Source organism: Numida meleagris, chromosome 1 (genome assembly GCF_002078875.1).
Source record: "Numida meleagris isolate 19003 breed g44 Domestic line chromosome 1, NumMel1.0, whole genome shotgun sequence".
NCBI lineage: Eukaryota > Metazoa > Chordata > Aves > Galliformes > Numididae > Numida > Numida meleagris.
In genome coordinates, this window is record NC_034409.1 from 58,526,799 (window position 1) to 58,783,265 (window position 256,467).

The 256,467-nt window shown below is 38.6% G+C and overlaps 1 protein-coding gene and 2 long non-coding RNA genes across 4 annotated transcripts; 2 read left to right on the plus strand and 1 right to left on the minus strand.

The window, feature by feature from the left end:
* LOC110394663 lies at positions 35,456–74,044 on the plus strand. The gene is made up of 7 exons (XR_002435789.1): positions 35,456–35,523; positions 35,981–36,070; positions 57,701–63,317; positions 64,864–64,949; positions 69,541–69,620; positions 71,085–71,176; positions 73,832–74,044. It is a non-coding gene; the product is annotated as an uncharacterized LOC110394663 (long non-coding RNA).
* CHRM2 (cholinergic receptor muscarinic 2) lies at positions 43,984–152,946 on the minus strand. The gene is made up of 2 exons (XM_021388602.1): positions 152,617–152,946; positions 43,984–55,017 (listed from the first exon to the last, which is right to left on the minus strand). The coding sequence occupies exon 2, from the start codon at positions 54,972–54,974 to the stop codon at positions 53,574–53,576; it is 1,401 nt and encodes a 466-aa protein (XP_021244277.1). The 5' UTR covers positions 54,975–55,017; positions 152,617–152,946; the 3' UTR covers positions 43,984–53,573.
* Positions 152,130–157,700, plus strand: LOC110394660. 2 transcript variants are annotated; one of them, XR_002435788.1, is made up of 4 exons: positions 152,130–152,373; positions 153,181–153,252; positions 154,093–155,650; positions 157,344–157,700. It is a non-coding gene; the product is annotated as an uncharacterized LOC110394660 (long non-coding RNA). The 2 variants fall into 2 exon arrangements; XR_002435787.1 differs by having other exon boundaries at positions 154,093–157,700.

Sequence of the window (256,467 nt, forward strand, 5' to 3'; positions counted from 1 at the left end):
ACAGCTAGATCAGGGTGCTCAGAGCCCCTCCAGCCTGACCTTGAGTGTCTCCAAGGGCAGGTTTTGTCGGTTTGGACTGGCATTGCTTCATGAGTCAAGGAAACCAAGCACACTTGAAAATGTTGATTGTATGTGGGCCAACAAGTACTGTAGGACTTTTCTATCATAAATCTGTGTTGTTAAGAAGATACTTGAAAATACTTGAATGTAATGAAATTAGGGAATCTGTGTTTTGACAGCAATGCTAGGAATTCCTTGGTTGGAGATGAGGGAGAAAGACAGAGACATGGGTGCTGTTACTTCAACATTTTATTGGCTGCTTGGTGTTACTCTTAGACAGTTCTTGTGCCAGGTGTTGGTACCAGGTGTTTTGAACAGCAACAACTGTTAGGTACAGCTGTATCCACCATGCAAAGTCAAGAAATTAGACAGTGCTCTGCCTTTTGAAAAAGGACAGCAGATGTTAATACCTTGTAACTTTCGATTGTGAAGGGAAGAGCAAACAAAACCTTTTCTACTAATAATGTTTACACAAGTTCTAAGGCAGGCTGCTTTATCCTTTCGTACAGTCAAGATAAAATAAACCAGACCAGACAGACCAAAGAAGGGAAGAATGACAAGCTTTTTTTTTCTACCCAGCCTCTTCCCGCCCCTTCTCCACCCCCTATTCTCTGCAACAAAAAATTGATTGAATCATGAAAGTTGGGAAATTCAGCATTGTAGATTACAAGAAATGCAGCTCGTCTTCTTTAGACAGAGCTGCCTTCTAGCCACAGCTTCAGCCAGCCCTTTTCAGAGCCCCGTTAACAACAATCTGGCTGAGCATGGCAGTTTGACAGGACTGGGATGATTCTTATTGTTTTGCTGTTGCCTTTCAGTCAAGCTGCTGCCATTCTTCTGTTTGGCTACTTTGATTGACAGTGTGCAAGTGCCATGTTTCTGACTTGGGGACCTTTCTGTGGTCAAGCTGCATGCAGCTTTGCAGATGAGAATTTAAATGAGTAGAAGTCACAAAATTAAGACATTGAAATTACAGCCCCCAAACCAGTGTGCAGTCAGCCACAAATTCAAAACATGGTATAGAACGGTGGGAAGAGCAGTGTGAGAAACACTTCAGCACAGAGTTTAGCCCCATATGTTTTTCATGCAATGAAATCTGTATTTTGCTTTATACAATGGACAAAACTTGCTGAGGGGTGATTATCTTCTGTTTTCTGTTTTAATGTTTTGAGTCCTTTATCTCTAACACTGTGGAGAATTTTTGTTTTATTTCAAAGGAAGGTGCATGGGAAGGAGTGGGTACATTTATATGTGTGCTGCTCCTCAGTAAACTACTGTTATTTTTCCTTTGCACATTGCAAATATCATATAGGTGCCCGAAACTGTTTAATCACGGTACCTCATGTTCTGGTCACAGAGTCATGCAGCTCTTCAGTTACTACTACATGGATTCATTTTCTAGTCTCAGTTCATAATTGTAGAATCATAGAATTGTTTGAGTTGGAAGGGACCCTTGAAGGCCATCTAGAACAACTCCCCTGCAATGAACAGGGACACCCACAGCTAGATCAGGGTGCTCAGAGCCCCTCTAACCTCCCATCTCCAGGGATGGGGCGCCCACCACCTCTCTGGGCAACGTGTTCCAGTGCCTCACCACCCTGATTGTAAATTATTTTTTTCCTTATATCCAGTCTAAATACCACCTCTGTTAGTTAGGAACCATTTCCCCTTGTCCTATCACAACAGACCCTTCTAAAGAATTGTGTTCTTCTTTCTTATAGCCCACCTTTAGTTACTGACAGGAATAATAATTAGACTGTTTCCAGTATCTGGACTATATGTTTTAGAGATCACCTGAGTGAGGTTAGAGTCCATGCTGGTGTAGACATGCACTAAATGGTAAATGATTGAATTACATTACAGTAGTATTAGCCAACAAAAGCAGTAATAAAGGGATTTGTCTATAGGAACAAAAAGGACGATTACGTGAATTTTGGATACTGCAAAGGTTTCTAAGACACTGGAGAAATGGCAGCCACATCTACTAGCAGCAATCTAAATACACAAATGTAGGAGTGAGAAGAGAGGAATTTTTATTAATCATTGTGTACAAGGTCTGGTGTTCAGAACAGAGAAAACAGGGAATTTGGGGTCTGACTTGCTAGACTTGAGTGCATGGAGGAACTTAGAGCTGTGACAGTCTCTGAGGACACCCTGCCATAGAGTGTGCCTTACACTTTGCCCTTCCAAGGTCATATTTAAAGCTGTGGTGTATGCATACACTTACCAGGAAGCCAATGAGATTTAAAGACAGTCTAAAAACATTTGAGCTGCCCTCAGCCCTGTGTCAGAATAGCTGCTGTGCTCAGCACATCACCAAGCAACTCAGAGGGGTACACAGGGCTTTTTAATGCATGACACTTTAACACAGTCCAAAGATTCTGTCATGACACATGCCAGCAGTGATTCAATGCCTCTCAGCTACCACGTGATTAACCCCTCTCTCATTCATTCTCTCTAATTATTACTTAAAAATAATAAAAAAATAAATCTTCATGTTCTCATCTTTTTCCACATAAAAATGTCAACTTGTCAAAAGAGAGAGTAGCTGGAAAAAATTCCTCTCCTTTTCACCTTGTCTGGCTTCTTTCAAACCAAGCTATGCAAAGCTGTAGTGCAGCCTGACAAGACCTAACTGCTGAGATTTCACAGGCACCGGGGGAGTGGAGGTGGGAGGGAAAGGGGGAATTGTTCCTGTAAGGGCTTTGCTGCAAGCTACTGCGTCTGCAGGGTCTCTCGCAGACACCTCAGGATTGAAGGAGGGCAGCTGAAATGGAGCACTGGGAATCATGTTCAACAGGAAAGTAAGAGGCATAAGAGTAGAAAAATACGATGATAAATCTGTTTCAGTGCAAGAAAAGCCGCTGAGTTAAACAGCTAGGAAAAGTGGAAACTTATTTCTGTGATAGGACATGCCCCTGGAAAGGAAGCAGAGCATCCTGAGTCATTATTTGGTACATTTTATTTTGACACATAGAAGTTTACAGCCTGAAAATGGGTTGAAGGATTTCTGTGCTACAAGCAGGCCATCTGTTCATGACTGTATTAGACGCGATAATGTTCTTTTCTTCACAACTATTAATATCACGGCTCCAGTTGGCCTGCTCCTCCGCTTGGATCTGGATGGTAAACAGGTGGCGTAAGACACTGCTATATTCCTAAAACAAAAATATTGTTTTGATTGTGAAAACGTGCACCATGGAGTTAGTGAAAAGAAGGGAGCTTCTCTTTTCCATGGTGCAGTATGCAAAGCCCTGCTAGTCAGAAAGCGTGTTAAGTCAGTGCTCAGTGGCAGATCTGGACTTCCTTATGGTGGTGGAGTCACTTTGACATTCACTGCAGGACCATGGCACTAGACCAGGACAGAGCCTTTTTCTTACTTTACCCTTTCATGTCATTCAGATGATTCTTGGTGGAGAGAGAGATTTATTTGCACAATCACTCCTGATTTTTTACTTTCTTCTGTAGGTTTCTAGTTCCCTGCCAGAAGCACTTGGAATATTTAGGGAGAAAGATAATATTTTACACATTACAGTAGCAGGCAGGGTGTGTGTGTGTGGGGGGGGGGGGGTGAGGCATATTGAGATCTGAAGGAAACAGCCTACTTTTGTAAAAGTTTTCAGCTTGTTTGCAGCTTTGACGGTGTCTTTTTTTTTTTCAGAAGGAAGTGAGTTCCAAGTAGCAGATAAGCATCACAGAATACACCGGGATACAAATACTCTGTGATCATATTGTGACTTTCTTCTGCCACCATCTGGAACAGCAATTGTGTTTACAGCTGGAAAAATATCTCTCTCCATGTCTGTTTTTTTTCCTCTGTTGTTACTTTTCCAGAACGCCAAGGTTTTCTTCAGCAATCTTCAAACCCAATTTCTTATTCAGAAGCTGCTGTGGGTGCTGCTTTTTGCCCTGTTATGTCAGAATCTCACTGTCCTTCAGGAGGCAGGAATTCATTCAGGAACTAGTCATTTCACATCCTTTGCTGTTTTCCAATAATCACGTACATCCAATTACTTATCATTGGATGAGCAGCCATCAGATGCATTGATTACATCTCTTCACCAGGTAGAATTCACTCCTCTTGTTTTGGTTCCCCAGATGAACACCAGCTTCCCTTTCTTGTGCATTCAGCATGTTCCTCCCCCAGTGGCAGGGCCAGAGTAGTGGAAAAAAAAGCTTCTTCCACCAGTATCCCAGAACAAGAGGTGTTTCTCCTGGCAGCCATCCACCTCCTGCAAGCTGAATATACCAGAACAGTCACAGTTTCAGGCTCTTTGGGAAGCCTTTCTTCTGTTTCCATTTGAACTATAAAGCTTGTTTAAGAGTTCTGAGCTGGAAGAAGTGATCATAGTGATCAGGACTCTGAGATCCCTTTGCAGACTGCCAGGAGTGATGGGACACTTTGAGTACTCTGTCATCCAGGGGAAGGCATGGAAAAGGTTCATAGGGAATTGCCTATACTTCTTCTATTGATTCCAGAGTGAGCCTGCTCATTTACACATATCCAAAGTGTAGGTGGTTGCAATTAGTTGAGAGATACTGGTTTACTTTTAAAGGGATTTAATCTATCAACTCTGCAGTATATTTTTCAGTGCTAGTCCTGCATTTCATATAGTCCTTGGTAATCTGTATTCAGGATTATGCTCATAATCTCCTATGTTAACATCATAGGTGTGCAGAAAAGTAAGCCTTTGTGCAGGAAAGAGAGCCCTAACTCTTGTGTTGAGCTACAGCTGAGTGGCTCTGTGCTCCTGGCACCTTCCAAGGAAGCACAGAATGGAGGCAGAAGGAGCTGAGACTGACTGACCAGAAAAATCGTACAAGGAAGGGACTGGGACTTGGTGGGAGCAGTGGCTAAAGGAACCTGCTGGGAGAAATTCCAAGGGTAGGGAGAGCAACTGGTACTTCTGAGGAAGCATTTAGAGCCAGGAATATAGTACTATGAGTATGGGAACACAAAGCGAAGAAGAGAAAACCAGAGCCCCTAACTCGAGCCTTGTGTGGTTTGTGCCTTCTTGTTCCTTTCTGCTCGGCCATTGTATTCAGTGGAGAGATTCTCACTCCTTTAGCTCATAAATTGTGAGACACCCCACAGTGCAGGTTGTCTCAATCCAGAGGAAGTGCAGTTACACAATTACAGTGGGTACAGTGTAGTCATAAAAATTTTGAAAGAATGTTCTTTGGACATAATGGCAGCATTTTGCCAATATTCTGTAACTCAATAAACAAGCAGTAGAGCATTGATTCATGGCTAGTGGAAAAAAAATCACAATTCCCACTAATAACATTTCTCATTTCTTATTTGACAATAGCTGATGGCAGCTTTTATAGACCAACCTCTGCTGAGCACACAGCTGCAAGGAAATGAACCCATGCGTTAATGTGCAACACTGTATTGCATAGACTTAGCTGAGGAATAATTTGTACAAATTGCTGATGGAAACCAAATCAAAAGAAAGAAGCCTGCTCTGATTGCAACTTGGGAGGGACAAATCCAGATGGGTAAGTGCACTTTGGACAGTGTCCACAAGGTGCCCTGATTTTCCAACTAAGCCTGGATCCAAACTCAAATGTAAGCCTGCCCTTTGCTCTTGTAGTGAGTTCTCCCTTGCATGTGTAATGTGCATGTGTAATTTGCATCTGAATAAATGTTCCTAACTGCAGGGAAGGATTGAACAGTTTAGCACTAGGTTGGGAAAGAAAATGAAGAAAAATGAGTGAAAACACCGTATGTGGGAAATCAAGGGAACTTGTATTCCTGGGGCCAAAAGAGAATTTCTCAGATTCTCCTTGACTCAGCAGTTCAGGTCAAATAATCACTTTGATGAGAACTACTTTTTGCCGGAGCTGCTCTTTGTGGTAAAACGTTTTGCAGTTTGGTTTTTGATGAGGAAGGTGTGATGCTGTGGCTAGTCAGGGCTTTTTATGTAAGGCCAAAGTTTACAATGAAGGGCTAGGTTGCTGTTATGCCTCAGTATGCATTTAAATTCAGATGAAAAGCAGTCTTGATCACTTCATACCTCTTGTCCCTCCAGGTGCTCACTGGGTCTTATAGCACAGTCTGAGAGGAGATGCTTCACAAATTGTATCAGGTTTATCTCCAGTAATCAACCAAAAACAGTTCCAAGCAAAAAAAAATAGTGCTTTCCTCACAAAGCATTGCCAGGTGATTTATAACACTAGTGTGTGCAAGTCATATGTTATCTCACTTGAGAGCAGAAATTAAACATACGATTTGTAGAGAATTAGTCTCAAGAAAATTGTCTGTAGCCATACGATATATGTGGATTTACAATTTAGTAGTGCAAGGAGGGCTGACTATGCCACTACACTGAACATATACAGTGTTTTGTTGTCGGCCAGTACGGTTGGCCTATGCAAACAGCAAAATGTGGGAAAAGATTCAGTGTTGTGCCACTTGAAGAGCAGTATGTTCTTCCTCAGTGGTTCTTCAGAGATATGGAGTAATGCAGTGTGAAGCAGACTGCTTTTCATGTCATAGGAATTTGTAAGGAATGCATGGGAACCTCTCAGTGGAAAAAATGTGTATCTTCTGGCAGAATTTACTACAGAGTAGGCTAGCTGTCTCAGAAATGGAGGTCAGGATCAAAATACTCCTTGATAAAACTGCTCACCCAACTAGTCCTCATTTAGGCTTGATGGACTTGTTTCATAAGTGCTTTTTTCCTCTTTCAGGAGAAAAAAATGCATGAGTTCTGGTTTTGGAGGCATGTAAATCCTCAGTCCCGTCATAATAACACAGAAACTATCCTCCTTTGGGGTTCAGATGTTTCTTTCCTTTGCCATGGCCAACTTACAACGAAGATGTGATGTAATGTGAACACTGAAAATTTCTTTTCCTGAGAATAGGTGATATGTAGAAGAAGGTCAAACAAAATGGAGATCTCTTCTAACTCAATGAGATGCAATACCTTGTGCTCAAGGGAAAAAAGCCTGCGTAATACCTTTTGTTCCTGCCTGTTTTTGATCTTTTTTTTTTAAAGGAGAAAGTTACTGTACAAACACATTAGTCAGTTCATGGGTGCAAATGGTAGTTCGTTCTCTTTTTTTTTTTTTTTTTTTTCCTGTGTGCAACTTGAGCTTGGCTCCTAGAAAACTATACTTTATCCTGTAAGATATTATCAGTCCTGACTCACCTGGGAAAATATTCTCCAGGCACAGAAAAATTGATTCTATAACTGTAAGGAGGATCCTATAGTGAAAAGAATTGAGACTGCGAAGCCCTGTTTTCAGTTTCTACTTCTGATGTATCTCCAAGGAATACTGCTCACTGGGGAGGATAAATTCACAGTGTAGAATTCAAATGTTTGCAGATAGAACTCATACAGAGTCATAGTCCGCTAGAATACAAATGCTGTGGACTAAGTAAAAATGTTAAAATTTGTTCACCTTGCTACTTCTTATCCACATTTTATTAGCTAGTGTATATGTTCTGCTCTTATTAATTCTTTTAGAGTATGTCTTTTTATCCCTTTGTTTCACACTCATCTTGAGCACTCTGTACTGCAGCAAGCACGAACTATTCAGCAGATGTTTCTGCCTTGTGGACTCTGACATTCCATACTTCTTTCTTGACAACTAGAAATCCTGACTGAGATGTTTCATTTTTCTCACTTGAGCTTTGGGAGCTCGATGGAATAACAACTAATCAGTACTAATTCCTCTAGCTTGTATTAATATTAATTACTCAACACTAGGGACAGAATGTACCCTTAGCAAATTTGCAGATGATGCTAAACTAAGGGAATACCTAACATACTGAACCGCTGAGTTATGTTCCAATAAATCTTGAGCCAAGAGAAACCTCCTGAAGTGCAGGAAGAGGAATCCAAAGCTCCTCATCTGGGGAGGAACAGCAGCAGGCACCAGCAAGTTGAGGACAGAATGCCCAAGCAGCTGCCAGTTGAACAAGACCTGGGGTCACAGCGGATGCCAAGTGTAACAGTTAGCAGCTGCTTTCCTTGAAAAGGCCACCAACAACATGGCAGAAACCTTAGCGGTGGCATGGCCAGGGGAAGGTGATAATTCAGCACTGGCGAAGTCACACTTCACATAGTTTCCAGTTTGAGGACTCTCCAGTTCAAGGGAGAAAGAGAGAAAATAGAGATGTTCAAGTTGAGGACTTGATGATCAGGGTCCTCAAGACCTACAAGGAGAGGATGGGGAGCTGGACTATTCCAGCCTGCTGAAGAGGATCTGGGGCTAAGTAACAGCATCGAGCTACTTGGCCAGGAGTTACAGAGAAGACTGAGACAAAATCTTAGCAATAGTAGCAAATGTATAGCAAGGGACAATAGTCACACACTGCAGCTTGGGAGCTGCTTTTTGGTCAATGTGTGACAATAGTCACACATTGCAGCTTTTTTGCCCTAAACATCAGGGCAAAAATTCTTCACTGGGAAGGTGTTGCAGTATTGGAACATGTTATCCAGAGAGGTCAGAGACTCTTCATCCCTGGAGGTTTTAAGAACTCAGAAGCCACATCTGATCTAGTCTTATGCTGGCTGTAGTCCTGATTCTTAAGTGATACAGGCCCAGAGGTATCAGTGATCACTTCCAGCCAGCACTCCCATGACTGAATCTGAGGGATGTGGTAAGCCAATCTAAAAAATCCTATTGCAGTCAGATTTTTATTGAATAGCCTATAGTTATGAAGTGTTACTGAGAAGTGAAATACATGTACAACATGGAAACTATTCTCCTGAATCATGTTTTACATGTTATAAAGTTGCTGCAGAATATATGACTACCACATGGGATGAACACAGGGCAACTTTTCTTACTGGCTTAAATGCCCTTTCTGGAAGGCACCTGCCAATGTTTAAGTATGAACTTTGTTTTAAGCCTTTGCATCTATATGTTGTTTGCTTAAAGTCCAGGAGTACGTGAATAGTTATTTGATGAATCAAAGCATTTGGGAAGCCTGAGCTGGCTCCTGGTCGTTGTTCTATTCCTGAGCTACCTTGGCTGTGGTTTGCTTTTAAGAATTGATTCAAACAAACTGAATATATGTTGTACATCTGTGTCCCATATTCAGGTTACGAGTACCAAAAATAGGCTATCTGTCTTCCAAGTTAAACTTCCATGAAAATACAAGATGTTCCCATGTCTTCATGAGTGCAGTTCTTTCCAGAAGAAAACCTCCTCAACATCTGAAGAAGCAATAGCTGTCTCAGTGAAAGTGTGTCCATGCAAAACAGCGTAGGGGCAGTTTTGAAAGTAAAGTAGAACTCGCAAGAAGTCCATGCCGTTCTCTATTACTTCATTGGGTTCTTGGCTTGTTGCATGAAAGACAGGAATGTTATCGCTATGGTCAGATCATTATTCACAGAACTGATAAATTTTCTAATATAAATAAATATAAATAAAGTTTAAATACAGCCAAATATATTTTTTCAAAGTACCCAGTGTCAGTATGAGAGATAACTGTAGGGCCTGAATTCAAAGCCTGTGGAAACCTTTGCTAAGGCTCTATTTTGAGAATCTCTGAACAAAGCTCTGGAGAATATTGTATGGTAAGACATTCTTATTTGACAGCAGCATTTGGATAATGTACATACCTGTAAAATGTATAGCCATGTGAGTTTAAGGCTCTTAAAACTCCAGATACCCTCAGGGAATTCCAAGGTATTTTTTTTTTCAGAATTGTGTTTCTCATTTTCAAAATTATTTTTTCATGTGCATTTTGATACACTTATGACATGGAGGTAATTGTAGCTAGTGTAAAGTTACCTGTTGCTATATTCAGGCCCATTATATGGCCAATATTTTTTCTGTCTGATAGGCTTGAAAGTGTTGCAGAATGTCACTTCCAGCTAAATACCAGTAAATGAATCTCCCATTTATCAAGCCTTTATCAAAGACTACATGTATGTAATGTGAAGTGAAGTTACAGGGCCCTACCAACAGCTCTTGTCTGTTGACTTCTTTTGAAAATTATAGTAGTTAGGGATTAAAAGGTTCATGCTTTGTAATTTGTCTTCAGAAAAATGTAACTGCCTATGTTTTATTAACAAATCTTCTGCAAATCCTTTGGCTAGCATCTTGATGTCCAGTATTGTCCTTAGTTTTTGAAATTGATATTTGCTTAGTGTTAACAGAGTTTGCATTACTGTAATACAAATTATTTGGTCCAGTAAAGGAAGAACAACAAAGTTCAAGTACTGTGACTTTCTGTTTGATCTCCACTCATGCTTTAATTTTCATATTAATTATGTATTATAGGAAGCCAGAAACAGAATTAGTGTCAAGAAAACCCAGAAAGAAAATATTGCCTGAACATGCAAGATTCTCCAGAGTCAGCTCATTCAGCCATTATACTAAATACATTTGTACAAGATTCTCTTTGTCTCATCGTTTTATCCTGAAGCTGTGATTTAGTCAAATGAAATAATGGAAAAGTACCACAATAATGTTGTAAATGCCATAATGGACATATGTACAAAACAGTCATTAGTACATTTTCTGAAGCTGTTATTTTGTTCTGTTCTCAGCCCACTGGACCAGCTATGGGGCCTGGAGACTGTTTTGTGCCTCTGCACAGTGATAGCGCTCTCTCCCACCTTCTCTACTCTTACAGCACAAATGTCTCATCTGCAAGAGAAGTGACATGAAAAGAAGCAACAACTGCAACAGCTGTGTGTATCAGTAGCTAACCCTTGAAAGGACTCATGATTGGATTCTTTAGTAAGGTCTAGGTCAAAATTTAAAGGAAAGGCAGCAATCCACTTTTAGAATAGAGACACAACATATGTTTTGAAAAGGTATTTTTTGTGAAACGGCAAGCAAGTAATTAAAAAATATATATGTTTGAGTATAGGCTTCTGTTGAGTATTGCTATTAATATCTGTCAAGTTGGTGTTGTTCTTGAAAGACAGTCACTGAATTAGTATCAAGTTGTATGCATACATAATTAAGATACTGCTGTGTGAAATGCATCTTTTTAAAATGGTCCCTTATTACTAATGTGAATACTTGAATCTAATGATGCTGTTTAGTGGAGGTTAAGCATAAAAACTCATAAGCAAATCTCCATGTGAGTTGAGTGCATAAATACCCATTCTAGTCAAAGAAGAATCAATGTCTGCAGGTGTTGTTGGGTTTTTGTTTGTTTTTGTTTTGTTTTTAATTAGCTGATTCTAACTGTTATTATTAGTCTGTTACTAATAGTGATAGTGATCCAAAATCTGAGTTCGCTATCTGTGTTAGCAGTTGTACAACAGCAGCTCTTCTGGGCACTGACAGAGCTCAAGGCATTAATTCATGAAAGTTCTAAGCTTTTGTTCAATGACTTCTTAAGGGAACTGTCATTTTGGCAACTTACTAGGCTAGTTTGGGATATATAAAAATGAGCCTAAGTATTTTTAAAGTCTCTTTGGTTAGCATAAGCCCCAGTGTTCTTTTGTTTGACCTCTCTGGTAAATGCCCTGAGTGTAGACTCCATATAAATATGCAAACTCCTAAGGCACAACTATGTCCAACACTGATGAGGACACACAAGATTCCCCAGTTATTTGTCATTTCCCAGAGCACAACACCTGTAGTCTGCTTAAAAGTTGTTTTTCCCAGGAACTCTAAGATTCTTACAAGATGACCAAAAAAAATTTCATTTCCAACTGTGCAAGAGAATCACGGACCTAGACAAAACAATGAAACATCTGAGCTTCTACCCTAACACTATGTTCTTTGGAGTTATTCCAGACAGTTTAGGTTCTTTATATTTTCTCATATGCAAAAGTCTTTTGTACAGCCTGGTGTGACTGCAACATCCTGGTATTTGCATTGCTTATTTAAATGCTAAGTGCGTTCCAAGAGTTATTGAAGAAGACAACATCCTCATGCTGAGAAAAGGTACATGTGAGGTACCCAGTACAATTCAGCCTGTTCCCAATCTAAATCCTCACCTTAAAGAATACTGTGTTAAATCCTTTGTTTAGAGAAGCTTTCAAAATTACCCTGATTTCTTCAAAGTGATGATGACTTATAGCAACTGAGAGCCTGGCTATGTTCAGATATTTTAAAATATCCCATCAGACAGGAGTTACGAATGTAAAGGATTATAAAACAAACCCTATTTTGATTCATTCTATTACATATCTTACTGGTGTCCAAAATGCTTGCATGGTTTTCTTTGAGGGAATAAGTCTCCCATTTCAGTGCTAGTATCTTCATCCCACCTGCTGTGTTATGAGTTTGTTTTTTTCTTTTTTTTTCCCCCAGAAAATTACCTTGCAGCAGATGACCATAGTATTTGGGGTGAAACAGTGAGTGGGCAGAAACTGCAATCTGGACATTTTCAAGGGGAGATCGAATTACACAGCTTGCTGTAAGAAGTACAAGCAAATTTTAGTCTGGACAGTGCTTATCTATTTTTGCAAGTACATCACTTTGGAAAGTGTTTTGCTCAGCTAATCTATATAGCTGTCATAGAAATGTAATTTTTCCCTCCTTCAAACCAACAGTGGGCACCTGGCAAGCTTACTTGCGCACCCATGCATTCAAGTCTAGCGGTTTCCATGGAAACCCATCAAACTGTCGCATCAGTTTTCTAACATGCTGCCACTTCACAAACACGGGACAAGCTGCTTTGCACAATATTCCTGTACAATGCTATTTTGTTTTCTCTCTGAAGACAGTTCAGTAAGATTCAGTGCTTGCAGACTGCAAGAATTGCTTTTCATTTTCTTTAAATCAGCTCATATATATAAGAATATATAGGCTAGATCTTTCACAATCTCACTGGAAAAGAAATTTTAAGCTATGAAACTCCTTATCTTGAGATGAAAGCATGAAAAATTCCTTTAAGAAAATAAGTGTATTTATGCTATTATTTCATTAATACACTACATATGTCTTTTGTTCCCTTCTGGGAAGATACTTCAATTCCAAACTCAAGATGCGACACATAGGTGCTTCTTTTGAGAGTCTCACATGATAACTTTTAAGTAGAAATTTGATAAATTTGTTCAGTGAGTTAAAGACATGATCTCTGTGGGAGCAGGAGACTCAATGATCCAGGAATTCTTGTCTATTGTATGGCTTAAAGTTAATCTGGTGACTATAAAACCAAGGCTTCTTTCATTATAAATAAATGAGATTTCAAGCTTTATCCTCTCATATCCAAAAGCAAGGTTTTAGAGGAACTTCAGATTATCAAACAGGCAGAGGAGTGTGATAATTTCTCATTAACACTATCCAAACATTTAGCTTTCAGATATGGTCCACCACAAATAGTTTTTCCTGTAGGTTTTCATTTGAGTAAAATTCATGGCATGTACCCTACTCAGCATGCAATTGAACAGCTATCAATCATTCAGCTAGGGACAAGGATTTCCAGTAAAGATAAATATTCCGATATGAGCAGTTTTTGATTAATATAAAACTCACTTCTAAAATGATTCTTGAATCTTAGAAGCTGCCAGTTCTTATAACTTAGAAGTGTGCTCTGGCACTGAATGTCTTTTTTAAAAATATAAAGCCCTTTTCTACATTTTTTTCTTCCCTATACAGTACAGTTTTACTGATATCAGCAGTTGGTCCACATTTAAATTGGAGAAGTATCAAACCCTGCGAATTCATCTTGCGGAACAGCAAAAAATGACTAATGATATGTGTGTGAGATGAAGCTCAAAGAGAAGGTTCAAGGAAAAGGACAATTATTTGGCAGGATCCATAGAATAAATGCACAGCAAAATTTACAAGAATGTCTTATCCACTGAATATTTATAATAGAAATCAGATGGAGCTGAAAGCTAAAGGGGCATAAATGGGATAAATGCCCATTTATCAAGAAGCATCCTCCATCTGAGGGAACCTGAGACTGAACAGCCCATACTGTAAAAGACTGAATACACTTAATATTGGCTTGCTTAATGGAAAGGTTTGTTTATGCCATTTAGAACTAATTTAATGCTAATGTGCCCATTTAATAACAATTGATATTAAACAGTTTCCCATTTAATGTTAATTCAAAATCACTGGTGTCCTATTGCAGATCATACTTAGTGTCACTTATTTCAATTAGTGAAAAAAAATGCAGTTTTCTTTTTATCTAAAACTTTACAGGAAACCTGAAATACAGGAAGCACAGTTCAGCCACTAGAACTATAACATATAATTTCATCGTGTTAACTGTTAAAATAATGAACATGAAAGCCGTAGAAAAATAATTAGATCCCTCAAAACAAACAAATACATCCAGATGACACTTGAATGATTGTAAACTTCATATGTATATATATATATATATTGCTGGTTGAGCATGGGCAAAAAGTGGTAGTACTGAGGAAAGGGATTCTGGTTTGATCATCACCATTTCCAGAGCAAAGCCGTAGTACTCACCTTCTGATTTTCTAGGGCAGCTGTCACTGGCATGATAACAAAAACTGGAGTCATAATTGTCCACCAACGAAGTTCAACAAAGCTGTGAAGGATCTGGAGCACAAGTCCTATGGGGAGCGGCTGAGGGAACTGGGATTGTTCATTCTGGAGGAGAGGAGACTCAGAGGAGACCTTACCACTCTCTACAACAACCTGAAAGGATTTTGTGGCGAGGTGGGGGTCAGCTTCTTCTCCCAGGTAACAGTGATAGGATGAGAGGGAATGGCCTCAAGTTGTGCCAGGGGAGGTTCAGGTTGAATATTATAAAAAGTTATTCTCTGAAAGAGTGGTGATACATTGGAACAGGCTGCCCAGAGTGGTCATTACTCATATCACATTGACTGTGTGTGTAGTCTTTTCATAAATTGTCTTTGTCTCTTCCCTTATGTATGTACATGCGCAGACTAAAGAGTGTGTGTAATTCCTGAGTGTAGATTCATAAAGTGAAATATTATTATGTACTATGTTAAGTACAGCTGCATCATTATTTACAAGTGGTCTGCCAGTCTAGCTATCTAATCTGTCAATTATGTCAGGGTCTTGTTAGTCTTGACCTGAGTCTTGATATATTTCTTAGCTGCTCTTTCATTCTGTAGGATTTGTGACTCCAGTATCATGATTATGTTTTCTGTACATTGTCTGAATGGTTTATTTCAAAAAGTGCAATGAGTCAATTATGTTCTGGCCTGTTTTCTAAGTGCTGGAGAAAAGCTCTGATTGCTTTCTGTCAGTTGACTCAGGCATGGCTATTTCCTGAGTAATTTCTCTTTGCCAGTAGGATAATGTCCCACTGAGAATATTGCCTCCTTATTGTAGAAAGTTTTGCATTTTGGTGGTTCACAATTAATAACAGTGATGTTATTAATTTTCAATGTATTTTATAACTTTTAAAGCAATGAAAAGACTAATTTATAATGTTAAGGAATAAAATTATGGCCCACTCCTTCCCTAAGGGGAAATAGGTTTCCTGCGCAATTTGCAATTCTTTCCCGCAGTGAATATGGCCTGTAGCAGGCTTTTAGAAGGAAAGCTAATTGTAGAGAAGTGGGAGGCATTACAGATAGGGTTACTTTACTGTTTGTCTGATTGTTCTTGAATAGAAAAAAACTATGATGAATTTGAGGGTAAGCTAATGGTAATAGGTCCTTTTTGAACAGGAGCTAGAAGAATACATTCTGAGCACCACTGACATGTTGTCCTGTTTCTGATTCTGCTGACACCCAAATGTCTATATATCCGAATCAGTCTGAGGCATTGTACACGTCAAACTGTTACTCTCCCAGTGTTTGCATTGATAATCCATCTTCTGCACTAAAATTTGACAAGCATAAAATTTTGAAAAGGCCAAGTTTGGCATCTCTTGAGATTATTTTTGATCTCCACTTTGACAGCAAATCAAGGAAATCATTAGCTGTATGCATTTTTCAAGTCCATTAAGCAACTGAGGTCTGGCAAGTTGCTATTATTAGTAGAAGTGATAGCAACATTTCTGTAGTTAATGGAAGCCTTGACATTAGAGGCTTGGCAATCATAGAAAGGCTTGTGTCTCTGCTGGGGCAGAATACATACATACATGTGATCCACTGTGGTGCTCTGTGAACAAATAGGATCTTTCAAACAATGGAAATACAGTTACTTAGAAAGCATATGTCCGTATGCTGGTGGAGTCCTCTATCCCTCTTCGGTTGGAGACACTATATATTTAACAAGGTTTGTTGTACATTCTTCTACATGGTGACCTAAAATCTCTGAAATCTTAATTGCTGGTCTAATGGCTTTTGTATTCTACTAGAACAGGAAAGCAATCCTCATCTGAATATGACTTGGCAGGGTCAAATTCAAAGATTCAATGAAATACTCCTAACCAACTTTTTGCCTGAGCAGCCTCATGTCCAAAGACGTCAGTAGGAAGGAAATACTCCTAAAGAGGGGAAATCTAACTGGGGGCTCAGCTCCCTCATTTCACTCCAATGTTTGCAGAAGGACCATAATTGTACACCTTTTTAAAAGCAACTTTTGCCTGTGCAAAATGCTGTCTTTCTTTACAGTCTCTTTTGTCTGTCAGTACATCTTCATTCCAAAAATTATTTTTTTGCAATGAAGATGAGGCAGTGTCAGTGATGGAGCTACTTAAACAGCACAGATATCACAGTCTACTTTGATATGTGTAACAGAGCAATAAACTTCAGTTAATAAAAGTTTAGGAAAATTAATGGAGCTGTTTGGTAGGAAATGATCACATTTAGGAAAGCAACCACTCAGAAATTAACAATATAAATGTGGGTTGAAGTCTTCTTTCCCAATTTTACATTACATTAGCCTTCATGTAATACTTACAGAAAGAAAAGGAGGAATGGCTCTAGAATTAATATTGTTAATTTAGTATTCATGAAGGAGCTCTGAGCTCTCCCCTTGTTTTGAGGGCAGCAAAGAAAGAAGCAAAGATGGCAAAAATAAGAGAGGCATATTAACTGATGCATATTCCTCCTTAGCAGAGGAGAATGAGAAATAGAGGTGAAAGTTAGCTGAGATGCTGAGGAAGTATATACATTGCAAAACAGCTTTGCGATAGATAGTTCCATTGGGTCTTGTTTGTTATCTTTTCTCTTTGATTACAGCCATATTTTAAAATAATTATTTTGTTATTCTTCAAGTGAAGTGATAAAATAGTCTCTGAGTAATTGGATTTGTCACTGGGCATTTCATTCCTAGAAGTGTGGTGGCCATGAAAACCCCTTTGGCATATCAGGAATATTCTAATTCCTTTGCTGTCTTGCACTGCTCATACAATAACAGTATTCTCTTCTACCTGATTTTCATGCAGTGATTTGAATATCAGTGCACAAAGGTATCTGTCATTTCCACCTTTTGCCTTATGCTTATGTTTCCAAATAACAAAAGTATTAGACCTGACAGGCAAACTTGCCAAACCTAGCTCAACAAAATTTTTTGAAGCCGCTTCCAACAACTTACAGAAGCTGTTGTAGACTTTGGCTGAATCGATATAAGTATTATTTATTAATACATTTGGAATATAAAGACAATGCAACAAGGGAAAAATAATTGGAGTTGGTGCAGATATATGGGCTGATTGAGCTCTTCAGTGCAGTTTTGGCTTTGCAGCCCAATAGCAATAAAATTCCATGCTGCTGCAAGACTGGAGAAAGGCAAGGAGAGTGGATAAGAAACTTCATTATTGAATCACAGAAAACCAACTCAAATTTCATTTCCAAAAAGAAACAAAAAGAAGTGATTTGTTGTCAGTTAGGAAAAAAAAACAACTTCAGGGCAATTCAGAAAGATGCTTCTGGTACTCCTGGCAGTGTGTTCCCATTTTGTTCCCTACTTAATTTTCTGTTTTGGCTGTACAATATGTCAGTTTATTTTTTATTTATAATTGTTTTTAAACACTTGAACAGCACAGCCAGCTGAGCCAAATGAGTTCATATTTCGAAACAAGCTGTAATTCATTATGAATTACTGTGTGCCATGTAATTTACTGCAATCTTAGGTGCTTGTGCCTTTTTGGCACCTTATGGCATGCAGAGTGCAGTGATAGGCCTTTCAAACCTTTAAAGTAATTGTCTTCTTCTGTACTATCCTAAAATTCTCCAGACTTAACCAGCAGTGAAGCTGTCCTGTGGTTTGAAGAAATGAATGGAAGCAAGCAGGAAAGGACAGGGATTAAAAGACAAATATTAGAAGACAAGATGCACTGAAAATACCTTATTTGGGAAGAAAAAGAACTAGTAATATTTAGGGAGAAAAAAAGATGAAACAAATTATTTTTTGGAGGTGAAAAAGTGCAACCTTAGGACTATTTCATTCTTTGGAGGATCCTTCATCTATGAATAATCTTCTGATGACATTCAACAGTTCCAGGAGCTTTGACAATTTGCCTTAATATTACAGAGGAGTATAAGGGGGCGGTTTAGGAAAGAGTCGTGATTTGGGCAACATTGGGCTTCAGTACAGTTAACATCTTAAGATCTGTTTGTTAATATCCATTTCTTGAGAAGTCAAGTAGATCCTTTTGGAAATTATCTTGAGTGTACACTGTATTTTTTCTTCACTGTAGGCCTTTAACATGATCCCTGGTAAAGCCTTGTAGTGAATGCTTTTTGATCTGATCTAAAGTGATTTGTGGTCATTTATGATCAATGTCAGTGCGCTAACATTTTATGCTCACTTTTGGTAAAGGAAGTCTGTAGGTAAACAAAACTGTGACCTTCCTGTCTGTCCTGTGTGCATGTGGAGAAATGCTGATTCGTCTGAGAGGGTCCTACTCTGTCCAAGAAAAGTGATGTAAATTATGGAAGCAACGTGAAAATTAGTAGTTGATGTAGCATTCCAGCTCTGAGGCCTTAAGGCAATAATCAGCTGTGATTGAAGATTTTATTGTTGTTAGTTAAAACTGCCAATGACAGCGGGAGGTGGCAGAGGAAAACCATCAGTTTGATTTACATTAAATTCACTTTACTTGCAAAAAATTCTGATGGTATCCTGGGGTTCATTACAAAGAGCATGGCCAGCAGGTTGAGAGAGGTGATCCTCCTCTCCTCTGCCCTGCTGAGGCCACATCTGGAGTCCTGTGTGCAGTTCTGGGCTCCTCAGTTCTAGATACACAGGGAACTTCTAGAGAGAGCCCAGTGGAGGACCACCAAGATGATGAGGGCCTGGAGCATCTCCCTTATGAGGAATGGCAGAGAGCCCTGGAACTGTCCATTGTGGGGAAGAAATGGCTGAGGAGTGTTTTTACCAATGGTTATGAATATCTGAAGTGTGGGTGCCAAGTGGATGGGACCAGGCTTTTTTTCAGTTGTTCCCAGCAACAGAACAAGGGACAATGGGCACAAACTGGAACACAGGAAGTTCCATGTGAGCATGAGAAAGAACTTCATTACTTTGAGGGTGACAGAGCACTGGAATGGGCTACCCAGGGAGGTGATGGCGTCTGCTTCTCCAGAGATATTCAAGACTTGCCTTGATGCTTTCCTATGGAACCTACTGTAGGGTACTGTTTGATTTTCTCCTTAATTTGGGAAGTAAAATATGAAAAAAATAATTGTCATTTTTTTCCTTTCATTTTTGTCTGAAATGCTTACGTATAGAAGCAGTTGTTTCATGTTTTTCAGTGAAAAAATAATAAATTGTAATTGATTAAATTTAGTACACTTGTTACATAGTATATGAATGTAAGGTATGTAAATATGCAAGTTCCTTCTGAAATAGCTGGACAGAGCTGATATTGTGTAGTTGCATTAACTTATCACATACATAAGGGGATCAAAAATGAATGTATGTGCCAAACAGTAGGATCAAGGACCACACTAGAAACTGAAATGTTAGCTCTTTTTTAAATTCATAAGTTATAAACAAATTTCTCTTATTAATCGTATAGATATTTGCAATTAAATTGGATCTTGTCTTGGATCTTGTCTCCTCTGAGACCATCTCCTCCTTTGACTGTGTTTGAGCTTCTATTGAAGGAAAATTATGCTGAGCTTGTGACATCTATAGCAATGTATTATCCTGACATCAAATGCAGGGTCAAACCAGGGTAGATGCCTTACTGCAAGAATAAGCTTTTCCAGGAAGCCTGCCCAATGAAGTAAACATTCCCATCACTCTAGGTTCCTTCAGGGGAGTGTTAGCCAGCATATGTATGTTGTTATCAGTCCCAAATGGTGCAAAAGCCTCCACTAAAGATAAAGCAAAGGCACTATATTCTTCTGCAACACACTGCAAGTAGACAGACAGAAGGTCAAGAGGAGTTACTTTTTTCATATTTTTTAATACATAACATCATAAAGAAAAGGTATTTGGGGAAAATAGCATGTTCTGTCTTAAGGCTTATTTGGATTTTTTTTTCTGAACTTGAAACCATCTATTACTCTACATATGTCAAGTAACATTCCTGAGAGACAGTTCCTTAAAATGTGAAGCATATTTTACACTGTGGAGGTAACTGATCCTGGAAGATTTTCTTCTTAATTGTGACTGATTCTCCATTCTTGAAAACCGTTAAACTAAAAGTGGTTGTTCTTCCATATAGGGTACACTTGTCCAAACAGAAAAAAATTCTTCCTGAAAGCTGCATAAGCTCTGTAGCACTGTTGGCATAACTAGACAGTCAGGACAGTACTCTGGGATTATTTATGGAAGTGTCTATGAGTCTCTACTTGTTGTGTACTTACTTACAGTCTTACTTTTGTTCAAGAAGAAGAGAATTTTTCATTGATTACTGGCATTGTTTTTAACCCTTTTTTTTCCTTATTTCTCCATTACTGAGCATTAAAGAGAAATGTTAATTACCAACTTGTGTAGAAAAAGTGGAAAACTTTTGGCTTCATTTCTTCCTGCAGCTATTTACTTGCTAGCCAGGAGCATGGATGAGAGAGAGAAAGCTGTAGGCAAGGGCTGTCCCAGCCTGCTATGTATACTGGAGTGATATATATCATTGGATGCTCACCATGCTGGCAGTGTGGCAGCTCCAATCTGAGAAAAATCACATGCACAGACAACAGCAGGGCACACACCATTTTCAAAGGGTGAGGGAATATTTTTACTGCTGTTTCAGCTCTCGGAAGTATTTCATTTCTTCATTCTCCAGAAAAAGCAACTACTCAGAGAAGTGAGGGCTAGGCTGCAAGTAGAGCAAGGGCTAGGAAAGAAAGTGCATTGTTGGGCAGCCCCAGATTCTCCTCCTGATGCCACGAACAAACTGAAGCTGTGAAAAATTCTCAGTGCTGGTACTGAAGGCTCACCAGCTAAAGAGTGATTAGGAGAGTCATCACCCTGCAACCAGCTCTTTCCTGGGCTGACTGGGGCTAAACAAGCACACAGCCTCCTTAGCTGATATGTACATTTGCTTATGTAGCTGGCAGAGAAATGTCTTAATTTAAATTACTGCAATGTGCATCTAGGTTGGTGTAAAATTTAGCTTTTTGTGAGTGAGAGGTGAGGTGGATCTATGAAGTCGTCCTGTTCTTTCCTACATCCTAAAATTTTGCATAAGCCAGTTCCCTTGCATGCTTGGGGTATTTTTGGTTGAGGAATGATTGCAATGAAAGCATAACTTCTTTGTTAATGCTAATTTATAAGCTCTTATGACTAGAGCATTTAAACTGTTGCTGTTAAAAGTGAACATATATGGCAGGAGTTTATTTATGCATATCCAGAAAGAGCATGAGGGTGAGCCCAGTGGAAAAATAAATACTGGCAATGTACTGAAATCTTGAAGTGAAAAATGCTATGACTAAACCAATGATGCTGCTGCTTTATGTAATGTCTCCTTTAGTGAAAAGTAAGCAGGACACTTATTCATATCACATTACTTTTGCCTTCCCAGATAGCCTTTCTCAGCGACCTGGGCACTTTGCTTTTTCTAAAAAATATTATTTTTTTTTCCTTTTCTAAATTTTCAATATTGTGTAGAAAAGCAAAAATTCACTGCGAATATTTCCATCTCTGATGTGCCAGATCAATAAATTAGGGGCCACATACGGTCATTCTTTTTTATCATCTACCTACATTTTCCACTCCCCCACAAAAGGGAAAGAATTTGAGTTTCCCCGCACAAATTACTATTAAATTTAAATATTTAAATTATTGAGAACATTTTGAGAAAACACCTTCTTGGTGATTTGAATTAGAATTAAACTAAAGCACAAAAGGAGAGAGAAAGAAAATAGAAGAGAAGAATAGAACAAAGTCTAGCTATCCATCACCTATTTCTGTCTATCTTATTTTTAGAATTCTTCTAGTTTGAGTTAATCTTTGCACTGGTTTAAAATTTTTGATATCAGAAATTCTCCTATTCAGTCTTGGCAGTAGTGTTGTAATCATCATTTGTGATCTTTTACAAGGCATGATGGCATATCATTACATTGAAGGCGCAGAGTTTAGGAGAGATATGTCACAACATCTTAAATGCTGTCTGTCTCTATCTTTGGAAATGCCCTTCATGAAACAGTTGTACTGCAACACTTGTGAGAAAGGATAGTAATGAGTCAAACAGGCTTCAAATATCCTTGTTGTATCCTGATGAAGGTGTACCTGCTAGTCTCCAGTAGCCGCATTTAGAAAGTCATCTTTAAGTTGAATTAAATTTGAACTGACATCAGAAGTGATGTAAGGAGGTTGTGAAGGAACCCTTATGCACTACAGATAGCCAAGAAGGATGAGATGAATTTCAGGCACGATGTATAATTTTAACTGATAATATTCAAATAATTCCACCTTATTATTTTCTGTATCTCTCAAGGAAGTTGAAGTTCCTGCAGCTTGAGCAGTATGCAAGAATGAATATAGTTCATTTGTCAACATGTCACTGACAATTGCAGAATAACCTGTAGAGAAGCTTCAAGTTCCAAATTTATTTCTCTGGTGAATCGGTGAAGGTGGTTTTATTGCAGATAAACTGACACTGGAAACAATTTCTCCCTTTCCCTTGTAGCACTCCTATGGGCAGCAACTCTTAGCCTGCAAAAAACAGACGAGGCAGTAAGAGCCTCTAAAGGGTTGTGTATGACTGAGAGTTCAGTGCACAACAGGTAAACACTCATAAACTTTCAGGTACATTTCCTGTGGTACAAAAGCAAGCCAAGCAATGCACACTCACACACTTACACAGGCATCAGCCTGTGTCCATGTATGCGTATATATATATATATATATATATACACACATATATTGGCACATAGGCACATACCTCCCAACCCACGTAAGATGAAACAAAGGTTTTTCTATTCCACTGTAACCATAAATGTGCAAAAGCTTATTATGAACTCACCTTCAGAATTTAATATCCATAGAGGGAAGAACGATTAACGAAGAGTTAGCCTCATGCTTCTATCATGTCAGTATTAAGGGCAACTTATTAACCTTGAGAGTGGATTAAACAGGGGCTATTACATTATATAGACTTGACAATTTCCCAGAGAGACAGAAAGTGAGAAAGGGTTTAGCAAGCCCCTTCCTGGTAGATCTCTGTAATTCATGATCTCAAGGAATGTAGAGGTAGGGAGGAGCTCGGATTTTTGGATCTCTTTCTTTTCTTCTGTGGCACATGCCATCCTCAGTATAAGCGTAGCTGTAGTTTTCTCACAGCTTGAGTTGTTTATGAGGAACAGATTGTTTTCCTGTGAGGAACAGTCTATCCCATTCTTCTTAAACTTGATGGGAGAAGGAGATACTCCTACTAATGTAACAAACTGCAACTCACTCAGTTTAAAGAGATTTTTTTACTTTCCTTTTCAAGAACCTTCTCTGTTAGCTTCATACCTTTGAGACTATTCAGGAAGTAACAAAATGGTAATTGTTTTGTAAGACTTTTTTGAAGTTTCTTTAGATTTTGCTGGACTCTGTAACAAGATACGACAAATTCTTTGAGACCCATAAGTACACTTATTTTTCTGAAATTTATCTTCCCCTTCTTTGTTGGCTAGAGTTAATATTTGTTTTGTGTGCCTTGTAGAAGTATTAGAAGACTGTAGGCCTATATATAGGGAGGTGACTACATTTGATTATTGACTCTCTGCATGTAAAGAACAATAATCAATTCCTTCCTGAAATTGCAAATGGAGGAAAAATTAAAAGATGGGGAGGAAGTGGTGGTGGTTGAAACCTTTTCAATTAAGGGTCGCAAGGGAATTATCAATTGCATAAATCTCAACACTTTTCCATGACACAGATGCAGTTCAAACAGAAGATAGCTGATTTTTATAATCCCAGTTTACAATTTATCCACCTCCCTCTCACAGTGTACAAACAAAATGCAAGATGAGGCAGAATCAGGTACCATTCCTGGGATCCAGGACACAAAGTGAAAACTTTGAGTTCAAGTTTCTATTCCTTCATGTTCCAATTAAGTCAACAGGACTGGAGAGACATAAAAGAAGTAAAGTGTCGCTCTCTGGGCTTAATACTTTGCATATTGAAACATAATTTAGTTATAGCAGTTCAAAAGGGATGCAGAAAGGACCTTATTTAGACATGTCAGTAATTACATATGCCTACTATAAACTTGAAAGCAAGATGAGTATAAAACAGAGGTGAGTAGCAGTTTTTCTTCCTGGGAAGCGAGTTCTTGTTCTGTGTGCTTGGGGAAATTGGAAGTTGGACTGTCCTCTGCACTTGCACTGGGATATACCCCACGACAAAGTAGGGCATGTTCTTTTCAGAGAGGTAACATATCTATGTTGGTGATTCTCTATCAGTTCATTAATTGATAAAGAGCTGATTTCTTAAGCAAAACTGAGCTTCTGAAGTTTTAATTATTGCTTAACGGAAGGGACAGAAGAAAAGCCAGCCAAAGCCTGTTGGCTATTTGAGATTTGAATATGCATAAATTTCCATTCACGATTAATGCAGCAGTGCATTCTGGATGAAAAATAAAATCACAGGTTCTCCATAAAGTGAATTTTAGATGACTTGGAGGCACCCTGTTTTGTTCTTTGATTGTCTACACAGGACAATAAAAACCTTGAGGGATCCTAGAGGAGACATGTTTTGGATCCTTTATGCAAATTCAGAGTGAAACTGTCCTAGCTACTGATTAGAAGCATTTGTTAAGTTAGCAATTTGTTTTAAAAAATTAGTGCTATTTCTGTGTTTTTTACTTGAAAACCAAAGCCTCTTATAAATTAACATAGAATGTATTTTAAGCATTTGCAAATTTCTAGGAATAAATGTTTTTCAAGACAGTCCTTCCATAACAGAAATATTTCTTTTCTTTTCTTTTTTTTTTTTTTAGTGGAACTATCTTAAATACATCTAAGTGTAATGTTTTACGTAAGACACTGTAGATAATAGTGCCTGATAACTATGCGGGATGGAATAAGATAAGAATGAGGATAACAATTTTGCATACATGAATAGCAATAGAGGCAGCTCATGCCAGTTTAACTTTAATTAATACATCAAGAAGCTAGATCACCAAGAAACTTTAGAGACAGGTCAGAAGAATTTGATTTGATCACAAAGCAGTGGGTAGCCATATATTATTGCTTAGATTAAGATAAAGCACTACTGTAATATTTGATTACCCTATATAAGACATAATGAGATAAATTTATGCAAATAATTAAAGTAGGATAAAGGCCGTGATGGAGAAGGTGTTCTCCTTCCACTAAGCCTGTGCTTGTGTAAAGGTTCTCATTTGCTAATATTTCAAAAATACCCTTTGTCACTTTAGTTAATGGTTACAGAAAAACTGGGTATTACTTTCTGCCTTATAAATTCAGTTTCTTTTGAAATGATCTTTACATTCAGTTTGTACATTCCTCCATATCTTATGCACTTTATTGTATTTTCTCTCAGAAATGTAGTTCTTGGCTGCATATCCCTTATGTCTCTGTTTGAAAGGATGTGTGTGAAACACTATTTATTTATTTAGTCACTACATCGTGTGTTTACAGTTATAAACAAAAATTCTTTTTATCCACTGCTGTAGCTTGGGGTGAGTTCCTTGAACTCTCTCAATTCTCAGCTAATGTCAACATGTGAGAGAGGAAGAACCTGTCTGGTTTGTGTTCTCTTTTACTCAAAACTTGTGTTTTGTACGTATAAGGAATGTGCAGAATTGCCAAATGGATAGCCTGATGGATACTGACATTACAGCTTGCTGTGCTTGGTACAAAGCAAATTTCACGGCAGCAGGGATCTGAACTTGGGTTCTCTCCATCCTATTTCAATCTTTGAGTACAATCTGTCTGATTTTACTGAATATCTCCAAGAAGTCACCAATGCAGGAGAAAACCAAATGGTAAACTTCAGTTATTTTCTCAAAATACAGTTTTCTTTGATATTAATCTAATCCCATGTATTCTGGTGATCAGGAGAGCACTGCTGGAGGAAATGAGCTACCACCAGGCTGAATTCCACCCTCTCTTTTGCTCAGTCTGCCCAATAATTTGCATAATATTTAGAAACAGCTGCCAAGAGCTGCTTCGAATGGAAGATGACCGGTATTCGTATTGCTAATAAAAATCGATCACAGTTTTTCCTAAGCCACCAGCTGTTTACCATGAAAGCTCTAAAAAAGATGCTTGAGTTCTTTGATTTACCTCAGTTGGAGGGTATCCTTCCATTGTCATTCTCCACAGAAACCATAGTAGTTGCAAAAAGGTAGTAGAGTAGCTCTGTGTGACTACTTCCACTCTTCTCTCTCCATCTCAACTTTCACAGGATTACCAGTATTTTACCCATGTTGTCTGTTTACTGTAACTCATACGCTATACATTTCCTTCAGTAGTTTTGTTTCTAAAAAGTTACACAAAGGAGTTCATAAGCAGCACCTCAATAACAATGAAAAAATTAATCAGTTTATGTTTCCTTCTGGTCTAGAAGCTGAAAACTGAGGCAAAAAGATGTTCAGCTGTTGGGAGGTGGGTGGGAAGCACTTCACTGTTGCCTAGAATAGTCTTCATGATACCCTTTGAAGATTTACCTCATCGGGGGATCGTCTCTCCTCCTTCCTCCAGAGCCTGGATCAGAGCTGTTTGCCCTTGAAGGCTGCTTCTGGTTAACAGTTGTTGTCCTCCCACGCACTTGGTAACTGCTCCTGCTGAGGACGAGTGAATTAGAAAAAAAATGAAAGAACTAGAAATGTCAGAAATATGCTCTACCTTGAGATATTTTAAAGAGGTTGTAGCTTATGGTAATCAAGAATTTCCCCACTCTGTAAGTGTAAGGGGGTTTCTGTTAACCTACACTGATTGTTTTCCCAGTGTGAAATAATGTTGAGTCTGTATAGCTGCGTGACAGCTTCCTGCTGGGCCTGGAGGCTCAGAGGCCTCAAGAGAAATGGGCGATGGAGAGCTACTGTTGACTCATGCAAGTTGTCTAGGTGTCCTTTATGGACACTGTGGTATGGACCACAGATTTGCCTTCAGGGACAGAGCAGTTCTCTGTGTTTTCCTTTTGCATTTGCAGTGGTTTGTGAGAGCAGGAAGATATCACAGATTTTAAAACAGGCAATTAGAGTTAATGAGAGTCTTCCTGTTGAAATATATTTTAATGGGTGTGTTAACTATCCCTCAAATATTGCTTTCATAACATTTGTTCATCTGCTTCATAAAAGGCTGTACTTTGATTATTGTTAAAGGATGAGAGTGTTGGGCAGTTTGGGATTGAAAATTTGTAATTATGAGATTTTCAAGAAATTTTCCCAAACACCGTCACTTTGAAATTTGGACTGTACAACTAACCAGGAACATATTTCAATGAGAAGTGGAACTTTTTTGTTAGTAGACACTGAGAGAGCCTGGATGAACTTTTGTTCTTAACACTTGCATGTATTGAACATATTGTCTTAATTATTTCCTGCCTTGTTCATTCAGGTTGTACTCTCTGGACCCTGGAAATCCATTGGCTTTTGAGAAATGAAAGAAAAGAAAGATTATTTCTAGATGGAAAAATTGATCTTTTCAGGAAGCTACATTTCCAAGAAAATTTTTTTGGTGTCTATGAATGAAAAACATGCAGGAAGTTGTCTTCTTGTTTGAAGGTACAATTCAGGAGCCTTGAGTGCACACTAAAGCATTCAGGGATCACTGTCTCATGAAAATTGAGTTTATTGTCTTAAGGAAAAGGTGGAGATGAATAAATCCCTTGTGTATCCTAAGATAAATAAGAAAAATAGACACTGATTAGAAGAACTCATTCAGGGTGATAAACTGCAAATATTCTACTCTATGTGAATGCATTGAAAAGACAAATTCCAAAGACAAACTTGCATGTATAAGGCATAGTCCTATACAACTGCTTATATGCATCTTTGATAAGCTACGTGTCATGCTTGGACAGACTGAGCTGGGAATACAGTTTCATAGGGGATGAGACAAAAAGAAGACTCCTTTTCATACCCATGTGGCCTGGAACAGAGACAGTTACTTCACCAGTTCCTACCCTTCTGGAAAATTGCTGTGCATTAGGAAGCTAGAGCAAGTGTTAAGAACACCTGGTTGGCTAGTCATTAAGGAAAAAGAAAAAAAAAAGAAAATGAAAACTAAAATCTAAAATAATATTAAATTCCACCCTGAATAATATTAAATTCCACCCTCTGCTACAGAAAAGTAAGAGCTTGACTCCCATACATTCTTGGGGCTGCAATATCTCAGAACTGAATAATCCCTTTACCTGGAAGAGCTATGCAGGACTTAGTTGTGCTGTGAAGCCAGGTGCCTTCAGGCACAGATTTTTTCTCTGTCCCTTTTCCTCTTTGCCTGAGGCCCAGTAATTATATCTGTATTTTGGGAAAATGCAGACAGACCCCCACACAGACATACAAAATCTCCCATCTTGACTGCCTTTTATTTGTTGCCACAGAGAGGGAGAAGGGCATGACTAGCTTTCAAATCTGGTTGCCTGTATGAGGAACTGAAGCAGCAGGAGGCATAAAATGCCAGAGTCAGAGAAGACTGCAGAAGGTGTTGGATGCTACACATTTCTTGGACTTGTTTTCCTGAACTGAAGAGATAGTTGGTAGGTGATTAGGGACTAGAAATCTTTTCACTGCGGTTTTCTAAGTTGCCTTCCTATATTCAGTAAAGGCAAATCTCCCAGCTTTCCTATTTTCATACTCCTCATTCTGAAACCTTTCCCTTTGTTCAGCTCCCTTAGGCACATCTGCTGTGGAAATTTTGGCTCCAGCTGGAAGGATGAGGCATATGGAAACTTTCCAAAGCTGTATGTTGATGACAGTGTAGGGGGTTCAGCTGAACAACAAACATTTTAATACAGCTAAACACAACATCATTGATGTAGGAATGAAAATTGTAGGTCATACTTTCATAAGGAGAAGGTTATATTTTGAAAAGCATTACTGTGATAAAGGACTGATGGGTCAGGGTGGATAATCATTGCAACATGAACTCTCAGGATGATGTAGTAGCAAGAGAAGAGTCTATGGAGACTTTTATTGCATAAGCAGGGAAAGATCAATCAGAAGAAGAGGCTCTGTAATCATCACATGTGGTGTGACTATATACAGCTTTTGTATTTAAACCAAGAAAATCTATAAAGCAGGAATTCTGTTTTTCAGGGTGTTCCAAGGTGTAGCATTCTTTTTAGCCCAGAAAAACTGAAATAATTTTACTTTTTATGCATGAAAGTGAGGCAACACAAAGAGAACAAGATAGCTGCCCTGGTTTCAGCTGGGACTGAGTTGATTTTCTTCATAGTTAGTGTCAGATATGATGCTATGTTTTGGGTTTAGGAGAAAAACAATGTCAACAACACACCGATGTTTAAGTTGTTGCTGAGCAGTGCTGTACAGAGCCAAGGATATTTCAGTTTTTCAGCTTCTCATTCTGTCCTTCTAATGAAGGGCCTGGGAGTGCACAAGGAGCTGAGAGGAGACAGAATCAGGACAGCTGACCTCAACTGGGCAAAGACATATTCCATACCACATGGCATAATTCAGAAAACCATAAAAGTCGGAGGAGCTGGCCAGGAGGGGGCTGCTGCCGCTCAAGGACTGGCTGGGTAGTGATAGTGGTTGGCAAGTGGTGAGCAACTGAATTGGGCATCACTTGTTTTCTAAATACATATATCTATGTATCATATTGTCATTACTATTATTTCTCTCTTTACTTTCTGTCTTAGTATATAGTTTTTTTCTCAACATACATTTCTACTTCTTTCCTGATTTTCTCCTCCATCTCTTTGGGAGGGGGAGACTGAGAAAATGGCTGTGGATGTTTAGCTGCCTGCTGGGTTAAACCACAACACTAACATGTGATAAGCAGTGGTGCTGCTCCCTGGGTCCACCATGGACTGAAATTCAAGTAGTTGGAGTCCTGATGGGGTGAAGTGTAGCGTAGATGCTTCACAGAATTACAGAATCATAAAATCATAGAATGGCTTAGGTTGGAAGGGAGCTTAAAGCCTATCCTGTACCGACACACTGCTGTGGGCAGGACTGCCACCCACCATCTCAAGCTGCCAAGGGCCCCATCCAACCTGGCCTCAAGTTCCTCTTGGGATGGGACATCCGCAACCTCTCTGGGCAACCTGTTCCAGTGCCTCATCACCCCGAGCAAAGAATTTCCTCCTAACATCTGACCTAAATCTTTTAGTTTAAAATAATTTCCCCTTGTCCTATCACTACCAGATCATGTAAAAAGTTGGTCTCCATCTTTTTTCATCTGCTCTCTTTGAAAACTGGAAGGTTATAATAAGGTCACAGCGAAGTCTTCTCTTCCCAGGCTAAACAAGCCCATCTCCCTCAGTCTTTCTTTGTAGGAGAGGTGCTCCAGCCCTCTGATTGTCCTTGTAGTCTCCTCTGGACCATCTCCAATAGCTCCACATCTTTCTTTCGCTGGGGGCCACAGACCTGGACACAGTACTCTATATGGGGCCTCACGAGGGCAAAGAGGAAGACAGTTATCTCTCTCACCCTGCTGGCTACCCCTCTTTAGATGCAGCCTAGGATACAGTTGGCTTTCCAAGCTGCAAGCACTCCTGGCTCATGTCAGCTTTTCATCCACCAGAACCCCCAGGTGCCTCTCCACAGGGTTGCTCTTAGTGAGTTCTTCACCCAGTCTATACACGTCTGGGATTGCTCCAACCCAAGTGGAACACCTTGCCCTTGGCCTTGTTGAACCTCATCAGGTTTATGTTGGCCCACTTCTCAAGTTTGTTCAACCCTTCCTTCTGTTCCATTAGTTTGGTGTCATCTGCAAGCTTGCTGAGGATGAGTATGATCCCTCTGCCTATATCATTGATAAAGATGTTGAAGAGCACCACAGTTGTCCCAAGGCAGAGGCCTGAAGGACAGCACACTTGGCATACAGTAAGTCTAAGTCTGCTTTATGGTCCCAAGAAGTAGCTGCCTCATTTTCCTACCAACACAGTGGGGCCTGGGCATGTCCTCTCTGCCAGACAATGCCTCAAAAGGACGCCCAGGATGATGGCATCTCCTTCTGGATGAAAGCTGAAAATCTGAGGTGTCTCCTCTGCCTTGTTCATATCAAGGATTTGAACCCGAGACTTTCATGCCAGCAGTAGTGCCAGAAGAAGGATCTTGCAGCACATTACGGACCGCTGTTTTTCTCAGTTTAGTTCTGCTGAGATTCATTTAGTTACAAAGCTGGAATAGCTTCAGCTGGAGACAATCAACACAGAGCACCAGTATCTTAGTGATTAGATCAATCTCTTGGATTATGTGAGGTAAAGATTCAAGATGTCTGCTTTAAACTGGGATAATTTGAACATATGTCAGCCATGTCCCTGGAAAATATTTTCATTGTTCACCTAATTCTGAGGTGGTTCAGAAATCTCCAGTAAATCAATATGTTTCCATGAAAAGCTTTGCCTTTCATTGAGAAAAGTTGTTTCAAGTAAAACAGTATTCCCCACTCACTGTATTTCACAATTGATAAAACAGTGGCAAAATGAAATGTCCAAAGAAGCGCTACAAGAACTGCTGGAGTTCTGGTGAATCTTCTTTACTACAAAAACTCATGACATTCAGTCTATTTATTTTATCTTTAAAGGTAAGTGATTTCTGTGCACAGTAGATAAGTACCTATATGAGAAGCAGATTTACTAGGAGACAACATTTTAACCTTCTGAAAGCATAAAATACTGCAAAAAGACTCTTATGCTGGAAGATTAAGCTACTCAAATTCAGAACAGAAATCAATGGCAAATGTTTAAGATAAGAGTAATCAATCACGGAAACACCTCTTAGAGAAATGGGTTATATCTGCCAGCAACTGCAGTCATTAAACCAGGATTATTTTGAAACTGTCTCAAGACTCAGCAAAAAGTTTCTCTATGAAATAAGTTTTAATTCAACTGGCATTTCAAAACTTGCTGTAAGAAAAATTTGGTGGTATTCCATGGTCTGTTTTAGGCGGAAGGTCAGATTAGTTGTTCATATGTTTTTTTCTAGATTCACTTTTTCTGGATCAAAAGTTGCAATGAGTGACAATAATAAAAAATACTCGGTAAGACAAGACTATTTCTCACTAGATTTCCTGTCAAAATCTATTTAAACAAAGTAAAGCTTTTCCCTAAATTTTTCACTTACTAAAATGAAATTTAGGTGATTTTTCAAAAATATTGTTTCCTTTTGACATTTTCATCAAAATATTTAAAATATTCATTCTAAACTTTTCTCTTCCTACTTTTCCAGATAAAACTTGCTTGAGAAAATTTACACAAATAGCTTTCATTTCTATACTGAAGGTTTTGTACTTTGTTGTCTTGTCTTGAAATACAGGATTTTAAGAAAAGACCTGAACTCACTCTCTGGTGCTTTCCCCCTCTACTGCAGGATGTAGAGTCACTAGGCTTATGCACCAATTTTCTCCCTTGAAGATTTGCTAAGTAGCAGTCTTAATTCTGGAGAGATAATGAGATGATGAAAGAAAAAAAAAGATTCTTGTTTGTCTGGATGGTTGTTTAATATAGAGTATCAAACTGGCATGATAAATGCAGATAAAATATCTGACAGAGCAAATAAGTTGTGATGGTTTTATGATTTTTGTTAGCGGTATTCCACATCATAACATCATGTAGTGCACTGGGAGTTAAAGAATTAATGCTGCAGTCCCATGGATTGTCGCTATTTCTGGGTACCTGCCCCAGAAGAGAAAAACTACAGCTCCCAGAAGACTTCACTGTTCCATTTCCATTTTCTGCTCAGATGGAAAGATAAAACTGCTTGGGAGTCACAAGACTGCCTTTCTGCTTTCTGCTTGTCTCTGCAGTGTGTGCTCCCTGGCTGTCTCGCCTTCAGCGTTAGATCAAGGCCTTCAGTTTTTGGACACTCTCATTTTATTTGATTTATTAGCTTCAATTCCAATTATACTGTATTATACTGTGTCATATTTTGTCATCTCACATTCTGCTACCATATTCAGTAAATTAGTTTTCTCCCTTAGTTCATTGCTGCTGTGTTGTTTTTAGGCCCATCTCCCTATATTCCCCTTTTCCCCTTTTCTGGGGCATAGGTCTGTGGGTCCCTCTGCCCCACTGGACTTGGAAACAAACCAAACCAGGCCAGAACTGTGACACCTGTATCACCTGTTTCACGTAAGTGGCTCGCTGCTGGATAAAGTCATATTTAGCTGAAAACTTTCTCCAGAAAGTGAAAGAGAAGGGTTATGGAAAGAGTTGGCATTCTGGAACAGCAACCCCTACACTTTTTTAATGTCATGAATCTAATCCAATGTTAAAAATATATTTCTTTTGAACATTCTCTCATTTAGTGTAAAATTCAAAGCTTTCAAACAGCTTAAGCTTCAAAGAAGGATCAGTATGTGCTTTGGATTATTTGAGCCTCTGTCTGAACTGTTGTTTTATTTCTAAAATAAATAATGCCATCTAAACAAACACGTCTTGGCTAGAAGACCACAGTAATCACCTAATCTCATTATTTTAAAAGTTTTTCATGCTGTGACTTCAGAAGAGAAAAAGGATTCAGAAACTACCCCCTGTGGTTTTGTTATCCCATTTCACATAGTCCTAAAGATGAACAAGGATAAAATGAACCCAGAAACATAAGTTGAGTAAAGTTGCTTTCTAGAAGGACATGTATTCATGTTCAAATGTAGCCTTTTGCACAATGAGAGCATCAGCACTAGCATCCGCGTGACTCCAGAAAGCTTTTTCACAAAGTGATGGGTTATTGTCAAGTCCTTCCCCAAGGGGAAAGCTGAAGGATGGCAGGAGAAGAAAAAGGAAGGGTGGGAGGCTGAAGATGTTCAGGTTAGATCGAGAGCTTAAGTTTTGTTCAACAAGCAGTGCTCAGTAATGATGCCTGAGTTGATTTGTCATCTCAGATACCAGGCCAGTTTCTGCATGTAATCCTTCATAGCCTGCTTGTGATCATGGTCAGCTGGGAAATCAAGTTATAAAGCTGCATATTTAACATCACTCTTTTAAGGCTGGAGAGAAGAACTCCTCTTGGATCCTGATCTGAAGAGCATGATGTGGAGGACAGGTGGTGGAGCATCCTGGGCGGCAGCCTGGGGTCCCCAGCTGGGAGAGCTGCCTGTGAACCTCCTCCACAGAAATGATTTATCATTGTAATTCCCTCTGATTAAACAGCAGGCAACAATAATCTGCAGAGTCAGACACATTTGTAATGATTAATGTATTATGAGGAATATACTGCCTTCTTGGAGCAGTGAAAGCAAGTGTAACTGTTTTGTGTTTTTTTTTTTAAACACTGGTGCTGTAATAATTTTGTTGGGTTTGACTAGTCTATGTCATAGATAGGAATGGATCTTCTGGGATTTGGTCGGACACAAACCTCTTAAACATCCACCCAGCTATCTCATTAATAAAATTCTTGGGTTAGAACTGCAAAAGGAGCTGGGAACTGCAATCTCAAAGCTTCCCTTCAGTGAAAGGGCCCCAAAGATCTCCCTTTGTAAAGAGCTGGGTGCCTTACAGAGAGAGCCCTGAAAGCTGGCTTGCTGGGGAGGAGCTGTTTTTTTCTTGCTGACTGGCAATGAGGCAGTGTGCAAAAAGCGAAATCTTAATAAAATAGAGTATTTTCTTCTATCTTGTGTTCACAGATGCAACTTTGCCCCAGCTTGCTCTCTGTTTCTCAGATTTGAGACAATGTTTCAGTGGCACAGGAATGCTTGCCCAGTTCTAGAAAAGCCTGGTTTACCTCCCTATCTGTCACATCCAAGAAGGCTCAGCCCACATTTTCCGTTTCAGTCTATACAAGTGATTGATCTGGGTTAAATACTTTTGCTTCTTGGATTAACAGAGTTTGTCTAACCACCTAATCTTGTGGTTGGGCATGAACAAGCAAGGGTGAAAGTCAGTGCTCGTTGTTGCCCCAGCAAATATGTAGGCATCCACTGGAATAGACTACCCCATCTGAACATCCTAGCACCTTGTATCCAGGGCGTGAGGAGTTGTTCTTTTGTTCTGGACTGATTTATGTAGCTCACAAAAAGTAGGAGTGGTTCAGCTATGATATGCAAAGAGACACCACACCTCTGGGAGGCACAGTCCTGCATCCCTTTGGGCACAGCAGATGGGCTGGCACACTCCACCTGTGTGCTGTGGCCATGGGGAAGATAAGTCAAGGTGGGTCATGCTGCCCTGTTGCGGTGCGGGCACCAGAGCCTGGCAGGCAGGTCTGCAGACAGACAGAAATATACTGACTTCTGAGTTTCTGAATCCCAACTGAGATTGGGGATGAACTGAGCCACCCTGTTTATCACTTAACAGGCTGAGGCAGTCCAGCAATGCAGCTACAAGTATTTAGGCACCAGGGGTGTTTTACCAGCCCTCTATTTATTTCTCTACTTGCAGTCCTATGACTGCACAGGGAACCTGTGCCCCACACCTATCTAAACGGAGTCCTTGCTCAGCTACCATGTAAATTCTTCTTAGTTCCTTTAAGCAGATTTTTATTTCTCTGTCATTTGATATGACAGCTTCTCTGTCCTCATAGCAAAACAAAAATAGGCATGCTGGGTATGTTTCATTACCTTACTGTACTAGAATTCTTGCTGAAACTTCTGGACTAATGGTTTCCTAGGTCAGAAGTGTGGTCACAGGGGAAATTTGACCTGCTTGGCATTGCTGACTTCTGGTGAAGACGCTTGTTTGCTTTTTCCCCTTGCTGTAGGTGAGTAACCTGATGTCAGTCATGCTTTCCTTTTCCTTTGCTGTTACAAACTCAGTATGAGAAGTATGAGAAAGGCAGGCTGGAAATTACTTTACAATATAGAACATAGCTGGGACTGTTTAACATAACTTGTTTATTATTAAGAAAAACAACCATAGGAAAAAAAAACAAAGCTCATCTCACTTTTTCTGGCACATAAATGTTACTTCTATCCACTTCTTTTCTGTCCTGTACTTAAAATCATGTGAATTTGCTCTGTGTTTTTCTGCCATTATGTTTTTTAAATGCACTAAACAGTAAGATGCTAAACAAAGCACTGAAATGGGATACTGCCTGTTTCCTCATACCTCCATTGGAAGGTACACAACATTTTGAGGCTTTTTGGCCAGCAAACAGGATTTTCTCCTTCCTGGAGGCAAGCTGGAGGGGCTCCGTGACCCTACAGAATATTCCAGATTAAGATACAGCAGCAGTCAACATCTGATTGCTTTGTGTGGGAGTTCTCAGTGAAACATCCTGAGAGTGTAATAACTTTTACAATTGATGGCACTTCTTAGAGCCCTTCTTGTTGTTATTTAATTGATTCCAGGCTGGTGCTTGCTAAGAAAAATACTGTTTGTTGGGGCTTGAGCTGTTTATTATCCATTAATAACCACGTGGGTGGACAGCTGCATTGTGCTGATCAATACACAGAGCTGTGCTCCTGAAAGAGAGGGGTGAAGGGAATTTGGCTTCCAGGCTGATCAGAGAGGGAAGCATCCTTCTTGCCTTACAAGGGTCTTCTTGCCCTTGCGAGGGTCCATTGCTCCCTGAAGTCTAGAGCAGTATGGGTGTACTGTACACAAAGGACAGCCACCTCCACCCACAGAAGTGGGACAGCAAACATCTGTGCCCTAGGATGGGAAGAAGGATTGCTTTTCTGTGCCTTCCTGAAGTTTAAAATAACAGATTTCCTTTTTTTTTTTTTCCCCCTTATTTCTGTTTAAACCAAACTCACTGCACAATTACGTTTAATACAAGTTTTAATACAATTTTTGCAAAAATGTTTATACTGAGAAGGTAGTTATTTATATTTCAGTTTCTGCACTTGCTTTTGTACAATGTCCTGAATGTCAAAATCTTGATCTTTAGCTTTTTTTTTTTTTTTAATAAGAATGAATAGTATTTTCATTTGTGCCTCAATATGTGTATATGAATATGAATAAGATATGCAAATATCGAACCTTGAAATATGGAAGTTCCAGTGCATGGAAAACAAGGGAATTCATTTTGTGTTTTGTTTAGGTTTGAACAAATCCATATTTCTAGATCTTCCAATAAAATGAGCTATCCTGAAATAATCTGCTTTCAAAGCTACATGTTACTTGGTGTCTGACCTCCACTGACTTGTCGTAACACCATATGAATATATATACAAAAAAGCAATGAATAAATCATGGAATGGTGTTAAGCAAAATTTTAATTTTTACTGATTTTTTCATTTCTGATTTTCAATTGTTTTTGTGACTTATGTCACTATGAGTATGATATTGAAAAAAAAAATCAGTTTCACATTAATACAAATTCCTGACAAATATATGGGTGAGATGTATTCACAAGTTGTTGCTGAACTCATATTTGGTCTGAGCTGAAGGTGAGATTTGAGGTTGTTTCACATGAAACTTCACAACTTCACTGTTGACCTGATGAAAACCAGCAGAAATGAAAAATTAAAAGTTCCAAGGTTCTGCATTTTTAACTCAATTCTTCTTTAAGTGCTTTGTTTAGGGGCAGCAGTAGTCACCACCATTAACATATTTTGTCATCAACAGATTGTGACCACTTCTAGCCTCTGAGGATGATTTTGAGGCAGTGACCTAGAGATGAGAGGTACTTCATCTCATTAGGAGATAATCAGCAGTTTCTGGCCCCCTGAGGAATTACTTTTTCATGATTAGACCAATAACTTAATGAAAAATGAAACCCTTAGAAGAGGTAACTTTGAACAATAGGCAAAAGGTAATACAGCATGAAATAGCCCATGCAACTGAAATGATTTTAAACCAGAGTCTCGGGGCTTATCCTGGCAAATGAAGACTTGCATGGATATTTTTATCAGTGTATTCATTCCCTATGTTCATCACAGTCACAACTTATATCCTGTGTAACAGGAAGAGCAGCAGCGTGTATGGAATGGAATCTAAATCTCTTGGATTTTTTGTCCCTTCTGCACAAAATGAGAAGTAGTGGAGGGAGGGAATAGAAAAAGTGCATAGAAACTACGACCTGCCCATTCCTCACCTTTTTGGGCCTTGTTGTATTAGCCCTTTGCAATCAGATTTGCAGTTTCCTTTGTAAGGCTTGTCTCATTTTGGGTTTGTATTCATATTAAGTAACATTACTGCAAAGTGACATTCCTAGCACAGTCAGTAAGATGCATACTAATAGGGAGTGATGGAGAAGAGCTAACATGTTGTGGATGTCAGCTGATATAAGCAGAGCAGTGCTGCTCAGCCTTTTCCAGCTCATGTTGCACCGAGAATGAGCACCAAGGACCAGAGAGTATTTCTTCATTCCCTTCACCTGAAGAGTCTATGTGCCAGCCTATGTACAGTCTATGTGACTGCTGCAACCAGAGCAGGGAAAGAAGACAGTTTTCGTATGTTTTTGGGAACCTTATCACAAAGGTGGCCCTGCTGTGTTCAAGGACATACAAGGCTAGACGTTTGTGACATCAGCAGTAACTGTTACAAATAAATGTGCTCCCAGAGGGATGTAGACCAAATACACTCTTGAATTTATTTTCTTCCTTTGCACAGTTTGCAGCTTTGCATAATGGATTTCTTGCTTTTCCTTCAATTTCTAAATTTTATTCCATGCCTTTGCACAATCCAGAGCAGAAGTAGCACATCTGAGATTTTGACTCTAAGTGTAAGCACTAGTACCTAATTAATCATTAAGCAGTAATTTTCTTCCCACCATAATGCCAGTTACTACAACTATTGTTACAGCTACATGTATAAAATCTAACAAAGGCTGAAACTCCAGGACTGGCTTGGATCTTGGTTAACTGTAGCTATTTAAAAGAAGGTCGTCTAAGCCAGTCCCCTTGGCTCTCCCTAACTTCAGTAAGGCAAAAACAACTTTATCTAAAGATGACGCTATTCATTTAAAAAAGGATCCTCTCCTAGAGAAAATGTTTTCTGTACATTGCCTGTAGGATGGTGTCCAGCTTTTGACAGCAGAAGTGTGACATACTTCTTCATTTCTCGCTGTTCACAGCCATTCTATGCTGCATTCATAGTTCATTGAAAACACCACTGACTTTGGTTTTTCAGCTGTTTCTATTCTGAACTGTGACTGCACTGGGATTAACAGATACTTTAACTGTTATCTTTTAAAATATATATTCCTTCCTTTTATTAATAGCTTCTATTTGGAAGGTCCAAAGTCTTAGTGTAGCACAGAAGACATGGCTGCGTCTCTTCTCTGTTAAATGCTATGGGGATCTGCTTACGCTTCTTTTAGGTTAGCTCTGTTTGCACTCTGTTATATGCAGTTTCTCCAGGTGTTGCCTGAGCAGGACTAGTTCTAGTACAGGTAGGGACTGACCTGGCTTGGAGCTCACCCTGATGCCCTATGCGTGGCCACATGAAATGTCCCCTCAGAAAAGCTAGTAACATGGGAAAACTAAGTTTAGAAAGGAGTTTAGATCAATGTGGAGAGGGATCTGTTGGGAGCAAATGCCTGGGAGGTGTTTTCAATAGTAAACAGACTATGTGCAGTGTCCTTACAGTGTACAGTGTACATTACACACAGTAACGACAGGTCAGGGCTCTTGTGTCTGTTGTACAAGAGAAAAAGGTAATTGGCACCTGAATGAGAGAGCATTTTTCTGATTCCGCTCTGAAATCTTGATGAATAGTCAATCTCAGCAGAGTTTTATGCCGTCTACGTCCCAGGAAAAGACTGAATAAACCAAGATATCATTTTTAAAAAGCCTTTTCATTTGTATTATTGATTTCATTATTATTATTATTTAAGATTTCTAAATGAAAGGTATTTGAGACAAAAAAAAAAACAACTTTTTAAAGAAAGTCTTATGACAATCTCTTAAGGCAACTTCAATTTTCTCCTAAAGCATTTGATAAACATTTGGGGAGGAATAACCTCATGAATCAATACAGGTTAGGGAATGGCCTGCTGGAGATGAGCTCTGCAGACAAGGACCTGGGGCGTCTTGATGGGCAACAGGTTGGCCATGAGCCAGCAGTGTGCCCTTGTGGCTCAAAAGGCCAGTGGCATCCCAGAGTGTGTTACAAACAGCGTGGTCGGCAGGTTGAGGGAGGTGATCCTCCACCTCTACTCTGTGCTGGTGAGGCCACGTTTAGAACACTGTGTCCAGTTCTGGGCTCCCCAGTTCAAAAAAGACAGGGACCTCCTAGAAGGAGTCCAGCACAGGGCCACAAAGATGATAAAGGGCCTGGAGTTTCTCCTGTTTGTGGAAAGGCTGAGTAACCTGGGTCTGTTCAGCCTGGGGAAAAGAAGACTGAGAGGGGATCTGATAAATGTTTATAAAGGGAAGTGGGAGGCAAATGGATGAGGCCAGGCTCTTCTTGGTGGTGTGCAGCAATAAGACAAGGAGTAATGGCCTAAAACTTGTACATAGGAAGTTCTGTACTAACATGCAGAAAAACTTCTTTATGGTAAGGGTAACTGAGCACTGGAACAGGTTGCCAGACAATCTGTGGAGTCTCTTTCTATGGAGATATTCAAGACCAGTCTGGACATGTAGTTGTGTGACCTATTGTAGGGAACCTGCTTTAGCAGGGAAATAGGACTCGATGATCTCTTGAGGTCCCTTCCAACCTCTGTGATTAATGATTCTGTGATTCTGTGAAAGTCATCAACTCCACTAAAATGAACATCTCCCCCTGCCCCTCCTCAAAAAAAAAAACAAAAAAAAAAACAAAAAAAACAAAAAAAAAAAAAAAAAAAAACAAAAAAAAAAAAAACAACAACAAAAGAACAAACTCACCCAGAATTTTATAGTGGAAAAAAATTCACTGAAAAGTTTCCAACCAACCTTATTATTTTGTAATTGTATAACTCAAACCTTCTCAGCATGATCTGAAATCCACCAGCCAGAAGACATTTGCCCATCCTTGTATAAAATTATATATTTTTTCCATCTATCATGGAAATTATACCAAATAAACCAATGGAAACTTTTAGTTTCTTTACTTTTCTCTGTTTAGCTCCTTTAGCTGAAGTCTTGTACTGCTGTCATAACTCAGGCAATTATTGGCAGTGTTTTAGCCCTTGTCCAAAAAGACAGGCTAGGCAAAAGACCCAGGAGTATCTTAATTTGTGCCTAAGAATGCGGCTTTTACAGAGGGTAGCCCTTGCTCTCTTGGGCTACTGGCATTCCTCTGGAGCTATCAGTCTTCCCATCTGTAAAGGATGATGACCTATGTCTTCTATGCTGGAGGATTTCAACTGCTTTGACCTTTCTCTGTACTCTTTTTTACACTGGAGTTTTGTCAGGAAGAATTTTGTAAGGCCACAGATCCATTGTGCTCATTGTGCTCAGAAAATGATTCGGTGCAGCTGCCACCGATAACATTTCCATGTATGAATATCGCTGCCATGCCATTGGGATCCGATCAGCCCTGTTCAGCCCCATTTCAGGAATTTCCAACAGCAGGTGAAATCATAGCAGTGATTATGATGGGAGGTAAGGAAAGCCCTAGCACTTCAAACTACAATGAATTAACTCAAGAGCTTTTTGAGGCATTCTTTCTTACCTCTTTCCCTACTATGTTGCTTCACATTTTTAAGCCAAAGGCTTTGCTTTCATAGTGATTTATTCAGCACCTTCAGCAAGCTGTTACTGAGAGTGTGAAACCCAGAGAGTTACCTTAGACACCACAGAGAAAGGAAAGAAAGAAAAAGAGAGAGCAGAAGAGGAAAGAAAGAAGGAGGAAGTGAAGGAAGGAAGGAGGGAAGGAGGGAAGGAGGGAAGGAAGGAAGGAAGGAAGGAAGGAAGGAAGGAAGGAAGGAAGGAAGGAAGGAAGGAAGGACGGGGCAATAATTAAGGGCAGAAGGCTTTTTTTTTCTTCTCTCAATTTGTTTTATATCTTTCTTGTTGGTTTTATTATTCCCCCTGCTTCTGTGTATCAGTATAAATGAAGCTGGCAAGCTCCAATGAGAAGGCAGTAAAGTCCATTTCCTGGTGCAGTCAAGTAGGTTGCCATGTCTAGACGGTGCATACAATGGCTGGCAAACGGCCAGAAGCAGAGTTAATGGATTTACAAAATAGCAGCATTTCTCTGTATTGATTTTCTCAGGGTATTTTCAGAACCCATGAAACAGTAGGTAGTTATACTTTACAATCTTTTCTGCTAATAAAAGGCCTCATGGAGTGGTACTGAATAAAGGCACTTCTGGTCTGGGGAACATTGTCTGAAATTCTCTGTCCAGAGAGGGCAAGGCAAAAGCCAATAGATATTACATTAGCCATAAATATTACTGGCTGTATATAGAGGTTCAAGTGTCATTTTTTATTATGCTTGAGTCTGATTCTATTTTTTTTTAAATAAAAAGATAACATTGTTCTCATCCCAGTGTTGAAACAACGAGCCTGAGTGAGTGAATTCAGCAATGAAATGAGTAGCTTGATACCAGGTAAATTCCCTTTCCCCATGTGTGATTGGCTCAGGCTACATTTTTCAAAATATGTGTGTTCAGTGAAATGTGCCACAACCTCTTCTAGAAGACAAACAAGAGCTTAACTTCAGTGGTCTGAATTACTGATTGAGCACCTGGCAAAGAGGTTGTAGGTTTTCTGTAGTTTTAAGTGAATTAAAGCCCGTGTACAAATAATAAAAAAAGGAATGCTGAAATTTTTTTTTCTGGGCACTGCTTTTCAAAATACATTGAGAAGGGATTTAGGACTTGGCATGTCAAGAAACTTCTTCCATTTGTTGCAGCTCCCACCATCAGCACCTTGAGTCCCACCTGAAGCCAAATGCTGGTGATTATAGGATGGCACACTGTGTGTGTGAGAGAGAATTATTTGGACCATAGTGGTATACTGACACGTAAGTTATGTGTGTGGTTCTGTGATGTGATGGTTAGAATATCAGGATCTAAAACCAGTGGTCTGCTCGGGAAGAGATGAAATTGAACAGATGTAATTGGATTGAAGAAATGATTCAGAAGTAAAAAGATGGTGGCTTTGGAAAAAAATTGTTCAGATACCTTTTTTATTTTTTATTTTTTATTTTTTGTCTTTGTTGTGATCTTAACAATTGTCTTCTGACCAGTGAAGGAACTGTAATATTTTTCCACCTTGCATCCCTACCAGTAGAGTATATAGTTTGAAGAGTGCAAGAAATTTGAAGACAAGGCAAGTGAGGGAATATTTTCAAAAACAAACTTATCTGATATTTTTAAGAAAAACACACGTGGAAAAAGTGGTCTTTCATTGTAGAAAGGTTATTAACAGCAAGATGGTGAAATAGATGAACATGGCCTGAAGGAATGACAGAACAAAGGGCATTGATGGGAAGCCTTACACAGAGAGGGCAAATATAGGTGAAGTCCCAAGAACACAGGAACAGTAAAGATCCTCCAACATGAGTGTTGCAGTTAAAGCTGAAAATCTATGAGAAGCAAAATCATCAGAGGAGGTTAACTGAGGCACAAAAAAGAGATGTGGACAAGACAAGGATGAGTTATGTGGTTCTCTAGACATCTCTTGATCTCTACCCTCACCAAGAAGGCCAGGGAAAAGGAAGTTAGATTTTTTTTTCTCTTAATTACTACAATCTCCTGTTCTTGAGGCTGCTGCAGGAAAACTTTTTTCTACACTTATTATCCCTATTTTACGTTTTACATGGTAGTTCACTCAATAAAAGGAAAGACAGATACCACATACAAAAACACTTTTATTATTGTTATAATTTGCTGTTTAATGCAATGCTTTAACTAGGGATACAGCTTAGCAGAAGTACATACACATATATTGCATGTAGTTTAATTGTGTAATTTCAAACCCTCATCACCTCATTCCTTCATGATTTGTTTTGGTGAAGCACCTTCTTCCTTTATTCTGCATAACATGTTTGAATGTTGCTGAATAAGACAGGTGCTCTTTCTCCAAATGGAGCATAACATTACAACAAAATTCCCAGCTAATGTGACTTTATCAAACTTTACTTTCACTGTATGAATATTGTGCATAATACGTATATATCTATACAGACTATATAAATATATATCTATAATTTATATATAATCAAATGGGTCAGCTTTACAATGCTAACCATAAACTTGTGCTTATCTTCTTTATGAGATCAAATGTACAGCATCAAGAATTTGACCAGTCCCCGACTTGTAAGAGCCACAGTTCTCAGTCCTACGATAGGATTTTTGATATCATGTTCATGTAATGCATTCCCTTCTTTTCAGTATTTATTTTGAAGAAAAGAACACAATTGTTTCAGATATATATATAAATGGATAACAGATTTTCCATACCGTTAAGTTAGAAAAAGTCTCAAGAAGAGATGAGGTTCTTCCTTGTACATAGAGCTTGAAGATAATTGGACATTCATTGCAGATATATTTACATTATAACTTAATTTGAATAGCACTACACATACTGTATTATTTCTGTACATAGTCAAGATATGCTGCTGGTAATGTTAAAACACACTATCTAAAGGTATTTACAGACTGCTAATCTCTGTTTTTCCAACCACCTCTACAAAGTGGCCCCAGTATTAAGGGAAAATTATTTGAAGGTCCATTTATTGGCAACCATGGTACTCTTCCCCATATAGTTTTTATTACTAATACTGTTACAACCATTTTGTACTTCAAAGAATGGCTGTCTTTGGAGTAAAAGTGCAGAGACAGAACTAGTGGGGAAAGAAATCCCTCCCCTACTCCAGCAGCCTGCACAAGCCAGAAGAGGAGAAAAAAGGCAATTGAACATCGACCTGTCCTTCCCTTTACAAAGTTAGGGCATACTAAGCCTATGCCCCTGTGCTTTCTTCAGAGCTGCCAGATGAACCAATCCAAAGGTTAAATACTCAAAGAAGTCATTCCTTCCAAAGATTATGATAATAAACACCTTAAACACTTGCCTCACATGCTATCCGTAGCTGGTTTTCCCAGAGTCAGAGCACTTTGGGGCACCTAAAAGTGTTTCTATGTGCTTCTTTGCAAGTACTCTCTAACACACAAAAAAGAAATAACAAAACAAAGCCAAAAAGCCCCAAACAACAACCCTAATATATAATAACTCATTATAAAAGGGTGGGGAAAAAAAGTAGCAACCCAATGGAATTTTTCAGGTTATGCAAAACTTTGGGAGGGGAAAAAACACTTGATTTTTTCCTCCCTTTTATTTTAACTATGTAACCATAGAAGCCTTAGAGTTGGAAGGGACCTCTGAAGGCCATCTAGTCCAACTCCCTATGGAATACCTCTAACAAATCTACCCAGTAAACTGAAGACCTGGGAGAACTAATATGCTCATGTGACCCACTAGTTCCATAATATAGAAAAAAAGGCCATAGCAAAGGAAGGAACAAAAAAAACCAAACACGCAGAAATAATTGTGTTGGTTGAGGTGAATGATTGGTGTCCATCTCAACCTTGTTATAATTACTTTCTTAATCATGGGTTTCCAGTGAATACTCTTCCAGTAAGTCTGGGAATAAAAGGGCAGCCAAGGGAAGGGAAGACTGCCTTAGCACTGCCCAGGACATAACATAAATGTGTGCATGTTGCTACTTGATATTCCACTGTAAGAACACTCACTCTTTACCATCATCCACTGTTGTTTCCCATATGGACATAATAAAACTGGGGAGGAAGAGAGCTGATTTCATTTCATGTGAGGAATTTTCTTCATTCCAAATTAAAACCAGTGAAGAAAGGATTTACAAAACTACTTTCTACACACAGTATTTTGGACATCAGCAGAGGGGAGAAGACAATATTTTTGGTGGACTTAAGAGTCTGAATACCAACTTTCACAGTGCCTGAAAAGCAAGAGAAACTACATACCTGTAGCTAAAACACAGGTTTCAGATACTTCTTAAAGTGAAGGAAGAAAAAAGCTTTTTGTCAAGCCTGTGACAAAAGAGGAAAGGCAGAAAGAGAAACAAGAAAAGAAGCCACAGCAAATTAAGGGCCATCTATCAGCTTCCTTCAGGGAAAGATTTTCTATAAATTAAAAAAGAAAGATTTCTTAGAAGTGTAGAGCTGTTCATGATTATACAGGAAAAATAAATGGCATACTGTCTCCAGTGAGTGTCTCTAGACAAGTTTTATAAAATATCTGTAGACCCAGGGGGGGAAAGAAGCCTAACTCTTTTTAGCTGCTCAATTTCTACCATTTGCCTTGCTGGCAGCTCTGAATACAGAGCCATCCAGGAGGAGAGCTTTAAAAATACTGAAGGCTACTGGATTCTAAGCCCATTTCCTGTCAGTAAACACCTGCACCCAAAGGCCCAGAGCTTGTTTTCCAGTTGTTCTTTTCTTTCCTAAGTTTGACTTCACACAGGAAGCTCCCTGTTTTGTGAGAAGTAAAGATATTTAGGAATTTTTGTAAAGGGAAAGAAGGAAAACAAATTTTAGCAGCATGTTTCCTATCCTTGTAGCATAACATGGCTGTAAGGATGCTTTAGCAACTTGGTCCTAAACACAACAAGCAGGGCCAGTACCAGCAATTGTTTTGGGTAACAGGAGTGGCAAGGCAAAATGCTGATAACTGAGGTGAAAAATTTTAATAGTGTCACCTTAGCAACATTAGAGAAATCAGGTGCTCTGTCAACAGGATTGAAGAGAAGGGGTAAAATAATAAATATTAGGGAAGGAATTAGTGAATTTACTAGCAAGCCCCATGTAAGAGCAGATAAAGTAAATATTCAAATCCATGAGGAGATAGAACGAACAAACAAAAAAATAGGGTGCACCTCCTTCTGCCTCTGTTACAGCTGGGATGGCTGGGAGCAACTGCTACACTCTGAGGTCTCAAAAATGAGTGGACTGTTCTCACCCCAGCCACATTTTCTAAAGAGGATTCCTCTTGTTGATTTATTTTCCTTCACCAGAAAAACCCCAAAAAACAAAAAGCCCAAAACAACCATGAAATAGAGGGCTGATGGATTTAGCTGTTGCTTTTGTCTCTTTCACACTTGGTGGATAACTCACAAGTGATCCTTGGAGTCTATTTGAACACTCTCATACCCACAAGCATTTGTGAGGCTGAAGAAAGGAAAGAGAGAAAAGAGAGAAGGAAGGAAGGAAGAAATTTGACTCATATATATGTGTTGGTTGATTTCAGACTATTTTTCATCAGGAAATGTTCAAACACTGCTGTCTCCAAATGAACCCTCATGGTTTCTGATACATCAAATGAAAATTTTAAACATAAGGCTGACAAGTTTTCCTCAGATTTTGTACTAATTGGAAAACAAGCTTCTGAATATTGATTCAGATTCTTTCTTTCTCTTCTGATTTTTTTAAAAATTAATTTATATATAAATATTTTTTACCACAGATATCATTAATACTTAGGAATGTGCCAGTCAGACTGACAGATCACCAGGCCATTGTCCTTTCCTTGAAGAGTGAGGGTAGGATGGCCTGTGAGAGAGTGAGTCACTCACCATGGACTGCTGATGGGACAGTCCTGCTGCAGCAGGGCTACTCTAAATAGCTGGGCCTTTTTGGTTTTAGCTGCTTCTGGAAATGATTAAGAGGAAGAAGATGAGAAGATGAGAACTGCTCACTGCAGTATTTGTTGTTTTTGGTGTTTTTTCATGAGTCACCCACAGAGTTTTCTCAACTTCTGTGTAAAACCAAAGTGGCCAGTGCAGCACACTGTATGGAAGAGTTGCTGAGATCCTCTGGCCAAGCCTGGTGTGAAGACGTGGCAGCACCAGCAGCAGGGCTGTCAGGGGCCATGGGATGGTTGGGACGCAGGTGACAGCCTGGGAAGCCAGAAGAGGTATCCAGAGAGAGCTGCTTTTCGAGATCATCATCTACATCTTGCAGAACTATCTTTCAGAAGGAGAGTGAAACCTGGTAAACGTGGTTTGGAACACAAAGCAAAGAAATGAGAGCTTGAGAGATGTTCAAAAGAGCAGATTATTATGTGGCCCTGAAAGATTGTGCTGTGTTTTATCTTACTGATCCAGAGACCTGAGAAGTTCCCAGTGTCTCAGGGCAGGCTCTGCCATCCTCTCTACTTCCAGGACAGGATAGACAGTGTCATCAGTAAGGACTGTCTCTGCAACTCCCACCAGCTGCCAGCAAGCACAACATAGACTCAATCCCATGCAACATCTTGAATGTTAGATGATTATTTTCCATGAATATAAGCCATATTGGTGTGCGTCTTTGCTTTCTTGTGCGATCATACCATAGGTGTGTTGTTTCACCTATTTTAACAGCTGTGAACATAGATATATATGAAACAAGATGGAAACACACAGGATTATGTTTCTTGCAAACCTCTTAAATATGCAACAGCACAGCAAAAATAATTTTGTCTTTTAGGATCAAAAGTGGAGGTGACTTAAGGGAAAATTTTGGAAAACTTTATTTAAAACTATCTTTTTCCGTTGTTTCATGAATACTGGCCCCAAAACAAATTCTTTCCTCAAGGTATGTTGAGTGTTATGAAATCACAGGATGAAAAAGTATAATTGTAATGAATATCTTACACTTCTTAACCTATAGGAATATCCTCAGCTATTGGAGGAACTCATAATTAATGAACAAGTGACAGCTTCAAAAAACAGAATAAAGCATGGGAGCCCAACCTTTTGTCTTCCCTGGGCCTGAATGAAAAGGAATTATCTTGGGCTGCATATAAAATACATAGTTAATGTAAATAGGTAACAAACATTAGGTTTTTTTTTTAATATATATTGTCTTTTTTACTGAAACAAAAAAGCAACAAAGCATAAATCTAGTGGGGTATTTGACCTTGTTTTTGTGAAACTAATGCATTAATGTCTGGTTTGATGGAAGTGTTCGCAATTCTTACTGATTTTTCAAGGAGCTCGTTAGTGATTTTTTGATGAAATTTTGCTCTTCTTGCACTTCATCCTTGAGAACAGTTGTTCACAAATGTATATACTGCCAAAAAGTGGCGACATATATAAGGTGTGGTTGTGAAGTGAGGGATATTTTTCTGTGGTAAGATAGGTCATACAAAAATCTGGTAAAAAGACATGATTGAATTTTTGAGTTGAATGTTGGATTGCAACTCTATACCTTCCATTTGAAAATTTGTAGATAATGTATTTGTCTACTGAAAATTCACAAATTAATTATATTCTTTTCAGTCTTGAAACCTATTCTAAAACTCCTTTATCAAGATGGAAATCAAGGCTGCCTATTTTTCATCGTTCAAAGTACTGTGTTTAGCCAAAGTATCAAAAATGTATATTATTTGCCATATCTTGAGTTAGCACTGTACTGTGTCTTCCCCTTGTCCTGGGTTCAGCTGAGACAGCATTAATAGCACACTGATGTTTGGTTGTTGCTAATTGATGGATGTTCGCCTGGGTCTTGGCTGAACTGCTCAGAAGGGAAGAGCCACCTCCATGATAGTGTGGTGCAGGGGGCAGGCTGCAGTATGAGCTCTCCCGGAGCTCATGTGGCCAGCAGGTTAGACATGCCTGGAATAAAGCCTTTGCATACTTGCTGGAAAATTGAAGCTAAAAGGTGAAATAATCGTAGAATCATAAAGGTTGGTAAAGACCTATAAAATCATCTAGTCCAACTGTCAATCCATCACTACCATACCCACTGAATCATATCCTTCAATTCCACATTGTAGACACTGGTTTTCTTGAAAACCTCCCGGGAAGGTGACTCCATCACCTCCCTGGGCAGCCTATTCCAATGCATCACAACTCTTCTGGAGAAGAAATTATTCCTAATGTTCTCCTGGCATGACTTAAGACCATTACTTCCCATCCTGTCAACTGTTACCCAGGAGAAGAGGTCGATCCCCACCTTGACACAACTTTCAGGTCATTGTAGAGGGTGATAAGGTCTCCCCGGAGCCTCCTCTTCTCAAGACTAAACAGTCCCAATTCTCTCAGCCTCTGCTCTCAAGACTTGTGCTTCAGACTCTTCACCAGCTTTGTAGCCAGCTTTCAGCTTCACTGGACATGCTCCAGGGCCTTGATGTCTTTCTTGTAGTGAGAGGCCCAAAACTAAACACAGTACTTGAGGTGCAGCCTCACCAGTGCCAAGTACAGAGGGATGATTGCCTCCTTACTACACTATTTCTCATATAAGCCAGGATACCATTGGACTTCTTGCCATCTGGGCAGACTGCTTGCTCATGTTCAGCTGGCTGTTGACTTGCGAACCAATCTGCCCCAAGCCTCTAGCATTGCATGGGGTTGTTGTGATCAAAGTGAAGAACCTGGCACCTGGTCTTGTTGAAGCTCATCCTGTTGGCCTCAGAGATCCAGCCCATCTTGATCCCTCAGTAGGGCCTTCCTACCCTTGGGCAGATCAAAACTTCCTCCCAACATGGTGTTATCTGAAAACTAACTGAGAATGCATTCAATTCCCTCATCCAGATCATCAGTAAAGTTACTAAACAGGACAGGCCCAATACTGATCCCTGAAGAATGCTACTAGTTACTGGTTGCCAAATGGATTTAACTCCATTCACCACCACTCTCTGGCCCAGGCCCTCCAGCCAGTTTTTTACCCAGTGAACATTACACCTATCCAAGCCATGTTCTGCCAACTACTGCTGGACAATACTGTAGAGACGGAGTCAAAGGATTTGCTGAAGTCTAGGCAAACTACATCCACAGCCTTTCCTTAATCCACCAGGTGTGTCACCTGGTCATAGACAGAGATGATGTTGGTCAAGCAGGACCTGCCTTTCATAAACCCATGCTGACTAGGGCTGATCCCTGGGTTGTTTTACCCATGTCACATGATTGCACTCAAGATGATCTGCTGCATGACCTTCCCTGACACTGAGGTCAGGCCGAGAGGCCTCTAGTTCCTGAGACCCTCCTTCCAGCCCTTCTTGTAGACAGACGTCACACTGGCAAGACTACAATCATCTGGTATACATTCTTTCCCATTTTGGATGTCTGTACTGTTGATACCTAAAATACATGCTGAAAGAAAGGAACAGATGAGTTTATTTTATCCAACTTTTCTAAAGAAGTAAGATTTAGAAAAACATATTTTATTTTTAATTTTTTTTCCCTGTATTTATTTTTAACACTTTAGGAGAATGAATTATGTAGAAATGATCATGTAACTCTCTCCCCTGACGTGTCAAGATAGGCCTAGTGGATGTAGCTTTGAAAGACTCACTCAGTTTTGCAAGACTTAGTAGTGAGTAACTGTTTCTTATCAGCATGAAGATGAAACTTGTGGTAGTAAACATGATTCCATGCGAGTGGGGTTTGGAAAATTAGAGTACTGGCTGCATGGAGACACTTAGATGTAGCAGAATGAAATCACTAGAGGTGTAAAATCGACGAATGCCTAGTAAGATATACTCATCCAAAATATAATGTGGCCTTAATTTACTGCAGTTTAATCCTCCTCATTTTCCCTTTCTACTAGAAACTTGTACCTTGAAACATGAAAATTATCATAGTGCTAAAGTGCTTTGACACTCTTCTCCAGTCAGCTTGTCAAATGTAAAACTTAAGTCTGGAAGTTTAATTTTCCCACAATCTTGAAGGATTTTATTTCAAAGTGCATTTTGGAAGACTAATACGGTAACGTGAAATAATAGAATGTTTTAGTGTCCCGTTTTGTAGGTGGCTTTCATTCCAGAAAACAGTCTCTCAAGAGACTATGCAGCAAACTGCTTTTTGGTAATAAAATACGTAGGTTTACCTCCTGTACTGCCTGGAAGTTAGAGTTATGGAGAAGGAGGTAACTGTAATACGCAACATTCACAGACAATTTCAGTTTTCAGTAATCTGATACACTTCATCCTATCCACACAGTGCTCAGTTGTGCAATAAATATTTAATATTGAAATAGTAAATTCTTTGCCAGGCAGAAATAATACAGATTTGAGCTGGTGCAGAGTAGCGGATAATAACTCAACTTTGATCCTTGCCAGCCCGCAATCTAGACTATTTTGGTATCTGGTTTTGAATAATCACGGTTTTCTTCTCAGCCTTATTATTAGTTTTCTCTCTTGGCATACAGTGAAAATATTGCTCTATGTAGCACAAAATGAAAAGTAGCCAAAATCTTTTACACAAAGTAAAGATCTTGTCAATGATACATCTAGGTAGGACTCTTGTTTCACACTAAGGGCTTAGACAGAGCATGATCTATATGGGCACATCAGCTTCTCTCTTTCTTTTCCTCAAGAAGTAAATTGAGGATTTTGACTGATTAAGAACATAATCATTTCAAATTAACTGTTTTTTCAGCAGTGGCTTCGTCTGTATATGTAATTTTAAAAGGATGTAACCTCTATTTTCCTAGCTCATTTCTAGTCTTCACCTGAGGCTCTTAGTTTGGCCAACATGGTGGCTGAGTTGATGAGATCTTTGAATTTACAACTTCTTTTGATATTCTGTCTTTGTGCCCTAGAAAGCTTAGGTACAAAAGGGAAGAAAAGATGGGTGGAAGTAAAAAAACAATTCATGGGTGGATTTTATATGACAAAGTGCACAAAATTGTCTCAAAAGCTTTGGCTTGCATGAATGCTAAAACAGTCCTGGGATGTAGCAAGCTGGAAAGGCTATCTTTTTTTTCACTTTTATTTTGACTTAGTGGAGGGATCATGGGACAAAAGCCCCTAGAAGGGGGTAAGTGGCAAACTTAGACTGATACATATTAGGCAATGGTTACATGTTGAGCAAAAATACACTTTCATAAATCTTGCAGTTTTGGAAATGAGTGTCATAAAAGACATAAAATACGTTTCATCATGTTTTACATAACATTATGTTTCTCACATGACGCAAACAAAAATCTTTAGACAACCTTGAGCTTTAGAAACCTACTACGATTTGGATTCTGTAAAGTACTTTCAAGCCCCTATGTCTCTTCCACAACATTATTTTTTGAGTTCCCTTATTTTTTTTCCCTAGATGGAGACATTTTAAACACACAGAGAAAAAATAGATAGATACAGTGACCAAAAAAACCCAAGCAAACATAGATTCGAAAGCCCTTCTTCAGAATACTCTCAGAAAGTAAGAAACTGTGCCTTCGGTCCATAGACTTGAATAACTCCTCAGAACTTATGCACGTCCTCAAGATTTATTGTCAGTGATTAGAAAAAAAAAAGATCTTTAGTGTAGTTCTCAGAAGTGGAGTTGATGCTCCATCTCAGTATTTCCTCTAATGTCTTTGATTGCACATTCCATAATAGAACATAAAGTGCTATGGCATTGTTGTTTGTTTGTTTTATAATTTAATTTGGAGCTTCTTCACGTTTTCCATTATTTTATTATTATAATTATTTATTTCTTTACCTTGTTGCTCCTATATTCTTGTAATGGCACATAAGAAGGTGCTTAAAGGTCTTCTTGAATGTGGCATTGCAGAGAGCATAACAAGCAGGGTTGATGGTGCTGTTGATGTAACAGAGCCAATAACCTATGGTCCATACAGTACCAGGGATGCAGGACGCACAGAAGCTGTTGATGAGCACCATCACGTTGTATGGGGTCCAGGTGATGATGAAGGCCAGGAGGATGGCTAAAATGGTCCTTGTCACTTTTTTCTCTCTAGAAGGTGGTGGTTTCTTTTTGGCTGGCTGCTTCGTCATCTTGACGATTTTCCGGGCTACACTATTCTGCTTCTCATCCCCATTGGTGCCTACAATCTCCACAGTAGTGTTGGTGGGAGCACAGCAGTCACCCTTTTGGGACTTGGTTACTATCCTGATGCATGTCAGCTTGGAGTTCTCCACTTTGAGATGGTCTTGGGAGGCAGAAGTCTGGCTGGCATCTTTGGCAGCTTCATCCTCTTTTGTATTGGAAGGGACCACACTCACTGAGGTGGAGTCATTGGAGCTGTCCTTCTCCTCCCCTTGAACACAGTTTTCCGTCACACTCTCTCCAGTGGTTTTTCCGTTCTGAATTTTGTTGTGTTCCAACCCATCTGAACTAGTTGGGATGTTGTTATTGTTTGGTTTCACTATTTTACCTTGGACAAGGCTGGGGGAAACTGGATCCTGATTTTGGGCAGCTTCCTTTTTCCCTTTCTTTATCCGACTCTTGCTGGCTCGAGAGATTTGCCAGTAAAGAACAGTCATGATTATAACAGGCAAATAGAAAGCTGCAATGGCAGTGCCAAAAGTGACAGCAGGATTGGAAAAAAACTGAATGTAGCAGTCCTTGTCGGGGACAGTCCTTCCCCCTACAATGAACTGCCAGAAGAGGATTGCAGGGGCCCACAGGATGAAGGAGAGAACCCATGCAGCTGCAATCATCATGCCTGCCATCTTAGTGGTCCGCTTTACAGGGTATGTCAGAGGCTTGGTGACACAAAAGTATCTGTCAAAGCTGATGATAAGGAGGTTCATCACAGACGCGTTGCTGACCACATAGTCAAGAGCCAGCCAGAGGTCACATACCACAGGCCCTAAGGGCCAGTAGCCTATCACAGTGTAGAGGGTATATAGGTTCATGGAAAAGATGCCTATGATCAAGTCAGCGCAGGCCAAGCTGAACAGGAAATAGTTGTTGACAGTCTGCAGGTGCCTGTTGACTTTGATTGACACCATGACCAGGATGTTCCCAATTATGGTAACTAAGCTGAGAGACCCCGCCACCAAGACGATGAAGACCACTTCAATAGTTTTATAGGGGCTCTCCAGAGCTATTACATTTTCAGAGGAAGAGTTTATGTACGTTGAGTTATTCATTTCTGTGCTGCTAACAAGATACTCAATTATCACTCAATTAAGCCTGCAGAGGAAAGAAAAAACATATACCGTTATGAAATTAGTCCCTTTACTTTTAGGAAATTGATCCCTGAAAAACTACTTGGAAAGAATTTAAAGGTAGAAGATTGAGGGCAGAAGAATCATTCAACTCATGCTAATGTAAACCCCCTTAAAATGTATAATATCCCCTTAGGAGTAACGTTGCAATAAGATTCCCTTAAATATATTATAAAGATACTACACTAGAATCCAAATTTAGATTTTTTAATTCTCCTACTTGTTTCTGTCTTTGTCCAGCAACTGTACGTTGATTCCTTCCCTTCTAACATCTTCAAATAAACCAATCAATTCCTGGGAGTATGTCATTCTTATAACCCAAGGTGAAGATGTTATTTACCATGAGCTGGATCATGACAAAGTGACTTATGTCTCCTTCTTTTCTTCATGTTCCTGATGGGTATGCTTCTGTAAAGTTTATGGAGCAAATTTGTGTCATCTCTCCCCCTGCTTTTCTTAAACTGCTGGGTTTTTTTTGTTTGATTTTTTTGTCATTATTTGCAAAGATTTTGCCATTTTGCCAAACTGAAGTTATTAGTCTGCTGATAAACAAAAAAGGCAGATCTATTGAAGGCAATAGAACTGGTAAACTCACTTCAGCTCTCTCTCTAGCTGTCTAGTTAGATGTATATAAATTAATTTTTTTTCATTTCAGAAAAATTAAAACAAGTTTATACATTCTGTTGACTATTTGCTCCTGGAAAATGTTTAGTTTGTTTGTTTGTGTATATGTTTTTTTTTCTTTAAACATGGCGTTCTCTCTTGATGCTCGCTTGCTTGTACTTCCCTCATTATAATTTTTTTTTCAAATCACAATATTTTTAATCTATATTGCATAGAACTATGACATAAGGTATGAAATGGGTAGCAGGGAAACTATAAAGAAATAAACAGATAAAAATCAGTTCTCTTCAAATACAGCGACTCTTTTTATGCTCTGTATACCTATCGGCAGTACTCAATAAACATTAATTAAAATACTAGCAATATATATTTGCTAGAAGACCAACAAACAATACATGCTTTTGCCTTAAGGATGTGTACTATCCTTTTGTGCATCCCCTTGAAATCAATAGAATGTGCTGGAATTGTACAGCCAGTCTCTGAGCTCTCATTATTTATGAGCTGTGCTCAAGGGATTATTGAGGCATGAAGGCCAAATGTGACAGAGAAGTTAAATTGTTTCTAATTGGAATATTTTCCCTTTTTTCCCCCCACCCAAAAGGCACCACTTCTTTAAGACAGAGCTTCTAGAATTGGAGATTCAGTCAAAGGAAAGTAGAAAAAATTCAGTTATGTTTGAACCTTCTATACTTCAAGGGTAACAAATCCTTCTCTGGCTCCTGTAAAAAAGCTGTTGATGAACAGAAATATATAACCCATGTCACTTAAATGTAGCAATGCATTTTTATTGTCATTTTAGCACTGCGTATTTTCTTTCAGATGCAAAAGGAAGAAGGTGATGTCAAATGTCAGCACAGCAGTAAAAGCCTTTCTGACCTCCAAGAAAAATAAGCATGCCTGTCTCTGTGGAAGTCAGGATGCTAAACCAGGGTGCAGGCTCTGTGTCTGAGGTGACTTTGTAATCTGGTAGTTTATACTTAAAGAAATAGATCTGGCAGGATATGGGTCTCATCGTTTAAAAGATTTGTTTACCATTTCCATGGTAAAGTGCACACATGGATAAATAGAGGATTGTAAGGCTAGACAGATTTTTTTTCTTCAGGTATATCCCTAAAATCCTTGGGATGAGTTTCAAGAAAACAAAGCGGTGAGGAGAAATGCTTTAATTAAATATGTGTTTTGTATGGTAAGAATAGGCCAAAGGGAGTATAATAGGCTTTATATTCTGTGCAAAAAATAAAAAATAAAATAGGAGATTAGCCCAGAAATCTTTAGTCTATTGGACTGTCGTATCAGCAGTTCACTGTGTGCTTTTCACCCAGGGACCCTAGCTGAGCAGCTGACTGTCCAACTAGGTATGCAAGATATCAAATTTTGGGGATTTCTCCTGAGTAGAGTTATTTATGAACATTCTTGACAGAATGAATATTTGATGAAAAGATGAACTAACTCACATAAATGTATTGATTTCAAAAAAATTGAAAAGCATTTGTGATCCAGGGCTCTGCAGCTACCTCTGGTGACAAAGAAGGAGAGAGGGAACAAGAGAGGCTGGAAAAAGAAAGGAGGAGGGTGAGAGAGAATCAGAGGAAAACTTCATGCTTTGTAATAAGAAAACAGATGTTTCTGTACAATAACATTGTGACAAAATGTTCAGACTTGTTTTTATTCCACTGGAGAACTAAAATTCATTTTAAAACATTGAAACTTGTGAAACTGAGTTACTGTCTCCCAAGCTAACTTTATTCCTCAGTATTTTCAGATGGTTTTTTTTTCCCATTTCCAGTGGAAATACTGGTAATTCCACTGATGTTATTGTCTGGGGTGCCGGGAGCTGAATGGAGCCAAAAAGCTAGTTTTACCTGTTAGGAATAGGATTTCACTGTGTTCTTTTGAATGGAAACAAAGCACAGGAGTCCCTTTCCCACTGTTTTCCCTAATTTCCCTTTGCACGAATCTCTCCTGCTGTGAGAAAGCTGATAGTTCTCCATTGCTAATTATATTAACTACTGTGGTTTTCCTAGGTATAGAAGAACATGGGAGAGAATTCTGTTGTCACACACCCCAGCAAAATCTTTCTTTTCTTGTATCAATATGACTGCAACCTGAACCACATTTTCCTGTGTGTGTTGATGAGAAGGTAAAGAAATACAGAAAAGTTTGATTGAAATTGATATATCTCATCACTTCTGATAGCACTACTATTTTACACATATAAGCAGAAATAGGGGTATTCCTGTGTAGTAATCTGAAACATGCCAAATTTGCTGTACTGTCTCTTGCTGACCCCAGTAGGGTTTGAATCATGCCCATAGAGAGGTTTCTCTTCCTTACTGGGACCACTTACTCCATTAGAACAGGATTGCCTGTGGACTACTTTTATTTTCATCATGCCACAGAGCCCATCTCTCTTGCTGGAGAGGCAGTTGTTATGGGAACAGATGTTACTCATCAGACAGACCTATGGACAGAGGCATATTAAGGTAATATGACCTCCTATTATGAGAAGTACCAGATCTTGCTCTTGAGCAAACAGAGCTCTCTTCTGCAAGCCCATGGGTATCTGTGTGAGCAGCACAATATGGCACTGACTCCCATGGGCTACCATAATTTATCCTTGTGTATGAAATACATTCTTGCTGAACAGAGAATAGCCAGAAAAGGCAAGAAATTTCTCCTGCGACCTGAAAAACACTCGAGTTCATTTTCTGAAATATATTTTAAAATATATGTCTTCATGAAATGTAAACACTATAATCACTGTGTGGATAATGTACAAGGCTGAGAAATATAAATATAATATAAAATAATTGTTTGATCTTTGGTAAGTGGTTGAGAAACATTTCCAGTGCAGTAGTTTTTCCTCTCTAAAGAGTTTCTTCACAGTGCTGAAAATCATTCCCTGCCTTTCTGTTCACCATAGGTGTTGGGGGTAGATTGGAGAGATTAGTTGGGCTACACAATATGTGCACTTTTGGCATTGTTTCATGCCAGGTCTTTTTGCAGTGGGTGGTAGACAGGTCAGGTAGAAGCAGGGCACTGGTGGATTGACCTGAACCCCTGTCACCACCCACAAGGAGAAACTCAGCCAAGGCTGGAGTAGATTTTCACAGAGCATTCTGGTAGCCATGGTCTATTTCTCAATATTTCATGTATTGTTCCTGCAAACCATTTCATCGGAAAATGGAACTATTCTGAGGGTAAGAAAATGAAATTATGTAATTGAGGGCATTCATCCTAGAAATAGGAGGGCAAGGGGAAGTGGTAAGGACTGCATATCAACCTTAGGATCACAATCTTGCAACAGAACTTATTTATCAATTACATTCCGTTGATTCTGTTTTCCATTTGCCCTGACAGGATCTGATCCCTTCAGAAATCATCACAATTTTTCACTGAGAACAAATCACTAACATCTGTCAAAAAAGAGACTATGGAAATGTTTACACTGAAAAAAAAAGACTGATATGCCATGCCTGTAAAATTTTGTTAAACAAATCCTTCCTTTGTGTTGTATATATTGCCAAGTTAAATGTGGTAAGGATTTAATGGCTTCTTTCAATCCTCTGAAACTGTAAAAAGGTCAAGAGATGAAAGGAAGCAAACAATCTACACCTGAAATTCGTATTGGTGATTTAAATGGGAATACCCAGTAATCTATGTGCATAACTACTCTGAGTATTTTTCAGCTTTCAACACTCAAACAAGAATATACTTTTCTAACATTTATTTGTCTTTGATCCAGTTCCTCTCTCCAATATGAACCTATGCAAAATGGATTTGATTTTTGCCGTATCAAGAATAAAATTATAGTTTTCCCTAAATTGAATTTGATCCTGAACTGCACCGGCTTTGATTCTAAGTTCATTTCTGGCACCATTTAATACCATACTGTGAAAACAGAGGAAAACAAAAACCCCAAGCCTCTGACAAATACACTATGCACATTTGTCAGATTTTATTATAGACTTCAAGAGAGATGATAGACCTTGTCTGGGCTCTGGATAAAAAGAAAAGACATTTCAGAAAATATACCGAATATGGGAAGACTAAAATCTTCACTGTATGTGCTACCTCCTGCCATCTATCTGAAACCAAAACCATCTCTGCAAAATGCTACTGCTTCTATGTGGTCCATTCTTCTTATTTGCATATGTTTGTTTTTCTCAATCAACACATGTCCTACAAAAAATGATACTCTTCATGACTGCCTGGACCTACTCCTCCCCATCTCATCGTTAAGAGTATCTAAGGGCAAAATAAACAGTTCATGCACAGATCTTGAAACGGTGTCACAGAGCATTAACAAAAGCAAGCTAACACTGTGCCACTAACAACTGAAATAAAGCAATTATAATAATTGTAAAAGCAGCAGGGAATTGAGTGTGAGTAGATGACTGTCCCAGCATCAGCATTACTGCCTCAGTGCTATTGCTAGGACCTGAGGATTTGTACAGTTCTTAAACACATCTTGCTCACTGCTTTTCCCTTGATGAATCCTTGATGAATATAATGCCATGAGCCTAGCTAGCTCATATTCAAAATTCCACAATGAAAAGTATAGGCAGTATATACAAAATTCAATCTGTCTTGTTTCAGATAAGATAAAGCAGCAGTTTTTCCTCAAAATTTTGGATAATTATGTATTTCTACTAAGTTGGTACTGTTGTTTTTACTATTGTGCCAATAGTCTCTTACTAGTATGATTACTCTTATTTTTCTGTATGTGTAGCTTTGGTTGTAGATATAGCTTTGTTTTTCAGGACCTGGCTAATCAAGAGAGTATTTGTATCCCATCTTTGGGCAGCTGACATCACTCCAACTTAAACTCTGCTTCTGTATGCACTGTGCAAACCTGAAAAATATATTTAATAGGCATAGTATTACCTAACTGATTTTGATGCAAAAAAAAAAAAACAAAAAAAACCCAGCAACGATATTTGGCTCCTGAATGAGTAGAGATGCCTTCACTCACGTGTCTCCTTATCCTTGGTAGGATTTTATATAAATAAACCTTGGTTACAAAGAAAGCAAATAACCAAGACTTGTGGCAAAGATATGGCAAGACTTTCCTCTGTGTTGCGGTGGAACCATAACAATGTACACACATATGATACAGTCATCCATATAGTAAGAGGAATGGAATATAGTAGTAATTCCCTCTAAGTCCCACCTACAATACTCTGCATCTCAGCATGGAAGAATATTTACATATTAGAGGGAATCTGCAGAATTCCAATTGAAACAGACAGAGTCTTTGCCCTCTGCACTTCAGAGACAGTAAACAGTTCAGGTCCCTTCAGCTTTGGAAAGCTAAAAAGGGTAGATTAGCCTTTTGTTTTCCTTTACAGGTAAGCTGCAGAGTTGGGGAATGGAAATGTGGTTGCTGCAATCAATATAATTTTAAAACTCACAAATGAGAGAATGAAATCATTGTGTATGAAATGTAAAAGGAGACAGTTATTAAGGGGAAAGGAAGAGGCTACTGTTGTTATCCTCAGGTGCTCAACATTGACGGGTTTCTGTGGCATTTCACCTGACATTTACACCAGCTGAAAGTACAGGATCCTGGAAAATGAGGCTGACACCTCAGTGCATCCAAATGCATGTCAGTCCTTCTCCTGTGTGCATGTCCAAGGTGGAATAAGGAATGAAAACATAAATGAAGAGAAAGAACAGGAAAACTTATTGGGAGCATTATTAATTGCCAAGCTCCTTTAGAGAGTTGGTTAGGGAAGCAAAAGTCCCTGGAGAGCTACCAGATGTCATGTCAACTGAGGATGGGACAGATATTGTAGGAATCTCACAATATGTACTGTTAGTCTGTGCAAAAAGACAAAATATTGCTGTGTTACAATGATCCATGACTAAAAGTTATTTTTAATACCTCTCTGTACTATATCCATGTATAGCCTAATCTACATCCTCAGTGCACACTGCCAATTAACTACAGTACTGGGGTTCCCGAGTTAAAGACAGTATGCAAAGTGTTTCTGCAGCTGCAGACAGCAACAGCTCTTTAACACAAATTTTAAATATAAGGAGTACAGAACTGAAACTGTGAAATACTCCTCAGAGACTTAGATGTGCAATACCTATTATAATAAATGGTGAATCAGCCAAGAGCAATGCAAGTTAAGAGATCTTAGAGAGATTTTAGACATCTCAATTTATCAGATGGAACAATGTATAGATTTCAGAAAATGTTACCCAACTTTTGAGGTGGGGTATATTTTATGAATAAAGCATCTATGAAAGCCATGGCTCCTTCATCCTCCATTTAGAAACATCCAACAAGACTACACCCTGCAGTGTCCTTGTAATAAGATGTCACCACTCGTCTCTTTAATCACTGACTAAGGAAGGAAAAGAATCAAAGCATAACAAAAAAGCCTAAATCTAAGAAATATGCCAATGTACCATGTATCCTATTAGCCAACTCTGACTATGGAAATCGTGCAATAACTCTGCTGGTAGTTGGCATCTTATGACACTGAGTCCCTCCTCTCTTGTTCTCCTAGATTCTGTATATTGAAGTTCCAAAGAAATTGCAGGGTTTAGCTTGAAATATGAATAAAATAGTGTAGAATATGTACTACACACAGACGGAAAGAAATCTCTGACATGGATGGTCTGTGCAACAAATATTAGATATCAACAAGTATCTGCAAATATTAGAAAAAAGTTACATTTTTTTAATGTGACCTATCCACTTTCCTCATGTAATTTGTATCTTTTGAAGCAAGTGCCTTAGTATGCTACCTAGTGAATAAAGAGGACCATGCATCTTCTGAAGCATCATACCGTTCTCTGTGGAAGGCTGAACTAAATGGATAGGGTCTCCACCTAGAGGCACACAAAGGCAGTTGCCACTCAAAGCAGTCGTTCCCAGCAGTAGTCCTCAAAAACGTGCTGGAGATTTGCTTGCAAATGAAGCATCTCTGAGGTGGAGGAGCCCCACATTTTATTATAATTTACATTTTATTACAATTTTTGTGTTATTATAATTAAGGAGAATAGCTATGATTTGATTGAATAGGGAAATCGTTAGATTTTGATTTATTAGTAGGAAACAGGCTGACTACTGAGGTATAATTAGACTGCGATATTCACTGCACAGACATGTGTGCTCAGGTATGAGTAAGCATTTTTATTTAGCCATCACTTTGGTTATGATTCAACTCAAATTATTGTTGCAGAGTAAGTTGTAAAAGGGTCAGAAGAGTGACTAGTGTCATCAAAAGGCAACAGAACTAGGGCCTAGCTCACACCTCACACACATTTCATCAGTGGACCTATGCTCGTTTCTATTTGCAGAGGCTTGCTGGAAAAAGGAGATCAAAACAACAAATTTCCGCAAGTCAGTTCCTTTCCCCACCCTCTACTGTGCCATTGTAGTTGGAAGTTGGCTGAAGTTCGTCACACAAGTCAGCCTGAACAAGATAAGTTTTATCTGACTCCAACTATCTTCTTCAAGCACTTTGTTAAAATATCCACCCCAGAACTCAGTCTAAAATTATATGTATCTGCTGCCCTGATAAATGTTCCCTCAGCAGAACAGTTATTTAAGCTTCTGTTAGGATTGAATTGAAGATCATTAGATTCCAGGATATATTATCTAAAAGAACAGAGCCATGATAGGTAAGTACTCCTTCTGCAGCCCAGTTTGAATCGGAGGCACAGCACTTCGTTATCCTCATATCAGCCATCATGCCTGCGCTATTAAATAGAAAAACCTTTTGAGAGCTACTCATAGTCTCCAGGTGACAAGTGATAAAGCTGGGGAAAGAGGAGAAGGTTCAGAAGGCTGAGTGAAACTAGCTCGTAATTTGTTCTGAATACCTGGAGTTAATGCATCTCTTATTTAAAATGTGTACTTATAGACTTAAATATAAAAAAAGAGAACTTACTTACACACTATTTATGTTTTTTCTTAGTTTAAATTCAATTTTTCTGCCAAAGCCTGTGACACTATTGTTGATGAAATAATAGTAAAGAACTACAAGACAGTACAGGGGGTCTTGCAAAGGTCTACTGATTAAATCCCTCATCCTGCCAGTGAATCCAGCAAAGACACTGTGACATTTCAGTGAATCTCTGCAAATCCCTTCAAGTTGTGGTTGTCCTTGCGGGACCCTGAAAAAATCCATGGAGACTCTCATTGTTCCTCAGAGATTTTGTAACATTCAGCAGTGTTGCTGACAGAAATATTAACAAACTGTAGGCCTAAAGAGACTCTTATTGTAGTTAAAAACAAAAGTCTTTCCTTTTCCCTTGATTGGAATTGGTACTAGCCCACTGCCTTTTATCAAAGATTTCCTTATTGACTCACTTATGATCTAGCACACTGACATTGGAAGGTATCTTTACTCAGCAAATATTTTTCAGACTCCTTATCAGCCCATTGTGATCACTCTTGCATGAAGTCCTCTAGAGCTTTAAAATCAAATCCCTTCCATTTCTGTGTCCGCTAATCTGGGGCAATTTTTACACATCTGTTTTTCTTACTCACCTGCCTAAGACACAGATTAGAAGTATAGAGAAGAAAACTGACTCAGATGCAAAAGGATTTGGCCCAAATTCTTTGCAAGAATTTAAGCATATATTATACCCAAGTTCAAACTTGTTTGTAAGAGAGCAACTTAATCTTTTTTTTTATGTCCGTATTTCTGCGGGCCCATTTAAGGAAATTGTAGAGAAATAGTGAAAGAACTTAGTTAATTCCTTACCATATCAGAAAAGAGTGGTACCTAAATTCCCAAAACAGAATCTACATTTCCAAGCCCATTTTGCAGTCTGAAAGATTTTTTTTTTTTCCCAGGAGTTAGATATAAGACCAAAAGTATGCACAAGTTCATGTTCCCTGTTTTTCTGGAAAGATGTTAACAGTACTTACACTTTTAAGATGTTTTAAAATTTCAGATGAAATGCTTGCTGTAGCTATGTATGTTTACAGTGAGTACATGATCACCTCCCCTTTTGGAAACAGAGAATCTTGAAGATTACATATTCCTCGCCAAGGGAGGTAATATTTATCTAGAGATATGTTTTTCTGTGGCTTTTAAGTACAACTACTACATTATTATAGGCTCTCTAAATCTGACTGTGTCACATTCGGCTAAATGACTGCTACCTACTTTAATTCCACAAGCTGTAGTCGCAAACTAATATAATTTTTATTCCACAGCAGGCTTAAGAAATCCATGTCTAATTCTGTCTCTGATGCATAGCTCCAGATATTGGTCTCAACACACTGCAGTTACACTTAACAAGGTAAAATATCTTAGCTTCACCTGTGAATAATTCATCATGGCATTAAGAGAAACCCCTATCCTATGCTAAACAATAATGCAACATTTAATAAGGTTAACTTAATAGCAGGAAACTGGGGGACTCATCTCTGACCATGTACCTTCTGTAAGAATAATATTTAGCATCACTAGGCCAGGAAGACTGTAATCTATAAGCAAATGGTTTCAAGCTTTTTACTTATTTTCATTTTTAGAGAGATGTTGCAAAGCTTGAACACTTCACACTTTGACCTCTCTTGCATGTTTGTAAAAGCTAAGAAAAAAAAAGAATGTTTGAAATGCAAGCTTTTAAACATGCTAAATGGGATTATTTGAAATCAAAACTGTTAAAGGCCTGAGGAGTAGTACTGATACAGTATAGAAAAAAAGATGGTAATTATTTTGTAAATAGATTTGTACTGTGAGGCATGAAAAGGCTACAGAGGAAAATGTTCCTAGGTGCTATGGCTTCAGGTCATCCTCTCTGTCATAGGAAGCAGTAGTCAATGATTGCTAAGCATGATAACTTATACCCCAACCCCTTGTCACAGGAACTTTTTGAAAACAGGTATGTAGAAAAAAATGCTGTTTTTCCACATAGGATATTGCAAATTGCTCTTATCACTTCTACAAGGAGGACTATGAGATATATAGCTGCCATAGTCATGGTGATAAATATGTGATGTCCCTTTAAAATTTCATTCTGATTCCAAAATTAGTCAAAAACAAAACAAAACAAAACAACAACAACAACAAAAAACACACATAAAACAAAGACTTCTGACAAAAAATAATTTGATTTTGAGATTCAAAGACTGTGTTGTTGTATTTTACCTTCATGACAGAAGCACTGTATCATTTTCACCAAGACTGTTGCTAGAATGTCATGACTTACTTGTGTGAAGTCAGCTTTCATCTCATTTCTGATATTGAGGATTTGAAACTGTTTTTATTTATTTCCAGAAATTTCATAATTGTGTAGTAGATTACTCACTCCCTTCATTTGGTAGTCTTATCTGTTGTTTTTCTTGCGATTTCTGCTTCCTCACCTTAGACCGCAGCAAACATATCTGCGGAAGAAGACTGCTAGTACCTTTCATTTCCTGAGGTTTTAGTTCACCTTCTACAATGTTACTTACATGGTCCAGTTCTCTCAACCTGGTTCCATCTTTACTAAAAAACCCTTTAAATTGATACTTGATGGTAAAGCAAGCTGATGGGAAGTGAAATACTACCTAGATAGGAGTACCATCTAGTAAAGTACTTTGGGAACAATCTCCATCAAACTGCAGAGTCCCTTGGTTGACATGTCTGAGATTAAATCCCTCCCACTGTGCTGTGCCATAGCAGAATCTCTCAGTAGCAATTGCTGCATTGCAACGTGCCTCTGTGTAGCACAAACCTATCTGATGGGCACCAGTGCATGCCTAAAGAAAGGCCTATAAGGAGGTGTGGGGGGAGAGAAAAGAGAAAATAAATGAGTTGAAAGCAAGAAGAAGCAAATCATAGGAAAAAAAAAGAGCTGAGGTGTGAATGAAGAAGAAAGGAAGTAAATGAGGAGAAGCAAGGAAGAGTGACTGCAAGAGAAATGTAGCATTATGCAAGAGCATTCACCTATGCTCTTTGAAAGCATACAAATGTATTTTGACAACCTCTGTATGAAATGGGATTTTATGTTTTTCAATTCTCCCGACATTTCCTATTTTTCAGTGAAAAAATTTTAATCTGTTCTGCTAGAACAAAATTTTGTAACAACAAGGTGAATATTTCTAAAGATGTCTTTGAACATCAATGTCCATTCTAACAAACAAACATAGGATCAAAACTTCCTAAACAAAATCCCCTCATTTTCGTCTGTTAAACTAGGTCAATTTACAATTAATATTGAACTGTTTCTTTGGAACAGTGGAACATTTCAGAAAAATAGCAAGAAAGTTTATAAAAACTTTTTTGTAGATTAAAAAAAAAGTTTTTCTTTAATTACTGTCTGTTATTGTCTGTTTTCATAAGAAATTCCTTACTGAACCTATTTTCAGTGTCTATGTTATTCCATGACAGCCCATGGAGACACTGGCTAGCAGTCCCTTATGTTTGTTGCATACTGAATAAAGTCTCAAAGCGTTGAGTGAATTGCAGATTCAAATCTCACCTCCAAGTGTCATTCAAACATTTAATTTCTTAAATCGTGCTGCCATTTACTGAGATATGGCCTCCATAACCTCTTTGGTGAAGGAAGTCGAAATGATTTTTAGAAGTTACCATTCATTCCAGTATATTCAGTTTTTCCATAGAGATGAATTTTTCCTCTGCAAATTTATGTTTCTGTTTCCTTTGCTGTTATTTATGGTGTGGATATGAACCTATTTCCCTCTTGCCCTGTCATTCTTTTCTTGCTCAGTTCATCGGCAAAGTCATGAGCTGGGATTTGGGATCCTTGGCAATCAATTCTGTGATAGGTCTGCCTCTAAAAGGTATGAGATTCAGATAATCAAGCAGGATTCAGATATTTATGTCCAGATAAAGCCTGTTTCATAGGAGCTGAAGCTATCACAAATTGTATTTCTCTCAGGATTTCTGTATCTTTGCCTGTGATCCCTGATAAATTGTACAAAAATACAGTGGAAAGAAGTAAACAGCAAAGGGGAAGTGTATCCGAACTCCTGGGACCCCCGGATCCTGGTGTCCAGAACACCATGTCCCTGCTGTCTCAGATGAGTTGGCAGAGGCACAGTTCAACACCATGGAACAGCTGCAGCTCTCTGCGGAGTCACGTCCTGGGGATTTCAATTGTCTTTGTATCTTCCTCAGCACCCTTCCCTCCTTGCTGTACTACTAACTGCTGTCATTGCATCTCCTCTCCTTAACAACACCTCTCCCTCAGATCTGAACTGTGGCTTATGGACTGAGATAGACGCACATCACTCTCCTCTTGCTGCTACCTTTTTCTTTTTTCTTTCTGCCTAGTGAAGCACCTTTAACCTCTCTTGCCTTTCTCATCTTGTTCTGCAGCCTCTTGCCATTCAGGTCAGTCTCTTTGCTGTCATGTTTTCTTAGGTTAGTCTGTGTTTTCCTCATCTTCTCATCTTTCTCTACTTTCTTCCCAGTGCTCAGCTCCCATTTCTACAAACATTTTCAAATGCAGAAAGGCAAAATCGTTCATGCAGTCTATAGTAACCTCCTAGAGGGGTCTAGCAGGACGTGATCCTGAGATTGAATGCTATGGTGCTGCCCTCTCACTCAAGATGAGTACGGAGCAGTAGTTCTACTGTATAGCTTACAGAAACTATTCTAACCTTGGTCAGCTTTTCTCCAAAGTTTGTAAGAAGCTTCAGCACTGGTTATTCCAAAATTGTAAGTCAGATTTGCTCCCTATTTGAAAATTAACATTAGGGCACAGTATCCTATATACAATATCCTTTATGTAAGAATCATAGAATCATTATGATTGGAAAAGACCACTAAGATCATCTAGTCCAACATTCTGCCTATCACCAATATTGCCCACTGACCATGTCTCTCAGTGCCACATCCACACATTTCTTTAACATCTCCAGGGATGGTGACTCCACCACTTCCCTGGGCAGCCTGTGCCAGAGCAGCACCACTCTCTCTGAGAAGAAATGTTCCTAATGTCCAACCTGAACCTCCCATGGCACAACTTGAGACCATTCCCTCTCATCCTATTGCAGTTATCTGGGAGGAGAAGTTGACCCCCACCTCACCATAACTTACTTTCAGGTCGTTGTAGAGGGCAAAAAATTGTTAGGATGAGAAATGCAGAAGATCTCTGAGTGGAGCACAGGGAGATGTAGCCAGTCAAGACTGAGATGTTTTGCCAATCCAAGTGTTTGACTATGAGGTGAATCAGATTCATCTGAGCAGAAATAACTTTGAGTGAGTATAAAGAATAGCATATTGCAAGGGTAGATTAAAGGGGCAACCATAAAATGGCAGAGAAGTGACAATACCCAGTACTAGTAGTGACTGAGCTGAAAGGAACATAAGGTGGTAACCTCACCAAATTTATGTATATATAATAAGTAATTATTTTATATATATAGAAAGTATGTGCATGTTAAGCAATTTCCTTAAAAGCAAAGTATACCAACACAACTGCTGTGCTCATTAGCAGTGAGACTCCCAGGTGAGAAGGTGCAATCAGAATGGGAAGAATGAGAGGAACATCTCTATCTCAGTTTTCCTTTTGGAAATTTTTTGTTCTCTGCTGCTCTCAGAGTCTGAGGCTGAACAAAGCCTCAGTAATGCCATGCTGATTTGCAGATGTCATGTACCACAGTCATATATGCCTTGTGATAATCTTTGAGAAGTCTGTGGCTCAAAGGCACATTTCACAGCTTCTTTCTCTCAGTCACTCACACTATAAGCCTGTGACTTCAAAGGGACATCTGAAAGGAAATGTTTGGAGAAAAAAGAGAAAGATTTTCTGCTTGTATCTTCCCTCCCCTCTTTTTTTTATTTTTTTCCCCTTGCTCATGATATAACAGGCTTAGGATACTTTTGTAGAACTGTTTCTCAGTAGTGTTTTTTTTTTTTTTAATTCTTACTTTACAAAGAACACAAAAAGAAATTGACAGGAAGAAAAGAGCTGTGTGATCCCAATCCACAAGCTATCACTGGGCTTCTCAAAGAACAGGTATGTAAGTATGCATTTCTAAGAGATCTCCTTCGGTCAAGCTGGGATGATATCCAGAACAGTGACTCCCAGGCTTTTTCACATCATGACTCTCAATGGTAGTATACAAAAAAGCGTATCCTGCTCCCTGCTGCATATCCAGTCATAAGATAATTGAGAAAAGTCTGTGAGGGTAGGTGCTTCCAGCCTATAGGCAACACCACTAATGTGGTATTTTCTCTTATTTTGGGGTACAAATGAGGTTCAGTCCTAAATTCAGTCAATTTCAAGTTTTTAAAGATGTTATATGTAATACTGATGACCTCCACACAGAGGTCCCATTGAGTGACTTTCATGAAGTGTCTGAAGTGTATCTCTTGGGGTGGAGGCATTACATTTCACATACAGTAGGATTTGATTTTCTAATATTTTTAATCAAGTTTTAAGTTTGAGATCTTTTTTGTTTTAGTCTGTGATATGCAGTACAATGACATCAAATGGTTGATACACAGAATGACACTGAATGGTTAAAATGCAGACACTCTTGTTTGTGGGGAGACATAATGAAGAGGTTTACAGTCAGGTTAATGTTTAACCTCTTAGTCTTTCTGATGTTATGGTTGGAAAATGCCCTTTAAATTTAATTATCTGCTTCTTTACATTTACTATTTCACAAATGAGCATTTTAAAATGTCAGTCATCTCTCTTTACGGACATCTATAATAATTTTGTACCACTCATAATGACGCTGGTCATCCTAAGTAAATGCCAGTCAGGCCACTGTGCCACTGACAGAATCATTTATTCTCTTAATTGTTTGAGCTTTGCATATCTCAGACTACTCATGTAGTTCAAAGGATAATGTACTTTCTCCTTTACCCCTCTATATGTTAGAAATATTTCAAATCTTAACATATTATCATTTTTCATCTAAATGATGAGTCTTTTAGTAAAACAAGTAGAAAAAATCTCAGTAGTTATTTAGGGATGTGTTACATGATCCTGAGAAAATAATTATTCCAGAAAAAAAGGTCTAAAATAAAAGCTCATATTACACACTTATTAATGCTTTGACAAATAGGTATATAAGAAAGTAACTTAATGTGAATTCTACACAAGGTACGAAATATCTTATCTAAAGGCACCTGCTGCCAATAAATGTTCTACATTGTCTTATCGTTTTCTCAGATGTTTGAAAGAGCAGGTTTAAAATTTTTGACTTTTTACATGGGGGATATTTAGAGAGCCTGCTGTTTCTATAAACAGTTGCAACAGAAACATGAAAACAGTATTGGTTTGACTATGTGATAAGGATAGACGCTGCAGGAATAGATGCAAAGGAAGTATTTATCAACACAGTATCTAACTCCCTGCCTCAGGTTTCCAGCTTACTATCCAGGCTGACTGTCATCATCAGTGGAGAATGACAGAACAACTAGGTAAAAAAACCAGAAAATTTCCTAATTCCCATATTCCTACTTACAGGAATGAAATATTCCTTCTCACAGGAATGAAATGCCTCTTGGGCACCTGAAACAGAAAGGACCTCTTGGGGTCCTGCTGAAACAGAAAGAAATGTGAGTATTGATACCATTGGCTTTTTTACTTGAATCAGTGTTCTTACTTATGCTACTAAGACCTCACACAAAACATTTACTTGCACTGGGTTGGAAACAGGCAGAGGAGAAAAAATGTAAGGGATGTGGAAAGAACAGCACAATTCCTTACTTACATGTTACACAGGAGTGCATTAATTCTTTCTTTTATTATGTTCAAGGCAGGTATAACAAATATGTAATCAGTTTAGACCAAAGATATCATATTTTTATTGCATTACCTATGAAGATAAGGTCAAACATCCAAAAAGTGTCCAAATAACAGTATTTTTCCTAGTAATAAGATAAATGTATTTTCTAGCTACTGCTCCTGGGTCTTGTTGTTTACTATGTTCATAGCCTATGCTTTTGCTACTTTTGCACAATCTGTTTGTAACCAAACATAGCAACACAGATCATGATTATTTTCAGCTACCAATTTAGCAAAGACATGAATAGAATTAACTCTTACACTATTCTTGGGAGAATTTCTCCTCGCTTCCTTGTCTTCACAGGTGAAAGAGGTTTGATGCTTTACATTAATGCACTGGCTCTGTTCTCCAGATACTTAGAAACTGATGCAATTTACCCTGAACTAAGTAGAGCCAATATACTTTAAACTCCCATGTAAATACACACTGAGTTCAAACACAAACTGAAATTTGAGTTTTGGACATTCTATTGAATTTGTCATAGTCCTGTTGCCCACAGCTTGCAATACATTCTGTTTTCTCAATACTGGGAAACGGTGATTTTGGAGAATGTAAACAGTGATCCAATGTATTCTGATGAAAAGAGTGAACTGGTATTTGGCTAAGAGTAAACAACACGGTAAAAAGAGGAAAAACTCATGCTTTTCATAGTTGATTTTTTGCAATCTTCTGTGGTCAGAAAGTGGTTCAGTCTACCTGCGTTTGTTACTGCCAGTATAAAAGTCAAGCTTATATTGTGATTGTGGATGGATGAGGCAGAAGTTTTTGTTTTACAAAGATGTTTACAGGAATCGGCAATAGGTATTTGAGGTTTTGCTTATTCTGAAAATGAAGCTCACAACATTTTTGAGACTTACAAGCAAACTGACAAAGGTATTAGTATTAATCATGGCGAATACCAAGAATTTTATTGCTTCATTTTTGATAAACAGTTCATAGTTAGGATGCTCACATCTAACTGTCTTAAGCCTATGCATTCAATATCTCTCATAGGAATGTGGAACTTCTTGCTTGTGGACAACCAAAACACACTCTTTTGGGCTTCTCCTGGTTCATCTTGGAGTCCAAGAAAGAAAATTGGAAAGTGTCCTAGGAGAAAAGCTAGATGAAATTTCTTATTTCATCTAGAACATCAAAGATCAACTTGCGTGATAGCTTCTCATGAATAATGCATGTTTATCTCCCCCTATCCAGACAGGTTAATATGAAGGTTGAAGTGTCAGAAGTGTTTTGAATTCTTGGAAGATTTTTTCTAAATTCTTTTTTTTTGTCTATGAAAGTATCAGCCCGCATGATTTTGCCTCATCAGTCTGAGCGGTTAAGCATGTTCTTACTCTGATAGGACTATTTCCTTCAGAGTGAGACATTGGTGATACAAGGCAAATGTTTGCTGCTGACAGTTTCCTTATTTATAAGAGACCTTTCTGTTTCCCACACCAGGGATGACAGGAGCGCTAACAAAGTCTGTTGCTGGCAGGCACCCTGAAGGGACCTCTGTACACCAGAAGCCCTATCCTTGCATGAAAATCATGCTGATGTTATCATCAATCTTCACCCACCTACAATCCAGATACAGCTCCCCTCACCAGTTCAGCTCTTGAGGCTGCACATCGGGAAGTGATTGAGATCATCGATTTTCTTCCATGTGTCAGCCCATCAGGTGCAGCTTCAGACAAAGTCCTGTGAAACTTGTGCAAGTGAAGGGCTAAGGGTGAGAGGAGGCCACGCAAAAATAATTGTATGATCACAAGGGGCAAGGCTTCCATTGCAACAGAAAGCAAACTCATACTACACAGAACCTGTGCTCTGGCACAAAGCTGTCTAGCACACACCCGGGTTTTAGTCCACCTCCCTGCTAGTTGGCACCAAGCCCTGGATGGAGCACTCTCAACAATCATTCCAGTAGGCTTGAAATGAAGCCATTACTGGTGGAGAACATGGCCATTATTCTGTACCATGAACACTGGCTTTCTCTGCTTTCTATCCTAGTGGCTGTTACTTAAAAACAGTTGATTCCCATGCAAGAAAAATTGTACTTTTTTTTTTCTTTTTTTTTTTTTTTTAATCCATATAGTAGCAATAGAAATAACACCAGAGACAGGATGAGATAGTATATCACTGCTGATGCCGACCTCTTTTCAGTGGTCTGTGGGGACAGGACAAGGGGAAATGGCCATAAACTTGAGTGTAGGAAGTTCCACACCAATATGCAAAGGAACTTCTTCACAGTGAAGGTGACAGAGCACTGGAACAGGCTGCCCAGGGAGGTTGTTGATTTTCCTTTTCAGGAGATATTCAATACCCGCCTGGATGCCTACCTGTGCAGCCTGCTGTAGGGAGCCTGCATTGCAGGGGGGTTGGACTCGATGATCTCTAGAGGACCCTTCCAATCCCTACAATTCTGTGATTCTGTGATTCTTCCTAGGTACTCAGCAACAGGAAGTCTTGTGGAAGACCACACTAACCAAATAGGCTCCTGTGCTCCATCCACTGAAGTTCAAAGATTTTATCTTATCTCTCTTGGCGTTAACATGGTTTGTCACTATCTTTGGGGCCAACACACATCTGCTGGCCTCTAGCATTCTGTAGTACTTGCTAGCTCTGAAGATGAATAAAGCATGTGATATGAGCCTCTGCACAGTTTTACTCATTTTATGAGTGAGTTTCAGCTGGGATCTCTTCTCTTCCTTCCTTCCTTCCTTCCTTCCTTCTTCCTTCCTTCCTTCCTTCCTTCCTTCCTTCCTTCCTTCCTTCTTTCCATTTCTTACAACTTTTAACATTTTCCTATTTTGTTGTCTTATCTTTCTATTTTTATTCAAGGAGCTTTTATAACACCAGTAGTGACAATAGATACCCCAGAACATACAAAAGGCAGTTAGAGCTAATTGCTGTTCAAACAATTATTTTCTCCTGCTTCCTTATGAAGAACCTATTCTGCAACAGACTGAAAATCAGAAACCCATGATGCTGGCAAAATATGACCTATCTGCGCATGTGTGGAATGCATATTTTTGTTGCAGTGTTTCCTATCTTTTTTGTCCTTTACTAGATATATTCCTTGATATAGTTTATCTGTAATGCATTGTATTAGTGTTTATCTGTCTTCTTGCCATTATGTATATGAGGAGTCTTGGACAGAACAGTGAATATTAGACAAACAGCAGTAAATCCAATATAATGCAAATTATATTGGCTAATTAACAATAACCAGTGTTTCCATTAGAAAATGCATGCCTGTTGAGTATGAAGCCTCTCCAGTGTCTGTTTTTCCATGTTGTTTGTTTTTCAGATTCACAGAATTAATCTGAGCTTTGTCTGTACCTAGCAGAGTTCTCTATTTGTGACAAAAATGAACAGATAGTATTTGCTTGTGTTAGATTCATTTAATCTAATCTGCAAATATGCTACTTTTGTGCAGGTTTATCTTCTTAAGAATGAATTAAATATGAGAGTACTCATGAAAACAGCAGCCACCAGGAGAATGTTACTTAATTTTCATGAAGTGAGTTGTGAATTTCCACACATCTGCATAGGCATTGAAGCCTGTCTCAGAGAGTGCTGAATGCGAGGGTCTACTGTATAGGCTACATTACTCATCCAAACTCCAATTTCAGAGTCTAAAGTCCCGTGGTAAATTGCTCTGAAAAAAATCAATAGGTCAAAAGCCCTGTGCATACCAATGACAAAACTTCTGTTGCTCTTGGTGGGTTCAGAGCTTTACTATAGGAAAAAGAAAAAAAAAGGAAAAAACCAGCACTGACATTTGAGACAAGTCCCAGTTCATTGTTTTACTGGATACATAATTATATTCCTGTGTTCCCTGCCGTAAAATGTCCCAGGATTGTGTTTGCTATTCATCACTCAGGAGGAAAGTCTTTCTCCATTAGCCCTTTTGTAACATTCATTGTGTCTAACCAAGCGTTTCCTTCTTCCAAAAGACTGCACTCCTTTTTCTCTCCTTTGCATAAGGTCATGCAAACCTACCTAGGGCTGTGACTATTGCCAAGTAGTTGTCACACATAACAATGCAAAACAAATCTGCAAAGTAGAATACTGGGATGAGAGTTGGGTTCTAATGTGCTCCTGTGTAAAACAAATCTGTAGATGCAGTCTGCCTTGTAGACTTTTTCTCAGTGCTTCTCTGCTTTTAAGCACCTGCTGCAGATCACCCATCAGGCAACTGTATTTTGTTTATAGTCAAATGGATCTCTGTATAATAATCAGTTTTAGTCATAAAGTAAAGTGGAATCTTTAGTTGATAAAAGCACTTTGTGAATGATAGAGAATAGCAAAAGCATCATAACAAAGGACATAGTAAGAAGATTGTGAACACTCATGATCAGCAGAAGAACAACTAAGGAATAAAATATCATCTTTGTCATTCACCTTTTCTATGGAGAAGATAGAGATAACAGACATTCCTTTATAAACAGAAAATTAAAAGTGAGGAAAATAACTGCAAAAAGCAGAGCTACTGGAATGAAACATAAGAGGTCCTGGTGAGGAGAGGGTCACCATACCGCAAACAGAAGAAGAGAAAGAAGTGACATGACTACCACGGGTGTTTCTCTGAACTAAAAAATTAAAAAAAAAAATCTTCATCATCATACCTATTCATCTCTTGATACTGGGTGAATTGGACAAATTAATAAACAACAGAAAAATGCACTGAATTACCTCACACCCTCCTTCAACCTCCCTGCACCACCCCAAAATAAGGTAAATAAATATTCCCTGTAATATGGAGATTGCTCCAAAACTAATGCCTCCTATTTATTTCCGTGGAAACTACAATAGATACAAAGAGTGCAATAGAACTATTTGATAGAGCAAATTCACAGCTATAAAACAATATTTTTGGACATAGCCACCACCATTAGCTGTGCATTTTTGACAGCAGTGAACAAGATCCTGCATGCTGTGCTCGTAAATATCTGCACCAATGGAGGCAATCCACAGTCACTGTTGCCACTGCTGAACTGCACCACCCGTAAAAGATGTTTATGGTCTCCATAAACAAACAAGTTCAGCAAGTATCGATGAATGTCAGTGGGTGAAATTTTTTCCACCTGGAGGAATTCAATTCCTCACCTTTGCCTCATCATCTCTTCAACATCTTTATGAGTGACATAGACAGTGGGATTGAGTTTACTCTCAGAGAACTTGCAGATGACTGCAAGGCGAGTGGTGCAGTTGACATAATAGAATGGAGGGACACCATCCAAAGGGACCTGAAAAGGCTCAGAAAGTACACACATGAGTACCTAATGAGGTTTGACAAGGCCAAGTGCAAAGAGTTGCGCTTGGGTTGGTGCAATCCCAGATATGAGTACAGACTGGGACTCATTGAGCACAACCTTGTTGAGAAGCTCTTGGGGATTCTGGTGGATGAAAGGCCTTACATGAGTGACCAGCGTGCATGTGCAGCTCAGAAGGCCAACAGTATTCTGGGCTGCCTCAAAAGAGTAGTGCCCTACAGGGTGAGGGAGGAGACTTTCCTCCTCAGTTCTGCCCTTGTAAGGCCACATCTGGAGTACTCCATCCAGGCCTGGGGCCCCCAGAATAAGGATGCAAAGCTGATGGAATGGGTCCAAAGGCGAGCTACGAAGATGATCAAAGGGCTGGGGAATCTCTCATGAAGAAAGGTGGAGGGAGCTGGACTTGTTAACTTGGAGAAGAGAAGGCTCCAGGGACACCTTATTGCTGCCTCCCAGTACTTGAAAGGAGCTTACAAGCAGGAGGGGAATCAACTTCTTACATGGTCTGATAGTGACAGAACAAGGGAAAATGGCTTTAAACTAAAAGAGAGTAGATATAGGTTGCCCAGAGACATTTTCAAGGCCAGATTGGATGAGGCCCTGGGCAGCCTGATCTAGTGGTTGGCAACCCTGCCCATGGCAAGAGGGTTGGAACAAAATGATGTTTAAATTCATCTCCAATCTAAGCCATTCTATGATTCTATGATTCATATGCACTTCCAGGCATCATTTGTCAGAATGCTCCTGTGCTGCCATCTATCACAAGGCAACAAAATGTAAGAGTATTCTTGGGAAGGTTCAACCTCTACTGCCATGCCACCAACATCAACCTCTGATGTCATAGGACAACATAATAAAATAGAAGGCATTACTTCTGGAGCAGCCCTTGTAGAAACATTAGTACAAGATTCTGAATTGTCTTTAGCTCCTTTATGCCATTTCTGTAGATAAAGGTAATGGAAAACATGCTAGGCAACTAAAAATTCTCTCCCTTCTGGAAAATCTCTGGGTGGCTTAGACTCAACATTTAAAAACACTTAAATATGTGATTAACTTCAAGGTTCCACAGGTGGCCACTTCTAATAGTTTAACACAAAGGGCACTAATTAAAGTCCACTCTGTGTAAAAGGAAAAGCAAAAGGGAGTTCTGTGTTTCAATCTCTCTCCAAAAAATCAATGGAAACTACAGGAAATTTCTAAGCTACCTGATGGATTGGAGATTGGTTCTTACAGTTCAGACACTGAACGTATACAGAGTGGAAGACATAATGCAGTATTCCCAGTGGCAACAGCACTCTGCCCTGAAAGATGCAGAGGAAAAGAATCACCACTGGGGAAATGTGGTGTTTCCTCCTTCAACTCACATTGGTCTGTGACACTTTTGGGGAGTTACCACTGCAGTGTTGGGGGCTGTGATTAGACACCTGTCCAACGGGCAGAAACTTTCCATACCTCCTCATTTACCATCAGCTATGAGACAGAAGGTATGTCTAGGGTGTACTATATTCATTAGACCAGAAATACCTGTAATCTAGCAGAGATTTCCAATCCAAAAATGCTTTTGTCTGGAGTTGGATGCAACTTTGAAAGCAAACTGAGAGCGAGTCATGTGTCCATTTGATATCCTCAAGTACATTGCCTGTGAGAACAGGTTAAGGGAAATGGGCTTGATTGGCCTGGAGGAGAGATGGCTTTACGGTGACCTGACAGCAGCCTGCCCTCCTTCAGGGAGGTTACGGAGAAGATGGAGCTAAGCTTCTTACAGTGGTACATGGTGGAGTGATGAAAGAAAACAGGGTAAGGTTTTGATGGGATTTAAGGAGAAATTATTTCAACATGTGGAAAGTAAAGTAGTGTATCTGGTTGTCCAGAGGTGTTTTAAAGCCTCCACCCTAGGAGTTTTTCAAGCTAAAATGAGTATAAATCCTGAGCAATCTGGTCTGAGCTTGATGCTAAATTTGCTTTGAGCAGGAAGTTGGAATAGAGACCTTTGGAAACTCCTATTTGAACTGTTTGGAGCTTCTGCAGTTCTGCAGTGCTAGTATGTGCCCTGAAATTCACTGTTACAAAGGATCAGGGAAGCAGGAACACGCTTGCTCTTATTTAATAAGATGTCAGAAAATACGAACAAAACCTACATGACTGTGCATAAAGCAGTTTGGGAGTCTGGTGAAAGCATGCTAGTGAGAAAAAGGAATCAGCATTCTGCAGATCCTTGGCTTCTTACTCAGAACGAATGTGTAGAAGTCAAGGCTCCCACAGCATTTGGGCTATGTGTGAACAAACTGCCATCAGGTGTGCTCAGGGGGACTCACTGGCCTGTAGCCTCCATTACAGGATGTATGCTAATTCCTAGGGGCTGGAACTAAGAGGTTGCCCCATAGAATCAGAAAGAATGCCTACGTGTCCTGATTTCCTTAGCTGTTGATCACCAGTCACCTTTTGCAACCAGTCTGAAAGAAAGGAACTAGAAGGATAGATGGAAAGGCCCATGGAGAGTGGTTTTAAGGAGTACTGATTAGACTCACAAATCCATCCCACTTTCAGGTTTCCTAATGCAAAGCATAATATGAGCAGGATATCTATGATGGGAGCTAAGCTGTTTGCTGGTGATACTCAACCATAACAGTGTCTCCCCATGTACCACCCTCAGATCACATCAGAGTAAAAGGTCTTTAAACACAGGTTAATCAGGCCCCAGGTTTGCCCTTAGCTCTTCTTTCTTTGACCTACCACAGAATAACATAACTATTGTAATTAAGCAGGCAAGAAGATCACAAACTCTACTATCTTCCAAGCAAGCACTAGCTTACATATAAGCTAGAGAAATGTATATTTTAGCAAACCTAGCTGATGCACATAGTACTAGTTAATGGGATCTGGGATCATACGGAGGCAAACCTCTCCATCTGTATTGTATGATGTGCATGTTTTCCCTTCCCTCCAATTTGCTTTTACCAGTAGCAATAGCAGCTGCCCAACTCTGATCCCAATACCATAGGCCTTGAAGTATCAGCTTTTTCTGCTCTAAGTATAATAGCCTTTATATGAATGTAGTCTGCAATGATCATTATACTTAGTTCCATTTTCCAGTATAAAAACTCAGCACAGAATCATCAGAAACACTGGCTACATACAGTTCAACAACAAAGGCTTGCAGGAAAATAGCCAGGCTTGTTGCACTATGATGTGAGCTGTTAACATAGTGCTCCCAATTTTCATTCATCCTTGAACCGGATGATGGAATAACAATTCACTCAATTTAAATTATAGTCCAAAAATGATACTGATATTCAGTGAATAGTTACCTCCAGAATTAGTCCAACTCTGATTACACGAAGGGTAGATCAATATTCTCTGTCTTTTTTTTTTTTTTTTTAAGCTATCCAAATAGTACCAGAAGCATAACTTGCAAAACACTTGCATATGAAAGAACTTGCAGGATGCATCAGGGCAGAACGACAGTACTGGAAGGGATGGTGATATTACACTCAGTGATACAAAAGTTTGAAGGAAAAAGAGTTTTACAGTAAAAAGCAAAGACAGATTGAACTTGTCTGGAATCAGTTTCTGACCCTGAAAAATGTGGGTGCAACACATCACACCTGACAACAAAGGCACACATGTCACCCAAATACTAATGGTTATGGAAATCTGTTTTTCTATTTCGTCCTTCTATCTTTGCATTTTATAGAATCATAGAATCATAGAATTGCTCAGGTTGAAAAAGATCTTAAAGATCATCAAGTCCAACCGCAACCTAATAATACTACCCTAACTCTAACAACTCACCACTAAATCGTGTCCCTGAGCACCTCATCCAAACAGTTTTTAAACATATTCAGGGATGGTGACTCAACCACCTCCCTGGGGAGCCCATTCCAGTGCTTAACAACCCTTTCTGTAAATAAATTTTTCCTGATATCTAACCTAAACCTCCCCTGGCACAACCTGAGGCCATTTCCCCTTGTTCTGTCACCCGTCACCAGTGAGAAGAGACCAGCCCCGCTCTCGCTGCAATCACCTTTCAGGTATTTGAAGAGAGCAATGAGGTCTCCCTTCAGCCTCCTCTTCCCCAGACTATACAGCCCCAATACCATCAGTCGCTCCTCAGAGGACATATTGTCCAAGCCCTTCACAAGCTGTGTTGCCTTCTTTGGACCTGCTCCAGCACCTCAGTGTCCTTTCTGTACTGAGGTGCCTAAAACTGAACACAGTACTCGAGGTGGGGCCTCACCAATGCTGAGTACAGGGGCAGGATTACTTTCCATTCCTGCTCACGACACCATTTCTGATACAATGCAGGATGCTGTTGGCCTTCTTGGCCAACTGGGCACACTGCTGGCTCATATTCAGCCAATTGTCCATCAGCACACCAAGGTCCCTTTCCGTCAGGCAGCTTTCCAGCCACTCCTCCCCATGCCTGTAAGGTTTCCTGGGGCTGTTGTGACCAAAGTGCAGGACCCAACACGTGGCCCTATTGAAACTCATGCAGCTTACCTTGGCCCATCAATCCAGTCTATCCAGGTCCCTCTGTAGTTCCTTTCTACCTTCTGGCAGATCAGCACTCCCTCCCAGTTTGGTGTCATCTGCAACTTCATCTTGGTATCTTTTTCTCCTGCTCTGGGTTTCTCTTGCAACAGGGCATGAGGGGTCTCCCACTCAAAGCTGAACAATACCAGGTAGAATAGAAACTATAGCCAGTACAAAACTGTACTGCGTGCAGTTCTGCATTCCTGTTTGTTTTTAGGCAAGACATCCAGTGAAATGTGCAAAGGCTGGTTTTATTTCTAGCTCTGTGGTACACAGAGCCTGTTATTGCTGAGATCTGTTCAGATTTTTGAGCACATCACTGATGGTAGGTATTTCTGTGTGTACAGATGCTAAGGGAGGGCAAGAACAATGCTCAAAAATAAAGGAAAACTCAGGGTTTGAGAAGGCCGTAAGAGAAGATAAGAAGATTCATTGAATCCAATGGAGCTGAGCTAAAACCTGGATCAAAGTCTTGAAATGATACCATGAAGTTAATGTGAGCCTGGCAGAACTGACTCAAGTAAGGCTTAAATAATAAATACTTCTTGCATATCATTCCCACTCTCCTTCATCTTTATGAGCTGAATGTAAGTTAACCCTTATTCCATATTGCTGTGTTCAGTGAAACAGTGAATAAGGAAGTGTTGAGTTCCAGCTGTACTCACAAGAATTGGCAAGGGCCTGACAGGTTTGTAGTGTTTTTCCAAAAAGAAAAGCAACAAATTCCAAGAAGCCTCCAGCTGCCATCACCTTCCTCTCTTCAGTTTATATATTATTGCCTCATCTGTCATGACATGGGAACCATTGGTACTTTGATAAATGGACTACAAAGTTGTTGATGTTCACTGTAGCCTCATTAAGCACCCTTGCATCCTCAGCCAATATGCAGCTTTGTAACTTCTGAAGAAATTTAATTCCTGATGAATTGCAACAAAGGGAATTTAGCCTCCTGCAGGGTTGTCTCTTTGCTCTCTTGTGAGGGCAAAACTAGGCCAGTGACATGAGTGATTAATTCACTGGAATATGGAATCTCATCAAGTTCTGTCCCAGAGCCAGATTCTAGTATCTCTTAGCTTTTCTGTGTGTTAGATGCCTATCCTACTTAGGCATTTTTGCAAGCACCATTAAAAGACAATGTACATCTTTAGACACATGAATAATTCAATAATACCTGGTCCTAAGCCTGAAAACAAACACAGTGCTATCAACAGGACTGCTTGTGAGCAGTCTCATTTCAGACGGTCCCAAAGGACTTATGCAAACTATAGCAACTACAAAAGTGTAAAATGGAAGTTTTCTGGAACGCTATCTTCCAGTCAATAAGTACTGGGAAATATCACAAGGAGTATACTATGGATAAAAAACAGACTGGAAAATTATCCTCCTTCTTCTGTTCAGGTTCTTACTGAAGGCATTTACACATAACTGTACATTGTTGGTTTAATTCTCTTTTTTAGTATTTGAATTTATCTTTAAACTGTGGATCAGGCAAAAAATATTAGCATTCAGCTTCTTCTGAATACTGAGAAAAGATTACTTCTGAGCATTTGCAGAATTAGGCTTCTTAATTATTAAGGTTTCATTTTGAGGAGCCATTTGAATATTATTGTAATAACAGACACTCACAAACCCAGAGAAGATTTTGTTCTCTGATGGCAGCATATCTCAGACTATTTTAGGAGGTCAGCTCCTGATTTATCCAGAGTCCTCATTACTTTATGCCTTTCCAATACTATTTTCATGAGTGCTCCATAAGATAGCACTGATGAAAACAACAATTTAAATAATTTTTTAATTGTGTATTCACCAGTGATTCTGTATGATGTACAGGTGTTTTAAAATGCAGTTTGTTCCTAAAGTCTTTTCATTTCAGTTCCAGTCCTTGTCAAAATTGCTGATATGTTTTTAGCTAAATCTCATATTTCACTAAAGAGTTTTGAAATCACATGAGATAATTATATGAAGAAGAAAAAGCAAAAGCATCAAGGCCGTTGATGGATATTTATACCAATGGCATGCAAACAATCTTTAAGAAAATGCCAGTGCCTGAAACTTTTTACTGAAGAAGTGTACAGGTGTTGCCACTTTGAATGTTCCAGTAAGGAAAATGTAATGTTTAATTATTCCAGACCCGAAGAAAGGTAAAGGTCATTGCTTCTAGAAGAGCTGCATTCTTTCAAAGGTAGACAGCAACACATAAAGGTGGTTTCAGTCGACAGCCATGGTGTGAGTGGATCATGCCACACACTCCCACATACCACTGGACACTCACAGACCTTGCACTTCAAAAAATCAATCTTACCATTTGCTACACATTTGCTTCTTTGGAAAAAAAGTGTCTTTCTCAACCTTAAATATTATCTATAACCTCAGCTTGTACTAGTGATTTGCTTTCCTACAGCATCTTGTGCACATTTTGCCTGTCTTGGCTCTGTACTTTTGTCACTGAATTGTTTGTTCATAAACCATATTGGATGGGAGTAGTCTAGTGTATACTGGAATCTATTTCTTACCCACGTGCATTCCTTCACTGCCTTCCTGACAAAGTTAAGTCTTCAGACACTATGCATAGTGTATGTGTCAAACAGTCACTGGTGATCAAAGATGGAGGCAGAAACCTGCTGAAAGGAATGCGAAGAATAATTATGCCTCCATGAAGCAGATAGAGGTTTGGGATGATTCATTGCCAGATCTGCAGCAAAGAGTCTGAAATTTCTGGAGAAGGGGAGCACAGGTATGGTAAAGAGGTAAAGCACAATTATCTTTGGATGAAAAGATGAAAGAAATGGTAAGGATAATGCTGGACAGCACAACAGAAGTAGAAATATAGTAGAAGACAAAGAAATGAAAGACAGAAATAAAAATGGAAGGGAAAGCACAGTAAATTAGAGCTGAAAAATAGAGGAGGACCTTGTGATACATAGAACAGAGGAAATAGGTAGGGAAAAAGAAACAGAGACAAAGCTGTGACCCAGATTTTTAAATGGTTAATGCTTTATGGCTAGTTTGTACAGCAAGAAGGATATGCTGCTGTTTCTTATTATATTATTATATTATTTCTTATTATTATAGAAAGGGTAGGAGATGGTAGTTGCACAAATGAACAAATGCTTAATTATCTGTCTTCAAAACATTTTTTTTTTAATTTAATCTCAAGCCCTTGAATTATGTTATGATTATCAAGATTGCAAAGTTAACTAAGTAAGTCAAGAATTTCTGCAATCAAATCTGCCTACACGTCATTAAATCAGACTTTACACAGACAGGAACAGTGATACTGTTTTATGCAGAGTTCCAATATGCTTGCACTGAGGAACAGAGTAACCTCAAGAGATCAAAACTTAAGTGTGAAGGAATTGGAATGCAGAGAATATCTGGTCTTCATGCAGCAAAGCTCTAAGACTATATCAAATACGATGCTTGCAGTGAAGAGGGAATCAAGAACTAAATTTTCATGGTTATTCATTCACAACATCTGCTGTCCTTTATAAAAGATACTGCAAAGCATAATGCATCACGTAGAAGGAGAACAAAAAATACCTCGAAGAATTTCCACTCTTCTTGATCAACTGTGATATGTTTTGACAGCAATTGTTTAGTAGTTTTTAACATGAATACCAGCTAGACTGTCATCATAAGCATCTCTCTTTTGCTTTATAAGATCCAGCAAGGAATCCACTTACAGAAAAACTCACATGAATACATCCATTCTAACCCATTGATTCCTCCATTTTCATAACTGATCCTCCGATGCTGAAAATATTCCAAACACATTTGCTTCCCTGAAGATTGTTTTATATACACAGCAGTGTTTTCCGTCCTTTGTACCCACCAAGCTGTGCACCGTCTCGTGCTGTTCTGTCATTTGCCATCCTCCCTGGATATCTCATTTAGGGTTTGAAGACTCCACGGGACTGCTTTCAAAGTAATATTCTATGTTTTTTTCATGGACATTTTTTTCTACTTACAAGAAAAATCTTTTTTTCTGGTGCAAACTTCTGAAGCACATTCTGCCTGATATTTGCTTTTTCTCTGAGTTTCTACTTCCAATTTCTTAGATATTCAGGAAATAAAAAGGACAGTTTTGAGACTTGAATAGCTGTGGTGCTTAAAAGATGTTTAAGAATTGTCTTGTCAAATGGTTTGTGTTCTCTGGTTTCATAGCATTTGTCATCATGTCAGTCCTATTCAAACACTCTCTCCACCTTGTACTGAAACAAGTAAACTGAGCACCAGGTATCTGAGGAGATCAATCACTTGTAATTCTAAATCAGCTGTGAGCACATGACAGCAGCATTCAGCAGTGAAAATATTGTTCTCTGATCACTGTCCCACTCCCTTAAATCTTTGCCACATGCCTGGTAGAAAACCACAGGGTTTCCTCTTTCCACCTCTGTAGGCCTTTCAGGTACTGTACACGCAGGGGCTCTACTATCCCTTGCTCTCCTGCTATTTATTACTCACCAGTCTGCTAGACTGTGCTGGAAGTCTACTAGATGAAAATCCTCAAGAAATTCACTGATTATCATTCAATTTTTATGCTACTTGGTAAGTGAGAAGAATTTGAAGCAGCTTGCCTCATCATCTTGCTCTTTACCTTGAACAGCCTATGGCAATTACAGATCCCATTCATACTACCCTTATTCACATATTTGATACAATTTTAGGGTTTCAAGATTTGCCCCAGACAACCATCATTTCATATTATATATTCTAAAAATGTTTGATCACTGCCTGAAAAACAAATTGTTACACTCTTGCTCTAAAACCTTCTTTTTGATACCTGGATTATTTCATTTCTAATCAAATTCATAAATACTAGAAATATCACTTCGAAGTGTATCTTAAATGGAGAAGGTAACAACTTTAAGGAAGTTACCTTCATCAAGGTACTTCTTTAGCAGTCTCACATGACTGCATGGCAGAGGTTGCTCTGTTTTGATTATTGGGACCCAGTCTATCAGCAACTTTAGAAGGAACAGAAATTGTATCAGAAAGTGAAGAAAAGGAAAAAGATGGAAGCTGGATCACCAGCCACCACGGTTTCAGATTCCATGACAACACTCACGACAATCCACTATGCACAAGAGTGATCAAGGTAGTTTATTTTAGCACAATTCCATGGGAAATATCAGAGATTTTCAGTCATTCCAGTCTAATTTTTTTTTCCAGTATGATAGACTTTGGGGTCAACAGAAAAGATTCTACTCTGGATTGTCCCAGGAAATTGTGATGTGCTGTGCGCATCACGTGCCTTCTGGTATGATTCATATTTTTCAGCAGTATGGTAATGCCTAACTTCAGGAAAATGCAAGCCTCATTATCTAGTGATAATCTGTGTTCACTGTTATTGTCAGTGGTATATATCGATCAGTATAAAATTGGAAACATTGGTAATGGAATAATGCCTAATAAGGGTTTTTACCTATAAAGAGCAGCTGACAATCATCTAGGAATTCTGAACTCTGATCTGATTAAGTCAGTGTACCTAGTTCAGTTGACTTGCATTTCTTGTTTGCCAGAACTGCATACAAATCTTTAACAATGGCAACTAACATTGCTTGATAACTGTTTTATGGACATTTTTAGCCTTGTGAAGGGTGAGAAATGAGTAGCTTCCTTTTGTGAAGTTTTGTGAACCTACTCAGAATTCTCCACTCTGGAATGATGCAATTAAGTTGTAGGATGTAAATAAATAGTCAGAAGATGTGGAAGTCAATGAGAGGGCAAATCAGGAAAAAATCCTTGCTCATGATTAGGAATAGAAGCCATGTGGAACAGTATGATGACAGGGGAACACAAGCTCTGATATGCCAGCATGCTGTTCAATATCTGTCTGCCAGCAATAGTTACCGGTTAATTACTGCAGAACAAAAGAAAAATGGAAGAGAGAGGTTTCATACCAAGGCTGGCTGATGTTAAACTGTGGTACCTAAGTTAGCAGCCTTATCTTCAGCTTGATAATAAATGAAGATAAAGAGGCCCTTTCACCATGATTTGTCTTTTTAGAGTAGTCAGCCCACTAAAGACTTTATCTCCTCCGTCTTAGGCTCCTAACTCAAGAATCTCAGCTGGGTGTCTGTGGATGTAAAGCATAAATCTCTACCATGACAAAACTGAACTATGTCATCTAGTCTCTGCTATCCAGTTTAATTCTAGACAGTATTTCAATCTCTCATCTTTGTTTCATCTCCATTTCACAACTTAGTGTGCAACCTCCTGTAGAGAAAATTGTCAGTCAATCAGGTAGGTCATAAATATTTTGAAATGAGTGAAGTAAACTGCATGACAATGAAACTGTAAAGTCAGTCTCCCTTGTGAAATGCTTTTTATTATGTTCAGTTGTGAGTATCATTTCCCTAATACAGCCCATTTGTCTTGTGCTGGGTTACAAATCAAATCTGCATACATCCATGCTCCCTTGGGGTTTAAGAGGCCTAGCAATGGCCAACTCATGGCAAATACACTGTTATAAAACTGCAAGGAGTTCTCTGTAATTTATTCTTCCAATTTTTAGTTTTGTTACCATGGAGGAGACAACTGCATCTAGATGTTCTTCGGACACATTGCCTTGGCATGTCAGGCAGTCATGCATCACCTGTTTGAGATGCTAGAACAATAGCAGGGGGACTCGGTGAGAAATGAAAACTGTGGTAAGATCTAAACATTGCGCAGTGGTAACATAATTGAGGATAGATATGGGAAATTGGGTTACTGTGAAAGGGAGCAGAGTACATTAGCTGGTACTTCAATAGCATAACTTTCACCTGGGAGGGAGAAATATATGTTTGCGCGTTTTGTGAGGAGTGGAGGAACAAAGAAATGAGAAAGCACAACACTGTAGAGGATAATGGATGTTTCTATGAAAGTAGTTGCTCAGTTTCTCACCCTGAGTCAAACTAAGTCAAGAAGACAGAAGATGGAGTGATGGCAGCCATGATACAAGTTCAGTATCTATTTCCATCAGTAACAAAGTGAATTTGCCCTCTATCATTTTTTGGCATGAAGAAAAAGCTCTGACTTTCAGCACTTACTGAAACTAAACCATGATGATCTCTACAAAGGTTAATAAATATTTCTTGTTATATATTTCAGAAACCCAAATCAAATCATCTGTCTAATCTCAAATTCTAAAGCACATACTTCTAAAACTTCAAGATACTTAAATCTTCTAATCCTGGCACAATAGCAGGCAGAAGTTTTTCCTTCTTTACTACAGAAGAAGCTTTCCTACTTCTTGTTTGTCTGTTGAATCACAAAAGATTTCTTGCTAGAAAAGATCTAAGTGCAGCTTACATTTCAAACTTCTTTTGAATTATGGTGTTCCCTACCTCAAAATTTAGTAATTAAATAAGGAAATAATTGATTTCACTAGAAGGAAAAAGAAAGCTTCATCAAAATATTTACTGCAAAGTACTCCATGCAATTGTTTAAAAGCTACATAATGGCCATGCTGAATTAATATTTTTCTCTCTAAACATTTAGTATTGAAATTTCTTTCACCTCTTTTGCATTTACCAAGATTTTTTTAGTTGACCTAGTGAGAGATCACAGACCAACACTTATTAATCTGGAGAAAAAATGGAATGGATGTAGTGATCACATGAAAGACAAACAGTGTTAGAGGTTAAACTGGATTCTTACATTTCACCGTCTCTACAAACAGGGGGGCTTAAGAGAAATTTGAAACTATGCAAATATGAATGTGATATGAATAGACAGATGTTCATATACTGGACACATAGCTGCAGAACTCACTGACACAAGAGTAGTTAGGGATTAAGGGTTTAAAAGCATTTTTTTAAAAACTGAACATATATACTCATAACAGGTATCCTAAAATGCTCATAATATAAGGTTATAAAGTGCAAGGGGAGAGAGCATGGTTTCCTTCTAATTCATCTGTGTGCAGATCTCAGGTTTTAGAATCATAGAATCATAGAATCACCAAACTTGGAAAAGATCTCCAAGATCATCCAGTCCAACAGTCCACCTACCACCAATATTTCCCCAGTAAACCACGTCCCTTAGGATAATTTCTAAACAATCTGACTTATACAAATTTATTTATTCATTCCTTCCTTCATTCATTCATTCAGTCAGTCAGTCATTTATTTTGATTATTTATTTACTTATTTTAATGTAGTGACAGCTAGTCATCCTGGCATTTATTTAGAAGTATCTGATATCTCCAACAAGATTCTTTAAAACTGTTGAGCAAGGCAAAACTGATATTAAAAGGTCTTTGGGCAAATCCTATGTTCCCACAGGTCATCATTGTTTGACTAGCACAAGTTGTGCTCACCCTTGAGCATGCACAACTTTCAGCCTTTGTTACACCATTAGATCTCCAAAGATGTCATTCTCTTGAAAAAAATGTACTTCCTCACTGAATCCTTTGGTGTTCTATGGACCTTATCTTGGTCTTGCTCTGCGAATGAGGTAAGAGGGCTTGGAGGAGATAATGTACCGGCTTTTGTTGCTAAGTGTACTTAGATTGACATAACTGCAATGATCCAGAGTGCTAAAAGGACTTACCCAATATATAATTTGAGGTAATGTTTTGCAATTTCAGTAATATGAATCATGAATCATTCATTAACTGAATAATGCTTTTAATCAGTTAACATTAATATTAAGATGTCCTGTTATTTTGTTGTGTAATGTGAGGTCACCGGTATTATTTTATGTGTGTTATAGTTACATTGAGTTTTATATGGAATTCTCACTAAAACAAAACAAATTATTTGCTTTAGTTCAAACTGTTTTTATGCTTAGGAAAGAGAATATGGAAATGGAGAGGAGTCTTAAATGTGGAGCCTGTGATATCTCCTCAGTTTTGTATGAAGTACCATTCCTGTGCTCACAGGTCTAAGAGACAGAATGCTGAGATATCAAAGGATGTAAAGGAAGTTAGCAATACATTTGCATGTTTGATGTTTCATATCCTGTTTTTCAGTAAATTGGCATGCTACTTTAAAGCTAGTAGAGCTTTGGTTACCGGATAGAAAAAAGGTAACAACCTGGCTTTGAGCAGGGCTCCATTTCTGAGCTGGTACACTTCCAGGCTGCCTATCACTCAGTCAGACACTACAAAATTCCAATTAATTGCAGTGTTTGCTGGTTACTCCATCAAAGATTCCAAAGATGATGTAGCCCCAGGATACAATCCCATCATGCAGTGTCAGCACAGAATAAAAAGGCTCAGCCATCTTTTCAGAGATCTGAGTAGGGCATTTTTTTTCTACACTGACTTAGTTTTCATTTTTCTTCCAGTATATCATAACAAAGAATTGAGAAAATTCTCTCTCTCTCTTTTGCACAGTCTCATAGCTTACATTTTCTAGAGATAGTCATCCCTACACTCTGTTAACAGAGGAATGAAGGCAAAACTTCATCTTCCTTAGAGAGCACTAAGACACCTTTAACTGCATAATAACTGATGCTTTTATGGAGTTCCAGATCATTTACTGATATTGAACACTTCAATGGCTTAATCCTTGCTCGCACAATATGGAGACAAATAATAGCTTGATAGACTTCACCATTCATGAAATGCAGAGCAAGCAAGCCAGCATGAAAATATTTTAATTATATTTTGTCAGGAGGATATTGGAGTACAAAGAAGCAGTCTTCCTTCACTACTTTCAGTTGGGGAATTTATACAAATCTAAATTTGTTTATTATTGAAAATTGCACTTGCGTCCAAAGAATGGATGTCCAGAAGCTAAGAAAGGGAAGAGCGATAGGGAAATGTGTAAGAATGAAGACTAGCAGGACACCATAGACACTAAGGAGAGAAATTCATTGCTCATGATCAGGCTTGGAAAAGAAAAACCTCTTAGAAAATGGAAGTATTATGGGGGAAAAAGAAAGATCCTTGTGTTTCATTAACTCCTTGCTTTGTTCAAATTTAATGAGGAAAGATTTTGTGCAGTACCAGTGGACATAGAGCAGTTAACTCACTGCAGCAAAACTTTCCATTGATAGATGTTTTCCAGACATACTTTTTCTAAATATTCCTCCCTAACTTCCACAAAATGCATTTCTAAAGGTCAAGCATCTAAAGACAAATAAATGTCACGTGATATGGATTAAGGATGTAGAAACATGGCTTTTTGACAAAATTAAAGGGCTTTGTCATAAATTAAACATATTTGAGTTGAATGCAAGCTCTCTTAACTCACACATTTTCTCTACTATTTTTCAGTATTTTTTGGACGGGGATCTCATGAAACTTTGTAAGAAAGAACAGAACAGAGCATGCAGTAACTTTTGCTCAACTTTTTCTTCGGATAGGATGAGGAGAGGCTGAGGGCCCTTGGTTGGTTCTATGATTATACACTTGTTTTTGTTATGTGATGTAAAATAGCACTTGCCAAGAGTTTAAGAGTTACTGTACCTCCGCTGCAAACCAAGTTGCGCTTTTATATGTGAGTGCTGATTTGTTACTCTTAATCTCCTAACACTATGTCATAGTATGTCCTGTTAAAATCCCTGGTAGCAAACTGATGTATGCAATTTAAACAATATATTTACTTTATTGTGTTTTATTTGCAATTTATGCCGTAGACTGCAGAGTTCTGATACTGCTAATGTGGATTCTATTGAAGGAATAAAGATGAGAAGCATTTAACTGGCCTTTGGTGCATGCTGGAAAAGGTCAATATCTTGTTAGCCACCTTCGTTGGCATTGAATGCCTCAGAGTGAGAATTAAATAAGGCATTTCCAAAAAGTGCTTTGAATTTGCTTTATTCTGTTGCCATTTAAAGTCTATAACAAAATACTCTTGGCATTTATAGTAGTCAGTCATGGAGGGACAAAAGCATGAAAATCTTGCCATCCTAAAAGCTCTCCACAAACTTTGCTGACAATAGGATCATGCCCCAGGTTTCCACACAGGTGTCTTTTTCAATAACAATATATTTTCTGTAATCAGACGGTTTCCAAAATCGGAATGGACACTGTATGCAATTCATACAAATAGAATCCTGCCAAGCTTTTAGAATCATTAAAACTCCCTACAGTGTGAAGCTTCAATGTAATTAAATGTTGCATAAAACTGTATTTCTTTTCCCCTGTTGTACATTTGCTGCCTATTAATGCATCCTGTATTACTGAACTCAAGGTAAACAGACATCTTTCTTTGGTGTTCTCTAAGCAATTCATTTGTTTTTATAATACTATCATGACTGATACAACTCATTCATTTCTAGACTTATCTCTCCCACCCTCTTTACTTCCTTCTTATACTGATAGGTTCCCACAATGACCTTAGACACTAGACAGTAAAAGCTACCATTTCTATATTTTCTTCCCTAAGAAAATTCAAAGCAGAAATGAGAGGGCTGAAATTGATGTTGCTGAAACACTTCATATTACAATTTATTTATTTTCTCCATCTTCTTGTTTCTAGTTTTGCCCCCTACTAGATAAATTAGAGGTCCTCAATTGTCTCTCTCTTTTTTTTTTCCCTAGAAAGATTACTTTGATTTCCAGATCTTTCTATCTATATGAACAGTCTCAGGTGGGTCTATATTTACCATCCTGGAATATAATATAATTCATTTGGAGTACCTTGTAGTCCTACGTATACCATCTCAGCTAACCTAATCATTGACATTTGATAATTTTGTCAACTCAACATTTCTCTTTAGCCTATTGATTTTTTGGGTTGCTAATACCTGTAACTAAGAGCAACTGAACCAGGTGGTAGTCCACTTATCAGTCTAACCTTATGTGTAGGTTTGACAATATGTTGTTCCTGTTGGCTTCCTGTCTCTTTGAGACATATTTTCATTGCAGGAATGAGCTCTGAGGAGAGCTGAAGGATAGATGTTCAAAGTCTTTTGTTTATCCAGGACATACATAAATCAAGTCTTAATATGATGTGCAGATATTTTTGTACTTCAAAGCCTGAGTGCTGCAAAACCACACAGTAGTCTGAATAACTTCTCAGACAGAGAAATAAGGAAAATTAAATTGCCTTCCTGTGGGGAATATTTATAACTTGTTTTCAACCCACACTGATGAAATTTTGACATCTTAACTATTTTCACATAAAAGAAAGAGGAAAACAATCTCAGTTTATAAATGTTGCACTGCAAAATGTTTAGTCTTTTGATCAAAGAGAAGAATATTAATCTCAAAAGCCTGATATGTTTGATATTTGAGAATATCTACAACATTTCTGACAAATGTAAGTACCAGTCCTTTTTTTTTTTTTTTAATTGTACAGAAGACTTATTTGAAATGTTCTGGAAAAGTCCTATAATTGTTGTTACATGAAAACATTTTTTTCTTATTTTTTCTTTGATATTCCAATATTTTTAAGGAAAAAAAAAATCATTCCCCCCTCACCAGCCCCCCCCTGAAATAAAGGGAAGGAAACCTCTTATAGAGAGCTCTCGCTTGATTTCCTGGCGGTATATAACACATCCATGCAAGCAACATTCTTACAGAGAGCCAGGGAAGGGGTATTTTGAAGAGATGTCCATTACAGAAACGCACAATGTCTTTTTACATTAATTAATAAATTTCATGAATTTCATTTAGTTATTCATCTTACGCTAGAGATTATTGATGACAGTTTCCCTTAATTGTGTCTAGTTTTCGTTTTCATTAAAATACCTTAGATAAATTATGATGGTGCTATCTTTATTTGTTGTTATTGTTGTTAATTTAATGTTGGGGATTCACTGAGAAGAAAATTGTGTTTAGATGTGGAAATGGAGTCTATTATCTTGGTAACTGAAACTCAGTTTTGGTTTTGAGTTCAGGTAAATATTTGCGATATTTTTTTAAAAACAAACAAGCAAAAAACTAACAAGCAAAAAAAAAAAAAAAGGTGATGGGATTAAATTAAATGTTCTGATTGCATTGGTTTACCTGAGTGAGAGAGTTCTGTGGCAAAATACATGCCACAATCCAAATTTCAAGATGATTTCCGTTCATCTTGGCCACTGCAGGCATGTAGCTCATCATGCACTAACACTTCAGTTCAGGCCTGTCTACATGGAGACGTAGCAAAGGCAAACTGAATCAGCTAATAGTGTGTATTAATGTGCATTAAAAATCATGCAAGTGTTCTCATTCAAGTGTCAAGAGGCTGTATGTCTCTGCAGTTTAATCTTTCTCTGAGGAGAGCTTCTCCTCACTGAAGTTTTAGCATAAGGCATAAATCCAGCATTGCTACTGGCTGAATTCCTGCACACGCACAGCAGTCCCTTGCTTGAATTAAGCAGTGATTAAAATTTCTTTATTGTGTTTTGCATCTGTGCCAGTATACTAAATGTAGTGTCTGGTGTCTTGCATATCTAGATGTGGAGGCTTGCTACTTGCTGGCTTGCAGCCTGCTATACCGCATCAGAGTTGAATTAGCTGGTTTATTGCAGGCCTAGGCAAAAGGCTGAGCAATGGTTGTTTTCAAAGAACCAAGGGGGAATCCAGCCTCTTGCTCTTAATCCCTGCACAGAGGATGTCACTAGCCAGTCTCCCCCTATAGCTTCAGTGTTTGCGGCATGACCATGTTTGCCCAAGGGAGGTCAGCTGCAAAGGAATCAAGCTGGCTCTAAGGGTATGTGCACATGACTGGAGTCAATTGAGTTACTGAGACTTAACAAGTTACCTTCAATCAGTTGATGAACTATAACTCAATAAGGCACAGTGATTGTATTGTTTTTAATTGCATATGTCCATCTTTGGTAACCTGAGTTAACCCTGCACTAGCAACGCACCTGGAGAAAATACGATGGTATAAGAGCAGGGAGACATAAAAGGGGAGGAGGGAGATTAATTGGTCCCAATTTATGACACGTGATTTATCTGGCTCATTGCTGCAGTATTGTTTAGTGTCAGAGAAAGAGGAGCCTCTGGAGTTGGCTTTGAGCATATGAATTAGGCACTTACTCTGAGTCTTTGATCACACAAGTCATTAGGAGAGATAGCCAGCCAATTCAGCTACAAATGCTTCCTTTGGACTTTGAGCTTACACAAAACAGAAAGTAGGGTTTTGGAAGACACTGTCATATGTCTCTTCTTGACCAACAAGTGATAGATTTTTCCCCCATGATTTGCTGTTTGGTGCCAGCAGTGGGTTCAAATGTTCATAGATTCTGGTTTAATTTCATTAACAATATGCATGTAACAAAAATTAATACTTTAATTAAAAATTTTACCTCTTTCAATTTTTTTTTCTCTAAATATGTTCTGTAAAAAACTCTGAGAGGTTTCTTGCTGGCAGACAATTTCTCACTTATCTTTGAAGCAGTAGTTTTATGCTGATAGCTAATATGGGAATTAAAAGCACCAGGTGAGGCATGAGTATTATTCCACGCTACTGAGTCAGGAGAACCCTCTGACATAATGAAAAGGTATTCTTTTTCAGTTTGTTGTGAAGAAATACAAAGATGTCAGATTAGGGAAAATGATCAGATGTAACTGAAGAATTTGGCCAGCTTTATCTATTTATTTATCTATCTACTTATTTCAACTGCAATTACTGCACTTTTAGACATTACCAGTCTGCAAAGTGGAATACCATTAAGGGGACATTTCATTTCAAAATTAGCATTGACTTTTCTTTCACTTTTCCATCCTCTTGGGCTATCCAGCCCAATATAACAAGTGTTTGTTTGCCTTGTTTCCATCCTCCTTCACTGTTTGTGTAATTGGAGAGAGTAAGTACAATGGTGGCTTTCGTGGTTTAGTCTTAGTTGTTCTTACTGCTCACTAGGTAGAATATTGCTATATATTACGGTTTAGAAAAACACTTGTACACAAAGGCCTTTCACAAATATAAATTCTAAAAGCTCTTCTGTAATTGTGTTGAACATATTTGTTTAAATTTACACATTCTGCAGCCAAGTTAAGGGAGTTGGTGAAGGTTATGGCAGCCCAGGATGGGTTAGAAGAATTTTCGCAGCAGCAGAGTAAGCATTTATCTGCAAAGCTCTACTCACACAACATACCTCTGGCTTCAAGTTTCATAGGATGTTCAAAGACAGTTTCCTACCCATTATCTCTCATATCCCTTTTTGGCAATTGTGGAACCTGTTTCAAACAACATATGCTTTCCAGCAAAAACAAATATTCTGGGATATTTAACATTAACATTCAAAATTAATGTCAGATTAAATAAAAATTGACAAGTTTACCATGTATTACCAGTGAAAAATTCATAGACTCAAATCCCAAGTCCCAAATCCTTGTTATTTGCTACTCCTTTGTGGTAAGTAATCATATCTCTGAAAGCTTTGCCACCAGAGAATTTTCAACTTTAGCAGCTCAGATAAAAGCTCTAGATACGTAAGAATCCAGTAATGTACTCCATCTCTCTGAATTAGAAATGAATTCATACTTGTTTACTACGATTAAAACTCAGGTTAAATTTTCCTTTATGGGAATTTGCTTGAAGAAAAACATTGCAAGTTGGCCATCTGTTGGACTGTACAACTATTTAATTCCCAGGTCTCTGCCTCTCCCAGTGTCTCCTTCTGTCTTACTTTCCTACAGTTCTACACAGTACACTACAAAGGCTAAGAAAGTTCTGAGACAACTTATTCACAGAAATTCAACAGTATGCCCTGAGGGGATGGTTTATTTGGAGTCAGTCCCATCAGTTTTACCTCCAATGCACATTTGTTTTTCTTCTCTTTCTCCATGCTAGGAGTGGATGCTGATTTTCATCTTTTCTCCCCACATGTTATTTTTGCTCCATGTTTAAAACCTCATGTGCTCTACAGCAGATGTGAGAGCCTCAGGCTCACTTGGCCTCTGAGCCACAGAGAAATTCTAATTATACAAAATCAGATGTTATGAATCAGCAACAGGCATTGGAGGATGGAGGTGTATTTCTAACAACAAGTACTAAACTTGTAAAGATGTCTAACTGAATTGCTAAAATCCCGCAAAGGAGAGCTGGTACAATATAGTTCCCTCCAAAGATATCTTTCTGCTCCTAGTATTGCTCTTTTTAAAACCTGTTTACATTTTCTTGGCAGCAGTTCTATCCTCTAACTCTATTACTGCAGTTTCTCTTCAGCAGTTATTCAGATTAAGCAGTTTGATTAAAATTCTTTGCTAAGCTCTTGAGTTTTCAGCCATGTAAATGGAGGGGTTATTGAGAGAATGAGAAACTACTGCAGCCATCCAACTAAGTGTCCCATGTCACATCTTGATTATGGAATGAGCAATGCAGATTCCTTATTCTAAATAATGCGCTTCAACACCTGAACTGTCTTTAGTCAAGGACCATACTGAAAACAAATGTACGCTGCTCCCATTGTCTACAGTCTATGCCTACAGTATCACAGCATTAGGTACAGTGACTCCTGCCTCCTAGCACTGAGCACTGCTCTGATATGTCTTGTGGAGATCTGTTGGTCCATGAGTGTCCCTGTCATGCCAAGTTCCTAGCAAAACCTTAAACTGATATAAAGATATTCAGACTCCAGAAGAGAACTCTATTACTGCTGTAGTCTGTATCTGCAGCACATAGCATATACATGTTATCTATACTAATCCGCTTTTATGATATGTCTTCATGAAAATAGACTATATTTCAGAAGCATGACACTGTAAAAAAGCACTGGTGAGTCAGACTTTGTACTTCTTAACTTAATTCACTCATATCTGCCCTTCAGGTATGTTAGTGTGTGAATATTTATATGTATCTATATGTATTTCTCTTTGATTTTAGACATAAATATATGGTTTTTGAGTTAGAATATTTTATTTGGAAAAAAATATGCTGAAGTTAAATTTGGGACAATCCCATTATAAAATACATGTAATTGTTATTACCCTGTTGGGTCCATTTGTTTGAGATTGGACCATAATCATTTTCCCCTATACTTCTCTTCTGGTTTAGCATGAGTGTAATTTTTTCATATGTGATGTATTCATGTATCACCAGGAAAAGTGCCAGATAAGTGGATCAAAAGTTCTTTAATTTTTGATGCTCATATCCAAACAAAAAAGATGAAATACAGTTGGGTGTTTTTCGTTGTTTTTTTTTGTTTCTTTTTTTTTTTTTTTTAGACTGCTGTGAGCTAAGGATACTAGTTTTAAAAAAAACCTAGTAACAGAATCACAGAATGTTAGAGATTGGCAGGGACCTTTGGAGATCAGCTGGTCCACCCACCCTGTTCAAGTAAGGTCATGTAGAGCAGGTGACCCATCTGAGCATTTAATTGACTTTTTTTTTGAGAGAGAGAGTTTTGGGTTGAATGTGCAGGTTACCCTCAGAGTGCTTAACTGAATTTAAATAAGCATCCAAGAGATCACAATTATTCCTGAACAGAAAGTCAATGTATTTGAACACTGGTAAACAAACCCTACAGAAAATCTCATGAAAATTGCTTTTATTATTACAGTAAACCAAATTCATTTACTGAGTAGCTTTCCCTTTTGTTTAACACAATTTGAAATGGTACTGGCTTTATTCCTTGAAATTTTAACTACTTCTTGGTATTTCTAAGAGTTATACAAAATAACTTTTGGAGAGAACAGTCATTATTTTGCTCTGTGAATATTTTTATGTATGGGTACATACTCAAAGGACAAAGGTACACACAAACCAATTTTTTCATAATTGAAAATGGATTTAGTTTGAGCTTCAGGTTAATATTAAGGTCATTTCTCATTTTAGTTAAACAGCTTATTTCCACTAATCAAACACCAATCTTAGCCTGAGCCAAAGCCTAATCTGAATGTGAGCTTTTTCCTCAGTAAGAGTAACTTCCCTGAGAGTCTTTCTTTTTCACAATTATTTGTTATGGATTGAGAAGGAATTACAGTTCATTAGCATTGTCCTGCATTCACAACCACAACTTCATACAAATCTCAATTACTGATGGGTAACACAGTTTAAAGCCAAACAATGATTCTAGTGAGAATTTAAACTATATCTCCAATGTGTATAGACAGTACTCTTGTTCCAAAAGTGAAACAAGGTTGGGGAAAAGCATAGGAGCTTACATTGTCTAGAAACTGCATGATTGTATTAAAAGTGTTATTATCTTTTCAGAATCTAATGGAAAGCAACAAGATGAAGAAGTGCAGAGTAACTGCAGAAGATTAACTGCAAAATATTTAATATTCAAGATATTAAACACATCAAGAACTAGGGGAGAGCAGTTTTCAACATACTCCTTGTCTGAAGTGATGGTGGTACTTCTCAAATCAGTTTCAGGGCAGGAATTCCCTTCCTCTCTTTGGGATAAGAGATCCAGCAGGAAAAGGATGTGTAAAGAACAAAATAGCCAACCTTTAAGATCTGCAAGACAAAATCATTAGCTAATATAAAGCAGTACAACTTCTTTCTGGCTTTAATCCCGTTACAGTTCCTGAGCAACAATCGTTTAGGTTGGAAGGGAACTCTGGAGGTCATCTTGTCCAACCCCCTACTCAGGAGTCACTTGGAACAGGTTGTCCAGGAACATGTCCAGACAGCTTTTGAATATGTCTGAGGAGGACGTTCACACTTCTCCACAACTTTTCTGGGCAACCTGTTCCATTGCCTCTATTGCTTTCCCCTCCCAGAGAGTTTATCAGCTACACAGAGGTGGAAGAATGTAAAAATGTAATTGTACAGAATATATCTTAACCAATGCAAGTAAGTAAGGTATAAAGTTACATAGAGAAATATTTTCCTCTTCACCATGCAATCTCTGCAGGTCTGTTGGTGGCATGATTACAGTACACTAATTTACATGATTGCTCACAGACAAGTTGTATTTTAGTTCTTGCACTTGGAGTCTCTGAAAGGACTTTCTGTGGCCGGAAGGCTGGCATAAAAGACATATGTTGTCTGTACTTTCTCCTTGAAGTGGAGAAGGAAGGTGACAGATGCAAAATCCCATTGCAGTTAATTTGCACTGTGGAATTCCCTTGGGGGATGAGCAGCAAGGACACGTCTTTTTCACTGGTGGTGTGAAATGAAATAAAAATAAGAAAACTTCTCTCAACTTCTTTTTTCCTAAGGAAAACGTATGAAGTTGATGAAAGAGTACGGTTTTGAATATCATTTTAAACTTGAATCAACACTTCTGTCATGTAATTGGACTTCCTCTTTATTGTATTTCTTATGTCTTTGCTCCTGATTATGGGAAGAACATTTAATTTCCCAGAACGTTTTCTTCAAAATCAAAAAACATCTGAGAACATTTTGTCAGTCAAAATCAACTAGGGTAAAGGAACCAGATGTTGCAAGAATAAATCACAACACATTTAGAGATTTCTCAGCCAATGTTGCCTTTGCATACTGATATTCTTCATTGCAGCTTTTCTGCAGATAAGATCATGGGGACATATGTTTTAATTTCCACTGCATATTTTTATTAATCTCTTGCTTGGTTTTATCTCTTCATATTTAAAAGATTTTGCCTCTTCTCTGTATTTCCTCTTTTAAAATTCTTCTTAGCTTCCCTTTTCCACTCTACCTTCAGTCATTGACTCCAATTATCCAATTATGTCACTTCATTCATTGATAAATGCATTCTTCACAGGTATCTGAAATATCATCACTAAAACCAAGTTGTATTTTGAGTATTTCACTTCCATACAAGCTAGGTACTGCCACAGTATTCTGTCCTGAAATATATGGACTTATGCCTCTTTCTGAAGGTCTCAGTACTGTCTTTTATTCTGTATTGAAACTGAACTAAGGCTCTTAAAACATTCCTACAGAAATGCAACAGTGCTAAATAGCTATTATCAGAGCTGGATACATTTGATTCAGGAAACCTGTTAAACATATTAATTGTTTTTTTTTCCATTATAATCTCAGTTGATGAAACTATGGGGGATACTATTTATCTCTGTGGAGTCAGAGATAAACAAGGCACTCCTTTTCAAGTGTTGACAGATATGAGAACTGCAGCACTATTTCCTCAGACTACCTGAACCATTCACTTTGGAATTTGCTAGCAAAAATGTGCAGGCATTCTATGTAAAATTGGAGGTTCCATTTTGCAGCATTCCCTTTAAAACACTAGCAGAGATTTGGAAATTTCAAAACCAAAGCACTTGAGGGCTTATGGCCTGCATAACCTGGAGCAATACCTTGGGTGCATTCTGCCAGCTGTTGAGCAGTCTTGCTGCTGGACACTCTGAAGGCCAGGCTGGGTCCACCAGATGAGCACAGAAAGAAGCGCAAACCATGGACCTCTCTGGACAACCTTATGATTCATATTTGTTGGGAAGGGATGAGCTGTTCCCAGATGGCTTAGTTTGGAAATTGAACTCTTCCCAAGAAGAACATGCCACCACTCTGCAGTAGTCTTTATGAGAGACAACCCTGTGGCACTGCCTGATTTAACTACCTGTATCACTGGAAATCTCTGTTAAACTGCCACTCTCTGGGGAGAATTAAGGGGACAGAAAGAATGGAAATTCCCAAGCTCAACAGCACAGGTGATACAATTACAGAAGATACTACAAAGATCTGATTAAGTGAGGTTGGCTCGATGATTCATCCAAAATCTGCTCAGTGAAAATTTTACACTTAGAGGCATGTGACAATGCCAAAGTTAATCACTATCATTGCTTGTCCATAATAAACATTACCTGCATAGACATTTACAAGTCTATCTGCTTTTTAAAAATTAGGAAACTGTAGAGTACAATCAGAGAATAAGAATAAAAGCTCAGACTCTCTGCATTATATATTCAATACAAAAATTTACATTTTACATTGCCACATGGTACTAATGAAACTTTGAAGCTGATATAGTGGAAGGACATAATCTCCTTCCTCCATAAGGCTTGCACTCTAAAGCACCCTAGGGCATACCTTTACTCATAAGAAGCTTTATGGAACCTAACTAAAATCTATTTTATTAGCCAAAAGAGTTTTTGCACCGTTATGCTGATTATTCAAGATGCAAAATACTTAGCTGCTACTCCATACTCTTGGATTTCTTGAAGAAAATTTGTTGCCACCATTTATGATCAGTGCCATGTTTATAGTAAACTGGCCAAAAAAAATTGAAATATAAAAATGAGCTCAATGTCAGACGACGTATCTGGTCAAAAACAACAAATACATATTTCTTTGATTCTTGTCAACATTAGAGAAATTGAGGAGTTGCATGCAACCCACATCATTGATGCATTCATGTTAATCTTATTCACAGCAATCTGCAAATTCATTCCAGTTTAAAAAAGCTTTAACATTTGGAATAACTTTGTGCCTGCACCTACTTAAGAGATATTTTGCAGGTTGTCTTGTCTTCAGAAAAATAAATCTAATTATTGACATTTTTGCATAATATATGTTCATTTTAGAAGGACTATTATTTTGCTATAAATGTCTGTCCAAAATATTCATTGGACATTAAGAAACAAAGAACATAGGAATGTAAGAAGAAACAAAGAAGAACCTGTATAACACTATGACATAATTACCTGAAAAATTCATAAATATTTTGAAGTCATTTTCAGTTAGGAATTGTTCGAGAGTTTAATTTAATGGTTTAAATGTGTGTGAGAATTAACAGAATTATTGTGTAAATACCTTGTTTAAAAGCAAACAAAAATAACATCCCAACAAATCAACTTCTTTTATTTTGAAAAATATTTGAAAAGAAAATTGACCATACAACACAAAACTTCAGAGGAAAACCTACCGCTGAATTTGATGTAAATTAAAAATACTTCTGGTTTTTTTTTTACATTGAAAATCTTCACTGAGACATAGGATTTAGGATTTTTCTAATGCAAGATGTTGATGTCAGTTTGTTTTGTTAGGCATGGGTATCTGAAGCGCCCTTCCAGACAATATACGGATAACAGAGTTGTAAGGATATATGTTGTATCCTGTGAAGGCTATTTTTCCCATACTAAAAACCTAATCTTTAACTGTCATGTATTAAACACACATGCAGTGGCTGACTAGGATGAAGTTATATACTAAAACCAAGGAAGAAATCAGGAACAATTTGTTCTTTGAGCTTCGTGCTACAGAGGATGATAAAGAATGGATTAATGTGGGAACATGTGATACCCAAAGATTCCTATATAAATTATGGTCCAACACACTTTATTTCTGTGTATCCCTCTCAGTTACTAGCTTGTTCCTGAAATCATTAAAGTTGACCAGGTTAGAGTATTTCAAAACAAATTTCTCCTTACAGATTCTGGCATAACCCTTACATTTCATTCCAGCTGTAATATGCAGAGGGTCTTCATCAGAACTGTTCAGCCTTCCTGTCTGCATGTAGGAGGCTGAAGGCCACCTCTGCAAAGCCCTGCACACTAAACCTCAGGTGACAAAACAGTATTTGTGCTGCAGTGCACATGCATTATATAAAGCTAAAAGTGGACATACCTTATATAAAGCTAAAGAAAGAGCCTTATAAAGATAAGGCTTCATTATAAGCAGACTCCATTCCTTCCATTTAGATGTCTTCAATAGTCATAAAAGAAAATGTGACTACAATTAATGCAAGCTCTAAAGAGAGCAAAGAATTGCATTTTTAATGAATACCAACACCAAGATAAGGCAGCTTTTAGCCATTCCCTGAATGAATGCATTGTACTGCATCATAACCGAGCCTAATGTTTGTGGTCACAGATTCCTTTCTCAGGAAAGCTGGGTGATTAAATATCTAATTACATTGTTTTCCCTATACTTAGTCAGTATGCCCTGACCTGACATTAGAAGTCTAATTTGTTTAAGCAAACGAAAGATGTCTGTCCCAGCTAATTTATACTTGGCATCTCGGCTGTAGAATTTTTTCAAAAAAAAACATTCTTTCCTTTTGCCAGAGGCAGGTAGATGTGATGTGGCAACCTGATTGTAGGTTGTGGGTTAAGAATGAGGTGGGTGAGGCTAAGATTCTACTATGAAAGCACAGGGGATAAAATAACTTAGCAGTAACTAGTATTCTGCAAATTCTCTGCACCACCAATGTCAGTGTTTCAAGGCTACACAAAATTCAAGGTAAAAGTTTGGTAGGATGAGCTGGATGTGGAATTTGCATTGCCCTTTCTTGAGAAATTGATTCCCAAAAAGAAAATAAGTTTAGGTTTACATCTGAGAGATTGTGAGTGAGATGAAATTGAATCTTATAGCTTATATTTTTCTCCTCCCCCCTTCTGTGACAATAAATACAAGAGAAGTTTTTTAAATTCCATTATGACTTCTCTCTAGATGAGGCAACCTGACTCTCTGCCAAATTATCTTCTGGCAAAATTCCATTATGCAGCTGGAGAAATCCACTGGTTATATGAGCAGAAAGCTTGGATCATAATCCCCAGTCATAAACAGATGTAATTTCAATTTGAGAGGTTTGCCTAGGGTGAGGGAGGTTATCAAAGTACAGCACTAGAAGTAATATTGCTGTTTTAGTTAGGAGTTTAAATGTATTTTGCCTATTATAGATAGTCAGGAGGAAAAAAGGGTGCAACTCTTCTAATTTCATGAACTAGAACAGGAAAAGGAGTCCTTTACAGAGGGAGAAGGACGCAAACATTACCTATTGTGGTTAGAACTGGAAACTATATTTCTTAAAAACAGAAATGCTGTGTGCATGAGAAAAAAGTCCTTCCATAAGGTCCACATACGTTGAAGTAATGATTTCTGTGTTAAGTTAAGCTGAAATGTCAGCAATAATTTCAGCTGTACCACTAAGCAAATTAATAATTTAGCTGTATAATCTTTTTTTTTAATATCAAAATGCAATAAAGAAGATGTTGGGTATCTGTAAACCTAAGGAGACAACCTGAAGAAGAATATAGTCTGGGTACCTCTTCTCCTCCCCTTTTATTGCATTATGTCCTCTAAAAGGAGTGAGATGGAAATAAGCAATAAATTTAACTGTGTTTGCAGATGTTAAATCATGCCTTGTTTTAGGGAAATTTGGACTTGTTCTTTGCGAAGGTACTTGGAAAGTTCTGTCTACAGGACTGTGATGAGGCCTCTCTTAGTGTCACTAAATGGTGTGGCACCTTGCACAAGACTAGTGCCTCGCAGTAAGACAGTGTTAGGAATAACAATAATCATTTATCCTCCAACTGAAGATTAACTGAATCGTATGAGCAGCAGGGAAGATAAAAAATTATGATCTGCCTGACTATTTAAGGAACTTACATGTTTAGAAAGGGCAGCAGTATGTCTGAAGTTCTCCTGGAGTTTCAAAAGGCTTTTGGGTTTACATTTTTCCATTACTGGAATGGGACTCAAGTTTTGCACAAGGGTATAGCTAATTCCCAGCAGTTACTTTCTTTAAACAATTGTGTTAGTCTAAAAAGATTTATAAAAAGATAGCACAGCTAAGAGGAGGCTCCCAAATATGATTTAGCTGTCTCACACCTTACTCTTAGATCTACTCTCTGAACTCTCTTAGATCTAAATTGTAGGCTGGGTTAGTTCCTCTATTGATTGATCATGCCCTGCCTAAGGTGGAGTGTCCTCTCTATAGTACTTGAGCCCAATAAATATTTTCTGGAGTAATTTATATCACATCACATGATGGAATCATAGAATGGATAAAATTGGAAGGGACCCTAAAACCCATCAATTTCCAAGCCCCTGCCATGGGCTGGGCAGCCACCCACCAGATCAGACTGCCCAGAGCCCCATCCAATCTGGCCTTGATCCCCATCCAGGGATGGGAAATCCACAGCTTCTCTGGGCAGCCTGTGCCAGATCATCACTACCTTCTGGGTAAGAAATTTCCCCCTAACACCTAACCGAAATCTCCCATCTTTTAGTTTAAAGCCATTGACCCTTGTCCTTTCACTACTGGATCATGTATAAAGTTGGTCCCTCTCCTGCTTGTAAGCTCCCTTTAAGAAGTGGAAGGCTGCAATGAGGTCTCCTTGGAGCCTTTTCTTCTTCAAGCTCAACAAGCCCCGCTCCCACAACCTCTTTATAAGAGAGTTGCTCCAGCTCTCTGATCATCTTCATGGCCCTCCTCTGGACCTGCTCCAACAGCTCCATGTCCTTCTTGTGCTGGGGACTCCAGGCCTGAACACCATACTCCAGATAAGGCCTTATGAGGGCAGAGCAGAGGGGAACAATCAACTCCCTTGCCTTGCTGAAAACTTTCTCTTTTGATGCAACCCAGGATACAGCTGCCCTTTTAAGTTGAAGGTGCACAGACTCTTTTGTTTCAGCATATTTAGAAAAAAAATATCACTGTTATGCTTTTGTTTAAACAAACCTAAAATCATATTTACCACCCATCATCTATAAATCTGGAGAAGGAGATCAAACTCTTCATTTGAAGTGCGTAGATTGCTCCAAAAGTAATGCTCCTATTTATTTCCATGGAAGCTACAACAGCTACAAAGAGCACAATATCACTATTTGATAGAGTAAATTCTCAGTTATAGAACACCATTTTTCAACATAGTCACCACCATTAGCTATGCATTTTAAACAGTGATGAACAAGACTCTGCAATTTTTTCTGTATGGTGGAATTTGTTTGCACGCTTTGCTTTAGACTCGCTTCCATGCCAGATGCCATTTTGTCAGGCTGCCCTTCTGCTGCTATCTTTTGCATGGCAACAAAACGTAATGGAATACTGGTGGGAAGGTTCAGCCTTTACTGCCACAGATCAACATCCACCTCTGATGTTGTGGGCCAACATCATGAAATAGGAGGCATTACTTTTGATGTAGTCCTTGTTCTATGTCCTATGTCTCCTGTATACAATGTTCTCTTATGTTTCAACTCTTCCTTTCTTATTGATAACATCAGGACAATGTTTTAAAGAGGCTCTCTTTTAATCTGTCTAGCCCAAGAACCAACAAAACCAAGTTTATAACTTTGAATCAGCTGTATAACCCTTGCACTAACTGACTGATATTACTCTCTCAAACTTGAAAGGATGCTTCTAGACAGGCAACTCAATTAAAAACCTGTTTCCTTGATAAATGTTTATTTGATTAAGATTCCTAAGGAAGGCTGTCCTTCAGTCTGTGCTCAAAGATAGGTTGTCTGCTTACTGATGGGGGCATTCAACATAGCTAATGATCGTGTTTGCATTCTTTCTGGCAAAGAGATTCAAAACAGAAAGAGATGATCATCTGAAAGGCTATGTGGAGATTATGGACTGCCAAGTACATGCAGCACCATGGCAGTGAATCCTTGCATTAGCTGGAATAGAAGAACTGAAAGTTATATTGTCCTCAACTTTGAGGACTGTGACTGGATCAGGATTTGGACCATTCTTGCCATGAAGTGCTGCTAAGCATGCAAAATCTTTTTATGATGACAGTACATACACCACTAGGCAGAGGACTTTGTTCCTCAGTTAGCAGTCTAACAACTTCTATAAGCACTGAACAACCTTCAAGGAGAAGTGTCTTTTCTTTAGTTAAAAAAGTTAAAAGTCACCTTAAGAATGTTAGAAGACAATCAGTGTCTTCCTATTGTAATCATCATTCACAGGATAAGTGATGTGCTGCAATCAGACAACCTTTGGGGACACGACCTCTTTTATCAAAACACTTATTAGAGTGGACCTGTGGTCCTGGACCTATGTAATGAATACAAATCTACTTGCAGCATAAAAACATTCTTATTGAAAACTTTCTCTAGCCTCTGTCAGGTTTGAACACTGGGTCTCCTGCAAAAGGTGGAACTTTACTTAGTAAATACATCTCAGGAAATTTCTGTGATGAATGAAATCTCACTGCAATCTGACGAGGTCTCTGGTTGTGCCTTGATTGGTCCTCACCAGAAGTACAGGCACTGAAATCCCTGGGGGTCTCTGGGGGCACAGGTACTGAGCTGCAGTGAGTAGCTTTCCTATTCTGACTGAATACTGACAGCTGGGTGCTTTTGCCTTGTAGCATGCTGGATGTGCAATCTTTTTTGAGTACCTTCTGTTGAGAGCATATACACCATTACTGTCAAGGGATTGAAGCCTTCACATAAACGAGAGAAAGCAATGGGAACTGTGTGATGACAGAGAACTGAAAAGAAAGAGAGAGGAAGGAATGTAAAGAAGAAAGGGAGTTAAAAAGAAGAGGATGAAGTACATGAAAAATGGTGAGAAAAGTTAAAAATTAGGAAAAACAGAAAATGAGATATTCTGTAGCTTTTATAGTCATAGCACAGGTTTTCCCTGGAGGATTTATACAGCAATTATAGTTGGTGAATTACCCCATGTTTAAAAGTTTTAGTCCATTTCTGGCAAGACAATTGCTGGAAGCAGTCTAAGACTAGTGAAGATCCTTGCTCTTCTCATGTACAGGAAGAACGGCTTCTGCCTTTTGATAGAAGTCTAATGATATTTTTTCCTTTGCCTTTTTTCAAAATAACAAAAAATAAAAATTGCTGTTGGAGGCACACAATTAAATAACAGAGCTCTGTCATGTATCTCCACTTTCATCAGATCAACATCAGCTCTACCTCAGGAAAAGTATACAGTAGATCTTGATAGAAGATACTGATGCAAGAATGAAATACTATTAAAAACTCACTGTGCTTCAGGAAGTTCCTGCTCATCCTGATGCTTTTAAATACAATTGAGTGTAGTATCATTTTAATATCAGATAGTAACTCTAAGAGGAGACTGCATCCTTCTCCTAGAGCACTTAGTGGTGTTGTTTTCTGTCTGTAACTGATATGAGCAGCATATGACATGAGAGCACAGCATTATACCTTGCCACTGTGACCCTGTGCTACACCACCACCCCAGCACTGAGATGCAGCCCAATGGTGTTATCATGTTTAGCTTTGTTCTGAAAATAATGCTCTAAAGGTTACAGTTATAAATAGACCTGGTATGTTGTCTTATCACCTCCACAGCCTGAGCTGAGAGGTAGTATCTGATGCTCACACTGGAATGAGACTGATTGCACATTCCCAACCTTCTAAAGCCCACCACAGCAATGGCACCAGGACTCTGTGTTTTGCCAGCTGTGTGAGAAGTTGGATTTTTCTACAGGTACTGAAATGTAAATGAACAATAGATAGGATTTTTCTTATTTCCATTCATATCACATGCTCTATCTGCACATTAATTTTGCATGTAATGCTCTAGGAGAGATAATACCAAACAATTCTCCAAAGTGAAGCCAGATGTTGTTAAAGTACCCAAAGCAGATTCCTATGAAATACTGTTCTCTCCAGAAGCTCCATCTGACTTAAATATGAACACTTGCAAATGGTCTAAGGAAAAACAGGAGACTGCGAATAAGGATAACATTTCTGTGATGACAACGTTTTTCATGTGTCCTGATGCGTGCACTTTATCAAAGGAATGAGAGGACAGGAGGCGCTACTTTCCCACTTAGCTATGATATCTGATGCTGTAATTTAGACTTAAATCTTGGGATTATCATTAAGCATCTATCTAAACACTTTCTTTGGGGGGATATTTTCATTAGTTGGGTTCTCAGGAGATTTGGAATGAGAACAGGAGAAAAACAATATCAATTTTCAAGTCTGAAGAACAATAGTTGGAATACAAAGGCACAATGAAGAGCAGGAAAAGAATGTATTAGGAGAGGTTTGATTAGTAGGCAACCTTTCTGAGATAGTATATTGCATTGTAATATGGATATAAAGGAACAATGTGATTTAGCACTCTCCTCAGAAAGGTCATTTACCAAGGGAAAATCAGTAGTAGTCCTCCCACGCTACTGTGAAGAAAACACCACATGGATTGGTGAATTTCGCTCAGTGGAACAGATGGAGAAAAAATATGGAAGATGACAATATCTCTACCTCAAATTCCTGGAGTTGTTAATGACAGTTGTCAGATATTCATGACTAAAAGAAGAGTAAAAAGATACATACATTTGTGGTGGTATTCATTTCATCTAACTATTATGAAGAATTAATTTTATCTGCTTCACAATCCTAGATGACTAGGATGAACATCTATATGATAAAATAGAACTCATCCTGCATGTATCAAGGAATAGTATAGCTAGAAGAAGGGAATGGGATGAACCAAAGAAAATGGAAACTATGTATTCTTAGAGCAGCCCTTGTACCAAACTGGGAAGGATGTAAGAAATGGAACCTTGCAGAGAGCTCTCCTACATTGGATGTATTTCAAAATTTTGTTTAGTGTTTCAGATGGTAAAAGATTGTTCACAGTGTTTACCAGTGTTAGCAAGTGTGTAATAATGATAAGCACTTAGAATAGGGATCAGAATTCAAAAAGATCCAATAGACTGAAAAAAAATCTGAAATCAAGAAAGTAAGATTTAATAACGACAAAAATTAAGTGTTACACTGAGGAAATGAAAATATAAAATGGAGAATAATGACTTTGTGGAGGAAAAGATCTGAATATTAGCAAGAACTAAAAAGCTGTGTTATTATGAAAAGATGAATTTCATTCTGTTTGTATATGTGGTGGTGGTGGCAGCTGTAAAAGTGAAGAGCACAACAGTGACAAGATGTTGTGTGGGTATGATCAAGTTTGTTACACATGTTGACATGTTTTGGGGAAGTTAAATGTTGCATCATTTTGATCTTCTAAAAAGTAACTTAAATGACTTGATGTCATTGAAAAAAGTCCACACAGGGGTCCCTGTACTTTCTGAGCTGCTGGAAATATTACCGGATAGTATCTTGGCAACAGGAAATCATCATTTTATTGATTGTAGTGGAGTTGTTTCATGTAACAGTTGCTGAGATCAACATTAGGACAGGCTGAATATATAATGCCTTTTGACTTAACATTATTTCTGCTTTCAGTCATTTATCTTTACATACAGTCTAAAAGTACAAGCATTCATCTACTTACGGTTTTAAATCAAGTCCCTTTGTACTTTTTGCTTGGATCTCTTAATATTTTCACCAAGATAAAATATAGAGCTTAGGGAGTTAAAGGGTAAAAGGAAATAATGTAAAATTTCCTACATAGATCTTTGGAATCTGAAGCCAAATGCCAATTCCAATAGTTGTAAAATGCCACAGGGCATGACAAAATGAATGACCTCAGAGTAAAGCAAAATCCCCAGTTTTTTTTTTTTTTTTTTTAAGATTCAATTTTTTTTGCTGATAGAATGTCTAAAATCATACGCGTCTGGACATTACATTCAAATATATACCCTTTTTGGAAAGTCTATCAGAAGCATTAGGAATTCAAAGCAAACTTTTACAGGGGGAGAAAAATGATGAACTCCAGAAATTGTCAGTATGCATACAGTAAGGCAGTTCATGAAAATTAACTACACTATAAAATCAAATCTGTCTGGCACAGGACAGAACTAATCTATTGTGAAGTATGCAGAAAAATCATTTTGTAAGTTTTAGTAATTCTTCAGTATTTTTATTATAGTCTAAAACCACATGGAGAAAATATAGCCTGAAGTCTTAGCACTGAAGCAAGCTTTTCAAGAGAGAGAATTGATAAAAATGGAGCTACATAGCCCACTGGCCCAAATCAACAGCATTTTTAAAAAATCTGTAACTTTCAGAAGTCATTTCTCATGACTCAGAGATTTTGTGCCTGTCATCAGGAAAAAAGAAGTAGAAATCTTGTTCTTTGACATATTAATTTTAACATTTCTATGTAACTAAAATAAAATCATCATATGGTACTTAATAATTTGAAAGATAACTTCTCTGTTAGGAAAAGAAGTCCTCTGTAATATGAGTGAGTTTTATACATAGGTAAATATAATTATATCTGATAAACAATGCAAATGCAATGTGTCATATTTCGTTTTATAAAATTATGAGTTAGGAAACAAACAAAAAAACCACCAGCATCACCACTTCTTCCATTTCTGAAAGATCAGTTTCCACATTAAGCATCTCAGAGGCACAGAGGTCATTAAGTTAGAAAGGAGGACCAAGATCACCAACAGCACTATCTCAGGGGGACATCAGTTATCTGCTTATTTCTGAAAGTAATTTCCTTGTGGAGCTTTAATGTCCAAGGAATTAAGCTGTCTGGAGCTGAGCTGGAACTATCCGTTGGTTCAGCATCCAGTGCAAGGAATTTTGAATGGAAAAATAACAAACAAACAAACAAAAACAGATACAAAGAAGCATCTTGCTCTGCATCTCACAACTGAGACAGAGTATTAACAAAAGTCATGCAAGGGGTTTGGATATTTTCCAGGCTCACAGCCCCAGATCATAGACATTTTCAAAAGCAGAAGTTACTGAAATGCTTTCCACTGTGCGAATGGATAAAAGTTCTTTGCAAAGATGCCTTGCCTTGCTGATAGAACTCCTGCTGAAATCAACAAATCACCTCCGAAAACCTTCAACTGAACAATCTAAAATCTCCACAAATAACGTGGCAAAGGAGATGAGCCAGCATGATATCTCCTCTCCAGGTACTAATGGAAAGCTGTGTATCCTGCACATCACCAAAACAACTCTGTTTCTCTGACAAAATCCTATGGAAACACTCAGATCTACTTTAAGATATAGCAGAAAGTACTCACCCTCACCAGTTTCTACTAGTCATCTTCATTTTCTGTGAAGAATACGGTTCCTTCTCAGATTCTAAGCAAACAGGTGGACAAATCTTCCTCTGGAACCCATATTCGCCACCTAACCAGATACCCCTTTATGTTAATAACCATGTGAGAGAAACTTCTCACAGCTACTTGGGAATAAAATTCCTATAATGCATTGTACAGTCAGTGAGCACTGACATTTCTAAGGTGAAAAATAAAAGTTTTTTGGAAGTAAATTAGTTTTCTTCTCCATTACTATCAAAATCCATTTTTTTCTGAAGCAAGGAGGACACTTCCAGATGTCAGCAGGGACAGTTCATTAGAAACAACCAAGTTTCAGGGACTCAGACCCTATTATTTCCTTACTTTAGAAAGCCCCATGCAGACATGCTATCCATGTTCCAATTAGATTTCAGTTGTGAAGCTTCCCACTACAATCAAGAGACACCATCAAGAGACACTACAATCATAACACAAATGTGTTACGAAAGTCTTGGCACTTATTAAACAGTAAATATATTATTCATTTTCTTTGACATTAGCAAAGGCTCTTAAAGCACACAGATTTATTTGGCTATTATCAGGTAAAATGTCAATCCTCAAGCCTGTGATTAGAAAGCTTTCAAGCAAAGGATTACATATGCAAGACAGAACTCATGGTGGAAATGAGATGGCAGACAGCTCTGGAAACAAAACAGAGCAATAATGGGACTTTTCCTCCTCACTCCAAAGGTTGGTAATAACTACAAAACCCACATCATAAAAGCAACATGAGGGGAGTTCTATTCAATGTTTGATGGTTTACGTGGATTTGCATACCACGTTTGCTCAATGTACAAGTAAAAAGGCAATCCGAGTGTCTGCAAACCCTGCAAACCCAGCCTCACTTCTAAAACTTCCCATAATAGAAGTGCAGTGACTAAGATGTAGCTGGCAATTTTGCTGATGATGCGTGCATCAGAACAGAACATAGCTCATTCTTTCAGATTGCAATAGCTCTGCATTGCTAACAATAGAAAATCTTGGTTTGGTCAATACACGAAGCAGAAACCTTCAAGGACATTTACATAACGTGGATCAAAAAATGACTTTTTCATACTGTAGACTACTTTAACTGTGTTGACTTGTGTTATGTATTGGTAATGCTATTGCTCCATCACAGCACATCAAAAGCACTGAGGAATCCTTATAATAAAAAACTTTGAAACAGAAGCAAGAAACCTCCTCCTGTACAACTTCAGGAAAGCAGCAAGCATGAATGGGGAGGTATTATCTCCGAGGGTGAATTTAGTGCAGGATCTCTCCTGTCACCTAACCTTCAAAAGAGTAATCTGTGTCATGGATGCTCTACTATGAAGTAGAAAGGAACATGCATGATAATTACAGTTGCTCTCTGAGCAAAAAGCAGAGAGAGCAAAGAAACGGTTACATCCCTCATTAAACTATAGAAAGAAAGGCAGAGTAATAATCTACCTTGTGAATATATTCAGTTCCTATCGAAAACTGACTTTTCATCTTACTGAACCTCTTCAAAAAACTATTAATTATCTTATCCAATAAAGTAATATTGAGCAACAAATAGAATTTTAATCTTCTCAAGAGATCCAGCTGGTGGAAGAAGTCTTTGCTGAGATGTCATCTTTATTTATATTTTTTCTTTCCCTTCTGAAAACGATAATAATAATCCAGCAGGAAAAAAAAAAATCTTTATAAATCAGATGCACAATCTAGTACTGTCAGATCTTGCAATTCTAACATGAGTCATATATTCGCTCTTCTCCCACCCCACTCTTCAAATCCTAGTTCCGTGAATTAGGTAATAATAGCATCTAATATTTTGAAAGAAAATTTCCAATCCTCATTCTGCTGTATCAAATCTTTCCAACATCTGGAAGGAACTGAGAAGAACTAAAATGTTTTATTTTAAAAGATGCTTGGTGAGGGATCATCTTCAACAAGACTGATTTTGGGAGGTTCCTGGGACTGAGGAAAAGCTGTTTTCATGTTTGATGTTCGTAACGAGGAATTAAAAAAGAACCATCTAATGCTAGGCAAATTTATAATGCTTATGTAAATGTTTCTGTGTTGCTGTTTATTCTCTCATTCATGAAGTGGCTTGTGATTCCAGTGAAGAAAGATACCAAACCTTCCTGTGGTGCTGGTGGCGTAACTTAAAACCTTTACCTTATGTGCTAGAAGATGACAAGATTTCAGTTGTCTCTACTCCTTTTCCTTTCCATCTTTCTATAAGAAAAAGAGGGAAGAGAAAAAGAGAATTCCAACCTCTATTAGGGTTCATCATGCTGAAGAGATTTAGGAGCGTTCCTCTCGCCGTATTAAACTGACTTAGTCTGATGGATCATTTTTACTTTTTGGTGTACTCAGCCAGTTCTGGACCATTTCAAACTGTTGGTACATTGTATATTTGGCAATACCAGAATGGAAAGGTTGGACTTACAAACTTTATAAAATCAGCAGGTTGAAAAGGGCAACTTGGTTAGTCATTTCTTAGTATGCCTTACACTTAGCAAAATAAACACACCAGCTGGAACTATATAGCTTGCTAACAAATACCCATATGCCACAATATCTCATAAACAATAAAAATAGTCATCTTTTTTCCCCTTTGGATCAAAATGTAATTACTTTTTAAGTATGACTGCAATTTTAAGAGATCATTGCAATGAAATGGAGAACAACTGGAGCTAAAACTACAGCTGTAACACGTGAATATCTGCTGTCATGGTGTATTGTAATTCACCACCAATCCATCCAAAAATAAAAAAACATAAATAAGAGGAAATAAAAGACCTAAGCCCATAATAGTTAGAGCAGAGTTTCTTAAAGCAACACACTTTCTTCTTTAGATGACGAGTAAAACAGAGACAGTCTTAGCACACTCTCAAACAGATCTGTACAGAGGAGTACAAAGAGACCTAAGCCCCTCTGCCTCAGTAAGATCATAATCTTCTCTAAACTTGTCTGAGAACAGTGAAAGAAACATTAGTGTGTGGACATTATTTTCAAAGCATCAAGTATTTACTTGAGCATAATCCATTCATGCAGTCAGAATTTAACATGCTACATCACAACGTTCTTTTGAATAAACGTGAGCACTCATTTGTTCATGATTGAAAAGACTTGACTTAATAATCTGGGGACTGCCAGGCACTTTGGAGTCTAAGTTTCCTCTATGATGTTGTGTCACCAGCAAAAACATGACACTCTGTGTGCTTTTTTGCTCTCCATCTGCTGCTGGCAAGTGGAACTACTGGAGATTGCTTTGGAGAGGGCTCTTACCCCTCTGTCAAGTCAGCAGTATGCTAATACAGCACTTGATAATGAGGAATACACTGCCTCCATCTCCCTGGCTATCAGCTCCCTCCTCTTCCCAAACGTTACCAAGAGCTTTAAGGGCTCAGGTAAAAGAATAAAAGAAACAGCCACTCAGCTGTGGGTACCAATATATGACAGAAGGAATAGCCTTAGCAAAACAGAGAGCAAGGCAGCTTACAATTCATTGTAACTTACGACTGTGTCACAGTCAATATCATATATCATAAATGCGCTGTTCATCTCTGAAAGTCATTTTTTCTTTCTTTTTCTCTTTCTCTTTCTTTCTCACTCTTTCCCTTTTCCTCTCTCTCTTTTTTTTTCCTAAATAAAAGAGAATAACCTTATGAAAAGTGAAAGAAATCTGTGAAAAATCCATTGCTTTTAAATTGTTCATCAGTGGCAGCCCAGATATATTTAAATTGCAGTTCAGTCCAGCATGTGTAAGAATACTTTCTCCATTATAGAGTTCTTGCTCATGTTTATTCTCCTCCAACCTCCTACTCAACTCTTCATACAGAAATGCTGTATAACAAATACGAAATGTAAATAAATCCAGTAAGCAGGGCTTAAGCTTCACTACTGACTATTCCTGAGAGAAACAGTGATTTGCTGTGGTTCATTGTCAGCCTCCTTGAAGTGACTTAGTTCTCTCAATCACAGCATGTGAGTAACTCAGCAGCACTAAGGTATTTGAACAGCTGTCTTCTGTTCTTAACCAGTTTCCTTCTTCCAACATTAAAACATTTTCCTTTGCTCTAGTGAACAACCTAGAAATCAATATTGAATGATTTCAATGGAGATAAATATTTGCTATCAAGCAGAAGACATGATCCTCCATAGGTATGTCTACACAGCCAGGTGAAAAGAAGTTTTGAAAGTGGATGTAAGGATACCCATGACTTCAAAGCTTTCCATCCATACTGGCTTTTGTAGCTCAGAGGTCCACATTATCCATGGAAAAAGCTGTACTTCATTCATCTGCTGATGATGTGGGAGTATAGTATGCTCAGCCTCACCACAGTCTAGTCTGTCCATATCACTTAAACAAAAGTTTGGGTCTATGCAGAGGCTGGGACTTTGGGCTCATTCATAAATTAATCTAAATCTATGATTAGCCTAAAATCATAGATTATCCTCCATCAAGAACTCCTAACATCTTTAAAGTTAATCATTGTGGATGGAAGACAGAGAATAGGCTCATATCCATTACTTTTTGATAGTGTAGGCATACCCTTTCAGAACATGCCTGATTTGTTTGCTTTAGATAACTATTCACATAATATTTTAATTTTGTCACAAAGGACATCATTTGCCCATTCAGCTTCTTCCTTTGACCATGAATGGAAATTTATAGCACTAGAGAAAAAAAAAGAAAGAAAATCCATTGCAGAAGCAATTGCACATTGGCACACACACATACATACGCTTGCTAACAACCTGGAAATTCCTTTAGCTGTATGTCAGCTGTATATGTATATTGATTGTACATTAGTCCTCGACAGAGAGACTGTCTGATCCTTCTTGACAATTGTGGAAGGCTTTTATTTTTCTCCATGAGTAATTTCTTCCAAAGTGAGTGCAAACAATGCAGACAGAACTGCTCCAGAGGCAGACAGGGAAAATAACCTCGTAGCTGAGATGTTATTGGCTTCCGCTGCTTGTGAACAGCTCAACAGCATGGAGTCCTCCAGGTTGGTGTATCTCTATAATCTTGACCCACCTGGAGATCCATGGTGTCGAACCATGAACTTATGAAGACAGCACTGCCTCCAGTGGGTGTGGGAGCTCCTCTTCATCCTCAGTGTGACGAACAGTCCAGGACTTGCTGAATCCCTTTCCATTTCTTCTGTGACAGGCAAAATCCTTTGTTTCTTTTACTAACCCTCTTCAACTGTTGTACAGTTTAATTTACATGGACAAGAGACAATATGTCTTTCATTTTAGCATGTAAGTAGTAATCACTTTACACCTTCCATACTCATTAACTTCTCTGTCAATTGGAAAATCAAGGCAGAGACCCCCAGCAGGAATTGAAAAATCTCTAATTCTTTTCACTTCTTAACCATCTTGGACTAAATTTGAAGGATGACTGCTCTGTATTACAGAGGTGAAGAAAGTGGGAAATGATTATGAAAGGTGTTCTTGGTTGGCCAAGAAGTCTTTATAAAAGAGGGAGACTTCACAGCTTGTCTCAGAGATTGTCAGATTCTGGAGTGCCTGTCTTTGTGCTGCACGAGAATCTTTCTGAACACGAATCATGTATTTATTTCCTAGGAAGATTAGATGCTATGGTAAAATGATGATGATCATCCAGTATGATTTCCTATCATTGTCAAATGTGCAAGAACAGCATCACAAATTGTTCTTTAGTTCCACTGTCTGTACTTAGTTTTTGTGTCTCTAATGAGACCTCTCTCCCAAGCTATGGCTATTATTTTCCAGCTTTCTGTCTTTCCCATTTCTTTCCTACTGATTGGTTTTGATGTATAAATAATAAATAACCAGCATGATGGCTATATGAGCTATGTAAAAAAAGTATAAAGAAATCTTCTTCCTGTAAAGGTTTAGATAAATTAATTCCACTGAAAGTGCAAATTTAAGCTGACTGCTTGACATTAATTAGCTTAGCTTTAAAAAACCCCTGCAAAGAATTATATGAATTTTAAAACATGCTATGCATTTTACAGATGGATATGCTGAGGTTCACAGAGAGAGACTAAATGCCACATTATTCTTTTATGCAAACAACTGACCAATGTGTTGATTAAATTTTGTGGTGATATACTCTTAGGCAAGAATCTTTAACTTCCTCCACTGGGGAGAGATAGCAGAACACTTTGAACAGATGGTTATCTGTTTTGGAACTCATTACCCAACTGATTTGCAGCCTAAGTTTGCTAATTTTTTCAGGCTCTTTGCAAAAGTAATCTGTTTGAACTGGGATTGTCTGTTTTCTTATGGGTGAAGGATAATTCTTAAAAAAAGTATATCACCCCAAGGTATAGTTCCTGGTTACACCATGCCTCACAGGTATCTTCTGAAGTTATGGATGCATGCATGGAGAGATAAACTTTGAGAGAAAGGCTTAGAACAAATTGTGCATAAGCAAGTCAACTACACATTGAAAAAAACAGGCACCACTGGAAAGCCCTGATACCTGGAAGTTGGCAGATAGATGAGCCATTCATTATATTTTTCCTCTTTGGGGTGAACAAAGCACTCATCATTCACTATTGATACATAAAGACAACATGACAGCATTCTCTGGTGGGTAGAGAAGTGGAGACAAGGTTCCTTACACATGCCTCATGAACCTGTCACAAGGAAGAAACACACACAGCCACATCACTCTATAAAGGACTAGAAAACTTAGGAAAAGGTGAAGAGGAAATCTTGCATCCATTTAGGATCCTGATCACCATCATAGTAAAAGTTACTCTTCTCTGTTTTCTTTTTTCTTAGAGCTATAAAAAAGGTGTTGTGTTATAATTACAGAAAACAAACTAACAAAAAAAACCCCAAGAGTCAACATTTAGTATTGATAATATGCTAAGTGCTCCTAAAAATAGGTAGCAAAACACTACTGAAAACTACACTACATCAAGAAAGTACTACTAAAGGTAAAGAAATTAGTGCTGCATCTTGTATCGCATCCCAGTAAAGATACCTCACAGGAATGTCTGAATGTATTTGATTTTGAAGAAATATTTAGTTTCTACAATGGTTGTGTTTGAAACTTATTTTCTTCAGTAACGTGTTGCAATGAATATTTGCCAAAGACTAACTGAGCTAAAAAACAAGGGTTTTAGGGTTGCATCTGTTCTTGCTGCTTATTCTTCATTTGAAATTACAATGCTATTTGTGATATTAACTTCAGCTGCAGAGCAGGACAAACAAGATGTGCAAGTAGAAAGAATAAACTCCTATTTCTTGCTTTCATTCACTTTCCAATAGTAACCTTAAGCAAACACATATGTAATTCCAGTTACGGTGATGGCATATACTTAGTTTATATACCTAATAGTACTTTACTTCCTGAGTTACTGTACAGAAATATATGGGATTCCTTCTTGCTAAGACATCACTCCTCAAGTAGCTCAATTAGAATATATGGATTACTGTCAAGGAAACCCCAAAATATATTGGAATCCAATGTGGAGAAGAGTACTTCTCAGAACAAAAGAAAATGTGGCAGAATCCGACTGCAAGGTGAAAAAAAAAAGACACTACCTGATAGCTCAACTAAATTACTATAACATCGTGTGTTTCTGAAAGTTTCCTATAAAGTGTTAGCAGTTTCTTGATCAACTGATTATATAATGGAAGTGTCAATTTGGTTTTCTCTGTTCTATTTCCAACAAGCATGAGTTTGACCAATATTTTTGTAAAGAACCTGGTTTGAGATAATCTTTAAGGAATGGAGAGTGAAAGACATAAAAATTGAATTTGTGTTCCCATTTTCCAGTCTTCTTTTCATTTTCACTTAGATCTTCTGCCTCCTTCACTGCTCTTGTAGGACTGTAAACCTGTATTTCAAAAACACTGCAGTGATGACTGGCAGTAAGATGCTATAGTACTGCAGAAAGGTAATGGTTGTTGCATTCAGTTACTTTCCCTTACGATTTTATCACTGAAATCATAAATTCCATTGAAACACCAGAGAAAGTTTGTTAAGAATTTTCTGACTGTTAACAAGAGAGCTGACAGAAAATATTTATCTTTCATTTCTGCTTGTGTCAAACATTCTGGCTGGAATTTTGCTCCAAGATTTCTTCAGCATTCCTAATTATGTATAGTAACTTCTGGCTGACTGATTGCTGTCTATCTCAAATATAGCAGAATTTGCTGCTAAGAAGAAGGGGACAAAGCTCTCTTGTAGATCTCATAAGATAAACTAGTGTCTGGATGTCTCCCTTCTCAGAAGATGAATATGATTTTAAGACTGTTCCTTAAAAATATATTCATTTAGTTACTCTTTCAGAGTAGAGTGTTCACGTGTACTGCTATGCTGCTGCAAAATATTTTTGTCTGCAAAAGACTATGTTATTGCAAAGTGTTTCAGAAATTGAAGTGATGTGAAAGATCTTCTTCAAAGCAGGCTTTCTTTTATTCCTTTCTTATTCCTTTAAATGGTTCTGTTTTGAGTCTTTCTCTTCTAACATTACAAAGGCTGGATAAAACTGCCCCCAGAGAGAACTAGTATCACCAGCAGTTAATTACTAACAACTGTGCTTGACTCAGAAGTCTCTTCTCTCAAATGATAATTAGTTGGATTAAAGGAGATAGATAATTGCTACCCTAATACAACTTGGGTAATTAAATTTCAATATTTAAAATTCTACCCGGTATTGCAATGGGATACCATGTTCTGTTTTCTATCCTTTGATAAAACGTAATTCTTCCAAATACTCTGAACCAGCTAGCATGTTTCAATCCAAAAGTCTACTGAACAAAAGGCAACAGGGAGTTTCCCAGATGCCACAGTCCAATCAACTGGTAATATATTTGATTACTTGCTTAAGGTAAAACATGAAAATATAAGCCATTTCCAGAAGCACCCTACTAGACATAATGGAGAATATAATGGAGTTTTTGGAAGTGTTGAGCTCTAACAGCTCCAACCAAAGACTATGAAATCAAGAGATTCCCCAAATCTCAGAAAATCAATCTCATATGCTTTCTTAAAATACTGCTTTGAGGACTCCCTTGTAATTATTACTAGTAATATGAGGCAATGTAACACAGACAATACAAAAGAAGTTGTTGAATAGTAGTTTTTATAATGACTACAGAAGTGAAAGTTAGAGAGTAGAAGTTATGTACTCAAAATGAAAGTCCTTCCAGGTCAGAACATTTCCTACTTATTCAGAGTAAATAATCCAAAAGTCTATTCAAAGAAATTTATTACATTTATTTGTAATACATTTATTACTTATTATTGTTTACTAGAGTAAAATTTGAGTTAGTGAACTCTATTAAGAATTTCCATTGATTTCTGTGGGGAACTTGATGAAAATATAAAGATACAGTTTCCTCAGATGAGGAAAAACATCCCGTATCTCATAGTATCTCTATACATGTTTCTCTGCTTGTTCATTTTATTTTTGAGTAAACTGTTATCTAATATTATCAGCCCACACAGGCACTAGATGGAGGCCGTGTGGCCACCAGAATTAAAATGAGATCTGCTTTGGCCTGTGTGGAAACAGGATTTCACCCATGGAAGTTGCTTGTGACCTGAGATTTCTATCTAAATCATAGAAGGAAGGTTGGAAGGGACCTTATAGATCACCAACCCCACTGCCATGGGCAGGGTTGTCAGGCACTAGATCAGGTTGTGCAGGGCCCCATCCAATCTGGTCTTGAATGCCTCCAGGGACTGGGAATTTACAACATCTCTAGGCAGCCTGTGACCGTGCCCCTTCTCCTTTTGAGTAAAAAAAATAACTCCTAATATCTAGCATAAATTCCCCCTCTTTAAGTTTAAAACCATTTCTCCCTGTCCTATCACTATCTGCCCGTGTAGAAAGCCAGTTTCCCTCCTGTTTGTAAGCTCCCTTTAAGTAGTGGAATGTCATAGTGAGGTCTCTTGGGAACCTTTTCTCCAGGCTGAACAAGTCCATCCCCCTCAGCTCTCCTTCAAAGAAGTACCCCAGCCCTTTGATCGTCTTTGTGGCCCTCCTCTGGACCCACTCCAACAACTTCACATCTGTCTTGTGCTGGAGGCCCTAGGCCTGGATCCAGTACTCCAGGTGGGGCCTTACAAGGGCAGAGCAAAGGGGAACACATCCCCTCCCTTGCCCTGCTGGCCACCCCTCTTTTGATGCAGCCTGTGGTACAGTTGGTCTTCTAGGCTACAAGCATACACTGTTGTTTCTTGTCTAGCTTTTGATGCACTAGGACCTCCAAGTCCTTCTCCACAGGGCTGCTCTCAAGGAGTTCTTCCAGTCTATGAACAACTATGGATTGCCCTGACCCAAATGCAAAACCTTGTGCTTGACCCTGTTGAATCCCAACAGGCTCAGGTGGGTCCATTTTTCAAGCTTATCCAGGTTCAAAAAGGGTAAAGCAAGCCATAATTTAGCAAATGCAAAGTGTATACTGTGTACTATTGAACTAATGAATAGTTGTTGATGGTTATACTATTTAAAGGACATTTCACTATGCTGAGTCACAGTTTTTGCAGTACGTCAAAAACAAAAGGATTCTTCTAAGATCCAGTATTTTTCTGAAGACCAGTAGAGATCAACATGCAGCTAAAATCTTTTTAAGTGACAACACAATCCATCATTTCAGATATGATTTTGACATTTTTCAATAACAAAAACTGACCAAGCAAACTGCTTGGCCCAAATACTGCCACACAACCTCTTCCATCAAACAGTTATAACCAATACTGAAAAGATGAATCGTTTGGTGCAATTGTTTTAATTGTCTTATAAAACCAAGCAGTTATACGGCAACACTGATAGAAAACAAACACTGATAGAAAAACAAGACAAAGAAGAAGAGTGAAATAATTTTATCCAGGCTGAGATGTGTAATAAAAACGTAACCAATGTGAAACAATTGCTCATCAGATGTATCCATAGAAAGAAAGAGAACTGGGGTCTTGAAGAGTATTAGATAGAGCAGTATTCTAAAATACTGCCAGCTAAATATTATCCACAGGAAAACCAGAGGCTTCAGCCACTAGAGAGAGGAATTTGGTTGTAAAGAAAAGAATACTTGTTTGCATCTATGAGACAATCTTGCCCCAACCTATGGGTGTTCACTTCCTTTAGGGATTTAAATCAGACAGCTCTTTGAAAAAAAAAACAAAAGCTCCTACCAGCTTTATCACTGTATACTGAAAACAAGTAGCCTGTTGGGGGTCAGGTAAAAAGCCTGACTCTTTCGTGAGTTTAGTTTCTGCTGTGAGAAACATGGGATGTTAAACCTTGATCAAGCAGCACAAGGAACACCCCTGTGTCCCTGACATTTTCATATCTTTCACATTAAGATTTATAACACTTCACCAGCTTGGTCCTCAGTCTGCTAGTCATTTACTGAATGCAAGTGAACATCATATGGAAAAATTTCCAGCATGGCACAGGCCAATTTATGTACTAAAAGTCTGAACTTCAGTCTCAGTGTAGCCACATGGTATTTTAACAAACTGTGCTCCATTTGTTACACTGTCAAAAACTTTGTCCTGACGGAAGCAACCCTTTTTCATAAACTTAACAGTTTATGAAAACTGCATTTCATTACTGTGTTTAGGTGGCATGTCTATCCTTACAAGTAGAGGACAGTTTTTCACAGTAATGTAACAGTGGAGTAAGATCAGACAGGGTTTCCACAAGGATTCAAACCTGCTAAGAATTCAACTCTTATCTTTTATGGAAAGATATGATCTTGCTTGTAGAGAAAGGGACTTTAATTAATGATATTGGATCTTTTTATTCTTATGCTATTTTTGAAGTTGGATTATTATTACTATTATTGTTATTGTATGTTTATTTATTTTTATTTTTTTAACAGAGCAAACAGACATGATGCCTGAAATTGATGAAAGTGATAGGAAGGCAAGAGAGCACATCTCTGTCTCTTTTGTCACAGCCTTGCGATTTTCCTATTTTGCCAAGATCAGGAAATAAGTTAATTTGCAGGAGGGCACGTTGCTTCACTAGTGTCTGAAAGCTCCTAAAGTCTCTAAGTATGCTATATATCATTTCTGACAGGTGGCATAAAGAACACTTCAGAAAGAGAGGGTGCCATCTTAACTAGAACAAAACCAATAAACCAAGGGACAGAAGTCCTATTGAGTAAAAACAGTATGCTACTTACTACAGAAGGCATGGAATGAAAAATGGGTGTGTAGAATAAGATGATCTTTTTCCTCATTAGTGGTACTAGACACACTATATAGAAAAGGAAACACTTATGTAAAGGGAACTTTGTTCTTTCAAAACAAAATTATCTCCAGCAAGATAGTCTCAGTGCTAGTATTGTTTGGAGCATTAATTGAAAATCCAGCTTTGGTTTGGCATGTTTTTCTTTTGGTTTTCCTATTTTGTCATAATTTTGTCTAAAGATAAAAGGAAAAGACAGGCAGAGAAACATTGTACTTAGAGGATAAACTGATTAAAATGGAGAAAACAAAATTATATTAGAGGACTGATGTGTTGCAGGACAAAAAAAAAAAAAAAGCAAAAAGAAGAAGAAAAAATGAATAACAACTCCAGAAGAAGAAGCAATTTATTACTTTTTGCTTCCAGAAAACAATTATTCTTTCTTCCAGTTGAAATATTATTTTAAGAGTACTAATTTTCCTAGTTGAATGGAAACTGGATTTCCTCTCTGACTACTCAAACTTCCAAGGAATACTGTGCTTTTGGAACATGGTGCTGTGCACATCATAAGTAACTGGGTAGAACAGCCTGCAAACATGTATGATAGCACCAGTAAACTTCGTAAACAGCTTAGCTTGGTTTTCAGCAACATAAAAACGAGAGCAGAGGTTCACAGCTTCTACCACTATGATGTTTGTTCCTAGAAATGCATTGCAGAGTTAGTTAATATTTTGCATCTTGACACAGAACAGGTAAAAGATAGCAAGCAATCTCAAGTAATAACCTGGAACAAAAACTCTTCAAAGGTATTTTGATTATCCTTGTTCTCGTGAGACTTTTTGCTGTCCCAGACTTCAGAAATTTTCTGGACAGACACAAGCTTTTTGCTTTAATGAGCACCAGGATAACACGTCATACAGAAGTCCATGCACCAGCTGTCAATTTCCCAAAATACCACAAAGCTGTTCTGCTCAGCAGAGGGCACTCTGTAAATACATCTTGGTGTTTGTATTGCCCACAGACTCCAGGTATTCTGCGAACTATTTTCCTTCTCCAGTTAAAACACTAAACTACTTCCTAAATGATTTCAATGTAAACTGCAAGACTTGTTCCCCAGCAACCACCTCCCCCTCCCCTGACACAGCTCCATGCCGTTCCCTCGGGCCCTGTCGCTGTCACAGAGAGCAGAGCTCAGCGCTGCCCCTCTGCTCCCTGTGAGGAGCTGCAGCCGCCATGAGGCCTCCCCTCAGCAGCTCTGCTCTGGGCAAAAGGACATTGTAAGAAACGGTATTGAAAGCTTTGCTGAAATACAAAAGAATTTCTTCAACTGATTTTGTTTAGTCAGCTAGGTGAGTTACCTTGTTGTAAAAGGAAATTAAGTTCCTTAGACAGGACTTTCCCTTCATGAACTCTTGTTGGCTGTGACCAATTACTGCATTGAAAGCAGCTAGAGTTTTAAGACCTCCTCCTCCCCCAAATCTACAGCTGCAAGATGCTTCTGCTAACCCGGGGAGACCATGACCAGGGTACAACTACACTCTGTCAGTTCTATCATGGCAAAAAGTCATTGTTTTAAGTAAGCTAACACAGTGGCACTCACAGAGGCATCATCTGACAGGTGTAATGCATAGGGGCAGCCCAGAGAGTCTGGAAATAGCCTGGACTCAAAAGCTCTACTAAGGCAATGTGGTGCGAACAGAGTAGACACACATACACTCCCATTTCTGTTCCATGGCTCCATGGAGACCTTCGAAGTCCCTCTGTATAATTTAGTGTCCACAATAGTGTTACAATTGCAGACACCACTGGTAGCTGTTCTTTGGAGGTGTAAGGGTGTGAGAGCAGGCAAGAAATATTGTTCATGTGTAATCTGGTGTCCTTGAAATAATTGCTATTACTGGTAGCAGACAATGTGATGTAGACAGATTGCTTTTACCTGCTTCTTATGTTCATATATTTATTTAAAAAATTACAAATGAAATCTCTACAGAGCTATAGAGACTGCCACAGCAGCACAACCTCTGATATACAAATGCAAGAATTAGCTGTACCATGGAGGTTAGTAACATCTGTGTGTTGGAGGCTTGACTCTCTTTGCCAGAATCTACCTCTGAACATAATGGAACATCATGGTATACTGAGTGGACATAGTGTAATGTACAAAGGTTGTGTATTGTTGCTGGAAACTGAAATAAACATACTACAGAGATATATGTTTCAGTCAAGTGGAGTTGACTGACTGAAATCTGTAATGGTTGAAGACTGAAATCTGTAATGGTTGGATATAAAAGAGCCAGAAAATGAAGTTTGTATTGCACTTTCAAGAGTATATATTAAGAGTAAAGTAAAAATCAAGACTCAGAACTACAAACCAAATCCCAGCTACCTTTCTCAGCTTTAGAACTGCAAACCAAACCCAGCTCCTCACTTAGTTTTAGGTCTCCTCATGTGACATTCATAGCTTACAAAGGATCAGAAGAGAGAATCATGACACTTTTTTCCATTTTATTCGCTCTGCAAAATTGTTGCAGCTGAACTGGCATCCACAGGAAACAAGATATGAGGTAGGAAAGTGAAGAAGCTACAGTAGAGGGAGGAAAAAGTGGTAAAAATCCCTGTTTTGAGTATAAAACAAAGTTCCTGAAAAATGAAGAAAGAAGGATGGAAAAAAAAAACAACAACAGAAAACAGAAATGTAAGAAAAGAAAGAATAAAAGGAAAGAAGGCAATCTATAGTATAATCTGGGTAGCACATGCAATCTGCATGTGGATCCCAGCCAAAACTGTAGGCTAGTTTAAAGAAAGAAAATACAGGAAGACAGCAAACGAGGGAATGACTGACATCTAAACAGAGCTTAATAGGCAACTCAGAGGCTGGCCCAAAGCACTTGTTCCATCCCTAATCTATGTACATATCTTGCTAAAATCATTTGTTTTCCACATACCTGGTTTGCCTGTGTTTTGTTGGAGAGACACAGTGGCAACCTCAAACTATGTCTTCTTAACACATTCCTTAGTCTTTAAAACAGATTCTCTATGAAAGAATCATTTTGATGTTTCTACTTATTTTCCCATACATTTTTGCATAAAATAAAAGAAGACATGCTAGTTTTTCATTATAGCTCAGAACAGAGAGGCGTAGCTAATTGGTTTGGATCAGGTTTAAAAACACTGTAAGCTAGATTACATTTCTGGAAGTATAATTTTTGTATATATATGTATGGGTCACCTACAGATCCTATAATGGTTTTCCTTCAACTACAACCAGAAAATAGATTTTGAAACCAAGCTATTTCTAGAGGAAGGAGAGTTGGTTCTCAGGTTCTCTTCCTTCCATTTCCCACCTGGTATTCCAGAGCTAGTGAGTTAGTAAAAACCGGACACCAGCAATTACAATAACAGTATATTATCCTCTCCACATCATAGGGATTTCTTTGCTTTTGTCTATCCAAAAAAGTGCTGTCTCAGAATTAATGTCTCCAGCTCCGTGCTCTGTCCTATCTTTGGCAAAGGCATGTGCTCATACTGGTGTTGGTGTAAACCAGCAATTCCTTTTCTTTACCCCATTTCTCCCTAAGAATTTGTCAAAATACCACTTCCCAGCTCAGCAGTGCTATCGTCTCCTCTTTGTTCTTTCATGCTTGCAACAAGGTGAACATGTCCCGCAGGCTGCAAACTGCGTACTTGCCCATACACTCTTACCAGTTTTAATGCAAGTGATGGTTTGCCAGACTTCTCTTTCCTCCTGTATTTGCTAGTCAAGCTGTCCAAAATACATCTCTCACAGAAGTCCCATTGTAGAAGGTAATTTGATCATGTTATTTAAGGTCAGTAGGATGTAAGTAGGAATCAATACATGCTAGTGTTCATGGAGAAAGGGAAAACGTTGTAAGAAAGTACCAACTCCAGAACTCTGGCACTCAACCATAACAAGTCCCTATCTGGTGAGAGAAACTGAACCAGGAGACATTTTTAAAAAGACTATTCCCCAATGCCATTGCTTGGTAGGCAAAACTCTGACACAGGCCATCACAAACCTCCTTCACAAGTACTTATGTCTTGTGTTGGTATTAACAGAAAGTTGATCAAATTTACAACAAGCTAAAAAAGGAACAAGGGTTACTTTCAAACACTTATACACACCTTTCCCAACCATACTAGCTGCCCTATGGGAGACTGAAAAAAATATTTATGTTCAAAGTTAAACATGCAGTTTTCAAGTTCAGGAAGTATAGTTTTAGCAAGTCAGTCCAGTCTGTTCTAGAAATTCCCATATTGGCCTATTCACACATGCACACGCACAAAAAGAAATCAGCTATTGTACAGGAAATTACACGCCAAATGTAAATTAATCCAGACAAATAAAATGAGTGTTTTACTCATCAGTGTATTAGGGTTTTGGATCATAATCTTATTCTTTAATGGGCTATATCACAGTACTAATGAACACATTTTTAAAATGTTGCCTCTACTAATAAAACACGTATGACCTTATTATCTTCTGCTTTTCCTCTACTCATTTGATCTTGCATTGTCTTTGTTGTCTACACATACAGCTTGTATATTTTTGAGCTGACAGAGTCATTTCTCAAAACGATGTTAAGAATATCAGTGTTATTTTTAAAATGTTAAGAAAGTAGAGAAATTAAAATCAAACATCTGTAATGAGAAGGCAAAGAATGAGAGAATGCAGTGCTTTCAATTCCTGATAAAAATAGGATTTTTTAAATCAAGGCGGTTATTTTCTACTGCAATTTTTTTAACTAATAGGAAATGAAATATATTATTGAGAAGTCTTTTAAAATAAATTAAGGAATAGCTTTTCTATGTTTCTGTATTTTCACCATTTATTGTTTATTAATAGCAATAAATAAGTTATTGTCTGTTTAATTTTTATCTTCCTCTTCTCTTAATTGTTATCTAGTGTTTATATATTAAAAATTAGTATATATGAAAGGAAATAAAGCCTTTCTACTTTAAAATACTTCCTTCCATTAGAGACAGCAATAATTATATTATACATACAATAATAGGTAATTGCAATATGTAAAGAAAGACTACAATGACTGAAAAAGAAGGAGACAGACTGTTTACAAAGGATTGAATTTGAAGTGAGAATCTCCTTACCACTGTGGCATTAGTGTAGAGTCTTCAAAATGAATCAGGGAGTAAGGAATAAGAAATGGAAATAAAGGAAATATGAGAGAAGGAATAAGAATGAATTTAAGTGCTAAAATGTAATTAAAAATCTGGAGACTCAACAATGATAAGCATAGCTTACATTTTACCTTTAATTTCCACAGAGAGAGAACACATCTCATACATTATGTATACAAAGCCTGATGATTTTTTTTTGGCTGCCATTGCTTGTTGCCATGAGCTCTAAGGCTAGACAGATCCATTCAGAACAACTACCCAGTCAATGCCATATTGTCCTGAAGTAACACTGTCTCACTGCCTTAAAGCATCAAAATTAGACTGTTTTTGTCTCACGCAACCACTTCTTTTAAAAAATATAGATTAACATTTTGTCTTCCAAGACTACCTGTGGAGGAAAGACATTATGGCTAACAGCCAGAGGACAAAAGTTCAGCATCAGTGCAAGCCAGTAGAGCTCTTTTAACCACAGTGCCATTGCAGCAATATGTAACTAATCTAGCTTGTCTGTTCATTACCAATCTTTTCAGTGGACTGATACGAAATACTAGCTGATTTTCTCATGTTTACGTATGTACACTTAGATTATGCATTTTCTACACATTTTTGTGCCATGTCATTTGCAGCCTTCCTCCACAGAGGTGCAATGGGTCATCCCCTTGCTATCTGGAGGAAGTCACTGTTAATAAAAGGAAGTTCCATTCCCAGGTAAGGTGTCCAGTTTTGCAGTCCTTGCTTAAACAAAGTGCTTAAGCAAACTCCTGCAGGTCTCCTGCTGACATTCATGGAACTCTTGTGAGAATTATGGTAAAAACTGTCAGCAGGAGAAAAATAGCCATGGTATTACAGGCTAAGGATGTTGAAGCTGCTTTAAAGAATACAGCTACTAAAAAAGTATAACCAGAAGTATTTTATTCTTTTCAGAGCATAGGGAGAACAAACTTTCAGACTAAGTTGTGAGCGTTGCTACAAATGATGTTACAGTTGTCACCAAATGCAGCTTCTAAATAAGATGCACAAGTATACTGTGATAGTTGTACAAGCGGCAGGTCTAACAATTATAACAGTTACTAATACGAAGATCAAATATTGTTTTGCACATAAGTATTAAGATGAAAAATAACTTTACCTTTTTTTTTTTTTTAACCCCAAGAAGGCAGCATGGAGATCTGCTCTTTTACAAAACAAAGAGTAAAGAGCAGGCATCCAGGCAGCCACCATCTTTTTTTCTTTTTTTTAAACTCTTTTTTGCTCCAGGTATTTTGTTACTCCTCTCTCGAAATCTGAAATTCACAACAAAATGCTGTTGAAATCTTTCAGCTATGAAAAAAATAAGAATATTAGGGAATTGCTGGGAAAAAGCTATTTTTTTTTAACTGCTAAGTCAATTGATGAAAGATAAGTTTTAAAACTTCAGAACTGCAGTGTTTGGACCACTCATATGATTTTTTATTATGCCAAAATCTGACAGAATAAAGAAGCAGTTTACTTTGAGAGCTCACTGCATGGAAGACCCCACTAGAGTTTATCCTGCTTTTTGGAGCACATGAATTTGTTCCCACCTCCATATGAGTCAGTAAGAGTTCCTATGCAGCCCTCAACCTTCCACTTGCTGATTTACAGTAAAGATACCACAACTATAAAATTACATTTTACTTGAAAAATGTGAAGACCTATAAATGTTAAATGAAAGTACAGTGAGGAGATTTATAAAGAAAGTGGATAGGTTGTACTTATTTCAGATCAAGCTCTGCATCAGTCAGGATCTGGAAAATAAAACCAGCCTGTGACAGGCAATAACCTGTTCTGATGACACAATGGCCCTCGTAATGAAGCTACAATCACTCATCTGATGTCCCACAGTCGTGTTTCTTTCTTTTCCCTCTTGAGGATCTGGCACTTCCAATCTTTTCCAATTTCCCTGATTCAAGGCTTTGATTTATGCTGCTTTGGCTATTGTGCATCCTGTCAGCTAAGGATTTGAGACAGAGACATGAGGGTGAGTAACAAGAATAATATCAGAGATTAAACAGTTCTAATAGGTAACAGTTTAGCTTGTGTAGCACTGCAATTCTACATAATATTTCTCTTTCAGTCCTGACTGACATCAACTACTATTATTACTAATAAATTGTTATTATTACCAATAATAATCATTATTAATTATTAAATCTTCATGGAAAACTATGGTCCAGTATAGAGAGTATGGTGCTGAATTTAGAGCTGGGACATCTGGGCTCTGATCCATACGGCATAAACATGAGACCGGACAGTAGGCATTTTTTTCTTCCTTATGTTCTATGGTACAGAGAAATAAATTTTGATAATATCTGCTTTGCAAACAAAGTGCACCAAATAAAGAATAGACAATTTAAAATGTTGCTTCAATTAGAATTTCCCTAACTGTGGTAGCTGAGACACTCCTCTGTCAGTTTACAGGTCAGTAGTGTTCCGTGTGCCTCCCATGCTCCTTTTGGTCATTTGCTTGTAAGTCTGAGGCATTTTTAAAACACATATCTCCAAGAAGGCAGAGATCATTGATGCCTTTATCCATGAGTGTAGTAATTATACATGCTGACATACGATAATTATTTATATATCGTACTTCAAGGGAAAATCATGAACTTTTCCCATTAATCAGCTGTCTTATCTTAAGTGGAAGGATAACTCTGTGACCTCTGATTTGGTAATTAGCATAAAGCCAGGCACATAATACAGATACTAGCAGCAATTTTAATCACAGAGTGCGTAACAATTAGTATACCTGGAGGTGATACTTATTTCCATGTGGCTGACCAACACTTCTTAAAAAGGTGTAATGTTACTTAGTTCAGTAACTGCCCATAACCTTCCACCTGACAACAGGAAAGTCACTGAGTAAAATATTCCCTGCAAGCACTTTCAAATGTACTGCCGTGTATTTTCAGCATATGTGAAAAAATGTTATGTTTGTGAGAAGAAGTGTTAAAAAACATGGATTGGATAGATCACAAAAGATTGATCAGTCTTTGCTCGGACTGGATTCTGCTTCATTCTGTCAGTGTTTTGTACCAGATCTGAGGACCTGCACTCACAGGACATAGCAATTGATTTGGCAAATGTTTCTGGACATTTCTTCAATAATATGTACTATTCAATGTGAATAAAAGAACAGTAGCATCTGGCCCCCAGTGAGCCAAAGAGACAGCAGGTGCATGTAAAAGGTGATGCTAAAACAGCAGAAATGCCATGAGACTGTAGTCCCTTTTGCTCGCATTGCAGGTCCAAAGCATTCAAGAAACAGAGTGATGGAGCAGACAGATGCTTACATGAAGGGAATCATGAGGCAGAAACTAAAATCCTAGGGAAGCAAGGCCTGTTTGGGGATCAGGCATATTGCCTTAGAATTGCACATGGGGTTGGACTTCTGGAGAAGGTTGAACCTGCTGTCAGCATGGAGCAGCTTCTATCTGATGTGATGGCAGTCCTGGTGTAAGCAGTGAAAATATCTCCAAAAATAGTTTCTAGTACTGTCCACTATTGCACAAGAGACAGCCACAACCTAGACCTGCACTTGCCTTAATTGATTTATTCTTTAAAAAAAAGAAGTGCATGATGTGAAATAGCACCTTCTCTAGCCTTGAACTTTTGTAACATACCAACATTATGTACAGTGATAATTGAACCAAAGATCCTGCTCCAAGACATCATCAAGAAGAAGCTGAGATATGGAGTGAACCATCAGAGGTTTGTAGTAATTATCTGATTTAGGAAAAGGGGCAATAAATACAATCTCTGCTGAAGAGCCCATTACTCTACTTTTTTCCTTTCTCCAAGAACTTTCTGGTCTGATGTCTGTTCTCTCAACTGTGCCACAGTTATGCCTTTTCTAGTGCAAAAGGGACCAGTTTCTGGCCAGCTTATCAGCCTGTCCCATTATCTAGAGCACCTTTGGCTTTTGCTTATAAGTACCTGATCATTAAATTAAAGGTGGGAAGATATGTCACATGAGTTAAGTAAACACATGCAAAAAATACTAAATTCTCAATGCTGAACACAAAATACTTAACAGAATCTCTTGACCTTGACATGATCATTCAATCTATTAATCAGACTGCTAAGTTTAGCACACTTGCAGATGGACAATTCAAAACACAGGGGAAAAATATGCATTGGACTAATTATTCACAATTAACAGATTGTTCAGCATTGTTTTATACTTTTTTTCTTTTTTTTTCAGTGATCTGAAAAGAGACCATGAGCTATTTGATGGGAGCAGTGTCCAGCTATCACTCAGGACTGACAGAACGGCTGTTCTCAGAAAAGCTTGTCTTCACATAGCTGTTTTGAAGTTAAAAAAATGCATCCACCTTTCAGGTTAATGGGAATCAATCCTTTACTGCCATTTTTGCACATAGAAGCCTACCAATTATGTCCCCTTAAAAAACATTTATTTTGACATACATTCCATCATAGCAAACTTGATCAAATTAGTTACTTGCAAACAAATTTCTTCACCACAGATCCAAAGAATCACAGAAATATAGTGGTTGGAAGGGACCTCTGGAGATCGTCTAGTCCAACATCCTGCTAAAGCAGATCAACTGGAGTAAGGTTGTGTACGAAAGCTTGTGCTGTGCTCACAACAATCCATTGTGAGCACTTGGTATAAAAAGCAAGCCTGATATAGAGGTTGTCACCAATCTGTAATGCATCCAAACCTGAACAATCAAAAAAGTGTCTCTCTAAGTTTCAGAAAGTGTAAACAGTTCACAGAATACAGAATATTGTAGAGATAGTAAACGTGCAATTTTTATTTTCCCAAATACATCACCATTACAAAGGAAAGTCACTACATGTTGGAGGGTGATGGAAGCCACTGGCAAAGGGGTTGTGACATCTGTGAGAGATGACTGTGATCTCATTATTCTTCACTGTATAAATTTGGGCACCAGCAGCGTTGAGAGTGGACTTGTGCCTGGACTCCAGTCGATCATATTTGCAAGACTTGGACCACTGAATGAGGACTTAGTTGGGTTGTGCTGCAGGGCTGCTGGCAGCAGATCTTGGTGCGCGTCCCACAGCATCACCAGCATTTCCCCAGCTCTGCCTGGCTCAGGCAACTGGGCCATGCAGGGTGCACTTACAGCAGCAGAGGTGAGTGATGTGGGGACACAGCCCCCAGAATGGCTGGTGGGGAGCAAAACAGCACCTCTGAATGTGACTTGGATTTTCAGGTAATCTCGTAAGCCATTGACTCAAAGATTTAAACAACAGATGGTGCCATTTCTCTGGGTTGTCTCTTTTCAAAGAATGATGAGAAGTTCATGCTGAAAGGACAAGGTGCATGGAAGAGAGAGCAGTAAGAAAGAAAGAAAGAACCTGAATGAAGAATACTCTGTTTTCAGGTTCATTCTGAATGGAGATGAAAATTTAAAAAAAGATTGAAATACAAGAAAGATATCTTAAGATACAAACTTCCTTCTCTCTTCTCCCTGTCCTTTTCTCACTGTCTCACATGAGTTTACTTATTTTCAGAAAAAAAATACTGCTCTCTTCAGTTAGATATTAATTACAGAAGTGTTAGATTATTTAAAATAAAAATGAAAACGTGGAACAACATTGGTAAAATATGTTCTTTGAAGAAATTCTTAGAAAAGTGATTTGATTTTCAGACTATTTCTCCATTTAAGCCCTTCATTCCTCACTGTGTGTCAGACACCATAATGAATTATATATGAATAATAGTATGATCATTTGCATGACGTGATCTTCTCTGATGTGGAAAATGTGAGGCTTTTTAGAGACTTTTTTTCTTTTCTCCTTATAGGGCTGTAGGTAGTAATTGCAACAATAAGTACCAAAAGAAAAAAAAAAGTATATATATATTACATATAGTTATTTGTCATGGTTTTGGCTGGGATAGAGTTAATGCTTCTTATAGGGGCTCATGTGATGCTGTGCTTTGGATTTTTTTATGAAAATACAGGTGATAACATACAAATAATTTAGCTATTGCAGGGCAGTGCTTACGTAGAGCCAAGGAAAAAGATAAAAATAAAAACTTGTGTAAAGAAGGAGGAAGGGAGGGCATTCGATGTGATAGTGTTTGTGTTGCCAAGAATACCTCTAAGTGCAATGGGCCTTGCTTTCCTGGAAGTGAATGGGCATCTGCCTGACAGTGGAAAGCAGCAAATGAATCCCTTGTTATGATTTGTTTGCATGCAGAGCTTTTCATTTACCAGTAAACTGACTATCTCAACACAAGTATTCTCCCACTTTTGCATTTCTGATTCTTTTCCCTATCCCACCTGGAGAGAATGAGCATGTGACTGTGAGGTCCCTAGCTGCTTGTTGGGGTTAAACCATAATAGTATTATATCAGATGCCTGATATTCATGAGCTGAGTTAATTATAGAAGGTCTGGACTTGCACCCTCCATCATGTAGGACTTGAGGACTGAAACTAAAACTGGGATAGCATATACATCATTTCCTATAAGAACATAAACAACTATGTCATTATTTTGTAAATTTTCTTAGAAAGTGCTCATTTAAGTAAAGGCCTGCTCTGGTTTTCCTCACTGTGCAATTCACCTTGGAGCACAAGCTCTCACTTCTTCCTTTCCCCTCCACCTTAAAGCGAAATCAGAGGTGTTCTCACTGTCTAGCTAAGCAGTTCTACCCAACAAAGGACTGGCAGTCAGGCTGGGACCATGTCAGCAACAGCACTGGAGAGAAACTTTGGACAGGCTTGAGCAGTGGGCCCACATGAACGTCATGAGGTTCAACAAATCCAAGTGCAAGGTCTTGCACCTGTGTTGAGGCAGCATCCACTACCAGCACAAACTGGAGGATGAAAAAATTGAGCACAGCCCTGGTGAAAAAGACCTGGGGGTACTGGTGAGTGGCAAGCTTGACATGTGCCAGCAGTGTGCCCTTGCAGCCCAGAATGCCAACTGTATCCTGGTCTGCATCAAAAGAAGCATGGCCAGCAGAGCAAGGGAGGTGATCCTGCCCCTCTACTTTGCACTGGTGAGTCCTCACCTGGAGTACTGCATCCAGATGTGGAGTCTTCAGTACAGAAGAGACATAGACCTGTTGGAGTGTGTCCAGAGGAGGGCCTCAAAAATAATCCAAGGAATGGAACACCTCCCATATGAGGACAGGCTGAGAGAGCTGGGGCTGTTCAGCCTGGAGATAAGAAGTCTGTGAGGTGACCTGATAGTGACATTTCAGTATCTAAAGGGGAGCTACAGGAAAGAAGGGAACAGGCTCTTTAGCAGGGTCTATTGTGATAGAACAGGGGGAAATGGTTTCAAGCTTAAAAAGGGTGGATTTAGATTAGATATAGGGAAAAAGTCTTTTACAGCGAGGGTGGTGAGGCACAGGAACAGGTTGCCCAGAGATGTGGTTGATGCCTTGTCCCTGGAGACTTTCAAGGCCAGAATGGACCAGGCTCTGAGCACCCTGATCTAGCTGTGGTGTCTCTGTTCATTGCAGGGGAGTTGGACTAGGTGATCTCTAAAGGTCCCTTACAACTCTAAGGATTCTATGATTCTATGATCATACTGGCACAACCGAGTGCAGATGGGTTCCTGATGAGAAGCTGTCTTGTTTTAACACTTCTCTTATCCCTCCTTTCATGTATCTCTCCTGAACACCCATCAAGACCCAGCTTGCCTGGCCCTGCTATGAGAGGAAATGTGTTGCTGGCTGACAAGGACAGGATTAGACTCCTGAGGCTGCACTTTAAGCACCCAGAGGGGTTCACTGCAGAACAACAGGAGATCTGCACTCAGTATGCATGTTAATCCTCTCAGATCATGGCAGGGAAGTTTGGGTTGAGCAAAAGATAACAGTCTTTGAATTGCTTTTGCTTGCATGCACAAGATGAAGCTATGTACTTTTTTAGTATCCATAATGTAGTGAAATTAGAGTGGAATGTGCACATTCTGAATGTCTGCCCTACACGTGCCTATGGCTGATCATTGCAGCAGAGTAGATTGAGTTAAACCAGAATGCAGGAGAGTTGGCATGACGACTGCAGAAGTCTTCTATGTGGCCTGTGCAATAACTAATCATTACATAGTAAAGAGTAGTAATTATTTCTTAATGTTGCACTGCAGGAACTAGCTTAGTGGCAGAGTGCAGTGGGCTGAAGGGATAAAATGCTTGCAAATGCAACAAAAATGAATAAATTGGTGCAATTCCTATCACAGAAGTCCCAATGGACCTTCAAAATAATAAAAATGATTCATCTTGATTTTATTATTATCTGTTTTCTGTCTGTGTGATCAGATACAAAAATATCTTCCTTTCTGGATGTTGCGCTTTTAGTTTTTTCTTGGTTTCTGAAGCAGTAAGATGCAATACATTGAACATTGGTACTGAGCTCTTGTTGTGAAATAAACATACAATAATTTAACAAAAAGAAACCAACAACTATAGCAACAAACACAGGGGAATATTTATGTGTTTTCCTCTTTGTTTTCATTCCTGTGTTAACAACATTGTCATAGGGTTAGTAAGCAATCCCAACAACAGCCACCTTTTCCTGTGAGGGAAAGGGGTGAATAAGTTTTTGTGGTTGTTCTATCTACCATCACTGAACATGCAATCAGGAATATCTAGTACTCCCCCACTGTCAAACTTAACACAGCATCTAAAACATATAAAAAAAATCAGGAAATGTGTTTCTCTTTTGTTGTTGTGCTGTAGGTATGTGCTTTCCTATCATTCTTAGCACAGAATCAATACATCTTCAGCTGGTCTTGTTTGCTGATCTGCAGAGAAACTTGGCCACCACAGGAAGGTAAGCTCTCCCTTCCTTTTTCCCTTCTGTTTCCTTTCTTTTTCCTCCATTTACTTTTCATCCAAATTTTTACGCTAGAGGTAATGAAGGCCATCATCAATGGACTCCACAAATAAATCTGCAAAAAAAACTATCTCAGCATCGCTTGTGCAAACTAGCTGTACTATGAGGGAATTTCTCATACTCTCACCTGCATTTTACATTGGTTTACATTATTGATTAGATTTATAAACTTATCGACAAGTATGTTGAGGAAATCACCAAACTGAAATGGGTCAGGAAAAATAAAAAAGATCAGATTGGGTGATAGATTATGGAAATAGATAACTTTCAGACATGAAATGTTGCTTAGTATTGTTAAATTGCTAGTAACACTGTTTTCCCCACCCAGGCCTGGAAAAAGAAGGATGTATATCCCCACACCTAGCTTCTTTCCCTTGGTTTTTTTTTTTTTTTTCAGAATGATGTAGAAAATGCCACTGAAATATTAATCCAGAGCAAAAATTCCAACTCACAAGAGCCTGCCATAGTGCTATATATTTTCTACCTATAAAGTTGCCCACGAGTTTCTGAAACTCACAAAATCTTCCTCCAGAATAAAATGCATTACTAATTTGTGTGGTGTGGGCCCGGCTCTCCTTTGCCTTCAGTGTTTTTCAATCATCTCTATGTATATAAAACAGCTTTGAAGCACAGTCCAAGCAGAGCTACAGTATTTTATAGTCTTGTGGGCAGCAAGGAAATAAATTCAGTTCCAGAATGGAACCAAGCCCACACTTTTCTTAAGAGATTTATTTTGTTTTGCTTGTTAAAGATTTTGGCTTAAAGTTAAAAATATTGTACCTAAACTTGGATTTCTAAAGCTATAGCCAAAACTACACAGTAACAGCTTGATTTTTAAGCTAGTAAAGCACACAGAAATAATTTTTACTGTTGTTCGGTGACAGATGTGGGGGCCTAAGCTATTATGAGCTTGGAAATCTGATTTTAACCCTGCTGTTGTGTGGGTTTCTTAATAAACAGAAATCTTGGCTTCTCTGCCCATTTCAAATCTGTTCAGCTCACCTTTAATTTCATGCCTTTAAATTGGCACTTAGTTGCAGTATGGAGCAATCCCATATAGGTGAAAGAGCAATGTTTTAATTCCCACAGGATCATGACCATATTTACAAAACTCTAACCTAGAGAGTTTTGCAATGAATCCCTAACCCATTGTTTTCAGATATAAAAGATATTAATAAAGGAGAGATCGTCTTCAGGAATTTCCTCCTTCATCATAGCCTTAATTTTCTATTCTGTGATCTTTGTGGGTTTTTTTTTTTTTTTTTTGGACTCACTCATTAAAAAACTATTGTCTAAATGTTGATACAGCACACAAAATAATGTAGAGTTTTGAGAAGGCTGATTTTGGATCTTTCAAGTGAAAAATAACAGGGAGAAATAATTTCTCTTTTAGCATTTGAGAAGCATTACCTCTTCTCCAATGAAGTGAAAAAACTAAATGCATGCAACTGCCGAAGGAGACATTCTCCTATTATGTTTAAAGGGATGCAAAAGTCTCTATGCTTATCACTTCCTTTATAATTTTTGCTGTGTGAATGCTGTTTGTTCCAGATTACTTACTGGAAACAGAAAAGTGGTTGAGAAGAGAGATTATTAGCAGAGCTGTAACACATTTTCCCTTTGCTAACCCACTGTTCCCCTATAAAGGCAATGCGTGTAAAGGGAACACAGAGACATTAAGCTGAAAGAATTGAGTCTGCAAAAAATTGATCTCAGTCTGTTATATCAGAGTTACAGACAGTGGGGTAGGAAAGCACATTCTGTAACTAGCATTCAGATCTGCCTGGAAACCGCATGTATATTAAAATTCTCCAAATGTTACAATGGACAAATAGAAAAGTCTTTGAATTTATTTGTAAGAGGTATTTCTAGGGATCCAGGGGTTAATTAAACTAATCTTCAATGTGTCTTGTGTCTGTTTTGATAAGTACCTAGCCAAGAAAGGCAATAAATTTCTAGTGAGAAACGCAAGTAAAACAATTAGAACGCTGGCTGATGGAGACATCTACCCTGAAAACTTGAAGTGATTCTTTGAATGCAAGAGCAGCTGTCACTAAGCCATCTTTCTTGCTGTCCTCTCTCAAAAGTGGCCAGCAGCAAAGGACAAGTGAAAGGAAAAGGCATATAGTGGAACCACTACAGCATACTTTTATTACGTTGAAACAATTGGTGATCCTGTGGGTTTATTTGCATCTCAAAGCTATTGATAATGTAGGTGGGTTTTTTTTCAGTATTCTGTCCAGTTTTACTATTTTTTTACTCAATTATACTTTTGGAATCAGTAAAATAAGATAGGACAAAAAACACCACAGCTCAAGCACACTGATTTTTAAACTCATACCTATTAATATCCACCAGAGAGCTCTGGGTCATGTACTGTAAAAGAGCTTAAATAGTCCTTTATTCATCTTCTCCATTTCTTTCACAGATGCTTAGACCTACATGTGTTTCTCATTAGTCACATTATTTCTAGGGTGACGAGTCCTAGCCTACTGAACATCTCCTCTTTGAAGGCTAGCAATTCTCACCATCTTTATCACCCTCCTGTGTATCTTACCGAGTTCCTCTGTACCCCTGTGACAGTACCATGGACAGAATTCTTCTCAGACTTTAAAGTGATCTTTTATGTATGCACTCTGGAGGGAGGGTGCAGAGAGGTATTCCACGTGTAGCTACTTGTACCAAGGACCCCCAGGTGTGAATGGAAAGGATCTTGCTATCCACGGAAGAGAAATACTAGATCTGTGTTATAATCTTATGACTGTTATAAGTGATGAGAAGAAACTAAATGTTTGAAGGAGGAGATATCATTAAATTCTTTCAATGGATGCTCAGATTTGGGTAAAGTTCCTCAATGCATTCTGTTACATAAGTGCTGCCAAACCAAAAAGAAGGGCAGACAAAGCATGGGAGAATTAAGATGTTATTTTATACAATTTCCACCTGAGAATCTGGGGCACAGGATGTTGCTGGTTTTGTCCATGGCCACATGAGCAATCTGCAGTGAAGCTAGGAATTCAGCATTGTCACCATTGCCCAAGAGATGTAACAACAAAATTGCTCCTCCTCTCTTTTGTTATGTGTCATTCACACTCCCCAATACAATTGTAGAAGAGGCTATAAAGAAAATAATGTGGACTATTTATTGTCAAATTTGCCATTCAAAAGAAGGCAGATATTTTGCATTTCCTTGTGCTCCAAAGAAAGCAATATAGAGTCCCCATGCTAAAGAAAGAGGGAAAGTTACAAGCTTGCTTCAGTCAAAAAGGCCAAATGGTTTTCTTCATCTTTGTTCTTTTTGCTTTCCTGCTTCTTTCTAATTGTGTATATATATATGGGCTTTTTTTTTTTTCACTTCACTGAATTGCATTGCAAAATGAATAACAACACTGAGATATTCCTTGCAGGGAACTGTTTCTGATGTCAAAATCTTTCAGTAAAGATCTCTACATTTACTCCCAGTGGATAAGATTGTGAAAATGGCTTGCAGACATCAAACAGACATTTTTAATGAGAATTTAGCAGTGAGCCCTTCATATGTTCTTTCCTTCTAGTGGCAGCTAAGTGTACTGGCTATCATAAATGTCAAAAGCAGAAGGGTAACTAGTGTTACCCTCCTCGTTCTCTGCTTTTCCTTATATTTAAGAGCCTTTAATGTTTGGTTAAAGGAAGAAACTTTAGAATCCGTATGCCCTGTTCATATCTTCACTGATAGGGCTCAAGGTCAAATACGAGTAGTTGTGGCATTGCCAGGTTAAATATAGCACTTTGTTTGGTGATGGTCTCTCTTCATGTCACTCATATTCTGACAGCTTTCATCAGCTGAGAATTCACTGTTAGAAAAGTGAAATTAGTGTGGGTGAAAGATGCCAGCAACAAATCAGGAGATCACTTTTCAGCTTAGTCTCATGCACAGAAAAGCAAATAGCAGAGAAGGTATCTCATTGCTAGCCCCCTCTCCTAAAATCTAATATTCCCTTGCCACCAAATTTTGGGAATAAAACTCGCCAACATGAATGGCAGGTTAGAAAGCTGACATTACTTTATTGCAGTGATGGGTGCGTGGGGGATCTCTCCCTCCCAGCATGCACACCTGAGATTGAAAGCCTGCCAGTGATGAAGTGCCTGCCTATCCCTAGAACTGCTGTAGATATTACGATTTCATATACACATGTGCTGTGTTGATTTGGGGTTCTGGTGAGGGATCTTTGGTGGTTGTAACCAGGCAAAAGGTCATGTGTTAAATAAGCCAGGTCCCATATATGGTCCAAAACTTATTTGCAAAGAATATGACTGTTGACTGAGTTTTTAACTGGCACTTTGTAATGGTATCTATTATCAGTCCTCACAGGGTACGGTTTACCAGCTCAAAGCTGGTGGAGTGTTTAGTCACAGAATCACAGAATCATAGAATTTCTCAGGTTGGAAAAGACCTTCAAGATCATCAAGTCCAACTGCAACTTGACCATGCTACCCTAACTCTAACAACTCACTGCTAAATCATGTACTTGTGCACCACATCCAAACAGTTTTTACACATATTCAGGGATGGTGACTCAACCACCTCCCTGGGGAGCCTGTTCCAGTGCTTAAGAACCCTTTCTGTAAAGAAGTTTTTCCTGATATCCAACCTAAACCTCCCCTGGTGCAACTTGAGGCCATTTCCCCTTGTCCTGTCACCTGTCACCAGTGAGAAGAGACCAGCCCCGCTCTCACTGCAATCACCTTTCAGGTATTTGAAGAGAGCAATAAGGTCACCCCTCAGCCTCCTCTTCCCCAGACTAAACAGCCCCAATACCTTCAATCACTCCTCCTAGGGCATATTCTCAAAGCCGTTCACAAGCCTTGTTGCCTTTCGTTGGACCTGCTCCAGCACCTCAATGTCCTTTCTGTACCGAGGTGCCCAAAACTGAACGCAGTGCTCGAGGTGGCTCCCCAGTCTCTGCTTTTTAGGCTCCAATGTCCTTATCTAGTAACAAAAACTTTCCCAAGTCTCTGCTGAGGTGTTTGAATTAATTGTTGACAGCCCTGAATTTATGGACAGGTAACACCCCCATCATTCATGTTGAACAGTTCCATACTTAAGTCAGGGTCATATTGTCCATATGCTTACTCCAAACCAAGACCCTCTCTGAGTTTCCTAGCACCAGACCTCATCTTCCACACATAATTAATGTGTGGAATTCACACATTATTAATTCACGGTCATGCCATATTGTACATAAAATGGAGCAAATTGGATTGCCTACTATGGCAGAATGCTGCTAGAAATATAGAAAAGTGAGAGTATGAGGCAAACTTTTTTAATACATAATATGGCCTAGGCATGAATTGAAGTGTGTAGAACTGCTCTTAATCTATCACAGTCATGAAAGTTCTCAAGGACCTTAAGTAATAATGGTGGAGGAGAAAAGAGTAACCTCTCTGTCCATGCGTATACATTGCTCAGTTCGTTTGTTCTGTGTCAAAGTCAGAAATGCATGTTGGGCTAAGGGGTATAAGGAGAACAAGCAGGTCCACATTACTTTAGTGATCAACTCTGTTGTATTATGTGATCCAAATGAGATAATTGCATTGTTAGCTTTACTTCATCAATTTTACCCCTACTAACACCAGCTATGTTGAAAACACTCAAAACTGAGCAAAAACCCCTAGCCCAGATCCTTCAGTCTCTCTTTTTTTCTCTCTCTCTCTCTCTTCCCATTCTCTCCCACAAATACAACCATAAAATTGAACTTGTAAGTTGTTTTTTCCTTTTGCTTCTCACCAAGATCTGGAGAAATTAGGGTCTTCAGGATGTTTTTATTGTAGAGATTCTCAACATTTTATTTCGTCCTCTGTTCTGACAAGAAACTTTTTGGGTAATCAGTTTTCTAATACCTCAGCGCTAAGAATGTGGATGCTGTGTGTCTCCTCCAATTTTCATCTATCGGTACCACAGCCTAACCTCAATACCTGACTGCAGCAAATGAATCCTCACAACACTGTCATGAGACCAGTGAGACCTATTTTCCCCACTTCAGGAAGCTGAGACAAAGCCTACACAAAGTAAGAGTTGATCTCTGACTCAAGCAGGCTTTGTGTCAGACCATAGGAACTTGTCAAAGTTCAGGCAGATGGTTGGTGATGTACTTGGTCTCAGTCCAGTGTGCTATACTTAAAATTTCCTTTTTTGATTAAATTCAGAAATATCCTTTTTTGATTAAATTCTGATGCCTGCACAAGGAATTATCACACTTTCTCCAGGAAATGTCTGTGATGTGTATGGACAAAAACCAAAAGGGCAACTAAGTCCAATAAAGTAGTAATCATGCATGACTTCACTCACTTGTACTTTGGTACGCCAATTGCTACAAATAGATTAGGAAAAAAAAAACAACCCTATAGGTGATTTCTAGAGTAACAGGAATACATAATAGTAAATATTCTCAGCTTAGTCTTAAGTAGCTGAAGAAATGATACAGTCATGCCACAAAATAGTAATAAACTAATTAGTACATTAAGAATGACATTAAAATTGATAATGATTAGTGAATGGCTTAAAAGAGCACTGAAGGCAAAAACAAAATAGAAAAGAAAAAGACAAAAGAAGAGTAAGGAAAAGTAAAATCAATAGATTCAAATCAACAGAGATATTAACAACCAGTTTCTGATTTGAGGAAGTCATGCAGAAAGCAAACTGAAAGACAAGAGAGGGAAAAAAATGTTTTTGTGAAATGTTTAGATCCAAGATGTTTTTTGAGCCAAGCAAAAAGCTTTACTTCAGCTCTAGTAGAGTCCCTGGCTAAGAGAGAGAGAAATTATAATGAAAAATGAACAAAATGTCAGCTGTAAGTGAAGAGGATGCATTGACAAGAGTTGGTGGAGGGGGGAAACTGCAGGACATTTCTGAAGGATCTTAAATTCACTGAGTTTGGGAGGGAGCCAGTGGGATCTATTGGACATTCAGGAGGCAGTGGGAAAAAATAATGGTCAAAAAGACATTACAAAATTTCTGAATGATCTGTTGGGATAAGCTTCCATATGAACAATGCTGTGCAAATGTGCACACTGGACCTATTTTTTTTTTCAAGACAAGAAAGGACGTGAGCCGTCAGAATGTGAAATGTTGAAAGGGGAACAAACTGATAAACTAAACAGCAGCACGCCACAAGGATCTCATGGTTATATATGTAAAGGTTTGGAAGGCATTTGAAAATGGAGTGGATGAGCTGATAGGAAAAATGCGCAAGCTGTCATTGAAGTAAGATATGCTACAGAGGGACTGAAGTGTAACAACTAGCATACCTATCTTCAGGACAAGAGATCTTAGGTATTACACAATGAAAAGTCTTATTTCAATTTCAGATATATTTACTGAAACTAATAAAAACTGGAATTACCTACAGGAGAGGAAAATATCAGTTTATTTCCAATAAAATGCTGTATCTTCTGTACATTCTTTGAAATATCAAGCAAACAGACCAAGAAGTATAACCTAATAAATACATATATGTGTGAATATATATCTTCTTAAATTATTTGAGAAATTTCTTTGAAGAATTAAGCCATTACAAAATTAGTAGTTGATTGAAACAACTGACAAAATTGTTTAGAAACAATCTAGGAGAGAGAAAGGAGAAATTACATATGAATTATAATTTTTCACTGCAAAAGATTATAGTAGCTGGACTGTTCATGATTCTGTACCAAATATATAATCTTTACTGAAATTGTTGCAGTTAGAAAAAGTAAGGGCTGAAGCATTTCAGAGTACGCCAATTAAGCTGGGTGAGCATGTGCCTTCTGATAGCAAATGGAAATAAGCATTGGCTGATTCAGAAGAAATATGGGTGGAATAAAACACTAGGAAACTTTCTGATCACTTAAGGAAGGATCTTGACAAAACTGTGAACAACTCATTAACAAAATCTGTTTAATCGCAGCAGCAGTCAAAAAGCCAACAAATGAAAACAAATGACGTTAAAAATGCCAATATGAAAACTGTGTGAGTGTATAGTCCTCATCTGGAAAATAGTGCCCACGTTGGCTAATCCATTGCCAAAAGAGGAGTTGGAAAGAATTTGTAGTTTTAAGACATGGAAAGTGACTGGGAAGCTTGGAATTGTCTAAGTGAGAGAAGAAAAGAACTAGAAGGTTCATGGTTGGGAAAATTAATGGCACTTAAACAATGAACCGGGTTCTCCTATTGGCATTTTCACTTTGCATAGCGGAGAGATAATGATAACACTGAAGGACAATTAATTTAAATAGATCAAAATTTATTTAGAGTGTGATTTTCCTGAGAAAGTGTGTAATTAACCTACTGAACTCACTCCTGCATGCTATCACTGAGGTAGCAAGTTTACTGGGAGGTAAAACTGTATTAGCTGTTTATCTGTCTGGCGAGAATATCTGCAGTTTGTCTAGAACTAGTAGAGATTTCCATTTGATGAGGAATGCGGGTATCAGTTTTCATTTGGAAGTGGTTTCTGAGCAGAAAGCAACCACAAATTGGTAGGTATTAAGAAAGCATTTAACTTAAGGACAGCAACTTTATCTAGGATGGCATTTTCCGCACCTTCCTCTGAAACGTATGGTAAAGGGCACTGATAGAGACATAGTACTGGACAAGACAAAACACCTACCTGATCCAACACTGCAATGTTTATGTTCTAATGCTCTTTAACTGAATGACTGATGCCTTTTTGAATAGAACAAAAATGAGTAATGATAACAAATAACACAATTTCCATTAATTATTCATGCTAATGTTCATGAAACTTTTGAGATGTATGAATATTTTCATGAATAAATCATTGGTTACCAGCTTGCACAAAATGACCTCAGAAATCGTAGTGGAATGAGCTTGTAGCCATTATTCATGAACAAATTTGTGAATCATTTTCAATATATGACCTCTATAGTTTCTAATTGACTAAATATGAGATAGATGAGTATAAAATAGACTTCAGCCTATTTAGTGTTGCAGTGCTAAGAGAAAATTTCTCGGGTAACTATGAAAATGCAACTGCTGACTGCGACAGAAACTCATTTCTTATGGACAAATTGTGCTATGTTTTTCTCTTCCAGGCTGGAATGGATTCTAAAAATGAAGACTCTGATCTTCATAGTTTGCAGATCACAGCAAAATAGCTTTTTATGTTCACACTACCTAGGAATCCTGATCCAGAGACATTAGTTATCCACTGCTTTTTAAAAGGGAGAGGAAAACATTGGTAGATGATGGTTTACATAAATTCTCACCCCTCTGGGTTGTGGATTATATTAGAGATATAGAGATCGCCAATATTTTCAGAGGTGCTTCACCCTATTCCCAGTGTCCATTATCACACTGTATTTTCCTTTCAGCAGAGTCTGACGACTTAGAGCCATTCCCTGAACAGCTGTCAAAACATTGGCATATTCTAATTACAACACTTACTATGTTTCTATGAAAGTTAAATCCTGAGCTCCATTGCACTAGAGTAAAACAGAAGTAATAAAAGCTAAAGCAGTCACCTTCGATTTGCAAGAGTACAAACATGAATCTAGCCCAAGGAGCCAAACAAGGGAGTCAAAGAAGATGCTGGAAAGCCCAGGATCCAAGGAGCATCTTGTCAAAAGGAAAAGAGGCAGAAGGCTCTCAGCTAACTAGCTGGCCTGAAGTGATGATACGCTTCATTCTGTCATTATCATTTTCTTAAAAATGAATACACGAAGCACATGGACTACTGAAATCCCACTGTGTATTTAAGTTTCAATGACAAGCATTCTTTAGGAAGTGCTTGATAGAAATGAGATAAAACTCCCTTCACTCTGTCCCATCCTCTTGGGACTTAAAATTGTGTTATATGGAGATGTCTCTTTGAAACATCTGCTGATACATATCTTTCTGCACAGGGATTCGACAGCGTTAGATACAGGTAATGATATAGCTTTAAAGTTAAAAAAATCAGCAGCTCAGCAGCCTAAAAGCATTTAAGTGGAAACAAGCTCTGGGGCCATGGGAGAAGGATGCAGCCTTTTAATACAATTTCAGGGATGCCCTCATCTTTTAATTCTGCATGTTTGTTTAGGGAGATGTAGAAAGTCAGTGAGATAAGTGAGTAAGCAATCCTCATTCTGTTTAGTATGGAATGGGAATGCAACCTCCTAGGCACAAGAGATTGGCGTTCAGCTGGTCGGACAAGGACAGGCAAGTAGATAACTCCCATCTTATCTTGGGCAGATTGAACTCAGGAAATGCTATGGAGATCCTGGCAAAACTGAACACTGTCAAAACATAGGAACTGGTGAAGATAGATGTGGAGGGTGCTAATTGTCTCATTTAGTGACAGCTTTTTTGGTAGTTCTCTGTGCTTAGTCCTCTGTGCAGCTTGGTTCCTAGAGAAGGGAATCCAGGCTCAGATTTAACAGGGCTTGAAATGCTACCATCCAATGTAAGCATTTTTAAGGCTACAAGCATTTGTGAAAAAGTTATCCCTGTCATTCATATGAGCAGGATTTAAGCCCCTTCAGCTTTTCTTAGACTGATTACTGTTACTCACTCATCCACCTATCCAAAGAGCCCATACAAGGGTCAGGGCAGCACTTTCACAATTCAGTAATCCTTTTCCATGCCTTCAGATCTCCAACCATTAGCTGCAAGTTGCTGCAAGCTGTGAAGATCAAACTCAGAATAGTCCAAAATATGTGAATCAGTGCTTCTGGCTCTAATTTCTTCCTATCAAATCCTCTGTAGTTTAACTCTCTCCATGGAACCTTCAATGTTAGGCTGAGCATGACAAGAACCAGGGTTGGCTGAACCCCAACCTGCCTTTTTTTTGCAGCTTGGGATTTTGAAGATGGAATAGAAGGCTGGAAATAGACACTGTGTGAAATGCCCTTATTTTGTATCATTTCTTTTTCTCTATCCTCTGTAATTTTTTACCATGCTTCACATCCCCCGTGGCCGGGGATGCTCTCCTTTGCCTGCCTCTAGCACTAGAGGGCGCAGAAATCTGGGCTTTGAACTGGAAATCCAACTCTCTGCAGATCCCTACTTTCCTTCAAATTGCACTCAACTTTTAAAGAGGTTTTTATTTCAGAGGAAGGGAATCTACTTCATTATTACTGGTTTGTGTGCATTTCCCATGCTGCATTGCTATGGAAACGGGACCAGAACATAACTCTTTTGCATGTAGGTCATGATATTACTGGAGCAGAGGAAGCTTGGGTGAATAGGTGAGTGGGTTACAGAAGCAAAATGGGGCAGAGTAATTATCTGGGACTATACTGACAACAGTGGGGGATTTCACAGTAGATCACCTCACAAGACTATTGAATTAGAGATCTGATGAGTGAAAGGTCCAAGCATGTGGAGCAACTGAGAGCCATGAAACAAGCACAGACACTCAGCTCAGAGGTGGAAAAAAACTGAATGACAGTGGTGCATGCAGGCAAAAACAAACAAAAAAACAAAACACACTTTCATTCACAGATGCAGTTATTCAGCGGTGGTTGGTTTGCCCCCTTCTGCAACTTGGCCTCCTTCTGAGGCAGTGACATGGAACAGCGCGACTGCCACCCCTTCCATCTCCTCAGGACACTCCTGACCATGGGCGGTTCAGACCTCCCAAAGCTCTCGCCAAGTTCAGAGTTACAAGTGGGTCTGTGTTATTTCCTAAGATCTTGGTTTTGGATAGAAGACTGTGACCTTTTCTTTCTATAATTTCACTCTCCCTCCAAAACAACTGAAATGAGACAAGCCCAGATCACCTTCCCGTGAACTAAACCCTTTTCCCTGGTGGACTACAATGCAGAAATCACTGAGCACTTTGAGCTGTCACAGAGAGGGCAGCTCAGCAGGATGCAGGCTCGACAAGTTGGCAAACCTATGGTATGTCTTCTCACTCTCCGGATGCAAAAGCAAACAGGGCTGCTTTTGCAATCCTGAGGTCCTGCAAAGGAGAAGCTCAACCAAAGTTATAATCAAAAAGAGACTAAAGGAGAGAGAGCAGACTCTGTGCAGCATAACACGGTTTATAGAGGAGTCATTGAAAATGGCTGGTGTCATAAACTATGTAACTGAGGCTGGCATGTATTTAGACAGAGCTGAGATTGCAGGCAATGCAATACCATAAAAGCAGACAGAGTGCCTACTCCTAATCCCGCCTATTAACCTTCCTCATTGACAATCTCTTTTTTTAAAAAAAAAGCTTAAAACTCACTGTCAAGCAAAGGTCAGCCCCTCTTTTTTATTCCCCCTCACTTTTTCCTCTTATGCAAAGGGAAGAAGTGCAAACACACTAGTTGACACATAAGTGGGGAGACATACTTCTCTGGCTGAATTTGCATCAAGAAATACCCCTCTCCCCATCCTCCTGATCCAGTTGAAGAAAAAAGACATTGCCTAAAGGAACTTTAAGCACGTGAAAAAAAGGTGGATAAAAAGAGCTTTTCTGGAGTGTGGGGAGAGTCCCTTCTTCATTCTCCACAGAAGGGATGGAAGGATGACCCCGAGGCGCCTGGAAAGGACCTACACGCCTGGTGGCTCTGCAGGACCCCGGGTGAGCGGCCGCCTCCCCACGGAGAGTGAAGGAGCCCTTGGGAGAAACTCTCCGGTGGGGCAGGTCAGCAGCCCGTGGAAGCACTTTGGCCCTCCAGAGCCCCGGAAATGGCTGGACTTTGGGGCAGGGGGACGACTGGGGACCGGGATCACGGTTCCCAGGGCAGTCCTGGGGGCATTTTTGTTCCCGCTGCCTGAGCAGCTCCCTCTCGAGGCTCGCTCCTCCCGGCCGCAGTCACCCCGTGGCGGCGGCACGGAGCAGAGGGAGCCCGGAGGAGCAGCCGGGACCGGCTCAGCCCTCCCAGGAGATCAGTTGGGCCGTGGTAGTGGCTAGCGTTGAGCCCGGCCCTGGAGCATCCTCACCGCCTTCCCCGGACTCACTGGGGACCGGACCCCAGGGGCACCGACCCAGAGAAGCGAGGTCGGAACCGGGGAAACCCTCTGCCTTCCCCACCTCTGGCGGCACCCCACGTCCGCGCTCCCCCTCCCAGAGACCTGAGGCCACGGGGATGGTCGCTGACCCTTAACAGGTGCACGGTCCCCAGGGGGAGTCCTGGGGGCAAGGAACCGCGCTGGCACGGAAGAAGCCTCCTTCTTCTATTGCCCCCGGCAAGGGCAGGGATGCCTCGGCTCCGTTTCTGCCCTCCCGCACCCAGGGTAGGCTGCCTTCCAGCTGCCGAGGACGTTTTGCAGGAGTCACCGGCAAACAAGTCACAGTGGGATTTGGGAAGGGTAGCCCGGGAAATGTCCCTGTGTCGGAACGCAGCATTTACGTTATTAAAAAAAAAAAAAAAAAAAAAAAAAGGAAAAAAACACCATACAACTTGAGGAGAGCTTGGTAAATACAAAGATTTCCCTAAATCAGGTTACCGCGTCTCTCCTTCCCGGCTGTACCATTTAGCCTCGGTTCCGGGATGAGTATCACAGCCGTAACTCAGCAGAGGAAAGCTCTGCTGGGGCTCTGCCTTCTCTCCCTCGCTCCCAGCCCCCGATGACCGCACTGTGATGGACCCTTTCAGCAAAAGTTTCCCCGTGTTTTGCTCTGCTCCTTTTATCAGAAGGCAAAACGTAAGCTCGTTTCTTGGACATTATTTTCTTGGCGGGAGCTTTCCTATGACAGCAGCAGATGAAACTGTAGGTGCGGCGAGGAAGGGGAGGAGGGTGGAAGGCGAGAAAGAAAAGGGTGGGGGGAAAGAAGACTAAAATAAAGACTGAAAGAACAAGAAAAAGGAAGGGGAAGTAAAAAAAAAAAAAAAAAAGAGACAGAGTGAGAGAGAGGAAACGTCAATTAAAAAAAAGAAGCTTTCCTACCTGTGATCCAATCACCAGAAGTTGCATCCCATCCCGCGGCAAGCGGCTCTCTGCGAGCGGCGGCTGCGGAGCGGCCCCGGCTCTGGCGGCGGAGGCATGCGAGCTGCGCGCATCAGCGCCCGCAGGCAGCCGCTTTATCTTTCTCTTCCATATCTTCCAAGAGGAGGGAGGGGGGTTGGAGGGGGGGAAAGACAGATTACTTGGTGCTGTGATAATGAGGGGAAAGAATAACAGTTGGGAAGCATTAAACGAGAGGTGGTATTGTCCGGGTTGATGGAGTTTTTGTCTCTCCCTCGCTCGCTCTCTCCCTCCCACATGCGCAGGCACACACACACGCACACACACACCCCGCACTCTCCGTGACACTGGCCCTTGGGAGCCTGCTTCAGCTCAGCCAAGTTCAGCTTTCAATTACATATATATGTATGCACACACATACATGCACACACATATATACAGGGAGCTATCAAACCGAGCTTAACGGTTTAGACAAAACTGGAGAAATTAAAAATAGCGGATGCTGGGACCCGTAAGTGAGCTGATGATTATTCATATTTCCCCCAGTGCTCCTAAGGAAAAGAGGACAAGCTGCCGCCTTCATGGGGGTGGTGGCAGGGAGGAGAGCAGGGCACCCAGGTGAGCATCTCACAGTGCTGGTGGCTGTGCGGCTGTGGGTCTGGGTGCTGCGTGCTGTGTGTGGATGTGAGAGCGCCAAGTGGGCTCGATTAGCTGCAATGGGCAGGCAATTTCTGCAGAGAACATTTACAATTTTCTTTCAATACGACAGGATTAGTTGCTGTTGAAGGCTCTCCTCCAATAAGATCTGCACTGCTCTCTGATTTGGTGGCTTTGCTGAATAGAAATTACTGATTCTTGTTATCTCTCAACACACTCTCCCCTATTCCTCATCAGACACTCCCCTCTTCCTCATCAAAAGTCTTTATCTACAATTTGCACATCTGAACTGACTTTTTTTTTTTTTTGTTACCCCTTCCCCATTTTTCAGCTCAATACTCCCCACTTTATTTCTGGTTTCTTTTTTTTTTTTTTTTGCAATTCCATGATAGCTCTAAGTCTCAATTGATGTATGGGAGGAGAAACAGAGAAAGAGATCTGGGTTTTAGACTATTGCAGTCACCGGAGTCTCTGTGCACTGTGGGGAAAATGTACTAAATCCAGTTTAGTTTTTTAAACTGATTATTGTGCTGAAATATTCATGGGATGTTGCTTCCCCAGCACAATGACAAACCAATTAGGGGAAAGAGATACATTTTGTGAACAACAGTTAATTCTCCTTGGGTGTAAAGCACTCCCTTTTAATTAATAGTCATTAGGCTGAGAAGTATTTACTTTGCTTAAGGGAACTTGTGGGTTCCATGGAAATAATCGAGATCTGAACATCTTCACGTTTGTTTTGTCTTTGCTCTGGACCAGAACGGATTTGTGGGCTGGGGTGATATTTTTCTTTTCCCTTAGACTCAGGGCTGCTGGAGTGGCAAACAGGAGAAGAGAGTTCATTCGAGCTACAGCATGAAGAGTGAGAAGGAGGAGGTGGAAAACAAAGAGGAGAGAGAGGAGCAGTCTGTGAAGGTGACCCCAGCTTCTACCTGAGTGCTGCATGCCCTGCCTTCCTCACCCCAACTCCCTTCTCAAAGGACCATTGGATGCACTGCCCACTCACTCCTCTCCTCTCCAACCTCCCCCTTCACTTTGAAGAAGTTATTTCTTGAAATGGGTTTGCTCCGAGCAGAGAAGCTGCCTACAGTACTTGCAGACAGTTAGCTGTTGCTCCTGGGTAGATCTCACCATTGGTTTTACCCTTCAAAGGGGTGGTGTACCTTCAGGGTATCAGGATATTAGAATTCTCCTCTAGGCCCTGGAGTGAGTGCATCTCCTGCCCTGAGTGGGGGGGCTCACCCATGGGCAGGGAGCTCTGAGATTTGAAGGTACTTGTGTTTCAGTGTTACACAAGCCTGAGTTTCTCTACCTGAGAGTACTTTCACAAGATGTAATTGTTGGATCACTTGTAACTCTTCAGGAGCATCAGAGCACTTGGGTCCTGACCTGTGCAACTTTTTTTCTTGGCCATGCAGAACATTTTGCCTGGATTTCACAGCAGAGTTAATAGATAGCTGTCTGGCCACCTCAGATGAGGTGCTAGAAAAGGAAACCAGATTTGGCACTGGAAGGTCTGAAGCAAGTTGTGGGCATTCTGTGGCCCTGTGGGGCTGCTCCTGTGGGACAGAGAACAGCCACCCCAAAGCTGAGCCTCCCCCCAAGCTTCCCGTGAAGACCGAGACCTTGGCACTTGAGTGAATATTTTAACATTCATTAATCAAGATCATCATCAGCTTTAAAAGGGACAATACCCGCCCCCTCTTCCCCTTATTATTATTGTTATTATTATGCTTCCCTCCCAGGAATGTAGTGAGTGTTTGATTGAGCACGCTGATTTCTGGAGATTTAATTAGAGCTCAGTAACAGCCTGCAAGGGTCAGCCCTTCCCAAAGCCCTCCCAAAGGGAGGGGGGCAACACCACTCGGCAACAGCACAAGCACCCTGGCAGCACCCTTTGGGGATATTCCTCCCTTGGCAGGAAAGAGGCCCAAGCCTCGGCCCTGCCCGCCTCCAGCATCTTGCTGCTTCCCACGGCATAGCCAGGCAGGAGGTGGCTGGGGCTCGGCGCGACTCTACCCGGCTGCAGGGGGCTCCCCAGTGCCGCGCTGCTCAGTGCCGTGCGGGATCTCGGCTGCAGAGCTGCAGGGCATTCCCACCACGCAAGACTTCCACGCCGGGGACCATCTCCCTTCCCCGTACATATTCCCATTCCGTGATTTCTCAAGGAAATAGAGCTGATAATGGAAAACCTACAATAGCCCCCTCCCTTGCCTTGTCTGCAGCCCCCCCAGGGAGAAGAGAGATTTCAGTCCCCTGGAAAAGCTCTGTGTGCACAGAGCTGCCTTCCTGTGTCCGCAGAGCCGTGCTCGTAATCGATCTCAGCTGCTACATCTTGATGGCACTGGGCAACTCCGTGGTAAGCAGCACCTTTTGAGTTTGACAGAGCCTCTGTTATTTGCAGCTCCTCTCTTTAAAGCGGTACGTGTTAGACACACCTCCTAAGGGACAAAAAAAAAATGCTGCTCCTAAGCTTAAGGCATTTAAAATGTACACCCCACCCTGCTTATGTGCATCTACAGTGTGTTAAACAGCTGCAGAGATAAAACCATTGGAAAAGCACAGGACAAAACGTTTAGCCCTTTGGCCATAGAAAAAAAAGTGCATGAGGATGAGAATATTTACCAGTGATGATTTTCACCTCTTGCAGAGGAACTGAGAAATGCTCCCGGGGAGAGGAAGCAGAGATAACAACTTTCAGGAAGGAGATTTCCAAAAGAAATTATTTCCATATCCAGTGCTGTCGAGTGATCTCTAGTGAGACTTAGCCACGCACTGTTTCCTGCCCTTATCTTCACATCTCCCAAGATGTCTCCTTCTCTCGGGCATGGAGCTGCCCTGTTGGGGTGAGCTCTGAGAGCATAAGCTCTGAGTGTTCTCACCATGGAAGGAGGGGTGTCCCTGTGGACTATTTCCATGGTGATCTTTTCTATTATGCTCAGGGTTGTGGTACCTCTTCTTTTCAACACCCACATGCACCCAGGGTCAATAGAAACATCTGCAGGGCTAAAGGTCCTCTCAAGGGCCAGTGAACTTGAGACAAAATGCCAAAGCAAGTTCTCCTAGTGTTCTCACAACGTGGAGTCCCTCCCTCAGAAACTCCAGTGCTTGATGTACCCCTTTGCTGGAGGGCTGGGTAAAGGGTTACAAGGGATGGGCAGGCCCCAGGAGAAAGTGCTGGCTTCCCTTCCAATCCCTTGAGGAACTCACGTCCATTTGGTACACAGGCAAGAGGAAATAATCTCTCCTGTTATCTCCCTTTCCATCCCCAGCTGTGGAGACTGAAACACTTTATTCCCACTCAGAGGTCCACCTCTCCCCAGTTCCCACTGGAGGCAGACAAATCTCCTTCTGGGGAAAAGAGGTAGCTCTGGCAGCACAGTTCTCTGCTTTCTGCTCCCCTAGGCCAAACACTTACCAGAAAAAGGCATGTAATTGCTTAACTGTGCCCAGAGTAGTGTGTCCATAGGAGCATTATAAAACACAGATTCAGGTGAGGGATGGCACTGAAATATTGACATATCTCAACTTCCAGCTCACCAGTGCTAGGGATCAAGGAAGATCTTGGTTTCTCCTTTCCAAGTGAAATCTTGGAGCCCTCCCACACAGCAAAGAGATGCATTTTTTTTACTGGCCAGCAACATTAAGCGCTGCCTTACTAACAAAAACTACCTAACTTTTATTTCCCTTTTCTCTATATGACAGTGTGGTTTTCTGGGCCCATTTGAATCTGAAAGATGGACATGCTAAGAATTATTTAAAACAGACTGTGCTGATGAAATTGAAACTCCCAGCAGGCTGAGATGAGGGTCAGTCTAATGTTCAAACTGATCTCCTCTTGTGCAGAGCAGATATGTGGTGAACTGGAAATCAAACCTACTGTTTTATTAAGGATAAACACAGTATCTGGAAGAACATCACGCTAGGCACTGAAAAGCTGAGGAGGCATTTTTAATGCAAACATGCAAGTAGTTTGTCTACGAAGAAAGCCCTAGAAAATGCAGATCTGCACTTTTGTATGTAGGACTAATTGTTATTTGCAAATGTTGCAGGGTTCCAGGTGAGTGAGTTGGACAGATTTGAAAGCTGTTTCAGAACAATCTACAAAATATATCTGCTGATAACCTTTGTAGTCTTTGTCCAGTCTTGGAAAGATAGCTACTTAAAGTGAAGGCTCCCGGTAAAGCATATGTTCACTGCTGACAGAAATACATCGGAGTGCCGACAGAAGTGTGACTTTCAGGAGAAAGCAAAGCAGAAAGTACTTGAAGGTATATGGCCTCGATTTATGTGATCTGGGAGTTAAATAGTGTGAAAAAGGAATCAAGCATTTGTACGATGGTGTTTATAAAAGGATATGTATTATAGCTGTGACTTAAGACTCTTAAAAGGCCAAGAGTTGAATGAAATTCTCTCCGAAGTGTTTGTGTGTGTGTGTGTGTGTGGGGGGGGGGGTGGGTGGGTGGGGATTCTATTGCAGAAAAGTGTTTCTTAACGTTGCACATAGATGAAAAGACCATCCTTGACCTGAACCTCTGCGCATTTTAGCTTGAAGTGCCTCTGATGGGGAAAAAAAAAATAAAACAAAATAAAGCAGATCTAAGGGAGCCTTTGGAGGAGTGCGGGACAGCCTCATGCAGCACCCTGGAGAGCAGCCGGCCCGCCACGGAATGTGCCTGTTGGAGGGTCGGTGTGCCTGCTGCTCTACCTGCGCGCACGTTGGTGTGCCGGTGAGCTCACACACACATCTATGAGCACAAGGCTGTTGCTCGTGAGCATGTCTGCAACTGTTTAAGTAAGTGCAAACCAATAATCAACTGCACATCTGTTGTGTTGTTCTTTGAGGCCACATCTGTTGTTTTTTAATGCATCCCTTGGAAGGTGAATGTTTGCAGCAAGCCAGAGAGGGTTGATTCTGTGCATTGCATATATACCTATTCACTGGAGTCAGTAGCTTGAAATGAGGAAGATTTCATCATGTCCTTTACAAGTGTAAGGGAAGCTCAAACACACCCTGAAGAACAAAGTAAAATGAAACTCAGGATTATGAATAACTCATTTCCATCCAGGCTTCAAGCAAATAGCCATGTTATTGCAAAAAATATCTGTAGAACTTTTCTTCACAGATTCTCAGACACTAGAAACCTATCCACTTCACTCCCATTATACACAGGGCTAAAGTCTGGTCACAGGAAGGCAGGTGTTAGGCAAGTCATGCATTCCTTTTTATTTTAATTACCTGGGAAAAGACCAGGGGGCATTTCGAACAACAGCTTTTCTCAGAGAGTCTAGATCCTTGTCAGCTTTATTTGTAGAGCTCCAGGGACTCCAGAGGAGCACTGAGGACTGTTGGGTTAGTGGAGAGATGGCCACCATTCTGTGGGAAATATTTTCACACAAATATTACTTTATGAAGAGGCTCACATATGCATCTTCACCAGACATGGAGTCAAGGGCTCTGGATGCTATTTAAGCACTTCAAGCCAGTGAACCAAGCTCTCCTTCAGGGTAATTCTTTAAGCATTTCCCCTTGGTGCTGGTGATTCTGCCATAAGGCTTGTTCAAGGTCACTCTAGTACTGGTACTACTCACCTAAACACACATACAGAGTGAATGACTGAATTCCAAAGCCTAGGAATATTGATACAGAATTGCTAAATTTCACTTCCCTATATATATACATCACTCTACTTCTGTAGGCAACTTGAATCAATCCTGATAGAAAACTAAAATGGGAAAATGCATGCAATCCTTCTGGGGGTGCAGGAGTTGCAGTCCACACTCTCTGTGATCCCAGTGAGAGTTTTGCCTTGGGATGCTCATTTTCTCTGACTTTCTACTCCTGAAACTGTTCTACTTTGTGTCTAGTTACACTTACTGGAGCAGTGACTGTTACAGGAGAAGAACTTGAAACTTCATTGCCTTTTTAAATGGCTTAAGGTTGTGACCTACTCAACTGAGATGAGAATTCAAACAGTAACAACAATAATAAAGTTCATTTAAAACAGATATAACAAGAAAAGTCCGTTAACTATCCTGGATATCATTTTTTCCTTCTTAGTGCCCAATGAGCTGGTGATTAGAATCAGAATGAAAGGAATCCCATTTGTCATGCATGCTGGGGCAAACATCACTCATCCTGGTCAGGAACAAAATCACTCAGTCTTACGCTTCTCCCTTCACCCACTGGTAGTAACACAAGTGACACACTCACCAGGGCTTTGCACTGCACAGGGTCCTGCACCCTCAGAGACAGAAGTGCTTCTATAGTTAGGCATGATATTGTCTAATTAGCTCTCAAAAGGAGCAAGGCTTACTGGCTTAGGTGAAACTCCATGTTATTGAAAATCTCTGCTTTCAGTACCTGAACTGGTATCTCCCCAGTCACTGTAGATCACTGTGTGATGCGTCAGATCTCTAAGGGTCAGCCTGGATATTTCTGCATCATGTTCCATTGTCCTCTGTAGAAGTGGCTTTAGAAATACATCTCGAATTGGTTTCCTTTGCTCTTCAAACTGAGTTTCATATTTGTTGTCTCTACAATGTTCATTTCCTCTGCTTTACTGCTGGAATTTCTTTTGAAGTCTTTGGAGTTACTCATATTCATAGAACTAGGGAAGTAAAGAATTCCCAATCCGTAGGCTGGCAACATTAGCAGCCTTTCTCCAACAATGGTCAGAATTAGGTATTTCTATAGAAATAACAAAGTAGTTGCTCCTATAAGTGTGAAACAATCTGCTTCCTCCATGAAGGCTCCTTCTAAACAGAGAATTACAGATGCATGATCTCCTACATGGCTTTTCTTGTCTCTTCCACTGTTTATCTTAGCATTAGTTACTACAACTTAGAATATTGCTGGTATGTCTAGAATTGCCCTGTTCGTCTTTGTACCTTGTGAAATTTTTCAGTCTCAAGGTCACCCTTGACTTGAGAACTACAGTGCAATTATGTCTTCTACAGTTCAATTAACTTTGTGAAAAATGTATTTCTTTTATCAGTTTTGAATTTGATGCCTTTAATTCACTTCTGATGGCCTCCATCATGCTTTTGTGTCTCAAGTGGCAAGAACAGTTTTCCATCTACATATTGGGTTTATTCATTGGATCTTTATTCATATTATTTCCTATGCATTTTCTCTCTAAAGCTAAGAACTCTCTCTCTCTCTCTCTCTCTTTTTTCTTTCTCCACTCTGTTTAGTTGAAGATCTCTGGTTCTGTGTGGATTTTTTATTTTTAATGTATCATGGCAGTTATTTTTCCCTCCCTTATCCTCCTCTACTTCTTCAGCATCTTTCTCAAGACAAAGTCATTTTATAGCATGCATAATTCCAGATGAAATCACACCACTCAAATAGATGGCCTGTATAATATTCTAATATGATTGCCTTATATTATTTCATAAATCAGTGTAAACTTCATTGTTTAAGCTCCTTCTGCCTTTGCTCTACTGAACACTAAGTACATCCTCACAAACCTGACTGGAATTATATCCATGCTACTGGTGTGTTTAACTGAAAAACTTCAGCAGATTATATCAGTATATTTTTTTTCTCTTTTCCATCATCTACTGCCATGTATTTATCATCACTGAACTTCATTTACTGCACTGTTGTTCAGCCACTGAGCTTATTAAATGTAGTCACCTTTCCTTACTTTTTCTATTGCTTCAAGTCCAACATAAAACCCCTTCTCAATTCACTAAATTGATTTTGAGTCCCCTTTGTCAGGACTAATTTGTAAACACTTTCATTCCTAATGTTTAAGTGCTGTATTCTAACTCTCATTTCCTTTACTCTAGCATATTATTCCTTTTTTTCTCTGCTTATTTGTTGAAAATAAATAAATAAATAAATAAATAAATAAAACCCTCCACCAAATGCAGTTACTCAGACTTTCCTGCTTCTAGCATTTGCAATGAAGATGTACTGATATTTATCATCTGTTTATCTACAGCTTTTCAATCTTCACTTTGAGAATCAAAATAAGATTGGTAAGTTACTCCCATATATTTCACAACTCATGTCTTTACTCTTAAATATTCCTTGTGTGTGTGTATTTTTTTGGGTCAGTATTGAACTGTAGTCAACAACATATTCCCATAAAAGTTAAAAATCCTTCCATATTCTTTTTTTCTTCATCTTCATCATCATCACAGAAAGTATATTCCTCAGCATCCTGGAGAATTTTTTTTTTTTTACTGAAAACTGAACACTATTCCCATACTTAGTCTGAAATATGCCTAAGAAACACAGCAGTTAGAAGACATTATTTGTTTCCTTATATTATTTTAGGTTACTTCCTATCAAAGGGACACATTTAATAATGATAATGTAAGGAAAACAATGAAAATTTCAAGTGCAGATTGTCTCAGCTGATATGGAATACACAATGGCTGCTCCTAAAGAAATGCCCCCCAGTTAATTATGTTGGCCCACCATATTGGAGGTAGCTGTGGATTGTATGGCAGCAGAGGTTGAACCTCCCTACTAATATTCCATTAAATGTTGTTGCCACGTGACAGCAGAGGGGCAGTCTGACAAAATAGCATCTGACATGGAAGTGAGTATGAAGAAAAGGTGTTGTAACTGAATTTCTCTGTGGAAAAAATGGCACCCAGTGACATTCACTGACATTTGTTGAACATTTGTGGAGACCAACCAGTGGATTTGATCACGATGAGGTGGTGGGTGGTGCGTTTCAGCAGTGATGACAGCAACGTGAAAGACAAGCCACATTCCAGATGTCCATGCAGATTTTTATCAGCATATCCTTGTTCATTGCTGGTGAAAATGCATAACGAATCGTGATGACTATGTTGAAAAATACTGTTTAGTAGCTGAGAATTTACTTTATCAAATAATATTCTTGTGCTCTTTGTATCTGTTGCCATTTCCATGGAAAAATATAGGAGGTATTACTTTCAGAGCAACCTGTGTATTGACCTTCTGGCACTATTTGCATACCATACTTCTTGAAATTACTTATTTTGACATTTCTGTGCAGTGACATATTGGCAGAAGATCTCAGCTGAAGTACAACATTGCTGCAATGATTATTAACAACAATGAATCTTATGTGGCCAAGAAAACTAAATAAGCTCCGGAGAACTCTAGAAATGTGTATTTCAGGCACACTTTTAATATTGTTTGGTGACTGAGCAAGACTACAGATCATGTGTTAATCTTGTACAGAATTCAAGATCTAGATCTAATAGTGCCTTTTCCTTGTACGAACTTTTAGAGTGAGGAATAGCTAAAATCTACTTCTTTAAATATGTTCTTTCACATTCTAAGTTGTCGGTGTGAGATTCTGCTGGGTAAAAGCAGTGTCTTTTCATCAAATAATCTTTTCTACCAACAGTATCAAATTACCATAATTTATACACTTCCCTGCTCTTTGCTAAGAGCAATTCCTTATTGCACCATTTGTACAGCCTACAGAAAATGTAGTGGAACTTTATGTAAGCCCTCAAAGGAGTAGAAAGTGCAGGGTATTTTTTTTTTTTTTATGTTTGTTGTCTCTGTGGAGAAAGAGAGACTCTTTGGGGGAGTCTCTCCCTTGACTCCTCTCAAGAATTTACCAAAGGCTGTGGGAGTCTGTGAGGTTCCTGCTGACTAGAAGCTATCTAAAGTTATAGCCGTCTACAAATAGGACATTGGAGAAGACCCAAGAAACTACAGATCTCTTAGACTAATCTCAGTTCCTGGAAAAAATATGGAAAAGACTTTTCTGGGGATTACTGAAAGTCAGTTAAAGAATAAGATATTATCAGATGTAGTCTGAATGAGCTCATCAAGGCTAAGTCCTAACTTAGTAATCTGATCTCTTTCTTTGATAAGGTCACCAGCTTGGAGGATGAATGGAAGGTGGTAGATGTAATCTTTCTGGATTTTAGTAAGGTCTTTGGTATCATCATCTTCACGGTATAGTTCTGGGCAAATTGTCCATTTGTGAGACAAACAGGTTCACACTATGCTGTGTAATGAACGGGCCCAAAAGTAGAGCTCAAGGTGCTGTAGTTAATGAGACTACACCTGGCTAGCACATGGTCACTATCAGTTTTTCCCCAGGCTCAATTCTGTGGCCAGTTTTGTTGAATATTTTCAACAATAATTTGGATACAGGAATGTAACACATCATCATCTAGTTTGCCGATGGCAGTAAACTGGGAGGTGCTGTTGATTCCCTGGACGGACAAGAGGCCTTGGAGGGGGATCTAGATATATTAGAGCACTGGGCAATCATCAGTACCGTCATGGTTTTATGATTTTTGGTTACTGGTCTTCCACATCACAACATCATGTAGTGTATGTACCTGGTTCTCAGAAGAGAAGGACTACTACATTCCCCAGGGGACTTTGCTCCTCTGTTATCGTTTTCCGGTCAGAGGGAAAGATAAAAACTTGCAGATCACAAGACCTTGCTCTTTTTCCGCCCATCTCTCGTCCCGGCAGCATCTCGCTCCCCAACTGTCTTATCGTCGGTATTAGAGTAAGGCCTACCTTAACTTTGGACACTCTCTCTCATTGCATTGGATTTATTAGCTTAAATTGTAATTATATTGTATTATAGTGTCCGATATCTTATTTAGTAAATTAGTTTGTTTCTCCTCAGATTGTTGCTGCTGTTTTTGCTCTCAGGCCCATATCGTTACCCTTTTTTTCCCTTTTCCCTTTCCTGGGGCGTGGGTCTGTGGGTCCCCCATCCCATTCATCATGGAACCGGGCCGAACGCCTGTAAACTGTTGACAAGTACCATGAGGTTTGACAAAGGGAAATGTGTGCTGCAACTGGGACAGTTTAATGCCAGACACAGCTACAAACTGTGATGAGTGGCTAAAGAGCAGCTCTGCAGAAAGGAATCTGGGGGTGCTGGTGACACCAGGCTCAATGTGAGTCATCAGTACGTCCTGGCAGATAAAATAGTGTAAACAGTATTTTGCGATGCATTAAACACAACATAACCAGCTGGTCAGAGGAGCTGATTATCCTACTATATTTAACATTTCTACAGGCTCACCTTGAATATTGTGTACAGTTCTGGTCTCCACAATATGTAAAGGAAGGTAAGATCCTTGAAAATGTACAGAGGAGGGCATCAAAGCTGATAAAAGGGCTGGAAGGCACATTCTACGAGGAGAGGCTGAGGACGCATGGGTTGTCTGTTCTGGAAATGAGAAGGATGGGACGCAACCTTATTGTTCTTTATAATATTACTTCCCAAGGAAGGGGAATGGAGAAGGAAGCGTCAAACTTTTCTCGGTAATCAAAGACGGAACATGAAGGAAAGCTGCACCTCTGGAGGTTCAGACCATTTAGGAAAAAATTCTTTACAGTGAGGGTGATTAAATGCCGGAAGAGGTTTTCTACAGAGGTGGTTGATGTCTCAAACCTGTCAGTGTTTAATAGATGTTTGGGCAATAACCTCAATAATATGCTTTAACTTTTGATTAGCTCTGATGTAGTCAGGCAATTGGACTACTAGAAGATCTCTTAAGCCCCCTTGCAATGGAACTATTCTATTTTAAGTGTTCTTAACAAAAACTTCAAGATTTTATACAGCCTTTTATCTGCACTACAGCTAAACAAAATATATTGGAGAGCTAAGACCAGAATCTCTTCACTTTCAGACAAGAACAATAATAATAAAGAAAACTATGTGTGTTCACATGCATATACACATGTATTTATAGAATAGACAGACCAGAAATTTACTTTTCATCATCCTAAGCTATCTTCTGGACTTTTGAAGGATAAGCTGAAAGGTCTAATCCTAAAAAAATTCCAGTTTGTTCCATGTTATCTTGTAGATGTCATGGCCCTGGGTCTTTCTGTAGAAGTCTAAGACCTAACATTCACAGAAGATAGGTCAGTTGTTGGGCAGCTCTAAATTTAATAACAAATAAGAGGAAGAATGACACATTATGCTCAATATTTCTGGTTATTTTCATATATCTAGATTAGGCTTCAGCCTCTGTGTTTGTCTATGGGAAAGGATTTGGTGCTTTTGACAGATCAATTCTGATTATGTCTACATGACATACTCTAGCTGCAGTGAACACAATGCAAAGAGAAGCAGCTGAGCTCTAGATATTTGGTGATGTGCTTTATACCCTGGTTTCAGAGGTAGATTATGTTCCCAAAACTATCTACCTTGAAAACATACACAAATAAACATGCTCTTTAGTATGTATCCTATACGCAATTCTTCCACTGGGTCTAAATAGTAGACATGGATAAGGACAGTAAAAATAAGGGGTGAAGAAATGAACAACTGTAGTAATTCTTATCATTATCTATCTTCAGATGTATACATCTGATGAATATATATAAATGATGTATATACATAAATTCTGATGTGTATATATATAAGTATATAAATATATATGTATGTATTAATATAAATATAGATATTTTAGTACTCCTGACTCTAACAAATTAGAAACTGATGCTCAGAATTGGCACTCTGATTCCACAGCAGGCAAAATGGTAGATCAAGGAGCGGACGTGAAATGGGATTTGTGTAAAAAGCATATGATCTGCTTAACCACAACACCTCTATAGAAGATAAATATTTGCCTTCGCTAAACTATACAAATATTATCCGTTGCTTGGTCCCCTGCTTGGTGTAATCAGAGTAATTGCCACAAAATGAAAATGCATTATCTTTGTTCTTGAATCCAAAGATATGGGTAATTAATACCCCAGAAAAGAATGATCAAGAACAGTTGCTATTTTGATATAATTTGTTTCCAGGAGAAAGAAAATACTCATTAGCTTAAAATAAAGGTGAAGTGTTTGCTCTCCTTAATTTTATGGTGATCAGATAAATGACATCTTTTCAGCCTCTTTGGTCCTGATGTCCCATAGAAAGTTAAATAATCTTCTCCTCTGTAGGTCCAGTTCCTCTTATGTTGTATGATGAATCTAAGTGTTGGATGTTTTATAACTAATCAATTTTTTTTGCCTGAACACTTTGTACTTTTTTATCGGTTACGAGATTTATTCCATCTCTTCTCTCAATGCAATGAGTTTGGATGACCTCTTTGCTGAGTAGTACTTTTGTCTGGGTATCCTCTAGTTAAGCACCTGTCATCTGTGATATGAGGAGCTCTCTAATTAAGCACTCAGTCAAGAGAGCTTTGTCAAAAGCGTTGTTAGAGTCTCAAGCTCCTCATGCTGCTCTGGATCTATGAAGGACCAAGCTCCTCTTGCTCCTAGGAGAAAGATTCTCAAAAGTAGGTTCAAGCATGGTTTTAAAGAACTATGCTAGACTGAACTGATTTATCCTGTTTGAGTTAAATAATGGATAGCTGTTATTTACATCTCCACTGTACTGGACATGGAAACCAGGTAAATAATATTTGTTTCTAATTTTAATCCACTAGGCCATAAAACTTCTCAAAATAGCAAGCTCATTTGCTCTGGGAACCATGGTGAACAGACAGATGACTGGTGCTGTAGCTAGTGACTGTACTATATCCCTGACCTTGTTAGTGCAGTGTGTACTGCCTTTTACCACTGCTATACAGGCCATGCAATGCTTTTGCAAGAGATACAAGGCAGTTCTGAATCAAAATGTCTAACTATTGATGCACAGAAGGATATCATTCCCACAAACACTGCTGAGAGAAAGTGGTAATTCTGGGAATAGCAGCACAACACAGGGCAGTAATCGCAGTGATAAAGCACTCTGTGCTTCTATGTGAGTATTTGGGGGGCAGAGGCAGAGCTCACCACTGCTTTCCAACAGAGAAAGCCTATTTGTGAACATGTTCAGACCTATTCAGTCTGCTTTTCTTGTTGTATAATTACTGTTTACCTCCCTGAGTTAGATCCTCTTTAATAGGCAGTATCGTTACAATGGCTTTCTCTCATATACAGTGAAAGACAGCAAGAAACAATCACCCATTGTTTTCACTAGGATTAGTTCAGCTCTGGGAGAGCAGCAACAGAACTATTGTTATGTGCTCTGCCAGATCTATTTATACACTGTCATATGGAACATTTTCCCGTTACTTGTCTTTCTTCCATGTATTGCTGAATGCCTAGTGTCTAGACAATGAGATCCTAGAACAGAAGTTTTTAAACTTTTGTATTTTATGCATTCTATATAAATAACCAAATAAAAAATCCTAATGGAACTGCAAGTATAAGACTAGTGAGAAGAGTTTAGCTTTTCATAGACATAATTTCTGAATTCCTTAGAAACAGCCAAAGGGTCTCCAGGGGGCTGTGGACCAGCAGCTGGAAAACAGTTGAAAAAGATGAGTTTTCTGTACCTTAAGTCTAGAGTCAAGTATAATTTTGGATACTATCCGAGCAGGAGATCTTTTGAATCTGAGAAGGCTGTTCTGACAGCACGTATGTAAGATTATGGTTGCAAAACATATCTTGTGGAAGAGCGCAGATGCAGCCTGACATGGAACTAAAAGAGAGAGAAACACAATTTTTGCAATAAGAGATTTCTTAAGCTGTCAGTAGCAAATCTCAATATCTCAAGGTAGACAACGAACAGTAGCACAATATTTAAAATTCTTTTTCTTATTAAAGGGTAAGGGGAGCCCATCAGGACTCAGAACTTTAAGAAAAAGTTCAATCTACATTATGGTACTTCCTTAAGAAAAATATAGTGGAAATTTCACACAGGTGTACATGTAACTTTTTAAATGTTTGCAAGTCTACACTTGATTAGAGGAGCATATAGTAATCCATACTTTTTTTCTCCAGATTTATAGATCTCCAGAAGATAATAGTAACTGAGAAATAATTCAGTGGTTGCCTCACCCTCAGAAGATGTGTTTTTGTCATGGTGAAATAGATTTGTGAAAAAGACTGTGTTCATTGTTCCTATTTTAGCATACGTTGAATATATAAAAGCATCGCTTGCATTTGTTTTCCAGAAAAAGTTGTCACTGCAAGATTAAGTATAACTGCATCTCAATGGAAATTAAAGAGTGATTGACATACTTAATTGTTGTTCATATTTGAAATCAAATTTAGATAAATATTTCTAATCTTATTTAATAGCAGCTTCAGAGGTGCAAATGGATAAATTGAGGGGTCTTTGGGTAAAATAATTGTGGGATCTCTCTATGCATGCATGCATAACTTCAGCTGTCTGCATGAGGAAGGAGAGATTGATCTATCTTCCATTTCTCTCTCTCTATTTTCATCTAATAGTAAGCGTATTTTATGCCTTAAGGTCTTCTACACACTTCCTATTTCTGAATTGCTCTTGACTTTTCAGCAGATATTTCAGAAGTTGGACCTTGTCTGAAGTCCCCTTGTGAATTTCAAAAGAACAGTAAAATATCCACAGGAAAGCAATGCAGACAGTATTAAGTTTCTTAAGGTGCAAGGAAGAAGTAGCGAGGATACACAGTGGCTGTAATACTGTCACAGCCATAGGATATTTTCTCTGGCTATTATGAACATGTTCTTGCTGTTCAAAAATACCACTTGGCATACTAGATATTTCTAGGTTAAGTTTTCTTTGTGCCATATCCAATTCAGATACTATAGCAACCCAGATGGGTGAGGAGAGAACACAAAAATGTATTCCTAATAGCAGTATCTCTTCAACTGCCAGCAAGGTCTTCCCTTCTCATCTTCTAAGACGACTCAAAAAGCATTAAAGAAGTCCATACTTACTTAGTATGATGCTCTCACTCACTGGAACAACTATGGATCTGGAATGATTTAGATTACTTATTGTTTACCTCTCATGGATTGCACTGAAGTACAAGTAGCAAAATAATGAATTAAAAAAATAATCTACAGAACATTCTTCTAGAGTTTCCAAACTAATATAGTGCTTAATTGCATCTAATAAACATTAGTTATTTTCTTTCATCTTTCTAAAATACAAAAGGTATGATCTCTTACAGTCAGGGGAAAAAATGAACAATGAGTAACTGAAGAGGAAAGTGGTTTCCATATCTGATGTATCATCTTTACTTTCATTTGTGGTAGAGCTGAAAGTACACTATTTAGCAGAGCTTCGTGGCCTTCTCCCTTTGTGTTAGCAAGTGTTTTTAAAATGCTGAACTGTAAACAGTGATTTATTAGGTCCAGAAGTCAACGCTTAGAAAAGAAAATATATCAGTCAGTCACAAGTTCTGCTGGAGGAATGCTGTTCCCAGGAGCATATTCTTGATGGATTAACAGCTACTGGCAATGGTGAATGGGTACGAAGACCTCCAGGGAAGCATGCTATTACCCAGGCTCTCAGTCCATCTCTAGGCCATGGAACAGATATAACAGTTTCTATTTTGAAATTAATGGTTCCGGCTAGGATACACCTAAAATCTGTGCTTGAGAAAACTGTATCAACAGCTATCATTTCTGTGATAGTACGTCTCACATCAGTTCAGCAAACTTTGCTTTTGCATATGCAGACTAGAGGAATCTGGGAAGTTTCTTGAACACAGCAATCACAGTCATGTGTGGATTTGGAAAACCTTTTGTGGCCTTTTCCCTAGGAGCAATGTGCTTTAATTTCAGGTAGCCAGAGGGATCTTAAATAGCATTTACTCCACTTAATTAGGTATGTCAGTAGAAACTTGCATGACACCTCATGAAGAAGCAATAGAAGGGAATTTGAAAATGGATTGTTGGTTAAAAGGAGTAAAGATGCTCTCCATACCTACTGTGCCTTCTTAATTAATCTTGACATGAACACACACAACTGTGATTAGGTTGCACTAGGACTAACTGTTCCATAAAGTTATACCAGTATCCTGGGAATTAACATCAACATCTTATCCAAAATGCAACAGGTCAAAGCACAGCTCCTTTGTGAGTAAACTTACTCATTGAAAGAAAGTAGCAGAGAATGATTTTTTTTTAAGTTTTAATTATTTCTAATATGTTAGATTCTTATCTCCCAAAGGATTAATTTGTTTGAGATAGCTACTGAATATTCCCAAAGCCTTTCTGAGAATGAAGGTAAAGCTTCTGAAGTTTGTACCAAAGGAGATATCAATTTAAGAAGCACATATCTGTATGTCTGAGGAAACGTGTTGGGTCATTTTATTCTATCTTTGAAAATGAATCCGAAATTAAAATAAAATAAGGCAATTTTATTATCAAGGATGAAGATAAATCTACGCAGCTTGATTTCTCTGCTAATTACTCTGGTTTTACACCAGGGAATTCCATTTTAAAGAAACTATTTTCAGTTATAACTAATACAAATGAAGGAAGAATCACAGTCTTTGTTCTGACAAGATTGTAATAAGTGCTGAATACTTGCCATACAAAATATTGTATCTCTGTTCAAACGAATTCTTAGAACACACTTTGTTACATTTAATATTCTCCTTAATTGCATCCACCATTACTTTGATTTGCAAGAATGTTTTTGCCAAACCTAAGCATTTTATGCAGGTTCAAGAAAATAATATCTAGCATGCAGTATTGTATAACAAAATTTTATATTTACCCTTCGGAAAATTCTTTCCCATTGCATCTTCATAGGGAGAGACAAATCCTACCCACTTTCAAAACATGCCCAGAAATGAAACTGAAGGGAAAAGGCATTCTGTTCAGAGACAGAGAAAAAAAAAGAGAGCTAATCTTCTAAAAAATTAATGTCATTTTTTTCTTTCCTTTTTTTTTTTTTTAATTTTCTTTTATTTTGCAGGTAAGAGAAAAAAATTACCATACAGCAGCAATGACAGACCTGCAACAACTTTTTGTGACTTGTGGTCAAAAGGTCAAATCCTGGCTAAGTTAGTGAGAATTTCAAAAGTGTCATAGATTTATATCAGTACCTTTGGTTAGGTTCTTGTCCACAGTCATGGAAAAGACACTTCATTTTTAAGTTTTGCAGTAAGATTTTTATTCTGTTTCCAAACAGAGGGAATAGTTTTTCTTTTAAACCATGACGATCTCAGTAGCATTTTTGTTCCTTTGTTTTGTGTAAATATATTTTGGAATGTAACAAAAACAAACTCTTTATTTCTTATCTCACAGAACATCATTCACATTGGGAGGACTAAACATGTATAAAATCTTTTCAACATCACAATTTTTAGTGTCATTTGTTCAGAACAATTTTGCAAAGTTTTCATGGAATTTGACTCACGTATTCAGAGCAATAAAGCCATCATGAAAAGATATTGAATATATTACTGTGAAAAGATATGATCATGCCACATATTTAGGATCCTTTTTATTTTTATTTTTAAAGTCAACCTCTACTTGAGATTTCCAGAGAAACTTTCTAAAGGAAAATAATTTCTCGTAAATCCAGGTGTAATATAATAAAAGCTGATCAATAGTATTCACTTAACTGAAGTTACTCCTGGGTCTGTCTGGAAAGCAGGCTGCATCTGCCTGTTAGCACTCATCAAGTAGTTTCTAGCAGTAAATTTTAGTATATGATGTCTCCACACATAGCTGTATTTATTTATAGAAACATAGAATTACCAAGTTTGGAAAGACCTCCAGTCCAACCGTCCACCTATCACCAATATTTCCCAGTAAACAACGTCCATCAGTACAACATCTAAATGTTTCTTGAACACCTCCAGGGATTTTGAATCCACCACCTTTCCAGGCAGCTCATTCCAGTGCCTGACCACCCTTTTGGAGATGAAGATTTTCCTAATGCCCTACCTGAATCATCCCTGGTGCAACTTGAGGCCATTCCTTCTAGTTCTATTGCCAGTTTCATGGGAGAAGAGGCTGACTCTCACCTTGCCACAAACTCCCTTCAGGTAGTTGTAGAGAGCAATAAGGTCACCTTTGAGCCTCCTCTTCTCCAGACAAATCCCAGTTCCCTCAGCTGCTCCCCATAAGACTTGTTCTCCAAAGCCCTCACCAGCTTCGTCACTCTTCTCTGAACATGCACAAGGGCCTTGAGGTCTTTCCTGTAGTGAGGAGCTCACTACCGTGTTCAATACTCGAACAGTATTTGAGATGTGGCCTCACCAGTGGTGAGTACAGAGGGATGATCACTTCCCTGCTCCTGATGGCAACAATATTTCTTATGCAAACCAGGCTACCACTGGCCTTCTTGGCCACCTGTGCACACTGCTGGCTCACGTTCAACCCAGCATCGACCAACACCCACAGGACCATTTCCTCTAAACAGTCTTCCAGCCACTCTATGCCAACACTGTGGCATTGTCTGGGGTTGTTGTGGCCAAAGCTCAGGACCCGGCACTTGCTGAACTTCACCCCGCTGGCCTCAGCCCAGCTATCCAACCTGTCCAGATCCCTCTGTAGGGCCTTCCCAGTCCCAGGCAGATTGACACTTACTCCCAACTTTTTATCATCTGCAAACTTACTGAGGGTGCACTCAATCCCCTCATCCAGATCATCAATAAAGATATTAAACAGGACAGGCCTCAGTACTGACTCTTGGAGAACACCACTCATGGCTGGTCACCAGCTGGATTTAACTCCATTCACCACCACTCTCTGGGCCCAGCTATCCAGCCAGTTCTTTACCCAGAAAAGAGTGTACCTGCCTAAGCAGTGGGCTGCCAGGAGAATACTGTGGGAAACAGTGTCAAAGGCTTTGCTGAAGTCTAGGTAGACTACATCAACAGTCACTTGTTTAGCTACGTCAATATATCACCTGTTTTTTATCAGGTGCATGCAAGAGGTGAATCCACATCTTTTTCATGAATGCCAGTGCTTTTCCTGAGGAACTGAGATTGCTGCCACCATCAGTGTAGAAACATATAATTACCTTAAGGACATATTGTGTAAAAAGCAGATTTTGAGAATGACTTTTGACACGCCAGAAGAACGCTGTTGAAAAGCATGAAATTGAACGCCCGTAATTCTGAAGGAATGGGAGACCATGTGGATGTTGGGTTGGAGAAGTCACGTGCTGGAAGGAGCATCTCTATATTACTAGGATAGTATGCTACAGCGTAGCTGATGAAGGGCACTGAGACCATGGGATTGCCATCTTTTAGTCATTTTAGATCTCAGTTAAGAGATAAAAATGAATAAAATATCAAGTATGTGTCTATGTCAAAACACCAGATCTACTCATCCACAGTCCATGCGATATTTGGTTCTAGAGCCAAATGTTGTCTAGGCTCAGTGCCAGTGATCTAGTGTAGTGATTCGTTATTAGTATGCCCAGGGTAAATGAAAGCTTACTACAGCTGTGAGCATATTGATTGAAAGACCAGTACTGCTGATGGAATGACTTGCTCCCAAGAGTTTTAAATCAGTCTGTGAAAACTGGATTCCTGGGGATATTACTAATACTCTCTTATACATCTTAGGCCCATGCAGACATGTAACCATCTGTCTACTTGATGAAGCACAGAAGTTTTCAATAGAAATATCTAATCTGATACTGACTCTGCCAATTTATATGTAGCGTAAGTTCCAATAACTAATTACAATGCAATGGGCTATAAACTGAGATATGTTCTTGCAGATATCTTGTACTTATCAGTGATACTGTAAAGCCTTACACTTATGTTTTTCATTCCTTTATTTAAAAGGACATACTAAAACCTGCTCGTTTACTAAAAAAAATATTGAAGTAAGTATCCATACCATCAGGAAGATAGGAAGTATTTGCAGAAAGTACATCAACTTTGCTATTTGTATTTGGTATGCCAAAGACACATCCATAACAACATCATCTTCTAGCAGGCAAATAACTCAATAGAAAAACTATTTAAGAGAAAACTGGTAATAATTAATTGCATGCTTCAGAGTGCTCAGGTTCCAGTTGTGGACATAATGGTATTTAAGGTTAAGTTTATATAAGATAATACTTAAATCTGAAAATTAGTATTTTTGAAATTTACAAAAAAAGCTGCCAACATCAGCAAAACTTGAGAAAAAATGTTAGTTGCCTTGACTTTGCAGTCTACATATCTTTACTGGAAGGGCTGCTCATAAATTAACACAGATTACTTTGAGGGACTTATCTGTTGCTGGGATGGTGGTTGGTCATTTGTTAAAATTTGCAGAACAGAGGAATAATTTATAAATATGAAACATAATTATGAAATATGTAAAAATTACAGAAATACAAGACAAGAAGATGAGAGAAGGAGTAGAGATGGTCACAAGTCCGTAAGTTCTGATTCATTTGCATATTTAGTTCACATATTTGGAAAAGTTAAGATTATATAAACCTAAGGAATATCTCTGAGACCGTTTCCAGAGAAAGCAAATTGTGAAGGAGTGGAGAGAACCTTGTGATCAAATGCTGTTCTTGAACCATTTAATGGCTACAGCTTTGCATTCAGATTTTCTTCCTCAAAAAAATTTACTTTGCACATTTCCTTTCAGTAAATACTGATTATATTACCTATAGCTTGTTACTTGACCTAGAATTTTCCATTTTGTCAATAAGTTTCTTGGAAAATGCATTATGCAGCATGTGGAAACACCTGATGTTTTCTTGGTTCTGATAAATCTCCCAATTTGGTAATGGAAATCTCCCAAATATGGAAGTAAAAAAACCAAAAACACAACAACGCCAGCACCAAAAAGACAGTGTAAGTTTCAGAGGTATAGAAACATCTCATGAAAATGATGGGAATAGAATGAAATTGCTACAATTTGAAAAAATGTAAGTTAATTGTTATTAAAAAAAACCCATCAAGCTGTAAAGCTATGCTAAAAACGCATCTTACTAGAATTAACAAATTGTTTTAAAGTGTTGTTCATTTCCAAATGACCACTGTTCGTGCAAGATTGAATGGAGATGAATTTGAAATAAAATCCTTGTCGGTATGGGATTTTTTTTCTGCTGTGATAAAAAGCAAAATCCATTACATCTATCAACATAGTCAACATGGAAATTAGTGTAAATTATTAACTAAAAGTAATTATGTGTGGAATATCAACAAAGTTTTAATCCAAGAGTCAGATTAGGATTCAGGTCTCCCTATTTTAATAAAAATAGCTATATTGTTTTCTAAAGTATTTTAAGGGCTCATGACAGATATTGACACAGAAATAACAATTTTTAATAAAACAACTTGGAAACACACTACTGAATTTTGAGGGATCTGTTAGCAATGATAGAAAGTAAGTCATTGACTTCTATGATTTCATGTCAATTTATTAACCTCTAAGAAAATATTAAGAGATAATTTATTCACAAAACTATGAAAAATAGGACCTTAATGGAAAAGTGTAACCAATGAATTATTTAAACTAACAAAATAAGGCAATTCCTCAGACAGTAAGAATTAGTCAGAGTCCATTTAAGTCAGGAGAAGTGGACCAGTTAATGTCAACTGATTATGTAGTTCTACAAGCTTAAGTCTGCTGTCTTCTCATTAAGTATAAAACAGCTAGAGTTCTTAATGCACTGAACTGTAGAAAGCTTCTGCATAGTAAAAAACATTATTCTTCTGGTATCACAAAAAGAATTTGGAGGTGTGGAGAGGTTAAGTGATTTGCAAAGGCCATAGAACAGATAAGTGGCAGAGCCGGGAATAGATCTGGTATGTCTTGACTCCCATGCAGTAACCACAGAACCATCTGGTTTGTCAGAATAAATACACATTTAATTATGTGATGTTCTAAGAGCAAACAAAATTGTCAGCATAGGTTAAATGTCTTTTAATAATTTGTTCTCACGGCAATTCATCTATAACGAGAAGTTGTGTAGCTTATTTCTTATTTGTTGCATCACTACTTCTGTTACATGGCTGTTAAAAAAAAGAACCATCATCTGTGTACCTGAATGCAAATTCAGACAGTGCAGTGCTGGTTAGACTGTATTTTGTTTGGATATATAGACAAGAGCCTCTCTCAGTCTATTTCACTGCTGCCCAAGCAGCATTGAATGCAAATTTCAGATCACTTGCCTTTATGACTCTTCCATTTTTTAAATTATTACCCAGTTGGGAAACAGAGCCCACTTGATTTTACTGAAGGCAGTTATCCAAATTTGAAATTTCAAGTTATCCAAACTTGAAATTCGGTTGGGCCTCTCTCTGGTATTGACTGTCTGTAGGAAATGGGACTGCTTAGACACATCTGGATCCAGTACTGACCACATCGTGGATATTTCTCTCTTATATTGGCTGAGTTTGGATTTCAGTTGCAAATCCCAAGCTCAGTAATACCAAACTCTTTCCATTCTGTCCCCCTGCCTGCTACTCCTCTCATGTTGCACACTGAGTACATTTAATACAATTATTATTCCTTAAACAGCCCTTAGCTGAGGAGCCAGCTTAAATAACTGGATAATTCTTAATTCACTTAACATTAAAATAGTAAATCTCAGAGCATTTTTTCCTGAGATATTCTTTTTGGCTGTAACTTGGCCTTCTTAACCTTTACTCCTATGTTCTCCTCTTTATAAAAGTTACCTTGATGACAGATGTATTTTTCTAACTTCCCTGTGCACCTCAGGTCATCTCATTTACCTGCAGAATATCCAAGTGTCCATAAAATATTCTGCAGTATTAACAGTAAAGGAAAGACTGTACAAAAACTAAAGGGAGCAGAGCTTCAAGTGTTGTAACTCAGTTATAGTTATCCAAAGTTACAATGACTTGTCCACTTGTCCCAACCAATTACCTGACTTAAAATCACCAGTAACAGCTGGCCTATAGGTCTAAGTTGACCTTACTCTCTCTCTTTTCTCTCTCTCTTTTTTTTTTTTTTTTTTTGTGAAGTTTAGACAAATGCTGTACAGAATTTCTCAGGAAAGGGAGAGAACTTCAGACTCTTTTTGAGACAAGCTATTGTTATATATGCCAACCACACTCTGTCCCAGTGATAATTACCAGAGAGTGTGAGGATGTACCTGTAATCATGAAGTAAATTAAACATATAAATAAGTTGCATGCAAGCAGTTGCAAGCAAAATGAGAAGAAAAGAAAGAGAGAACACAAGCGAGAAACAGAAAGGTGAAATGAAAACAGAGACTTAAAATTAGAATTTGATGAAAGACTTTGAAGATCCTCTATCCTAAGTGATGATGTATGCAACTTATGAAAAAAAAGAAAAAGAATTGGAAGGGAAATGAAAAGAATACTTTTAAGACATATTTTTAAATTATTCTGCCTGCCTGTCTTTGCTGTTGTTTTGTAATTATCCAGTTGGGTTGTTCAGTTGTCCTAATGGACAGAATTTATTATCAAGTTTCATTCCCACCTGGCCTCTTCTCCCTTTCTATAAGGCTCTTTGACAACTTATTAAAGGCTAGGCAGTGTGTCCTGCTGTAGACAAAAATGTAACTGTACAATTTTGGCCAGCACTCTGGACATAAAATCTTCCATGTGAATACTTTGTTCTAGGGATACTGGAACTGAACACTAGAGACACCTACATCCCCTAAATATGACCTTCGGGAAGTGTGAAGGGACTTTTCCTCCTCATCCTTCTTTGATGCCTGTTTGCAGTCCAACTTTCTATATCATTCAAATTAAGCCTGTGATACTGCTATATTTACAAGTTAACAAATCTTACTGTCAGAGCATCCTCGTGCTTTCTTCTTTCCCCGTGCCCTACAGTGTGACTATGCTCTTTGATTCCAGGAGGCCATAAAACCCTCAGAATTACTTAGAATTCTTTTCCCCATTTCTTTTTGATAACTTCTGTTTCAAGGCCTCATCTTTTCTTTGAGGTAGCCAGGACAGGATGTAGTTGTGTGAAGTCACAGCTGTTCAACTAGTAGGAGGCACATGCTGCAAACTCTGATAAAATTCATTTCTAGAACATTTGTTGGGCTTTAGCAGTCTAAACAGTAAGAGAGCAACAGGGGAGTATGAATCAACTAAATGTTCTTGATTAGAAATTGAGTTGTTAACGTCTGCATTCTCCCACAAGCGAGTTGAAATCTGAGCATGTATGTATGTGTGAGTCTATATATATTTTGCTATATTTTGAGGAGTGATTTATCCTAGGAGGTTACTAAAATAAATTAAAAAATGGAGGAAAAAAAGAAAAAAAAAGAAAAAAAAGAAGTGATGGCTATAGCACACACTCAGCTAAATGGTCTATCAATAATGCAAAAACACAATGCAACTTCATTTTTCGTGGCTTCTTTCTCATGAACGGTATCCCAAAATACTTTACAAGTTTAAATAATACAAGACTATGGATATTACTTCGTATAAATTACAGACAAACACTGGCACAAAGATGCTGCCTGCAGAATATATTAAAGAGAAAAAAAGCCAATAACGAAGAGAAGAGAGAGAAAGAAATTAAGAGGTGCAGGCAGGGAAATGAAGAGATGTTTGCAGATGAGATCCAAGAAGAGATGGAGAATTGATGAGGCAGAGATACTGGAACTCTGTTCCAGATGGCAAGTAATTTTATGCAGTAACAGAGAGGAAGCTGGTATTAAGTGAGCAGAGGGAGGAGACAGGGAGAGGAGTGCAAGGTCTGGAATGCTGTAACAAGGCAGACATTTCACAGCCGGTGCCTGATATGAATGGGAGGCTTGGGGATTCCTCTGGAAACAGAAGGAATATGAACTGGTGGCTTTGGTACAACAAGTACAAGACAGTGGACAGCATTTTCCTTGCTGCCAAGAAACACAAAAGCCTGAGAGAGTATCTGTATTTAAATCAGAGGAATGTGGAATTGGACAATAAAGAAAAAGTCTGTCTTCAGATATAATTTATTTACCAAGTCCAGGTGCAGGTCCCAAAAAAGTAGGTACAACTCTGATTTTAAAGGGTGCTAATCTGGTGTGGCTCTTCAAATTCCTTTGCTACTCCTGCTCTGCCTCTTCTTAGTGATTTCTCTATGACAGCATGTTGTCTAACAGATAGTAAATGTATTCTGTACGTTTTGTGTTATCAGCATTTTTAAGAACAACACCAGCTGAACACGGAAACTTAGCTATGCACAAGGAACTTCCTCTCACAGATATGGCAGATATCTTCAAGCCTATTTGTTCAATGCCTGCCCTGCAGGAGTAGAGCCAAAAGATGTTAAAAATTTATTTTCTAAATCATGAACCCTGGCTTCACTACCTATTACCCTACCAAATCTTTTGTCCTATAGTTTAATATTGCTTTTGTGCTGATGAGGTTACATCTGAACACTACAGAACAATTTAGTCCTATGATCAAAGGGTAATGGCATGATGTATCATAGAGCCTCATGAAATTCCTTTGGGAGCTACAGGAAAGAAGGGGACAGACTCTTTAGCAGGATCTGTGGTGATAGAAGAAGGGGAAATGACTTCAAGCTTAAAGAGAGGAGATTTAGGTTGGAGATAAGGAAAAAGTCTTTACAGTGAGAGTGGTGATGCACTGGAACAGGTTGCCCAGAGATGTGATGGATACCCCATCCCTGGAGACTTTCAAGGTGAGGCTGAATCAGATCCTGGGCAACCTGATCTAGCTGTGGTGTCCCTGTTCATTGCAGGGGAGTTGGAATAGAGGATCTCTAAAGGTCCCTTCCAACTCTAAGGATTCTATGATTCTATGATTCTATGATTCTATGATTCCTGTGTCACTTACTCCAATCCAGCCTTAATCCCAAACTCAACAAGAGGCCATTTCTGTGCAAGAAAAATACTTCAGAATAGAAAGATTTAAAAGTTAATTCATTTACATAGGCAGATATTTACAGGATCAGAATGGATGTTTCAACAACTGGTCTTGATGCAAATCTAGTGCTCACTAGGTCTATAAAATTCACTATCACAGAGTCAAAAGGCTTTAAATTAAGTCTCTGATTTTGGATCAAAAGATACAAATTCTAGTACCATATAAGAAATTGTTATTAAAATATCCCCTTGAGTTCCTCAGATCTTCAGACAGTGAATCGAAACTGGAATAACTAAACAGTGTATTTGTTTTTCTCCAGTAGGCTTAGAGGTCACTCACCTGCTCTTCTCAGACTCATGTAAACGTAAATTGTATGACAAGGAATCATGCCAACATGTGCTGCAGGCAAATGAAAGTGGAGAAGAGAAGCTATGTCTTGAAAGTTTGTCTGTTCATTTTACTCCTTCCACTCCTCATGCTGAAACTGTCCATTTATTGCAGTGTCTAACAGTTACATGCAAAGTGTTACTTACTGACTTGTAATTAAGAGAGTAGTAATACAACAGTTGATTTTTATGTAATAAAGAGAAGAAACAACAAATATTAGCCTATGTCATTTTTCCCATGTAATTTAAGCCAAATTGGTAAAGGTACGGTAGGTATCTGATGCAGGATTTATGAATATACAGGAAAATACTTTGAATAATATACAGAAAAAAATAGATCCACCAGGGACATGTCAGGGAATATTCACCTTGCAAAATTGTATCTGCATTTGCATTGCTTTTCTTTTAAATGATCTCAATGTGTATCTAAGGATATACTTTTCTCACTGCTCATATGAAATAACTAGACATACAAATAACAACTTGCTTGACTTCCCCTACCTACAAGCAGCACTCTGGCAGGAGGCATGAGCCTTGCAGCATTTCTTAAATGCTGTTTGACTTGGGATTCCAGCAGGCAATGGGAAAAAAAAAAAAATGGAAGATATTAAAATGACCCCTAGAAGTTATTTGGCCACAAGCTCTGAGGTTTTAGACCAACAGCATCTCTGATCAAGATGTGGAGGTCTTTGGATAACCAATTCCAACATAAGGGAGAGCAACATCTTAAATACTATTTTTCATCTGAACGAAGTAAATAGTTTTTAGAAAAGAAAGGTAGTATGATTCTGAAGTTTAATTGGTTTGGCACACACAAACTAGCTGAACTATGTGCCTGGTATGGCTCAGTATCTTCAAGTGTTGTCCTATGTGTGGCGAGCATAATACTCTGAGCACTTGGGCAGCTAGTTTACACTAACTAAAGGAATTAAGACTAACAAGGTGCAAATCAAGGCCATACTTAGAGAATATAAGGGATTACTTTGTCCTATTTTTTTTCTAGTAGGTTCACAACAAGTATAAGAAGAATAGAAATCCTTGTTTTGCCCTACAGACAGCACTGTGAATTCCAATCTATGGCTTAAAGTTCACTTAGACTCTTAAAGTGGAACATAAAAAAGACTTAACTGATGCCTACACTATTTCTAAGGGACTACAAAAGTTTTAGAAGTATGAATTAAATATTCTGAGGTCATTATTTTCGGAACTATTTCTACACAGGGAGAGAGAGCATTACATTGATGAAAATGCAAGGAAACTACTGCTAAGCAGAAGAAGTCTACACACTGGAGAAGAATTCAGAGGATCTACAGAATCTTGAACAAATCACAGCCTTGCTCTCAGTGTTCCTTCCCATCTGAATGTCTGTATTCCACAGAGGTAATTAAACTGGTATGATATCTAAAGCCCTTTGGAAAGGACTGTCCAAAAACTCTGTAACAAAAAGTGAATGTCATCACAAGCAGTAAAAGATGTATTTGTGGAAAAAAAAGCATTTTTAATATAAAAATGTAAATTACCTGGACATTATTTGCAGAATATTCTATCAAGCTCCTCAAGGGCATTTATGAAAGGAATTGTTTTATTTGCAAGGAAGTTGTCAGAAAGAGTGCCACAAATACTCAAGAAGAGATTGTACAGTATCTCTGGGATAAAGTAAACATTTGCTGCTGCCTGTCTCCATGATTGCTTTCTTTGAGGCAACTCAGCACTTGTTGGATTCCTTGGTGAGCTGCTTCAACTCATTAGATAATTTTTTTTTTTTAATGAAATAAGATAAAACAAAAATATTGCAAATTAACAAACACGGAAATCTCTTGAGCTTGGAGGGTTTTCTGCATGACTATTGAGTTGATTCAGATCAGAAAAGATCCAACAAAACGGAAAAGTAGAGCTGTAAGTATGTGTTGAAGGGTATGAGAAGAGGGAAGGAAAAATAATTGTTTTCCTTTTTTAGGGAGGTAGAATTACAGTTCAGCTTTGTATCATGCAACTTCACTCTTATTCACATGAAAAAAATACCCTTGGAAATGGTATAGCTGCAATTTTGAAAGTTATATACAGATATAAGCAGGGTCCTATCACTGTCACAAGAAAGAGTGAGCCTGCCCTCCCGCTCCCCTTATGAGGATCTGGAGGTCACCATGAGGTCTCCCCTCAGCCTCCTCTGCTCTGAGTTGAACAAACCAAGAGACGTCAGCTGCTCTTCATGTCTTCCTGTCAGATTCATCTCCATCTTCATAGGCCTCCTTTGGACAATCTCTAGTAGTTTAATGCTCTTCTTATGTTGTGGTACCCAAACCCGTACCTAGTGTTCAAGGTGATGCTGCACCAGTGTAGGACCTGCATCGGGGGGGGGGACTAATTTTTGCCTGATAAGTCTATACTGTTTGTGTCATTAAAATAGACCATACAGACCTGAAAATAAGCAGCAGGGATAAAAAGATTAACTTGCAAGAAGATGGAAGAATTAGATTGTGACTCCAGAGAATGAGCTGACTCAGACGTGACACATATTTGATTTGAGAATAGAACATTTATATTACTTGTGTCAAGGATATTGCAAACATCAAACTAAAGTTAATCCAAGTTAGTCCTACGTGAACAGGGTCCAGCTGTGAAGGACCTGTTCTACTGAACCATCTTAAGCAACAGCAACTCATGCTTCAGAACCTGTAGAGAGAGTGGCTTGAGGAGACAGAAAGAATTCCAGCTCCAGTTCTGAATTATTTTCTATTAGAAGAAAACATTCAGCCTTAAACACACAAAGATCAAAAAGGAGACCAAACAAAAGCAGTAGCATCAACAGCTTCTCATAACACTTTATAGCTCTATGGGATGATTACATCCTATTTACTTTGACTTCTTGAAGATCTGTTATTGTATTCTGCCACAGGGGAAGAAAAAATGGCTCTTTAATTCTTCCATGCTTTTTGCCAGCCAGGCCCTATGTCCTGGATTGAAATCAATTTAATGGTTTTTGAGACTCCAGTATAGATATATTTTTAAATTGATGTCTCCTTTTCCTCCTCCTGACCTAATTCTCATTTTCATTATATTCAAAAACACATTGATGATCCACTCAGATCTGATCAATTATTTTAGCTCCTTTCTGTAATAAATAAATTTAATATTGCTTTGCTGGCACAATTTAATTACTGGCACAAACATCTGAAATTTGTGAACAACAGCTGAGCTGCAGTGACAGAAAGCAGGTGGTCTGGTAGCTGTTAAGATCCAAGTGGCAAACAAACTAAAACAATGCAGGCTGTTGGGTGGACTCATTACTACAATTTTGTTGTTTGAATCTTTTCATTATCCATCAACTGTAATTTTTATTCTGCCTGACAGGGCAGTGGCCATTGCAGCCTTCTTCTGTGTGACTATTTATAGTTATGGAGAAGACACATACATAAGAAATTGCCAGGCTAGGAAGGAAGAAACGGAACAAAGATAGTCAATGTATCCAGAATGGCAGTGAAATGATTTCAGATGCTGGACGTGAAGCTTACAGAGAACAGATGTACAAGTATTTCCATGTAAACAGATGGTGAGGAAAGCACTCTGAGGGTTGTTACATATAAATAAGTCTCAATTTCTATTACATTCTGTTTTGTAACTCTATTTCCCAATGGTCATTGAGGGTGGAGACTACGTTTCCATTCATTAAGGTGCCATTTTTGTACTTCCTGTCTTCTACAAAAACTTGATAAGAACTGGATTGCTCTGTTAACTCTGTTTCTCTAGCAGGTTTGGTTGGAATTAATCAGTAACTTAAACAGTAAATAGATGGGTACTGGAAATGTGGAGATTGCTGGAAACCTACAGAAAGTAAGACAGAAACTATGAGACTTGTTTCCTTAGGTCTAAAATCTCCAAAAAGTTTCAAGAATAAAGGGAAGAGTTTTAAGAAGGTACATAATGAGTAATATAGGGGTACATTTTTGGGGTGCTGCTCCTCCTTATTTTCTCACACAAGATGAGGAATTAGGAGATACTGCCAAAAGGACTGTCCGTTCAATGGAGAAATGCAACTGACATATTCATGTTTGACTATATAGAGAGATATAGCATATACAAATATATATACATATAAGTATATATCCATATAATAGATAAATACTGTTCTCAAACAACAGTTATTTAACCTTTCATCCTTACTGTACTTGGATAGGAGCAGCTCAAAAGAGAAGAATAGGAAGTTAAATCATGTCCTATCTACCATGATTTTGCTTCTTACATGGTCCTGGACATAACCAGAGGTGGATTTACCAGGGCAGTACCCTCTGTGTTAACGCTGCCGCTTGTCCTGAATACTGTTTCATGCAAAGTGATGGAAAAGTACTTTTTCCATATTCTCTCTTCTATGAGCACTGTGACTACATGCAGCTATGTTCAGCTAGTTCAGGGTGTAGCTGTCATTGTGGTTTTTTTTGGTGTGACAAACAGGAAGACAAGTTCTTTGAGGCAAGGGGACTGAGATGTCTGTTTCCTCTGGTACCTCCAAAGGAAGTTTATAGACCTGCAGCTGATTATCACTGTATAGCAGTGAAATGAATCACATTCCCCAAGAACAGAAATATCCAAATGCAAATCCCGTAGGAGTGTTATAAAACATCTTACTTGCCATCAGCACCAGACAGAGAAGAAGAGCCCTCAGTCCCTCACGGTCTTTCAAAGAAAGTGTGCTGCCCACTGCAATAGGAATACACTCTCCTAGAGGAGAAAAGCTAAATAAAAGACTGCCTTTTATTCCACAATATACTTTATAGAAATAATCATTGTTACTGTTAGTTATAGATATATGAAATGTAGCTTTTGCTCAGGATGCATTCTTACCAGGCATTGTCTAAATATGTTATTTACTCCTAGAAGTTTTGCAGTCTTCTACATGAGACAACAGGTGAATTTGGACAGACAAGGAAGCATAACAAAGGTTTGATACAGAACTGCATCAGACTCATAAAAAGTCACCTCAATATTCCAGAGCCAGCCTGCTTTTTTGCTGTTGCTCACTTGGGATCTAATGGAGGATTATGGGATAGCTTTGCAGATGTTTCTGGATAGCCATTTCAAAGCATAAGAGATTGAATGGAAGGAGACATTCATTTATCTAAAACATTAATAGATTATCTGGCTTCCAGCTAAGCTTCTGCTCCCTTTATTGTTCTTTTTTTCTTTTTTTTTTTTTTCTTTAAGACTGCTGTACTGGATCTAGATTATTCTGGACTGACTGAAGAAAAAGTTTGCAGTTCAAAAACCCATCAACATTTTTTCAGTTGGTGCAGTTGGAGAGGGCAAAACTCTTGATAATTATTTTATCCTTCTAGAAGTTAGACACCACTAAATCTAGATAGAAATCCTAAGTCAAGGATACAACACAGGCATGTAACGATGGCTACTAAATGGAATAGAGTAGTCATCAGAAAAAAGCATTCAGTATTCTTAAAGTTAAAATCAAATACCTAAGTTGAAATCTCACCACAAAATTTGAGCATGAAAAAAAAAATGATGGGATATTGCCAGTTGTTTGTGCATTGTTCAGCATTGCTTTGGAAATGATATCTTATACATTAAATTCATCAGATGTCCTTGCTTATGGAGATCTCATACATCAAACTTGTGTTTTAAGCTAGTGAAAATGAAGAGGTAATCAAGGATGCTAATAATCACAGTGAAGTGATCTAAATCCTGACAAAAGTAGTGGTTGTGGCCAATAAATTCAGCCAGATCTGCTGGGTATGGCTTAGAGCCACCTGAGACAAGCTGATTGCCAGTAGTATTGAAGATAAGCATCCTTCAAGTTAATGACACTCGTATAATAAATATAATCTTTTATCAGAGCACAAATTGTATGACCAATGCAAAATTAGGTTGCCTAAGTTCATGAACACATGTGTTCAGACTGCAATCTAGAGAGAAGCAAATAGAATGATGAATGCACCTGTAGGTTATTATTTTCCCTCTTTTTGGCTTCTCCAATCCTTATTCAGCAACTATATTCTCAGAAGGCTGCTTAGTCCTGAACCTACATGGCAAATTGAGGGGGTTGTATTTTAAGGGCCATTTGGAAGTCAGTAACACAAAATCAGCACATTCATCTAGGCTGGAGGCAACAGTGCTTGCAGCCATCACTGTTGGCTTTCAATTCTTGGGTGAAAATGGGAAATCACTGAAGTTTTCATTTTCCAGGATCAATAAATCCTTCCCTATTTCTAGAGAATACTGGCCATTATACACCCTACGGAAGAAAGTTCTGCCAACATTTGTGTGCACCAAAGGACCGAGCACTCCTAAGGATTCTTCAGTAACTCCCCAAGAAAGTTTGGAGATTGGCATGCCACAGCAGGCTAAACAATCATAGAGGGTTTATACAGGGTGATTTTATCAGAGACATTGTCCTTGTTTCCTGAAGAACTTGCTGATATTGGTCAGGGGAGGAGGAGAAGGAGGATTCATTAGGGGAAAAACAACCCTGAAGCTCTGTTATAAAATATCCTTTGTAGGATAGCAGGGTGTTGAATAGTAATCTCTGTTATGGTGGAACTAGAGATCGAATGGAGCCACAGGTTAATCCCAGCTCTGCTGATAGTGTAACTCTTGCTACTGCTGTGCCTGTGATGAGAAGAGACCAGTATCCACATGGGTGTATGAGATGCTTCACTTTCCTCATCTCTGAAAAAAGTTTTCTATCCAACATGGTGTTCATAGTGTCTCATGAGCACAATCCTCTTGGTGATCTCTTTTAGTGTTCCATATCTATGGTAGCAGTGGGTTCCTGTCCCCAAAATGAGAGTGTTAATCACATTGAGGGCCTTCTTCCATTTTTGTTTGGCTTTAATTTTTAACATACACTACTGTTAATGTAGTGAAAGCTGGACATCAGTTTCCCAACTCAGATGCCTCTTTTGGAAAGATTTGATATTTTTTTTTCCATCCATATTGTGCTGTGGATTAGTTCTCTTCCCAGACTGAGTCCACCATGTTAACACATGCTAGAGTGTAGGTTAAGTTTCATGTTACTATAAAAGAGAATCCTGCATTTCCTAAAAGTTTTAAGGAATTTATGAAGTGGGGCATTATATAGGATGATGCAGAAGCAAAAATAAACCAAAACTAACAGACCAAACAAAAAAATAAGCATCCTCAAGTCAAACAAGATTCTTGAAGCCTTAATAAAACACTTCTGATGAAAAGAATTTCTGCTTGACAAAGTTTTCTGAGCCATTGGAAATCTTTACCAGAGTGAAAGATCTGTTAATTCACAGAGTAGTCTATAGGTAAATAATGATTACTTACCTATCTCTTGCATCTCCTTTACTTAGATACAGTACTGTAAACCATCAAGTTAATGGATTTACAATAACATAAATGAAAGAGAAAGTTATCTAGGCTTTCCAGAGTAGGAATGCTGGACAACTAATTTAGTATTAAAGGATAATGATCTTCTAATTCCGTTTTTTTTTTCCTTCTTTTCTGCCCCCTAAGAATAAGTTAAAACACGTTTAAAAAGGGTCTTGTTGGCATTCTGACTGCATAGCTCAAAAGGTGAGTGTCTAGATAAAAAATGATCAAATAACTATTCAGCTGGGTTTTAAAATCATAATAAGTGATTCATTGATCCACAGACTTCTGAGAATCCTACAAGTGAAATCAATGGAGATGAGTAAATGGCTTCAATGATGGCTTTTTGCATGATTCCCAGCTACAATATTTGCAAGAGAAAGTGAGAAAAGATACACATTAGCAGACCAATGAACATGTTTTGGGGATTTAATCACTTCAGTATCTATATTGCTGGGGCTCTTGTGTTCACCACCTTCATTAAGTGCCTTTTGTTTAACTTAATACCTCGCCATGACAGGTGGCAGTTGAAACTTTTCCATCCTTTCCCTTTTGCTTTGGGTCTCTTGCATACTGGCAGCAAGACTGAAGAATTAGCTGACAGAGTTCACTGTGTTTTTCAGTTCTGCCCCACACTGAGCATGTAGAGAGAGAGGCAGAATGTAGTGAGCAGGTAGTGAGAGAGCCTTCGAGGGGACAGGATCAAGTAACCCCTCTTAGAACTATTGTTAACGATCTCTGCAGGTAGACATATGTTGCTATAATGTTTATATGTGGGTAAGGGTCAATTTTTTCTTCAAATAAAATCACACTTGTGTCTGTGGAATAGTATGAGTTCAGGACCTGGGGCTCTAAGTGTGGTTCTGTAGCATCTAGATCTTATTTTTTTCAGAGGAAAATTAGGTATATCTTGCCACAAGCAAGAAATTTCTGACTTCTTTTTGTCAACATGCTTGGGGACAATTAGCTTGTTTGTTTTCTTCCACCATCCACAAACAACAATTCTTCCATTAGAATCAGTATATAGGAAGCTGAACTAGTAAGATTCTGGGAAACAGTTTTTAATAATTCATAACAGAAGATTGTTAAAATAAGACTTTTGTTTGATTTTTTCTCTATATATATTTTTCTTATTATTATTTTACTTTTTTTTTTAAACGAAAAGGCTTCATGTTTTTAATATCCTCAATTGGAGTTGGAGGGCTGCTTCAAGAACCTCATTAGCCTTCACTTTAGCAGCATACAATAAGACCTTACAGCTGCCCCTCTCTATAGTATTAATCAAGGCAGATGCAGGATTTGCTATCAGAATGCTAATAAAGCAGAGATCTTCCATATTCAGTAGTCTGAGAGGGAACTTTCAAATTCTGTGATGTCTCTTTCAAGTCTCAGTGTTTCTAAATTATAATCACTGGTCCCTCTATGATTGTACTTGTGCATTTTACTTAGTTTGATGTGACATTTATATGCTTGCATTCATTTCAAATAGTTGCTCTGCGTCTAGCACTACTTAGGTCTTCTGGTTTTCAATTTGGTTAGACAGATTATCTCTTGCTTAGGAGATGGAAACGTCTGACTCAATGTGTAAATTATTTGATTATATTTTACTATGAGGAAAGCCTAAGAAATATACTAGGTAAAAGCGAAAAAAGGGAAAGACGTTACCTAGGGCAAATATTAGGCATATTTAGATGTAAACTCTCTTGGCAAGTTCATTCTTTTCTGCTGAACAATATTCCAAAATTACGGTTGTCACCGAGAAGAAAATAAAATGACATGTGACCTGTATTATACTATACATGAACCATGCATTCCAAACTGTGCTTCAGCTTGTTTATGTGTCTGTTTACTTTTTTGTTTGTTTTAATCATAATGCAAGTGATTCTGGCCTAACATCACAACCGGCATTCACTTCAGAAAAAGACAAAAAAGAAAAAAGAAAAAAGAAAATCATATTATGTAATTTTTAGGTTCCCCTTTCATAGGTAAATCTCCTTTGGAAAGACCTTCTTAGAAACTAGATACTACATACTATTTAGAGAAATACTGTCTCAAAGAAGTCTTCAAAAGAAACAGAGCCATTTTAAAATGCCACTCTTCTGAATATAAACAGTTGGATCATGACTTCCTCGATGAATTAGGGATGCCAACAGCACCAACCCAGTTTTTACAGACTTTATAAACAAAATGACACTGGGGAGTCAAAAATATGAATTCCATTGTGAAGTTCAAACCATTAGGGACAAATATTTTACTGAAGTTAGAAACAAACACACATATATACATATACAAACAGAAAATGAGGGAAGATCGTTTAGAGAATTGCCTAGAGAAAAAACATAGATGAATTTCCTATCAGACTTGGGGTGGACTTAAATAGCAAAATATATGATGGAGAACAAACTCCTCCATACTTCTCATTTGAGTATATTAGATCCATCCTATAACAAGTATCTGAAAGATCTGCCTGTTTAATCTTCTGGCTGCACTTGCACAGCTTATCAAGCCAATTAAATCATATTAAATTGAATTGAACTGAGAAATGAATCATTGGTTGCAAGCCAGCTCCTAGAGTGCAGGTGTCCACTTCAAATAAAACATCTCTATGTTATTTTGGCATCACATCATGTTTTCCTTGTGTGAGTATAGTCTGCCAATGGAAGCCAGTTTATGCCTTAAGGAATATGTTTTTGGTCATGGGAAGATTAAGGCAAAAAAAAACCAAAAAAATCAACCTGTTTCGAGTCCTCAAGTTTTTATTTGTTTCAACCTGTTCTAAGTGAAATCCCACTGAAATAAATGGGGACTTTCTATTGCCTTTGGTCTGGATTATTGTGTCCATGCTCAGACGTAGGCCTTTTAAAGAGAGACATTTAACAATGCATGTTTTCCAGTGAGCCAATCACTTGAATATCTATCCAGATAAGCAGAGTGAGGAGGGCACCTGAAATAGCTATATCCAGTGAGTTCTGATAAAGTCATTCCTGTAAACTGTACCTTTAGAGAAGCAAAATTCTCCACACCCTCCAAGCCATAGCCTTCCCTTCCCAACTGGATGAATGTAACTTCAGACACAGATGAACTTTAGACACTTCCCTGCAATGAAAAAGGACCTGATCTGGCTATGTATCTCCCTGTTCGTTGCGAAGGAGTTGATCTACATAACCTTTAAAGGGCCCTTCCAACTCTAAGGATTTTATGATTCTATGATTCTATGAAAAGCTTACAGATTGGCTGCCAGGAATATTTCATGGTACTTTATGTATAAACAGCACATTTTAGTATACAATGCAATTGACTGAAATTTTATCAGTGACAACATTTGCAGAGCAAAAAGTTTTTTTGCAGCAGAAGAAAAAAGGCTGCTCTAGAAGATAATCTACTCCTTTATGATCTCTAACCTGTAATTTTTTAATTCAAAATAATTTTAAAATTAAAACTAAATTAAAAACTAAAGTTCTAATTCATGTGTTAAGTAAAAAAAAACCCTCAACTTCTGAAAATAATTGTAACATTCTTTAAAGTTCTTTAATAAAATGTAATAATGTGCTGCATGAATTTACACTAAAATAAAATTTAAAAAAATACTTTGAAAAATTTGTATTTGGCTAATAGGACGTCTGAAGCAGAGATGGGTCAATAGCACTGCTATCAAAATGTATTTGGAAGTAAACGAAGTAAACAGTCATTAGTGTAAGTTGAAATGGTTAGCACCCAATTCACCTACTAATGCGTAGGCTACAAGTGTCTCTGTGTGAACTAGCTCTACTTCTACTCACTCTTCATTTACCATGCAACATTCTGCTTGCATTTAGACTGCACTTGGTAGTTATTCTGATGTGAGCACAGAATTTGCAGCAAAAGGGCTATTTCTGGAGGAAAATACCAATTACACCATTCTCAGCCATAATAAAGCTATAGTGACCCAATGAAAAAACATACTAGTCTAAGTAAAGAGCCAGGAACACTCTCACTGTGAATATGCTGTCTAATACTGATGGGAGACTGGACTTCTCTTGTCTCAAACAACTCAAGCAGGAAGCATTGTAAGAGGGAAGCTAGGAGAGACCTGTCCTGCCTCAGACAAGCTCTGCAGAGGCAGAGTGGTGAACTGTCTTCCTCTGTTTCCAATTATGGTTGTTCTACTTTCTCTTACGATTGAGCATCTACTTCTCTAAGTTTGAATAACTTTGGTGATTGAAAAACACCAGTTTGAGATGCGTGAATTGACAGGTCAAACTCTGGAAAACTCACTAAGGGGATGCATGATCAACAGAGACCCTCACTGAAGACTTCCAGATCGTCTAGAGCACCAAACAATGCAGATGCAAGGGACCAACTAAACTATATCTTTCCTCTTGATCTACTTTTACTTCCTTTTCTTTGTTAACCATTGCTTAATTTTGCCTTAAAGTGGTTGATAAGGAAAAAATACCTGTACTGAGGTTTTCTTATCCATAGCATTAATTAATTGTTGTTAGAAAGTTATCTAATATTGCCTCAAAATAGTTGATTGATTGTTGTTAGAAAGATCAATAAATTACTTTATTTTATTTCTCTGATCCACTGTCATGACTTCATTGCTCCCGCAACCCTGCTGAGCAGAGAGTGCCTTATCTGGGGGATTCTAAATATTCACCTTCCATCACCTACCTAGTGGAGTGAGACATTTAGTTTGGATTCATGAACAGGGTCCCCTGAAAAAGAGGACAAAAGAAACATATAGGGGATATTGGCCAAGATTTAATCGTCTGGGTCCAATTTCTCTGGCAGATGGTCATGACTTCCTGGGTTCAACCTAATTTTGACTATTCTTTCTTGTTAGAGCTGCTGAAGAGCTATAAAGCATACTCGATTCCAAAAGGGCACAGGTTTGGGCTGAGGAAAATTAGCAATTTCTCTTAGTTTCTGTGGGACAGATGAAAGAATTGGCAAAAGAAAGGAGGCTGAGGGCTGGAAAGGAGAAGGCAATAGTCTGTGGCATTTTAAGGGCAGTACTAACAGCAGCACAGCAAGATAAATGTGTCATGGACCAAACATAGAGAAAAACGAATGAGTTGTTGCAAGAGTTAATTAAGAGTTTACAAACAGAGCGAGAAGTGGAACAGAAAAAGCAACTGCAAGCAGAAATAACAGCGAACAGTTTGCAGAGCTAGTTGCATAGTGCTTTTGTTAAGAAACAAGATTTGTGGTTGGAACTAGCTGAGCTGCAAAAGGAAGATCTTGAGAGTGGTTGTGGTTTCAGCAATATGCCTTAAGAGCAGGATTTAACTGATAGGGAAGTGGCTTGTCATTATCTCTGGGGAGAAAGCAAAACTATATTATAGAGACAGCACTGCTCCTCAAATTCAACCAGTTATTGAAACAGAGGATGGACCAGAAGTTGTAACTAAATACCTTACAGTGCAACTGAACTGGCAAAACTGAAAGAAAAGCATAGCTGACCTACCATGCTCTTCCCAACAGGTGAGCCAGGGACTTGGTTGTGATATTATCTAAGGAGGCTCACTGAAAATTCGAAAGATTTGCTGACAGCTTTCTTCATTTTGAAAACCAATTCAAGTGAAGACCGAGGAAGGAAACTGATCTTTGCCTGTCAAGAATGCCCTATTCAGGGGATTCCATATATTCACCTCTCCTGCAACCTGCTGAGTGAGACAAGACATACTGATAACCATGTATGCCATGCCATCTATACTCTGGTATCCTGCATTCAAAATAAAAAATAATAAGGTTTGCTGAGTAATTTTCAGCAGTCTAATATTGTTGTTTTGTTGTTGTTGTAACTTGTGTGTCTGTTTGTGGAAAGCTGTTTACAATTGCCACAGCCAGTGATTCAGGTATTTGACTTGATTTCAAATGATCTGTGAGGAGAAGCCAACCACTGGGGACAGAGTCGAGGAACAAACCTAATTATCAAAAACACTAGTAATGCTAAGAAATTTTTCCATTTTTGTTCTTTTTTTAATTAAAAAAAATGTTAATTACTCTCAATTTTTTGCATAGCTACAGGTAGGCCACCTTTTAGCTACCTGCTACCAGTATTACTTAGAACATAATCTGAAACTGCAATCCTGTTTTCATTTCGCTATTTGTGTTTTACCTTCTCACTTATAATATATACAAATTGCTACTGTGAATGTTAAGAGTCATGGAGAATAAGATACTACTCCAGCACTCATAAGCTCATTTTGACACTCAAGTTCATCATTACTTAATCTTAGATTATTCTTGTTTAGATGTTTGTCTTCTCTTCTTAATAATTCAGCAGGTAAAAAATAAGAAAATTAAGAAGCAGTTCACCTTTTAAGTCATTTGTCTTCAGTGGCAAAATATTCTTACTGAAATGCTCATTACCAGTATATGATGAACTTTTTTTTACCCCTCTTGCTATCAATTAACATTTATGTGCTACTAAGATGTTATAAGGATGGACATGTGATTTTACCAAAATGTGAATGGAATTCAAGATAAGGCAAAAACACAGAGAAAAGAAAGAGAAACTAATTGTATATCAAGGAAGGAAAACATTAGGGCAAGGACATTAAGTTTGATGAGAATGTAGAATACAGATTCATGCAGAAGCTGTACTCAGAGGACTGAAAAAGGAGATTAAATCTGATGCTAAAATCAGAAAGGCACAGTAAGAGTGTGTAGGGAGACTGCTACAGCCTAGGTAGGATTTCCAAGGTATTAGTAACTGGCACTTTGAGAAGAAACTAAAAGACATCCAGAAAAAGACAGCTCTCCTTGTGAGCCGTTCACTCCAAAAACCATCTCATCCAACATCAGGACAATTCTATCTTTGACACAGTACAATGATCTCTGTAAGAGTCATATGTTGGCTCTAGAGTTTCAAAGAAAAATCATTCTAACATCACAAACAGGATATCACCAACAGCAGAGTATAATCATGTCCACGGGCCACATCCACAGATCATTTCCATGTCCACAGACTGTGCTTCATGACCACAGGCTATGCATGGCATGTGCCATATTCACTTGTCTCATCCACGGACCACCTGCCATGTACAGAGTCCATGTCCATGGACCACATGCCATGTCCATGCACAACAGTTTATGTCCATAGGCCACATCCAAGACTAATGTTCTATGTTTTCTACTACACAAATTCTGGATGAACTTGAACAGCTCATTTAACCTCCTTATTTCTCAGGTTTCATATTTGCAGAATGATCGTGACTTCCCACATAAAACGAATGCTTTGAAATCTATGCAAGAGAAGCAGTAAGAGGTGGCTGACACAGTCACAGAGCTCCGTATAGAATTACTTTCAGAGTCTGTGAGCTATACTTAAGTGAGAAGGCCCCAAGGGAACTCCTTTATGGATACTAATCCAACTTCTAAATAGAAAAGTTGACAAAGCCAAATACTTTGTGTCCAAGGGAAAAAAAGATCATTGCCCTCTCCAACACTGAAACATTATTATTAGGTCTGTGATGTAATTGTCTTTGACACTGTGGTTTGCATGCATTGTGTAAGAGAAACAATAGGAAAAGTACTTTGAGGCAAAAGCTAACAAGACGTACTGCCCTGCAAGAACCATGAAATAATGCCAGCTCTTTGCAGACTGATAACGTATGTGGAACAGAGGAATGGAGAAAAAAGAAAAGAGAGAACAGCGGCAAGGCAGGTGAACAACTCAGCCTGCCAAATGGTAATGCAAATTAAAAAAAAAACAAACATAGAACACCCTGAATTACATAATGACTTTTTACAGGATGCTTAGTGATATTACTTGTGATGGAAAAATATGGCTTCTACACTAGCTACAGGGTCTGCAGGCTCAGGTGAGGGAAATAAGTATCATCACTTCCTTTTTTTGTTTGTTTGTTTAATTCAACATTGGCACATTTTAGTACTAAGAGCATTTTGTCCATCAGCGGTCTACATTGCTCACTTCTTTTCTTTTCTTTTTTTTTTTTTTTTGCTGGTTTTTTTTGTTGTTGTTTGAAGAATTTAAAGAAAAGCTAAAAGATCAATTTTTTAAAAAGTGCCTATTAAACTGACATTTAACACAGACATAATTCATTTTATTTCTAGGTGATACAAGATGGAGAAATAGAACTGAGGAAATAGGTGATCAAGCTTTATTTTCGTGGGAGACCTCCTTTTCCAGCATGGAAGAATTTTTACCCCTTTAGCATTTGTTCTGAAGAATTATGCTCTTCAGTATGTCTCTCATACAAAAGCTGAGGATTATGAGACAATATATATATACATTTGTGAAGGATAAGATGGAAGTTATTCAAGAGGAAAAAAACAAATTTTCCTCACAAAAGATTATTTTCCCTTTGTGTTCAACCACAGTCATCCTCCAGGGTCCAGAAAATTCTATCCTCTTTGAACAAAGCCAGAGTCAGCTTTGGAGACTTCTGTCTCTTGAAGAGTTGTTAATATTAAGCCATGTTAACATAAGCCATTGATTATTCCATCCATTTACCAGTGAAAAGAATCAGCCAATTCAAATAATCTCCTAGGAACTTCAGCTGATTTAGCTGATACAGCACCACTGATACTACTAGAGTTATGCTGAGTCATACTTGCTTAAGTTCTTTCCCAGTAAACTTTTTCCTGCAAACCACAGTCCACTGCAACAAAGAGACTAGGATGAAACTTTGGAGAAGAGTATCGTGCTTTTGTAAAGCAGGCCTCCTTTCAGCTGGAGGACACCACACAAAATCAAGGAGTGATATGGGAAAATCAAGGAGTGATATGGGAAAAACAAGGAGTGATATGGGAATGCTCCTGTGTGTATAAGACTCCAAACCTATTTACTTAAAGTTATTGAGAATATCAATTCCAAAGGAGGCCTAACCTGGCCGGGCCTGGCCTGGCCTTGACAGCAATTTATTTTTTATCAGAAGTTGTTTAATTAGCCTCAGGAGATACTAACATCATTTTAAAACCCGAGTATCCCAGGATGGGAGAATGTTATAAATGACCAAAATGAGCATTCACTTATTCAGATCCATGATGAAGTTTTATGCATTTCTCTAGCTCTACTCATTATAGTATATAAGACTACTTACATACATAATGCTTCTTCAGAGCAAGGATGGGAGCACCAATCTTAAGAAAAAGGCTGAGGGAACTGGGCTTGTTTAAATTGGAGAAGAGAAGGCTCTGGAGAGACCTCATTGCTGCCTTCCAGTTCTTGAAAGGAACTTATAAGCAGGAGGAGCACCGACTTTTTCCATGGGCAGACAGTGATAGGACAAGGGGAAATGGTTTTAAACTAAAAGAGGGTGGTGAGGTGCTAGAACAGGCTACCCAGAGAACCTGTGGATGCCCCATTCTTGGAGGCATTCAAAGCCAGTTTGGATGGGGCCCTGGGCAGCCTGACCTTGTGGGTGGCAACCCTGCCCACAGCAGGTATTTGGAACAGTATGGTCTTTAAGATCTCTTCCATTCTAAGCCATTCTGTGACTCATTCTAAGAATAAATGCAAGAAAAAGACTGTTGCCAGTACAAAATTCCAGGTTCCAGGCCCAGACTGAACTTTCTTCTCATAAGTAATCAAAGTAGTAAAGAATTTCAATCACTGATGGAACATTTTCATTTGTATTTGTGTAATCATCAGGAGGGTGATGATAGTAATGCCCGCACTCGTGAATGAAGTAATCATGGGAAGACAGGAGAATAATAGTTTATATGGGGGACAGGACTTCGATAAGCATGAAGGTTTTGCTCATAGCATACCCTTGGTGATTTTATCACTACAGGTGAATAATTTAACAGGAAGCAGGAAAAAAATAAAATCATGGTTGTGTCCCAGTAAATTTTATTCATATTGAGCTTACAGTCATATGTCTATACCAGCTTAAAGTTTTTAAAATTACCTCTCAGAGATCTTACAATGCTTTTTACTAGTAAAAAATGATGATCACAAAAAATCTACATATTAAGGTTATTTTCCAAATATATCTTATTTTCTTTTACTCATTAAGTGAACTGAATTTTACCACTGGGATATGCAGACTGCTTTTGAGGCAGTGTGGTGTTGCTTCCTGGGGGAAGAAACAGTTCTCTCCTGTTGCAGGTATGCAGAGCAGTAGTGTAGGAAGTGTTATTAACAATACATTTGAAAAAAAAAATCTGGGAATTGCCATGATTTCATATCTTCACCTTTTTTTCATGAGCTGTTTTACTCTGGAGATGATCATTTTGCTGAAGTCAGCCACACTTCCACATTCTTACTTTCATATTCTTAAATCAATAAGTAGCATAGCATATCACTAATTATCAGAAGAATTTCAAACATGCACAAGACTTTTTGGAAGAACATTTTTTGCCAAGATTGAAAACATACCTGATGCTGTCTGAATTCAGTGGTTCACTTTTTGGAATCTCTGTAAACTGCTGATGAGCTGTCATTATTCAAGAGCTGCCACTCAGCTGTCATTGAATGGCAATAACATTGAGTCAGTAAGGTCTCAAGATTATTCCTGGAGGGTGATAAGATACTTGGTGCCCTTCATCTGAAGAATGTGAAAAAGTAAAAATAAACTCTGAACCATTTTGCTGGCATATTTTGTCCTTGTGTTTGTTCATCTCCAGATGTCTTAGCAGAAAGATATCTTGATTGGGAATTAACTAATTCCATTCAACTTTTTAAAATGTTGGTAATGTTGGAAGAATTGGTAGGATGCATTTTGGTACCCATAGTTGACAAATTAGGGATTATCGTTTTGTTGTCTGATTCCTAGTCTTTCATGAATAATCAGATAGATTCAGCTAAAAGTGTTGAAGAGAGAGCAAACTTTGCCCTTAAAGGAGGGAGCTATCCACATTGTCGTATGCTTTTGCATCTGGAAATTACATTCATTTCATGATCTCTGTGGTTAAATGTAGCACTGACACTGTAGTATTTGATTATTAAGATATTCAGCCTGGCTTGGATTTCCAATGAATTATCCCACTGGAATGGAAGGTACTGGAGATAAATAATGTCTTAAAACAGTTTGAAATTTAGTTACAGATTATGTCAATTTGCTCTCTTAGAAAATGTGGCCACACCTAATGCCCAGAAAATATTTCAATTGAGACTCTCTGTGTATTAGGAAGACATTCAGAAGGGCATCCTTCAATTCTGGAGACTTCAATTTTAGCAAAATATTGAAGATGAATAGATACTGCCTTACCTTCAGGTTTAAAAAAGGTTGATAAGTTAAACATTGTGCCAGGTTGCTGACTTGTTCTGGACTTTTAAATCTTGGAAGAGACCAATACTATTTATTTTTACAATATTTCCTTTTGAGAAAGAAAGTAGGAAGAGCACAGGGCAGTACAGACTTTTGTGCAAATTTACTGTCTTTCAGAATAAAAATTTGTGTCAAGAATGACTGCCTCTTTGCATTTCCTCAAAGACAAAGTAGAAGACACTTGAATAGGTTGAGAAACCAGCTATCCAGCTATGTACGATAACAACGTAATTTGCGATCCCTTTGGAGTTTATGTTTATTGGCAATAATAATTTTTAAAATACACAATTTTATTTTGTATCACAGGGGTAACATAATAAAGCCTACAGTTTACTCATAGTCTAACATAAGATAGTCTAATGTATGTAGCAGTCCTGCAGGGCATGTGGAATACTCCCACAGGCAGGTCCATTCTTTTCACAAAAACTGCTCAGGCACAATTATTATTGAAATTGAAAACTGAAAGATATAATCATTTCTTTCTTAAAATTTAGTTAGTGCACATCATGTTTTTTTTTTTGTTTTTTTTTTTTTTTTTTTTATAGTAGGGCTTCCTTAATGTTCCAGTCTTCTTACGTTTGTTGTTGAGCTACAATTAGAAGCAGCAAGGCTCAAACAGACCTCAAATACCTCTACAACAAGAGGAACTAGAATAAGAACAAGTCATCAATAAAACTTTTCCCATCGAGTCATATGCCGTAAGTATTTATTAGGCCAAAATGCAGCAATTTATTTTATGAGCAGATCAAGTACAAGCATTAAATTCTCCTTGAATGAACCAGTAACAGGACTGAGGATGTCACCTGTGAGGTAGAGAGCCATATTCACAAACATAGTGAGAGACATGAGCACTATGTCACTCACAGTGCACATATGATTGTGACCATTTTCAAGAAAAAAACTAACACCCATTCTCTTACACTGGAAAAAGATAGTTGGCTCTGCCTTGTCTCTGGCACCATACTAATGCTCTAATTTCATTGTCATTAAGGCACTGTACTTTCCAAAGAAGGAATATGTTTCATGTATACAGCACCAAAGCTGTGATATGATTATTTGCCATCTAAATGAATCCATGTGAATGGGCTCAAATTAGGACCACATGAAACAAGATAATGAAACAATATTCTTAATGGTATTAACACATCTTTGTCATCTTGAAAATATTTCTCTTAGAAAATGGGATATTTTAGTTGAATTTTTCAGCAGATAATGAAAACATTTTGTTTCCAGTTTCTGATGGGGTTTTATGCTGAATAAATTGCAGCACATGAAGGAGCAAGAGGGCAGGAAAGTGGCACAAGAGTGCTGAAAAAAACTGTGCTGAAGGGCTGCAGCTTTTCAGCTGCACTAATGTCAATTTATGAGAAAATCCAACATTTCTGATGTTTTAAACATTTTGTTTCACAGTGTTTTTTGATTTGCAGGAAAAAAATCAGCAACGACATACTAGAATTTTCTTTGTTATCTAGATGCATACAGGTTCCCAGAGACTTATATTTTCTCCCCAGATTACCTCAAAATGAGGCAGATCACTTGTAGTTATTTATACTATAAGTGATCACACTCCTAGGTATTTATACATGTGCCTCTAAAGGATCTATAAAGAATGAAGCAATGATGCTTAGAAGGAAGCACCCCTTTAATTTCCTCAGTTTCTAGCAGAAAACCTACATAACCTCTGTCCTTTTTTGCTAAGGAAGATAAGTTTAGTCCTACACCATTCTGCCTAGCAGAAACGTCACTGGAACTTCTTCCCTTCTCCAGGCTGTCTGTTTGTGAGTGCCTGTTAGTTCTACTGGATTTATGAGGAGCATCAAAGATACTCAGTGGCCAGAAAGGTTAATCACAGCATAGTCTCTGCACCATGAACCTCAGAGATTCTTCTAGGCACTCTTACATTTCAGAGCTCTGTTTACTTTAGATGTGGAGGCAATGAAGAGCAAAAAGGGTCATTCAGTCTTATCATGTCCACCCCAAATGAGAAAAGACAGGCCTCAGCTATCATGATCACATAAAGAATGGTTGATGCTGCTGGAAAAACAGTGTCAGTAATGTTCCCTGTTTCTTCAGTGCACCAGAGGGGAACAGAGAGGCTTATGCTACAGTTACTACCTATACACTAAATCCTTACCCAGATGCAGAGTGCTGGGTGCATTGCAGACCCCCTAGTCCCATCTCATTAGTCTTTCAGGTTAGATCGCCACTCTCTGTACTATCAGTGTCAGTTCTGATCACCATGTTATACGAACCTCTGTCTACTAGTTAATGTTATAAAAACTGAGAAGAGTGAGAAGTTAATGCCAGGTACCTAGTTAACAGGTTACTAGGTATGAGTTGGCTCTAAGAAGAAAGAAGTAAGAATAGATAAAATTCCTTTTATCTCATTAATGATTCTCAAAAAATGTATAGTATCTACCAGCACCTATCAGTCATCAGGTAAGTAATCCTACTCTTTACTGATTTAGAATCATAGAATCACCAAGGTTGGAAAAGTCTTCCAAGATTCACCTACCTTCAGTATTTTCTCACTAAACCATTTCCGTTTATATCACATCTAAGCATTTCTTGAACACTTCCAGGGACAATGACTCAACCACCTCTTTGGGCAGCCCATTCCACTGCCTGACCGCTCTTTCAGAGGATAAATTTTTCCTAATATTCACCCTGATCCTCTCCTGGCACAATTTGAGGCCATTCCCCCTAGACCTATTGCTAGTAATGCAGGAGAAAAAGCTGACACCCACTTCACCACAACCTCCTTTCAGGTAGTTGTAGAGAGTGATAAAGTCTCCCCTGATCCTCTTCTTCTCTAGACAAAACAATCCCCGTTCCCTCTCCCAGTTCCCTCAGCCACTCCCCATAAGACTTATGCTCCAGACCCTTTACAGCTTAGTTTCCCTTCTGTGGACACAATCCAGGGCCTGCATGTCTTTCTTGTACTGAAGGGCCCAAAACTGAACACAGTACTTGAGGTACATATCACCAGTGCGAAGTACAGAGAGATGGCTACCTCCCTGCTTCTGTTGACTGCACTGTTTCTGTTACAAGCCAGGATACCACTGGCCTTCTTGGCCACCTGGGCACACTGCTGACTCATGTTTAGCTGAGCATCAGCCTACACTTCCAGGTCCATTTCTTCCACACAGTCTTCCAGCCACTCTGCTCCAAGCCTGTAGCATTGCCTGGGGTTGTTGTGGCCAAAGTGCAGGAACTGTGAGCCAAAAATCATATAGAAGTAAAACAGAATTTATCTCCAGTTATGTTCGTAGAGAATATGTACTAAAGAAACTAGAAAATACTAATTGCTGTTCATCATAATAAATATAAAGCTTAAACACAGAACACATGACCTTACAGAGCTGGTAAATATAATTATTTGGAGTTTAACTACACTTCTTTTATTTGTTATTTTTGACAACTGATTCTAGTAGAAAGAGTAGGAATGCACTTTTATGGAATTTGCTGATAGTATCACTTTGGAAGATACTGATAAATTTTGGCATATTTTAAAAAGCAATGACTTTCCCTGTTAAATAGTTGAAATAGGATGAAATGCTGACACTGCAATGTGTAAGGCCACATGCAGAAGAATCGTGAACTTTGGCTACAAGCTGTGTCTTTTCAACAGGAACCACATGAAGAGAAGAAAAATCTGAGCGCAGGGGTTGATTAAGGCCTGATCTAACTCACCAATGTGAAGGAGCTTTGAAGAGGGCAAATGCCATTTGTAAATACTGCAGTTGGGGGATATCTAGATGGGATTTTTAGCTTACCAAACTGGTAGAAGACGTGTTCCTTTTTAATGTAATATGCTCAAAACAAGGAAAAAGGGAAGTGTTATTAGGGCTGAAGAGTTATAGTAGCGCAGGAGCAGATGTGACTATATCCAGATTACTTTTAAAGAGTTGTTAATCATCAGAGGAGCAAAATTCAGGGGAAAAAATGATTTTAGAGGAGCAAGGCAAGCCAACACCTTATTCCTTTGAAAGTAGAGAGAATGACTGTGTCTTCATCTGCCTGGGACAGGAGGGAGTGAAATTCTAGACCCCTTCAAAATCATCTATTTGATTTTATTTTTGGAGATCAATATACAATAACACATTTCACTAAGACAGTGTGGGGGATGTGTGTCTATCTGACTTTAGATAATAGTAGCTAATTGACCCTAGCTTGTTTAGTGCTGTTATTCTGTACTTCCCTAGTGTTCAACATGACTTTGCAGCAAATGGTTACAAGTTTTCATTCTGTCTCCCTGCTTTTCCTCAGCAAATGCTTAACATTTTCTGTGGCAGTGATGGTGGCTGTGGGTTTACGCACATGAATGCCTGATCAGCCACTGTAGGAATTTCTTACTGTCATAAATTTAGTCCAAATAAATTTGAGCATGTGACAGAATGTGTCACATGAAGCAGCACACAGTATAAACAATGCTGACTTTTTGCTCTGACGACAACTGTGGTAGCAGCAGTGTTTAATTCAGCATAACACTGGAGTGACATAGGCAGAGAGTAACTAATCTAGTGTCATAAAAACAGGTATGAAATTAATGAAAAACTTCATGACTAGAATGGTTTATTTGCAGCAGTAGAGTATTATGTGCCAGTAATATCATTAAATACCACAGGGACCCCTAAACCAGCATGTACTGCATTTCAAGGCATATGACTCTGAAAGCTGGATGGTTACTGCTATAACCTAAATAAGTAAAAAGTAGGTGAGCGTTTGTGCTTTACAGTTTCTGATGCTCTTGATCCTAATTCAGAATGGTTTCAGGAGACACATTTGCCTGGAAAGCATTTGGTCATATATAAGTAATGGTTGGTGTAAATAAAGAACAATAAGGTCATGTAGAATCTTACATTCCCTAGGAGGGCCACAAAGATAATCAGGGAGCTGAAGCACTTTTCTTATAAAGAAAGGTTGAGGGAACTGGGTGTGTTTAGCTTGGAGAAGAGAAGGCTTGAAGGGACTTCATTGTGGCCTTCCAGTACTTGAAGAGAGCTTATAAACAGAAGGAAGACTGAATTTTTACATAGTGATTGGAAAAAGGGAGAAATGGCCTTAAATTAGAAGAGTGGACATTTAGGCTAGATATTAGGGTGAAATTTTTTACTCAGAGGGTGGTGAGACACTGGCCCAGGCTGCCCAGAGAAGCTGTGGGTGCCCTATCCCTGGAGGCGCTTAAGGCCAGGTTGGATGGGGCCCTGGAAAGCCTGAGGTAGTGGGTGGCAGCCCTGCCCATGGCAGGGTGTGAGAACTGGGTGGGCTTTAAGCTCTCTTACAACTTAAGCCTTTCTATGATGATTCTACAACATGTATTTATTAAGAATTTGATATTTTGGGCAACGTAAAAATCAAAAGGATTTGTCAAAGTAAGAATGAATAATGTTGTTCAGCAGCAAATAACTGAAAATTCACCTAGCTTGAGGACTTGGTTTCTATGGTATCTTTACCCCAAAGTACTACTCTTTCCTTACTTAGAAAACATAGTGTTGTATGAAGAGTTCCTTCATAAAAGCAAAAGTTCAATACAGAATAATGTGTACATATAAAAAAGGTCCTTCCTAAACTGTTCCTTCTGATCGTATATAACATCTTTGCCCTATTTAAATCAGTATCAGGATTTTTGCTTACATAGCATAATTACTGTTATTGACCTTTAATACTGGGATGACATCCAAGTTTTTACTCACAGTATGGCGGTTATTTATGAGTAGAATTTGACAAAAACTAACAGTATCAAGCATATTCTTCTCAGACTATCAACTTCAATTTGCAAAAAAAAAAAAAAGCTTTAAATACTGTGCTTTGTCATGTTACATGAATTCAAACGCTCTAATACTCTTTTCTCAGCAACAAACAGCCATTGACATTCTCATTCTCCAGTTCTAAAGATAAACTCAAGAAGAGAGAAAGAGAGCAGAATAAAGCCACAAGGTTTTTCTTCCCAAATCTGCTCTAAAAATATCAAAATTATAGATGGAGTAATGTGTTACAATGTGTAATGATTTGTGGCTGTCATTCTTCAAAGAATGAAACTCTTTTCCTTCTTGTTCATGGCAACCTATGGCAAAACCTATGAGCCGTTGCCCTTTACCAACACATGCAAACTTTCTCAGACCTATTAATAGTTTGCCTTTTTACATTCATTTTCACAACTTCAGTGTGACTTCTTGTTTCCTAAAGGTTCATGACATCCATTTGGGTGTTTCTCCTCTCTTTCAGTTTGTTAAATTTTAGTTCCAGTATCTGATTCAGAGTGGTGGTGGTTCAGTTACTTCAGAGAGCCTTCCTGCTTTCTTTCAAAGCTATTACAAATGCAGCTTCACTCTCCAAGGAAGGCAGTGTCATTAAATTACTCTTTATATGAATACAGAAGGACAAACTGTTACTTTGAATGTAAATATAGCAGGCACGGAGATTGTAGAATCCAGTGCCATCATACTCAATGTATCAGTTTTCTGTGTTTCTTTGAATTTCTTTGAATTGCATTTGATGACTTTTCTTCTTAAGTGATAAAAGGAATGATGATTTTACTACTGTTAGCAGTAATTAACATATTAACCAATATAGCCACAGAAGGATGAGCTGGATTTGGTTTTGCTTCACACACCAATAATAAACCTGTCAGCTCAGCTGTGACTACAGGAATTCTATTTCTGATGACGGGGAAATAATGCAGTTCAATTTTCCACTTTTGCTACACCTACATTAGGTTTTGATTTGTAAAATCAGCGATGCTGAGCTGGAAGCCTCTGAGAAAGCCAGTATTTTTGGAGAGTAACAACATTTTTCACTGCCTTGTGTCATTCTTAGTTAATTTTAAAAGCTTTATAATGACACCTTCATTTAGGTTGGATCACCGTCTTGCAGATAGGAAATGTGAAAGAAGGGATTAGATAAGACAGAACAGGGAGACAGAGAAACCACAGCAGCCCGGTTACTTCTGTATTTCTGAGTTGTTGTGTGGAGTCCACTGGGCATGTCAGACACATTGCCTAACTAATGTACTTTTGTTAATAGGCATGTAAAAGGTGATTGTGGAGTAAGCAAGAAAGCTCATATTGCTGCTTGCTCCAGCTAACAGACAGGAATGTAGCAAGAAAAAAAAAGACATTACTTCAGGATGATGAAGAATGTTTAAAAATGTAGATTAATGATCACAGTGCAGTTGACATCTAAAGAGAAGGAAACAAAGAGGGATGAAAGAATTAGCACTTTATTTATCATGACTTCTCATGTAAATGTAAGGGCATTCCCACTTGCCACATCCTGAAGCTAAAAAGTATCACATGACATAAAAACCACAACATAGAGTGGACCAGCATATTACAAGGAAAAAGAGGTTTTAAGATATACTTTGAATCTACCGTACACATTCTCTTCTGATATCTCTACTGAGATGCCATTCACATTCCTTGATAGCTCTGATAACAAGTGTCCAGTGTTGTGGATTGAAAGGAAAGCTGAGAACAAAAATCTGTCCTGGAAGTGATTAGGCTTGCTGGGATATGCCACTGTTCATTAACTGAGGGAAAATCTTCACCTCTCAATTAAGAGTTCAGTGAAGTTATTAATGTGTTACGTTTTTATATCTTCATAACCCATTAAATGCTTTAAAAAGGGGTTTGACTTCTATGTGATCAACTGATCTCATTTGTATCTTGCTGAGTAATGAGATTGTAATGTAAGAGGGTCAGAATCATGAAAATCATGGTCTTCCTCTATGGATGGTGGGTCTCTGCCCAGGCTAAGATGGTGTCCTAGGGACTTGGGTTTCGGGCACCTCAGGGCATGAGGGCAGAAACAGGGATTTCCTGTACTTCAATTTGCACTGGCCAGGCAAAGCATAGCAGTGCTATCAGTCATACTGCACATCAGTAGTTTAACAGTCAATTCTTGATTGGTAAGAAATAAGAGGGAGCTGAAAAACAGCTGATGATACTGGGTGAACATTTCTTAGTATGAGAAATAGGAGGCAAAGAGATTATGGGAGATATTTTCCTGGAGAAATGACCACACATCTTCCAGAACCACCTCACAATTTATTTCTCTCATAACTCTGCAGTGTTTCCTACTCCTTCTTTTATTTTTCCATGCTCCATTCCTTCCTATCAATCACCTTCTGGAGACAATCTTGGCAATACCTCTTAGTGGTAACAAATTAAAACAGTCACAGCTCAGAGAAAACCTGAGAACAATATAAAATACATAGAGCTTAATTTCATACCAGGCAGCCATAAGGTTATTGTAGTCTTGTCTGCATGTCTATGAAACGGCAGTACAAACTCCCCCTAAAACGTTCATGTAAAGCTACTGCAGAATGTGCAGACAAAGAATCCAGATTCCAGGTGAGGATCTGATGTCTTTCTTGTCAGAGAATGACTGAATTGATGAAATTATTCAAGTAGTTAAAATATTTGATTAAATTGGAATTCAGTGGCTGGAATTCAGCCACTGTTTTTTGCATATCAGTCTTCAGTTTATTGAAACTCACAGAAGTCTCAATTATTATGTCAAGCAAAGTTTGAAATGAGCTGATGCATATAGATGTATTTCAAGTTCTAGTGTAATGAGGAAAATAAATCACAACATTTCAGATCAACTCTCAGGGTTACTGGTGATGTGGTTCCCAGTAGCCTAGGTCCTAATGACAAAGTGTTAAAGTGTTAGCAGCAAATCACTGGATTGCAGCATGGAAAATTCTGGATATCTCACCACAGTTTCATAGAACTTGAACTGCCTAGTCTCAGAATCGTTTGTTTTAGTGAGTCACAATTATCTGTTTTCACCTTGACTTCAGTAACAGCTACAGTTATTGTTGTTATTTCTAAAAGATTAGATTATTTATTTTTCCCCAGCCCCTAGGACTTAAAGAATCACACACCAATTAAAGGCTTTTAACAGCTGGATGCTTTCTAACTTCTTAGTAGAACCATTAATGCCTTTCCAATAGGAAAAAGAAAACAAAACAAAAAAAACAACACATAAATCTGGAGAAGCTTAGTTTCTCAAAAACAATGAATAAGAAACTTGTTGAAAGCTGAGGAAAATAAACAGTTTGAATTATACATCGATCTACCTTCAGACAGTCATAGAAATTGTTACGGTTAAATGCATGGCTCAATTTCTCCCTGTACTGATTATATCCAGGAGGAAGTGGGGAGATTATACGATCATGACCTATTTCCTTTACACTGATCCTCTACGCTGGATGCTCTCCAACATACAGAAATCATTTGCTGGTGGACTGAGGTAGTACTGCTTAAACTCTCTCTTGTATGCTGCTCTATAATATGGGTATCCATCCTGAGAAAGTCAAGGGCAGCTCACAACCAATGTGTTCTGCATTTCTGCTATTCCCAGCAGTAGATGTGGTCCTGGGGCAGTCATCATCCAGCAGTCTGTGGTACCCTACAAGCTGTCTGAAATGAATCTGTTCTTGACATGGTCTTTATTTTTGAGTTCTGCATCTGTCTAATAGTAGCCTGAGAAGTACAAGTACCTTCTGTCACTTGGATTTTGCACTCTCTTCTGAGCAGAGGATGAGAGAAATAAGACAGCAGGTTCTTTTTTCAGTGTTCTACTTTCTTGGCTCACTTGCCAAGAGGGTGCTTGTTCCTTTTGACAGAACACAGTGCAACTCTACCTGAGCTTAGTTTATAGAAAGTTTATCGAGCAGCCCCAAAGCAAGAGACAGTTACACCTCTTGCCTCCCAGAATAAGCGCAGAGGGCTAAAGCTCTAAGTCTAACTGTGGATCCTAACCCAGAGTTTCAGACAAACCTTTAGGCCAGAATGACCTCTAAGGAGTTTCCTGACAAAAGTCTTTAATAACACTCAGTGCTTCCTGGAAAGTCAAGCTAGAGAGAGCCCAGAGCATTGCTTAATATAATTCTGGTCCTTGAGGTGAGCTCCAGAGATGTGTTTAAGTAGAGGTTTCTGATGGATATAGACTCGGGGGCAAGTCAGGGTTTGAATGGACTTAAATCTTGCCTTAATATCAAAAGGATGTACTTATTGGTCTAATTTGTCATGCTGACCAGGAAAATCGAGAATGGGGGGATGAGATACTGGAGAGCAGCAGGATCTGGGGGTCTTGGTTGACAGCAAGTTGAACATGAGTCAACTGTTGGGAAACGCCCCAAGTTTTCCCAAAGGGTTGCCCTCCTTGCGTGGGGAAGCACGACCACTCAATGTGAGTGCACGCAGCACTCACAGTCAACAATGTGTCCAAACAGCCAGTAAGGCCAGCCATATCCTTGGGTATTGCTAGCCAGGTGAAGCAAAATGACTGTGACACTCTACACTGAATTGGAACAGACTAACTTTGAGCACTGTGTGCAATTCTGAGCACCGCAGAGTGAAAACAACATGAAACTATGTAAGAGTGTCCAAAGGAGAGCAGCACAGGCTGTAAAGATTCTAGAGGAGAAGACGGATGAGGAACAGCTGATGGTGCTTGGTTTGTTCAGCCCAGCGAAAAGGAGGCTGAGGGGAGGCCTCATGGTGGCTGCAGCTCCTCACAGCGAGCGGAGGGGCAGCGCTGAGCTCTGCTCTCTGTGACAGCAACAGGGCCAGAGGGAGTGGCATGGTGTTGTGTCAGGGAAGGGGCACCTGGAGGTTAGGGACAGGTTCTGCGCCAGAGGGTGGTGGGCATGGAACAGGCTGAACAGGGCAGTGGGCACAGCACTTAGCTGTTAGAGTTCAAGGAACCTTTGGACAACACTGTCAGATATGTGGTTTGATTTCTAGGCGGTCCTGTGTGGAGCCAAGATTTGGACTCAGTGATCCTTGTGGGTGCCTTCCAACTCAGGATATTCTATGATTCCATGAAAGTCTGATTTACGCTGGGGAATGTGTTCTGGCTAATCTCTGTTTAACTATTCTCTCAGCATCCTTTCTGGTCTGATAATAAGCTCTTCCCTGATTAATATTTCAACCTCTTAAATATGTAAGAGCTACCTAATTTTCTGCTGCTCTGTACCTAAGAAGATATAGTATGTTAATGAAAGGATTTATAATCAACCAGTATTTATGATGTTTCCCCCCCAAAAATATGTTTGCAAGTGCATGTGGAAGATTCTTCCCACTACTCCATTCAATTTAAAATAAATATTTTAAACTATTCCCAATATACTCTTCCAGTAGAGCACTCTGATCTCTGTGATCAAAGTTAAGGCAGTGTGTGAAATATCCAAGATTTCTCCATGGCCTCACTCAAGCTGATTTATTTTGCCAATCATCTGTGCTGTGATCTTTAAAACAGTATTTCTATTTTGTTGTAAGCATAAACATCATCACAAGATCAGGTTGCATGAATGTGATTAAATATCTAAGCTATGCAATGCAGACTAGAATAAAGTGAATTATGCACAGAGAGTGCACCTTAAGATTTTATCTGATGCTATCAGAACTTGAAGTTACTTACATAAAACAGAATAAAGCATTCCATGCTTTGCACGTCTATTACCAAATTATCTTGGGATGAGCTTACTTTTTGAAGAGTTTTGATGCTTTAGGCCTTTGACTTTCATTTCACCTTTTCAAAGAGGTAACTCAAAACAAACAAAGAAACAAACAAACAAAAAAAAAACACAGAAAAGAATATCAACCAACAAATAATCACAACACACTGACCCTAGTTCTGAATGTTTCTTCATGAAATAACCAAAGTATCACCAATTAACACTGTCTATCTTGTAATCTTACCTGAGTAACTTACATGAGGGAAGGGGAAGGAAGGAAGTAGGAAAGAAGTTAGGGAGAGAAGCAGGAGGAGAGGCTTCTACTATTCTGATACTTATACTACTTAGAGTCTTCAGGTCAGTTCAGAAAGTATTAATTTCAGATGGAATAGTGTTCAACCCCTTGTGAAATTAGAGAGATATTTTGCCTCTTAAGTGTCAGAATGATATACTTTGAATTGAAAGCTGTGAAACCCTTGACTTTGGAAATATCAAATGGAAGATCCAAATTTTCTCTCATTTGTCTTTGTTTTGCATTTTAACTAACATAATTTAGTGCAACTGATATGAATTAGAAAGATGCATTTTTTTTTTTTGCAGATTATTTTTCCTTTCCTTTTTCTTCCCCCATCTCCCTTAAGTTCTGTGTAGGCTGAAAAAAATTGAGAACATTTAATAGTTATCAGTAAAAGAACCCTGACGTGCTTGTGCATGTACTGTTACTTATTTAATTATTTATTTATTTATTGAAAATCACCAGTTGGGAAAAGCACTCACACCACTGCTGTAGATGCTTTTCTCAGTCCCAGTATCTTGTTATCATCTGATTTTGTAGCGTTAGTCTCTTTAGGTTTTATTTTTCATGGTAACTTATTATCCTGTGTTCAGAACATGACTTAAAAGATGGACAAACATATATTTGCAGGAACAAAACTGTTCTGTTATTTGTTTTCATGTCTTTTCAGCTTCAGCAGAAGGGTATCTAATAACAGATATTCCATGGGAAATCCAGAAACGCAACATGTGTGAAGGTGAATTTAACTACTTGGATAATTTCTGAAGTCTCTCTTTCCCCTCTCTCCAGCTGATAAAGCTTCCTTATTGCAACTACTGATCTCACTCCTATGGTTTAGGCTTAAGAAACTCTACAGACTAAGAACTTAAAAGATTATATGGAGAAAACTTTATATGGTGGAAAAGGCTGAGGATAAAGGTTCTTTCGTTTCTGTTTTTGTTTTTTTTTAAGGGAGAAACTGGCAGAATTGAAAGAGATCTGAATGGACTAATGAAGTGTGGAAGCAACATGGGAAGAGATGTTGCAACAATGAAGGAAAGTACAGTTTCTTTTCTGAATGAGAGCAATAGCTTTTTTTCTTTTTTTTTTTTTTTTACATTTCTGAGGTCTTCCTACCAAAGAAAACCATCAATCAGCAGACAAATACATTTAGGAACCTTGTATTTATTGAATTTCAAAATCTGAAAGGAAAAAGCATCTGTCTCAGTCCCACCTTAAATCTGGTTTCCCAGTTTAGGTGAGTGAGTGAGTCTTACTTGGAGGAAGAAGAAACTAGAAGTGTAATTTCAACCTCTCGTGTATCAACTCCATCATATATATGGCCCATGGAGAACATGTTGCTTGTATGAAAGAAAAACAAATAATAATAGCAATCAAAACTTCTCTTCCAAATTTTGAGCTCTGGAAAGAGCAGGTTTCAGAGAGCCAGGTTTCCTTTCCATCTTTCCTTAGAGAGTGACTAGTGCCAAAAGATCATTTCTATACAGTCATACAGAGTACAGTAGTGCCTTCCTACTTCTTTCTATTTCCTGTTGCTCTTGGCATTACAAATAAGATGAGAAAGGAAATGATACTTTGTTTTGGAGCTCCACTAAAAGTCTCATAAACTGAGTAAAACCATATGCGTTCTGCTCATTGGTCTTATGTTTGGTCTCCTGTTGGAAGGAAAGGATGGTATGCAGTTACCTGCTCAGTATCACTAAAAACATTGTGGTTAGAGAAATGCCATTAGGTAGCAGTTGGCATAAGGAGTGCGCTTGGAAGTGTCTTGTGTGCTCAAGTTGTTACAGGAAGAATGACAGTGATTCTTGCTAAAACTTTAATGTACAGATGGTTCTTCCATGCATTTGAAGACATTTCCCTCACATTTCCCCCTTCTATTTCTTATAATCTAAGATGGGATATCTTGACGCCTCTTGTGAAACAGCTCATATTTTAAGTAATGAAAAAATCTAAGCAAATCACAGCAAACAAAACACCTGAAATGGACATTTGCCTTTTCAGACAAACAATCCATCAATATGTTATAGTTGGCTCTTCAGTCTCGGCTTTCATCTGATAAGCTTCCTGAATGTGCATTTTGCTGAGAGCAAAATTTCTGAAACAAGCTGAGGAATTCATGAGTTTTAACTCTAAGCTTGTATATTTTAAATTGCTGGATTTTTAATGGAATTTATGAGTAACAGATTTGAGTTCAGATATCTGTAAGCTATTACACAAAGAGACTTAATAGTGTACAAGCCATCTGCATAAAAGTGAACTTCTGTTCACCCCAAAGAGTTAAATTATAGAGGGAAATGTATCTTTGAAAGAACTCCGCAGACTGAAGAAGTAAAATCAAGCCATGTCATAACACTAGAAAGCTTTTGACCATTGGTGTAATGCAGTACAGCACATCAGAGCTGGGTGTACAGCAGTAGAGAGAGTAACCTGTGTACTGGCCACATAGTAGCTGCCTCAGATCTATACTGTGCCTTGACAAATACGTTCTTTCTGCCTTCTAAGCTTTAGTACATTAAAATTTTAGTGCTACTTTTTGGATGTTGCCTAAGTTCCTGGCCACTTATATCAATTAAGGAGAGTGACAAGAATAATCATACATGACCTTTTTTGGAGGGTAATAAAAATAACTTCTAAAAACAACCAAATGGCTGTTTACCAATAAATTATAGCATAATAATAACCATATGTCAAGGGGAAATTATTCTCTTAGCAATATAGAATGGAAAAGGTGCCTATTAGAGTATCACTCAATCAGAAATTGCGCCTGTATCTCAAAACCAAAATGTAGGAGTGAGGATCCTTGGAGTATTTTGTCGACTTCACTTCAGATAAGAAAGGGGAACAGAAAAGTAAAGCATAATAAAAAGGATCTACTGGATTATAAGTTTTTATTCCACACCTTTACTACAGGAAAATTAAGAATTTATTTCTTACTTCCCCTTGCTTCAGCTGCTGCACATTTAGGACACCTTGGGTCAGGGAAGTTCTATGAATGCCCACATTAAGCTGATGAACAAAGCAGTCTCTAAGCCATGTAGTGAACAAAAGTAAAGTCAGCTCAGATATTTGATTTGGACATCAGAATGATTATGATAATTAGATGTAGCTGGAAGCTTTTTCTTGTACGTTTGTATGTTTTTAATATTTTTGGTCTTCAGTGGCTGCTTTGTTCTTAAAAAGAAATGTTAACCTCGCTTCTGTGTTTGTTACCTCCTGGTAACTCCCATAGAAACATGTTCAATTGTGGAGGGGATGGGAAGAATTGTCCTGACTATCAGCTCTACAAGCAACCTGGAATCTAAGAGTTTAGCTATCTTTTTTTGTCTATCTTGTTCATCATCATCAGTAATAAAGATTCTGTGTGCTACAAAACTTGTGTAGTCTTGAACTGCCCACTTGTGACCGAAGGCAAGCTCTACCCTTATCACTCAAAATTAATTAGCAATTCTCTTGAAGATAGTTTTGTCAGAAGAAAGATCTAGCCTTTGCTTCCTTGTATCTAGACTATGTTTGCAGTACTGAAAGGAGCAAAAGCTGTCATTGCCAAAATAAATGTGGTTTTCAGTGCACACAATGAATGGATTTGTAAATCAAGATATCATTGTAACTTCATCTTTTCACAGATATGAGCCATGGCCTTAAGCTAAGTGTAAAGCTGTGTTGTAGTCCAAAGATGTTCTGTAACAACATTTGTTGATTTGTTTTTAGTAGTTCTCATATCTAGTAGTAGTTTTAATGTCTATGTAAACAGCAGTTTGAAAACAATGTAATGTGTCCTGTTATGCTGTTTTCCAGAATAAATCAGTTATTATTCTATTTATAACTAATAACAGACATCAGAAATAGAAGACTGATTCATTAACTATGTTTATTTTCTTTCTTGCAGCACACCTGCATGTGGGTTACTGTCAGATTACTCATGATTATGTATTGTGCTTTTGATGCTAAATTACATGGCTTGGGGATGACTCTTCTTTTCAGGGTTCATGGATGTAAGACATCCAATTCAAAAGGAAAGTAGACAGTGGGCTGCAAACTGATTTTCTGTTGCATTCAACATGGAGTCCTCACAAGATAGGCATCACTTACGGAGGAGCTCTTCCTCTCTGCAGAAGAAATCTGTAGGAGATTGTTCCAAAAAAAAATAGACTAGGAGGCATTCAGAAGAACTACTAGGGTTGCACACAGATTTTACTTAAAGAAAAGTTGTCACTGAAAAAAAACAACACAAAAAGAGGCGAAAACCCAGAGTATTCAAACAGAATCTGACTTCCATTCAATATATGAGATCTATCTTAACTCACGACTAACTAAATGCTTTTTAGAAAGGAATAAAAGAACAAATGTCTATACTACAAGAGGATTTTAGCTCTCCAATAACAATTATCTGGAAGTCCTAAGTGCTTGAAGTAAAATACCTGAAAACCTCTACCACATGAGCCAGAAATAACAGGTTGGAAGAGTTCAGTTTGAGCCTGAGTTCTAAGGACAGCAGTTCTGGTTTGGAAAGTCTGCAAATGTATAGATTTTTTGGTACCTGCTCTGTAAGAACAACAGATTGGTTATAGATAGTCAAACTGAAGGTATGTGTAGCCCCTCAAAATGTGCACAGCTGTGTCTAGCCATGGATACTAAGGGAAAACCTAAGATCAGGCCAAGCAGATAATATTTATTTCTTATTTGCTGTCCCAGATACAATGATACTTATTATCAAAAAATATCTTAAGCCAGAGGAGATATCTCTGGGTTTAATAAATCTTTGTGAAGAGCAGGTAGGAAAAACTAAAAAAATAAAAATGTATATATTTATATAAAAATAAAATTTAGATATCTCTTGCCTTTTAATTATTTCAGTTGATGGCCCTTCATTTGTATGGTATTACAAACAGTGAATAATAGTTACTAATTTGTCATTTCTTTCCGCTGATGATTGCACACATCTATATCCTATACTGTTTAGCTACTTTTTTTTTTTCCATGCACATGAGTCCTGCTTTACTTAATTTCCCACTAAAGGAAATCACTCATACTTTTGATTATTCTTACCATCATTCTCTACACCTTTCTTAGTGCTTCTGTATCATTTTTTATAAGACTCAATAGTCAGTAATGCATTTACATTTCATGATTTTGGCACCCTGTGGATCTATACTATGACACAACATTTTCTGTTTTGTCTTTGTATTTCTTTTCTACTAATTCTTTCTCTTTATTCACTACCAAGTGATGAACTGACATTTTCATAAAATTATCTTCTACAATGCAACAGGCATTTTGATGGATTCATGTCTATCCATTTGAATTTAGGGCATGCATTCTCTGTCTGCATTATTCTATATTTATTAGTACCCAGTTCCTTCTGCCATTTGAGTGTCCAATCATGCAGTACTGAGAGGTGATTCTGCTACTCTACGCAGTCATTTTACCACTCTGCTTAACGTAATGTCATCAGATGTTTGCCACCTCAATCTGTTTCTTTTGCCAGATAACCACAAGAGCAAGTTACACCATGGGCTTCAACATAAGTCCCTATAAGTTTCCACAGACTCTGTGAATCTTCAGAAAGAATCTCACTTCACCCTTAATTTCCTAGCCTGTAATCAGTTATTAAATCACTGAGGGGATTTGCTTTTAATCTTGACAGTTTATTCTCTTCATTAATTTTTGAGAAGAGTCTGTTGGACAAATCCCATTGGACAATGTCAAGTGAAGCACATTTGTCTGCAGCACATTGTGGAAAAATCTCATTGATTTGTGAAGCTTGACTCTCTGTGATGAAAATCGGGTTGATTCTTCCCATTATTGTAAGAGTGCTGAAGTGCTTTACTGAGTTGGAGCCTTTCTCCTACAGAGGTCTGCAAAATGAGATGAAACCACTCTTTCTTTGTCGTGACTGCCCCCTGCAAATGGCTAGACCAGTGGTATGAGCTCACATTGCTGAGGTAACTTTGCTCCCACTGGCAACTTAGACCTCAGTTAGGACAGTTATATGGTCACAGAGATTTTTCAGATCTTGAGTCATTCTGGAGGAGTGCACGTCTGACACATAGCTGAAGTTCTTCCTCTGCAGCTTTCTGCAAAAAGTGAAGGATGGGATCTATATGCTTAATCTAAAGATCTCCTCAATGAGCTAAACTGAATATTCAGGTTCACTAGCTATAGCTGATAATCATGTTTCGTATTTGCTTCATAATTTTTTGAATAGTGCTTATTTGCTGCCTAATGAGTCTGTAAAATTTCTTCCAGATGAAGTTGATGTGAGCACCACTTCAGTTTTTTTCTTATTTGAAAGTTTTACATTGTGCTACCAGTGTTATATGCTGTAATGATCAGAGGGGAGTGAAGGGTTATCAGCAATAATTTCTGTAGACAATTTTTTCTTTCTCCATTCCTCAACACTGTATAAATATTGCTAGCGTGCGTTCAGAACTAGAACACTGGACTGAGTGATAGCACTAAGTATTGGTCACAGACATTATTGGGTCACACTCAATGTTTGACTACCTATCTGTTGGTTAGTGGAGGCTGGCTTTTCAAGTAATGGTCATTTCTGTATTATATTTGTTTTCACTGAATTCTCATCCTACAGGACACATGCAGATGAGGGTTTGCTGGGAGCTAGTGTGAGTCAGATGTTTCCTTATGCCCAAGGACTTGCCTCAGACTACAGCAAAGTTACATGTAGGTTCAGGACAGCTGCTCACAGCTGGTACCCAGTTTCCAATCTAGGAATCACAATTTGTAAATGTTTTTGAAGTTAAAATTTCTTAAAAGCATCAGCTCACTAGAAATTCTAATGCTATTTACTTTTGACAGATGGAATTAATTTTCATCCAGCAGATTAAATTTCCTGTCTCTACCACTTTTCCCAAAGACATGTTGCTATTTAACAGAAAATGCAAGACAAACAATATATGACTTATTTCAAGTAGTTTGACTCTTTTCCTTCTTTAGGTCACAAGACTTTGACAGGTGCATCAATTTTAGAAGGAATTCTGAATATGCACTATGTTTTTGGTTGTCAAATTCATGTAAAATAGCTCTCTATTGTATGCAGATGTACAAAGAAGCCTATCAAGGACCTGTCTATATTGCTTAACTGCTTTCATGTCTTATCTGAGATTATGCATTTGAGAAATCTTTTCTTGCATCATATCAAGTATTGACTTTATAGTGCAAATGCAAGTATGCAAACGTACTCTGGACTTCTCTTCACACTCCAGTTTAGACTATAAAATATAACTGTATGACAAATACAGTTATTTCATCTGCCATAAATCCTCTCTTCAGCTACAACTGGATTAAATAATCTTTTTCAGACTCAATCACCTCTCATTTTTTTGCTATGTGCAACGGTACTCAACAGCTATATCTGCAGAGAATTAAGTAATCTGTCTTTGTTTTAGACAGAATTTAGCTGACACAAAACAGTGTTATTATTTCTAACAGTCATCACTGTTTCGCTAACTCTTAAACAGCAGAACTGAGATTCTTAACCATTGTCTTAGATTCAGCAGAGATGAATGAGAAAATTCAGTCTCTGAATAATTTATAGTCAAAACAAAACATGAAAAGCAGAACAGAAACAGGAGAAAAAGAGAACAAGATTAAAAGATTAACAATATCTGCTAAGTGTTCAGTTCAGTGATGTTTCTTATTGCACATACGCTTATTTACAGACAGGCATATATAGTGATTTACTTCATGAGGACAGTTGTTACATTAAGGGCATGAGTCTGATGCATAGCTAGTTGGGAAGACCTCCTGTTGAGTCACAAGGTTCAGAAAGGACTCCCTTGCTTTCTGAACTCCTCAGAGAGGATTCTAGGTGCAGCTAAGTCCAGTCTTAGTCCTTGTCTTGGTCAACGGTTTATGCCTAGAAGATTGTGTATAGCCACTTAATAGTGTTAATGCCTGCCTGCCTGCCAGAGCACCCACAGGACTTTCATTGAAACAGTGAAAGTTTGTACAGTTGAAAATAGTCTGAGGTGACAGTTAACAGGTTCTGAATTGCTGTTGATAAATCACTAGTTTTGTTAGTGCTAACCATCCTAAGGCTAGCCAGTAATTAATTAACAATTCACTTATTATCACATATGAGGTGTGAAGCAAGCCCTGTTACGGGGAAAAGGGGGATGAGTCAGACCCATCAATCCACCAAAACAAATTGCATACCTCCCTCTCCACAAAGTGTTGCAGAGGCCAGATTTATACTCTCAAGAAGATGGGACTGAGTCATGTGTGTTTATAGGCATCTTAACAAGGCTTGTTATGTTAATTGGTGTAGGAGGGGCAGGGAGGTACGTTGTTGAGGGGTTGTTGAGGGGTTGTTGAGGGGTTGTTGAGGGGTTGTTGAGGGGTTGTTGAGGGGTTGTTGAGGGGTGAGGCCAATATTTGGTAGAAAGGTGTGATTGTTATTCTGGTTTTACTAAAACAACATCTTCACATTGCATTGTTAGGCCTTCACCTCAACCAATCCCAAGTGTCATTCTGTCACTACAGTCACCAGGTCAAGATGTCTGTCAGTGCTCTGGCATATAAGCAAGTTGCTCATCTCCCTCCTTAATCAAGCCTGGTGCAAGATGGCCACATGGATTAAATCACATTCTTGCTTAAGCTGCAGTTCTCTGCTGTTTTATGGTCATTCTGTGCTTCGACACAGTAAGCCTGGTGGTTTCCTACAACAGTGTGAGGTTTTGTTTTCTAAACACTTTGGTTGTTCCATTTGAAACTATTTCTCCTTGTCCATACTTCTTCCCTTAGCAGCCCCTCAAATTAAAAACAAACAAGACAGCTTGATTCAAGGAAGGAACATGCAAGAGAATCAACGCTATCTTGGAAAATAGAAGGGTTAAGGAAAACTTGGAAATAACATTGTAGGTAGGTGGAGTTTAACAGAAAGATGGAAACGATTCCTACACTAGGGTACATGGGGGGAGAGTGAACAACAGTGCTCCTAAGTTAAGCCAAAAGAAGAGACTGTCACTGAATATCACGCATATTTTTCACTGTGAGCGTAATTAATCATTGGGAAAAAAAAAAAAAAAAGGCTGAATACAGAATTTGCAGGATATCCACCCTTGGATGTTTGAAACCTGACTTCATCATGCCCTGAACAAGCTGCTTGAAGCAGTAAGTCAGGATAGAGATCTGCAAAGTAACTTAAATTCTCATATTACTAGATTTACAGAAATATTTAGTAGATATTCTATTCTGTATGGTTAAAATTCAAGTATTTAAGATACAAAAAGCATAGAAACAAACAAATCCTGTGAAGCCGAGAAAACCAACAAAGTAACTTGACACACCAATGAGTTATGTCAAGCAGGTATTCCCTTTATTACTGCACTGGGTGCATGGGGATTGCTCCACCAACATGTACATGGAGAGAAGCAGCAACTACATATTTAAAGGCATAGTGTATACATATTCATTACATTCCAAGGACATGGGCAGAAATTCCAAGAAATTATTAACATCTCTGGTGGTTGTGGGATACATCCTCACTGTATGTTTCAAACCCTTGAATTGGGGGTAGACCAAATCAGTTCCCACTGATGTTTCGTTGAGCTGAGGCATCTGTTTTGCCGTCTTATCTTCAACAACAGGACATCTATTCTACTTTCTTGTCTTCACTTGACAACAAGCTCTGCAGCCTCCTCCACATGCTGTTCTTGAGCTTACATTTACGCAAGCCTCCGTCCTTCAGCTTATATCTGCTCAAGTTATGCAAAAGGCTATTCTCACAATATAGAAAAGCTGTTCTCATGATTCACCTGACAAAACAAAGAGACACTGAAATTGTATATTCAGAAACATCATAGACATTTGGAGTCCTTACTATCATTTGCAAATATTTACCTTAGTGTGACTACAAAGAGTAGCCTCACATTAAAGTGTTTTTAAGCATGGCATAGGGACTATAACAGATAGTAACAGAGTGTACAGAAATAAACAGGTATCAATTATTGTTAGAAAGGCTTCTTGTTATTTATACTGACATTAAAGTGTCTAATTCAAAACAGTTGAATTATATATGACAGAGTAGGTGTTAGTGCTCGTTTTAAGAAGATGTCATCTGTAAAAATGGACCCCACTTCCATATTGTCTAGTAACACGCAACTTAGCAAGCCTTTCAGGTTTTTGACTGACACGGAATATCTATAATCAGCCTACTTCTCTTACATTCGATCTTTCTCATATGCATAATTTTTAATTAATTAAAATGATATCTTGAAACTTTGCTAGATATTTACAAGAGAAGTGTTGTGCTTCTTGGGAAACAGCAAAAAAAGTTTCATATCAACAGTAACTGCTGAAGATTAACTCCCAAATTTTCCAACACAGACCATTCAAAGTAATAGCCTTGGCACAAACTCAGTCCAAGAGAACGAGCTGACTATCGCTTCCTCCTCTCTCTACAACACAAGTCATTTACAAGTCATTTGAAAAGGAAATTGTAAGGAAAACGCATCAGACCTGAAATGCAGCAGTGAAATCTTCAGAGGCTGTCAGTATCACACCACTAAATTCAGTAGATTTACCCTGATCTACGTGAACTGAAAATCCGGTTCAGCCCCTGTGAGCAGCTGTTTCTAGCATACCTTGATACTGTTTGCATTGAATTGCTTATCCTTATTGCTTTTACAGTAATATGAAGAAAGGGGATACTTGGAAAAATACTTGGCCATTGGCCTTTTTCTCTGCAGCTGGTTAATAAGTTCATATGGTGTTTTTCCATGCCACTCTGTGAGGAGTGCAGGTACATAAACTAACAGTGATTTTTAACTACATTTTTTAAGTTGAATGAAATAAATAAACCAAAATATCTAAAGTTTTGAAATCTCAGTGACCAGGAAGGAATAGCAGCTGTTATTCTGTAAGGACATTAAAATTTGATGAGGTCTACCAAACTATCGGTAAGGTTATCCACTAGCAGAAGTTCATTTGTACACACGCAAGCACATGTGTAGATCCCTGTGAACTTTAGAGACAGAGGGCAGAAGCTACAGATAAAAAGGGAAAAGAAACCGACATCTCTCTCTTTCATATGTGATCTCTGAAACACAGAAGTCCAAGCAGAGTCATGAATAACAGGCAACTTGACCATTGTCAGAGCAAGAGAATGACGTAATCAGGACATGGGGCTCTGAAATTTCTAGGAACATCATTCCATTTCTAAGAAGCATCCACTGTAAAGGATTTCTCCAAGAAGGAATGCCAAAGATTCAATTTTCAGAATTGCTCACTAGAATCCTGTTGCTATCAACAGACAGGCCTTGGCCTAACCTGCTCAGAAGTTACTTCTCAGTGGATAGTGGAGGAATGACTTCCACCACACCCTCTCATGACCCAGTTTCTCTCTCTGTGTTTTTCTTTTACACCTCTCGATTCTGCAGACATTTAATTCTGAAAAATACTGATTTATTTTCCTGGAAGAAGTAAGAGTACAGAAATCAGAGGGAAAATAAAGAAAATATTTAAAAAATAAAATAAATTTTTGAAGGATGAATGTTACAAGCATATGTGGTTGCAAAGTTTTTATCATCTTCCTACAGATCAGCCTGAGGTTTGCAATAGCAGCTGGTGTGATGTTTCTGTAGTCGTGACACAGACATTGTTATACCATCAGCTCCTTTCACATGGGAGAGTGTCAAGACTTTTTGTAGAAACTTGAATGAGTTCTCTCTTGGAAATTACCAAGGAAGTTGAGAGGCCAGTAAGTGACTGTTACTAAAAATTCAGATAGTAGTATCTCTGCTTCTACAAAGACTGAACTTAGTTGAACTGCCCCAAAGCCCCAAAGTAGTGCCTGTCTCTGATCAGACACTTTGACACATTTTTCAGCTCAGGGTAGGGTTAACCAAATGAGACTCAGTGGCTTGTGTTTTAAAACTGGGCACATACACCTTCATATTTAGCTTTGCTTAAAATCTAAGCCCACAAATACCAGGACCACTTGCATTCAGCAGATTTTCTTCTTTATAGTGAAGTAAGTATAAGTGAAATGTCATCCCTCTACCTTCCTTAAATCCTGTGCCAAATTCTCCAGGTAAATACCATTCTAAGATATTTAGTATAGACTATAGTCAACTGGCTTTCCTGGGGTCTTCTTGCTCATCTCTGAAAGACAACTGGGCATTCCTTTCTCTTTGCAAAACAAACCAACCAACCAATCTGCGGTTTACAGAAGCAGAACTACTGCTCTTTCATCACTTCTGTAGAGGAAAGCACGGTTAGAGGCTTGCAGGGTGGAAATCTGCTGACTTCACAACCCATCAGCCAAGACTCTGGCTATAATAACTCCACTGCCGCACCTTGGTGCTATCTTTCGCATGAGAGCAGCAGCTTGAGGCAGACTCAGCTGGACAATGCAGGAAGAGTTACATATGAATTAGTAAATGTAAAATAGAGAAAGTGAGAAGCTACATTTCTGATTTTATTTTTTAAACTGAGGTTTTTTTTTACCATGTTAAAGTGCCAGGAGCTGCAAGTTTAAAAAGGAGTTTGTGTCTGTCTAGCTTTTCTTGCAAAAAGGGAACAAGACAGGCACTAAATTCAAGTAAATAGTATCAAGATAGATTGTACTTTTTTCCTGCTGATGTCAGTTCTATTCCACAACTGTGGGGTATTACTAAAATGAGGCATAGTTTTATTAGCTTGTCTTTTGCAAACAAACATCCCAATCAGAGAAAATCATCTGAATGGGCTGATGTGGCTTGTGTAATGTTGTCCGAAGGTAAAATCTAAATGGTTTGGAATTGTTCTCTGATAAAACAGTTTATCTTTTTGATTAAAGAATTTTCCTCTAGTGAAAGAGTGCCATTTAACACTGTCTGTAATCTTCCTTGTTATCATATCAAGTTATTTTATTTCTTTCTGTGCCTTTCTCAACTGTGTTCTACACATCAAGGATGTAAAATCATTAGAATTTTTTTTCCTACATATGCTGAATAAATTACAGGGAGAACTAAACTGTTAAACTGTACATCCAGTGGTCATAAACTTAGGGTTACAGCCAAAAAAGCAGTGTTTCAAAGAAGTGCACTTGAGTGATGATCTGAATGAGTCAGTGGAAATTGCAATCATCTATGTAAAACATACACCTTAACTTGTTTCCAAGTTAAGCCCGATCACTTTACCCAGGTTTTATTGGTGTACCTATCAGAATAAAGTCTTTTTGTCACATTAGTCAACTCTGATGATCTCTTTTCCATGTTAGAAATAGGCAGAAATTCCTGTCCATCAAGACTAGACAGAAGCGTGTAGAACAGAATTCATCTTGGCTCTCTTTTTGCCATCTAATAGTGACATATATCCAGGCTCCAGCTATAGCTGGATTAGGGGCATAAGCATCTTCTGAAGAAAGTGCAACCCATTTATCACAGGCATTACCTGAAAACAGGGTGAACTGCCAGCTTGCAACTCTTGTCTGCCTCCGTTGGTGACAGAATTTAGCTGCCTTAGCTACCTTTAGATGGCTGAAAGTGAGGTGAACCACTCTGATCCATTAGTCTGCTTCTGATAACTAGATACTACCTGGTATGCACATTGGCCTTTTCTTTTTTCCTCACTATTCTGATACTCTTAAAAACAATTTTCCATATAGGATCATGATTCCAGGTATAAGGGAAGACTGAGATCACATTTAGCTCAAAATAAAGTGATGTTTCTGGAGAAAGCTAGTTAATAACAGGATTTTCATTAGCTTGCCAATGGAAAAAAAAAGTCTTCAGGAACAAAAATTATCTATAAACAGTTTTACTATTTTTAATTTCATAATTTCATCATGCTTTTTCCATAACCTTTTTCTGCATACTTTCTTTGTGAATATTATTAAGAAATTAAATGAAATTATTATGGATTTTTTTTCCTCCTACTAATCACTTTAAATAATCTGTTTAAGAATCTTAAAATTTTAATGGTGTAATGTTTATAATAAGGCATGACAAATAATAGCAATGGAAACAACTTTTTGCTAAATATTTAACTGAAAAATAAAGCATGCTTCAAGATAAAGACTCTTTGTTCCAAAAAATTCAGCCGTCCCTAATAAATTGTCAAGTTTTATGACAATGACACTTAGAATAAATGAATTATCTTCTTGCTTTTTTAATAAAGGAGATGGAATTATTGTTGTTCATTTGCAGATTTTATTAAGCAGATGAATTTCTGTAACTGGAGAAATAACGGGCTTTCAGGAAAACTAAGAAATAAATAGATTTTTGAACATGTAATGACACTTTTTGTCCATCACTCTTCATGGTACCAATTAGATTATGTCAGAGTTGCTCCCACAGCCATCCAATCAGTGATGGACACCTCTCTGAGCAGTTTGGACTTCAAAGGGACTCTGGAAATGCTATGGAGTTATAGTTTTCATTTCCAGAACCTTATCTATCTATCTATCTATCTATCTATCTATCTATCTATCTATCTATCTATCTATCTATCTATTTAAAGTCTTACTGTGATTTATGTACTTTACATGTTATTGTATCTAAATACAATCTCTCTGAAACTATTTCTAAGACACACTTACAAATACCGTGTGTCTATTAGCATTCTGGCTCTGAGACCAGAGCCTCTCAAGCTTCCAGTAAGAGGATTCTGTCATCGTTTTTGAAAAAAGTATGCACGTTTGTAAATGAGTTTGATACTAACTTTATTCTTAGTATCTCATCAATGAAACAGAGATAATATTTTCTGTTCTTTCAATAAATTGCAGGCAGTTTACAGCAGTGTTTGTCCAACACTGGTGGTGTACTGTGCTCACAGATCATCTTCTGTAGCCTTCTGCCATCACTGAATAGCACTGGCAAAAAAAATAGCACTCGTAATTAATAGTAACAATAACAGAAACACAAACTGCTGCATAGAAAGTGCAGACAGATTGAGTTTTCTTGCACTGGCATTCATGTAAAAATATTTAGATAGATTTGTTTTAGAAAGAGAGAATTCAGTTTCCCAGCCTAAATAAATTGTGGGGAGAACATGATGTACAGGCCCACTTTGAAGGTAAGCAGGCAAATATGCAGTTTCTTGCTGTGCTGCTACAAGGCATATATATTATTTATTCTTCTTCCCTACCCAGTTTATTTTTCAACACCAATTAAAGGTTTATTCCTGTCTGAGTCCAAAATACCCTGGGTTTCAGCTATTCAGTGTATTCATTGTGTTCAGTCTGCCTATTTGTTCTGCAAAGAGGACCATCAGCTCACTTGCTGAAAATCCCAAATCAAGACATCATCGAGTTATATATTTTTTTTAAAGTTTCCATTTTCTAAGGAGAGATATGAAGGCAACCAACATTATAAAAAGAGAGGCCTTTCTGCCTAGTAAAATAAGTCTCTATGTAAAAATGAATGAAGATGGTTCATCTGCATTTCTCTGATTTACTCATTCTGCTCCAATTTTTTTTTTAACACGCTGTCTTGTAATTTCATTTTAGATGCTTGAAAGTTGCGGCTGGTTTTCTTTTCTCATTCACTGTTAATTCCTCTTGGCACTGATGGTTTTTATCTTCCTTTAGGTATCAATCTGGCCTATGAAGTCAGCCTGACTCTGAAAAACAAGTTTGTCAGTTAAATATTCTTGCAAATGAAGATCTGTACTATACATTTCAATGCCCCAGGAAAAACAAACATGTCCCTCTCATCCAAGTCATTTCTAGCCCATTCAATGAGTAAGAAACCACTGGGCCAACATGGCTCAGCCTGGCCCTTATTGAGACATGGAGCAGGACATTTAGGTTCTGCAGAAGACATTCCATGTGTGCGTAATTGTGTTCTTTGTCTGGTGTGCCTATAGAAAAATAACAACTAGCCTAAACGTCCTAATTCTGACACAACTCTTCTTCCAAGTAGGAAACTTGCAGTGAAAGTACTGAGAAGGCTTTAAGGTTCTCCTTGCAGATCTCCACAGACCTGTGGTGTTGGACCTGCACCAAACAAACACACTGTGGAGAATTTACAATTCTTGATTCTCTTGAATTTGGAAGGACCCCACCTGGAAAGGATTGAGTGTCAAATTCCATGGGCACTTTCAGTATTGCAGTTGTTGATTACTCTGAGGCTATAAATCTCTACTTTGCTGTGGATTTTGTCTGTGTCTCCTGTGACTTTAAGAAGCAGGTATTTACCGGCATTGGGAAGCCACTGCATTTATCCTATCTCCCCACACTTGTCTGCAAACCCTAGTTGTTTCAGACTGTCTTCTTCCCTGGCTTCTTCCTCCTACATGTGACATCTAGCTAGTAGACATGCTGACTTCCAGTAGGCAAGCTCTTGAAGCAAGACATAGTGGATGCTTCTTTGTGTTTGTGGATTACAGAAATAGTCTGACCACCTCAGGTGACCTGGCCACAGCAGTAGCCAATAGGAAGGGGTGCAGGAAGGAAGAGAGGCCAGCAGGAGGTCCTCTGGCACAGCATTTCATTTAATGTTGCCAGACATAGAGTCATAGAATGGCTTGGGTAGGAAGACAACCTTAAAGATATTCTAGTTCCAACCATCTGCCATAGGTAGGGTTGCCATCCAGTAGATCAGGCTGCTCAGGGGCACATCCAGCCTGGCCTTTAACGCTTCAAGGGATAGGGCAGTCCTATCAGTTCACATGCAACCACCACTGGGTTGTCTTCTCAGACAAGTTCTGTTGCTTTTTGTTGCTGAACTCACAAGGATATTGTGAAGATTACTGGAGTCATGGCTGCAAAATACTTTTCTGCAGGAAGATAAAGGAGAATTCATACACTTTAGTGCAAACAGGAAGAAGGAAGGAAGGAGGAAAGGAAGAGAGAAAGGAAGAAAATAGAAAAAAATGAAGGAAAGAAGGAAGGAAAGAAAAAAAACCAATCTGGATCAAGATCAGCTGATTATCTTCATAAAAGCAAAAGGTCGGCCAACAGACTAAATTGTGAAGGGGAAAGCTCTACAGCTGTATTGTCAGACAGCAAAAGACTTGACACAGGATTCTGCAGAAGCACAACAGCTCCCATGTTCATTATAAGAATACAACTTAATGATTAATACTCATCCAGACCCAGCTTCTTTTCCCATCACCCACTATGTGGATTGCTCTCATTGGATCTGCTGGCACAGCAGTCCTTTTGATGCCAAGAGGAGTTCCTCATATAAATAAAGCAGAAAGCAAAGACTCATGCTGAGAATGAAACAAGGAAACCCAAAGAGGATTTTAGCTCTCCCTTAACCATGGCATACAATAACCCCTCTGCCTAGATGTTTATTTGTTTCTGTGTCTGCAAATGATTAACCAAAAGCAGGCAGAAGTTAATAAATGAATGGGAGCAAGAGCAACAAGAGATCCAAATGTGCCCCTCAGATACTATCTGTGGATAAAGCGTGATTTTCTAAGGATGCTATTCCAGGTCAGAGATAACAGGTCAAAGTTCAGCCAGGCTTCCTCTTTCCATGGGCAAGACAGCAATTTGCTTTTGACCATTAACTATGACACCTCCTCACAGCTGCTCAGCCTCCATGTGTTCAGCCAATCCAGGCTGCAATTTCCAGTCCGCCACATCCTTCTGGAAGGGAGCTTGTCCACTTTTGTACTGGGTGCCAATACAGGCATGGCTCATAGAGAGAGCAAGGTACATAGCTGAAACCTCTATCCATTACTGTATTCTTGTTTTAACAGTTAATTTTGTGCTGAAATACAACAATTTATAGGGGATTTCTCTGTGACAGTTTAGTTTGAGGACAGCGGAGTAGAATTGACTTTGAAAAGCAACAGATGATATAGAGTATGTAAACATTCATCTGCTCCTCTGAGGAACAGCAAGACAAGAAAATAAAAAGGAGGGAGGATGTACATATAGACATAATTATAAACTGAATATTATATTTAATTTCCTAGTACCTGTGGAATAAAGAAATGTCTAATCATACTCCATTTAAATCCTATTGTCTGAGAGGGATCAGAGAGTGGAGAAGAATTTATTATACATTCTTTAAATTCTCATTTTTCTTCCTAGCAGATATGCAGCACTCACTTGTAGCCTTTTCTGCATCTGGTTAAGTTTGAAATAGTGGAGTATCTATAAGACTGGAAAGACATCAGTGCTGTGAAAAGGACAAGAGGATGTAGTAACTGGGAAAAATATCTTTGCTGCTAGGACCATTTCGTGAGCCATTATATTTGGTACCTTTTCTGATCTCAGGGCAGATTTTATTAATAGGTTCTTCTTAACAGGGTTTGCAGCAAGATATAGATTTCCAAACAGGCAGCCATGGAAACAAGTTGCTCATTAAGGCCCCCTATCAACCCCTGCCCCCATTTTATATTATTAATGCTGAGGATGACAGTCTGTTCAGATTCAGAATTTTGCTGCCTACTGTTATGTTTGGGGAGTTTGTTACAGTGCAAGTATTTCCTGCCATTGGAGATTATGAATAACTACTTTTTCCTTCCTTTCAGCCAACATTTGGGCAGCTGAATTAGAGTGAATAGAGTTCTCCAAAGCATGGAGAATAATTGAGACTAGAAAAATTGTAAAGCTATGTGACAAGACCCAAAGTAAAATCTGGCACTACTTAAGCAGACAGAAAGGCTTAAAAGGAATCAACAACACCAGTAAAACACCCAAACCCTGTGATTACCTATGTTTGGGTGTAAAAATCTGTAATATTTTCATTATGAAGATTGAAAAAAGGTGTTCAGCTTGTGTTATTTTCAGCAAGGAGGCAATTTTTGCTCCCACACAGAAATGGTAGAGGGCAGATGATGTCTAAATTCTCATGATCTCTGAAGAAACTTACCCTCGCTCACAACAGGGATGCAGTCAGAACTTGGACTCCATTTCAGGATTTCTAAACAAACAGGACAACCAGGAGCTTTTATCTCACTTTTAATTTGCTTCAATACTCAGCAGTCAGAAAAATGCAGTGTTATATGTGGATTCATTCCTATCACCGTTTGGTGTTTGTGGCTACTCGTGAATGGTAGCACAGAGATTGCAGCAGCTGTAGGGTAGCTAAACCAGATATGTTGGCAATTGGCTGCAGCTCCATGAAGCCTGGCTTTGCCTATCCTCACCTCTAGTGCAGTCCTACTGTAGGTATATCAAAACGAGGATGACTCAGAAGGGTGATATGCATAGCAAGCTCTTTCCTAGTGCAATTCAGTAGTGCACTTGGGGAGAACAGTGTACCTCTCTTTTTCTTTGCAAAATCTGACCTCTCACAGTGGTAAAAAATTTTGGCATTTTATTAATGGTTTTTCCTCTTCCTTCCTACTGGAAGTAATTGCTCAAACAATGTTAATATGTCTGGTAGTGTCTGCCACTAATATGCTCTGCTCTGTAATTGCCATGATACCCCTACACAATAGTAGACTCACACAGAATATCTGGCTCCTGTAAGCCATTGAAGCCATAGGCTGGAAACTCAAGTTACTGCTGGAGAGCTTGCTCTAATGTCAGTAGTAGTTCACTACTGTCTTAAGATAAACCTGTGTAAAAGAATTTGATTGTCAGAAGAAAGTGGATAAAAGGTCTAGAGAAATTTGAATTCTATCATCCTTTCCCTTCAAGTTTGCTTTTCTTTACACCTGATTGATTAGTCTGTCCTTGTCTATCTCTTTCTCCATGTCTCTATTTTCCCTAAAGAAGCTCTTCTTAAACTTCTTTACTCTAGATAGGGACTTCGTTTAACATCAGGGTTTGCTGCACTACTCTCCATGCAATTAGTGGAACTAATCCTTAACTCACTCTGCTCTATTGCTTAGGCCTCTGGAACTTTGCAGGGACTTATTTGCCTTGTGCCTTGTATTTCTCATTCCTTCCTTAGCTAAGGTGGGGCCACAGCTAGTCTCTCACATGCAGACAGCACGATGAAAGTGAAGGTGCCTAGACCCTCCACTGGTTTAGGCAGAAATAACACCATAGATTTCAAGAAAGTTTAAATACCTAAGTAAGTAATTCTACTAATTCTAACTATTTTTAATAATTAAACAAAGTCATTTCATTATCTGCCACCTACAAATGTTATTTAATACCAAAAGAACAACCTTGGCTGACATTCGCTGATGTCAGAAGCAAACCATTTCAATTCAAAGCCGAATAAGATAGTAAAAGTCAGTAATTGGACCTTGGTGCAGATGTCATCAGGCCAAGGTAAGTATCAGCTATTTGTGCGTGGAGATAATCAAAGTTTATAGTAAAGAAGTGAGTCTGTGTGGGATTAGGTTTGAAATATTTCATTGATAACATAGCTGTAAGCTATAATAAAAAATAATACTTTTCACTTGCATAGTACTTTCATTCTCAGATCTCATCTCAAAGTACTTCATAAACATTAATTAAGTCTCCTGCCCCCCTGAAGTACATACTAAATTATTCTTATTATATCCATTTTTTAAAATGGGGAAAAAAAAAAGAAGCTAAGTGATTCACACAAGGTCACTTTCTTCATGATCAAGACGGCTGTCATCTGATATGCAGTCTCTGAGCTGTAAGAATGGATGGGAATAGGGTGTTCTGAGAAGGATAAAGAAATACTGCTGTTTCCTTGTGATTTTCACCTCTACAAGAGATGGAAAATCATAGGAATATACCTGTTGTTAGGTAGGTATGAGTGAAAAAACAGTTTTGTGAGCAATAGGTAACTAGTGAAATCTGATTTCCTTTAGATGTTTGTATCCTGTGTGTGCTAGGGTTCTCTGCTACAAGTTTTTCTTAAGACTATTGTATTCATACCATGATATAGATTCCTTAATGCCTAATTTATGCCCAGATTACATTTCAGCCTTCCAATATTTATTTGTGTCTTTTTCGTCCATTCACATCCTTGTTCTTCTGAAGCCTACATGATGGGGATTTTTAATTTAGTTCAAAACTGGCCAATGTATTCAAGCATCATAAAGAAGGAGTAAACAGACTCATTGAGCAACCACAAGCTTGGTTTCTTTGTGTCTCTACTGCTGTTGTATATATCAGCTGAAGACCAGCACATCACTCAACACATGCATTTCAGGAAAAATAATAACAAGTTTTCAAGTGGATTTTTAAGCAGTATGTACATTTTTAAGCAGTATGTGCAGGTTACATAACAAATTGATTTTGTTAACCAGTGCACCCATTTGCCAGCTCTCTCCTCATTTTCAGGACAGCCTGTGCCATCACAAGCATAACTTCTAGGTTAAAGACACCAGCTCTTACAGAAGTTAAAACGTCCAAGGTTACAAGGAGACAGCACTGGCAGAAGCAGTAACAAAGCACAGCACTGTGATTAAAGGTTAATGTTTAAGATGTCAGTTCCAAGTTAGGCATATAAATAGATTAGTAACTTTTTATTAATCATCTCCTTCGGTGCATTTTTTTCTTCTGAAACTCCAACTGTGTGCACTGAGGTTGACAGGGTGACCACCCAGATCATTGGCAAATCCTACCTATTCTAAAATATTTGTCACCAGTTCTCATGAAGTGACATGTAAAGGAGGAAAGTTTGACTATCCTTAGCTTACTCTATGTGCAGAATGCAAAAACCAAGACAGAGCAGTGAGGCTTTGTGCCTTTCACTCTCCAGTAGTGAAGTCCTCACATACCAGGCCATGAAGTAGGGAACTGTGTGTTCTGTAAAAATGAGTAAACTTCCTGTGCTTATGATCTTGCCAAAACCTGTAAATTCGTCTTTCAAAACACGTATATGAAGGGGCTCTTACATTGCAACATGATTAAAATTAATGTAAATGGTACACATGTATCTTCCTACCTAATCTATTCTCTGTCAAGCCATAACTGAAGAACAAACGCTTAACAAACTGCCCAGGTTGTAAACGCAATCTTCTGTGATGTATGACTCTCTCCTGGAAGAGCTGCTGTCTGGATTTCATTTTCAGGACATCTGAAACTCTGCAGAACCAGTGGGGTTTATGATCTCTCTGCTGTGCCTTTGAGGAAGGAATGGAATCAATGTTTTCAAAAGGCAATAGCTTACTAATTGGCTATGGCATATGTAGCAGTATTGGATATAGATATACTGGCACTGCATCTATCCTTCTCTCCCTGACTCATGTCAGATAAAACCACCTACATTAGGGTGATATACAGTGACCTGTTTTTACTCTGAGAATTTGGGAACTGAAAATAACTGACATTCCTAATTAGATACAAACAAGCAGTACAGAAAATCAAAGTAAATCCAGTCTTTTCAGAATTCAGAGGTATAAGCATAACAGCATTACTTTTTTTTTTACTTTTTTTTTCATAAAATAATGCTCCTTTATTTTGCAAAATGCCCCATGTCATATATTTTTCTTAGATTTTGCTGCATTGCTTGAGATACTCTTGTGTACTGGCTTTCCAAGAGAGGTTGCTCATGCAAGAATTCTCTGCTTTCTGATGGGCTCCTAAGGATGCTGGGGACTTGCTCCACAGCCCAAAACAACCCACAGTCTCTTTAGAGTAATGTAGGCTAAAAACACCTCCTCCCTTTTTTGTAAGAGAAGAGCAGGCACTCTAAGACAGAGAAAGACCACTGAAATAATACTTTGGCCACTGGAGCTCTCTAAGGCAATGGGCCTGACTCCAGACAAGGATAGTATGCATTTTCCTCATCACCAGGACTGTTTTAGAGTTCATTTCTTCAAGACCCAGATATGCTGAACTCTAACCATTATTCCTCCTCTTCCCCTCACTCTTGCAACAGACAGATTGTAGCAAATAGTGAGGGGCAAAAATGAAAAACACCTTACTCTTTTGCAGGAGAAACAAAGCAGGAGGTAACATCTTTGAGTAAATTCTGCCCGTCTCTTCTGGTAACAGAAACATTTGCTCTTGATTTCCAGTCTTCCTGAATGGAGAAAGAGTAAGACTCTTTCATAGTTTCCTCGGTAGTTTTAAAGCTGGGTAGCTGAAATATAATAGGAAAGAACAAATGAGCTCAGTCACAAACTGATCAATAGGAGACTTTCAATGGTTCGTACTGAAAAGACTTAAGTCCTAACTGAAAGCCCTTTGGATACGACCCCAGTTCTCAGCACCAGTGCTAGGCCAGCACCCACCACCAGGAGAGGAACATCTACCTCTCAGTCTGCTTCTCAGAGAAAATAAAAATAAAAAAATAAGAAAATGTATCTGTATTATTGACAATGATATATATATCCTATAACCAAATTGTTTATTAGCCTCCAGTGTGATTTTCATCTACCAGAGGCTCAAACACAGAGATATCAGCAGCTACAGAAATGCAGCACTGCCCTGTTACAAAAACTACATTTTGATCTTACCCATACTCAGCAATCTGCTTCCGAATCTTGCAAGCTCCTAAATAAGCAAGAAAGTGAAAATTGTGTATTTAAGGTATTAAGGAAAATGAGATTGTAGAAAAAATCTCTCACAGATGAATTAGGATAATATTTTTATGACATTCATTGGAAATTCTTGACCAGAATATAAACTGGTGCACAATCTTATTGGGTAACTTGCCCAGAATCTGGCTGGAAACACAATTGGGAGATAACGACTACAAATCCACCATTGTGCAAGTGCTATAAGACCGCCTCTTTCTGCAGTAGAACCTTTGGATAGGGAAGTTATTAGAGGAACTACTCTAACTTTGGGCATACATTTTTATTAACACTTGTCATGCTTGCTGTTGTTTACATTCATTGAATACATAAGGAGTAGAAATATCTCCAGAAGACAAAAATTGCAACCAAAACCAAATCATGAACTGGAAAAAAAAAATCATAGATTCATAGAATCATAGAATCATAGAATGGTTTGGATTGGAAGGGACCTTTAATATCATCTGGTTCCAGCCCCCTGCTACAGGCAGGGACACCTTCCTCTAGACCAGGTTGCTCAAAGCCCCATCTAGCCTGGCCTTGAATGCCTCCAGGGAGGGGGGATTCACAACCTCACCAGGCAACCTGTTTCAGTGTCTCATCACCCTCATAGCAAAGAATTTCTCCCTGATATCTAGTCTAAATCTACCCTAGCCCAGTTCAAAATCATTTCTCCTTGCCCTATCACTACATGCCCTTCTAAAATGCCCCTCCCCATCTTTCCTGTAGGCCTCCTTCAGTTACTGGAAGGCTGCTACATGGTCCCTTCAGAGCCTTCTCTTCTCTGGGCTGAAGAGCCCCAGCTCTCTCAGCCTGCTCTCGTAGGGCTGGTGCTCCAGCCCTCTGATCATCTTCGTGGCCCTCCTCTGGACCTGCTCCAACAACTCCACGTCCTTCTTGTGTTTGGGGCTCCAGAACTGAACACAGTACTCCAAGTGAGGTCTCACAAGAGCAGAATAGAGGGGCAGAATCATAGAATCATAGAATTAGCTAGGTTGGAAAAGACCTACAAGAGCATCCAGTCCAACCATCCACCTGCCACCGATAACCCCTCTAAACCATGTCTCTCAACACTATATCTAAACATTTCTTGAACACCTCCAGGGACGGTGACTCAACCACTCCCCTGAGCAGCCCATTCCAGCACCTGACCACTCTTTCAGAAAAATAGTATTTCCTAATGTCTAGCCTAAAGCCCCCTGGTGCAACTTGAGGCCATTCCCCCTTGTCCTGTCACTAGTTACAAGAGAGAAGAGGCCGACCCCCAGCTCACTACAACCTCCCTTCAGGTAGTTATAGAGAGCGATAAGGTCTCCCCTGAGCCTCCTCCTTTCTAGACTGAACAATCCCAGCTCCCTCAGCTGCTCCTCATAAGGCCTGTGCACCAACCCCCTCACCAGCTTCGTTGCCCTCCTCTGAACACGTTCCAGGGCCTCAATGTTTTTCTTGCAGTGAGGGGCCCAAAACTGGACACAGTACTCAAGGTGCTGCCTCACCAGTGCTGAGTACAGAGGGTCAGGGACTTCCCTACTCCTACTGGCAACACTGTTTCTGAAACAAGCCAGGATGCCATTGGCCTTCTTGGCCACCTGCGCACACTGCTGGCCCATGCTCAACTGAGCATCGACCAACACCCCCAGGTCCGTTTCCTCTACACAGTCTTCCAGCCACTCTGCCCCAAGCCTGTAGCGTTGCCTAGGGTTGTTGTGGCCAAAGTGCAGGACCCGGCACTTGGTCTTGTTGAACCTCATCCCACTGGCTTCAGCCCAGAGAACCAGCCTGTCCAGATCTCTCTGTAGGGCCTTGCTACCCCCAGGCAGATTGACACTTCCTGCCAGCTTGGTGGCGTCGGCAAACTTACTGAGGGTGCTCTCAATGCCCTCATCCAGGTCATCAATAAAGATATTGAAGAGGACAGGCCCCAGCACTGACTCCTGGGGAACACCACTTGTGACCGGTTGCCAGCTGGATTTAACTCCATTCACCACCACTCTCTGGGCTCGGCCCTCCAGCCAGCTCCTTAGCCAGCAAAGAGTGTACCTGTCCAAGCCACGGGCTGCCAGCTTCTCCAGGAGAACACTGTGGGAGACAGTGTCAAAGGCTTTGCTGAAGTCTAGGTAGACCACATCAACAGCCTTTCCCTCATCCACCAGGCAGGTCACTCGATCATAGAAGATCAGGTTGGTCAAGCAGGACCTGCCCTTCACAAACCCATGCTGGCTGGGCCTGATCCCCCGGTTGTCCTGCAAATGCCACGTGATCTCCCTCAGGACAATCTGCTCCATAACCTTCCCTGGCACTGAGGTCAGGCTGACAGGCCTGCAGTTCCCTGGATCCTCCTTACGACCCTTCTTGTAGATGGGAGTCACACTGGCAAGTCTCTAGTCTTCTGGGACCTCTCCAGTTGACCAGGAACGCTGATAGATGATGGAAAGTGGCTTGGCTATCTCCTCCACCAGCTCCCTTGCACGTGTCCTTGTTGAACTTCATGAGGTTGGCATGGGCCCACCTCTCAAGTCTGTCCAGGTCCCTCTCAATAGCATCCCTTCCCTCTAGTGTGTCAGCTGCACCAATCAGCTTGGTGTTATTGTCTGCAGACTTGCTGAGGGTACACTCAATCCCACTGTTAATGTCGCCTACAAAGATGTTAACACCAGTCCCAGCACCAATCCCTGAGGAATGCCACTCATCACCAGTCTCCATTTGGACACTGAGCCATTGACTGCAACTCTCTGAGTGTGACCATCCAGCCAATTCCTTATCCAGCAACCGGTTCATCCATCAAACCCATTTTTCTGCAATTTGGTGACCAAGATGTCTTGCAGGACAGTGTCAAATACTTTGCACAAGTCCAGGTAGATTACTTCTGTTGCTATTCCTTTATCCACTGATGCTGTAACTCCACCATAAAAGGCCACCAGGTTTCTCAGGCATGACTTGCCCTTGGTGAAGCCATGTTAGTTATCACCAATCACCTCCTCTTTATCTTCCATGTGCATTAGTAGGACCTGCAGGAGGATCTGCTCCATGATCTTGCCATGCACAGAAGTGAGACTGACTGGCCTGTAGTTCCCTAGATCTTCTTTTTTTCCCTTCTTGAAAATGGGGGGTTATGTTTCCTCTTTTCCACTCAGTAGGAGCTTCACCAGACAGCCATGACCTTTCAAATCTGATGGATAGTGGCTTGGCAAATTTATCTGCCTGTTGCCTCAGAACCTGTGGATGAATCTCAGTGGGTCCCATGGACCCACTGGACAAGGGGAATGGTTTTAAACTGAAAGAAAGGGAGTGGATAGGACAAGGGGGAATGGTTTTAAACTGAGACAGGGGAGATGTAGGTTAGATATTAGGAGGAAGTTTTTCACTCAGAGTGTGGTGACGTGCTGGAACGGGTTGCCCAGGGGGATTGTCGATGCCATGTCCCTGGAGGTGTTCAAGGCCAGACTGGATGTGGCTCTGGGCAGCCTGGTCCAGTGGTTGGCAACCCTGCACTCAGCAGAGGGGTTTAAACTTGATGATCTTTGAGGTCCTTTTCAGCCCAGGCCATTCTATGATTCTATGATTCTATGATTCTATGATTCTATGATTCTATGATTCTATGATTCTATGATTCTATGATTCTATGATTCTATGATTCTATGACTTGTGCACCTCCAGGCTCTTTAGATGGTCTTTAACCCGATCTTCACTTACAGCAGGCAGATCTACATTCTCCAAGTTCTCAAAATTGCTTTCTGCAGCTTGGGAGGTGTAGCTAGACCCCTTGCCGGTGAAGACAGGCAAAGAAGTCATTGAGTGCCTCATCTTTCTCCATATCCCCTGTGACCAGGTCTCCAGTTTCCTTCTCGAGAAGGCCCGCATCCTCCCTGAAACTTCTTTTTATCACTGATATTCCTGTAGAATTTCTTCTTGTTCCCCTTTTTCCCCAATCCACCACTGAACTGTAGTTTAATTCCGTTCTTTGTTAGATGGTACCAAAGGTGAAAAGAAGAAAAAAGGAAAAGAAACACAGACAAGAAAACCACTTTCATTAGGGAAGGAAATGTGATGGCTTTTTTTTTTTTTTTTTTTTTTTGCCTTATGGTATATAGTTAATTCCCTGCTGTGATTGGTTATCTCTGGGATTGTGTTGCATACAAGCTTTGTGTATGCTTTGTTGCCTCTTTACAATGCTTCACAAAATTTCACATTTTGAAAAAACTCCTAGTGGTATTTTATTTAAAAGAATAATTTTGTTGTTGGCATTGTCACAAAGGAGGGCTCTGCTCCTCAAAGCTTCAATTACATAAATTAGAAACAACAACAACAATAAAAGGGTATTCAGCTTTGAAAAATATTTTTTAAGTCCCATATAAAAGTAATTTCCAAGAAAGGCAAGCATCCTAGTAATGTATCAATGAAATCAAGAATATGTCTGAATATCTATGAGATGGAGATGAGTTACTTCATCAAAAATGCAATCAAGTATTTATAAAAACGAAGGCATCTCATGGGGAAAGGGTAACATATAAGTATTGTTAAACAATAGATGTGTATTAATAATTATTAAAATAATTTTCATTAAAATATGCATGCAAAAAATACATAAATAATATAAGCAGGAATGAAATGCTACAAAGTTTAAGTGTGTCAGAAAGAAAGATGAGGTGGTACTGAAAAGAGATTGAAATTGACTGAGCCAAAGTGTTGCAAAGGACATGTACAGAGACCAGAATTTGTGAAGAATTTTCTTGTAGAATTAATGGTGACTTCTGTGTGGCAGATGGCACTTGGGCAAGGAGGAATATGCCTCCGTGAAGAAGTCATGAACCTAAAAAGATGATTTTGAATCCAGATTTGCAATACAAAGAAAGCTCTGATGATCTAGTAGTACTGTCACTGAACTATAGCAGAAATCACTGCAGCTTATGTTCAGCCCACAGGCTGGGCCACTGAGATCCAATACATTTCTGTTCAATTGAACTGCTACCTAAGTGCAATGTAGTCCATAATGTTTGCTGAGGAAGAGCTAAAAGAAGAGGCTGAGTATACTGCCAAGCAGGACTGCGTTACCTTGGCAGCACTACATGTAGTGAACTTGAAAAAGTAATTAATGGAATATTTAATTTCACTTGAATTGGATGTCATGCAGGTGAGGACTTAATCAGACACTCGCTAGGTGGTAGAGCTTTTAGAGTCAGACTTTACATAAGTGTCTGTATTACTAAACTTTAAGTCAGCTTTTTTCTTTTTCCCTTCACCATTCTTGCAGAAATATGCAGAATACAACAATTGGCCACTATTTTTCTGTCCTTACCAATGCATCACTTCTGGTTCTGAAGTATGCTCCTGCTCAACTCCCTCCAGACACTAAATATACCCAGGACTGAGCCATCTGCAGTGGATAAGACATGACATCTTTGGTACAAAAATTATGTCTCATGTGTACCTCTCTAGCCTTCTGTGAAGTCTTGAGTGATGATAGACTGAAAATGTTTGTAACCCTCTACAGCTTTGCTGACATCTGGTGCTTTTAATACAATTAACAACTATCCCTAATATGCAACTCTCCAGTCTATAAAGCCTGGCCTGAAACCTCACCAATCTGTTGGGAAGCTGCCTGGGATTTCTCCTTTTGATCTCAGCTGGAAATACCAAGATAATCACATTTGTCACTGTGAGAAACCTACAAATTTGAGTGTATGTATATACAAATGTAGATACACACATACGCATACATATTTAATTTTGAAAAAGCTTAGTTAAATGTAGTACTAGAGAGAGTAAAAGTTTTAGGAAGTAGTTCGAGTTTATCCAAAACAGCTCAGTACTTCTTCATTCAGACCCATTCTAAACTGGAATTTTTCTTCTCTTTTCCATGGGGACATTCATAGATAATATCCTCTTGGATGATCAATTCCAAACTACTGTATTAAATTAAATTAACTCAAAGTTAATAACGAGAAGGCCCCAGAAATGAGTTAAAGCGAACAAGGTGTTAAGGACACTGAAATGAAGGAAAGATAGAACAAGACTAAAGAATAAAGAACAGATAAATAAAGGAAATAACAATTCCGGTGCCTTATGTGCAGAGCCCATGGAAATCTGTATCTTGTGGGGTCAGACCAAAATCAATTTATCTATATTTGGACATGCCTCATAGTGTCAACAGGAGCCAGGAGCAGAGGGACTCTAGAAACTCTTGCACAGTAATTAACAATATCCTCATCAGCACAGAGCAGCCAGCCCTGATTTGGTATGTGTTGTGACCATCACAGCAAGCCCTGAGAGAAGTTCAAGTCAATAGAGAACAAACTGTGTGACACACGGGTGAGTTTGCTTTCTGCAGAGCTGCATCTTTTCACCTTTGAATTCTGTAGTGGCCCCAGCAAAATGGTGCATTGCTGTTTTTTGAAAAAATATGAGGTCACATCTAGTTGTCTGGCAATGGCCAAAAAAATAATTCTCTATGAGCAAATGAAGAAATTTTATTGTGCTTGAAAACATGCATTTGAAGAATTGCAGCATTGCTGCCGTGGATTGGAAAACCAAGAGGTGTGAACTGGAACAATTCTGTTGATTTCTGCTTTTATAACTTAAATATCTGGCTCAATATCTCCAAGGGTCATTGAAAGTCCAAAGAACATTGGCTGGACTTCGGGTGGGATATAATCCCTTCTTTAATAGACTACTGTTCGCACATGAATGTAAGATAATAAACACAGAGAAATACACTTTGATGTATCTGCTAATGCTTAAAGTTAATTGCAAAGTAATTTTGTTTTACTTTATTTTATAATAAACACCACTCTGGTTTTGAAAATGTTATCAAAGGTTCTAAGATTCAGATCCACTTAGTGATGTATACAGGGACCCCATATTAACCCGAATTCATGTAAATAATGAGTAAGATGAATTGAACAACAAAATGAGACAAAGTGCAGCTAAGCAAAAAAGATTTCAAAAAACAGTTCCTCTTTATGATGAACAAAAGCCTTATTCAGTACTTCTTCAAACAGCATTTGACTCACTCTCTAAAAGAGACAAACAACAAAGACTAAAGTATCACAGATTACCTTTTCTTTTGAGTACCTGTGTGTCACACAAAGGAGTTAAGATAGTTGCTCTTCAGTAAATGGTCATTTGATTTGTCACTAGTGAGCACAGAGAACTGTGTTCAGGGAAGGAAAAAACTGATTCAGACTGTTTCAAATTCTTCTTTGATAGGGTGCCTCTTTTCAACTTTTTTTTGTTATTTGATGAGTAGGTCCTTATTTTACAGAAGGACAATTAGAAATTTTCAGCAAAAAAATTAAAATCAGTCTGTTAAAAATAAAGATCCAACATGGCTTTACCTCTACTGGAGGAGATATCTATGATGCATTCTGTCATATTTGATTTTTTTTTCTTTTTAGGTAAGTGATTTGAAAATCCTGACATGCAGTTTATTAAAATCATCTTTAGAAGTTTTGAATGCAGTTTGAAGAATAATTCCCATACATACCCTATTACAAGGAAAAGAGAGGAGTATATGACCCAATATTCAGAGAAGACCTTCTAAAATGTGCTTAGATTCACTTAATTCTTCAAGCATCTTTCCATCAAAACAAGGATGCAGAATAATGTATTTGAGGGGATTAGGACTTTAAGTTACTACCCTCAGTGTGTTTTCAGTGAATTTAAAATGTTCATGCATTATTCCTATTAAAAAATAATAGCAACAATAGTAGGTCATAATGTGACAATGAAAAATATCTGTCTCTGATACCATGCAAATAGAATGTCAAAAATGGAATAGATTTGTTAATCTCAGTAAGAATATCTGTCCCAATGGTCTGTGAAATATATTTCCTGGAAATACATATACTTATGCTTGGAAAGATACATGAAATTTCATAAAAGTGCTATGAGGGTATAAACAACTAAAAAGGTATTGCAACAGAGGAAGTCTGCAAATTGATGATTAACCAAGCAAGATTTTTGCTTGCATAGCAAGGAGAAGAATACCAAGGCTTTTTTGTTCAAGGGATTTTGAGAAAGCAAGGATGGAAAAGGAACTTGTGAAGAGGAAAAATTACTGACAAAGAAGTAAGGGAACGAAGAGTGGTTTTCCTGTTACTGCACCTCCAAAGAACTGTTCGGGAAATGGTGATCCATACCTAATTTCAGGGATTTAAAAAGCAAAGGGAAAGAGAAAACAAGCTGTCTAGGCAAAAGGAAAACAATAAAATTAATAATGATAAAAAGTGGTCTTTTACAATAACTTTATTTAGAATAAAGATGTTTTATTATTCAATTATTCAGTGGAGATTTGTGCAGAAAGTTTGTATAATACAATCAGGTTGGAACATGCATTGCATAAAATTATTGCCCAGTGCTGCCAGACCCTCCTTTGCCTACAACAATCATCATAGATGTGGATGATCTATTCACTACCACTTAAAAAATGAGATGGTTGAAAGGGTTGTGTGTTGTTTTCCTTAATGGCAGAAACTAGACCACTGTACAGAAACATACCTGTCACTATCCTCAGGGGAGTGAGGGTGTTGAAAATGACAAATTGAACCAGAATCATAAAGTCTGAGAGGTACTTTTAAAAAAAATACTAATTCTAAACTGGATTTTTAATCCCAGAGATCTAGAGTCAAATGGGACCCAGAGAGAGGGTAAAGACAGTTTCTTTTCTGCCCGCTTCAGCACTGAAAATTACTACACTCACAAAGAGTAGTTGTTTTTATTACACTTTTCCAGTTCCTGAGGGGATCCGCAGTCAAGGAACATTACCTTAGCCCTTGTGAAGCTCATATAGCTCATTTGATCCATAAAAAGCTTTACAAGCATAACTCATCCAAATCAGAATTTGGCAAGGAACTATAATCATCTCTCTATGACCCACAAAGAAAACTGATGCTGTAAGTTTAGAGCTGATACTGAAATCTGCTCTGAAAATCTATGTCAAAACTGTAACAATGATTCAGAGATATGATTTGCTTACAAAGATGCACCAGTTTGGTGATGGATAAACCATGTCTAACTTCGACTGCCTTTCAGACAAAGGGAGGGAATCTCAAAATTCAGGTTCCAGTCACATTTCCCCATCTATTGAGGGCCACAATCATCAAGATAACTAGTTTTGAAAGTTGGATAGTTGGGGTCCAAAAACAATTTTGTCTAGGAAGGGAAGTTATTTGAAGGGAAAAAAAAAAGAGGAGAGAAGAGGAGCAAATTTGCATATGACACCCATCCAAGTGGTGCAGTCGACATGCCTGAGGGAAGGGATGCCATCCAAAGAGACCTACACAGGCTCAAGCAATGGGCCCAGGAGAAATTCATGACTACAAGGTCTTGCATGTGGGTCATGGCAACCCCCACTATCAGCACAAGCTGGAGGGTGTAAGGATAGAGCACAGCCCAGCCTAAAAGAACTTGTAGGTACTGGTAGATGGCAATCTGGGCATGAGCCAGCAGTGTTCCTTCAGAGTCCAGAAAGCCAATCATATCTTGGGCTGCATCAATAGAAGCACGGCCAGCAGGGCAAGGGAGGTGATCCTGCCCCTCTACTTTGCACTGCTGAGGCCTCACCTGGAGTACTGCATCCAGATGTGGAGTCCTCAGTACAAGAAATATGTAGACTTGTTGGAGTGCATCCAGAGGAGGGCCACAAAAATGATCCAAGGGATGGAACACCTCCCATACTAGAACAGGCTGAGAGAGCTGGGGCTGTTCAGCCTGGAGAAAAGAAGGCTCCAGGGAGACCTCAGAGTGACCTTTCAGTATCTAAAGGGGCGGCTGTAAGAAAGAAGGGGAAAGACTCTTTGTCGGGGTCTGTTGTGATAGAAGAGAGAGGAGATTTAAATTGGATATAAGGATAAAGTTTTTGGTTATTGTAAAAGGGTTGTGAGTCACTGGAACGTTTCCCAGAGGTATGGGAATGCCCCGCCCCTGGAGACGCTTAAGGTCAGGCTGGAGGGGCTTTGAGCAGCCTCATTTAGCTATAGATGTCCCTATTCATTGCAGGAGAGTTGGACTAGATGACCTTTAAGAGTTTCTTCCAACTCAAACAATTATATGTTTGAGTTTTATTCCCTCCTTGAGTAGTTTATTATAGTATCCATGATATTAGTTCCCTACAACATACCATTCTCTGTTTTTATTCTAACTGGTCTCTTTCTTCTTTTGTACTATTACGTCGATTGTGTCATTAAACCTTCAGATCTTTCACAGTATGCTCCTGTTCTTACAACAGCTAATAGCAGAACATCTGCTTACTATAATTACGCAGATTGAGACCCTTCTAGCTGCCATTTCTAAATGATTGAGCAATTTCCCTTTATTCTGTTGCTCATGAGCTATGCTGTGGGACAAGTCTGTCATCATGTTACATACCGTGAATCTTACAGTGAGACTGACCGCTGAGATTCAGTATCAGAAAAGAAGTGACAATGAAAATCTAAATATACAATACAGAATAATTGTTCCCAAGGTAACTGTAAATCTAAGCCAGGGAAGAGAGTTTTGAAAGGCAGTATTGACATTTGTAGAATAGCTGCTGTAAATTATCATAGTTCCTTTCACTTCAGAAGAACTGTGACTGTTCATGCCAAATGAAGAAGTACCCCTGAATTTATGAGGAAAATGTAATCCTTAGTCTTCAGTACATTTCAAGAAACAAGAGAGCTAGCACATTTAAGTGGAAGTGCAATTCAGAAACCCATTTTAAAAGAGAAGTGCACAATATCTTTAAATAGACAAGCCTGTATGCATTTGAATATACATATTTTTTCTAGTGTCTCATGATCAGATACATTATACAAGGTATTTCAAATTTGCTTTTAGGAAATAAAAGACCTCATTTGTATACATCTTCATTTTTATTTTTTTCAGAGGGGAAACATGTAGTATTTCAAAACTGGGCTCCAGATTTTGTTTTGTCCAGTCTTTAGTCTCTGCTCTTCAGTCTATTTAATTCCACAAACTTTAATTAAAAAAATGCTTGGTCTGTAGCAACATCATAAGGAAATTGGCAGATGAGCACTGAGCCTTAGAGTAGACCAAATAGAACTGCCAGGCTATTTTCTCCTTCACTTCTGATGCTGAATACCCAGGTGAAGTCTGATTCAGGCACGTACGTACTGTGTAGAGTTCTGATATGCTGCAGGATGCAGAGCCTTGAAGCATTAAAAAATTGATTGCAATGAAATCTATGATAATCATGCTTTCATCTAAACATTCTAGCAGGTCTTCACAGGAAGGATGGCTGAGTACAGAAGGTCAAGAGTGGATAATATTAGGACAGACTGAATGACACCTCTTGAACTACTGCTGTTGTGTTTCAGAGAGTGGTACTACAGATATGTCAGCAGTGGCAGGTACACAAAGTATATTTTGAGTATTAGGAATTTAGCACTATAGCAAGTAAGGACAGACAAATATTGAACAGAAAAAACCCTTGACAGCCATACCCAGTGAAAAAGTCATGCTTCAGTTATTCAGGAAAACCATCTAGTAGGGATTTCAGAGTAATACTCATTTCTTTGAATTCGACAAAAATTGTTCTCTGTAAAAATAAACAATTCAAGCTTATGACTTTAAGAAAAGATTGAAACTGATTGAACCCCATATCAATTTTGTATTACATTCATAGCATGAGAGTTTTCTGATTGCTGTAAGCTTTGTTTCAATTTTCAGATTTTCTTCAAATTTGTCCAGATAGCTTGTCCTGATTATTATGTCCACTTGAAACATAGCATATTAGAACACAGCAAATTTGGGCTATCCATGTGTAAAAATATAATGTGAAAAACATTAAGTAACTGCAAACAGGACAGTTTTTATTGGCTTGTTAACTCCAAAGCAATCAATCTGTTTTAACAAATACAGAACAAAAAGAGTGAAGATAGTCAGCACCTTTTGTTTGATAGGAACAAAGGAAATGTCAGGCCAAAGGATTAGTCTTTTCCAGAAAGTTATAAGCATCTGAAAAGAGGGTTTATAATGAATATGCCTCTTCAACCAGAACAAGCACACAGTGACTGCAAAGCTATCATAACGCAACATACCGCTCCACTGGGAAATAAACACACGTCAAGAAATCTTATTATTTCTATGACTATGCTACAACATGAGTAATTTTAATGAGTATAACAGAAACTGACTCCCTGCTCTTACTTTACAAGCATCCTTCTAATACAGGGTACAATAGGATCCAAGCCTTTCCAAACTTCTGTGGGCCAAGATGTTTAAGGGGGATGAGATTCCCTTGAAGTTTTTTCTCTTAGCTTACAAGCATACATGTCACTTCTGCCATGTCCCTCCAGATATTCCAGTAAGCATTTACATGGAGCTACAATGCTAGCAGTGCTATCAGATTTCTGTGATATGTTTTGAGTTTTGTGTAAAAAAAATATGCTTTTCTTACGCTCTTCATTTTTTCAGACATCAGCAATGACTCCAACTGCCCATGTGGTAGTGTAAATCCAATCTAATTCCATTGAAGTTTGTAGCTGGATTGATGTTTCCAAGCCTAAAATATCCAAATGTGTCCTTCTCGGTGATTCCAACAAAGTTCCATGTCATATCTGACTTGACAGGAAATAGTGACAACCCTGAGGATGCATTTTGTGCTAGGGACATTTGGCTTTATCTTTTAAATAAAAAAAAACTTCCACAAAATGTCAAACTCATAAAACAGTACATAGATGAAACCTATCATTTCACTTTGTTTCGTAAGTTATACTTTGTTCACTTCAGAAAGTATTAGGAACAGATTGTCGGTTGTAGTAAATAATTATAGTTCAGCTGGAGCTAAAGGAGGTTCTCTGATTTATGTTCGAAACGGTCTGACCTAGAGAAGAATACAGTAGTTATTTCCTCATCTTGTCTAAGGAGGAAACTCCTTTTCCTTACCTCAGAAATTATTTTGCTATGTCTTCTAGTTATTCTTCCATATAGTGAGTAACCTGCTTCCTCGATCCTCATGATTTTATTCATTAACTCTTCTCATTTTGAATTTTTTCTTGATTAATTAACTGTTATGCCAATTTCCATTCAACTACTATGCTTTTCTAATAATAAAATGCCATATTAATACTGTGTATCAAGCATAACATGCCTTGTAGAATGGCTACATACTTCTCTGTATGTTAAAAATCAAGAAGTGAATGTTAAAACTAAAATGTCCCAAAGTGGGTGTTCAATAATTATTTCCATAGTTATGAGATAGTGAATGAAATCATTGAAAATTCAGTGAATAAAATCAGTAAAATCAATAGAAAATTAATTCCAGGCTCATGCTCAGCACCTTCAGTTGAAACAAGTCACAAGCGACTCTAGAATTCCTGCCCCTATTCAGCTACAGCAGAACACATAAGACAGCAGTCTTAAGAGGGCAGCTATGATTATGGAGGGTATCACCATTCTCAAATCACAGACACAGAAAGACAAATGAGAACAGTATGTCTACAAAACTGTTGGCTCAGCCTTAGCTCTCTTCCATGATTCAGAGAGGCTTTGAATTTACTACACCAGCAGAGCTCCTGTTGGCTCAGAAAGAAGTTAAGCTAAACAAAGTGACTCAGCTGAGAGATTGTATAACCTACACAGTTTCAGGTAATAAAAATAGAAAGAAGAAAAAAAAAAAGGCTGGATCAGTGCATTTGGTACCTTGTGGAAGAATTCCTATGCGTTTCACAAAGCAATGAGTTTGACGCTTGAATAGTCCATTGGCTCTGGAGGCAAATCATTGCTTGGTTTATCTTCCACTCTTTTTAAAACTTGCCAAGGGATCTTTAATTTCTACATGGGCAACCAAACAAATCCTTAATACATCTCCTCTGAACAGCCAGACTTCTTACAGTACAGTAGCTACCCCTACCACTCCCTACACTGCACTGCACTATCGCACTGTCAGCTGAATCCACTATGGTCTCAAACAGGAGTAAAAGTGACTGAGCAAAGGTAACACTGGAAGTATACTGGCCTAGTGCTACTTTGATTGTCCCTCCACAATATTAGTGCTAACAGAAGTTAACTTTCACAAACTTTTAGTTAAAAGAGAATTTCGGATAAAAATATTTGCTGGTTGTGACAGCTGAAAAGAGCTTTGTAACCACTGTCTGGGAGCTGACGGTCCTGAGCTCTGCCTCAGTGTTCAGCACAACATTTTGATTTCTTTCATCTAGAAATTCCCGGATCCCCCTTATCTGAGACCTGCTAATACTTTAGGTTATATATATTCAGCAGTTATTTGAATTCATTGAATAAGAGAGGGAATTTACAATCCCACTAATGGGAAAGAAAAGTGCACTGATTTGGCCAGGGGAACTGAAAATGTATTTGTATTTTATCCATGCATACTCTCTCAGAGAATCAAGATATTTTGTCATATACTACTTTGAATCAGGTCTAGAGTAAGCTTCTTAAATACAGAGTTCCCTGAGAAATTGAATGATTTCTTAGTTCCAGGGGATTTTTGCTCAGAAGCTGTACAACAGGGATTTTGAGCAGATTTTCAGAGGTAATTAAGCAACTGGAAAGTGAGCATCTAAATGTCCTTAAAACTTTCCTCATCTATTGATGCAAAAGTTTATGTTCCTTTTTTACTTTTTTTTTTTTTGTAGCTCTGTAACCACACAAAACGTTGAGCTGGTCAGTGACGTGCAGAAAGTATCCAGCACTTGACGAGACCGGAGCACATTTTTATCAGTGTTTTCTTCCTATTGTTCTACCTCAGACATCTCACCCAAGAAGTGCTATAACGAATGACATGAGAAGCCAATGTCTGAGGTCAGTTCATCTCTGCTTTGTCCTCTGTCCAGGAGGTTTCTATATGTTCCTCCTAGAGCCATTTTGACTGTATTTTGGCCACAGAAGGCAACTCTTCCACTCCTTCAGAGTATCTCCTTGTACTGTATAGTTCTTATCACACTGGCATAAAATTTTCCCAATGGCCCATCTTGACTTCATTTACAGTGCATCTCCCAGAGGTCAAGATAGCTCTACATATGACTGAAGAAAAAGATTTCTTGCAATGCACTGAATAACTGTCAGTGAAATTAAGAAATAAACAAGGAGCATGATGAAAAATGACAGTTGTAGTGAGAACAGCAAAAATGTGTCAGAAGGAAATAAAAGAGCAGTCTTGACTGAAGATGAATTTGTGTGACTGACAGGTGGATTGTTTTTTTTTTTTTTCTGCTTGTTCATTCCCTTTCAAATTTGCTCTTAGAACTAAAGAGAGGCAATAAACATGGATCCCCCATGATTCCAGAGACCAGAATCGCATTTTATACCAATTAACTCTAGATGTGAAAAGTAATATATGTATAAAAAGAAAATATTTAAACTTGAAATTATTACCTTCCTTTTCTCATCTGGGGAGCAATTGTGTCTCCAATGAAAAAGGATCATGAAATTTTCCCTTTTCCCAACTATATCAATTATATATTTTGAGAACTTGGTTAAGTCCAAGGGGCCTATTATACTGCATGGGAAGATTCAGAGGATAATTCCCAGTTCTTTTTCCAAGACCTGCTAATTGCTGAAAGCATCTGAGTAAGCCATCAGATGAAGATAAATATCTTTGAGATGTTTATTAGTACCTTGAGATATTTAACCCTTACATTTTTTGTCACTTTGATAATTTAGAATAACAACACCGCTTAAACTCTGATTATTTTTTGTACATTGTTTTTTTCGCATCCTGTGCACAAAACTCTGTACAGTAATTCAAATCATGTTTTATCAATGGCAAAACAAGGATTATCTCAGGTGACTTATACCAGAAATCTTTCTCATTTACTTTCTTACTGTTCTCCCATTTTGCAACATTGTTAACTGCAGTTAACGATAATGAAACACTGCTTTCCAGTCACTCTTTCTATGATCTGTATTTTGCAGACAATTACTCCTAAGCATAGATTATTGTATCTGTCCCTAATGAATCACATAATTTTATTTCAATTTGTCAAAATAATTCTCAACTTTACTCCTGTCTTGTGGTGGACCTACATGTCTCTCTAATTTACTGTTCTAATTAATATGATTTATGCCATTATTGTATGCAAATAAATATAGGGATCAGTACTAAGTTCAAGACATCTTTCTGCAGAAACCTACATGGTAATCACTCTACAAGTATGGTTCTTTGTGAACTTTCAGACTTACCTTAGAAATCATGTAATCCAGACTGTCTGGTTGAAATTCATATCAGACTCAAAGGCAGCTATTTTATCCTCCTTTAAATAAAAATCTGTACTATGTCATATCAGTTATGGCTCATTTTCTCTGCTCAATTTGTTTTTCACAAATACATGTGGGCCATTAGCCTTATCTCTTATAACTTAAATACTTGTGAATCCAAGGATACTTCTCAGAAATATTCATCCATGTGAATTCTTCAAGGCCATAGAGAGTCAGTGTCACCACTGGGGTTAAATTTAGGAAAGTTTAGATGTTAATCTTGTTCTCAGAATACAGTTGTGCCCTGATTAAAGTGAGAACTTACATAAGGGACTGAAGACTACTTGTTAGGTACTGCTAGGCTGAACACTGAGTACATAACACGCAAAGAGGAAGGAACAAATTTACAAACCTTGAACATTCAGCTCAATGCTGGGCTGAGCTCCAAACTTATATTTTTTATTTTATTTTTTTTAAATCCAAGATGAATTGACCCAAAAACTAATTACAACTGGAAGCAGGTTTTGTAAGTACAAGTCAAACAATACATCGATAGACTTCTTGCAGAAAACTGAGTCCAGAATTCAAATGAAAATTCTGTAGGTTAAAAGCAAATGTGATAAAAACATCAGGAAATACTGACTGAGCAACTGTGGAGAAAATTGAAGAGGAGAAAAATGAAAAGTTCACAGCCCCTTCCCTGCATAAGGGTATGTAGGATAGGATAGGATAGGATAGGATAGGATAGGATAGGATAGGATAGGATAGGATAGGATAGGATAGGATAGGATAGAATAGAATAGAATAGAATAGAATAGAATAGAATAGAATAGAATAGAATAGAATAGAATAGAATAGAATAGAATAGAATAGAATAGAACAATTCTGTTGGAAGAGACCTACAAAGTTCATCTAGTCCAACTGCCTGGCCACTTCAGGGCTAACCAAATTTTAAAGCATATTAATGAGTACATTATTCAAATGCCTCATGAACACTGACAGGCTTGAGGCATCAGTCACTTTGCTAGGAAGTCTATTCCAGTGTTTGACCTTCTTCATGGTAAAGAATTTTTTCCTAATGTCCAGTCTGAACTTCCTCTGTAGAACTTTATACCATTCCTGCACGTTCTGTCATCAGTTCCCAGGCAGAAGTGCCCAGCACCTCCCTTTCTGCTTCCCCTCCTCAGGAAACAGTAGAGAGAAGTGATGTTGACTTTTATCCTCCTCTCCTTCAGACTCAGCAAAGCATGTGTTCAGCTCCTCCTCTAAGGAAAGTGCCTTCTCCTTTAAAGGATCTGGTCAAGGACCTTTTCTGATACATAAAAGGGATAATAGGAAAGAGAGGATGTGATGGGAACCAAACCTAGTCATTTGTACCAACAAAAAAGGAAAGAGATCTGGGAATGTTGATTTAAGTAAGGTTGTCTGAGTGAGGATTTTGGGATCAGGATGATAAGAAGTAAAGAAACAATAAACAAAATATTGCGGCATATATATGACAAAGCAAAAATGAATACAATGACAAGAAACAAACATACCAGTTACATTAGTTAATGGGCTACTAAACTACAGGTATCCCTTCCAGGGAGACCATCTTGGGCTTTGCAGCTGATAAGACTGTGAACTGGTGAAGTAGTGGCCCTGGACAGGCAGGGTGCAGAAACTGCAGAGGTCTGCATGGCTGTGGGAAAGGGGGAGCAGAAAGAACAAGGAGAGAGGATAGACAGAAAACAGTACTGAAGGGCTGGTTGCATGTAAGACATGGCAAGTCAGCATGCCTGTCTGGACAAGGCTTGCATTTGATCACCAAAGTCTGGTCCTATCTATTTATATTTTCTCATTAAATCTTTTTGTAGCTATCTCTCTGTATATTCACACTGTCTCCTATGACTCTGCATACTATAAGGACTATATGCCAGCTCCTGGCGAGACACCAATCGCTGGTGGGACCTGTGTGTATGAGAATGAAATTGGTGCCAGCTCTGGGAGTCAGGTTGGAAGCGTATGCCTGTGGCCTGTGGTGCCAGCTACAGTGTAAGTGTGGTCCCAGAACCAGCTACTGGAGTGAGTGAGATCTTCTACCCTCAGTGACGGGGCAGGAGTGTTATGTGTTCCCAAACCAGCTACTGGGGAGTACCAGTGTGATGGGGCAAGTGCAGGGCTCCACACCAGCAGCTGGAGGGGGGCAGCCAGTCACAGCCCAAGTGCCTGGTGCCAGCTGCTAGAGGGGGCTGAGTGCCTGCATCATCCCTGGGGTGTCTGCCTGGGGTGCGTGGGCATTCACTAGCAAACTTCAAGGTGGATGAGACAAGTAGGTGGCTTGTGAAGGAGATGAGAGAGATCAGATCCAAGTCTTAGATTAATAATTTAATTTATTAGTTTTCCAGATAGATCTCACAATTTTTTCATTCCACCACTGGGAATCACAAACATGAAGAAAAGCAGTCAGTAATAAAGCAAAAATTTAATTTTAATCACATCTAATAAGATGTAAAGGTTATTTATTTTAGCTTTCTTCAATATGAGAGTTTAGGATTGGTCAAGTTTTGGCATAAAAATCAGTGTGTTCATTGTTTTCCAGGCCAGTTCTCTCATTTGCAATTAAGAAGTGTCTTTGCACTACAGATCTTTGACTTTGCTATGACTACAACAACCTGAAAGTGTAGTTCTCAGAGTGACTGCCAGTGCAGAACACATTTTTTTGTTGTAAAATAGAAGAGAAAAAAGGAATGATCTACTTGAGGATGAGGTGAAAAGGGAAAATTCAATAGCAGTAAGCCATACCCTTTGGAAAGAATGATTGTTTCTTTTCAGTTGGGCCATATTTTCTCCCAGAATGAAAGTGGCCGCAGTTCAACATTTGGCAGCTTTGGAACAAGTATGACAGTTCTTCTGCAGCTGCTTTATCTGCTCTTAGTACTGATGCTGAAGATGTGCATGTGAGAGAGTGTGCATTAGGAAGGGGAAAGAAGCGGCAGTAATTTGTTAATCAGAATTTGCTTGAAAAGCAATTTCTTATGCTTGTATTAGCTGCAGAGAGCTGTTTAAAATTTGTCTTTTACTCCCAGTTTGCCGGACTTACATGGACAAAAAGAAAGTGTTGCAGGGAACACTGATCTGTATTATGCCATTAGCAACCATTTGTTATCATGTTACACAAAACAACCTAGTTACTCTCCTACAGAAAACATGCAGTTGAGTTTTTACCTTGAAATGAAAATCACACCAGAAAGTATGAAAGAAAAAGGGAGAAAAAGCATGTTTTATTCTCAACCTTTATTAACTGTGTGTATTTTTGCAATGCAATGGGAAATATAAACTATTGGTTATGACCTACCAAAAACCTGCAAGCACATAGCTCCCCATTTTTGTAACTTGTACATCAATACATCAAACAGCTATTCATACACTTGAAGACCTGCTGCTAGAAATCTGTGTGTTCCTGTAAGCTAGAATTCTTATTGTAGATTTGTTATATTATAAACAGCAAATCCATACACAAGGGGAAAATAAAGGAAAAAAAGAAACACATGCTTTCTAACAATTTTGCTTGCTGATGAACTTATTACTCCCCAATGGTAATTATTAGCTCTGATACCAAGATAGGATTGTGATTGTAACTGTGAATTCATTTTAGAAGGTTAACAACTGGAAATCATAATGGTGTGTCCATTCACACATGGATAGTTAGCAATGGAGAGGGGAATATAACCAACACAACAAATATTATAAGATATCAGAACTACTTTAGTTTCTGTCAAAATACTCCGAAATTTATGTAGATAGTTACTAAAATACAAAAACAAGATTCTCAGCTGATGGATGTCGATGGAATTACTGCAATTTAGACTAGCTGAGCATGTGGATCTATATATACAGCTAAATACACCCTTCCTGAATAACAATAGTAATTTCCCTGCAAACTCTGCAACAATGTCTAGCAATTAGAGCAAGGCACAATGAGTCAGATCTCTTGAGATTTATTCTAAGCTGAGCTAGTCCTGCATCCCCAGCATGTGGATGTGTGAGGATTGTTTTCAGAAATGCTAAACACCCACCACCTCAACTGAAAACTGAAAATTGGGCCTAAGTACTGGCACAAAGTTAGGAGGAAGTCAGCATGCCAACTCATCCTCTCCGTGACAGTTTCAAAAGATAAACATTGTGAAAGTGTGAATATGAACGTTAAGTCCATCTCCCCGTCTCATGGATTTTGGATGCTCAGAGGGAAATCTTGGCTGCAGATAGGTCAATGGGATTTTTATCAGAAATCTCACTCGCACTGAATTTCAGCCCAGTCTGGGTTTCTGCAACTTTTGTAATTAGAGAATCACACCAAATCACCAAATCGTGTGGTTGGAAGGGACTTCTGGAGGTTTGTTCCCTTCTTTCCCACTCCTCTGTGTTACTGTCTATGTGTCAGCTGAATCAGAAGACATGATTGCCCATTTGGTCTTAGCCCAGGGCAAATATGAAGTAATGAAATATACTCTTCTTCATTATAGGTAAAGTTATCTACTACTTTTTCAAAATTTGCTACTTTCTTTCATTGCTTTTTGTAGTGTTCTGAGATGACACCACCAATTATGTGTTTATTTTTACCATGTCAAACAGACAAGCGCAGGGAAAATTACACAGGGGATACCACTTGCCTTTGCCGTGGAGATGTCAGCAGTGTTTTCCTGTCCTAAGCCTCTTACTGAAGAGGTGAAGTTAGTCAGTGTACACCTTCCCCCTCCTGCTGCTTGAAGACACCATACCCCTCTCCTCTCATTCCCCACACACCCCCCAAAAAATAAATCTGCTGATGGTTTAACATGTTTTCCTGTTCGACTGACAGCCAAGTCACAATGACTTTGCAACTATTAGATCAGTGCAAGCACTTGGTAAAAGAAAAATTTCTCGGAGTCAGGTCCAGAGCAGAATTATGTGGTATTTGACCTTCCAGTGACATCAGTTTAAAACACTGACTGGTAAAATCTATTGGGGAACGATCGCCCAGATTATCTGCTTTGATTCTGGGCTTCTAGTTCAAGTACAAGCATAAAATGTGTTTCAGACAATGTCAGTGCTGGTTAGAGTGATATTCTACGTGCTGTACTCACTGTTCTTGTGCTGCACAGAAACAAAAGGAGAAACTCCATATCAGAAAATCAGAATAAGGTGGCTTGAAAAGGTTCTGCACATGCAGAATTAGCTCAGACAAAAATGCATGACTGAACTTTGCTATGCATTTGAGCAGCATGGTCTCCACTGACCCTTCATATAACCATTTTCAAAAAATGAGGCAAGCCCCTTAATGACCACCCTGCAGATAAGTCAGTATTGGAATTGATTTCAGTAGTTCTATTACAAGTATAGAATCAAGTATCCTCACTATACAGCCTTCTCAGCCCCTTTTCTGTACCAAGCTTTGCCATTTTCTCTGCCCCATTAAGTGACTAGATTTCTGTCAGAGACGCAATTTTGCCTATAAAATAGGTTATTTCTGTTTCTAATTAAAGGGAGAATCAAAAGATCTTTACTTATCCATCTAGCTTGCACACTATGAACAGACCTGGATTAAGAGCACTCACACTTTAGTACTTTCTGGTCAGGAGAAGTGCCCTGGTTGCAATTAGGGGGATTTAGAAGAAAGCATAGTGGTATTGATAATTTCAGCAGCTGAAGGAGAGGAGCTGTAAAAATAAATGTGTGTCTTGGCACAAGGGCACATGCATCATTCCTTTGTAATTTTTTAACAGTTAGTTAGAAACCACTTCATGTGTACATAACTGTTGCTCTGAACAGCAGCAATAGCTAAAGCAATGCTCATAAGTACATTCGGAACCTGGCTCTCATTAAAGTGACATCTTTCCCTTATTTGCCAGTGAGTTTTATTGCAAAATACCCAAGATCCACTTTGAATAAGAGCAGCAGCACTTTTCATTCCAGCACTGCAAGTCTCAGCTTTCTCACCTCTCTGAATCCCCCAGCAACCAAAACAGACAATACTAACGAGCCAGGAGAGTGTAGGAAGGTGACTGTACCTGTCTGCAAATCCCACCAGCAGCCATCTCCTGGAACTGGAGAGCAGCAGCTGGCAAAGAGGAGAATCTCCTGAGCTAGACATGGTTCAGAGGACAAAGTCATTGAAGGGATTTGCTCTGTATAGTGGTTAGACAGTTCATCTGCTGTTCATTGTATTGGAAACAGATGCCATAATATTATGTTCACTTCAAGAGTGCATAATGATTAAAACATTTTCAGTAATTAGGAGATTCAGTTAGAGGCAATAAACAAGGTGATCTACACTGCAATTAGGACTTAAAAATGTAGTGTTTTTCTATCATCCTTTTTATGTAAAACAATGATCAGAACTGACATTCCTTTGCTTTCAGTACTACTATTAACTGTGTATGTGAAACTACTTACTATAATAGGCAGATACTGGCCTTGACAAGGAGGGATGTTAGTGCAATTTTCAAAACTTAAAGAAAGTGGACCAGAGAATCCTGACACAAGATGTCTATTATCCCTTCCCTTCCC

Excerpts from the sequence above, each read along its gene's own strand:
- CHRM2 (XM_021388602.1), bottom strand. The coding sequence starts at position 54,974 with ATGAATAACTCAACGTACATAAACTCTTCCTCTGAAAATGTAATAGCT.